The 288,358-nt window shown below is 36.9% G+C and overlaps 1 protein-coding gene and 1 pseudogene across 1 annotated transcript; one reads left to right on the top strand and one right to left on the bottom strand.

Moving 5' to 3' along the window:
• Positions 1–116,722: 116,722 nt before the first annotated feature.
• Positions 116,723–266,950, bottom strand: Sntg1 (syntrophin gamma 1). Its single transcript, XM_042055960.1, has 17 exons — positions 266,867–266,950; positions 259,750–259,884; positions 252,533–252,589; positions 250,371–250,428; positions 249,390–249,433; positions 249,260–249,301; positions 219,041–219,143; positions 212,634–212,716; positions 205,645–205,775; positions 193,929–194,058; positions 186,096–186,134; positions 145,634–145,750; positions 143,599–143,670; positions 139,232–139,384; positions 136,171–136,263; positions 125,250–125,360; positions 116,723–116,881 (listed from the first exon to the last, which is right to left on the bottom strand). The coding sequence occupies exons 1-17, from the start codon at positions 266,948–266,950 to the stop codon at positions 116,723–116,725; spliced, it is 1,611 nt and encodes a 536-aa protein (XP_041911894.1).
• On the top strand, positions 130,689–135,591 carry LOC119826514 (annotated as a pseudogene).
• Positions 266,951–288,358: the final 21,408 nt, after the last annotated feature.

Below are 288,358 nucleotides of genomic sequence, written 5' to 3'. Positions count from 1 at the left end.
CCCCGCCTATACTTCCTGCCTGGCTCCTGGCCAATTAGCATTTTATTAAACCAATACAAGAGACAAAGCTTTACAGAGTACAAGACCATTGTCCCACAGCAGGGGACATGTCAGGGTCAGATAGAAACCTGGTGAAACCAAAACTCCTCGGTATCTGCAAGGATGACCCCAGCTAAGACTTCTAGTAATGGGCTTTCCATGTCCTGTGACCAGGTGGGACTTCCAGTGGAGAGATTTGAAGCTGACCCAGCCACACAACCTTTGACATAAAATCTGTCCTGCATATGGGATGTGTGGGATGTAGGATATGTGGTTGGTGTTGGGGCAGTAAGGGAATTGTGGAGGTTGTGGAAATGGCCTAACAATGAGTGGTACTGCTTCTGACTCATACTGTGAGAATGAACCCATCCTTGATATTGCCTGGAGTGTCAGGACCCTGAGCCTGGATGGCCCAGAGACTTGGGATAGAGCCAAACATGATTAGGGAAAAAAGAAAAAAATCTCAATGTGATGATGCCTAATGATATTCTGCTTTACTCATAGACTGGTGCCTAGCCCAATAGTCAGAAAAGAGGTTTCATCCAGAAACTGATAGTGTAGGGGTCCAAGAACTGCTGAAGAAAACCCCAGACCCAAATAGTATGTAAAAACAGTGTTTACTTATCTCATGAATGTTTAAGCAAGCTGTAGCTACCTTAACACATTTTTAATTGGGTGTGGTTACAGTTTAGTTTGGCCGTAATTGGGCAAGGCAAGGTATATTTGGAGAAATTTCTTTTTTGGTCACGGCCTTGAGGTAATGTGGGGACTGACTCTGCTTTGATACTTGCTCTCTGCATATGTGCTCTCTCTTATTCCTTTAGGAAACTGAAACTCGGGCCTAGTTGTAAACTCAGGCCTACTCACCTTTAAGTAGAAACAGATGCTGACTCATAGTCAAACAATAGACAGAGCTCCCAAATTCCTGCTGAGGAAAGGAAGGACTGATTATAAAAGTCATGAGGCTCAAGGACATCACAATAAAACCCACAGAAACAACTAACCTGAGTTCATAGGAGCTCAGCGAGTTTGGACAACTGCCAGGGAACCTGTATCGGACCGACCTTCATCCTCTACGTATGTGTAACAGTTGTGTAGCTTGATTTACTTGGGAGATTCCTGGCAGTGGGAGCACTTCCTGTCCCTCATGATTTGGTTGGCTTTTGGGAATCTATACCTTACACTGGGTTGTCATTCCCAGTCTTAATACAGTGGTAGGAGCTCAGTCCTCAACAACTTGGTATGCCATGATTTATTGATACCCATGGGAGGCACTGTGGTTGGAATGTAAAATAAATGAATAAATCTAATTAATAAAAATTAAAGGAAATGATAAAGCTAACAAAATAGGTGAAAGCTGTTTTATTATATTTTTATATCTCTATGCTTAGTTCTACATTATTTTGGTGAGCATGAACAAAATCAATGTCTCAAAAGAACATTAACAATAAGAATTAGAAAATGAGGGTTTTTTTAAAAAATAAAATCTTAAGTAGTAGGATATAGTATGCATCATAAGAAAACATAGAGCCCGAGATTGAAGACTGTGGAAGTCAACAGGTGTTGGTTACTCTGGCTTAGCATGTGTATCAGACACTAGAAAAGAATCAAGTAGTATTCAAGTTAAGATTTTCTATAAGAAGAACAGATATTTCAATGTTTGGAGGTATTTTTAAGTAAACAAAATTATTGGCATTGCTTTTACATTTAGTCATCCCCCTGGTTAGATAACCACAGTCCTCTGCTACTTTAATTTCTATTATTACTACATTTTTTTAAAGTTCCTATAATTTTGTGAAAGTATAAAACAACATTTTTATCTCAGTGACTCAATTTCTGTTACAAATGAAAGAATGTTTATAGAGAGGATCGTATAAATGGAACAGAAAACCCAGCTGAGGCTACAGGATGGAGCTTGTTCTTGATGGCAATGGACCATGTGGAGTGTTCTTTTTGAAAGGAAAGCATTTGAGGACCGTGCACGAGGCATCTGTACGTCACAGGTGAATGTTTACAAACACCTGAGATTCTGTTGTTAGCCCCTAGCAGCTAAAATAGAGGAGCTCTGCCAAAAGCACCCGCGGTGCTGTTTCAAGCTTTGTCATCACCTGCTTTCCTTAGAAATTGGCCAATTGCATGAGTATCAATTCACAGACTTTGTGATGGTATTTTCATACATTTATTTTTACTATTATTCTTTGTCCATTTTTGTCGCTATTCCCTCTATCCTACCCCATCCCTTGGTCTTCCTCTGGTTTGCCCCTTCCTCTCTTTGTGAAATAGATTCTCCTCTGACTTTCACAGCACTCTCAGCCCACCATCCTCCTTTCCCACCATCCTCTCTTTTCCCACCATCCTCTCTTTTCTCTCCAGTCCTCACTAAGTTGTTTTTCCAGTCTCACCACCCTCTTTCTACCTTCGGTATTTACACACCAACACATACGTGCACATAGATACTTTTCACATATAGACACATACACATGTGCATACACATGCATACAAACTCACATTCATATATATTTGAACATACATATATACAGATATATTATCTTAGTTGCTTTTTAATTGCTGTGACAAAACACCCTAATCAAAGCCACTTGTAGAGAAAGCATTTAATTTGTGGCTCAGTGTTTCAAAAGGTTAGGACTCATGATCCTCAATCTGAAAGAACGGCAGAAGGTAGGGAAGGAGGTACGCATGGGATTAGAGCAGGAGCTGAAAACTTGTATCTTGGTCTACAAGTCGCAGGCAGAGAGAGCTGAGAATGGTGTCAGCCTTTGATATCTGAAAGACGACCCCTAATGATAAACTTCCTCTAAAAAGCCTATACCAACAAGGTCCTCAAACTGGTCCATCAACTGAGGACAAAGAATTCAAACATATGAGCCTATGGGGGCTATTCTCATTCAAACCACTTCACATATACACATGCACACGGACATACACACGTAATGCTCAAACCACCTCACATATACACATGCACACGGACAGACACACGTAATGCTCAAACCACTTCACATATACACATGCACACGGACACACACATGTAATGCATATACATACAGTTCTCCCAATCTAGTTCTGAATATAAGAGAAACATGAGATATTTGCCTGTCTTGAGTATGGCTTATTTCTAGTGCTGATAAGGCTTTAAAAGAGATTGAGTAGCTTTTGTTCTCTAGGCTTGACTTAAAATAAGTTATTTATCAAATTGTATCCAATAAGATGTCTCTATTTCTCAAGCCTATTAGTAGCTTCATATTCTTCTACTCAAATATTCTTTGAAGATAAACTTCTGACAGTCTACTCTTCTTGAATGCTTTACATAAACGCTACATTTTCTTTAGACATATTAATTTTCATCTGTTCATTATACTAGATTGCAAATTATATTATTTACAGTATATTATTCTTAAAATTATAAAAACATAAGTTAACAATTAGCAAAAATTTATACCAGCAGGAGCCCTTCATCATGTGGAATTGCTTTGAGTTACAAAATTTCAAGCCTATTTTGTTCTTTTCTAAGGTTCATGTTTTTCTAATTTAAAATCTTCAGTTGTTCTAGTGCTTTTTATAAATTTATGAAGCTCTCTTCTTGCTCTTCTATTATTTATATGATCTGTTGCAAAATATCCTTTAACTATTTTGGGGAAAAAAAGCAACAACAAAATACTCACAGTGCAATATTAAGTAACAAGTCTTTTTCCGAGATGCTGGGATCTCTGTAATTAAATAAGCAAGTGTACCCACTCATAGTGCTTAGGTACTGCTTGCCTTGCTTTGACATGGGTTGAGAATGTTCTAATCAAAGTAGAAAGAAAGCAACAATTTAGAGTCTCTAACCTAAGAATCATACTTCATAGATATAAAGTCAATTATGTAATATTATAGTAATTATTATATAAGTAATTAATACAAATAATTTATATACTAATTATTTAATATAGTGATATTAATATTTATATTTAATAGTAATAGTATTATCATTGCTAAATCACAGAGCAGTGATAGGGTGCTTGCATTACAAAGCAACGGCCTTGGGTTCAATCCCCCATATTGGAATAAAAAACTAGGAAAACATTTAATCAACATGCATTGATGATTATATTATTATATCTTAAAACAGCAAAAATCAGTAATCTTCAAATCCTATTCTGTTGTGTAGAAATAGAAATTACAGAATTAGGGATTTATATGATAACAATTAAATATAATTTACTCAACCAAAATCATTTTTTTTCTTGAGAGACATGTCTACATCAATGTAAGAAAAAATTAGTTTATATTTGCATATGATACCCAACAAAATTCAAGGCATTAGAGGTAATCTTTAAAATTTACTTAAATTTTAAAATTTTGAAATGATAATGTAATTATTTTTTCCTTCCCTTTCCTCTCTTTAAACCCTCCCACATGCTCCCCCACTCTTCTTCAAATTCTTGATTTCTTTTTTTCTCTGTTATTACATATATATCTCTAAACCCAATGTGTTTGTTTTCTACAACTTTGCTTGTATTGAGGAAATAAAAAAAATATTATGTCATACTTCAAAAGCCTGTTTTCTACAAAATTGGAAACTCTAAAAGAAACAGACAATTTTCTGAGTAGGTACCGCATATCAATATTAAATAAAGAGCAGATGACAAAATTTAAATAGACCTATAGCCCGTAAGGAAATAGAAGCAGTCATCAAACGTCTTCCAAACAAACAAATAAGCAAACAAAAGAGCCCACTGCCAGATGGCTTCAGAGCCGAAGTCTACCGAAGTTCAAAGAAGAGCTAATTCAAATCCTCCTCAAATTGTTCCACACAACAGAAAGAGAGAGAACATTGTCAAACTCTTTTTTATGAGGCTACAGTTACTCTGATACCAAAATAACACAAAGACGCAGATAAGAAAGAAAATTACAGACCAATCTTTCTTGTAAACACTGATGTAAAAATGCTCAGTAAAATACTTACAAACCAAATATAAGAACACATAAAAAAATCATCCAAAATGATCAAGTTGACTTCATCCCAGATATGCAGGGATGGTTCAACATATGCAAATCTACCAATGTAATCCACCATATAAGTAAACTGAAAGAAAAAAAAAACCCATATGATCATCTCATTAGATGCTGAAAAAGTACAGCAGACAGACTACTAGACAGACTCACAGGAGTGTACACTCTAATCAGCAACCTGATTTGCAAAGCTTCATGAACCTTATCTTTTGGATAGTCACTGCTAATTCTGTAGGAATCTTCTGAACTCAAGAAACTAGACATCAAAATAACAAATAATTCAATTTAAAATGGGGTACAGCTCTAGACAGAGAATTCTCAACAGAAGAATCTCAAATGGCTAAAAAATATATAAGGAATTGCTTGACATTCTTAGTCATCAGGAAAATACAAATCAAAATGACTGAGATACCATCTTAGACCTGTCAGAATGGTTAAGATCGAAAACTCTGATGACATCCTTTTGTTGGAGAGGATGAGGAATAAGGGGAACCCTTCTCCACTGCTGTTGGGAGTGCAAACTTGGACAGCCACTTTACAAAGAAGTATTATGGTTTCTTAGAAAATTGGGAATCAAACTACCTTAAGACCCAACATTACTACTCTTGGGTATATACCGGAAGGATGCTCAATCATACCACAAGAACATTTGCTCATCTATGTTTATAACAACATTATTAATAAATAGCCAGAATCTAGAACAACCTAGATGTGCCCCAACCAAAGAATGGATAAAGGAAATGTACACAATAAAATATTATTCAGTAGTAAAAAGCAATGATATCACGAAATGCAGGCAAATGGATGGGGCTAGAAAAAAAATCATCCTAAGTGAGGTATCCCAGATCCAAAAAAACAAACTTGGTGTGTATTCATAAGAGGAAACCAAATGTAAATCAAAGGATAACCAGACTACAATCCATAGCTCCAGACAAGTTAGGTAACAGGGAGGACTCAAAGAGGGACACATGAATTGCACTTGGAAGAGGAAATACACAAGATCTCCTAGGTAAATGGGGTGGTGGAAGAAGATGCAAAGGAGTGTAGGGGCAGTAGAGGGAATGGAGTGAGGGAAAAGGATGGTCAAGCTTGGAGAGGGATGGAATGGGAGAGCAATGAAAGGGACGTCTTGGTAGAGGGAAACATTATGGGCTTAGGGAGAAACCTAGTGCTAGGGAAATTCCCAGGAATCCACAAGAATGACCCCAGTTATGATGCCATTTATAATCTTAATGCTTTTTGGCTCTCTCTGTAATCAGTTCTATAGTCCTTTCTTTACCTTCAATATAAACACACCTTTGAGACTCTGCTGTCCTTGTGCAAAGTAACAGTGACAACACTCACCATTAAATGGAAGCATATGACCAATGCCACTTTTAATACTTCGAATCTCTAACAAAGTAACGAAAAGAAAGTGACATATTAATTAATTGAGGCATTCACAAATCTAATATAGCAATACACAAATCAACATGTGGAAATCAATTCACATAAATTAGCATATATAAATAATCACATATAAATCAAGAGAGAAATATTTAATCTCATTTGCTTATTAATTAGAGTTATTCCTTTATGAATTTATTCTGCTGAACCATATTAATTGCATATACTGCAGAGAATCTCAGTGATATTTTCAAACACGAATACAGCATGTATGTATTGATCAAATCTCTCCCATGCCTCTTTTTCATGGCCTCGAAATCAGTGTTTTTTCAGGTCAATGATTTCTGTAGCTGCAAGTGTACATATGGCTCTCTTCTTCACACACATAACTTAGCTAATACATCATACTGCCTTTCATTTTCCTGCATTTTACTGAAAATAATAGAATTAAATCTACTTTATGACTGATTCCTCTATTGTGAATCTATACCACTTTCCTTCCATCTATCTGTTGCCATTCTTGTATCTACCTATTTGAAAAGTCATGGGCAACATGAGCAATGGTGGGTTCTCTCATTTGTCCCAAAATACCCAGTCCTATTCCCCATTTTTATTAGTATATAGAATAAGGGTTAGGTCATGGTATTGAAAAGCCAGAGCAGAGGACTGTAGGAGTGCCTCTCTGAGGTGAGAGAAGATATGTGTAACAGGCTTAATAGGATTTAGGGATTCAGTTATGGGACCCTTAGCTATACCATAGAGGGGGTGAGCAAGAAGAGCAAAATTGGGGAACCAGGTTATGAAGTATCAGGCCAAGGAAAGAGAAAATATATTCCTCAGTGAATGAAGGTATGTGAGACTATCAAGATTGAATTTGTAGCTGTTGGGTGATAGCAAAAAAACATAGATACTTGATCTGAAGGACAGAAAGTTGAGCTTTGGAAGGGGAAACTCTGTATCCTGTGTCCTACAAAGTTAAGAAGTTGAGTGGTGTGTTTTTCTGACAGTGAGAGCAAAAAATTGCATAGTATAAGGTCAGCTATATATTGGATTAAACAGCTTGTAAATAGGTCTAGAGGAAAGTCAATAACCAAACCCTGGCCAGATAAATGGGGTTTATCTTAGAGCCCTTGGGGAAGAGAAGTCCAAGAAAGTTTAGCTTTTCATCTCCTCTCTGCCCCCCATGAAGATCAGTTAGTATAAAATAAACTTTAAACTATAAATATACTCCATAGTCAGTGACCCTCATTTTTGTGGTTTCTTCCTAGAACATTTTTTACAAAATACCAGTATCATTTATAGATGATTCCATTCTTCAAATAGATGAAACTTAACAAATATAGCAAAGACATACATATTTAAATCAGTTTCTTTTACACTGTATAGACTATTATAATCTTAGGGCTTCATAAACCTTAATCATCAAACATATATTGTGTCTTTTCCAAAATATCTTAGAGGTCTGCTGTCGACTTCTTAATCTAGGGAAAATAAAATCAAATAAACCATCTTGGACATCTGGTGTTGGTTGTTTAGTCTAAAAAAGTCCTTTTTCTTTCTAAACAAGAGTTGAATCTAAGTTATATATGTGGTATGGTTTAGCAAATTGAGATTATCTATAGATAGATTTTTTTAAACTATCAATGCTTTTTGTTACAGTTTTAAGCTAATTTTTTTGGCTAACTTTTTTTTTACATATTTTTTTTAAAGCACACCCTAATGGTCTTGAAGAACATGAGATAAAGTAAGTTTGCAACTCAGCTGAAGTTTCAAAGACAGAAAACAAAACCAAAGTGGAATGAGATATTCAGATAATTAAATATCTGTTAATACACTTTGCTATTTTTTTCTTATAAGGGAAAACATTTATTGGGGCCAGCTTACAGATTCAAAGGTTTAGTCTATTATCTTCATGGTGGCACATGGTGGCATGCAGACAAACATGGTGCTGGAGAAGGAGCCGAGAGTTCTACATCTTGATCTAAAAGCAGCAGAAGGAGATTGTGTTATACTGGGTGTAGCTTGAGCATAGGAGACCAAAAAGCCAACCCAACACACTACTTCCAACAAAGCCACATCTACTCCAATGAAGCCACACCACCTAATAGTACCACTGCCTAGGGGGACAAATTTTTTCAAGCTACCACATTTCATTCTCTGGCTCCCAAATGCTTGTATCCTCATAATTCAAAAATGCATTATGATTCAGCTCAACTTCAAAAAAAACCCACAGTCTATAAAAGTTTCAAATGTATTTAAAAGTCTAAAGTTCAAAGTCTCTTTTGAGTTTCATGTAATCTCTTAACTATAATCACCTGTAAAAATCAAAATCAAGAAGCAGATCACATACTTGCAACATACAATGACATAGGATTACATTACTGTTCCAAAATGGAGGAGAAGGAGGGTAGTGAGGAACTATTTGTCCAAAGCAAGACCAGAAAACAAGCAGGTCAAACTTCAAACTCTGCATCACCCCGTCTGATATCCAAACACTCTTCAGATCTCCAGCTGTTTTCTGTTTTGTTGACTGCAATGTACTTCTTTCTCCTGAGCTAGCTCCCCTCCCTGTTAGCAGCTCTCTTCAGCGGGTACTGCACGGCTCTGATATCTCTAACATCGTGTCATCTCTAAGTCAATCCAGGCTTCACCTTAACGGCTTCATGCAATGATCTTCTAGGTCCCCATTACAGGACACCATTGATGCATGCCTGGCCTCAGTGGCTTTCCCTAGTTGCCAAGGAAGATTCAAAAATATCTCTCTTCTTTCCTTGACTCTCAAGCCAGGATCATGTAGCAGAACTTCTAAGTGCTGCCTCTTGCTGGGGCTGGAACATGGCACTCTTGTTCACTTACCTTTTCCCAGCTTTCTGTTTTCAGTGGTTACTTTCACTATGTAAGCTTGGCTCTCCTTGAAATTGGTCTATAGATCAGGCTGGCATCCAATTCAGAGATTCCCCAGCATTTGCGTTCAGAGTACTAGGATTAATTACATGCACCACCACAACTAGCTAAACTTTTCTTTCATTTCTTTCCACAAGTTGAAATTTTACCTGGGTGGGATCTTGACCTGAGGTCACCACTCTATATTTTATTTCTTAACCTGTTTATCTCCTTGAACATAAGACTTATATCTATTCCACTTCCTGGTACTCATTTTCTCCTCAAATTACACTTTTTTTTACTTCATTTTGTTTTGATTTTTAATGTTTCTCTGTGTAGCTTTGGTGCCTGTCCTGGAACTAGCTCTTGTAGACCAGGCTGTCCTTGAACTTACAGAGATGTGCCTGCCTCTGACTCCTAAGATCTGGGATTAAAGGCTTGTGCTACCACCGCTTGGCCCAATTATACTTTTTGTATTTTTGTTTGCTAATCTTTCCCATTTATTATAATTCTTTGAGTGACCACTAATAACCATATAACATAGTAATTACTAGACTGTTTTGAGAATCCCTTTGCCAATAGTATTAATACAAAACTTTCAATTTAGCTTCAAGCAAACTTTTCAGAGAAGGGCCAAAAGCAGTCATGTTATTTGCCAAAATATCACAAGAGTAGTCTGTAGGGTATGTACTAACATTCTTCTCCATGGCAAGCTCCTGAGCCAGGGTCCCACAGCTCAAATCACCCTGAGCACCACTGCCTCATAATGTTCCCAATAGTATGGCTGATTAAACAGTGTTTTAAACATTCTACTTCTTCCTAACCCAAACCTTAAAATTCAAATTCCTCCAGACAAAAGTGTGGTCAGGCATATCACAAAAGTACCCCAGTCTCTGGTACCAATTACTGTCTTAGGGTTTCTATTGCTTTGGAGAGACACCATGACTCTTTAAAGGAAAGCGTTTAATTGAGTTGGAAGTTTAGAGTTTTTGAGGTTCAGTCCATTATCTTCATGGCAGGGCGTGGAGTTGTGCTGGCAGATATTGTGCTGTAGAAGGAGCTGAGAGTTTTACATGTGATCCACAAGCAGTGGAAGCAACTGTTCATCACAGTGTGTATAGCATGAGCATAGGAGACCTCAAAGCCTGGCCCTTCTCAGTGAAACACTTTCTCCAACAAGGTAACATGTATTCTGATAAAACCATACCTCCTAATAGTGGCACTTCCTATGGGGGCCATTTTCTTTCAAACCAGCACAATCACCACATGAAAAAATCGAAAAGAATCCTCCCACAAGGTTTTGATCTGATCCCAACATATTTGTTGTGGTCTATAGACCCATAATCACATCATTTACATGCAGCAATAATGTTTTGAAAAAAATTAATAAATCTCATTGCCCTTACATCATTTGGCATCTCTAGATAATTCCATTTTGAGGCAATACTTCAACATGGAATGCCAAATGGATAAAAATTGGATTATGAAAAAGCAATAACATCCAAAAATATATGCATATCCATAGCATATCAACTATGTTATGAGATATATAGCTGATTACTGATTATTCTGCCTTATTATCTTTCTGATATCCTCTTCTAGTGAACATTTTAACATTAACAATTTTAAAAGGTATTGACTAAACAGGCACACTGGGGTACATCTATTTTTGGCTTCCATTAACCATATATTGTGCTTTCTCATGGTGATAGGTATTTTCCTGCTGAAATTCATAGAATTGGATGCCTATCTCTAGGAAGTCCATTGTCTATTTAAATATTTGGCAGTATATGATCGTACTTTTCAAGTAAGTGTGTTTAAAGGGTGGTTGGGTTGGTGTTACTAGTTTTGTTTTTAGTGTATTCATACATTCCCTTCAGATATTTTTATTTGTGATACAGCCTGGCTTGAATGTCAGGAAATAGTCAGTTACATTTGAACTCATGATTATTGTGTGACAGATCCCTTGAGAACTTTGCTATTTGGAATCTCTATTGGAAGTAGTTTACCTCTTAGCTGTCTGTTCTTGAGCCTGCTTTTCTGGGATTTTTCTTTTTTTTTCTTTTCCCTGTCCAAGAGTCAGGTGGCTAGCCTCACTGAGGAAGGAAATAATCTGTTTGTTGTAAGCCAGTGTGTCTTAATGGAATCTGAGCCTGAGAAGAAAAGAGACATGAGAAGGCAGGTGAGCCATCCTTGACTCTTGTTCTGAATAGGAAGAGCACATGGTTAGAGACGGAGTAAGCTTCAGAGTCAAGTGAGAGGCAGAGAAAGTAGGACGGGAAAGACAAAGAATTTTCAGGAGTAGAACAAGGAGGAGGTGAGAGAGACTTAGGAAAAGTGTTTATAGTTAGGAACATTTCCAAGGAAATTCCAAGAGTATAGGAATGGGGACAGACACAGAGAAAGCTAGGTAAATGCTATAGTGACAGAGTCTCAATTTGAGGTTGTCCCCAAGCAGACAAACATTTGTCAGAGAGATGCCCTGAATCATAATAGAGAAGCATCCCTTTCCACGTGATGGGCACCATGTAGGGCAAGGATGCTACCTGGCACAATGGCATGACTTCTTGAGTAGTCTCCAGGAACTCAGAGGGATAAAGACAAGCTCCAGTGAGCCAATGAGAAAGACAGAGACAGAGACGATTGTCTAAGGTGACAGAAAGATAAGCAGAGAATAAGTAGAAACAACTGAAGAGGCAGACTTTAAAGTTTGAAGTTTAATATAGTAGGTGGCAGAAGGCCGCAGAAACAAATGATCCTCACCCAGTAGAGTAAAAGTTGGCAGGTTGATACAGCAAGGTTACTCCAGGGTATCTGAACCAAATATGAACAAGGGTGTGGTGAGACCATAAAACTAGATCACTCCATGTGCAGAAACGTTTTTTGGAGATCAAACTGCCAAAGCTGTATTCCAGGTGCAGAAAGGAAAGCAAGAGAGCAGGAAAGCAATCAGATTTTATGACAAATAGCAGAGTGTGGTAGGGGAACATTAGAGCTGCTACAGGCAGTTTGAATTGACCAGGAACTAGACATCCTGGTAAGAGGTATCCGACCTGTGGAGAGGATTAATGGAGATTTCTGGTGGGTATAAGGGAGGCACCTGGTCAATAGAAACTTAACTTGAGAACTCTCTTTATCCAATATCGTTGTGTTTACCTGGCCAAAGTCCTGTTTTGTCACCAACACTGCCATTTTGGAGTTTTCTTTGGACATAACAATAAGGTAATGTGTTCTGAACTTTTTTTTCTTTTTAACTTTCTCAGGCTTTATGTGGATGTACATGACTGTACATCGGCCACCATTTGTAGGTGCAATATTCTGTCCCACCAAGCCAGAGACTTATCATTAATTATAAATGTTTGGCTGATAATGTACACTTGTTCCTAATTAGCTCTTATAGCTTAATTTAACCCACATCTCTTAATATACTTGCTCCCACATGACTCACGATTTGCTACCTCATCTCGCACAGGTCCTGCTTCCAGTGTATCTGGCTGGTGACTCCACCCTTCTTCATCACAGCCACAAGTCCTACCTAAACTCTTTCTGCCTAGCTATTTATTTAGCTCTTTATTAAACCAATGAGAGCAACCCATCTTCACAGTTTACAAAAAGATTGTTCCACAACAATGGTGGGTAGTAAGAAAGACTTGTGCAGGAAGGGCGCGGGTAGAGTAGCAGGAAGAAGAGTCAGATAGGTACAGAGATGCGTTTTTAAAGGGCCACGCAGAGTAATTTAATCTTCATCCTACGTTATTTCTGAAGCTGCAGAATGGTGAGAATCTGGAAGGTGCACTATAAGGAGTAGGACCTGGAAAGAAAAAACTCAGCTACTACTAGTGCCATCAGCTCTAAGATGGGGGGAAGGTTAGACTCCTAGTTGATAATAATGCAGCTTTGTCGGGATTTGAATGTTTCCCTGGGTAGGTTATCTAGATAGAATAAAGCTGTGTGCACGTTCATTTTGTATATCATTACCTAATCTAGAAAAGCACTGCAACTTATGGAGTGTTAAGAGTGCTTACCTTAAAAATTTTCCATCCTAGTTAAGGATCTCAGGGCTCTGACACCATCTTCTTTGAGCTTACTGCTCCCTGGATGCTTGTATGTCTGTTATAAGTTATTTTTGTTGCTGCTGTTTTCTCTCTTTTGAAAAAATATCCCAGGGAAGAAATTCCTGTCCCAGAGTTTCCTAAACCCCACGGTTTTAATGAAATTGGATAGCCATGCCTGAAAGTCACTGCAGTATTCCTTGTGGCTAGCAGCCTTGCAGGGCAGCAGTCCACAATACTCGACATGGAGCTCCTTCAGCTTGCTCTTGACCTGCTTTGGGATTTTGCATCCTAAGCAGGGAGGCCTGTTTTTCCTTAGGAAACATCTGAACCAGGATATCTTTGCTTCTGCTGAAGCACTGCTGTCTAGCATGGAGGCTTTCCCCAAGGACAGGGGTTAAAGCCACCTGTCCAGAAGCTTTATTTTCCTCTTTGATTCCCAGCAAATTTAAATAATATCTACATTAGATGCCTCCAACCATAAGTTCAAAGTAAACAACTTAAAGAGGTTTTTATGCTTTCAGATTTTGTGAAATCATTGGGTCTGATTAAGATGGCATGGCTTTATATATTTAAATTTACATAGTATTTCTCTATCTTCTCTTCTTTTTTTCTGCCTTCCCCACTCCCTAGAGTTTGTTTCTAAAAGATTTCAGTCAGTTTTTAAAGCAAGTAGAACATTTACCAGTGAATCAGAAAGCAAGATAGGCCTGAAGCATGAAGCACTTCTACCCATTTGGTTCAGACTAGGAAAAATGGAAATACTGGTGACTTACAAGAATAAAACCTGAAAACCATGAAAATAATAACTCCATGCAATGCATAGACTTTTTCTGCACACATTTGAAAACACATTAATACAGTACATGGAATATATATAAGAAACATGCTTTCTCACTTCACTGTTGCTAGTTTCAAAATGAAGTTTTGTGGTCTTATATAAGCTGTGCCAACAATGAATGTTTCATAATGGAAAGATTGCTCTGGTGACAGAATAAGAACTTGCAAAGAGAGTCATAATATGATGGCACTCTGTGTCGAAGACTGCTCGATCATTTCCTGGCTCACAAGAATGGCTGTGTATAATATCTCCAGAAAGAGAGAGAGAGAGAGAGAGAGAGAGAGAGAGAGAGAGAGAGAGAGAGAGAGCGCTCAGAGAGTATGTAGTAACAGCTAGCCTACCTAGCATACCCCAGATCTGGTTCTTTTCATCACTCAGAGCGATTGATTTGTATGACCTTGGAGTATCTAAACAAATTTGCTGGTTTCCTTTTTTTTTTTTTTTCTAGTTGAAGATATTTTACTTAAAAGTCCCTAAAGTTCTTTGATTTCTAAAATTACAACTTTATGTTAGAGTTAAGACGAGGGTTGCAAATCAACAGACATCTACTCAAATATAGTATTTCAGTCAGGAAAACTTCACTTCTGCAAAAGGGTGCTTGGTTATCCAAAGCTAAAAAGAAGCACATGTTTATAATGACTTCCACCTTTTTCTCTCTAAAGTGGCTGAGGTTCAACCTTCTAATCTACATATGATTGGCTAATTTGAAAAGAGGCACAAAAGAGAAGGAATGCAGATTTGGGGGCAGGAGCTAGTCATTTTGGGATTTTTCATAGTGAGTCAGAATATAGATATTGAGATATCCAGAGGCAAATTACTTCTAGCTGAAAAAACATATATATTTTAACTATAGTGAGTGTGAGAGAAAATAGAAACAGCCATGCATTAATTAACCCCTTTTGTGGGAAAAGACTAACCATCCATATCCCTCACTTTCTTATTCACTCTTTTGTTTAAATTCTGTTAATAGGCAGAGGACCTCCCTTTCCTGAGTGCCTAAAATTAAATGATTTTGTAGAAGTAGAAGTGGAGGTTGGTTGATAATAGCTATTTCTATAATTCTCTAGACCAGAATTGCAAGGCACAAGATTATATAGCAACCTATTAGAATCATAATTTCAGTTATCATAATTAAGGATTTTAAGGCAGAAGCAATTACTCCTATTCTTTACCAAACATTCAAATGTTGCTCATTGAGTTAGTGAATGTGGTTGTTATTTTTGAGGAGTCTGCTAATTCATTGGCCTGGGAATTAAGTATAATTAGCAAGGGCATTAAGGATAAGGGTTCCATCTAGAGTTGTATTTCCAGATAAGAGTGCAAGCTTGTTGTTGTGTTTTATGGGAGAATGTTCTCCACAGGCTTATGTCTTTGAACACTTACCCCCATTTGACAATGATATTTGGAGAGGTTTGGGAGGTGAGACCTATTCAAAGAAATAAGTCACTAGAAGTGGGGTTTGAGCGTTTAAAGACTAGAACCACTTCTATTTTGCTGTCTTTGTTTTATGCTTTCCAGCTGCCTTCTTCTTCCACCATATTTTCCATGTGTTTCCATGGTTCCTTGCCATGACAGACTCCCATCCCTTTGCAACGGTGTGATGTTTTAAATAACAAAGCTCCCCATAGGCTCATATATTTTTTTTTGTTTTTTTTTTTCGAGACAGGGTTTCTCTGTGGTTTTGGAGCCTGTCCTGGAACTAGCTCTTGTAGACCAGGCTGGCCTCAAACTCACAGAGATCCGTCTGCCTCTGCCTCCTGAGTGCTGGGATTAAAGGCGTGCGCCACCACCGCACGGCAGGCTCATATATTTTAATGCTTAGTTACCAGTGAGTGGTACTATTTGAAAGGATTAGAAGAATCAGAAGATGTAGCCTTCTTGGAGGAAGCATATCACTGGGAATTTGCTTTGAGTTTTCAAAAGCCCTTGTCATGCCGAGAGTCTCTCATTTTCTGGATATGGATCAGCTGTTCCAGCAGCTGCCTGCATATCATCATAATCTCCACCATGATGACAATGGACTAAACCTCTGAAATTTTAAATAAGCCCACAATTGAATGGGATTTTTTAAATAGTAGTTGCTTTGATCATGGTATACCTTCACAGCAACTGGACAGCAAATAGAACAGTGACTAAAGCAATCTGTAAGCCAAGTTAAGTGCTTCTTCCATAAACTGCCTTGATCATAGTCTTTTATCACAGAAACAGAAAAGTAGCTTGTTGTTTTCTCAGCGTTGTAGAGATTTAACGTTATTCAGCTGAAATTAACTCTACAACGAACCTGTTTTCCAACGCTATCATACTGGGTAGAGTCACTCAGCTATTCCTTTCCATAGTGTATCAGTCATAATTAACTAGCTTTTGTTGATTGTAATAAATATAGTTGGTCCGATCTACATTTTTATTTGTGGGTGATCACCAGGACAACCACTTGCTACTTCATCTTGAACTTTGAACCTTTAGGGTCTTCTCCAGGACACCCTATAGCATCTATATAAATTTGAAACTCAAACGAGCCCCCTGGAGTTTGGAGTTTTTTTCTTCTGTTGAGGGAGGCAATGGGGTATCTGAATACCATAATGAAAGGGATATCTAATTAGAATAAAGTGTGAGTTTCACTTATACCATATATCAACCAGTAAGATTTCATAGAGGGATTCTCCACAGTATCTTCAGTATGATTATGTGACCACCAGAGATGACGGATTGGTCATCTTCCAAAAGCTAACAGCCTTCAGTGTACCTAGTTACATTGCCCACAGGAATCAGCTGCGTATACAGTTGCTGGGCTGGTATTGTTGTGCAGGAAGTTTGAGTGGTGGTCCTTGAATCTGTAGCCCCTTTTGCCTAAGAAAAGGCCCAGTGGAAGACAACCAAAACAATCATTCCTAATGAACTGGTCTTTGGTTTCAAATAACGAAGTACCTTCTATGAGACATAAATACGGTAAACTATATACCATCCCATACTGTGATAATCCAATGTCTTTTGCAGTGGCAGCCATAATTCTGAAAAGGGGAATTAGAAGGAATTTGGCCTATGGAAAATTTGTTTCTAGCACCAATTTTGCTAAATATTTCCTTAGAGTTTATTTCATCCTTTCTACTCTACCATAGGCAGGAGGATGTCAGGGTTGTTATGGTCCCAATTTATGTCAAAGATTTGGTCAAATCTTCTGACAATGGCTGTAATAAAATGGTTCACATTAGCTGAGTTATGTTTTTTAATTATTTTATATATAAGTGCTTTGTTTACTTGACTTTAATCTTCATGCAATCAACTTGTATACTTTGAAAGGTCTTACTCCTGAATTCCTCCCTTCAGAGGATTGATGTTTCCAGGCTTGTTTGTTTATTTTAGAGCAGGTGAGTTGCTGTCTTAATTAGAATTTCTAATGCTGTGAAGAGACACCATGACCATGGAAACTCAAGGAAAACATTCAATAGACGTGGCAGATCACAGTTTCAGAAGTTTAATCCATTATCATCATGGCAGGGAGCATGGCAGGCAGGTATGGTGATGGAGAAGGAGCTGCTACACATTAATATACAGGTAACAGGCTGATTGTTTCAATGGATAGGGTTTGAGCATATATGAGACTCAAAGCTTGTTTCTATAGTGACACTCTTCCCCCAACAGCACCACACCAACTCAATGTTATTCCAAAACTTAGCTTCACATTTTCTTCTTTCAGAAGAGCAGTGACTGATGCCAGGTGGATACATTTTGGCCAGTCCCATGTAACTGAAGCTAGTTTGAACAGACATACCACAAGTGTCAGTGCCATCCCAGTTCTTGGGTGAGGACTAAAAGCATCGTCCCTTTATTAATGTTGACAATACATGAAATAACTTTTACAAAAAGGATGGGGTTAACAACTGGGCAGGAATTGAGGCTCATTGAAGGTCCTTTATTTATTTAGTTTCTTGTGGTTTCCTAAAACGAGGAAAGAATCTCTATCTAGTAGTTTGTCTATATCACGCTTTCTTCCCAGCTGAAAACAAACAAACAGACAAAAACCAACACCTAGTGTAGTCTGTCAATATAGGGCTGGCCAAGAACATATTTAAATCTATAGTGCTGAAGTTTTGGTCATCACTGGGTTTTTTTTTTCCAGAAGTGTGTAGGATTAGGACCCACAAAATTTTTACTTTTAACTACTTGAGCAATGGCCTACAGGTCTTGAACCAATCTGTAAAAGTTATTGAGCTTATTTCTAGCAAATCAGGGCATTGAAAGAAGATGCAAATGTTCAAGAAGTCTATCTATCTCTTCCAAGTCCCTCAATGATAGACTTAAGTTCTTCTCTCCAATCCTGAAAAATAGTAGAGTATTACCTTCCAAATATTTCTCCTGAGTATTTAATTCAATTTGAATAGTGTCAAAACAGTGAGTTTAATTTAGGTTTTGCCTCATGATTGGAGACATTTTGATCTCATCTTGAGTTATATTAAGTCCAATATTTAATATAGTCATTTAATCTCCCCTAACAGACTGGTTCCTGTTTCCAGAACAAAAACAATCTGTGCCTGTTTCTCTTTATCTTGACATTTAGCTAGAGTTTTCTTAAAGAAAAGGGAACTGAAAAAAACCCTACCCTAGTTATGATCAGATCTCAGTCATTCCAAGAAAAAAAGTTTTAACTTTTGTGATTGCACCTAATAGAGGAAGCCAGAAGTACCAGAGATAATGATGGAAGTAAATTCCTCCTCTCTGACTTGTTATTCAAATCATTCATCTAATAGATTCTGGTGATCCCATCCCCATTCTTCATCAAAATTAGTGGGCTTTTTTATCTTTCCTTTTTCATTCTGGGCCGTCTCTTTTCAACTGTCCCAAGTTTCTCATTTTTTCCTCACTTGAAATATTTACTTCATACCATTAAGCCCCTTTCCTCTCTGCGGGAAGGGCTTTCTTGAAATCCTACCCTGTGGGAGGTCTGATGATGTTTAGGGATAAAAGACCTACTTTCATCCCTTGGACATTTGGTTCAAGGTCAAGAGCACAACTTTAGACTTTTTTTTAGTTTATTATTTATCTATCTTTTGTAACATTTAAGGGAAATATTTACACAACCGTTGTTCACAACATTTTGTTTAAACATTTCCTGGCTGAAGGAATCCTCCAGGTTTAGTGCAGAACAGTTTCTCCTTTGGTCTCTTAATTTAGCTAAAAATTCAGCTACCCTTTAATACTTTCACTGGTGGATATTAAAAGCCTTAAACTCTGGTCCTAGGATGCTGTGGTACGCTAGATGTTCTCTTCCCAAATAACTAGTGCGCCCCCACCCACCCTCATCAGCATATTTTCTCCTCCTGAACAGAATGCTCAGAATAAACATTAATTTTCCCCAGCAACAGACCTGGCACTCTAAGAACTGGTCTAGTAGGTGTGCCATACCAAAGGGGTCCTATAAGAGAGGTTACAGTGCCCTTCTGGGTTTTCTAAATTTAGAACCCATAAGAGGAGAATTCACAATCCAATCCCTCCATCTAAGAGATCTTTTCTGAGAGGGTTTATTTTTGGAGAGGAACCTCAATTCGTTGGAGTCATGTTTCTTAAAGGATTGGAAATATGAGATTTTCAATATTCCTCGTACACTGCTCCATCTCCTTCTGGAGCTTAGTGAGGGATGGGTATTTAATAGGAGGATTTCTATTCATTGGGTTTAATATAGAACTTGTCTGAATCCTTGGCAGATTTTGGGACAGCTAAAATAAAGAAGGTCGAGGAGGAGCACTCAGCTCCACATAGAGTGCTGTGGAGGATGCAGACTTGGAGGCTGCACAGACTGAAACTTAGCTGGAGCATGCATGGTCGTGGATATAAGGCGGGGGTAAATGAGGGCCTCCCATGATCTCAAGGATGATGTTTGTGGTTAATTTCATCTCTCGTTCCTAAGTAAAGTAGAAATGTTAGAGCTTTCCTCTAGGAAAGAACATAATTGATCTCTTTAAGGAAAGAACATTTTTAATTTACATGCTCAGTTGATAGCTGGTAGACTCAGTCATAATTTAAGTCAATATTGGATAAAAATTCTAAGGGCTATAGGATTGGGTACTAGGTCCAAATAAATCAGTGACAGTTTATCATTTCTTTCGTTGTCTTACCTTTGATATGATTGTTGTCTGTCTAGTACTTAAGCATGAATACAGAATCCAGAGTGCTATCAACAGAAGTTCTAGTTTTGGGAGTTTTTTCTTATGAGCACTATTTAACATGGTTTTTTCCTACTCTGGATTTTTGAGAGTGTAATAGGAGTTCACTCCCCAGCCCCTAGATTTATGAAGGATGCTTGCATTCTAATAATTGATTCCAGATTCAACCCTTTTCTATGGAGATTTATTGCACTTTGACTCTAAACACTTTGTCAGTCTTTAACTGATTCCCTCTGAAAGGCAGCATAAGGCTGCAAGGAGGGTCCATGTGATGAGATAGGAAAAAGGTGTTGGGTTTTTTTTTTTTTTTTTTTTTTTTTTTTTTTTTTTTTTTTTTTTTTTTTTTTTTTTTTGCTGTTGCTGAATCTCTTCTGTTACAAATTTGGGGATTAATTCCCACAGTTCAGCAGTTTGTTCATTTATTGAATACTATCTTCCTTATACTTTTGTTGTTTACTGATTACATGCAATAGCTTTGTGTAAAAACAGTTTCTCACTGACATGCCTTTGTTCCTCTCTCCTGTGTAAATGCAGGGATTTGTCTTCCTGCAATTATCTTTATTGACAGGCAATATTTAGGTACAAGTTAGAGCATCCCATTTAAGACATTCCCAGATATGCAAGGACATAGAATTATTATTTGCCAAAAGCTGTTGATTCATAGCTGCTCACATAGATTAAAAAAATAAGCATGCTTTGGTTTTATCTCACTTATAGATAAGAAAAGTGACATCCTAAAACTAGCCTTACATTAAAAGATTCCTAACTCCTCACCTCACCTTCCCATCAGTTTATTGCTGACTTTAGTTCAGGAGATTTACTGCTTGTGTCTTACTCTCAAGAAAAATAACTAACCATCTACTCACAGCCCAGAGGAAGACAAACCTTCACTGGCACCTCCGATAAGCAGTAAGCTTAAGAACTTGCTAACATTAAAGCTTGCTAACATTTGACAAAAGTGCTAATGGACCAAGAACCATAAACTTCCCTTGTCTGTTTATGTAGGTTGCTTGATTACCTATGCCTGCAAGATTTTCTGAATCTTTATAGTTGGTTAAGGAAAAAATAGAGTTGACAGTAGTGGGAACAGAAGCTGGCTCTGAAATTAGAGCAGAAACATCCCAGAAATTAGCAGAGATAGGTAAATAAAAAAGAAGAAAAAGAATGTAGCAGAGAATTAGAATTATGATTGAGACATAGAATTTAGAGCTAAGAAATTATAGACAGGACAGAAGAATTAGCATGGAGAACAAGAAAGAAAGAACTATACAGAGACAGGGATAGAAAGAACATTCTGTAAGGAGACTTCTTAACCCTTAGATTTTAGTTCCTTTCACTTATTGTGGCATTTTTCTTTTGAACACTGAGAGGAAGTCTTAGAGGACAGTCCTTAATGGTTCTGATAGAGTGTCAAGCCCAAGGTTTGTTACTTCATCCATGACAGATATGTAAAACGTGGCATCGAGAGGTAGAACAGGAACAGTCTTCTAAATATTTGAGAATAAAGTTCATCAATAACTTTCCAGGTAATTGCCGTGCTAAAATTAAGTACTATGAAGCAAAATGTATTACCAATCTTTGTTTTTCCTTCCTCAAGAAAAGGAAAACATAAAATCTTCACATTATGGGCTGTCGTGAGAAAGGTATGCTTAGTGGAATTTTTACTTCTACGTTAGTGTCAAAACACAATGAATAACTTGTAAATGACTTTTCAAGCATTTACCAGGCTCTTAGTTGTTTTTGTTTGTGATAGGCTTTCACATGGCTGGTTTGGCCTTGACTTCATTATAAAGCTGAGGATGACCTTGAACTCCCAACCCTCCAATTTCCACTTCCCAGGTGCTAAGACTACAGCCATCATCGTCCATGGTCAGCTTTGTCAATATTTCAAAACAGATATAAGTTACCATATTGCCAGAGTTCTGAGGCCCCTCTTCTTGAGTGCATCACACAGCACCGAGGGCAGTGATTCTACAGTGCCTTTGTACTTTACCATTAGGCTCTCAGATACAATATGCAGCCTTGCCACCAACGTGGTGTCTCTTGTTCAAATGTAGAAAGAGAAACAAACGGTGCCTTTCCTGCTTGATCCCAAATCATACTTGAATGCATGCTTAGCCACTGTCTCCACGTCAGCTGCTCCATTTCCTACAGGAACTGTAGGGAGTGCACTGAAGCGGATTTTTCTAGCAGTATCCCTGTTTATTGCCAATCTATAGATCCCATTTATTTCTTAACCAAGGAGAGTTGACATCCATTAGTGTCGGTAGTTGCAGCAAGAGAGCATGGGCAGTCAGAAATTAGCTACAACCTTCAATAATCTTTCCTCAGAAAATCAAGAAAGGAGCAGCGGGTAGCTGTGGTACTGTCTTGTGACAGTTCCATTAACGGACAACATCATGCAGTGGATCAAAGGGTGGCAGATTAACTTCCCTGCAAGTAAATTGATGCTAAGTTCAGGGCTCCTTAGGTAGTAATAGACTTTTTAGAACAATTTTTTCAAAGACGTTTTTTCTCTACTAAAATGAAAGATAAAAGAGAAAGAAGAAAGCAGAGTAAGAGGAAGAACATTTTTGTTGCCTCTTTCTATAGATCCATCTTTTGAAGTCTTGTTTCTTTAATTAACTTATGGCATTATCTTCTTTTAAAATCAAATTACATCACTTGCCTTAATTCTTTCACATCTTTTCTTCCACAGTACCTTCTCCTTTTAATGTGACTGTAAGTTTATGCAAATGACAGACGACTTTAAGAAAATAAATGCAAATTTTGAGTGTAAAGTTTTAAAAAATTAATGTTTAGAAGCCACAGTGTATTACCACATGAATAAAGCTGAAAAACATTTAAAATCAACATCAAAATACATAAAAAAATGTGATGCTGTTATTCACTTACATGCATCTCTAATTTCCCTTTTTATAAAATAAGTACTTTAGAAACTTTTAGTAGGGGATCAGGGAGTTGATTCAATGGGTGAAAGTATTTGCAACCAACCTGACAACCTGAGTTCAACCCCCCGAATCCGCATAGCGGAGAGCAAATCGACTTCTGCAGATTTGATCAGCATAAGCACTTTTTTCTTATCTCAGCTCATATCTCTCAGGCTTGTTAATTTGGCTTCGTATTTGTTACATAAGATGCCAATTATTAGTCACACTTTGGTGGCCAAAACAAAACACATGAGGCATAATAAAATTATAAAGTGATCCGTTAGCCAAGCGCTTTGTAATTTCAATGACATGTCTCTGGCTTAGACTCAAATCTAGTGAAGGACCTTTTGCCTGTATCACAGTATAGCAAACTGCAATGGAGGAGCCAATGACATCAAAGACTGCATCCTAGACAGCAAGTTCGAGGGAGATTCAGGCTTTGTAATAACTCATCCAGGCTCATACTTTCCTCAGAACTTGATTGGAGAATTTACTCAGGCGGTGCCCTCAATGACCTAATCACTAACTACCGAGTACAAACTTACAAAATGATTAGCACCTTTCCTGTCATCACGCTGGTCACCTAAGTTTTGATAGAATATCTGTTCCTGCTCTAAAACACCATGACCAAAAGCCATTCGTGGAGGAGAAGGTCCAGCATCCAGGAAATCAAGACAGGAACCAGAAAATAGGAACCTTTTCAGAGGCTGCTAACTGACTTGCCCCTCCTGTTTTGCTCAGCCTGCCTTCTGATAGCACCCAGAATCATCTGACCAGGGGTAGTACTACCCAGATTTAGTGGACCCTCCCACATCAATCATCAGTAAAAAAATGTACAACAGACTTGCACACAGGTTAATAATGTTTGGGACTTCTCTTTCATGAGATTTTTTTTTCCAAAATGACTAAAACATCTGTCAAGTGCTATGGGACAATGTTCTTGTACCCTGTAAAGATTTGTCACTCATATTGGTTTAATAAAATGCTGATTGGTCAGTAGCCAGGCAGGAAGTATAGGAGGGACAGCCAGCCTAGGAGAATTCTGGGAAGAGGAAGGGCTTATTCTGCAGATACCAGCCAGCTGCTGAGGAAACAAGACATGCAGAAAATGAGTTAATGTCATGGGCACATGGCAATACAGAGACTACTAGAAATGGATGGCCTGGAAATCAAAGTGCAGTCTCTGTCTACAAATGGGGCCCAAATGATGTTTGACAAGAATTTCCACCAAAAACCTAAGAAAGCATTTTTTTTTTTTTTTTTAAGGATTCTAGACATACAAAAGCACAAAATCAGGCATGGCTTCTTTGGTAACAGCATTGTCTCAGGTTTGCTAGAGCAAGTGGAGGATTGGCTCCTTTAAGAGAGGCTTCTTGACTCAGTGTTAGCAGCAAAAACCTCACAGTTCTTTTACATACACGGTATGAAGAGGAGGAAAAACTTAATGTCTTTAAATTTTTTGATGAAAGATTTGACTTCAACACAAAGTAACAACTTAAAATCTCATTTTTCTTTCTCCTTGAGTGTATGTGTCTGTATGTTTATATCTGTGTTTGTATGTCTTTTTTGTGTTTGTGATTTTTGTGTTTATGTGTGTGTTTGTGTATGTGTCTCTATGTGTATATCTATGTGTATGTCTCTCTATGTATATGCCTTTGTCTGTGTGTGTAACTATAAAAGAACCATAATGTTCTTTTGTTCTATGTTTCTGAGCTGCTGATCATGCTAGTGGGCATAATGTCCTCCCTTTTTATTTCTCAGATATTAAACATTTTTTACTTTTTTTTTTTTTGGTTTTCTGAGACAGGGTTTCTCTGTGGCTTTGGAGCCTATCCTGGAACTAGCGCTTGTAGACCAGGCTGGCCTCGAACTCCCAGAGATCCCTCTGCCTCTGCCTCTGCCTCCCGAGTGCTGGGATTAAAGGCATGCGCCACCACCGCCTGGCCGTCTTTTACTTCTAAATGGAAGCAGGCATCCTAAGGCAGAAGAGATACTATTTTATGAGACAGTGTACAAGGGTTTTTTGCTCATTTTAAGGACATGTTTCAAGTGTATTTTCCTCTCTAAAAACCAACCAAATAATTTTATTTGTGCTGAATACTCAAAACTGTCTCTGAAAACTTTTCTACAAGGATATTTTATCACAAAGCACTATTCCCCCATATTTATGGAAATGGATTTTATTCTTTCATCAAAATTGTTGAATGGCACATTATCTGGCTTTACCTGACTAAATTCAGTAATCATGTATAGCCAGCACCCAAATGTCCATAAATGTCCTTTGTCCTTCTGCTTCTGTGTGAGTCTGCTGAATGGAATTTCTTCTTATTGATCTTGCTTAAGCTTGCTATGTGAAACGGTCACTATAAAATTAGGTACAGATTGATATTGCAATCTTTGTGACATGAAATAGCTTGCTTCAAGGTCTAAAATTTTCTCTTTCAGCTGTGTATAGCAAAATACTTACAGAAGCACCATCCTTAAATGTGCATTGTCCCTGCTTGTTCCTTTAGTCCACCTATAATAGGAAAGATAGGAATGCAAATTTAAACCCAGCTCAATATTACATTAGCAAAAGGACTGTTATGCCAAGTGCCTAAATATTTTGGGCAGTTTTGCCTGATGGCATACTTACAGACCAGCTGTGGTTCCTCACTTTAGGCCAAGACTGTCTTAAGAAATAGTGGTTTCCAGTTCACCTCAGGTAGTGAAACTTCAGTCATGACTGTACTACTTTCTGTGGGTTTACTTACTGCTTTGGTTTGATTTCTGTGTTTTTTGAAGTGGGTCTTACTATGTAGCAGTCCAGGCTGACTTGGAACTCCTAATCTTTCTGTTTCAGTGTCATGGTACCTGGACTATTACAGGCTTGACTGCCTTTGTTATTAAGACACTGTCCCTCAGTGCAGCCCCTACTGTCCTGGTACTCACTATATAGCCCTGTCTGGCCTCAAATGTACCATGTTCTTCCTTCTAAACTGTGAAATTAACCAACACACCCAGTGGATCACTACTTTTCAGTTTGGAGAAAATGTCACATATTAGTTTTGTGGAGGAAAGATCTCAAATGAAGTGACCTGCCAAAAGCTTAAAAAGGATTGCTTCATGTTCTTAGCAATGACAAAGCATACCCACAATAGAAGGAAATCAACAATATATATGTCCAAGAAATGGAATTGGCATTCTCCCGAGTAATGCAGGTAAATTGGTAGGTGTTTAAGTGTTTTGAAAGCTGATTGATCTCTGATGCCTCTCTGAGGAGGCTGATGCTAATCATTTTCCCTCACACATGCCATACCGAATAAGTTACTCAATGTGGAGCTTATAAATTTCATTGAAAGGTTCCCAGTCTTTATTGGAACTGATTGGTGTGCCACAATAAAAATAATAGGCAGCAGTGGGGATGGGAACGCTTAATGTTTGGCTTAATAATAGTTTAAAGTGAGAAACAGATCAACGATAAAGTACTGAAATGCACAAAATTGCCAGGCGGTGGTGGTGGCGCACGCCTTTAATCCCAGCACTCGGGAGGTAGAGGCAGGCGGATCTCTGAGTTCGAGGCTAGCCTGGTCTACAAGAGCTAGTTCCAGGACAGGCTCTAGAAACTACAGGGAAACCCTGTCTCGAAAAAACAAAAAAAAATAATAAAAAATGAAATTCACAAAATCAAGATTATATATCTGAGGAAGGCCAATATTTCAGATTCCAAAGTCTACCACTTGACATCTGTTCTGTGCATCTAGCAAGTTATAAAGACAATCTGGACTCAGTTTAACTGAGTCCCATTGTCCATTAGTTCCCATATTTTGTATATTTTAATTTTATCCATGGAGAGCACAATGATTTTATTTTGTAGTTTAAAAAATTAACATGTGTTAATTGTCCATAAATTTTACTCCCTTTTTACAGTGAATAAGCCTTAAACTCCAAAATTAAATATATTAAAATTTTAGTTTTGGAGTAAAGAAGAGAAAACTCGTTAGTAATATGTTTGCCTTACAAGCTTGAGAACCTGAGTTCATTCTAAAGCATCAATATACAAAGAAATAGGTTGAGCAAAATTGTGCACACTTGTGATATTAGTTCTGGGAAGGAGGAGATATGCAGATCCCAGAGCTTACTGGCCAATCAGCATAGTCTACTGTTTAAAGAATCACACCTCTGCCTGCTTTTATTAGTCAAATGTTGCCGATTCTCAGATGAGTCCTTTGCTTATTTGTTTCTTACAGAGTCTTCTCTGCAAGGTGGAACAGATTAGTAATTGCAACAGACATGGATGCCTTACATAACTGAAACATTTACTGCCTGGACCGTCATGTGAAACATTTCCTATGCTTGATAGAGAGAGACAATCTTGTGCACTTGAGGCATGTGTGGGAGTGCTCACAGAATTAAAAAAGAAAACCTCACAAATGCTCAGGAAGAATAGGACAACAAATCAAATCTGGTTACTTTTCAACAATACTTTTAAGGTGTAGAGATTGTAAAAGGTATGCATGCATGTATGCATGCATGCATGACAGTGAAGCATCTCCAGAGAAATTAATGGTTAGAAAAGAGGGAATAAGAACAGGCTGCTTTGTTTCATGAGTAAAATATGCAAAGCAAATTCATATGTTGACTAGGAAGTCACAAGTTTGTAACATAATGATAAGCAAGGGGCAGATGAAGTTTGCACAATGCTTAATATCTAGGGGCAGGTGGAGGTTCTATGGTGATATGCAAGAAATTCATCAGTATGGCTATGAGCCCCACCTTGGAGCACCGGACTGAGCTCCCAAGGTCCTGATGAGGAGCAGAAGGAGAGAGAACATGAGAAAGAAAGTCAGGACCGTGAGGGAACCTCCAGCTGGCGACAGATGGGGAAGGTGACTGAGCCCCACATTGGAGCACTGGACTGAGCTCCCAAGGTCCCGATGAGGAGCAGAAGGAGCGAGAACATGAGGGAGAAAGTCAGGAACGAGAGGGGTGCGTTCACTCATGGAGACGGTGGGACAGAACTAATGGGAGATCACCAACTCCAGTTGGAATGGGACTGATGGATCATGCGACCAAACCCGTCTCTCTGAGTGTGGCCAACAGCGGGGGCTGACTGAGAAGCAAAGGACAATGGCTCTGGGCTCTGATTCTCCTTCATGGACGGGCTCTGTGGGAGCCTTCTCAGCTTGGTCGATCACCTTCCTGGACCTGGGGGGAGTTGGGAGGACCTTGGTCTTAGCATAGAGTGGGGAACCCTGATGGCTCCTTGGCCTTGAGAGGGAGGGAGGGGAGGTATGGGTGGAAGGGAGGAGAGGGAAGGGGGAGAAGGAGGGGAGAGAAAGGGGAGAAGGAGGGGAGGGAGGGGGGAGGAGGAGGGAAGGAGATGGAAATTTTTAAATATAAAAAAAAATAAACCATGAGGAAAAAAAAAAATATGGAAAAAAAAAAATATCTAGGGGCAGGTTAACCCTTAGAGTGGCTTCAGTTTGAGTACTGGGCCTGGTTTTACATTTTTTTCCATAGATATATGGGCGGCATGTCTAAGCCTGCTTAAGATTGTTGATCCCGCCGGGTGGTGGTGGCACACGCCTTTAATCCCAGCACTCGGGAGGCAGAGGCAGGCGGATCTCTGTGAGTTCGAGGCCAGCCTGGTCTACAAGAGCTAGTTCCAGGCCAGGCTCTAAAAAAGCTGCAGAGAAACCCCGTCTCAAAAAACCAAAAAGAAAAAAAAAAGAAAAAAAAAGATTGTTGATCCCATCAACTGAGAATATGAACACATTCAGCAAGGAGAATCTATAAGAAACTACACCGAGGGAGGAGCTTCTGGGGTCTACAAGAGTGTATGTCATTGAGATAATTATTTCCCAAGGTATATCTCCTCAGAGGCCTGACTAGGTAATTGGTGGATCCATTGGTTAACTGTTAGGGGAGGAGACAATAGAAGGTTTTTGAATCTTATAATCCTTAAAATATTAAAATAACATGTCTTGGTTGGGCGGTGGTGGTACCCACCTTTAATTCCAGCACTTGGGAGGCAAAGGCTGGTGGATCTCTGTGAGTTTGAGGCCAGTCTGGTCTATAAGAGCTAGTTCCAGGACAGGTTCCAAGGTTCCAACACTACAAAGAAACCCTGTCTTGAAAAACCACACACACACACACACACACACACACACACACACACACACACACAAAAGAATAAAAAAGAAAGAACGAAAAGAATAGCATGTCTTCATACATGGCCACAGATAAATCTCATATACCATGTGACCAATAACCATGTGTTACTGGATAATCTGAAGTTTTTTTTTTTAAGAATAAAAGAATTTATAGCCTCAGAAGGAAGTTTGAGAACCAAGTTTTAGGAGTTTTTGAGAAAGGAGCAAGTAAACTGATTTCAGATGCTGCCAGGAACAGGAAAACAGAGATGATAAGAAGAAAATTTTAGAGTTAGAGCCTGAGAAAGCAGGCATAGGCATCATCAAAAGCTTGTTTAATGTTTAAAAATTAATAAATATGACTGAAGACATGAAAGTCTAAACAGTCATACTATCTACATATATCAGTGCATGTTTCTGTCACTAGTTCTTTTTACAGAATTCCAAAAGAAGTTTCTAATAAATTTTTAAAATTATAACGTCATGTTAATTTCTAAAATAATATGTATTATTTAAAACATAAGTGTTACCAGGAAATCTGTGGTTTCTTTTTTTGATTCTTTGTTTCCTTAATAATAATAATATTAAAACATTCTCAGTAGAGTACTTGAGTATCATTTTATTAGAGTTTGAAAGAAAAACAACTAAGTAATCAAGCTATAAATCTTAGCAACTCCCAAATGGAACAGAGAGAATTGTCCCTCTAAATTAGAATCTAAAGATACTTTATGTTCTGTACGGAGATCTGGAAACAGCTGCCTGTTTGTGACAGAGGGAAGAACTTCTAAGAATCAGTAGAAAAGCCAATAGAGTTATAAAAAGCATACTTAGCTTTTCTGCTAATTTGGAATGGGGATAAAATGAAAAGGAAGTTATGATTTTTGAATTATGAGTGCTGCATGGTGGGAACTTTTTATGTAGCCCCAAGAAGAAAGGACTTATGGGAAGTGTACATTATCTCATTAAGAGTATAATTATTCCTTTCATCTCTGTAACAGGACCTCAGAAGAATCAGCTTTTCTGTTGAGACTGGGAATTGATAGTCCCAGCTGAATTAGCCCTTAAGGAAGGAGACAATAGTATGTGGTTTTCAAATATTTGGAGCAGATCAAAATGTCACATATCTACCTAGGGTCAGTGGCAGAATTTAGATTTCATTCTTTTAGCCAGGGGAAATACCTTTCCCTAAAGATCTTTAACCAAGCCATGGTCCTTCAACCTTTTCATAAATGTTTACCCTTCTAGAGTTACCAAGAAAAAGAGAGGTTGGGTTGATCAATAGGGAAGAGTCTGTACTCAATGACCTCCAAACCTACTATTCTCTTTTTGTTATCCAATATAGCTGTGTAGACAGATAAAAAGATAATAGGAGATCTAAGACACTTACACATACATATGCAGTACGGCTATATAGATGTTGATGTCTTCATGCATTTTCACTAAATGCTAAACATTAAGCATGTGTTTGATGTCCCATATGTCTGCTTTCTCGGGTTCTAATTCTAAAATACTCTTCCTCTCTTCTCTGTTTTCCTGTCCTGGCAACTTCTGAGATTTTCAGTTTGCCTGCCTTGTTCATTTCTCATAAATTCATAAAACTTCATTCTCCAATTTGCTACTAAGTTGATAAATTGTTTTATTCTTAAAAAGTGAACCTCAAATTACCAAGTAACACATGATTGTTGGTCATATGGCATATGAGTTCTATCTCTGGCATGTATAAAGACATGCCATCCTGAGATCATTTTTGGCATTTCTAGCCTCTGGCATAGACAGACCCAAGGTCATTTCCATATTCTTGGCAAGCACAAAGATCAAGGTACCTGGTATCCAAACCTGCTTATCAGTTTCTTCTTTTTCTTTATTTTAAACATTGTTATTTTTCTGTTTTCATAATGATTTAGTGAGTCATAACTTGCTTACCTCGTTAATTTTAAATTTGCACTATTTCTATTATTTAAGCAAGTTTTCCCATAGATGTTGGTGTGGGGGATTTTCTCCCTGCACACTGTGTATAGATTTTTTTATTTTTTTTTATTAATCTATGGGAATGCTTTGCAGATTCTCCATGATTACAATGCTGAAATTGTCCTTCCATGTAGTAGGGGCCATTTGTGGGTTCCCAGCAGCTCAGTCCCAAAATAACCACACAGAAACTGTATTAATTAAATCACTGCTTGACCATTAGCTCTAGCTTGTTATTGGCTAACTCTTACATCTTAATTCTATTAATCTGTGTATCACCATGAGGCTGTGGCTTACTGAGAAAAGTTCTGGCATCTGTCTCCGGTGGGGCTACATGGCTTCTTTCTGACTCTGCCCTCTTTCTCCCAGCATTCAGCCTAGCTTTCCCCACCTAACTAAGTTCTCCCTTGCCATAAGCCAAGCCAGTTTCTTTATTCATTAACCAATGAAAGTAACACATAGACAGAAGGACCTTCCTCACCATTTCCCCTTTTCTGTTTAAACAAAAAGGAAGGCTGTAAATTTAACATAGTAAAATTACATATAACAAAACAGGTATCAAGCAAGAATTATAGTTACAATATTTATATTTTATCATAACTAAGGAAAACTATAACTATCCATTCTTCAACTCCATTAAAGAATCTAAAAGAATATAATATTACCTAAGTAAACAAAAAGTGCATTGTAAGCAACTTCCAAAACTCTGGAATTGACAAAGACATCTCACTGCCTGGACAGTCACCCAAAGTTCTTCTGTACCATTGGGTCATCCATCTTCAGCCTACAGGCCCATAGTATCTGGCAGACTTTTCTATGAAGGAGGAAATTTGAAAGACTGTTTTGACTCTATAGGCAGTTTGTCAGTCACTTTCTTCTGTGTCCTGCAGAATGTCTGGCAGACTCTATCATGAATCATGAACCCTGAAGGACATTTAGGTAAGTTCAGCAGTTATTTCTCTGTGGGTCCTGCGTGTCTAGTTCACAAAGCATACCATTAAGCAGTCCAGGCAAGAGCAGTTTCTTGTCCAGAAGGATAGCAAACTCTATAAGGAGCCTCTTTGATGCCCCTTTTCCTCTTGAAGTAATTGGTGCTATCAGGAAGAGAAGTGTCTCGTCATCATAAGTCTTAAGCCCTTAAAACATTTTAAATGCCACATTCAGAAGGTCTCTGAAAGATTTGAAGAAAACCTAATTGAAATATATCTCTATATATCTAGAAAACTTTACTAACATGACTAGAAGCTTGACAATTATAGATGACTCTCTATTAAACTATATTTCTTAATTATACATTACATTTTTTAAATAAGCTACACAAACACAACACCTTAATTAAGAGAAGAAATAGAAATATAACAAAATTGACTTTAAGTATCAGTAAGCCAAGATCCATACTAATGAAAAGTATTCATCTCTATATCATATCCCCCTTTAAATGTAAACAAACATTTATAAATAATCATTTAGGGAATTTGGGCATAGTTCTCTCCAAACTGCTTTCTAGTCTCCATGGGAGACATTCGAAGGGATACCAACTGCTGCTACTCATAAAAACTACCCCTTAGACAAAACTACTTATTCATCAATATATATATATATATATATATATATATATATATATATATATGTGTGTGTGTGTGTGTGTGTGTGTGTGTGTGTGTGTGTGTTTTATCAATACCTGCAAATGTTTTTTTTAAAAAAATATTTATTTATTAAGTATACAATATTCTGCCTGCATATATACCTGCAGGCCAGAGAGGGCACCAGATCTCATTACAGATGGTTGTGAGCCACCATGTGGTTGCTGGGAACTGAACTCAGGACCTTTGGAAGAGCAGGCAATGCTCTTAACCGCTGAGCCATCTCGCCAGCCCCCCTGCAAATGCTTTTAACCTAAACAACTCCCATCAACTGATCTCTCCCAAAGGTCACAGTATGCCTGCACCATGGGACTGTATCCCTATATATCAACCAGTTTTATCATCATCAGAAACTGACCCAAACTCTGTGTCTTAGTACAAATTGTTCCACAAATGTATTACTATGATGGTCTATCCAGCAGGGAACGTTTGGACTCTTCCCTAGGGGGACAACATAGGAGGGCAGCTCAGATCCTCGTTCTAATCATGGTAGAAATAGGTATTGCAGGTTCGGTCGCTATGGGAGCAGAGTCACTGATTCCTAGTGAAGCCAATTCCAATAGCCTTTCTAATAGCTGTGAAGAAAGGCTTCTTTCATATCCAGTCAGCTACTGTATACTTAGAACAACCAATAGATTCTCTGGCATAAATGGTTCTGCAAAATAGGAGAGAACTAGATTTGCTGCTCCTAAAGCAAGGGGGGCTATGTGCTGGCTTGGGTGAATCCTGTTGATTTTATGCTAACCATTTAGTTGTTTAGGAGCTCAAAATAAGTCTCCTCAAAAGACAAAGAAAAACAACAATCAGTCTCCTGGTTCCACAAGCTCTTTGACTGGTCACCTTGGTTAACAACCTTATTATCTGCCACTGCTTCCCACTGATCATTCTTTTGGTACTCTTGATAGTGAGTCCATGTATGGTTAATATGTTAATTAGATTTATAAAGAGACATGGATCATCAGTAAAATTCCTGATTCTCTGCTCATAATATGCAGCAGTTAGGGACTTTGACGCCAATCTAATTTCAGAGTCAGACCTCCACACTAACTCATAAAGAGATCTAGAAAAATCAAGGGTTTGATTCAATTTACAATTCTGAGGGGGAAATGAAGAGTCTAGGAATAAGAATAAGAACATAAAATATATTTTCCAGAATAAGAATATAGAAAGAAAGAAAAAGTTGTAAACCTAGGAGAATGAGAACAAACTGCCAGCAGCTTTCTCAGCAATTTAAGGATTAACTATTAGCAGTGGATTGCCTGACTTTACAACCAGCTGCTCTGTCTACAAAGGCTGAAACAGCCCTCTGCAAACTGAGAATCAGCCTTGATAAACCACCAGTCAGTCATGATCAACAATGGATGCAAGCTGAATTAACTTTTAAATGATGGGATGTATGTGACTTTTCGGTTGTGTGTTGTCCCATACCCTTCTCCGGCAGTATCAGGGTGAATGCAGAGCTTTGGTAAAGGCCAAAAGGAAGTGCCTGAGGGAAGCAATGGGTTTAATACAAACATCAATTTAAGAAAAACAAAACAAAACCCTATTAATAAAGATTGTAAGAAAAAAAGAAAAAAAAGAAAGAAAAAGACAATTTGTACCTTTGTTTTACCTCAAGATTGTAAAAATTCTTTTGTTCAACTTAGTGCTTGTTGTTTCTTGCTATGAAAGGGGAGTTTGGAAGCCACCCTTTGCCACAGCCTCCAAATCCTGAACTGGCTGTGGTCACTGCTTTAGCTTTATGCTTTTGTGCTACACGATTTCTTTCTTCTGGAATACAGTTTGCTCCAGGTTTATGAGATTCAGTGGACTGCCCCCCTCTTTGTGTGACCCCTGTGGACCCAACACAAATGGTCACCCAAGTACAATCACAGTGCTTTACACAATCCAGATTCCTAAGCAATAAGGATTATTTCCTAACTCAAAAAAAATCCATAAAGCACAGCTTTACGACACTTGATGTATCTTCTGCACAAAGAGGTAGCAAGATAAATTCATCATCGGTGAGAATGGTAGGAACTTGGTGCTTCTGGCAAAAACAGAGTTCTCCCAGGGTTTTAGCAATTTTGGAGTAGAAATTCCAGGAGCTATCACAGCTCCCAGAAAGTGTGTTTGTTTTCTCCCCCAAGTAACATATTCTTGTTGAAATAAGTAAAATTAAGAAAAAAGTCCAACATTCTTCAAAGTTATAGCACAATTTCCAAATGACAACCACATAGATAGGCAGCTTCATTATAAATAGGAGTTGAATGAGATAATGGAAAACATGTGTGTGTGTGAGGGGCAAACATCACAAAGATACAGAAAATTCTTTCTATGTAAGCCCACATTTCTCACTTATCTGAATCTTGGTGGATGAGGTTTGTAGATTACTTCATCAATGAAACCTGGATACTTTGGGTGTGAGTGTGAGTGTGTGTGTGTGTGTGTGTGTGTGTGTGTGTGTGTGCGCATAACACACTCATGTGTGTAGAATGTGCATAATTTTAATTGGTACTCCATGTTCTTTTCATACCTATTTTTCTTAGATGCAGTCAAAGAAGTTTCTTAGACATAGTTCCTTCCCTTTTTAACAAAATTGTTGTTAACTCTCATTACAGAAGCTCCTTTTTATTTGTTTATTTTGGGGTTATAGTAGGCTGTAGCCCATAATAATTCACAGTAGTTGAGAAAGCATCCACAAATCTGTTAACTTAAGCTAGATCAAATTCTAGCATGGAGAAAGTAGGTAGGTGCAAAGTCCCACCCCTACCTAGAGCTATTGACAGCTTCTGAAAGATTGAAGGTCAGTTTCCTTTAAGAGTAAGAATTGGTCCTGTACCAGTGGAAGGGCATATATCCAGGAGTAACGAGAAACACCAACTTGATTGGGGGGAGTGTACATAGAGTTAGATGGGAAGGAAATGGGAATTGGGGAAGAATGTGGAGCAGAGATGAATATAATTAAAATGCATTCTGTGCAGTGTCTTGGCAACCTAAAAGACTTCACTGTACCAGCTGTAAATAGAGCCTTTCTGATTGTGCTCACTGGCCTTTCTGATAATACACCTGCCTTTCTGATCGTTCTCACTGCCTTTCTGAATGTACTCACTGGCTTTCTGAATGTATTCACTGGCTTTCTGATTGTGCTCACTGGCTTTCTGAATGTACTCACTGGCTTTCTGAATGTGCTCACTGGCCTTTATTATCATGCCCACTGGAAAACTTGGTGCGTCTGTTTGGGGAGGATCCAGGGCAGATGGCTTTTGAATAGAAGTTATTGCAGTTCTGCATATAGCAGCGTGTAGTGAGAACTTACCGTTTTTAAGGACTCTGGATTCTTCTACTGTAGAGCAGCGTTTTCCTTTATCATCTTCCAGAATCATCTTCCTAATTCTGCTAACTTTAGAAAAAATTATCAACTCTATATTTCTGATCTTGATCAAAATGTCCAAATCACCTCAAGGCTTCTTGTCTGTCCAGGTACATTCTGAGTCTGTCATTTCCACTGGCTGTGGTTTCCCTCAGCATTTCTCTATTGCTTTTAGCCTTTCTCTTGGCATGCCTTTTAATTTAACCAAATGGAGCATAGGTAGCAGCTTTCTATTGGGGGTACAAGCCTGGTTTGAGGTGGAAGCAGAGAAACTGGGGACTGTCTGAAATTCTCATGTGCACTTTGATGTGAAGACGATGAATCGCCTCTGTCTTCCTGTGGTCTATGTCCTCTGGCTCCTCTACTTGAATGGAGCAACATGGGGAAATGTCTCCTGGCTTCAGTCACATGACGTAGTTAGAAGCTGTTGCAGCCACCATAGCAAAAGGGTCTGGGCTACTATTCAAAGTATCAGGAGAACTTATAATCTTCCGTGTGCAGCTTTTGCAGTTAACCAAGATACAAGGACAAAGGTGTCACAGGGCTTGCACAAAGGTTTTAAAAAGTTAATGACACCTGGCTGTATCTCGAAAGTCAGATGTTTTTTAATTCATGGAACTCCCAAATGAGCTATATGTGAAACTCTGAGGTGAAATTTAATTTACAGTGGATATACCAAGATGTTCGAGAGGTGAGGCCTGTTGGCCGAGAAAAGCTACCGACACCGTGGAGTCAGCGTGAGAAAGTCATGTACGCCCAGGGACAACTCGGAGTTTCAGGTCTGTGCTCATCTGAGCATTGTGAGGAAACACTTCAGTATCATTTTATTAGCTGAGGAAACGTCAAAAATAAAAGTATACTCTTTTTGCTTACTGTTTGTTCCACACAGTAATAAAGCTAAAAAAATAAAACATTACAAACAAGCAAAAAACTCATTCATGAACCAGCACAAGTCGGAGGCCTTTCCTCTACTCATAGAAAATGAGAGAGAGAGAGAGATGGCAATAAGCAGGTTGGCAACTATATCAACCCAAATTGGGTGCTTTTCTGAGTTTGAAGGGACATTTTTAGTAATTATACACCAAAAATAAGCACTGTCCCAGAAAATCCGAGGCAATCGCTGTACTGAATTAGTACAAAAAGATGAAGTAATCCTCATATTGAATGTGCCTTCCTGGCTCCTGGTGACGATGCTCCCTCCCTCCATGTAAAGGAGGCAGCAGTAAGAAAAATGGACGAGCAAGTTTCGTATCTGAGATTTCATTTGAGGACTATCATTTGCTTTCTTTGTAAAAAATAAAAAGAAGGAAATAAAAGAGGATGTGATGGCTGGCTTTGTCACCCATCCATATGGGTACATGTCTTGTTCTATGACAGTCTTAGAAAAGAGTGGTGGCTTTACAATAGCACGGTGAGAACCTGACCACTCAAAGTACTAGAGCAACACTAGTTTTGTTGATTTGAGATCAGAACTCTTTGTTTTCTAAGGAGAGAAGGAAAAGGTATGGATTTCTAAGGAGAGAAGGAAAAGGTATGGATTTGGATGGGAAAGGATGTGGGGAGTGTTTGGGAAAAAGTTGGGAAGCAGAAACTGTAACCAGAACACATGGCATGAAAAATGAAATCTATATTCAATAAAATAAAAATAGAAAAAAAATTGTCAAAAGTTAAAATAAAGCTCATGTCACGGGCCTAACCCAGACTGACTTGTCCTTCATTTCTTCAGACATTTCTTTCTCTTTATTTTGATACGAAGTAATAGTTTTGTTTGTTTATTGTGGTAGTGAGCATTGAACCCAGAAGTTTGCAAATGCTAGACAATGTTCTACTAGTCAGTAATATCTCAGTGTTTCCTCCCATTTCTCTCTGCTACATTGCCAGTATTTCTCTACAGGTGATTCACATTTTCCATTAGAGCCATGCTGACAGGAGCTGTAATTAGGTTTAAATTCTTCAGTCTGGATCTCATCCAGGTCTGCTTTCTGATGTTTCTTTTGTATCTTCAGACCATCTTTTCTTTTTTCTTTCATTTATCTTGTAAGCATAGTCCAAAGCCAGATACGGTGTCTTAGACAACAGAAGCATCAGCAAGTAGGCTTTAGCTTCAGTTTGTACTAAATACACTGAATATTTTGCTACATCTAATGTGTCGAATAGGTATAGGCAGCCTGGCATTAAATTCTCTAGTGTCCTTGTTTTGTTTCCAGTGTTAACTTTGGCCTTCTTCTGGTCCTGTTCAAGCACAAAGCCTGTGTCTTTCCTCTGTTTCTGCTGCAGCCTCCCCAATTAAAACAGCCCCATATTATGATATTGGGGTGAAGGTTATTGCATCATCTTTCAGTTTAGTTCCAGTTTTTAAATGGGTCTCTGCTTTGGGAATACCTTCACAGATAATCATTCAGTGCTGAGATATTCTTCCCGGCATGTTCAATTCTTTTTCATGACTAGTACACGTTGAGTTAATTTCATAGAATAATTAAATATTGGCTCCTATATTGGGAAAGGGTTTGATGGAGACATTCCATTTAGAACTGATCACTCCAAAGACTCTTACTCTCTGCACATTGGGCAGGTATGGGTCTCTGTGCTAATTACCATTTGCTGGAAGAAGAAAAATCCCTGATGCAGGTTGATTCTCAATCATCCGTATGATTGGTAAAGAAGGATGAATTTCTTAAAGGATATTCTGCTTCCTTCACCTAATAGGACCAGTAGGGTTATTCCTGAGTTCTCTTTGTGGAATGTCTCATAATTTTCCTCTGGTAAAGTTTATAATTGTGTGAGGCTGTCCATGGAATGAGAGTTTATACTCATGGGTCCTAGAGCAATCTCTAGTAATATCTCAACAATACCAGTAAGGTTTTGTATTATTAAGATACTTAGGATAAATGGAATCAGTGGGATTTAAGTGTGAGATACTTAAAATGTGAGTGTTCATGTATCATAAAACACTCTACTGTTTTATACATTATGGAGACTGGGATGATGTGGGATTCCCCTCTGTGTGCTGTGAATACTATTGGTTAATAAAGAATCCTCTTTGGGCCTATTGCAGCACAGAATAGGGCAAGATGGGAATTCCAAGTAGATAGAGAAGGAGACAGTAGGCAGAATCAAAGAGACGCCATTGTAGCCACTCAGGGAGATAGACACCCAGGGACCTTAACAGTAAACCAGGAGTCTCGTGGTAAAATACAAAATAATAGAAATGGGCTAATTTAAGATGTGAGAGTTAGCTAGAAATATGCATAAGCTGATAGGCCAAGCAATGTCATAATTAATATACTTTCTGTGTGATTATTTTGGGTCTGGGCAGCTGAGAATGAACAAGCAGCCTCTGCACACACTGGAATGTCCCGTCTGCGGTGTGAGTTGGCAGCCAGAGACCCAGGGTAACGGTGGAGCAGATGAAATTGACGGCCGCAATAAAATTCCTTCTTGTTTCTGAAGTTGACTACATTTAAATTTTTTTAATATATTTTGCTTCTAACTGATCAGTTGAGGCCCACTGACATTACAAATATCAATGTTTTATCCAAAGTTTCATCCAGTCTAGATTATTCACTTTAAAAACACCTTCTTACAAGTTGATACATGAAATTAACCATGACAGTGCTCGTCAACCTACGTGGTTTTCGTTCTCAACAAATATGCTCCAAATAGGCAAATTTTAACTACTGTGGCCTTTTGTACGCACCTGTCTTCTCAGAGTTTAGCTGTGTAGTTAGTCCTATGACCCCATTTTCCTAGAAAAAGCTGTGCATTTTCAGTTTATGCAGTTTTTCTGGCTGTAAGAAGTGATGACTGACAGACTTATTAAAACTAGAGCTAAAACTGGAGTCCCGCGTTTATTTTTGACTCATCACTTTTCATAAAGAGGAAGGTCATGTTGTGTTCTACAGCAGCACGGGCATTTTGTAGCTCTATCCCTGCAGATGAACAGGATAAAGTCTCACAAGGTTTGCAGACAGATTGTTAGCACTCTGAACAAGACTGGTAAGCTTTCCAATGAAGTCTTAGATACTTTGGGTTAAGCAATTCAGATTTAGACAGTTACAATTTTGCCTTCTTTTCCAATCTCAGCCAGGCGATGGTGGATCAAGCCTTTAATCCCAGCATTTGGGATACAGAAGCAGGTGGATCTCTGTGAGTTCGAGGCCAGCCTCATCAGCAAAGTGAGTTCCAGGATAGACTCCAAAGCAACACAGAGAAATCATGTCTCAAAAAATCAAAAAAAAAAAAAACCCAAAAATATTGCCTTCTTTTCCTATCTGTCATGAATGTAGCACATAGAAGAGTTTTTTCAACATTAATGTATCAATGCAAACCTCCTAGTTTCCTCATAATCATTTTTAATACTGCTACAAAGTCTTGAATAGCATCAAAATTGTCAGTGAGAAAAGAACATTGAAACTCTTGGATTATATATGAAAGCACAACCTAGATTAAGGCACAAGTTACACATCTTTTATCAGTCTGTGCGGCAGCAATAAGCATGCATTCCAGTGTTTGTCACTGAGATGGACTGATGTATTTTCCATTCATGTTTCATGTCCTGTATACTCAGCTGTGCTTCTCTTACAATGTTTTGTCAAAGGACCATCCTTGTCAGGAATATAACTTTTGTGGCAGAAGGAATTTAAAACTTCTTTACTTGTGACCTATTTTAACTCTCTTCACCTGCCAGTGGTAAGAGCAAGTTACAAAAGCAAAAGGACTTCATGAGGAGAGAGGTGTGTTCCTTCTAAACTGTCACCAGGGGAGACACAGAGGCTAGTTTAACAGAGAGAGAGCTCCTGAGCTTTTGAACAAAACAATACATCAAAACAGCCACAGGACCATAGGAAACCTGGGCGACAAAACTGAGTGAGTCTCAGAAACAAAACAAACAAACAAACAAACAAACAAACATAAAACAGAGCACTTAGTGTTTTGCACTTAGAAACACTGACTCTGTAAAGCATGACAGAAAACAATACATATGGACTTAGGATTTTTTAGTAAATTGTGATGTTGTAATTTACGTCTTAAATAACGACATATACTCATGTATTCAACACATGGTGCAGCAGGCACTATGAGATCAGTTCAGTGGCAGTCCTACCGTGGGAGTGGGTATTTGGAGCCCGCCTCTTTTTCTCTTTTGCTTCCTGGCTGATATAAGATGAGCAACTTCTCCCTGCTCCCCTGTTATGATATTCTGCCAACATAGGAACCAAAGCAATAGAGGTGACCACAGAGTGAACCATCTAAAATCATGATCCAAAGTGAACATCTCTGTTTATATTGATTATCTCAGGTATTTTTGTCATACTGACAAAGTATTGACACATGTAATTGGAGGCATATCCATTTCATTTAGTGTTACTTGTATGTATGTGTGCTTAGGGCCGAGCATTTGAGACTGAATAACTCAGAAGGCTCATCACGAGAGAAAACTGAAGTCTAGTTTTTAAAATTGAAAATAGATTTTCTTCCATTTGATACATTATTTCAGGTTCCCCTCCTCCACCTCCTTACAGATCCCGCCCCCGACCTTCCCCACCACCCAGATTCCCAACCTTTATTTCTCTGAGGACTACTTTTTAAACTGCATGACTAATTTCACAAAACTGTTACGTTTTAGGTCATGTGTCTTTCTGATTATATCTAGAGCAGTTAATGATTTTATCTTTTAAGCAAGAGAAGATGTATGCCAATAAATCTCCAAGACTAACTTTTGTTTTAAAATAACAAAATTAGGCTTTGTGAAAGACCAAAGAACGGACAACATTACAGTCCAGACAACTTTAAGATAATTGTTATGGCCAAACATCATGGGGGAAAAAAACTACCTTAACAACTGAGCAGCTTCCATCTCCAGTCCCACATTAATCCCAACCTCAAACCCACTAGGGCTGCCTCTGAGGAGCTGGGCTTTTATTCCCTATCACATGCATACACCAAAAATAAACGGATGACTTGGAAAGTGTAGCCTGCTACTTTAACCTAACAGTCCTGCTGAGATGCTTCAGGGAAGGCCTTGTAGAGATGCAGGACATTCCCCAGTGCACAGCGGTGATAAGGTTTTCTTTCTCCCAGTTTCAAAGCGCATGGAAACCATATACCTTGAAGGATCATAACAAGACTCTGGCACCTACATCCTCAGGTTCTTTAGTGGAGGTGTAGCAAGGAACAAAGAGTCCAAAGTCCAGCAGCAGCAACCAGGAGAACCCATTTGTATTCCAACAGAGGCTAAGAAAGGAACCCAGACTTCTGCTTCGTCATGGAAGTGACATCCCTATTCTCTTCTTTTTATCTTCAAGCACTGACCAAGGAAAATTCTTTAAAAAGAGGTTTAAAGAAGACCCTAGTCTTACATATAGCAAGTCGATGGGTGTGCTCAACAGTAAGAGAAAGAATGCAAGAGGAAAAGAAGTGCAATGATCTTTTGAATTATGAAAAGTGAAAAAGTCTCTGTTTGAGGACAAAGAAAATAGACAGAAAGGACCAAACAGAGCCTTAGAAACATCAAGCTATACATCAATAGCAAGAAACAGCATTGTGTTGTCAGCATTGGACGGGTAGTTTCAGCAAATTTCTGCCAAGCTGCAAAGACACACAGTCCAATAAATAAAATAAAACAAGTATCTTAAAGCAACAGGAAAGAAATAAGACCTTACCAGACACAGGCAGAACAGTGGATTGGTGCTATTCTGGCTACTGAAAGAGGGATTTGACAAAAAATTAAAGGACCTAAGGATTAGAAAAAAAACCATAAAACTATTTTCAAATAATGCAGTTATCTATCTAGAAAATATCATTGAATTTTTAAGAAAAAGAATAAAAAAAGAAAAATTCTCACAAATTCCTAAAATAAAACATAAATTGAGCAAAGTTGCCATATACAAGATCAACCCAGGAAAAGCCTTTGAAAAGATACATGTATTTCTGTGTAATACCAATGAGCAAATGGCAGGAGAGAGAAATAACACTGTGGTCATTTTTATTTCTTTCATTTTGCTTATTTGTGATTATACTTTCTTTTTGACTTTTAAATGAATGTTTATTCATTTTGTGGTTTGAATGTGAAATGTTGTCAAGGGCTCATTCATTTAAACATTTGCCCTTACCTGGCAGTGCTATTTGGGAAGTTGTGGAACCCTTAAGAGGTCGAGCCCTCGGTCCTCAATGGGATAGTGATGACACCTTCTGACTACAAGGTCCGGGAACCTCACAGAAGAAGGGGTAGAAAGATTGTAAGTCAGAGGGTGAGGGGACTGCTGTAAAGATGTCTTCTGGCATTATAAGGCGACCCCACTCGGAATTCACAACAGATGTGATTTCTGTACAACCTGCTCAAAATCAAACCATAGTGGGGAATCTCTGGTACCTGGTTAGGGTCTGACCTTTTGGGTACCTGGAGTAAAACGCTGGCCTGCCCAGCTTTCTCTCTCTGTCTCTGTCTCTGTCTCTCTCAATCTGTCTCTGTCTGTCCCTGTCTCTCTCTGTCTCTCTCTCTCTCTCTCTCTCTCTCTCTCTCTCTCTCTCTCTCTCTCTCTCTCTCTCTCTCTCTCTCTCTCTCTCTGGTTCCCGTGCTTCGCAGCTGAGGCTGGACTTATCATTCCTGTTTCGTGAGTTTTCCCCTTATAATAAAGCATATATAATATGTTTATTGTGGAGTTAGCCTGAGTTTCTTAGACCCGAGTCATTCAACAGTTGGCCCCAAATTGTGGGTCCTCTGCAGGTCCACGCAGCCACTGCCAGGCTCTGTGTGATGCATTTGGGTATTTGGTCACCAACCCTGCCCATGCAGCGGCTCTTATTAGCCGCTCTGCAGCAGCCTCTGGCCTTAGTGTGTAGACATTCTAATGATAGAATCTCATCTTTCCACTCTACTTGAACGTAAATGTACATATATAGTACATAATATATAGTACACATATAGTACATAATACATATATAATATAATAATATATTAGTATAATATAATATATAATAATATAATAGTATAATACATATATAGTACATAGTACATAAATGTACATATATAGTACATAAATAGTACAGCACAAAAGCAGTTCTATTTCACTTCAAGACTTTTTCTTAGTCAGAATTCATATTTGCCTTTTTACAGTATCACCATCATTCAGCTTTTTGTTTAATTTCCAAATCTCTTATGAATGATTTATATATTGTCCAAACTAAAATACTCTCTGTTAACCCCCTTTCTAGACTTATTCATGCCTTTCCAATTCTGAAAATCCCATTTTCTCTCTTGTCCCACAATATTCATAAGTATATTCATGTCTGAATAAATCATTTATTCAATCAGCTATTATTGTTTGTTACTTTTTTGTCATTGAGCCCAACATATCTGAAAAAAAAACTTATGGGAACATTACTTTTGTTCTTTCCTTTTAGCATTGTTAGTCTACCTTGACCAGGGGCTGATGTAGGTGTGTCTTCTATCTATCTGATGATTTCATTGGTTAATTAATAAAGAAACTGCTTGGCCTGATAGGTTAGAACAGAGATAGGTGGAATAGACAGAACAGAATGCTGGGAAGAAGGGAAGTGAGATAGATGCCTCGGGCAATTGCCATGCCTCTCCTCTCTGGGTCAGACATGATGAAGCTCTGGCCCAAGATGGACATATGCTAGAATCTTCCTGGTAAGTCACCACCTCGTGGTGCTACACACATTACTAAATATGGGTTAATCAAAATGTAAGAGTTATCTAAGAAGAGGCTAGATATAATGGGCCAGGCAGTGTTTAAATGGATACAGTTTGTGTGTTGTTATTTCAGGGCATAAGCTAGCCAGGCGGCTGGGAGCAGGGCGGTGGGAACACAGCCCACCGCTCATCACTACAAGGGGCTGGAGTGGGTTAGTCAGGTAATGTAGTTCATATCATGTGGACCCAGTTGCAGAGAACAAGAAAAGATGTGGCAATGAACAATACATCTCAAAGACTATATCTCTGTAACCAACATTCTCTAGCTAAGCTCTGTCTCATAGTTTGTAAACGTCTCCCTGAATGTTGCTGAGATAAAGCCTTCCAGTCACAAACCAGATGAAGGAAGAGCATTTCATATTCAAACTATACTCATGTACAGCTTAAGTGGCCTGTTCTATAGAGATATGATTCATCTCTCATTTTCCTAAAGTTCTATTTCTTTGAATCCAACATCATTATGTATGATGTATATATTCTTATGATACATAAGGCTAAACTTATGTAGTAATTATTTTCAAATAAATTTTCTCTGATATTGCTAGTAGGAGAAATAGTCTTCTCCAGAGACTCAAATTGACTATTCAATACCAAGTGATCAATCCTAAAACCTTAAACATAAAAATAACATTATATAGACTGAGGTGGATATATTTATATGTTCATGAATGTACCTGTATTTTTATATACACATAACATATATGTTATAATAAATAGAGGCCTTGAATTTGTGAGGGGGTACATGAGAAGATTTGGAGGGAGGAAAGGTAAGGGAAATGATATGATTATATTTTAAGTTCAAAAAAATTAATGTGGCTAAAGAGATGGATCAGTGGTTAAGATCACAGAATGCTCTTTCAAAGAATCCAGGATCAGTCACCAGTGCTCACATAATAACAAATAACCATCTTAACTCCATTCCCATAGAATCTGATGAACTATTTTCACATGCTGCACAGATATACATACAGGTAAAACAGGCATATACAATAAAAATGAAAGCCCCCCAAATAATAGAAAAATAATTATAAAAATGTACATTTAAAAATACAAAATGAGAAAATTTGTCCCAAATATTTCATATACTATTCTCCCAAGAAGGACTTTCTGGGAGATAGCTCTACTTATTTCCACTCAAAAAATAAACATTAAAATCAGGCAGATTTTCTGACTATTGGGCTACTGTATAAAATGCTGTTTTGGTTTTAGTCTAAGTATTCCCACAGTTAAGAGAATTTTGCATGAATAAAAACCTCTTTGGTGAAATTTTTTAGAGTTTGGCAAAATATTTCCTTCTGAATTTTATTTTTTTTCTATTATTGATTTTTAAATGAGTTATTGATTCTCTTCCGAGATCCCAAATGATTTTTATTAAATTGTTTTAAAGGGCAGTATTGACTGTGCCCTAAGTTGAATGCATTGTGACCTTTTAAACGTGAAACAATTTATAGCTAATTTAAGTTTTCAAAATAAAACAATACATTCCAGAAATTTGACATATGACTGGCTTTCGAAGTCTAACTACATTAAACCTACCCAAACCTTAAGGCAAGCTGCTGTGTTTCTTAGAGACAGCCCAAACAATGACAAACAAAAGCAGCAGTCACAGACGAACACTGCAAGGCTCCGGCTCTTCACGGGGCTCATCTTTCATTTCGTCACCTTGCTGAAGTTTAAGGATAGAATAGGTGGTCACTCATCTGGAATTTTGGTGTATTTGTAATGTGTTTATGTGGATGCCACTTAATTACCAAGGTTTGTTTCATTAAGCATATCAAAGTATCATGATCTCCAAGCAACGTTTTCCTTTAAATTGAGACTGCCATATATACATAAGGATTCAAAACTGCATGTTACTTCTAAGGACAACTTGAAAATGTAGTCACCTTCATTCATGAAGTTAGAGTTCAAGCACATGGATTAGTATATCTATATCTATATCTATATCTATATCTATATCTATATCTATATCATCTATATATCTATATCTATATCGATATCTCTATATCATCTATATCTATAATCTGCAAAACATTTACTAATCTCCTCTATATATGTGTTTTGGGTACCGGGAATAAAAAGTATGGCTTTGCTCACATAAAGCATGTATTCTACCACTTAGGTATATCCTCAACTATATTTTCAAAGTTGTTTTCAGTTTTTGAAAGTTACATTGAAACATGAAATGTTTCTAATATTTTCCGAGGATATGTACACCCTCGCCCTTGACTTCTCCAGTACACACTAGCATACCATGCTCTAGGTCAAAGCATGTGTAAGCATTTGTGTCTTTCTCATGTCTTATGCTTGTTTTTTTGCATTTGTTTTGTTTTGTATACTTCTGCATGTGTACAGTCATGCAGTACAATTTTTTTACTTAGTGATTTTATTTATTCTAAATAACCACAAATAATAAAAAGTCCATGAAGCATTAAAAAAATCACAACACATTTTTTAACAGAATTTTGATGAATAGCATCATCTCAATATCTTCAGGAATGGGTTAAATACATGCTATATAGGAAGCTTCTCATCTGGCAAAGACACAGGTCAAACGTTCTCTGATATTCAGGTGTACAGAAGTAACAGAAAGCTGCTCTTGACTCACCAGTTTTCTCATTTCCCCTACTAGAGAAAAGCAAAGGGTTTTAGCCTGTCTGTAAGACCCCCCGAAAAGAAAGAAAAATACACCCCTCTTTCTCAAAAACACTTCAGTTTCTTTCCTGTGCCCTCATACAAAGGACGACAGCGCACATGGAACTGTGTGATATGAGGCAGAGGGTAGGTAGGCAGCTTTACCTTGGGATAACTGTAGACAGTGGAGAACTCTCTTTATAAACAATCTAAGTTTCAGGCAAAGTGCAGTTGTCTACACTGTATTTCAGCTAAGAAAAACGCATGCCTCTTTTGACTGGCCACATTTTAAGGCTTGAATTTGGATGGCAGTGATGAATAAATGGAAAAGTGTTAGAATTTTCTACTAACTCTTTTCTTTAAAAGTCAGTTGAGGAGCTAATGCATACTCACTGGAAGATGATTGCTATGGGATCCCAGGGCTGGTGCCATCTACACTCATTATGAGTTTGTGTGGCCAAATTTTAAGGCTTGAATTTGGATGGCAGTGATGAATAAATGGAAAAGTGTTAGAATTTTCTACTAACTCTTTTCTTTAAAAGTCAGCTTAGTTGAGGAGCTAATGCATACTCACTGGAAGATGATTGCTATGGGATCCCAGGGCTGGTGCCATCTACACTCATTATGAGTTTGTGTTTCAAATGAACCTTAGTGTATGAATAAGCTAAGTCCAGCACATGGAGAGCTCACATGAAAAATCAGCTTGAATTCAAGAGAATTAAGAGCCATTCAAAATCATAGTTTGCAGTGTGTATTCGAAATTCATTGCTGCATGGTGTTAAGAAAAAAATATGCAAAGCTTATTGGTTGTTCCTGAATGCACAGAGTGAGAGATAGAGCCCTAACATAAAGGAGTCTGAGAGACACAACATAATGTAACCTGTATCCTGACCTTGGAGCTTTACTTAAGATGCTTCACCGATATTTCAAGCACCAAAAAATATTTATATAAATATGAACATATAAACTAAAGGAAAAAGTGTAAGCTTCTCAATATATTCTGAGGAATGTTTTCAGTATTATTAATAAACTTCATAAAATAAACGAGCAAAATTATTTCTAACATAATTATGACCCAAATGATTGAATTCGACAGCACATGGTTGAAAGGACTCAATGTAAAACCCTCAAACTCTGAAACTACCAGAAGAGAACAGAAGTGGTGTATGATAACATATGGTATATGTATGGAAAGGACCTTCTAAATAGGACTCTGTTCATTAGGGGAATAAATGGCAAATGGGACCTCATTAAAATATAATGTTTCTTTACACCAAATGTTACAGTCAACTGAGTGAATAGTTAGCATATAAACTAAAAACAATTTAGATCCTTTACTTTACCTCTAAATATTCCTTTTAACTTCTGCTTTATTCATTACGATTGCTATTTTAAATTCTTATCCTCATTGTTGATCATTTTTACAGGACTGGTGGGTGTTATTGATGTGAGTTCTGGGCAGTGAACTTAACATATTATTCAGAGAAGGCTGGCGCAGAAGCTAGGATATGTAGGCCAGGTTGAGCCTAGAGGTTGGATAGGGCTAGGTAGAATGAATTTTGTTAGAAACTTAGCTAGTGTGCAGGATCTGTGCCTTGGATGTATGTAGCCTAACTCTGCAGGTGAATATGGGAAGGTAGGGTGAATATGTGGTGGGGAGGATAAGAGAGGAGAAGGATGTACAGGATTTGGCCACATGGGAAGGTTGGATGTGGCAATAGAGGGGCCTGTGGCTCAGGGCATGTAGGATGACCTTGACGGAAGTTGAGAAGTTGGCTGTGGTATAATCAAGGGTCACCAGTCTAGGGGACACTGGATACAGGATTCTGGCTAGATCCCAGAATCTGGAAATGGTATACGAAGGGGAAGATCAGGCAGGCTTTTCTGGCTACCCCCTGGAAATGGCTACCAGCCACAGCACAATTTGAATTTCTTCCCAACAGAATTAATCTTTTTCTTTGCACCAAATGCTACTCCTGACAGTAGTTTTTAAAGAAGTGGACAAAATGGCAGGTCAGAATTTCACATTTTGTCAGCATAACAGAACGTAGTCCTCATATCTCGACCCAAATGAAAGTTCAATCTCATTCACTTTGTAGTGCTGCCTATCTGATTTCCAAAGGCAGAATATAGTACTCGATATTTTTCTAATGCTAGCTAACTTGACTGCAGCATACTACCAAGATTTATTTAGTTGAGAAACACAGCTCTCCAAACAGCCTTTTAATTTACAAAATCCATTGGTTATTTTCTATAAGTGACTGGGTTTTTTTTTTCACAAAATTTCTATAGCTCTTTGTCTTAGCCTCTGCACTAAGAAGCATTGGCCATTGCCCCGTAGCTACCTCACTCCATCTGCATTAACATTTTCACCAATCTTGTTGATTTCAACGTACAGACTCTTTTTCACCTGTGAGTTTGGGGTTGTTCTGAATATACTTGCGAAACCAGCCTGCCTCCATACAAGATTTGAGAGCCATCTTATAGTAAAGACAAATCAGATTCATTTCTGCTTTTGATGGATTCTTTTTTCTCAAAGATAGGGCCATGCCCCACCTGTAATTTTAGGTCAAAAATGCCCTGTTCTGCCTCATCCAGTATATCTTTGTTTCAAAAGTTGTTATGATCACCTTATGACCATCACATCTTTGTTTTAGGAGACTGCTATGACTAACTTGTTATGGTTATGTTCTATTTCTGTAACCTTGCCTATTTTGCACATCAAATCCCCCATTTGGAAAGCCCCTATTGTTAAGATTCAGGCTTATGCTGGCCCCCGTCACCTGGCAATATGCACTCCGGTAGAACCTTGGCCAGCCCAGCACTCTATGGCTGCTAGGTTACTATGTTGTCTGTATGCAGGCACTAAAGGTCTCTTTAAGAGACAAGCTCCACCCATGCCTGTTCTCTTCCCATGCTGTTCTTCAGAAGAAGAGGTAAGCTGTTCTCTGCCTCTCTCTCTCTCTCTCTCTCTCTCTCTCTCTCTCTCTCTCTCTCTCTCTCTCTCTCTCTTTCTCTCATCTCCTTCTCCCTTTTTCTCAATAAACTCACTTAAGCTTTGACTGCATGGTGTATGTGTACTTGTCTCTCACTCACCCTGAAGCCTCTGACTCTCACCCACCAAAGTCTCTTGCAGGCAGAATTGCTCCGGGCTCACCTGCAGTGGTTTGGACACACCCACCGCCAAGGTTCCTATCATGCAGAAATCATTGCACCTATCCCTAAGCTGAAAAACCTTGTCTTCCTCATGTCCAATGCTAACATCTTATACCTATCTTATGGGAGAGGCATCTTGTGTACACAAATAAAAATGCTTGCTTTAATTAATTGCTTGCTTTAATTAACGTGGACAGTCAATTTAAGCCTGTAGTCTTTCTCCTTGCATCTTTGGAATGAATACTCTGTTTAATATTTTAATCCATCTTCTAATGTATATTTTTAAAAAGAACGGTTTTTACTTTCTCTTCTTGAAATATGACCTGTTTTGGAAAGAGATTACTTTTCTTTTTTTCTTTTTCTTTTTTTTTTTTCAAGACAGCCCTAGGTGTCCTGGAGCTAGCTCTTGTAGACCAGGTTGGCCTTGAACTCACAGAGATCCACTTGCCTCTGTCTCCTGAGTGCTGGGATTAAAGATGTGAGCCACCACTGCCCGGCCTGAGATTACTTTTCTGAAGAATGTCTTTCTTGGTTTGCAATAAATTCAGTTTATACTAGAATTCCTAGTCTAGCATTTTTACATCTACTAAAATCTTTTTGGCCCAAGAAAGGAGCTAATTTCAATCCATTCTCTGTGAGTACTGTTGTCATCGCCTAGACATCATACCTTAGCTGTGCACCACTCCAAATGCACTGTGATTATCTCTTAATTGTTAGCTGCCCACCCTACACTAGATAGCATGTGCTAATTAAGGCAGAGTCAGCCATCTGATCAGATTTAATCCCAGGCAATGATCATTCTCAAATGTGTCAGTGGTAGAAGTAACTATATTCTGTCTGAAAAATGTCCCTATTCTTGTAAATAAAATTCACCAGTAACAACTCATTCTCCACTTTCTATAGGTATCTCCATTAGATTCCCTCCTAGGGGTAGAGAAGCATAGTCTTTATCTCAGCAGTCATATTTATCCTCTTCTAATTCATTGATAATAGGAGTAAGTCAGCAGGAGAAGATCACTATATCAGGGTAAGGTTTGGATTAGGATAGCCAGTGTGGCTCATAAGAAGTTGAATGACTCTTCTAATAATGCTAGTGGGATATGAATTTGGTGACAGTTCTACAGGCTATAGCACATCAATGATGAGAGAAGAGCCTAAAGTGATTTCTTCTACTGATTTTGGTAGAGCACTAGTGGTCCAGATGGTCCTGATATTGGAAGGATGCGCTTTGGTGGATGGATCTAATTGTTGATTGAAGGACACCAGGATCTTTGAATTTTTGCAGTCTTTCTGAATCGGTATTTCTAATGCATTTCTCTGCTTTAAATAAACAAATAGGAAGAAAATAGGATTATACTTTATGAATACAAGTTCAGGGACATGGTTTAAAGTTGTCTTTATGGACTCAATTCTTGTTCCTTCCTACAGGCCTAGCTTTATGGTATATGATTAGGCTTGTTTTATTTTAATATTTTCTTACATAGTGGCTAGGCAATTACTGAATATTTTGTAATCCAGTTTTAACAATATTGTTTAGTACTCAGAGTCCCCTTAATTGTTCATGTTTGTTTCAGGGCTAGGTAAACTTCTAATAGCAGAACTATGGAAAGTATCACATATGATCCCAACAGAGTCACCATATGTCTTGGGTACTTAGCTTCCTGCTGTCAGAGTTGTGTTTTGTCTTTGGATACTTTCTGGCCTTTCTTAGCTAGTTGATTTATTAAAAAGATTGTATCTTTGAGGCAAGTATCATATGAGGGAGAAAACAATAACATCTGCTGATTTATTTTAGACACAGAATAAAAGGACATCTTGCAAAACAGATTTAAGAATTTGAGAAAAATATGTGGGGTTTTCTGTGTATCCCAGTAGGATCACAGCATTGAAGAGTATTGTCTGACACTTGGCTAGCGTTTGCTTCTTATCTTTTGTGATCTCAAACAGTGCAGTTGACTGTTTTCCTCCTACGTCTGTTGAGTATTTTGACTCATAATTACTCTGGTACTTATGAGAGGAGACTGTCAATTTTCTTCAGAGGGGACTATTTCTCACTCATTCACAAAGTGCATAGAGAAAATAAGGAACTGGGGATACATAATTGCCCACGAAGTTTTAGAACATTTTTCCCTTTGGTGAGAAAAAGACTTGAACATTTTGTTTTTCTAAAGAGATAGGGGAATGATTCACGAGTAAGAAATGTGTGATGACATGCATTTTCTCCTCACTGAAATTTTATGTTTGTCTTAAGGCATTTATGATGGTTTAGAAACGCATGCCTTCTGAGGGGCAGTGTTTTTGAATCTGGTGGGATTTAAACATACTGACGAGCCCAAGTTGGTGCCTTTGTTCTTTCTGGATTCAAAATTATTTTACTTTTTCTACCATATTAGTGTGTACAAAGGAAAAGCTCTGGACTCTTTAGGGAAACCCTATTCAAGTCCACTTTTCCTTTCAGATCTCTTTCCGAGGCCTACAGTCCCCAGTGGGATGGAACCCAATTCAGTTTATTATAATCCGTTCTGAAATGGCCAGGCCTTTTCCAATAGTTAAAAATTGCCTTGCTCTTTCAAGATAGAACAAAATAGTAGGTTTCTTTGTCTGTGAGCTTATTTGTTCAACTGTAAGCTCATAACTATAAGCTCATAAATTTGGTATCCATGTCTGTTTTCTTTCTACTTCTTGAAAATAGTTCTTGAATTTTTGTCTGCTAAGGAAACAAGAGAATCTGTCAGAAGGCTGTTCCCTGCTGTATCATTCTACTCCATCAAAGTGGCCAATCTAACTTCTCCAAAAATGCAAGAGAGCAAAGCACTACTTCTGCGACTCTTGAAGGTTCTTGAGGGGAATTCTCAACTGCTTTTTATTTTTTTCATTTCCCTAAATTTTCCATAAAAATCCATTTCTCCTGGTCTTATTTTACATGCTATATTTCTGTTGGTGAGTGATTTGTCCATATAATTTTTGTATCAAAACACAGACGTAGTTCCCTAATTCATGACAAGAATTTTCAACATCATCATTCTTAGGGTTCTCAAAGGAGTTTCTCTATTCTGCCAAGACAAATCATTTTTTGCCTTAATTCCTTCAGCCAATTAATTAATTTTCATAATCTATAAAATCTTGGTTCATATGTTGATAGAGAGATGAAAAATTCTTTAGCACATTTTAGTATGTTCTGAGCAGATCACTGGACTGAGAACCAACTATTTCAGTTCACATTTGCCGTAGATGCATAAACAGTATCTGGGTCTTTCTGCCTTGGGTTTCATCTTAAAAGGAGCCTGAGTAATATTTTATATCTGTGTAGAATTTTGTTCTCCTTATAAATTCTTGACGTTTTCTTAGGAATTGCAAGAAGAGTAGGATGTGAGCAAAGGAGGAGCAAATGAATTTCTTCTGGTACAGGAGGTTAGGGTAGGGAAGGAGAGAGAGAAACAGAGACTGGAAGACAGAGAAGCTCTGTAGAATTGGTTTTGAGGTTTGGCACTGTTTTTCAGATTTTCTTGTTAATCTCTGTGCTTTCAATGTCTTTCTTTAATGCATATACTGCTTCCAAAAGTCTTGTAATCATATCGTGTAAGTTAGAAATTTTTCCATTTCTTCACTTAGAAATGCTTCTAAATTCTAATAAAATCAGACTTCCCACTCCTTATATTTGTTTTATTTTCTAGGTCTTCTAGATTTACATGTATAGATACTCTTTGGTTGAAATGTCACGCAGCCCCTGGCATCCCTATACCCAAAGAGTCTGGAATGTTCAGGTGGAAGTTCCATCCCATCCCTCTCCACTGGGAGTTGCCTCAGTCCAGATTCCACCTCAGAGAAAGCCCACCAAATGATGACCCCCTTCTCAGAGATGCTCAAGACCACTCCCATAGGGTATTTAAACTGCCTCCCAGAGAACAAACACGTGGTTTCCCAGTCTTCCTTCCCCATCTCCTCTCTGAGGGCCTGGAAGGCTACCTTGGAGCGCTGGTATCCATTAAACCCAGGTTTTTTCCTAATTCTGTTTGATTTGGTCTGATTTGGATTATTGTGTTGGTGGAGAGGTTTATCGGGCCATAAAAACTTTTCATCTAGAGGTTCCACCAACGAGGTTATTTTTCCCACCCGCTGAGCGCTACATGTTGGGAAAATACCCTTCTCCCCTGCACCTGCTCTCTGCCAGGCTAAGATTATCTTGGTCTGGGTAAGTTCTGAGTTCCAAATCATTGCCTTAGGGGCCCAAGGCCTCATAGGATTTGGACTGTCCTGTTGAAGTCACGGCCATGCCAAGCACCCTACCTGACTGGACAAGGACCCGCCTTGTTCTGGGGGATCAGGCAAGCACCTGCCTTTCCCCTGTGAGATTCCTTCATCAGGAGATGTTTTTTTCAAGGAATTCCCACACCCCTATGTTGTTTCTTTGTTTGTTTTTGGTTTTGGTTTTTTAGTTTTTTTTTGACTTAAAGTCTACCACAGTAGATGCATTGTTCTAGGCTTTTAGACTCAAGTCCTGGCATGAACTTATGAAAAAGGAATGCTTATAATTTGAGGTCTGATCTATGCCTTTGGGCTGCTTTTTACAAAAAAAAAAAATCTTTTTAAATTGGGGCTATCTGACACCTTACATCCCTTAATGCCTAAAAATTTTGCTAACATAAAACAAACAAGCACCCTCATGTGCCCATGGTTTCTGGATGCTGTGCTCCTGCTCTCCCTCCCCACTCCCCTTTTATGTTTGTTAATGGTCTACATTCCTGCATGTAATCTGATCATGCTGGGATTCTCTCTACAAGGGACCCATTCTCACTCTCTTTCCACTCTTTCTGCTCTGTCCTTATGTCTCTGTTCTCCCTTACAGCAGGATTTTAAGTTGGTCAGCTGACACAAGTTGCTAAAAAAAAAGTTTTATTTGTTTGTCTGGCAAAATAATGCGACCACAATATTCTTGTTTAATGTCTTGTGTATCTATGTATGTTTCCATAGTATGCTTGTTTTAGTTTTATGTCTCTGTGTATGTGTGCTTGTTTTAAAATCTGTAAAACTTGTAACTCCAGATTACAACAGCTCTGGAAAAATACAAACATGTGGGTAGCTGACATTTTTGATCTCAGCGCCATCTTTGGTAAGAGTACCCATCTTTGGTAAGAGAATTAAGGAAAAATTCGTTCATCTTAACAATGCATTTACTTCCCTTTGTACCAGTAGCGTTCTCCTGGTGAGGACTCTTTAATGAATTGTCGATTTGGAAGTGTTTCTGGGATGCTTTCACAAGGGACCTTTGGGGTGCCCTCTGCGGAGGATTTAGAGGGTTCTGCTCACCACTCTGACGGAGATGTAGCTCCCTGGAATCTGCATTATTTTCTGATGAGATCATTTATAGATGAATGTTAGAGAGATCTCCTCACACTGCCTTTTCAATCTGGGATGGTTCTGACAAGCTCTACCTCTTCTTTCTGGATAGGCTTGTGTATCTACTTAGCTAGTTCCCTGACTACTTCAGCACCAAGTAAACAGGGTCCTTCAGAGTACAAGCCCTTTCAGACCCCTTCAAGGTCCAGCTAAGGCATTACAGCCAGCTTAGGAAAGTAAGGGTATCTAAGGGAAAATAATTTACTTATAGACAATTTTTTTCTCAATATGTCTCTTTATTTTTCTCTCTTACTTGTACTCTATTCTAATTCTTCTGTCCTGTCTGTAATTTCTTAGCTTGAATTCTCTGTCTCAATGCTAATCCAATTCCAATTCTCTGCTAACTTCTTCTATTTCATTTCTTTCTATCTCTGCTAATTTCTGGGATGTTTCTGTTTCTGTTCCCACTTCCTTTGCCCAAAAAAGAAGAAACCAGAAAGGTATAGGCAGTCACATTTTTTTACAAGTTACAGGTAAATACAGCCATTCTAGTTGCCCTTTCTGCCACAAACAGCAGTGGGGATGTGCTCAATAGGAAGCATAACAAAACTCCATGGTTTATTTTAATCTACACAAAAGAGACTGAGAATTAAGATTCATTCCTATAAGAGCTAAGGAATCTTTAGCTTCATGTGTTAGTTTCCATGGTGACCTGAGATTGGGGTCACCATGGAGAATGTCATACAAAAGCTTGAATACAGCTGCGGGTATCTCTATAAAGGAACAAACCCAATTAATATTTCCAAACAGTCTTTGGATGTCATTTAAAATTTCTAAATGATCCATTTGTAACTGAAAAGGCTGTGGAGAAACGAAATCTGTGTGGATGACAAGCCCAAATAAGAAAAGAGAGGATGAATGTGGATTTTCTCAAGGGCCACCTAAAGCAGACATAAAGATAATTGTTGAATTGGGAATTGTAGTACCTCTTGCCAATAGGATTATCAACATGAGAAATCAATATATCACCCATATAGTGAATAAAGTACACATCAGAGTACTTTGTATGAAGTTGTTCCCATAGGCTCAATAATTTCCTTTGTCTTTCTATGATCCTGTAACAATCTCCATTTGTCTGATTTTTTTTCTTAATAACAAACATTGGGGTGTTCCAAGGACTGGCAGAGGGTTCAATACGACTCTTTTGAAGTTGTTCTTCCACCAGACAAGTAGCTGCTGTTGTTTGTCTGGAAAGAGACCCCCATTATTTGGTAGGTCTAGGGTTAGGCCCCTTTGAAGTTTCCCAGAGTAGTCTGGGGTTTCCATTAGCAGCAGCAGGGGTGACTTGCATCAGTTAGGAGAGTGCTGCACCTAGGGAGCAGGACTTAGCCACCAGAGAGCCCTTTTAGCATTAGGGGCAGGGTGCAGGAGGCATTTTTAAAAAATTTATATTCTGAGTTGAGGCTGGGACATTTGGTCCTTTAGAAGAACAATGTTTACTAATATGTTCAAATTGTTCACATGAGAAGCATCTAGAGTCCATGCCCCTTGCCTTTACTTGTTTATTTAAAGGTTGAGAGGTTGATTGTCCCTGTAATGCAGCTGCTATGGCTACACCTTAAAGGTAAGAGGGGCCAACTTCAGCATATGCTTTTATGAATTCAGAGATGCTCCCAGATTCCTTTGTCAGTATCAGTATAGACTGACCAATGGGAGAAACATTTTAAAGACCAATTGTTTCAAAATGATCTTTCTTACTTCTGGGCTAGGGATCATTCTCTCCCCAGCTTCCGTTCCTTTGGCTAGAGATTCTGCAAACAGATAATTGGTTTCTGTGTTTCAGTAACAAGCCCTTTGGTATTAGCACCAGCTGATGGTAAACACTTCCATGCTCCCTGGGCTGCTGTGGAAATTGCCTGCAAAGCTTCTTTTGTTAGTTTCATTGCTCAGATGTTTGAAAACATTCACCAGTGCCCATGAAAATGTCGTACTTAAAATCTTGTCGACCTCTCCCTCTGCCTCTTGTTTTAGACAATTTCTGACAGTCTAAGTCCTCATACTCAACTTTCCATAACAGTTAGGTGCCCGCTGCTAAAGAGACCTTAGCTACCTGAGACCAGCTGTGGGGAATGAGCCATTGGGGATTTAGGCTCTCCACAAGCGTGAGAATGTCCAGTGAGGCTGTTCCTTAGGCAAATGAAGTGTGTTTAATCTTGTTAAGCACTTTGAGTGAGAGAGGTCCTGACATGGGGCTTTCATCCTTTCCCTGACTCTGATAATGGAAAAGCTCTTCAGTACTTCGTCTGGCTGGTGGGCCTGCTTGATCACTCTGGTGAAACACAGGAGCTCCCGTTGCTTCTTTTTACATCTTTTTAAGGGGGTATGGAGTGTACAGATAAATGCTGCAGTGGAATGCTGTCAGTTTTTTGATGGCCTTTTGTCTCTTTTCCCTTTTCAATCTCTTATTCAGGGGTAGACGTTTATATTTTTTTTGTTTTGTTTTGTTTTGAGACAGAGTTTCTCTGTAGCTTTGGAGCCTGTCCTGGAAATAGCTCTTGTAGACCAGGCTGGCCTCGAACTCACAGAGATCCGCTTGCCTCTGCCTCCCGAGTGCTGGGATTAAAGGTGTGCGCCACCACCGCCCAGCTTAGACTTTTCGTATTAACCTGTCTGCTGTTTGGTCTCTTTTGTTGCTAAGAGTATGGTGAGTCCAAGTATGCTGGCCTTGTTCATGTTCTTGCCACTGAGAAAATGGAAACCATAGGGTTTTGTCGTATCTTTATCAAGTGAAAGAAGTTGCCCTCTTTTTATGAATTCCCTGTATATTTTATCAGGAGCATACTATTTACTTTGTTCATTGTTAGGACAAAATACTTGACCAGTATAACTTAAGGGCAGTTTTGCTCTCACCTTCTGTTCTATGTTAATGGTCCATCGTGGCATGGAAAGCAAGTAGAGGGGGGACCTCGCATCTGAACTAGGGAAGCAGAAAGTACAAGCAAGCCGTACAGGGCTATAAATTTGGAAGGCATACCGCAGTGACCCACCTCCTCCAGTAAAGTTTCCTAAACTCTTCCAAGCAGCTTGGGAAGTAGTACCCAGATACAGGAGCCTGCAGCAGACACTTGTTGCAGAATATTTGTTTAACTGGGCAAAGATGTGTTTCATTTGTTTAATTACATAAAGAAGTGCTGCTGTTTTCCATTGTCTGCCTGAGTCAGCTGATTAATGGAATGAAATGCCAAATGGCAGATAGGAGGGAGGAGGTGTAAGTCAGACTGCTGGGCAGGGGGAATAAGGAGGAGGAGGGATTCAGGCACAGAGGAAATGCCAGGAGCTAGCCAGCTGGACATGGAAGAAACAGGAAAGTAGGGTATATACAGTGGAAGAAAGATTAAAAGCCCCCAAGGAAAATCGTCCCTGCTTTTAGCAGACCCACAAAACCAGGAAGCTAACAACTGCAGAGAACCTGGTGCAGACCCATGCAGGACCCCTGCTTCCCACTTCAGTTTCTGTGAGCCCGTATCAGCGTTGTTTAGTTAGTTGGTTCAGTGGAGCATTTTCTCCTGGAATCCTCCATCTCCTACGGCTCCTACAGTCCCTCCTTTCCCTCTTTGGTGGGGTTACTCAATCTCTGAGGTGAGGGACCCAATGGAGCCCTTTAATTTATACTCTGTTTTTAAATGTCTGGCTGAGTCTAGTGCTTAACCATCCTTAATGTACGGAAATCTCACTTGGTCATGGTTTATGATTTTACTGTACATTTCTATAGCACACTTTCTAGGGCCACCAACTAGTTTCCAAATTATGACACAGACACTTATTATTTATTAGTTATAAATGTTCAGCCTTATTTTATGCTTGTTTCGCTAACTCTTATAACTTAAACTAAGCTGTTTCTCTCCATCGACATTTTGCCTCGGGAATTTTTACCTTTTTCCTTAAGTATGTCCTATTCTGTGTCTATCTGTCTGGCAGTTGCCTGGTGGGCTGGTTCCAGAAATCTCCCTTTTCTTTTTCTCTTCTTTTTGTTCTCCCTACTGACCGTAAATTTCTCCTCCTACATATTTTTGTCTGACCACAAGCTCCACCTATCCCTCTACTGTCTAGCTATTGGCCATTCAGCTTCTTATCAGACCATTCATTCACATTACTCAGACAAAGCAACACATCTTTATATTGTTAAACAAATGCATCATATACAAATGTATCACATCTTTGCCTAGGTAAAGTAATAGTCTACAACGCATTTCTGGATTTAATTTGCTAATCTTTTCTGTAGGAGTTTTGTGTTTATATTCATGAGATATTGGTCTGCTTCTTTTTTTGTTCTTCCTTTCTCTACCTTTGATGTGATATTGCGGTCAAAATGAATTAGAAATATTGTTTTTATTTTATAAGAAAAAAGTCTTCAGAGAGTAAAACATTGATACTTTAAAAAATCAAAACAAATACAGCAAATTGACTTGAACTGAATATGAGCCAATAATAACTGAGTTGTTTTCTTTGATTCTTAAATACATTTTTAGCTTTGAAAAATAGAATATAATTACATCATTTCCCCCTCCAATTTCTGCTATTCAGCCTCTTGCTTGCCCCCATTTCTTGCTCCATTTAAAATGTATGGTCTCTCTCTCTCTCTCTCTCTCTCTCTCTCTCTCTCTCTCTCTTTCTCTCTCTCTCTTTTGTTGTTATGATGTATATGTACATGCATTCTCATCTCCTTTAGTGTTACTTGTATGTATATTACTATGAAACTTCAGGGCTGATAATTTGGTATTTCATAAATAAGTAAGGGGCTGATCCCAAGGGAAGACTACTTCTCCTGCACGTACAATTACTTAGTACAATTACTTGCCTATAGTTCTTTGACTATGGGGGAATGACTTGGGAAATTCTCTCCTAACACATTAGCATGTCCACTGGTATTTTCCTTGTCCAGGTCTTGATTAGGCAACCATATTGTTGAAGTATTATAGGTAAAGATGTCATCTCTAGAAAACATAATCTCATAGTAGACATCCTGGTTCTCTGGTTCTTAACATCTTTCTTTCCTTTCTTTGCAGTTATTTCCTAAGCCTTAGGTGCTTGAGTTGTGTTGTAGATGCATCCATTGAGGCTGAGGATGGATGTGTAAGTTTTATCTGCATTTTGTTCAGTTCTGAATTTCAGTAAATGTTTCCATCCATTGCGAAATAAATTTCTTTAATGAGATATTCAAGATACACTTATCTGAGGGAATATGAATAAATATTTACAATGCAGTTAAGAATTATGCTGGTTTAATAAAGTGGCACTTTATTAAATAGATTATTAAATAGATAACTAGATTCTCTTTAAGTTACATTATCTCACTAGTCCTTGGCAAATGGTTAAGTGCCAGGACATTTCTGCCTTTTAAGCGGGCCTTAATTCTAATTAAACATTTTTTTTCCTACAACCAAGATGTGAGTACCATTAGTAAATAAATAGGGATATGTGGCTATGCTGGTCATTGCCGTGAATCAAAGATATCACTTGGAAAGAAGCTATGGAAGCTTGCTTGGAACCCTCCAGTACTATGGAAGTTATTTCTCGTGGAGTAGTGTTAAAATGAAGAACCTCTAAATATTGTGTCTAAAGTAGATGGTGTCTTCAGTAATAAGACTTTCTTCAGCTTCTGGAAGTTAACCAAGGACAATGGCAAAACTCTATATTGTTTTGGGAATTCTCCTGGCAAACAACTTAAATAAGGTTTATCATTGGGGTTTTAGTTAGATGGCCTGTGGTTCTTTGGAGAAACACCGTTAGTCTACAGGGGATAATTTTATTTAAACAATGTATTTATATGTATTGTTATTTTAGGTAAATAAATAATATAATGTATCTTTATGACTTTTTCAGATACCCTTAGTGCTATTTTACTCTCTTCTTCCCCGACCCTCAGTATTGACTTCCTTCCCCTTACTCAATAAATGGTCCTCCATTTTTCCATATGATCTGGCATATACCTCAACACATCTAATCTTGGAAGTTCATAAAGTTTGAAAGAGAGATTTTTCCTGTTTAAATTCTTAGTAGAATCCATCAGATAATCAAGTGATCTGTTGTCATTACTACTTATTGTTTTGATCCTTAATCAGTACAAGCAGATTCAGGCTTCTGTTTATGCAGATATTGTTCCTCACAGAAATAGTTCATTTCATCTATTCAAATTTGTGACCTGAGAGTTATTTGCAGCACTGCTTGATTATACACTCAGTGTCCACTAAGTCCATTCAATATTAATGATGCCCCTTTACAAGTTGAAGCTGGGAATTAGTACCCGCAAATATCCATTCAATAAATGAATGTTCTTCTCATATCAGAGGATAGATAGATAGTATTCTTTTACTTTTTTCTTATAAAGTGGCTTTGTAAAGAACTAATTTATTTATTTTTATAAAGAATTTTTTCATTCTTTTTTCAATTACCAATCAATTCATTGAAAATAGATTTTATCTCTGGGTTCTACAGGGTTAAATTTCTACCTGTTAGCTACTTCGGTACTATCTTTATAGAAGACTTTAAGATTCAAGTCTGAGTAGTTATTATACTCACATACAAAGTCTTTTATAAAGAGTGCCTGTATATCTCTCACGCAAATGTCTCTGCTATTGAATTCTGAGTAAAATATTTAAAAATCTCAATTCTATATCTTTATTAGCTTTTCTCCAGAAAAGCTTTGGCTTCACTCCTTGGCTCCCTTTTAGATATCTTTTGTCATTGACTATTTTTCTTTATTTATTTTTACATTATCTAAATATTCCTGCTTTAGTTTGTTTGGCGTGATTATAATAAAATACATTGTATTCGCCACATTTTGTGGCTGTGATAAAATACCATAACAAACAGCAACTTATGGCAGAAATCATTTATTTTAGCTTATGCTTCCATAGGCCTAGGGTCCATGCTGGTGTGGCGGACGTGGCAGCAGGTTACTGGATCAAGAACCTGAGAGCAAACATCTTCAGCCACAAACAGGAAGTAGAGAACTAAATGGAAGTAGAGTGAAGTTATACATTCTAAAACACGTCCCCAAAAGCATACATCTTCTAGCAAGGATGTGTCACCTCCCCAAACAGCACCACCAACTGGGTATCAATATTCAAATACCTGAGTCTATGGTGCTGTTTTTCATTAAGACCAGGATGTACATGAAATTGATCACCTTCATAATGGAAAGGACTTTATCTCTTCAAGTTTCTGGAGGTCTAAGGAACTAAGTGTGGTAATGGCATCTCTAACTCTGCAGACACTCAGCATGAAGCATCACAGGGCAGATGACACACAGAGCTCATGAGGGGATTCTGCCCTCACCACCTATATTTAATCAGAGCACTCTGATGACCTCTGATCTTAATCACCCTCTCAAAGACACAACTTTTAGCACCAGAGTTAGTTTTCCTCTCCAAGTACCTCAAAATGGTGATTACATTTTAGTACATTCACCTTCAGTAAATTAGCTTAAGCCACATCACATGCATCTCATTCCCAACTTAAAAAATTATATATTGGCAATTATACTTCTGGACTAAATATACAGTATATTTAGTTCCACTTCTACCAAGCAGCCAGTTCCTTACTGAAAGCTATTTCATCATTTTTTTTTCTAAAATTCTTCCTCCCTCCCTTCCTCCAGGCTACAGACAAGGCTAAGATTACTCTTAACAATATGATGATAATGACATATTACTGAAGACACCTCTTAATTATGTCATTGAACATGGAAAAGTTAATCTCTGCCTATCTAAAAGCTTCACTCTTGTTGATTAGTATTCAAGGTGTTGGAAGGTATATTGCAAGCTGTTGGAGGAAAAAATGTAATAATTAGTATCACCCAGGTAGTCTGGCTACCTGTAATACTGAGTTGCCTACCAGATATACTGGTATAATAGTGGCATAAGTGTTATGGGAATAATTAATCATGTATTTATTTGATTTCAGGACCACAGTATGAAATGTAATCCATACCTATAAACTATAACTGTCCAAGAATCTGAGTCTAGAAGGTCATTGGTACTAGGGAGAAACTTTCTATTATTATTCTACTACAATGACACAGCAATAAAATGACTGTAATAATATATTGCTATACTCATAGATTCCTACTAAACCCTCAGCAGAGAAGCTTCATCTTGCAGTAGATAATGAGTAACACAGAAACACACAATTAGACAATATGCAGAGAGTAAGAGATTTTGGAGTAGTCAACCCTAATTTGTTTTTATCAAGCCCTTCCTCTCAAGGTAAAGGAATCTATAATAAGAGAAATGAAAAAGACTGTAAGAACTAGAGGAGGTGAATGTCTCCGAGGAACCAGCACCTTCCAAACACCAAAGAGATGTTAAAAGAGTCTGCGAGGGGCTGGAGAGATGGCTCAAGAGATGGTTAAGAGCACTGACTGATCTTCCCGAGGACCCAGGTTCAATTCCCAGCACCCACGTGGCAGCTCAAAACTGTCTGAAAATCCAGTTCCAGGGGATCTGACACCTTCACACCAATGCACATAAAATAAAGTTAAATAAATCATAAAAAATTTAAAAAGAGTCTGTGAAAGGATACACAAGTATGGCACTGGTTCAAACCAGATAAAAACCTAGCACTGAAAAAAGTAAGTGGACAAAATGTGTCACCCCTGTTAACCAAGAAGTTACTTGCAGTTAATTTGAGCACAAAAAAGGAAAAATGGTTTTTATCAATGGAATGTCACTGGGTGTGGTGTATCAACCATACTCCAGGGCAGGCCTTATGCCCAGGAATGCTGGTCAGCATGCAACAGACTCTATTTTTATTCCTGTGGAGTTTGAATGCAAAATTTTGTTTTGGTATTTTTTGTTTTATTGATTTTTTCTTTTTTTATTGTTTTTTGAGAGTTAGATGGATAGAGAGATGATAGACAGACAGACAGACAAACAGACAGACAGATAGATAATAGGCAGACAGATAGATAGAATGTGTGTGTGTTTCAATCAAGTTGAGTACATAAGGAGATGGTGAGGACTGGTGAGGAGCTGGGGTAGGACAAAGAATATGATCAAAATATTGTGTATGAAAATAATAAAGGAAAAAGTAAAAAACAACATGCACATCATCTTTAAAAGAGTTCTTTCCAATATCTACTGAAAATATTCAGGAAATATAAGGTCAGTAAAGAATCCTCCGAACGTTGACTGAGCATACCTGGTGAATATTCTGTATCATTCAGAACAGGGGAAAGGATAGAGAAATTAATATGAAAAGATGCCATAGCTGGGGCAACAAAAATGAAACACAGACCTTCAGGCTTGGACTGATACTATTGTTGCTGTTTTTCATTCTTCCTTACTCACTTTGGGAACTGTAAAAGGAATCTGCCTGATCATGAGCATTATCTGTGAGTGAGGAAGGGGAATGGAAGAAATGTCAGTAGGCAATTGACACTCACGCTAGTGAAAAACTTCAGACTTACAGATCTCATCTAGTTTGTCTTGTCAGTAAGGCAGAGGTGTGATTTATTTAGTAAGAACGTGTAAGCTGCCTGAAAACACTAGTGATTCACAAAAATGCCTTCTTTCCTTTAAACAACAAAAGCTGTAGTGTGTGCTTGGGACATTGACTGCAGCGATGGTACTTCTTAGATCCCTATGAGTGGGTGTGGTCTTGAGAGTTTTCAGAACCAATGCACGTCTTGGCACATGCTTTGCCAGCTGTGTTTTATAAAAGCAAAAGTGTGTCCTGCCGTGCTGTCTCTTTACCTCCTGGTTCACACCAGGCAGTGAGTGTAATTGTCACCCACTAGCTTTGATTACTTCGTGAGACCAAGAAATTAGCATGATGGCTCAGTCACATATTGAGATGCATCAAAAACTGTTTCATGTGGAGAAATAAAGAATCCTATCCTTTAAATTGTAATATTTTTGACAATTTATAATGTTCTGACATTCCTCTTAATATAGGAACTAAGCTTTTCATTATGATTAAGAACAGGACAAGAGAGATGAAAAGTGTACTTAAGATACTTTTGTATCAATTATTATGTAAACAATGTAGTAAGTGTTCTGGAGAGAAAGGGGAGAGAGGTAATCAAGTGGAATCAATCCTTGGAGACATTTCAGGTTACTGGAGGTGCCTGGGGAAAATTACAGTATAAAAATAACAAATAAACAGCTAAAGTCCGGGGGGGCTGGAGAGATGGCTCAGTGGTTAAGAGGACTGGCTGTTCTTCCACAGGTCATGAGTTCAATTCCCAGCAACCACATGGTGGGTCACAACCATCTGTAATGAGATCTGGCGCCCTCTTCTGGTGTGTCAGCATACATGGAGGCAGAATGTTGTATACATAATAAATAAATCAAAAAAAAAAAAAAACCCAGCTAAAGTCCAAGTTCTCCAATGATAATATTCCAGAAAAGCAAGGGGGTATAGACAAATGTATGCAGAAAAATAAACTTCACAGAAATGTGACCTTTGGGATGGCGGGCTAGAACAAAAGATGAGACATTGTCAGATAAAGACTGGAGTCAGAAGTCACTGAGGACAGAAGTTACTGATGCCAGACGGGATGAACATCCTTTGTGAAAAAAACCTATGGCTGACATTTCTAGTTTTGCTTGAAGACACAGTTAACATAACTTAACCTAGATAAGGCTGGTTGCTTTCACCCAGAATCTCTTGGCGGATGGAACTGTTCTTTCCCCCATTCACATCCCAGAATCAAGAAAGAGGGTTTAAGACACATTGCTATGTTGGGAGACAAAAGTCAGAACTTTATTTGACTCCTGAAGATGCATCATCACAGTTACGTTGAAATGCTGAAAAAAATCCCAAGAGAAGCGACCAGCAGCTCTGTAATGGTAGATTCACGATGTCCACCAGCAGCTCTGTAATGGTAGATTCACGATGTCCACCAGCAGCTCTGTAATGGTAGATTCATGATGTCCACCAGCAGCTCTGTAATGGTAGATTCACGATGTCCATCTCAAGCTTGTGACGATTAGTAAGTCCGAACAAACTACTCACTCTCTGTGGGGCTCACGGAAAGAGACTTGTCTCAATGAATTTAAATGTTAAAGAGGATATATGCATGCCCTAAATACAGCAGTACAGACAAAGGGTAAGGAATAACAGAAGGGGCTACCTGACGAGACCTGTGCGCGCGCGCGCACACACACACACACACACACACACACAAACACACTCCATTAAATTAACAGGGGATTAGAGTACTACTTGAGAAATGGAGAATGAAGACCAGTGGGAAGGTCATAAGAGGTAGCAAAGGTATAGGACGCTAATACATTGTATAGAACTACAAAATTATAAAAAGACAAAAAGAAAAAATGAAAAACTTTAATTAAAAGGGCTAAAAATAAAACCCTACACAATGCTGAGCCACTTCACGTCGCAGTTGGTTTGGTTTCGCTTTACAATGAAAACGAAAGTCATGACTTGATTGTTTTTAATACTAGAGGAAGCATGAGTTGTAAATCGTTCAAGTGGTTCTCACATGGCAGACTGGCTTGGACACCGCTGTTGCTTTCAGGTTTGTTGGCACTATGTTTTGAGTTGGGATTTAGAAATCATACAGTTAATGATCACATTTCAGGCCAGGTTTGCTAGGGAAAAAAAAAACTCATAAAGGATAGAAATATCTAGAAGAAAGGTTCTCATCGTGTGGATCATGACCTCCTGGGGGGGGTGGGTCACAGGTCAGATATCCTGCATTTCCGATATTTACATTATAATTTATAATGGTATCATAATTACAGTTATGCAGCAGTAATGAAATACTCGTGTGGGTGGGGAATCATCACAACATGAGGACGCGTTTGGAAGAATTGCAGCACCAGGGAGGTTGGAAACCATGTATCTAGAATCATTCAGAAACAGAAGACTGTGATTTTCTGTAACATGATAAACACTACAGAGCCTTATCTGATGCTATTCCAAGGTGGCAGACATCTTGTACGTGAGGCTAGCTTTACCCAGGATGCAAGGCAGAGGAGCTTCAAGTCAAAGGGCTCATGCGTGTTTGGGGACAAACTGAAATTCAGAGAAAATGGGAAAATGGTGACCCAGATAGGAGGCTATTTCCATAACTACTGAAAAGTATGCTGTTATGTTAGAGCCACAGCTGTGAGAAAGAAAATGAAGGGTTTGGAAGCACAGAATTTATAGAACTGCATAGTTGACTATACAGTAGAACTGAAGGTGAAAAGAGGAGAAAAGAAAAACGTAGATAAATGTGTTTAGGTTTTTAGAGATGACAGTGATGTGAATTTCAAAGACATCGATTTGCACGTGACTGGTAAACTTTTTTCTAAAGCTACCCAGTCTTCTGGGTGTCTTTCAATGTGGGGGGGGGGGCGTAGAGGCAAGGTTCGCACTCACATCTGCAGAGCGAACTTTGGAATTGGGATATGAGTTCCTCTTTAGTGGAGAAACCTTGAGCAAAGGATAAAACCTGGGGATAAAACTGTGAGCCATGCACTTCTCACTATTTAAAAGTGTTCTTCAGGGAAATGCTAATCAAAAAAGCTATTCAGGCTGGCATTGTGTCTCTTCTGCTCTCCTAAGCTCACTTAGATTCCTGATCATTCTCCTTATCTGTCTTTACCTAACATTTAGCACCACCGTTTAAAGCATGGTGATGAGGTTGAGACTTCCGATGAAATCCCTTAGAGGAATGTACAGATTAGCTTGATGATCTATTTGTCAAAAGAAGAAGGATGAAAATACAGGATTGAGAGCTCATCATTAAAACCTTAACTCTTAGCCACTAAAAGGGGCAGGGTATTCTTGTCTTCGGCAAATTAGAGCAACGCAGCAGTATGAAAAACAGTACAGCAACATATATTCTTGAAATGTCCCCTCCTGCCATGTTGAAACTAGTCCTGTCAGATCGTGGGGGCTGGGCTCCAGTTAGAGGATTGAGAAGTTACCATGAATGTCAGGGATAGGAGCTATCTTGCCTATATGTGCTAAGTATCCCAGTTTGGATTTTGACATGCACAACTTTTATTGCAAAAAAAGAGATGTTGTCTTGAGGAGATGCTTTCCCTGTGCTCATTTTTCCTTTTTGCAATACCGACACTTTTTTTTTTCCTGAAAATTTAGGGAGTTTATCCTCAATGTCAAGTCAGTCTTGAAGAACATTCAGATATTGTACCTTGTAGAAAACCCATCCCTTGCTGTATTATGGTGCCTTCCAGTCTCACTTTAACTATACTGTTTGGAGTGGGTCACAGTCCCAGGATAGAAAAGGTTTTCTTAAAAATATAGGAAAGGGTTGAGAAAGTAAAACTGTAATGAGTTAATTCATTGCACAGACCAATAATGGAAATCAGTGAAGTCTTCCTTGGTGGTCATGACATTCTGAAGGTTGTACGAGAGTAAATAAGTTAAATTGTGCTTTTAATGTTTTCTGCGACATTTGAAAGAAGTCTTGGAGCTTCCAAATTAAATGAGTGTCGTTATCCACTTTCTGCTCTATAGCACGATAACTGTTTCATTATTTGAAAAATGAGATTGATTTAGCTCACAGTTCTGGAGATCTGTAAGTATGGTGCTGGCATCTGTTGGCTCCATGTGAGCTTTTCTTGCTATGGCATCATCATAGTGGTAAGACATGCAGAACAAGGAACCAGGCATAAGCAGAAGGAAGAGGTGCATGATTCAGACCTGCTGTGTAACAACATCATCTAATGAAAACAATTCATAAAATGCTGAGTCACTTCTCCATTTATAAGAGTGTGGCCATCTTGATCTCTATTTCCTGGAGGTTCCACCCTACTATACAGAGAACCAAGGCTTTAGCACATGGGATCTGTGGGTGACACCACACCCAGAACCTATTTATTTATATCTAGTAGTTATCGTAGAGGTGAGAATTTTATGTTTTCCATAGGCACTTAATGTATATGTTACTTTCTCTGGGTGAAAAGAACTTCCTATGGGTATACATTAAAAAGGGAATTCGTCTTCCTACCCAATGCAAAGAAACACATAATAAATTCACTTATTTCCACACCCTTGAAGAAATCAGCAACTAGAATGCAGCTAGGAGAGAATTCATCTAAGTAATCTAATAGGCAGCTGTGTCATTTTCTTAACAGAAATTGCCTTATGTGGTAGGTCTCATTAAGGGGAATGCCTTTAACAAGTCTCATGCATCCATTTTAATGATTTACCCTAGGTGAGCTACATAGGAGTCAGAAAGTTCACATGTCTAATCACATAAAAAGCAGGTTTCAGGATTCACTCCAATTCATTCACCCGTTGTTGTAGATTCCACCAACTATATATATATATATATATATATATATATATATATATATATTTCATGTTGATTATCATTATTTTCTTCCTTATATACAAATTTGATGACAGTATTCTGCTACTAAAAATTTATAAAGTCAAATTAAAAGAAATTGATAATTTTTCTAAGTGATTTTGGCATGAAAGACTACTAATAGGCATTCTCAAAGCAATGAAGAAAGATAAATAGGAATGTTCACTTTTACAAGTATTTCTGTACAGGGAACAGTTATAGAGTTATCTTTTGGATGGAAGATGCACAGGTAAACGAGACTGGTAATGACATTTATATATTCCTTTTAGGTGCATCTATATTAATATGAAACTATGCTTTTCAAAATAATTTTGACTCACTGGATTATTAGTGACATTTAAGCAGAGTGAAAGAGTCTATAAAATATAAACAAACAAATAAATGTCACATCTTCATGTCTCCTTTCTGAAGAAAAATCTCTAAAGTTCTCTGACCTTCACCTTATCAAACATTTTCAAATTAAAGACATATCACTAAAGTGTAGTGATTAAATAAGTACCTTTCCTATCATCAAAGAAGACTAAGTAGCCTAACACAGACAGGCCGAGCTTTTATACTGTTTCATTGTGCATAGTTGCTGAGAAATGTGGTTGCCGAGAACTATGCTGACCTCTGAGTAAGGTAAGAGCCAGAAGTTTACCAAATATAAGGGAAACAAAGAAGCAGAAGTTAGTTATAAAAGTGCTTTTTTGTTTTTGTTGTCTTGATAACTGTTTATGGTTGGGCTTTTCAGCACAGACAAGAATTGGGGGAAAAACTGCTATCATAATTACATGCTTTTTTCCCCGAAGAAACCCCAGTGTTCCATCTCTCTGTTCAGAACCCCATTTCCAGCGCTCTGAAAGTGCTTCTTATAGAGATGTGTGAAATTCCACAATTTCCAAAGGTTCTGATTGACATCTTCTATTTGGTCCATCACTGAATAAATTCTTGAAATTAATTAGAATGTACAAAATTGAGCTGATCATGTCAAACTAAGTTACTGTACAAAATATTTAACGCCGGTTGTCAGCTTGGTACACCTAGGCTGAGAAGATGGAACCTGAATTGAAGAATCGCCTCTATTGAGTTGGCCTTTGACCATGTCTCAGACATTTTCTTGCGTAGTAATTGATGTAGCAGGGCCCGATTCACTGTGAATGGCTGTATCTCTAGTCTGGTGTTTTTAGAATGTATAAAGAAGGCAATGAATATTAACCTGCTAAGAAGCCAAGCCAGTAAGCAGTTTTCCTCCATGGTCTCGGCTTCAGTTCCTGACTCCAGGTCTCTGCCTTAATTCTCTACCTTTGCTTTCCTCATTGATGAACTGGTATGTGAAAAGGTAAGCTGAAAATGCACTTCTTCTCCTCTAAATTGTTTTTAGTCATGGTATTTATCACAACAATAGAGGAACTAAACTATAATGTTATGCTTGACTTAAAATAAAAAGTTAGATATCATGAGTAAATTCACCAGGAAAGGCTTCATTCTCCAATTTAATAAACTGCAGTTTTTAATTCTAATTGTCAAAGAACTTAAGGATTTCCACAAAGTGCTATATGGAAGCCACCAGCTGGAAATGGTTAACATGTGAAACTTCTCACTCAGTGCTAATAGGAAGCAGGCATTCCCTAGGTAGTATTTCTATTCATTTTTATCTTCCCAAACTGTATTCAATTTCAAGTAAATTGAAAGTAGATTAGCTTATTTATATTTACAGATAGAGAGCAATTGTAACTATAATTCCTCAACTCTATTCCTGTGTGTTTGCACACACAGTACTCTGACTTGGGAATTCAGCTGGCCTGCATTTGAGATTATTTTGCAAATTCATCAATTAGTACTTGCTTGATAACTATTTTATATTCTCAGTAGGAAGTACTAATTCCTAGAGCTCTGGATTTGGCTTATTTTTTTTTTTTTAGTTTAGTTAGAGCAAGGTAGTTTTAAAAGTAGTTCAATACAGCTAAATAAGACAAGGGGAACTACATAAATTCTGAGTGAGTATATGCAAAGTATTAAAAAATCAAACCAATAAAGAATAAGATAGGAAATAAAACATGTAGCTTTAATCACTGAGTTGAGAGTGTCTGAAAATTAAAATACTCCATTACTGTAGAAAAATGGCTGTACCTCATGTTCAAAATTAGAAATACCTATTTCAAGTGATTCATTTTAGACAATCTGTACAGCAGGGCCTCTCTGTGGAACTGTGACCGAGTTGGTAATATTCCTAGAAATTGATGTTGCCTTCAAGGCAAGACATGGTTATTCTTCAGAGCTAGGTGTCTGAGTAACATTGGCAGCTAACAGATGAGCTTCTTAAAAATGGTGCTGTTCCTGGATGGCAGCATTAACATGGCTTTCTTTCCCACTGAGACAAAGTATGTTGTGACTGCGCATTCACAGATTTGGTGGTTGCAAATCCTTTAGAGCAAATGTTCTGCTAAAAATTATAAAAATGTTATCATAACATAAATCAATAAATGAAAAATATATGGTTTCAATTCTGCGTACAAATGGGTCTTTAAGACACATGGGAAAACTTTGGACAAATTTCCTGTACAATTTTGAATGAAAAGGACAGAGAAAGAGAAGGAAAGCAGCACCCCTCACAACACAAAGAAGTGAGTGAAGACAAGCCAGTCACCCTCTATATCCTTGAAAGGAAACAGGGCCAACAAAAGGCTCACTTGAAAGTTGAGGAAAGCTAAGATCTAGTAAGCATCATTACCAGGAGCCAGATTTCCAACCCCACAGCATACATAGCAAAGTCATAATTGAATTAAGGTATGTTTAAAGACTGATGCTTAATAAGCACACAGTAATATGCTGGTATTTTCTAAGACAGTAGCTTTTTCATAATGTTGCTATAAATTTACTTTTAAACGCAAGCTCGAGATGAATATTTATGTTGAGCTCTATAAACACAAATTAGATGGGTAGAGAATTGGCCAATTCGATGACCTCAACCAATTAACAAATAAAACTAAAAATAAATTTTCATGTTATTCCGTTTACCTCAGGATGAGGTCATTTATTTTGTTATATGTCACAGAAAGTCACCATATTTTACATTGAAAAGTAACCCAAAACATAGCAACATCTTCAACTAGGATTTTTTATTAATATGATGTTAAATTTTTAGATTTAATATAATATTTTGATTTATTCTTGGTATTCACAATACGTTTTCATATTTTTTTAAAAAAAACAAATTAAGACATACTTTTTAAACTCTTTTTTCTTAACTCTCAAGAGGTCTGGCTTTCTTTTTCTCCCCAGAAGCTTTTATGATGATATTTTTTTAATTAGCTTTTGTCCACTGCTCAGAACTAAGTTCAGTTTATTTTTTATTATCATTTTTTGAGACCATTTCAAGAAGCTTTGCATGACCAAAAGCATCACTTTACATTATGCCTTTATAGAGTACTCAGTCCATTGTTCTTTGATTATCTAAGGTCAGCTATTACAACTTATATGGTCTCATTTTATAGGACACCCAACTTCTCTCTTCTACTGTAAGCTTTATTCTGGCCAGGCACTTTCAACACATGTCAGTTATTTAACAATGAAATTTCCAAACAGACCTCACTGAACTACTGTTTGCTCAATAAAAATGTTACACCGCTATGGCTACTACTTACATCCAATGTTTAAGTTTCTAATATGTCAACTACAACTTTAAATTCTGTGTTTTAGGCATTTCCTGGTCTACTAGGCAGTGCCTGAGAAAAGAGATTATATTGTATTAAGGCCACAATAATTGCCTTTTAACCATCTATGTAGAATTAACAGCCATCCAAAAAGAAAAGTGCAACTGTGCAAATGAAGAAGAAGAAAAGAGTTTATATACATATATACAAACATGTAATGCATAATATACGATATAAATCTAGGCAACTAAAAGCTATGGCTGACAACATTTTTCCAAGCATTAAATGACACCACCAGTTTTGCTTTATATGTATTCTTTCTTTTCAAGGACTCAAAGAATGTAATAAACATTATCTTAATGTTTCAAACATTTTAGGGGTAGATTAGAATATTACCATTTTTTTTTCACAAATCAAAAACCAAAGAACTACCATTACTTTTGTATTATTTCCAAGAATAGAATAAGAACAGGTCTAGCTAATCTCCTCTGGGATATTAATTAGTACTGTAAGTTTTTTTTGTATGACTTAAAAATAGTATCACTCATGAGAAACAATGTCAAAATTATGATGCTATTAAATTATGTTAAAGGCCTAATGAAGAAATACTTTAGCAACTATGAGGTGCATGCTAGTTGTAGGCATGAGGAATGTTTATATTGGCTCTTTGGGATGTATACATTAAATGCAAAATCAGAAAGAAATCGTGCAAAGATTCAGTTGCTCATGCAAGCACCCCAGAGTCTCATCCTCTCCTTTCAGCTCTGTTGTGAGGCCACAGGAGAAGTGGAGACTTGTAGGCTGCTGTCCTTGTAATGAATGGGAAGAGGCTGATAGTGGCATGGTCGAACCTTCACCCCTTCCTTCCTCTGCTATGGGGATCCTTCCCAGACCTGTGTTGTGCTGTGGCAGGAGATGCAAGTCCGAGAAATTAATATTTGAGGTGGGGTTTGCTGTGTGGTTCAAGTACATGATGCTATTGCATGGAAAGGCCATCCAAGGATAGCGATGCTGGTGCTAGTTAGCATACCAAGCACACTTAGGTCTCCAGGCTCCTTCAAAATCACAAGTACCTGGTATGCATTTCAAGCTCCACCCTGACACTTCTCATTTCCTCCCCTACCCTAAACTTCCTCAAGTTCAGGAGGTTCTCCTTTACCCTCAACTACTTATTCTCTTTATAGTCCTGCTATCCCAGCTAGGTGTTCTTGGCCTAACTTGCTTCTCTCTCTCTCTCTCTCTCTCTCTCTCTCTCTCTCTCTCTCTCTCTCTCTCTCTCTCTCTCTCTCTCTCTGTCTCTCTCTCTGTTCAGTTACTGCTTTTCCCACTCTGTTTCTATTTCTCTCATGCCCAGATCCACTCTGTTGGCCTTGTTCAGTCTACTACTTTTCTCTTTCTCCTCTGTACTCTTCCCGAGGCCTCTGGCTGTCCTCTCCCTCTTATCCTCAACAAATACCTTCCCCTTAACCATCCCATCAAGTGGCCACATCATTATGCAGCTAGGAAAGTTTCCTAGAGCTGTTAGAAAAGAGGTTTTTCCCATAAGCTGGAACTGGATGGGCGGGAAAATACTGATTTAGGGAAGAGAAAAGAAAACCCTCCTGAAAATCAGTGAGAAAGTCCTAGTCGATAGGATCCAGTTATTCTTTTGCTGATTTAATTTTAAGACCCTCCTATTGTTGTAAATAAAGACTGTGAAGCATGGACTTGTACCCACACTCGCCCACAAGAAAGAAAGAAGACTTTTGAGAGATTTGGTAAGGGACGTAAAAGAAATGTGTTCCTTTTTAGCAATTGTTTTAGGATGGGTATAAATTATTTTAAGATTTATGGCAACTGAAGTTACTGATGTTTCCTTGAAAGATGCAGTACTTGGTATACTATACTTAAGTAGGCCTCACTCTGTTGCAAAGGCTGATACTAAAGGAAACAAAACTGAGAAGATCCAAACCTCATGGGCTTTCAGTGCTTGGGAACAAGTCCTGATAGTAATTTTAGCATGTGTCTTGTTGGTTATTTTCATCTGTAGACTTCCTATGCATTACCAAGGTTTGTTTTTGAGAAGCCTTGTGTTATGTCTTTTACATTTAGATATACAATTTACCTGGGATTGCCTTGCCCTTACACACAAAGTGATTCTAGGAGATTATGTAGATATTATTATAAATAAAACAAAATTAGTATATTAATATAAATTGATATATATTCATATAGTTATATCAATTTCTCAAAAAACACTAATAAGGAGAGTTATTAAAATGGATTATTTAGAGGTTAATACTAATTATCAAGTATAAAGATGACTGTATTCAATATTACTTAGATAAGAAGACTGCAATTTGTTAAAATATCTCTCAATAAACCTGAGAAAACAATTGTGTGCTCTTGGTGAAGACTGGATTTGAAAATGAAGTAGTAGCACAGCAAAGATTGTCTTTGCTCTTTTGTACTAAAGTGGCAAAGATCAAAATTATAAAGCATTTCTTCTTGCTGAGAGGCATTATATTCCTCTACAATTTCTCTTGGATTACCCTAACAAACAGCATGATTCTGAATAGTTAAACTTTTTGTTAGTGTTTGCTTTTCCATAACTGGATACAGAAAATACATGCTGTGCTCAGGCTGAGTAATAAAGCCCAGAGGAAGCCAGAGAATTCTTATAAACCTAACATGATTTCCAGTAAGACAAATTAACTAAATCAAGTCCAACTCAGGTTCGATTTGCTTACATTATGTTATAGAATACAACTGAGTGACTCTTTAGAACAAAACCATAAGCAGTTACTGGGTCTGATGGATTTTTCAAATCCAGTATCGTAAGGATTCAAAGCATAACAGAAAAGAATTGCAATATTATCTGATACTATGAAAGTTTTTGGTGCAACACATACTAACACTTCTGTTTCTTATTCTGTCATGTAGGAAACGAGCAGAATAGTCCAGTGACCTTGAAATGACATGTGCATCGTTGAGACTCGTATATTCTAAATCTTAGCCTTATAAATAAAATTTGCAGTCAATAGGATAATGAAAAGCATATACAAATGAAAAATTTCACATTGTTAAACAGGCTAATATTCCATTATGCTTTTAAAATGATGTAGCAGTTCAATATTATTTAAGGATGAATATTGTCAGGGTACAAAGATATTGATGTGGACTTACTATTAGAATTAATTCAAAAACTATGATTTGTTTGATGGAATTAAGGTTTTTTATTTCATGCAGTTACAGTAAATTTTCATGTGTTTTCAGTCATGAATGTACATTGCCAATCACTGTGACTTACTCAAATAGTCAGAAATGAAATGCTCTCAGCTCACATTTCTTAGAGGGGAGTAGCACAGTGATACTTAGTGGGCATACAGGTCAGTACTAGGGGCAAGAGTGTGGTGTCTGAGATGATATCAAGTAATGAATGAAAAAATGAATAAAACACACATTAACACAGAAAAACAACTTATTCAAAATCTCCTTTCTAGATTATGTCTTTCTATAGGGAACAATTATTTTTCTGTAAGTGAGTAGGTAGTATTAGCAGCTTATACTATCTTTAGGTATGATTTTTTTTTTTTTGGTTTTTTGAGACAGGGTTTCTCTGTGGCTTTGGAGCCTGTCCTGGAACTAGCTCTTGTAGACCAGGCTGGTCTCGAACTCACAGAGATCCGCCTGCCTCTGCCTCCCGAGTGCTGGGATTAAAGGCGTGCGCCACCACCGCCCGGCTAGGTATGATTTTAATAAGCTATTGTAGTCAGAAAAACCTGAAAATCGAGGGAACAATGATTTTATTTCTCTATTGTAGCTAAATGTTAAAATATTTGAAAAACACTACTCATTGAAGTGATAAATGTTTGCCTGGGGATTAGGGTTGAAACTCAGTGGTAGAACCCAGCATTTTGATGTTTTTGGTTCAATCACCAACACTGTAAAATATAGAGGGCTTTAACAACCTTGTGAATCCAAAGCAAGGCCTGACTATGTTCCCTTTCCCCTGTAATGAACTTTTGAACATTAGTCAAAGGATAATGGGACAAGAATATTGCTCAGGTGGTAAAGTGCTTTTCCTGTAATCTTGAGAACTAAAGATTGATGTAAATCTATCCGGTGGGGTATTTCTGGTTATTAATCCTAGTACCTGTATGCCAAAATGGGAAGCAGAGTAAAAGAATATCAGGAGCTCATAGCGAGCTATCCTGGCATAGGAAGTAGTAAGTAAAAGACATACCGTGCTCACAAAAGATAAAAGGTGAAGACTAACACCCAAGATTACCATCTGACCTCCACAAACCCACTGTGCCTGAGTAAACCTATGCTTATACACATAACATATGCAGATCCTAAGTACATTCATAGAAATCTTTCAGAAAAATAATTGGTTGTTGCTTTAGTTAGGGATAGTTTGAGGAACCACCATAACTCAAGCAACTGGGAGAGAAAAAGATATATTTGGCTTATACTCCCATATCAGTGTTCATTATCAATATAAACTAGGACAGGAATTCAAACATGTCTGGAAGCTGCAGGCAGGAGTTGATGCAGAGGCCAAGGAGGCATGCAGCTCACTGACTTGCTCAGTTGGCTTGCTCAGGCTGCTTTCTTATAGAACCTAGGACCACCAGCCATGGTGCAACTCCAATTATAATGGATATAATTTTTATCACTAATTAAGGAAGTGCTCCCTAGGCTGTGTACAGCCCGTTTTTATGGAGGCATTTTCCCAGTTGAGACTATGTTCTCACTGATGACTCTAGCTCTCAAACTGACACAAAAATAGCTGGAATATTTATTATAATTGTCAAAGTTTCAGGTGGGTTAATAAAGTTCCAAATAATTTTCCTTGGAGACTAAACTGATTCCAAGATGAGAAATTGCAAGGAAGAGAGAGTCATGCAAATATAATGATCTGACTGAAAATCCTTAGGAAATTCGCAGTATCTCTCATTTGCAGTTCTTCCCCGATGTTGAGAGTATAGAAGAGTATTAAGAAATGTGTTTATACTTTTGTGATTTAAGAAAATCTAAAAATATAACTATGAGAAATTTCATAAGAATACCGCAAGGGACAGCATAATTATAATGTGGGGAAAGGAAAATGCTTGTACTTCAAGCTCTGCAGTAGATAATTATATCATAATTTGAGGTTATCATATCACCCTCCAAGGAAGAGCAGGCAATGGTGATGGTGGTAGAGGGTTTAGACTAAAGGAAAAGGTCTTGGATGTCAGGAGTGGGAAGTGAAGATTTAGTGGGGAACCTGCTCCATTAAGAAGAGGAGAGCTAGCTTTAAAGACACAAAATTTGGAAAGCAGAACGTTAAACTATCCTTCTTTGTAGTCAAAACAGTGCTATATTGTAAAAGACCAGGGGACTCCTACACAAGCAGACTTGACAATCACTTTCAGTAAAGCTGACGGATTAGAAACAATTACAGAAAAATTGGTAGCTTTTATATATGTAAATGAACTGCTGCGATAGATCCAAGGAAAACTATAGTACTCATAATAGCTTAAAAGTAGAAAAGGCTTAATAGTAAAAAAAAAACAAACCCAAGGAGGTGAAATATCTGTGGCAATAAAACTCTATGACCCTGAAAAAGCAAATTGAAGAAGACACTGGATGATGGAAAGGCCCCCCCCCGCTCCTAAATTGTCAGAATAAATACTCCAAATATTTGTGTTCTTCTGAAAGTAACCACTAAAGTAACCTCTAAAATCTCATGAAAATAAGATTAACTCTGAAATCCATATTAAAATACTGTAAATGGTGCATAGCTAAACCAGCCACAAGCAGAAAAAAATAGATGCTGGAAGTATCACAGCACCTGAGTTCAAATCATACTTCAAAGTTATTGTGATAAAGTCTGTGGTACTGGTACAAAACTTGAAATATAGACCAATATCACAAAATAGAGGACCAAGAAATAGCTCCACAAAACCATCATTACCCATTTTAGACAGAAATGTCAAAAAAACATAGACTTGAAAAAAACTACACCCTATATAACCAAAGTGTACTGGCAAAAACTCCATAGCCACCAGCCTAAAAATGAAAGTAAATAGACATTTGTCACTCTGAAGAAAAAATCCTGAATCAAGGGGATCAAAGATATAAACATAAAACCTGAAACACAAATCTCCTCAAGTAGTACATGAGCTAACATTAAGATACAAGTATAGTTATGAACTTTCTGAATAATAATTCCACTGTCATAAGAAATGGATCTAAACATTGACAAATGGGATTAAGTAAAATTTAAAGACTTTCATATAGCAAAGAAAGTATCACCAGGTGAACAGTAAGCCTACAAAATGGCAAAAAAAAATCTTTGCAGGCTGCATCTAGAGTCATAAAGAAAAGCAAAAATTAAACACATGCACACACAGAGGCAAGTGCAGACACAAAATTAATGAATAAGTTGATCAATCAACATTAACAGAGATAGAAATGAACAATAAATATTTTTAAAATATTTAATATTTGTAGTCATTGTTTAAATGCAAATTTAAACGATTTTGCAGTTCCATCTCACCTCAATCAGAATGGTCACCAACAAGAAATTAAATGACAAAAAATGATGTTGAGGATGTGGGGAAGGAAGAACACTTAACTCTGCTCTCAGTGTTCCAAACTGGCTCAGCCACCATGGAAACTAGCATGCAGGATCCTCCAAAAGCTATAGTCAAAACTTAGATTCACCGTGTGATTCAGTTTTGACTCTCCTGGATATATATCCAAAGGATTATACAACCTTCTAAAGAGACACATGTACATCTAAGTTTATTGATGCCCTATTCATAATAACTGGGCTTTAAAATCACCTTGTGTGCCTATCAGTAGACATGAAACATATAAACAATATAAATTCATTTATCTGTTAAGAAGATGAGATTTGGAAAAAAAATCTAACTAGAAAACAACATAATAGACTGATACAGTGAAGTCCTGCATGCTCTCTTTTATATGAGCATTCTAGTCTGTAATTTTAGGTATTCATTTCTATGTGAATGTTGGTGCTATAGAATAATCCTTTTGTACACTGTGAAGATCTTGTGCTGTGGTTGATTTAGTAAAAAAGCTCACTGGCCAATACTTGACCAGGATGAAGTTAGGAAGGAGAGCCAGACTAGGAGAATGCTGTGAGGAGGAAGGGTGGGATCAGAGTAGTCACCAGCCAGAAGGAGAGGGAGCAGGAGATGGTCATACCATGCAAACAATCATATCACCACATCGCAGAGCATAAATAGGTATACGGCTTAACTTAAAATGTAAAAGTTGGGTAGTAACAAACCTGAGATATTGGTTGAGTATTTCTAATAAATATTAAGCCCTGAGTGATTATCTGAGGGCAGCTATAGGATAGGAAAAGTCTGCCTTCAGTGGGTCATAGAGAGTGACTTGTGAGAAGATCAAAAGATTTGGAGATAGGAAGAATAACATGTTTGATATTGAAGTGCAAAGGGGAATAGATGGAACAGAAAGACACAGATGGATCGATTGTTGGAGAAATGGGGGATAACAATGAGCAATCAATGTCCTTATAAAAGTTGTCTGAGGAAACCTCTAATGTGTCAGCTCTTTCAAAAGGAAAACCAAAAAAAAAAAAAAAAAAAAAAAAAAAGAAAAAGAAAAAAATTCTTCAACAGGCTGAAAGATATGTGAAATTGAAAGGAGAGCACAGCTGGGTCGCCCTAGAAATCCCCATTGTTACTGGTAAGCACATATAAACAATTTTTCCAACGTGGTTGGTTTCTAAGAAATGGTTGGAGGAAAGTTGATGCAGGGTCTTAGGGGCTTGTGAGGTTATGGACAGAAGAGAGCCAGTGAACTCTAGGTAACAATAAAGAAAAATGCCATCTTTGTATGCAGGGTGATGGATTTCAGAAATGTGGATATCTATTCAGTTGATTATTTAAATACAACTGTTTTCCAAAACTATTTAAAAATGCCTTGATCATTTGCTTTGTAATTGACATAAATACAGTAATCTCTGCCAAAAATATACTTCATAAGAACGATGTCTTCTTCTGCTGATAAAATGTCCACCTGTTCATAGAGCAAATAGCATAGAAATTTTATTTACTCCTTTCAAATGTATAGTAGATTATCAGTCTATCTATGTATCTATTTAGCTATCATCTTTCTGTCTCTGCTTGATTGTCTGTCTGTCTATCAAACCCTTGTCTCTTCTGTTCGCCCATTTTTATGTATGTCTTAACAGAAATATCATTTTAGTTCCCCATTATACTATATACAGGAAAGTTACTCTTCTTGCTGCAAAATGTGTAGGGAGACCTCTGGGAAATGGGGAGAGTTCTGGGAGAAATTTTCATAAAATATTGTTTGTGGTCCCAAGAATGACGTGAGTTCCATGGTACAGTAAAAAAAAAAAATCAATATATGCCTTATAAAGTTAGCAGGCACCACATTTCTTTGTTTAAACGCATGAAAACTTTCGCTGTATGCATTGTGTGGAGATTGTTTGGATATTGTGAAGTATTACTAATGCCAACACAGCTTCCTTGCTACTTGGGATATTTTGTGATACAAAGATAGGACAGTATCTCTGCCAGCTCATTTCTCTTGTGACTTAAAACAAAAATGACTTAATGTCTGCAATATAAATCAGTAGTGTGACAGTAAAAAGAACTAGGTTTAAACATGCTACATTTGTGATATTTTACATTTTTTATTTTTTTAGAATTGTGGTGTTCTTTCCCTTTAATTACGTGTTTCCACATAATGCATAGCTTTAGCAGACTTTTTTTTAACATAAGATTAGGAAATAATAATTTTTACTTTCAAGTATTTGTTGATTTCTCTCTTGAAATTAGTTTTCTCAGGAGGTGTGTGTGCGCGTGCGTGCGCACGTGTGTGTGTGTGTGTGTGTTCATAGATCAATGTAAACAAAGGTAAAGACAGGCAGATAAAGATGCTGTTTTCTGATATATATCAAGCTTAATTTTTCCATTCAAATGATGAAAAATGATAGTGTAAAAAGGGTTGTAATTTTATGGCTTCTAATAAAAAATGATTTCTAGTAATTTAGTGAATGAAGAACATGGATTATGAATCTATCTTAAGAACCAGCAGCTGCCTCTCCAAGTTTTTTTTTATGTTGATTATCTCTCAGACACTTCTCCCTGCTGAGATTCAATTTGGTAAATTTGTAAAAGAGCCTTCAGATACATAGACCTGAGACAATCTCAGTTCCTTTTACCTTGATGTTTCCAGTTATAACAAAGAGACATTTATTTCTCTTCAGTTGCTCAAGGTAGAAATTGTGAACACTAACAATGGAAGCTTACTTTAATTCAATTTTAAGAGATCAGCATGTCCTCTCCTTCAAGAAATTCTGAACCCTGAATGCTCAATCTTCCTCGTTTCAATTCATAGGATTTTTTTTTAAATTATTTCATTCGTTTCACATACCAATCAGAGTTCCTCTTTTCCTCCTCCTTCTCCCTCTCTCTCCCTGCCCCACATCCACTCCTCAGAAAAAGTAAGGCCTCCCATTGGTATCAGAAGCCTTGAGTACCAGCCTCAGCACCCCATCAGGGTCCAGTTAAGATTCGCTATAACAAGCAAAAACCCGAGTTAATGGAATAAATCAACTCACATATGCTTCCTCCTCGTGTTCTTTATTCCTTTCAGTAAAGAAGCAGCTAGAGAAGGGTTAAAAAAGGCAATCCCTACCAGGTTTTTAGATTTTATAGACATATTTAAAAATTACATAGGCATAACAATGATATCTGAATGATATCAGAGTCAAAAAGAAGGCAGGTAGACGATGACAAAGTAGCACTCCAGGAAAGAATGACGTGACCCAAGAGGGAATAGCATTCAAGGGGAAATAACTGACATTGCAAATCATTAGATAAAGTCACTAAATGCCCCTGAGCCCTGGACATCACACACACTCTGAACTGTCTGTCTGGTAAGGGTGGTGGCTTCCTATGCTTTTGAAACTCCTATGTAGTCTGTTATCAAAGGTAATTTTCGGGGATTGACTGTGTAAATTTGGCTGTTAGATCGAATAGTGAATGTTATTGTACAAGACCCCAGGTTTGGGGGAATGGAAAGATGATTCCATTGCCTGATCAGAAGTTTCACTGTTGAGGTATTTTGAGAATTAATCCCATTTTGAAGGGAAGAATCATGGTTTCACAAGGTTTTTACAGATTTGATAGTGACTTTTCCAAAAATCAAGTGTTCCCACAGCTCAGCTGAATGGGTTTTACCATGTGGATGTGTGCATATCCACTTTCTGCCCATTGCTCTGTCAGCTGTACATTTTCTGTGTAGTCTTGTGGGCTCACCACTCATGCGGAGTCAACAAAGTCTGGTACATCAAGTTGAGGCAGGATGAAGCCCTTCCCCCCTGTATCAAGGCTGTGTATGGAATCCCATCATAGGGAATAAGCTATAAAAAGCCAGTTAATGCACCAGTGATAAATTCTGGTCCCATTGCCAGGGACCCCACAAAAAGACCAAGTCACATAACTGTCATCAACATTCAGAGGGCCTAGTTTTGTTCCATGCAGGCTCCCCAGCTGTCACTCCAGACTCCATGAGTTCCCACAACCTCAGGTCAGCCGTCTCTGTGGATTTCCCATCATGATATTGACCATTGACCACCCTTGCTCATATAATCCCCCTCTCTCTCTTTGACTGGACTCCAGGAGCTTGACCCAGTGTTTGGCTGTGGATTTCTGCATCTGCTTCTATCAGTTATGGTAGCCTGTAGTCTGATTACAGGAGCAGTGGGCTCAGGCACCCTTTCCACTTTTGCTAGGCGTTTTAGCTGAAATCATCCTAGTGGATTCCTTGGAAATTCCCTAGCACCAGATTTCTCCCTAAATCCATTATGACTCCCTCTTTGAAGACACTTCTTTCACTGTTCTCCCTCTCTGTCCCTACCCCAAATCAACCATTTTGTGCCCTCATCTTCCTATTCCCATTTCCCTCTCTTCTTTCCTCCTTTCCTCCAATTTACTCAGGAGATTATTTCTATTTCCACATCATAGGGTAATTCACATGTGTCACGCCCAGGGTCCTCCTTATTACCTAGATTCTCTAGGACTGTGTATAGTAGCCTGGTTATCCTTTGCTCTACACTTAATATCCACTTATGAGTGAGTACATACCACGTTTGTCTTTCTAGTTCTAGCTTACCTCACTCAGGATGATGTTTTTCTTCTCCCATCCATTTGCCTACAAATTTCATCACATTGTATTTTAGTACTGAGTAATACTCCACTGTGTAAATGTAATACATTTTCTTTATCTCTCCTTTGGTTGAGGGGTGCCTATTCTGCTTTTATGAATAATCCTGCTAGAAACATAGTTGAGCAAATGTCTTTGTGGTATGGTTAAAGATACTTTGCATATATACCCAAGAGGATTATTGATGGGTCTTGAGGTACATTGATATTCAATTTTCTGAGAAACTGCCAAACTGATTTCCAAAGTTGCAGTACAAGTCTGCACTCCTACAACTGGAGGAGGAGTGCTCCCTTTTCTTCTGCATCCTCTCCATCCTCTCCATCATCAGCAGTCATCACTGATTTTGATCCAGTTTACACTGAACATAATAGAAGAGAAAGCGGGAAGTAGCCTTGAATTCATGGGCACAGAAGACCACTTCCTAAATATAACACCAGTAACACAGACACTGAGAGCAACAATGAATAAATGGGACCTGCTGAAACTGAGAAGCTTCTGTAAGGCAAAAGACTTAGGAAATAAAACAAAATGGCCGCCTACAGAATGGGAAAGGATCTTTACCAACCCCACATCTGACAGAGACCTGATCTCCAAAATATATAAAGAACCCAAGAAACTAGACATCAAAATACCAAACAATGCAGTTAAAAATGGGTACATATCTAAACAGAGAATTCTCAAGAAAAGAATCTCAAATGGCTGAAAGACATTTAAGGTATTTGTTAACATCCTTTGTTGTTAGGAAAATGCAAATCAAAATGGCTCTGAGAAACCTTTTTACAATTCATGGGTTTCCAAGAATAAAATATTTTATTCAGTAAATTGAATTTGGCCTATAAAATTAACCATAGATATTCATTGGCAACAGAAATCTCTGCTTTCAAGATTACAAGAATATTGGTTTTTTTTTTATTTCTTGGCATCTGATATTATTAACTACAGAACAATATTGGTTCTTGTTTGATTGTTATTTTTTTTTGCTTTCTTCTATATGTTGTGTGCATATCTATATCTTGGGAACTTGTTAAAAAACTGGAGGCAGATGCTCTAGATTTATATCCTTTTGAGCAACCTGGGTGTCACTTATCAAATGGGGCACATGTTTACCATGTGAATATTGTGATAACAGATGTTACCCAGTGTTTTTTTTAATGTGAATTATATTTTTTCTTTTTTATTCATGTTTCCCACAACGCATTTCGATAATCCTTTCCCCTCCTTCTAACTCCTCTCGTATCCTCCCCAGCGTTCTTCTCATCCAGCCTCACATTATTTCTCTTTCTCTTTTTCAAAAGCAAACAAAGAATAAGGGAAAGAACAGAAAGAAATTCCACTAAAACCCAAAGGTAAAAATCAAAACAACCCAAAATGTATGAGGGATTTAAAAACTGTGAAACAGAGTAATACAAAACAAAAGTTTACAGAAGAATACCATTGTTTCTTTTCCCATTGACTAATTAATTACTCCTGAATGTGGCAACTGCCCTGAAATGTGGTTGATACACCTAGTGAAACTCCACTGGAGGAAACTCTTTTGCCCTTTTCTAGCAAATATCAATTGCAGATAGCTTCTTTTTTTGGTGTGAAACCCCATGCTCACTTCCCCCTCTCAGTGCTGGGAACCCATATGGCTCAAACCTGTGCAGGTCTTGATTGTGGTGACACAGACTCTGAGTTCGTACGTACCTCAGTTTTGTCAAATAAGGAATTCAATAATTTATTGGAATCATCCACCACTTCTGAGGCTTACAATCTTTTTGCTTCCTTTTCCACAAAGATCACTGAGGCTTTATGTAGGCTTGCCTTTCAGAACAGAGTGATCAAAAATATCAGTTTCTGCATATTATCCATTTGAGGATTTGTCTGCTGGTTTTGATCTGTTGCAAGAGGAAGCTTCTCTGATGATGACTGAGTGATCTATGGGTATAGCAGTGAACCATTAGAAGTCATTTATTACATAAAAGGGTAGTTGATTAAGAAGTAATAGTAGTAGGTTTTTCCATAGGTCTATGACCTAATCTTAAGTTCTTGGCAACATTAGCAGTGTCACGTCTTCATGGACCTTAAACCCAAACAAAGGTTGATTGGCTACGCTCACAATATTTGTGCCATGATTATGCCAATATATCTTGCAGTCAACTTGCTGTTTTAGGTTGTAGGTTTTGTAGTTGTTTTATATTGATGATTATTTTTCTCATATTGTAGTATTCAGAGTATTTCTTGTATCATGGACACTAATCAGTAGGGGTTAAATTTCTAGTTTGACTTCTGTGTGTTCAAGGATATAAGTAAGGGCTTGAACAACTGATTCCAGAGAGAAACAAATAGCCTGAAAATAGCCTGGGATGTGTGATAAGCCCAATGGGAACTCTTTGGTCAATGTCCCACACAATTTGGTTTGAAGTTGAGAGACTGATGTATCGCAAGAACCGGAGTCATCTACATAGATTTAAATACTAATGCATGAATGTTTCTATTCACTCTAAGGCAAAAGAATGTACTAAAAATGCTTATTCAATCACAGACCTATGGGAATGTATTTCACCTGTTTGAATTATTTGTGTTTCTATCTTAACTGCTGTTCTTCATACCTGGAAAATTTAATAATATCAACAATTACACATTCCCTGTGAGACCTAAAACTGGTCAATGTACAGAGTAAAAGAAATTGTAGATTGACCAGCCCTAAATAGGACAACTATATCATATTTTCTCTTCTAAATGATCAGAAATCATTGTAAAAGAGAGGGCAGAAGAATTGTAAAAGTCAAAGACAGTAGAGAACTACAACAAAATAGTGTTTTCCAGAGAAAAACTGACATTTTTACACACGAACTCAGAGTGTTTATTACGGTACACTCAAGGGATGCACACTATCCATCCAACAAAACCCAAGCATAAAGGAAAAGAAGGAACATGGTCTCACCTCTGACAAAGGAGCTATTGGCATTTGATGCCTGCTGGGAAAGGGATATTTAGTTTTGTTTTAAGAAAGTGTGACATGAGGAGGTACCTACTCTCCATTAAATGTTCATGCACCCATTCACATACACGCAGCCTTAAATTCACCTACTCAATTTAGCTTAACAGAACACTCGATGTTGGGGGGAGGGAGTGATGGTGGATACAAAGGAGATCTTGGAGGAATCAGAATGGAATCTGTTCAAAATAGATTATGTGTGTGCATAAAATTCTCAATAATGAATCATTTGCACGCTCGGTAACACTTACTGAACTTACTAGTTGCTTAGTAGATGCATTTTGCTTTATCTTATTAGATGGATAATATTTTAAATCTCCATTAAATAACTCCCTACATTGTTCACAGACATGTTTTTTTTTTATTTTTTATAACCTTGTACAGAAAATATATACCTTGTCATTGTAGACAGATGTAGGACTAGCTTGTTTATTATTGTAATGCTGGAAAAAGGATAGATATATCCGTGCAAACTAGAAGTAAACAATGAAGATTTCAGAGGCACCCTTGGATTCCCTCACTACTGAACATCTCTAATAGTATTAATATCTCTAATAGTATTAATATCTCTAATAGTATTAATATCTCTAATAGTATTAATATCTCTAATAGTATTAATAACATGGTCACTTGGATTTCACCCTCTGTTAGATGGAAATGGATTTAATTGACCCTAAATGACACTATTAAGAAATATGGTAACAAGACTAGAGACATGGTTCAATTGATAGCTTGTTGTGCAAGTATGAAGGCCTATATCTGAATCCTCAGTATCCACATAAAATCTGGGTGCTGAAATGATCATTGCCCTATACTTTTTTCTTCGTTGCCAAGTTCTTTATGCTCCTTGTGTATTCCATTCATTAACCCATGGCTAGGTATATGATTTGAAAATAGTTTCCCTATATTGTACATTGTCTTCTACTGATAATTGCTCTATTTGCTATGCAGCAGCTTTTTAGATTTATAAAATTCTATTAATAAAGCTCTATTTATGAAAATTCTATTTTTCCTCTTGTACATTGGGAGTTACACACTAAAGTTCTTTAATGATCTCAATGGCATGAAACTGCGTTTTCCTCTCGCTTCAGGCTTTAGGTATTATCCTCAGGTCTCTTATTAATTTTAATTGAATTGACATTTGCCTGCGATGTGGAGTGGGGATCTAGTTTTAGTCTTCGGTAAATGGACAAGACTTTTTCTCATCACTCTTTGTTTCTTCCCTTCTGGCGCTGATAAGTGGGTTCGCTCCTGCCTCTCCACTCTGCTCCACTCATCTATTCCTTTCTTTATGCAGGGCTGCACCTCATGGATCGCAGCTTTGTAATGTACTCTAAAGTAGTAATTCCTCTTTTTCAATTTGCGGCGTTGTTTTGTTTAGGATTTTCTAAAGTTATTGAGTTTTGATTTCTATCATTTCTATTTTCTTTTACAAGGAAAAACTTTATGATAGAACTTTCTAGATTTGGGTGAAATATCCAAATCTTACTATTGCAATTTTTGTAAAATATGATACACAGATTTTACAGAATGTTTATAGTAGCATGCACTTTTGAAAATTAATGATTTTTTTCTAGTTCATAAACAGATATTTTTCCACTTCTTTGTGATTTCTGCTTCAATTTATTTCTTCCTCTGGCTATATGATTTTATTTCTTTTAGCTCTTGAAAATGAAATTACATTTTCACTTATTTTTTAAATAATCTTTTATGGTTGAATAGCAATAATTTTCCTGTATGTATTAGTTTTATATATACAGCTTGCAATATTTATAAGTTTCAATGATTTTTTGGTGTAATTTTTGAGATTTCCTGAATATAGCAGGACACTATTTGGGAATGTTTGGCATTTACTTTATATTCTTTAATTAGTGCACATTTCATTCTCATACCTAATTCCTGTGGGTAGGACTTTCAGGTCTCTTTTGACTCAAGTGCTAGCAGTGGACATCCTGGTCTTTTCTGAAACCTAAGAACATCTCCTATTATTACACATTCTACTATCCCTGTGGTTTTGTTATCATGAGCTTTTTTGTACAGTTAGAATTTCAAAACATTTTGAACTAGTTCTCAGAGTGTCATCCTGCTTGTGGGGCTGGCATATGCCAACCTATGGTCCTCAGCAATAGACATTTATAAAACTCATTTAACAGTTCTTGCAAATTTAATGTTTTATATTATTTCTTGAGGTCAAAATTGACAGTAAATATCTTGGGTTTATAGAAAAATTTAAATGCAGACAGAAGAAAAACTTAGCTGGACACAGATAAAAACTTAGCTGCACTCAGATATCAAGGATGGAATACTCTGGAGGAGAGAAAGCTGTTGAGAAAAAGTTCATCCTGCACTAACAATACTTTCCTAACATTCTCATTATTTTGTTTCCATGTAAGCTTCTAACACCTTATTACAAACTTATTTATTATTTTGATTGTTCATAAAAAGATGAGAACCTAAATTATACAGCTCATTACAGACTAATTTTAAATAAAGTCGTGGATCAGTGATTAGCTATGCTCTTTGAGGTAATTGTCATGTGCTTATACATTAATTATGAATATACAAATGATGTTTGTCAACAGTTTTGAAACACTGATGATTACCACCGTGAAATCATTTTCTTATCTTAAATTTAGTTGTGGGAAGACACAAACAATATGAAACTTTCAATAATGCTCCTCTGTTACTCAGAATCAAGTAAGCCGTTGTGTTCTTAGGTTTTGGTGAGGCCATACAACATTCTAAGCCAAAACACTGGTTAAGTGATCTAGGGTAATTCATTTAAATAGCATATGAGAAAATTCTTCTGTAAAATTTTGAGACTATGTCAAGTAAGTTCCTCCACTATTTGGCAACACAGAATAGCTGCAAACAGCACCTGGGAAATAGGTTGTGAGAGAAAACTCCATTTTGCCAAGCAGTACTTTCTTCTTTCAACTACAACACCATTGATAGTCTGGGAGTCCTGAGAAACTGGTGTAACTGAGTTCTCTGTCATTCTGACCATGTCTGTCATTGTCTACACAGAGCACTACAGAAGTTCCAACTCAGAACTCTGACAGAGGTACGGAATTTCCAAGAATAGACAAGCAACTGTTTCAAACTTCACAAATCTGTCAAGACACAGTCACAGAGAGTATAAACCAAAATAATAATTCCATGCCAAACCCCATCTCAAACTTCTGAAATTATATACAAAAAATCATAGCCGGGCGGTGGTGGCGCACGCCTTTAATCCCAGCACTCAGGAGGCAGAGGCAGGCAGATCTCTGAGTTCGAGGCCAGCCTGGTCTACAAGAGCTAGATCCAGGACAGGCTCTAGAAACTACAGGGAAACCCTGTCTCGAAAAACCAAAAAAAAAATCATTGAAATTTGCTGTGACAAAATATTACATTATTTATATGGTCAATAAACAAAAGTTAACTATTCACACCAATTCATGGAAATCAGAAAAAAATTTTATATTTGATTTTAATAGTTATGTTATAGTAGATAATACAGCCTACAATTAATCCATTTTGTATGCATTAAGTTAGTGATATTTACAGACCAGAATTTTCAGAAAGGTGACAGGATAGCTAAGTGTCTAGCAATATCAGGACTTCGCTCTCTCTTCTCCTCCCCCCTCCATGCTCCTGATTTTGTCAGGTGATTTTGTCTATTTTGACTTTCCAGGTGGATATATGTGTTTCTCTTAGGGTTCACCTTGTTACTTAGATTCTCCTCGGATCATGAACTATAGGCTCACTATCCTTTGTTTATAGCTAGTATCCACTTATAAGTGAGCACCTACCAATTACATCTCTTTGGCTCTGGGTTACCTCACTCAGTATGGTGTTTTCTAATTCCATCTATTTGCAGGCAAAATTCAAGATGCCATTTTTTAACCACTGAGTAGTACTCTAATGTGTAAATGTGCCACATTTTCTTTATCCATTCTTCAGTTGAGGGGCATCTAGGTTGTTTTCAGGTTCTAACTATTACAAATAATGCTGCTATGAACATAGGTGAACAAATGTCCTTGTAGTATGATTGAGCATCATTTGTGTATATGCCCAAGAGTGGTATATTTTTGGCTCCTGAAGTAGGTATGTTTGGATGTATATATGCACGTTTCTATGTATATGGTCACATGTTTGTATAGGTACATTTTCATGAATATGAATGTCGAGGGCTAAGGCAATATACTTGATCCTACTCAACCTTGTACATTGAGGGAGAATTTCACTGACCACAGCTGGTTCCAGGACAGGCCCCAAAGCTACAGAGAATCCCTGTCTCAAAAAGTAAAACAAAATAAACAAAAAAGAAATAAAAGAAAACATGTATGAAGAAATTAGATGGTGGGATGTTTTGATTTCGGTATTAGTGAATGCATATTCTAATCCTTTCACATATAAGATGCTTAAAAGCCATGCTAGTTAATATGTCTTACTCTTTTCTATCTTAGGAGCAGGGCTGATAGTTTTAGAATCTGTCTTATCTTTTGAAACCTCTGACATTGTGAAGAACAATAGTCACATTTTAAAGTATTTAAAGGAGAAATACCAACGTGGCAGACCATGCTCTGGTGAAAGCAGCAAAACGACAGATGTCATCACTAAATAACTAAAAAGAGGTTGATTAAAAAAAAAAAAAAACACATGACCCTGTCAAATAAGAATTGACAGTCTTTCTCTGTTTCTAGCTGAATAACTCAAGAAATCTGATAAGGTAAGTTGAAAACAAAACAAAACATCCAAAATAAAGTAAAGCAACAACAGCAAAAACCCCAATGAAACTCTGCAAAAGCTTAAGCCTTCATTCTGATTGTCAGTCTAAGGAGCTGCGATGGGAATGTGGGAGTGTGTGGCATTGTTTCATGCGGGTGAGCAAAGACCTCCTCTCCTTGATATTTGAAAACAGCCTCACAGAAATGCAGAAGGATGCAATACTTTACAAAAAGCACCGATAAGAAGGTAATGGCCCCAGCTCATCAGCATCCCACCAGAAGAGAATTGTTTTAGTTACTGACATGGGCTAGAAGGGATTTTAACCAGAATACTGGCTCCCTGTGGAAAAGAAATAATTATATAGATGTCAGTTCTGGATTTTTGATCAATGTAAGGGTGCCAGTTGAGATGTATGTCACTATTGCAATACAGAAGGGCCTTGGTAACAGTGACAGCTACTTTTATATCAACCATACCCAAGTTAGAATCATTTTGGAAGAAGGAACTTCAGTTCAGTATAAGCAGATTAGCCTATAGGGCTTTTTTATGATTGATGGTTGGTATGGAAAGGCCCAGATCACTGAGGGCAGTGGTAACCTTGGAGTGCTGGTCCTGGGTTATACAAAGAGCAGGCTGAGAAAGTCATGAGGAGCAAGCCCGTAAGTAACACTTATCCATGGTCTCTGTATTAGCATTTGAGGATTTTGTCTTCTACTAGGTATGATGTAAAAGCCTCCTCCCTGAAGATTAGCTCTCGCAGTACCAGAAGTTGCTATACACGTCCAAAAGATAGAAATAACAAATGGTGCTGCCTATCTGTGACTCACACAGGCCACAAAAATGGTCAGCATGACAAGAAATCCCTATGATTGCCATAGTGGCCCTCCTATATATTTTAGTGGTAACCAACAGCTGTATAATTGTACTTTAAGGAAGGTCCATTCATTAGGAATAAAATCATGCCTGGCACAAAACCTAGCCAACTGCCTAGAGAACATAGGTCTCAGGAGAGCCTACTCGCACCATTTTATTAAATAATTATAATCCCCACCTGCATTCCAACTACATATGCTGATTTCCACAGATAGATGCAGCTGTCACTCCTTATCAAGAAAATTCTCTTTGCAACAGATGGATACCATTAAAGAAAACTACAAGTAGTCAGAATGCAGAGAACAACTGAACATGAAGTATAAAGCCCCAATGGATTGCCTAAAACAAAACTCCTATATCTAAGGCTCAGGAATAATCTCTGAGGAAGGGACAGGAAAACCTCTAAGAGTCAGAGAATAAAAAAAAATCTACTGTGTTGTTGTGGCTTCTATAAATCTTAGTGAAGTTTACTCCTGATATTTTAGCAATATGACTACCTAAATAATATTTAGTGAAGAAAATTTTATGGAGTCCACCAATAAAAGAATGCAGGCAACAAAGAGATGAGAACAGGAGGATTCATCTTCTATAAGCTTATAATCCTTAATGGATAATCCAATGCCATATGATCATCTCTAAAATCATATACATAGAATAAAACTAAGTGGACTTACCCAGTAATATTTATGGATATATATCTATATCAAATCTATATCTATGTGTTTGTAGGTATAATAACAAAGTAATAAAAACTATGAATTTGAGAGGAAGGGAGGCACAAGGGACAAGACAGTGGTTGGAGGGAGAAGGATAGGCAGAAAATGATATAGTTATGTTTTAAATTAAAATTTTAAAAAGAAAATACTTAGGAATAATAAGACTGATGCTGAATACATGTAAACTCTTATTCTTTGTTTTTAGCCCCTAAACAGTTCCCTGTACATTGTACTGGGTAATTATAATTATTCCAAGGTCTATTTGAGTATACAGGAAGATGTTCACAGGCTAGGTGAAATACTACATTATGTTACATAACAATTTGACCATTCTGACTGTTGGTATCTATGGCAGTATAGGAACAAAGACCTGATGATAAGGGAATAATGTAAATGTACCCCAATCAACAACTTCATGGCCAGCATAAATAGATATCAAAGAGTTCTTCACTCAACTTTCAAGTCACATTTCTATTTCTATTATTTTTCCTAACATGTAAGAATAATATATTTTGCCCAAATGTAATTATCATGTACATATAACATCAAGAAATACTATTATTGCTGACTAATGTATATTGTTTCCTGTTAATTAGCAATTAGCACCCATAAGAAATAGCAGAAGAGACTGCATAGGCTAATATACATTGCCAAATATAGCATGTTTCGTCCCTTATGCTATTTCTTTGGGTCCTAATTTTTGGCATTGTACAGATACATATATACATGAAATATAAATTAGTGTAAAATGAGGCTTGAATTTAAAGGAGAGTGAATATGAGTATATGGGATGGTTAAGATATATAATTATATTATCATCTCAAAAATAAAATAAAAGAAATAGCATAGCTTACCTGAAACATATGCTATCATGTAGACAAAAATCTTTTGAAATTATAATCACAATATCTCAGGTCTCGGTTCTGCTACTGACACAGTTTCTGAAGGCAATGTAACTCTGCACAACCCAGTTAATCATGACCTAGTTACCGAACATATTGGGTACTCACCTTCATCAAGTTCCATTTGGGACAGTGACTCTGAGTTTGTTGTCTCATGCCAATGAAAATTAAAGAGGCATCTCCTCAGGGCAACATGCTAAAGGAAAGCAAGCTTTCTCAAGAAATACTAAAGAAAACCTAGAAGGTAAGAAATAGTAAAGGAAATCATTGAGATGAGGAATTTCTAAGAGATTTTAGTGTCATTTGATTTCCATTATCTAAGGTTTTTACAAGTCAATGGCAGAAATGAGACAAAGGATGAGATATATTGTATTAAGAGAGCTTGATTCCAGATGCTTTCATAGCTTGAGCCCATAGCTGAACCACATACTTCTGTGGAATAATGCTCTTGTATACTGTAAAGATTTGTCACTTGTATTGGTTTAAAAAAAACAATGATTGGCCAGTAGCCAGGAAGAAAGTATAGGTGGGGCAACCAGACTGAGAATTCTGGGAAGAGGAAAAGTAGAGACTCAGTCACAAGCCAGACCCAGAGGAGGAAAGATGAGAATGCATCACTGAGAAAAGATGCCAAGCCACATGGCTAAATATAGACAAGAATTATGGGTTAATTTAAGTTGTAAAAGCTAGTTATTAATAAGCTTGAGCTAATGAGCCAAACAGTTTATAATTAATATAAGCTTCTGTGTGTTTCTTTGGGACTGAACAAATAAATGCAGGACCAGGCAGGACAAAAACTCCTGTCTACAAATGGTACCCAAACTTTTGGTAAAAATTTCCACAAAATGTCCTTTAAAGTTAATGACAGAAATTGTATTGTTGTGGTGTATTGAAAATATCTTGTGAAAAGCAGCACCGTATCGAGCACAGAATCGATACTTCCTGTTTCACCCACATTTCTCTGTGTTGTGAGCACTGGGTAAGTAAAGCAGAGTCGTGACGGCTATACTGACCACTTTCCCTTTCTAGAAAAACATGTCCTGGTCAACTTGCTCGGCAAAAAGGACTTAGGGCTTCTTTGGAAATGAGTTTAGACATAAACATCCCCTAGGCTGCCAGGAACAGAGTTTAAGTTTAAATTGAGTTTGTAGTTTTCAACTAGATGCTTTGATACTTTGAAAAAATAAGCAAGCAAACAAGTGAAACAGACAGGAAGAAGAAAAACCTAACTGCAAAGCTACCTCAACATGTAGAGTCTTAAAAGCCCCTAATTCACTTGAGTTATTCTCAGTGGAAATTGAATAGTTTTGGCAAAGACCATTTTCTGTTCTCTGTGAGAAAGACCAGACACATGCTGTTGAGGCCGCATGCTCCCAGGTAGTGTCTGCTAGAGACAGAACCTGCCTATTTTGTCACTGCTGTTCAGCTGAATTACAGCTTTAAGACTCATCATTTTTTAGTCCCTGTGTTACTTGTATTCTAAGAAAAAAAATGAAGAACAACTATTACCATAATTGTGCAGAAAATAGTAAAATTTGTGTCGCTTTCTTTAGATGCAATTCACTTCATTGTGGGTTTTACTCGTCTTGAGCTGCGGGTTGTCACTTTTGCAAAGACCACGTAAATGTGAGTCTGCACTCTGTCCAGACATGCTCCTTGGTGTGAAATAAAACACAAGCTTATTTTTAGCAGTTAATTTTTAAGCTTTGTAGCGTGAAAAATATACCCTTTTTCAGATACTTTATGCATTTGCAGCATTGTTTAATGCTCCAGGTCACTAAAGCAATCCTCTTCCTGATATTTTGGAGCAGATTTCTCTCATATCCCAGGTCCATTTTTCCTAGAATTCCCATTACCAGAGCAACTTAGTACACATTCTGCTTATTGACATGGTTAATGGGTTTTGCTATGTTCTGATTACAAACCATCCAGGGACATTTTGGTGGCAACCAATTTCCATTGGTAAGGCTGTTACAATAACATGCTGGCTTTCCAAAATCACCACTCAGGTTACAGCTAAGTACTAATGGGAAAACCCTTCATGGGCATTTTTCCCATTAGCTGATGTTAAAAACATGGGTTTCATTGAAGTTTTTAGGCATTTGCTCATCATAATTGAAAAACAAAGATTGTAGTCTATGAACAGGGTTGTGCTGCTATGAATTTAGTAATGTTGCTACAAAATTGGCATTTGTAGAAGCAGTCAGTGAGGGAGGTCTGTGGAAATCTTGGATCTGTCTTTCAATTAAGGTAACTTTATGTCACCTGAGGATGCAGAGCAATCTTCCCTCTCTCTCCCACTCACACAGCTCAAGGTAGCTAGTTCACAAGACAAAGAAGTAGGAGGGCTGCACATACCCTGCTGAGCCCACAGCCAGTGAGTCTGGGTTGAAGGTTAGCCTGCACGGAGTAAACATGAAGTAGTAGAAGGCTAGCTGGGGACTGCTGGGTTGGAACTAAGCCCATCTTCTAAAGAAATAGTCAGTCGTTCTTTTTTCTTTTCTGCAAGTTGCTATCTCATTAGATAAAGTATTGGGGGCTAGTCATTCCCACAGAACCAGTGTCAAATTATGAGGTGTAATTATAAGAATGGAAAGTAGAGAGAAAAAATTCAGAATCACATTTTAACTCAAAAATTTCAGCTGAAGCTTGTCTCTTGAATCAACCATCTCCAGGTGAGTGCTCCACGCTCCTTGTGCTCTGGAATATTGATCTACAGTTTTGTGCAATTACAGGCACATACACTCCACAGAGCAAAGCTAGAATTTATGCAATACACATAAAATTTTTTCTCAGTTTATCATGCTGTCTTCATGTTTTCTGATTTCTGATAATGAATCAAGGATCATGATCAGCTTGACAAATACTTTTGAGAGAAATACCGCTATGCAATCAAGTAGAAGAAATAGCTAACAGAGCTGGACTACTTTAAAAAGAGTTTTCAGTTCTCATTCTCTTTGAATAGAGATGGTTCAAGAAGTGATTTAAAAAGTAGTGGATCCTTAAGTGTTAGCTACTTATGAAAATAAGAAAAAATATCATTTTGTCTTTTATTTCTAGATTTTTGTTTGGTTTTTCAAGGCAAGGTTTCTCTGTGTAGCTTTGGAATCTGTCTTGGAAGTTGCACTATAGACCAGGTTGGCCTCAAACCAACAGAGATCCACCTGGCTCTTCTTCCCAAGTGCTGAAATTAAAGGCGTGCACCACCATCACCTAGCTATATTTGATGAACTTATGCTTGTGTTAAAAATACACATGCATAAGCAAAATAAAAACAAAACAGACAATTCTTTTGCTTTCAGAGTGGATGAAACTAGTTATTTATGCCCGGTGGCACAGGCTTATAACCTCAGTTGCCAGGGAAGCTGAGGTAAGAAAATTGACCTCAAGTCCTGCCTGCACTGCAGTCTGAATTCAAATCCAAATTGAGCAAGTTATATAAGAGCACGTCTCAACATAAATATAACTAACTATAAAAAGATGGATATTTCTTCAGCGTTAGAACTAAATAAATAAGATAAAATATGTAAATCAAACTAAGCCTACCAACCAAACAAGCAAAACTAAAGAAACAAAAGAAACAGGGCATCATTTTCACGGAGCAAAGCAGGAAAGTTCAGCGGCCAGACAAGTCTCAGGCAAGATAGTAAAGAATGAGCATTTATAATTCTTAATGTAGTAATTTGAAAGAGGCAGAAAATTATTCAACTTTAGAATTCAGTGAATTCTTCCCAATGTAATTTCAGACTTTAAAAAAACTTGCATTTTAATAGAAATTTGTCATATTTGTTTTTCATTCAGTTCTGAGGGAAAGTAAAGACAGTTTTCTCAGTTCCCTTTAAATGCCATGTGTCCAGTGGGAAAGATAACACAGAAGATCTGTTGACTCTGATGTTTGCAGATGTTCAAGAAGTAAGGAGACAGGAGCAAGACTCAAACAAAAGCCTGTGGTTGAAAATTTATCTAATAAGCCAAATTTGTGAGCAAGGCAGCAATAAACCATTTTACCTATGAGAAGACAATATCAACATGTCTCAAATTATAAATAGCAAGATTTTCACAATAGAATAATTGCCAGAAGTCCATAAGGAGTGACCTATAAAATATGCTGGAAAATGGGTGGGTTCAAAATAGCTTTAGAGCCTGCTAGTTATTACCAGACCAGATTTCTTAATATAGCAGCAGAACTTGCCCTAGGAACCTGCAGGTATCTGTAAGACAGCTGGAGCAGATTTACATCTTGGTGTCATAACAAAAGGCTATGGCTGTAGGTTAAAAGGCATGAACATTTTAGAAGACAATTAGAGGGAACTGGAAACTCTGAACCTCTGAAGATCCATCTGAAACCTGTTAGTTTTGGACTATGAAGCCTGTAAAAGAGGCACACCTGTCTGCATTTTTAGCAGGAAACTTAACAAATGAAGTAATGAGCTACCAGTACCTTAAGTCATCAAACGTCATCAGACAGATATGAGAGGAATAAGTAAATGAGCAGAACTGAGACAACTGTTTTTAGCTACACAGGAAATCCCAAGTCTCTTCGTAGTCTGGTGAACACCAGTCTTAGAAGCAGTACTTCCCTTTAGCTGCTGAACCCAGGAGGCCTGACAGATTTTCCCATTGGCAGTTAACAGGCTCAGTCTATCTGTTTTGGCAGGATGAGATTATCGATCTCCTGGTGTAGTATCCAGGAAGCTGATGAGGTAAAAGGCAGTTTTTTTTTGTTGTGTGGGTAGCTTTGCCTTATCCAAAGGCAAGACTCCAGGTGGAGGTCTTCTGCAACCATGCATCTTCTTGGAGGAGCTATGGGATGCTGAAGGAGCTGGCATGTCTCTCTTTTGTTAAATGTCATAATCTCAGGTCATTAAGTCACTTGAGAATCAGGGTACTAATATTTATCCTGAGTGTATTATCTTGATTTTTGGAGACTGCCTCTGGGGAGAACAAACAGGTAGTTTTCCGGTCTTCCTTCCCTGACTCCTCTCTGGGGGGTTCTGGAAAACCATCCTGGAGCATTGGTATCCATTAAACCTGGGTTTTTTCTAATTTGGTTTGATATTGTCTGATTTGGATTATTGCATCAGCGAAGGAACTTACTGGGGTACAAAAACTTTCTGAGAGTCCAAGAATCAAAGGGAAGAGAAGAGAGCAAATCCACTTATAATCCCTCCTAATGACCCTCTAGGGAAAGTTTTACTTTCTGTTTCAGTAACATTAAGTTCTGATGGCCTAGAAGTTTTGGTTTCAGAAGGGAAGTATTCCTGTCAGGAGCCACAACAAACATCTTATTGACTGGAAGCTCAGATTTCCTCTGGCCACTTGAGCATCTGATGCCCTTAATACAACAAGCTAAGAAAAGAATAACAGTGATATAAGGAGTGATTGATCTTGCTTACAAACAGAAGTAAGACAGATTATGTCTGCAGTACAGGAGATCCTTCAGGCTGTCTCATGATGCTATCATGTCCTGTGATTAATGTCGATGGGAAACTATAGCAAGCTAATCCAGGCAGGATGACAAGGGGCATTCTATGAAGAATGAAGGTATGGATAACTCCTCCAGGGAAAGAGTCAAGACCTGTTGAAGTACTTTTTGAGGGTAGAGAAAGTAAAGAATGTGTAGTAGAGGAAGGTAGTTATAAATATGATCTATGACTAGTTGGAGAAATGAAGATTATAACTGGCATGCATGTTTTCTTAGGAATGTGTTTGTATATAAATTTGTATTTTGATTTCCCAATCTCTTTATCATGTGATTCACATTATTTAAAGGAAAATCAATGATTATTGCAGTTAAGTTTGGTATTCTAAAAGAATGTACCATGAAGGGTATTGCTTAATAGTGTAATGCATTTGTGATTGCATGAGGGATAGTTATATAATGTAAGGCATAATTATGGCTTGGTTATTGTTTTATTTAGAAATTAAACATGGCATAACTTAAAAAGGTGTATACTTTTGATTGAAATTTACAGTCCATGTGTCAACTCCCAAGACCATGTTGGGGGCATTTCTCATCTCATAAGCGGGGACAGCTAGTGAAATATTTTGTCATGGTTCAAGGCTGGACCAAGTAGTGGGATTTTCAGACCTACCCATGGTCATTCCTCTGCTGTCTCCCTTTCTTCCTCTAGTCATATTTCTCCATTTTTTGAGACAGGATTTCTTTGTGTAACAGCTCTGGCATTCCCAGAACTCACGTTATAAAGCATACTGTCCTCCAACTCACAGAGATCCGCCTGCCTCTGCCCCCTGCGTGCTGGGATTAAAGTGTGCACCACCACCACCAAGATCTCTAGTGATCTCTTTGCCATCTTTCCCACATGTCCCTCTGCAAAAGGACTTCAGCCCAAGTAGCTATTCTTGTGTCTAGGACAGTCATTGCCTCCGTTCATTAGAATCCTTGATTTGTCATAAGAGCTTCATAACTACATGAGCTCAGAGAGGCATACCAGAAGCCCCATTATCCAGATTCACTAGCCACATGTGATGATGTGATGTGTTGCTGTGTTCCAGGCTTCCTGATTTTGAAATACAAGTCTAAGACATTTCCCATGGTTAGTAAGATACATTTCACAGAGATAGTATCAGCCAGATGCAGATTGGAATAGTATTTTGACTTTGAAAAGATGTTTTACGTGGGGTTTTGCTGTGGAATATTACTTTAGCCATGTGAAGGTATGCTACATTCGTTTCTACTGCCTTTGTTAACATTGTAAAGAAAGATGTTTTGCTTGTGCTGCATTTGTTAACTGTGTAAAGGTGTGCTGCATTTGTGTTAAATAAAGTAAAATTAACCCGGGCTCAGAGAGGCCGGATTTACAACTGATTGACCGAAGTAACAGGGAGGATCTTAGCATGGGGTTTTAAAGTTGGGACAGTGTGGAAGGGAGTGGCTTTTGGAATGTCAGCAAAGAGAGCACCAAAGAGGCTCCTTGTGGCATTGGTTAGCCATTTGGGTAAGAAAATGCTCTTGTCTGAACTGCTTGATGCTATACTGTATGAACTGGACATGCAGAAGAGTAGATGAAGGTGTTTTCAGTATGCTACTGTATGAGCTCACTAAGGAGTTAGTCCACTGTACATCCTCTATCACCAAAGCTCTAAAAGACTATTATTTATTGACAGGAATTTTATAGTGTAACAAGAATTACACTCTGATATGATTCTTCTGACTATCAAAGAATGAGAACATTATGAATCTGCTCTAATTCCACAGTCAGCAGTTGGCCAGATACTCACAATAGTCTGCCTGTTTAAGAAGCAAGTATTTTAGAAGCAAAAACCTTGAAGACCCAATTCAAATTTCCTGCTTTTATAAATCATAAGTAGACTATTCTTCAGAATATATTTTGATAATCTTAAAAATGATGATCAGTCCTACTAGCATTAATCTCACAAAGCTGTATGAGAAGACTGTTCCCAAATGTGATCCTTACAGAACAGCAAAAGTATGGAGCACCTGTATGCTGTTCTGAAAGCAGTAGTTTCATTTAAATGCTTAAGAACACAACATGGATTTCTTAATTCATTACTGAAAAAAATATAATAATTCAACCACAAAGGATAATAGAGTTGCTGATAAATTAAGTAGATTCCATGTCTGTGACACAACAGGGCATAAGACCACATTAGCACATAGATTCTTAGAATGAGGACACAAGAAGAGATCAAAGAATACTCCAAAGGCTGCCTGGAATTCACAGATACAGTAGAAATGCATGTGCCATGGTTGGTTTGTGGTTGATGAATAATAATCAAATGATTTTCTGTTTGCTTTTATTGTCTGTGCTGAAGATAAAACCATTCATTTGCATTTTGGTTAAGGTCCAGGTTTTAGGGCTTTAGGGGGAAAATGACCAGGTACTATGTAAATAGAACATAGTGTGATTTTATTAGCATTTTGAAGGATTTGAGGAAGGTCCAAGATTAGACATTGAAAGACCTTCCTTGAAGTTTTGATTTCTGTTTTACTTATTTATGTAAAATAAAATTGGTTATAATATAGCAACCCTGTAGTGCATGAAATTTGATTTTAGTTAATTCCTATGAACTGGTCTTCAGGGTATCGTTTCTCATGCTATTGTAATGGCTTTGGAAAAAAGTTATTTCTGGGTTCCTTTTAAAGATTAGTACATATTTCTTAGTGTTACTCCAGAGGGAATCTGTAGAACTGCAGAATATGATGAATGGATTTAAGCAAAATAGTAACGGAGTTGTTCAAATAATTTCATTTGGTAAAGTAAATATACTTGAAGGGAAAATATTCTTTTGCCCATAAGAAATGGGAGCTTCTTATTTTTATTTGTATACTAAATTATGAAAGAAAGAGACCATCTTATAAATAAAACCACAGTTGTTATATAAACTTGAAATTGCAATGTTGGATATATTGGGATCACTTAAAATCATTAAATCCCAATAATAATAGAAATTTTGAAGTAAGAAAACATTGAAAATGAATTTTAGAGTCAAGGACATAAATACTTCATAAATTTCAGAAAATTTTTGTAAAGTATATGAAATACATTTTTAAATGTTTCAGTAAGAATTACAATTGAAATTGAAAATGTAAGCTCACTAAAGTATATAAATCAACTATCTGAGCACTGAAACATATCAGCAATTTCACCCAAAAATATAGACGTGATTTCTCTATACAAGGTCCAGAGGCCTGGAACTTATTATGTACTCCAGTCTGGTCCTGAATTCAAAGAAATCTACCTTCCTTTGCTCCCCAAGTACTAAAATTAAAGAAATACGTCACCTATCCAGCTAAAATAAATATTCTCTTATCTATCTATCTATCTATCTATCTATCTATTTATCTATCTATCTATCTCTATCAATCATCTATCAATCTATTTGTCTGTCTGTCTGTCTATCTATATATTGATTTTTCAGAGACAGGATTTTATGGTAGCTTTGCAGTCTGTCCAGGAACTAGTCTTGTAGATTAGGCTGGCCTCAAACTCACAGAGATCCACCTGCCTCTACCTCCCAATTAAAGGTGTGCACCACCACCAACCAGCCAGATAAATACCATTAAGAATGAAATTAAACCTATTTTCTGAAAGCCTATATAATGAAATATTTTGCAATATATTTTTGTTTTGAATTAATGAAATATATGAGAATATATTTTGATGTGGTCAGTTTATATTAAATGTTTCAAATATTAAATTGTTTTCTAAGTAGGTATTTATTTTTATTAAACATTTGTAATTACTATAAAAATACATATTTTTAGACAATTTAAACAAAATGAAAATCAGCAGAAATTAATCAGACAATGTTGAAGATGTTGTTTTAACCTAGAAATAAATAGTGAATTATGAAGATATCAACGTTAACTAATAAATAAGATTGCAATTATCAATAATTTCTCTAAATGTAAATTTGTTGACAAGAGAAAAATATCAAACCAATAAACACTTGAAACTTTGTTAGCCATAATAATTGGAATAAAATATTATAGAATAAGGCAAAATAATTTTGCTAAGATTGCTTTCTAATTACATTGCTGATTATTATATATATGATAACAGTAACATAGAAAAATGGCAATCTAATCAAAAACAGTCTACAGATTCTGTGCAATGTCCATCAAAATCCCAGAAAAATTCTTCACAGACCTTGAAAGAATGCTAAACTTCATACTGAAAAACAAAAACCCACCATAGCCAAAATAGTCCTAGGTTGTTAAGCTGTTTCTTTTTATTGTTATCATTTTTAAAATTTAAGTATATATTGATCATATTCTTCTCTTCCCACAAGTCCTCCACAGCCTCTCTACATCCCTACCCACATAACTTTAAGTTAATTCTCAAAAAACAAACAAAACCCCAAATGCATGAACCAAATCCCCCAAACTAAGAAAACAACCCCCTCCAAACACCAGCCAAGTACGAACTGTAAGTAACATTACAAACAAAAAAACTGCTGAGTCCAGCATATGCTGGTCAACTACTCCATAACATGAAGTGTGCCCTGGAGTGGTTGATATACCAGTGTCAATCCTTCAGAGAAAATTGATTTTCCCTCTTTAAGAAGGTATAAATAATAACTCAATTGTTGACCTTTATATTACTGACTAGGTTTTCATTCACTCATTCATTTTTGGAATGTAACAATATAAAATATAATAAGATAAAATGAAGACTATCACATCAAAGTTAGAAAAAGCATACTAACAGAAGGAAAGAGCAGAATAGAAGGGACAAGATTCAGAGACACATTCATTAAAATAGTAAACTAGAAACCATAATATAAGCATAGAAGATCTGGTGCAGATCTCTGCCGGCTCGGTGCATGTTATGTCAGTCTACGTGAGCTCATATGAGCGTCACTCATTTTTACTTAGAGGGACTTATTCCCTTGATGTCCTCCATCCCTCCTTCAATTTTCAGTTAAGGGGCATCTAGGTTGTTTCCAGATTCTGACTATTATGAATAATACCGCTTTAAACATTGCAGCCTCAAATGCACTGGCACAGGAGACTACTTCCTACATTTAATACCAGTAGCACAGACACTGAGATCAACAACCAAAAAATGAGACTTCCTGAAAGTGAAAAGCCTGCGGTAAACATCTTCACCAACACCACATCTGATGGAGGACTGATCTCCAAAATTATAAAAAGAACTCAGTAAACTAGACACTAAAATACAAAACCATCCAATTAAAAAATGGGGTAGAGAGCTAAACAGAGAACTCGCAACAGAAGAATCTCAAATGGCCAAAAGGTATTTAAGGAGTTGTTCAACTTCCTTAATCACTGGGGAAATGCAAATCAAAACAAATCTGAGTTATCATCTTATACCTGTCAGAATAGCTAAAATAAAAAACTCTATGGACAGCTTATGCTGGAGAGCATGTGGCGTCAAGGGAACACTCCTCCATTGCTGGTGGGAGTGCAAACTTGTACAGCCCCTTTGGAAATCAGTATGTGACTTCTCACAAAATTGGGTATTATTTACCTCAAGACCCAGCACACCAATCTTGGGCAAATGCCCAAAGAACACTCAATCATACCACAAGGACACATGCTCAACAATGATGTAATTTTTAAACTGTTGAGTGGTACTCCATTGTATAAAAATACCACCTTTATTTCATCAGTTCTTTGACTGAGGTTCATCTAGGTTTCTTCCAGTTTTTGGCTACTATGGATAAAGCCTTTATGAACAGAACTGAACAAGTGTCTTTGTGATAGTATGGAACATACTTTTGTTAATATGCACAAGAGAAACATATCTGAGTCTTGAGTTCGATGGAGTTACACTTTTATGTATACATTGATTTGCATAGTGGTTGGAATCGTTTCTTCTCCCATATGCATTGGAGGAATGTTCCCTTTGCTCCACAACCTCACCTTAGCTGTCACTTATGTTAATGATCTAAGCCATCTAAAAGTAGTTTTGATTTGCATTTCTCTGATAGGTAAAGCTGTTGAACATTTCTTCAAGTGTTTGTCAGCCATTTGAAAACCCTTTATTGAGAATTCTCTGTTTGGATCTGTACCCCAGTTTTTAATTGGTGTAATTGTGAGCGTTCTAGGCTATGAAAGCTTGTAACTTCATAAAGCACACACAGGTTTGCAGTTTTAAGATTCTGCAAACTATTCAAACAGGATAAAAACAACAAATATCCATGATAAAGCATCATAATCAAATACTTACAATTTACTGAAATGAGAAGACATGACTCAAATCCTTGCTATGAAACCAAGCTCACTATAATCTTGGCTGTTAATGATAAATGGTGAAGAAAATACTGGTTTGAGACCTCTGGACCTTGCAGTGTTCAAACTATTATTTCAATCCTGATATTTGTCTGGGATTTATAATTTTGTGATTTCATTTATCACTCTTTGATTTGTATCTACTAGTATGATTTTGCATAACTAATTATACAAAATTAATGCTTTGTTTCTTGTACTTTTCTCGAATAAAATTGGACTGATCCTTAAAGTTACTTGTAATATTACCTTCTTGTTGGCTAGAACTAATTAGTTTTTTCCTAATTAAGACTCAGTTTTATCAACTTCAAAGTATTCTGTACTAAGAAAGTTCAATTCAATAAGGTTAATCCAATGATTTCTATAGAAAATGCTGTAGTCATTTTTTATTAGATATAAAATAAGTATATGATTTCAAAATATTTATTAAGCTTCTATAGCAACTTCTACTTTAATAAACATTTTTCTCTGCTCATTATTATAATTATGATTTAATATCAGATGCTATGAATTTGGCAAGTGGTTCTTTTATAATGGAATTTAAAGAAAATTGAAAATTTAAACTATTAATTTAAACTCAGAATTACCAAGAAAGAGTTAACTATAAATAATAAGCTTCCATTACAAGGGTATATTATTTGGGAAATGATGCCAATGGACAAACATGCTAATTGAGAAATAATCAAATTCACAAAGGCCTTTGATATGAGTGTCTTCCAGTTTATACTGCTCTAAAAGACACCATTACCATGCCAACTCTTATAAAAGAAAACCTTTAATTGGGGTTGGCTTACAGTTCAGAGGTTTAGTCCATTATCATCATGGTGGAACATGGCAGTGTGCAGGCAGACATGGTGCTGGATAAAACGCTGAGAGTTCAACTCAATATGCAGAAGCAGCTATGTCACACGGAGTGTAGCTTGAACAAAAGTCAGGTGCCCTAGAACTGCAATTACAGTCAATTTTGAGCCACTGTGTGGTTGCTTTGAATCAAGCCTGTGTACTCAGTGAGGCCAGCTGGTTCAGCACAAACCATCTCTTCAACTCTTTAATTTGGTTTTGAAAAAGTGTCTCCCTTTCTAATCGAGGATTATCTCCAACTACTATCTCCAACTAGTTTTCTGTCCTTAGTCTCGGGAATGTTTGTATCACACAGGTTTCTGTACCAGGATGAAGTTGTTATTTCATTTGTTTCTTTTATTTTGTTTGTTGTTTTAGATTTGCTGTGTGTATGTTCCCATGGAGAACAGAATAAGGCATCAGGTCCCTACAGAGCTGGCATTGCCTGTTGGGAGGCTAAGAATTGAACACAGGTCATCTTCAAGGGCATGTACTCTTAATGAATGTGCCATCTTTCCAAACTCATAGAAACTTTGTTGTTGTTGTTGTTGTGGTTTTCTCTGATTGTTGGGAATTGAACTTAGTTCCTCATCTATGCATAGGCTAGGGAAATTCTTTGCCACTGAGCTACATTATCATCCCAAGAATAATTTTAACAAACATTACTCAAACAGTTGTGTATACATCTGGAAACAAAACAGGCAACTTCAATATATGTAAGCTAATCTCAAATAGTTGATAAATTTATCTGAAGCTAATGTCTAGAATATGGAGACTTCTTGAGATGAATATAGAAAAACTGAAATCTCTATCTAAAATAATTTCTAAGATATAAGTTGTGTTTTATATGATAATGAAACAAAAAGGAAAAAAGTATGAAATATACTTTATCAGATTCAGAATACGCACTCACTATTTCTAAGAGAATGAAAACGAAGGGTTACAGTGTTTGGCTGAAATTTATATAATAGAGGACTCCCATCACGATTAAAATTTTTTCCATACTGAAGAAGAAACCATTAGTTCTGCTGTTAGGTATGAGTTATCATCTTCCCATGTACAAGCAACTGATAGTCTCCTGTTCTGTAGACTGGACTTTTTACTAACTGTTTTACCGGGCAGAAGATTTTTAACCTCCTGCGATCCATTCGCAATGTTTAGTTTTATTTCTCAGCAGCTGTAACAACACTTTAGAAAGTTCTCACCTGTATTCAGCCTTAATGTAGAAGGAAAATTTAATGTTGGGTAGAAGATGGAAGCAGCTGGAGATCATCATATGAAATATATCAGAGTAGAAAAGGAAAAATTGCATATTCTCACTTTTTTGTATTCTATATATCACTTCTAATTTCATGTCATATGCAATATATTAATACATAGTACTAATTAATTATAAATTAATATACTATGTAAACATTACATATGACAGGACACTGGAAGTGAGATGTTCCTGGGTAACAGTCAGAAATATTTGAAGGGGAAATGATGAGGAAATTGGAAGGTAGAGGATAGTGTGCTCTAAGTACATGATTTTCATGCTTGAAAATATGCTTATGAACCCAAACACATGTAGAACTAATATATACCTACACCAATTTCATAATTAAAAATCACTGTGATTAAGAGATGAAGAGATGGCTTAGTGGTTAGGAGTCCTGACTGCTCTTCCAGTGGACCCAAGTTCAGGGTCCAACACTCACATGGTGTCTAGCAACTGTCTATAACTCCAGTTCTCAAGGATCCAACATGTTCCTCAGGCTTCTATGGGCATAGTATGAACATGATAGCAGGAAAACACCCTCACACATAAAATACAAATTATTTTAAAAGCCTAATAAAGTCAATATTATTGCATAAAATTTGTATAATGCTAAAGAATTTGAAAAAACTACGGTAGAAAGGAAAAACAAGCCAAAAACAACTGTGTCACATTAGCATATAAAAAGATATTCATCTTAGGAAAAAATAAATTTAGCCTCTCTTCTCCTTCATAATAACATCCATTAATGGCAATGCCAAGTCACACTGAGATCTGGAGGAGCAAGTACAATGCTTTGAAAGCTATAAGAAAGTGGGGAACTACTTTGAAATCAAATTAAAAAAATATACCTACCTTAGAGCAACACAATAGGATCCCAGGAACTTAATAATGTAAAATGAAAATTTACTACTACAAATATGTCTTTGTACATCAAACTGTAGAGTGACATTTATGTAGTCACCAAAAACTAGAGCCAAGTAACACTCATCTGTGGTGAGAAGACACAAGGCTTAAAGGCTCCACATAAATTTCCATAATGAAATCACATAAACTGATGGACAGCATGAGGGAACTCAGATGCACTTTAGTAAGAAAGCTGCCATGTTACCAAAGTGCCCTTGTGTATACTATACATTTGAAAATGGAAAACTATGACTAGAGCAATAGCTCAGTGAAATTTGATTCCAAGAATCCAGATAAAAACCAGGTACAGCAGTCCATGTATATAAACCTAGCAATATTTGTGTGTGTGGAGGGGGACAAAGGTAGATCTCAATATACTTGCCAGCTAGTATAGCTATTTTGTGAGAATCAGGTTGAGGGAAAGACCTTGCTTTAAAAAAAGAGTGTGCAGAGAGATAGTAGCAGACACCTACATTTGACATACCTCTGGCATATACCACTCTCCAAATTACAGTAAAGAAAGGAAGGAAGGAAAGAAGAAGCAAACGAATGAAGGAAGGAATAAAGAAAGGTATGAAGGAAGGAAGAAAGGGGAGAAGGAAAGAAGGAAGAAAAGAAAAAAGGTAAAAAAGACAGATATTAAGAACTGATCAGGTGTAGAGTTGTAGACAGGCCAGAATAAGGTATTGGAATTGTTACTAACTAGTTCTTTTTATTTATTATATGTTTGTGCATGTGAGGGAGATGGAGAGATAATCGTTTTAAATATTAACCTTGGTGTTGCTACAGAGCTATATTCATTTACCAAACACAAAGAACTTATTCTAAAACAAAAACTTTAAAGTTCTTTAGAGCAACTTATTTTCAAATACATGTATACCTCCACTTTTGCTAATATCTACTTCGCTTTTGAAAAAGCATGAATTTCATAAGACAAATATATTATTGTTGTTACTCAAGCTAAAACTGTTAGCCACAAGTTGGACACATATATCTTATGGTCTACTCCCAAGACCCTGGTATGACTGCGTGTAAAAGCCACAGGTGGCAGAAGACTACATGGAAGCCTTTTCCTGCCACAGCAGAGGAGTTGCACATATGCACTCCCAGGAACTGTGACAGCATGCACAAGAACTGCAGAAGCTCAAGTCAAACCAATGGAAATGAGAGCTTAGACATGGAAAGAAGAGCTTACAGAAAGCCTCACCCCTATCTGGGGATTTATTAACAACTGACAGCTGATGCGAACGGTAGAATTAGCTTTCATTAAGACTAGAATCCTTAGCCAGGCAGTGATGGTGCATGCCTTTAATCCCAGCACTCAGGAGGCAGAGGCAGGCAGATCCCTGTGAGTTCGAGACCAGCCTGGTCTACAAGAGCTCGTTCTAGGACAGGCTCCAAAAAAGCTACAGAGAAACCCTGCCTCGGAAAACAAAACAAAAACAAACAAACAAACAAAAAGACTAGAATCTTTGTAGGTCAACCATGCTCCAGGATATTTTCTCCCTCCCCAAAATGATGACTTTCTAGGGAGATGGGGATGGATTATAGATGAATTGCACAGAGGGATTGAAGAAGATAAAAATATATGGTGTAAGAAATTCCTAAAGGATAAATAAAGTACTTCTAAAAGAAAACATAAGAATTATATCAATTGAGTTCATATATTTCCTCTGAATAACTGTTTCCTATTGCATTTGTAAAATCATGGAGCATTGTGTTATTACACCTATTATAAATGTCATTTGTCTAGTGTGGTAGGGAGAGAACCAGTGCCATTAGTCTTGCTAGATCAGCACTGCCCTGCTGAATTACTACACCAACCTAATTGTTTTTATAAAGACACTCGATGCACATGCTTGTACATCAATTTAAAATACTTTATTTGCTTCTCTGTGAAAAAAAAATGATGGCTGTAGCAACATTCATCTAAAATGTGCTTTGCTTATTTTTACTGGTGTTAAGACTTACTATATTTTTTTTCTTTGTATTCAGTTCAGTTATTGGAAATATACATGTTGGGTATTTACTATCTTTTGCACAGGAAGCTTAATTTTCTTTCTGCTACTCAAACTGAAAAAGATAGAACAACAGCAACAAGTTGGAGACGTTTTAGAGTCCATTTAGTATCAAGGACAATACTGGAACTGTTTTGAAGAGAATCTTGTGAGCATGCTTTTATGACATTGTAATCACCTGAATAACAATTACCGTCCTAAAGGCAGGAACATGATACCTCAATAATTGCTCCACAATTCAGTTATTAGTGACAAGATAATGATGTCCTTGGCCTTCCTTCTCAATTTAGATACTGTGCCTAATGGACGGCTACGTAAATACCAAAGTGGTAATGCTTTCAGGAGTTGTAACTCCTTGATGGGTTAAGTAATTTGGTAAATATCACCTTCCTTAGGTCCCTGCTCTAAATCAGAAGTCAGACACCAAATGTTCATGAATATTAATGAACCAAAGCAGACTGTGTTTTTGGTTTGTACTCTTGGCAGAGAGGTCAGATTTTCCCTTTCACATTCAATTTTCTTCCATCAAGATTAGAGTTTAAATTTATGTGAAACTTACAGATCAAAGGCAGACAAAGAAATACAAAATTGAAAGTAGTAAAAGCTTCCATCTTTATTTTCTAGTAATGCTTCATTAAGAAAGGGGTTTTTTTGTTTGCTTTATTTTGTAATAAATCATTAATGAACGCAAAGACAGAGTGGCAAGTTATAACAGATCTGAATTTACATTTTAGAAACGTCCACCAAACATTTAAATAGGAAATAAATATATTTACATTTTATCTTTCTATTTCACTACATTGTATTATGTATAAAATATATAACATTTATATTATTTATTATCATTAAAGTTAAGATATAACGAAAAGTGACATGAGTTTAGGGTATTAAGGAGTCAGAACAAAACACAAACAGAAATTCTAGAGATGTGGATGAAGAGAGTCCTTAAGCTCCTGAGCACAGCAATGCCAGCAGGAACAGAATATTTATCATTAAGTGTGAACACAGACACTTACCTTACAAACTTAAGCTTGGCCGTGCACTGGTCGAGCTTCTCCACACTTCAGGTTTGAAACAGTCAAGTGAAGTGGTTGCTACGAATCACTGTTTCTCAGTGATCAATCTAGCATCCCTTAAGCCCAGCATTCGACATGGACTATACTATGAACAGTCACTGTGACCTAAGCAAAGAATATGTGGATTCATCAGCTCATGTATCCAGAAGAAAACCGCACTGTCTATATGGAAGTTCTTTCTCTGTTTGCCATATTGACTTGGTATTCATTGTCTTTCTTCTTGTTGGACGACTTTTATGAGCAAAGGCTTTATAACAGGTCTGTTCATGCCTGAAACGTATGAGAACGTAGTGGCTCATCCTTCTCTTTAAAAGTAAGATTGGATGGGAAGCATTGGAGAATTTATTATTTTTAAATCATCTATTAAGGTGTTTTTGAAGTTGCGCTATAACAGATGCAGATGCCCCTGTTTTGATATATTTCAGTGCTGATGGTTTGCCATTTTAATCACATAAAAGGCATTCTCAACAGTTTTCAAGTGGTTTTGAACTCCTGTCTCTAACTCCCATAACTACATTGCCCTTTAAGTTTACACTGTGTACACTGTAATAAGCCCTTTAATTTGTTCCCATACACATGCATGTGCATACACATCCACCAAGGCACTGGAGGGGTTAAAACATCATGAAGCAGTCTCATATGTGCTGAATACTCAAACTTGCAATTTTTGGAGAAAAAAATCTCCTATATTGGAACCTACCTAAGTTACAGAGAAATTGAAATCTGTGTTTCAATTCATTTCTAAACTTTCTCATTTAAGTAGCCCAAGAAACAACAGCAAATAACAGTGCTTAATAGCACTATAAAGAAAGCATCAAACACTAACTGTTAAACTGATGAAAATCAGAACAGTATTTTCCTAACTGCTACTTGCGCCACTAATCGTGTTAAACAGCAATTTCAGCATGAAGATATGTCGATCAATATTACAAATAGGAACAATACTGAGGTTGTTTTAATATGTTTTATTTCAAGCAACACTTTATAGCTGAATTCAAATTATGCTATATATGTATGTGGAAAATTTTATTTCAGTGTAATTAAGGTCCTCAATTTAAACTTGTCTCTATACATGTACTTATGTATCTGTAAGTACACTAGCTCTGTACTCAAAGATCTCATCTCAAACTTTTGCTGTTTTCACAATGGGAACACTGGTAGAATATTTGAGATAACAACAATAAAAGCATAATTTGTTTTTGTATGTTTAAAGAGAACCTTGTAAAATCTACATTATTTTATGTGTTGTTTTACCTGCACCACATGGGTCCCCAGTGCTGCTGAGTCTGGAAAATGGCATCAGAACCCCTGGAACTTTAGTTACAGATCACTGAGTGAGTGCTTGAAGCAAGTCTGCCTTCTTTACAGGAGCAATAATAACCCTTAAAGCTCAGTCACCTCTCCAGCACCATGAAATTATCTTACATGATTACAGAAGAATTCTGCATTGTTTAAAGCCCCAGATTATTTCCTTTTTTAGTTTTGATGGCTGTGGCATATCACAAGCCCTACAGACCAGGTCACCCACCATGTGGCTGCACCTTGCTTAGTAGCAGAGGTTTCAGAAAAAATAGCAAAATGTGTCCATATTCACTCCTTCTACTTTATGTTAGATAGTCAGAACTCTGATATTGGTGCTATCCAAAATTTGCCATAGTTTTTGTGTCTGGTTGATATAGTAAGCAACAATTTCAATATTACTATTGTAGGGATACATTGAATTTCTTATAGTGTTTGTAAACATTTATTATTAAATTTTTTGTTCCTTTTTAAAGGCATTTTAGTTCCAGTCTTACATTTTCAGTTCTCATTATGAGATTTCACTTAACCTGATTCAAGATGAATTAATAATTCTAGTGATTATGAAAATAACTTACTATTTGTTGACTTTACTTTCATGGATATGTGTTCCTCCCCACAAATTATTTTATTTTCCTCTTAAGTCTTATGTGAGATTTTCTTCTACTAAAGGAAACAATAGTGAACTCCCTGTTAGAAAACCGGTCATTTAAAAAGCAATAAAACAATTATCAACTGAAATGTGTACAAGCAAAAATGGGCTTCCTTTTTACTTTTCAATAAGTACTCAGTTGTTTAAAAGCAGACATCTACAGAGCCTTAGATGAGGGCCAGAGAATGCTCCCTGCTTTGTGTGACTAGCAAGACTCCATTCCCAGCTGTGAGTACATTCTCCATATCGCCTATTTCTGTCCTTTTGCCTTCCTAACACTAACACAGCTGGCTACAGCAGTCTCGATCTATTATAACTACTTAATCTTACTCCCTGGCATTCTAGGACACGTATTTTGAGAATTGTTTCCAAATCTCACTTAATTTACTCATAAATATACTCAAATGAAATTATCACCTCTGTGGCTACTTTTCAGGAACTTTTCGATTCATGACTAAACAGAAAAGGGTTACAAACTCCTATTTCTTACACAGAATTTGTTGAATTTTGGGTCATATCAATTTATTAAAGCTTAGTTTGTTCGTAAATATCATTAGGCAAAAGAGCATAAATGTGTTTACATGAAGAACAGGAAAATCATGAGTGTTTTAGCCATTCAGGACTAATACCATTTTTAATATAACACATTTTTGTAGCATTCATCCAAGAAGGAATGTTTCATTTCTTAGTGTGTATCACAGGCCGCTGTAATTATCTTTACTTATTCTTCGGAAGATTTAAAATCTGGTAAACACAACCGGAGTGCTCATGTGTAAACATAAGATGGGAATATAGGAAGAAACTCTTGTGGGTAGGTTAAGGTACTTATATCCTTGAGGTTTTAATGTTTTATTATTGTTATTTTTGCATGCTACTTGCCTTGCTTTACTTTTTAACTTATTTACACTCATAATACAATGATAGGGCATTGGTTCATGATCTGGCCCACTATGTATCTGTCATACAAAATAATCTAAAATAGAGAAATAGCCATTTAATTGGTATTTTTATTTATAGGTAGCTTACAATTTCTGTGTTATTTACATACTTTACACCAATCATTCATCACCAGACATGGTGACAGCTGTGTCATGATAAAGATCAGAGGAGAAAGAATAGGCTGCTCTGCCCATTCTGGGTTATTTGCGGATACCTGCCAGGGTAAGATCCACTGCAGATACCTCCTGACATTTTTCCCGCTGGAGTTGCAGTCTGACTCCACTGTTGACATGGTGACAGCATGGTCTCTGCAGGATGAAAATGAGGATTGACAGTGGGGACTGCTAGGCAGAACTCAGTACGTCAAGCCACGTGCTTTGCTTTGCTTGTAGAAGCAGAGGTGGCAGTAGCAGAAGCAGCTGCCTGATTACCTAAAAACAGAGGGTCCAAACAAGCTACTTTGGCAGCAAAAAATGAATGAATACAGTGAAGAACAGCAAATAAATTTGAGAATTCCAGCTCCTGGAACGAAAAGAGAAAGAAGTAAATCGGGGGAAAATTTTATTTTTTCACAAAGTTGTCAATAAGCAGTCATTTTTATGTATAACAACCTGGAATCTAGGATATGTAATATATTAAAATACAATACCCTCAGAGACATGTTATAATGCCGAGAAAATTGAAGACTGATTAGGAAATGTATAAGCTTAGTGAAACTGATATACAGATTATTTATGACCGCAATGAGAGTAACTCGTATGTAGTAAACACCTGAGATTAATGATGCATATATTCTATTATTTAGTTTCACATTTGTGATGGAAGATGAAGAAATTAGAACAGATGATAATACATCAGAGAGCTCCTAAGAAAATCAACAGGCCCGCTGTGTCATCTTGGGGTTTGGTTTGCAATAGGAACACAGTAGCCTTCAGCGTTCAACAGTTGTCTTTCAGTTTTCACAGCTCAGAGTCAGGGTAGTACAGTGCGATTTCTGAAAGTAGTAAAATCCGTTCACTTCTTTATTGTATTTCCCCAAAATTTCCACTTACAAAGTCTTTTTAAAATTATTTCATTATTATCTAAGGTTTATTTTATTCAAATTAAAAAAATATATCAGTTCTCTTCCTCTTTCTCTCCTCTGCAATATTTACCATGTCCTCTCCTCCCATTCTTTCCATCCCAACTATCCTATTACATCCATCCCTCTTAAATCTATGGTCTCATCTTCTCTGATTTTATACATATATACATTATATATAATATTCTATATTATACCATAATATAATATATATATTATATGTATAGATATTATATACAGATTTATACAAGTGTGTATGTGTTCTTCTGAGTTCACATAGGTAAAAATTTTTGAATGCCACTGAACACAAATATTAAAGCAGTGTTTCTTAAAATTATTCCTATTAAGTTGAAGACTATAGCTTGTTTTTTAGTCTCTCCAATTACCTAAATATCTGGGCACTTTAAATAAGATCTAGGTTTTTAATTATTCTACCCATCTTGTTCATTATTGTCCAATCATTTGGTGCTGATCAAGACCTTACAGTTTTATATCTTTACCAATTTAAGGTTTGTAGTGTATGGTAGGAAGACATCGGTACTGAGAATAGACTCTAGAGACTGATAATCTGGGTTTGCCCCTAATTCAACATCACCTCCTCCGCCCCATGATCAACTCCTAAAGCCATGGCCGTCCTCCAGGCTTCCTTGTTCACACCTGTATGAATTCACAGAGGATAGTCTTTCCTTTCTACCCATTTTTCGCTTTCCTGAGACTTTCATATATCCACAGGCTTTACATGTTGTTTCCTTACAACAGAACTTTCCTGACTTTTTTTCTTCCGCGAGCCTTACTAAGCAAAACCTAATTTCAAAATTTAAGTATTTGGTCATTCAATAAATATTCCTCACAATACTTCACTTTCTTTAGAAAAACGTGTATCAGAAAGAATGACAGACAAGAAAAGTCTGATGGTACCTCAGAGAAATCAAGGGTTGGTAGAGTGCATTTAAGAGACTGCAAGCTAGCAAATTCACATTTCCTTTGTGGGTATAACTAAAAGGGATACCAGGATGAACCAAGAACCATTTTAACGTTTATTGGAAAGTATTTCAGACAGAAGTAATATAGTCCAATAGACAATCATTTAAAGGCATTCTAGGAGGATTTTAGACATGGAGCATAGAATTTAGAGATTTTATAAGTAGAAGATTAAGTCAGAGAGACAACAGAGTCAGCATGAATACCCCAGCTATGCTCTACAGATTTTTATGGTTTTTACAGTGAAAAACATTAGAAGAGGATGTTGAATCAAGATGTAATAATGATAAAAACTGATATAGTTACTAAAATGGTCACTGGCTACTATATTTAGGACGAGCTCTTAAGGATTGAAATGGGTGAGAAACTGGAAAGTTTTTTATTAAGAAAAGATACTAGCTTTGACAGTAAAGTTGTACAAGTGAGAGAAGCTACCATTTCTAGATGCTGAGACATTTTATGAAGAACAGTTCTAGCACAAAGATAAAACGGTTTCATTACCTTTGCTATCACATTGGATATACAAGGCAGAAGTCATAAAATACGTGTACATTTTTTTTAAAAAAATGAAAAGTTTTTATATATCAACTTGTATGTGATAGATAAGATTTTTTTTGGTGAGCTCAAGGTACATATAGTATGTAGAAGAAAAAAAATACGCCCTCTTCCCTGGAATCCAGAAATACATAGAAATAATAAATAGAAAATCAAGGAACAGCAGCCCTGCTTGAGCGGGAGAGAAATCAGACTGCCTTGTATATTGGTGCTTTAAATAGGTCATTTTGTTTAACCACATGAATATCATCTTCTTATTATTAAAATGATATTTTTTTGTTTTCTTTTTTTTTCTCATGGTTTATTTTTTTTTATATATTTAAAAATTTCCATCTCCTTCCCTCCTCCTTCCCCCTCCCTCCGCTCCTCCTCCCCCTTCCCTCCCCTCCTTCTCCCCCTTCCCTCCCCTTCCCTCCACCCATACCTCCCCTCCCTCCCTCTCAAGGCCAAGGAGCCATCAGGGTTCCCCACTCTATGCTAAGACCAAGGTCCTCCCAACTCCCCCCAGGTCCAGGAAGGTGATCGACCAAGCTGAGAAGGCTCCCACAGAGCCCGTCCATGCAGAAGAAATGATATTTTTGTAAAAAAAAATTGAAGAAAAGTTTATTATGAACTTGTAAGTGATCTAGAAAGATAGACAAGCACACATTGAATATAGTCTTCTCTTTAGTGAAGAAAGTAGAGAAATAAACCAATAAACCAAATCAAAAATGGTTGTCACTTGCTATTCTTGCAGATTCAAACCATCATTCTCATTTGTAACATTGCAATTGATCATCATCTGCAGCGTCCCTTCCTCCACACATCTCCTGTGGATCCCATAAATCATCCCCACCCAGTTTCCCTCCCCACACTTCCTACTACAGCCTAGCCCCAAACTCAAGCAAGAACCTCCTGTTCAACTATAACTAGAAACCAGAAAACCAAATAGGCTGCCTGCAAACCTTCTCTTCTCTCTTTATACTCATAGAACCAGTGCCTCAGTCATTCCTACAAAGGCTGCAAGAAAACACCAGTTAACCTCCCTCCTACCCTGCCAATTCTTCTAGGTCCACAGATCTCCCTGACTAATCTTCTTTCCCTAATTCGTTGATAAATCCCAGCCTCTGGCACCAGAAGGCACTCACTATGAATATAACAGCTTAACAGGCCAATAAAACAGGCACCACACAGTCCCTACACTCTCCAAAAATTCACCTATGAAACAGAAAATGAAGCCAAAAACATCCATCCAAACAAGATAAACCCACAAATCAGTACCTAGATTTATAATCATCCCAGACGCAGATGTCTAGATGCCAGCATAAGAAAAAAATCCTTACGTGCCAGGGCATTCTGCCTCTACCAATCCCAACAATGCTACCATAGCAAGCAGAGGCACAAAGGAAAAAACATAAAAGCAACTATATGAAGATGATAGAGCTCCTGAAAATATGAAAAAAAAATCACTTACAGAAATTTCAGGAAAACACAAACAAATATTTGGAAGAAATGAGAAAATCCTTTAAAGAAATCTAGGAATAGACAAACTGCTAGATGAAATTAATAAAGTCCTTTAAGAAAGCCAAAAAAAAAAAACCCACAAAGACAAAGAAAATGGATAAAACTCTTCAAGACTTGAAAGTAGAAATAGAAGCAATAAAGAAAACAAACTGAGCAAGTTCTGGAAATGAAAATTTTAGTAGTGTTCAGATGGAAATCTGCAACAAAGAGCCTCCAACAAAGAAAAGATACCAAACGTCCAGTTCAGCGTTTTGGCTGCAGCTGGTGCTCCTCCCAAGAAGTTACAAGCAATTCAAGTTCCTGCCTAAAAGTGTACCATACTTGAGTACAAACCCAGTTTATGGAGAACACATTTGTCATCACCTGTCAACTTAAACTTCCCATTAAAGTTTGGGAACATAATTCCCCCTAAGTCTTCTCGGGGGACTAGAGAACTGATCCAGGAATTGCTTTACTCAAAATAAACATGTCCTTTTACTTTTCCAATTTGGCTTGATCTGTCTTACTGTGTTGGCAGAGAAACCTACTATTAGGGTACAGAAAACCTATTAAATAGAACAGAAACTACAGAGGCAAGCTTTACCAACACAATACAAGAGATGTAAGAAAGAATTTCAGGCTCTGAGGATATGGTGAAAAAATGGATACATTGGTTAAAAAAAATGTTAATTTTTATAATTTTCTGACACAAAGCATCAAAGATATCTGTGAGACTATAAAAACACCAAACCCAAGAATAATAGTAATATAAAAAGAGGAATCCCTGCTCAAAGGCCCAGAGAATACTTTCAACAAAATCATAGAAAAAGAATTCCAAACCTGAAGAAAATACTTATAAAGAGAGGTACAAGAAGGTTACAGAACATCAAATAGATTGAACCAGAAAACAAAATCCCCATGCCACAAAATAATCAAACACTAAGCTAACAGAGCAAAGAAAAAAATATTAAAACCTACCATGGCAAAAGAACAAGTAACATATAAGGTAGATCTATTAAGATAATACCTGACTTCTCAAGGAGACTCTGAAAAACAAAAGAAGTGGTTTGATGTACAGCAGACTCTAAAAGATCACAGACGCCAGCCCAAACTACTAGATCCAGAAAATTATCCTAATACTATAGAAGAAAAAAAAAGAAATTCTGTAATAAAGTCAAATTTAAACGATATCTATCTATTAATCCAGCCCTTCAAAGTGTGCTATAAAGAAAATCCTAACTGAAGGAGGTTAACTACACTCATGAAAACTCAGAAATTAAGGGATAGCACATCAACAAACCGAAAAAAGAACACACACACACTACCACCACTAAGTTTATCAAAACTCTGCTTTCAAAATTTTTCTTCTCCAAATACCTATTTTTGTCTCTATGGTACCTTTCTTTGAATATATGTCTATAGAAATTCAAACTCTCTGTTTTGATATGAATACTGTTTAAGTTTTCCACAATGAATAATAAATTTTTCCATAGTAATCTTTTAAGTTTCCAGGAAAAAGATGTGGCCCCACAACAATGATTCTATCTGGTTGATATGATGCCATTATGCTGATAGCACCATCGGTTTGGGGCTGTAAACTGATCAAGATGATTCTATCTTGGCTAGCTGAGATGGTGCACCTCCTTACAACATTCTGACCAGAACTACTTCAAATAAGAACTTCAGAAAAATTCTACCGACTACTCAGAGACTATCTGTAATAGTACTAAACAGTAAATTTTGAAACTTAACCATCATTTTAGTTATTGTAGGATATCATAGAAATAGCATTTTCCTCATGACAGCTGGAAATAATTCTAGAAAACGATGTCTTCTCTCCCAACCAAGTTTGTCCTTAAGGTTAGGGACAATTGTCATCTGTTAGGGTTGGTTATAAGTGGTATAGGGTTGGGGGCAGAAATGAAGTAGATTCAGGGATCTCTTCTGAAAAAAAGGGGAATGGATGTATCTATTTGTGAGCTATTAGTTATAGACAATTTACATTGGAATAGATTCTTGTATATTGATACAAATTATATTTATTATACTAAATTGCTCCTATTTCTGTTTACAATAGTTGCATATCTATACAAATTTATTTTTCATATTGTATGCATGCATGTATCTACCTCTGCTTAAGTTATTTTGTATATTGCTGCAATTTTAGAATATATTTCTCATATTGCACTATATGTACATGTATATGTGTAGGCGGGGAAAATTTGATGGAATGCTGGGATGAAGAAGGCAGAGTCAGGGAGAAGCTATGGAGCTGTTGGGGACAGATGCTGAGAATTTTACCCAGTAAACCACAGCCTCATGGCCTTATACAGATTCATAGAAATGGGTTAAATTAATATGTAAGAGTTAGTCAAAAGAAGCTAGAGATAATGGACCAAGCAGTGATTTAATTAATATAGTTTCTGTGTGATTATTTCGGTTCTGGGCAGCTGGGATGAACAAGTGGGCCCTAACCTAGTCAGGCAGCCAGGAAGAACAAGCAGCTGCCTGTCTCCAACAGTCTTATAGGGTCCTATAAGTTCAGATGAAAAGCATTTTTGGATCTCTTTTCTGGAGAAATACAGGTTAATATTAAAATTTAAAAAAACTAAAATAAACATGTAGTATCTGCTTATGTTGCTGGTAGCAATACAGAGAAATATCCCCCCAATATTGCTAATGGGAATATAAAATATTACAGGCACTGAGATTCTGATCCACATCTTTTGGTTTTTTGTTTGTTTGTTTGTTTTTTGTTTGTTTTTAAGTTAAACAAGTGATCTCATTACATGTAATTTTAGACCTTTATCCCTTAGATTTGAAAATGTGTGCATGCAGGTTGTTTCCATAGCTCTGCCCATGTTTTAAAAGAGTTGTGATGAATCTGGCAAACGCTGTGAGGTGCCAGTCAGACTCAGACTCTTCATCTTGACTGACAAGTAGACTGCCACGCTCACTGTGCTATTAGTTCCTTCACCCTTCATTCTGCTTCATGCATTTAGTGTCCTCTACAGAAATACTGTGTCACTTAGGGAAGCTATTAGCAGTAAAGAACTTCACTTACTTGCGAAAGTCCAAAGCCTTTCATAATTTCAGCTTTTCTTTCTCTCATTACATAAGAGCTTCTATGTGTTTCACATTAAATTTTCAATGAAATATCTACTTGTAAAAATTGCACATAAGGAATTACAGATATAATTATGTTTGGAAACAAAGCAATACTGATTATAAGTGGTATATGCGAAACTGACAGGTAACCAATGCACAAGAAAGTTTATCTCTTTCATTGCATATTCATATTTTAAATATAATAAATATAGTTAAACTATAAAATATATAATAAATAAGTTAAAGTATAAAGCTGAATATCAGTTATTGGATTAATTTTACAATTCTAACTCGTTCAGTAAGGATTTTTGTTAGATTGTTAAAATATGATAGAAAAGTAACAACTAAAATCCAAATACTCCACTGCTGTTGTAAGCTCACTTACATTAGAATGTGTGCAGTGTTTTTAAAACTTAAGGCAGCCAACCAAAGTTAACATTAATAAATTTATATTAATAAGCATTTATAGAACATTGTATTTATAGAAAATGAAAATCATTTTAAAGAACAATGTAAGTGTGAGCCCAGTGACGCTTCATTGTTAGCTATGGAGAAAAGAAAGAGCAAGGAACAAAGGCAAGTACTGTGGAGGAAAGAAGGCACATGAGATTGAGGGTTCAGAAACCAAGCCACAAGAAAAGGGAATGACAAAAGGAACTTTTCTACCTGATGGGGTACAAAGGCAAGGCAAGATGATAATTACATCCATGTGTTGGAGATGTGAAAGAGAAGGAATGAGTTCATAAAAGCTAGGATCACAGTTCCTACTTCAAAAATGAAAATATAAATGGAGAGAGATCTCAAGAAGAATACAGACATAAGAAAGGAATAGTGGGAAAATGCCTGGGCAGACATACTAGAAAAAGAAGGATCACATTATTGGAAGGAAGGCTTCAGGTAAGGATGTAGAACAGCATGGTAAGCTACTGTACAGAACATCACAAGATTCATGCTTGGGAAGTCCTTGAAAGTTTTGCCAATTACTTCATAAAAGAAAAAGTACAGTAGGTTTCCATACCACAGGATTAAATTTACAATTTGGTATTATTTATTCTTTATTCAACAGAGGAATAATATTTTTATGATTTATTTAAACTAAAAAATCTTACTGTTGATTTCATTATAGGGTAATAGAAAAGGAAAATTTTTGAAGTTTTGCAAGCATAAATCCTTATACATATAAAATTGTTTAAACTTTCCATTGACCTAACAACAGCACTATCATATTCCAGTTGACTATAACTTAGATAAAACTATCTGGAAAGTCATTGACTAATTCATCTTCTTTAAATCATAACTAATTAGCAATTATTCCATATTTGCTTAAAACCATATTCTTTGCAAATTTATACTTCTATTTAAGGTTTGATAGATTACTATGAAGCAACTAAATTTCCAAGGTATTTTTTAAAATTAAGAAACTGCTGTATGGCCCTTTCAGGTCTTGGCATGTTTTAGGCTTATGTAATTGTAGTTCATACCAGATTAAAACTAAGACCCAGAATCAGTTGGGCATAATTTATCTGGAGCATTGTCTTTCAGTGAAAATCTGTCACTAAAGTAAAAGTACTCTAGGGTCACAGTGATATTTCAAGGTAGGCAGAAAACATTTGTGTTTATTCATCCTACACAAGGCACTGAAGTATTTGGAAATGTATTGTGTGATAGATCTTTTGTGTTTACCTTTGCTTCGATCTGTTTAGTTTCTGAATTCTGAAACAAAAATTTTATTTTGCTTTTGCCGTCATCTGAAGAGCCTTTAAGTTGAGAGAATTTATACCTCCAAAGTATGGCCTAAAAGGAAAGAGAAATGGAAACAAGTAAGTCAACAAAGTTTATGTCTGCATTTAAGCCAAAAATTATGTATTTTAAATATAAAAGTTAATCTTATGTAGTAATATACCCCAATATTAATATATAAATTTAAAGTCATTCTTTAAAGGTTATCTTTTAATATTCAATCTATCATTTAACATATATATCAGGTGTCACTAAAGTTTTTCAAAGACATAACTTAAGAAAATTCTTCAGTGAGATAGCCCTATTCTTTTCCTAGTAAAGAATGTCTCCGGCAGAAATTCTGATCTCTTTGGTTATCTAACATTAGTCCTGAAAAAATAAGGTTAGTACAATTTCAAGCGTACACGTAAGAGTCTATAACAAAGGGTAGGAAAATATTCATGTCTCACCAAAGTATATATGTAAATATGTACAGTATGCCATCAATATTGTTTATTTAGTTTACTTGCCTTGAGAAACTAATCTACTATGGAGTAAGGGGAGCACTCCTACATTGCTGGTGGGAGTGCAAACTTGAGCAACCACTAAGGAAATCAGTATGTGCAAATTTCAGAAAGATGGGAATTAGTCTACCTCAGGATCCAGCTACACCACTCTTAGGCATATACTCAAAGGATATGTCATTATACAACAAGGACACGTGAGTCATCATTTTTATTGCTGCTCTATTCATAGTAACCAGAAATTATAAACAACCTAGATGTTCCCCAACAGAAGAATAGATAAAGAAAATGTGGTAAATCTACTCAATAGAGTATTACTCAACCCTTTAAAAACATGACACCATGATATTCATGGCAAATGAATGGAATTAGGGAAAATCAGATTTGCTAGGTAACCCAGACTCAGAAATACAAATATGGCAATGTCTTCACTCACAGACAAATATTATCCATTAAATAAATTATAACAAAGTTACAATCTGTGGATACAAAGAGGTTAGACATACAGGAAGGAAATGGGAGAAGTGGATATATATCTCCCTTGGAGGATAAAATACAATAAATTTTATGGGAGAATTAAGGCTGGGGTGGGACATAAATGGAAGGATCAGGTGGAGTGTGGGAGGGTAGATGGGGTTGAATAAGAAAATGTGGATGGACAGAGCTAGAAATGAGAGCCATTTAGAGGAACAGTGGGGAAATGCAGTTCAGTTAAAACTTCCTGAAATGTATAATAGTGATCCTAATGAAGTTTCTAAATAACAAGTAAGACAGAGTCCCTACTGTCCATCTCTTGTCACTAAACAAAGCTTCCAGGACTGGGACTATGATACATCCAATTGAATCGTTGGCCAAGAAGGCCTCATGGAAATCCCCAAACAACAGTTTCTCCACACAAACTGACTGCAAGGTTCCATTGCTGAAGATAACACCCACATAACTAGTTGAATGTAGAGAAGGAGAACTGTTCCTACATAGGACATTCACTCATATGTTCTTATGTTCTTACTTCTTTGGTATGGAGATGAAAGGAGTGCGTGCACCAAAGGGGTTGGAGGGCAACAGAATAAGGCCCTCTAAATCAACTGAGCAAAGCTCATATAAATGCAAAGAAACTGAAGACGCAAGCACAGGGTCTACACAGGTCTTTACCAAGTCCTTTGTGTAAATATTATACTTTGCAGTTTAATGCTTTTATGGGATTCCTGAATGTATGAATTAGTGGCTCTCTGATTCCTATACCTTCTCTTGTGAATTTTTTACTTCTACTGGTTTTCCTTATCCAACGTCAAAGTGATGATTTTCCTTTTATATTGTTTTATTTTATTTTTTTTAAAAAGTCATGAAGAAAAAATAAAACACTTGTTATTTATTAAAATGAAAAGAAATGAAATGGACAATTCCTAAAATTAAACATCAATTGATTTTTTTTCTCTTCTAGTTTTTTTAAATTTTTTTTATTATTAAAAATTTTCACTTCCTCCCCACCTCCCTTTTTCCTCCCCCTCCCTTAACTCCCCTCCCCCTCCCTTGCCAGTCCAAGAAGCAGTCAGGGTTCCCTGCCCTGCAGAAAGTCCAAGGTCCAACCCACCCCATCTGGGTCCAGGAAGGTGCGCATCTAACTGTTAAGATGCGCATCAATTGATTATTTACAATCACTAAGACAACATTGGCTGAGAATAATTTCTGGGCGTGTACAGCTTTAATACCTCAGATTTTTCCTACAACATACAAGATCAATTAGATTTTCTGCAAAAGGAATTAGTTACTGGATCCACACCATCACTGAATAGTGTGCCACATGCTGAACATTAATACCATCAAAGTGTTTGGTAGTAGGGCCTCTTACAAGAGCCACCATTTTTGCTGATAGCATTGAGCCATGAAGTACCTTTTAAAGAAGCCACGTCTGTGCTCACTACCAGCAGACAAAAAAAAATGCAGCTACCAAGAAACCATGGCACACTATTCAGTGATGGTGTGGATCCAGTAACTTCCCAGAGATGGGCAATAAACACAGCTCCCAAAGTTGGTCGTAAACATGTCTCCTCCATGAAACTAGACTCTCAGAGAATTGAGAAGAAAGTGTCAGTCACCAACATACCGTGATATAAGTTACAACAGTTTTTTTGTTTTTACTCACACAATAAGAAAATAATACAGATGCTCAGTAAGTACAGATTCAGACAAAAAGAGCCACTAAGTGGGTCACAGTGTGTGTTTAAAGATGTGTAGACTTAGAAGAGAGAATAAAATGAATATATACAGTCTTATATTTAAGAAATAAAGTTTTAAAATAATAAAAATATCCTTAACATGGTATAAAGTAAAATAAGAGAAATAAGCCACATAAAGATGGGCAATACACAGAGAGTCTAGATCCTGTATATTGTTGTGTCTTCTTTGAATTGTTTGGCTGCTAAGAGGCATTTAATTATAAAAACGTGCTAGATTCAACCAACATATACATTGTAAGAATAACTTGACATCAAAGTTTAAGACAAAGGGTCTGTTAATTTGGAAGAGAGATTTTGCTTTTATTTCCATGGAAAATGAAAAGCTATGAATTCATTCAAGCTTAAGGATGATCAGGTTGATCAAGGAAGACTTCCTGAAAATTCTGGTTACAGACGCAAACAAATAAACCTAAAAGAACTACTAAACAGGTGACATCATCTCTCTGGCTTACCTATTTACAATGCAAAATCTATACTTGTGTTACTGCAGATATGTATGTTACCTTAAAAGTTTTACTATTTCCAGACCAAGGATACCAGACACTAATGAAAACAGGTGACCCAGGTGATCGAGCATTTAAAAATGCCTCTGTTAACAGTTTCCTAAAAATTCTGCATCCAGAACACCTTCAAGGGTACTGGTGAGATGATCCAGCCTCACTGAATACACCAGCCAGTATTTTACCATAATCCTAAATTTTCTTTGGGTCCCCAAATGATTTCCAGTGCTCCCAAACAACAGGAAGCACCCTAGACAACTATACTCACAGTCCCAGAAGATGAATTATGAGTATTTATTATCAGAGAAGATTATAGGAATTGAAAAAACTTCATATGGAGCTGGCTTTCTTCATCATAAATGATAGACACGTGGACAAAAAAATGCTCTTGCCTCAATTGTGGACTGTTAATGGACAAACTGGAACAAGAAATGCAAGAAAGGCAACTGCTAAACTTTTTCAAGAAAAGGTAGGTGTGCCCTTCAAAATCCCCATGCCTCTCATAAAAGTTTGTCTGATATGCAAGGCCCATAGGCCAAAGTTTGATATCCCAGCATTGAAAAGTAACTTTGGATGACTATTTAGGCAATCTGATGTCCTTGTCATTACATAACATTTAACCCTTCTGGGGTCTTAGGTGGAGTTAGATACTAAATATTTAAACTTATAGTTCTCTTAATTATGATAGGAAGCAAACTAAGTATAAATCTTTAGAATCAATAACATAAGATAGATAATTGAGAATTTTCTCTAATTTTGCCAAATGCAAATGGACTGGATGTTGTAACTATGATTCTTGCTTTATAACTGTTTTGAGTATATGTAGTTTTAGTATGATAATGTTAAAACTTTCCTTTTTAACTGGGGGACAATGAAGAAATGCTGAGGAACAGTCATTCTGTACACTGCGAATCTGTATTACGGCCATTGGTTAACAAAGATGCTTATTGGCCTATAGCAAGGCAGGAAAAAATTAGGTGGGACAATCAAACTTAAAATACTTGGATGAAGAGAGGCAGAGTCAGAAACATACCATCCAGCCATTGAGCAAACAAAACATGTAGATAATAGGGTAAAGTAGCAAAGCATGAATAGAAATATGGAATAATTTAATGTAAGAGTTAACTGGTGAATAGCCTGGGTTATTGGCCAAACGTAAGAATACTAAGCCTCTGTGTGATTATTTGGAAACTGGTGTGTGGGAGAAGAACATCTAACAACAATCAAAGTTCATATGAACACACAAAGACCAAGGCAACATACATAGTGCCTGTAAGGGGCTGTACCTGTTCCTCTACAGTTTAGTATTTTTGTGGAGTTCCTGAGTATGTGAAAAAGTGAGTCTTTGAATCTTGTGCATTCTTTTGGGATCTCTACCTTCTGCTTGTTTTGTTTTTCTTAAATTCACAAAAGCAGTTTTTATTTGAGGCAAAGAGAAGTCTGACCCAAAGGATTGTGCTGCGCACCGCGCCCCCGTGTCTGCGTTCAATGCACTTTTACCCAGTTACTGAGCTTCGAGCAAGGGGCTGGAGGTTAAAATACACAAACACATACAGACAGAGAGAGAGAGACACGGGTCATCCTTGAATTCTCCAAGAATGCCCCCTTTATTGTGTTCAGGGGCAGATTATATAGAGATAGCCATGCCCCAGCCAAACCCACCAGAAACCACTCTGCCATCAGGAACTCCTGAAGGTCTCGTGCTCAGAGCAGCTGTAGGCACTCAGATCAGGGGATTACAAGAAATTCAAGATCTGGGGTCTCACTGCTCCCAACAGATTGCAGTTCTAAGCATTCAAAACTTAACTGTTAGTGGCACTGTTTGGACTATAAATTTTGCTTCTCTGCTTGGAAAGGGTTCTTGTTGTAAATGTTCTGTAGGGGGTAAGAAGAAAGGCTAAGAACGGCTGAAGAAAACTCCTCACCTAGTGATAATGCTCTCCAGAGCCTTTGTCAAACTAACAGAACCTCATTGTCTGATCTGCCAGGTTTCACCAAGTGCATGAGGACATAGGCCATACTACACCTGCTTCATAGATTAAGCAGGAAGATCATATGTAAATTGTTTTGGGGAGAGCAGGTATCCACAGCTTCAGACTTTGGCAGGGAGTTGTCAGTCAGGGTGTGTAACGTGTAGCAGTCATGGCCAGCCATCTGGAGCTCAATAACAGCGCCAAGATGCCCACCCTGGGCCTGGGCACTTGGAAGTCTCCTCCTGGCGAGGTGACTGAGGCCATGAAAGTTGCCATTAACATTGGGTACCGCCACATTGACTGTGCCCAGATGTACCAGAATGAGCAGGAGGTGGGAGTGGCAGGTGTTGAAGGGCCAGGAACTCTTCATTGTCAGCGAGCTGTGGTGCATGTTCCACGACAAGATCATGGTGAAAGGGGCCTGCCAGAAGACGCTCAGCGATCTGCAGCGGGACTACAGGGACCTCTACCTTACTCATTGGCCAAGAAGTTTCAAGCCTGGGACTGAGTATTTCCTATTGGATGCATCAGGAAATGTGATTTCCAGTGACACTGACTTTGTGGATACTTGGGCAGCCATAAAACAGTTGGTGGGTGAAGATTTGGTGAAATCAATTGGTGTCTCCAACTTCAACCCTCTTCAGATTAAGAGGATTTTAAACAAACCTGGCTTAAAAGAGAAGTCTGCACATGAATCAGATGGAGTGCCACCTGTACCTAACTCAAGAGAAGCTGATTGAGTTTTGCTATTCCAAAGGCATTGTGGTGACTGCATACAGTCCCCTTGGCTCTCCTAACAGGCCCAGGGCTAAGTTCAAAGACTCTTCTCTCCTGGAGGATCCCAGGATTAAGGCAATTGCATACAATAAATCTACAGCACAGGTGCTGATCCGGTTCCCCATACAAAGAAACTTGTTGATGATCCCCAAGATGTGACACCAGCACAAAATGCTGAAAACACGAAGGTCTTTGACTGAGCTGAGCAAGGAGGATGTGACCTCTCTACTCAGCTACAACAGGAACTGGAGGGTGTGCGCCCTGATGAGCTGTGCTAAACACAAGGATTACCCCATTCGGCTTGTTTTATACAATTCCAGTGTGTTGGCTTTTCTTTTATCTTTGTTGGATTTCATTATTTCCCTTAAAATCCAGACGAAAGGGAGTGGATACAGTTGGGACGGGAGGTTGGAAAAACTGCCAGGAGTAGAAGAAGGAGACACTGTAATCAGGATATATTATGTGAGAAAAAAATCCATTTTCCATCAAAGGGAAAAAGTGAATAAGTGGGTCAAAGTATACAAAAATCCATAAAGCAATTTGAAATTTCTCTCTTTACAGTGTATGATATATGCGGGTATGCTTCAGGGACTGTGCAAGATTTTCTCTCAAGAATGTGAAAATTGGAACTTATTTATTCGTTAAATATTTCCTGCTAATCATGGTAATCTTGAATTTGTTGAATTTGATGGTGGTTATGTCTAAACACAGAATAAATATATAGACAAAAATAGCATTAATGTGTGCAGAACTTTCAGTCAGAAAAATAATCTTTTAAGTAATGTGAATTGACAGGTAAAAAAATATCTAGGTTTAGAAGAGAATTAAATGTTTTATGCGACTTCATATATATGAATAAGTATCCAAGGAGGATCACACAACACATGACTGCAGTTTTAGTAACTCAGAGATTCATGATCTGTTCAGTATAGATTAAGTCAATAAACTTACTAAACCTTATAAGTGAACTCATAGGCAAAAAGCATATGATTATCTCAGTAGATGCAGAAAGAGTCTTGGAGAAAATCCAGCACTCGTTTTATGATAAAAGCCCCGGAGAGAACAGGACTGGAGGGATATATCTCAATTTAATAAAGGCTATATATGACACTCTTACAGCCAACATTGTCCTAATTGGAGAGAAAACTTATGCTTTTGAACTACGATATGGAATGAAATGGTGCTCTTCGCTATCCCCGCACTTTTCTTTATATAATGGTTGAAATCCTAGTCTGAGCAATAAGAGCAGAGATGGTAATTAAAAGGATATAAAGCCGGGTGGTGGTGGCACACGCCTTTAATCCCAGCACTCGGGAGGCAGAGGCAGGCGGATCTCTGAGTTCGAGGCCAGCCTGGTCTACAAGAGCTAGTTCCAGGACAGGCTCTAGAAACTACAGGGAAACCCTGTCTCGAAAAACCAAAAAAATAAAAATAAAAAAAATAAAAGGATATAAATAGGAAATGAAGAAGTCAAAATATTCTCCTTTTTTTGGTATTTTTCGAGACAGGGTTTCTCTGTAGCTTTGGAGCCTGTCCTGGAACTAGCTCTTGTAGACCAGGCTGGCCTCGAACTCAGAGATCCGCCTGCCTCTGCCTCCCGAGTACTGGGATTAAAGGCGTGCGCCACCACCGCCCGGCAAAATATTCTTATTTGAAAATAAACATTCTGAGAAAGAGATCATTGAAGCATTCTTATTCACAATAGACTCAAAGATATCTAGGATTGATTAAACTGAAATAAAAGGTGAAAGGTCAGTACAATAAAAATGATTTGAGTTTTAAGATCACCATTCATCCTCAGGCCAGAAATCAAGTTTCAATGTCATAGCAACCAAAAATTAATCCATGTGTGTGATAAGATGTCAGTTTGTGTGAGGAGATTGGGGGTATGTTGAGCACTGTGTCCTTTCTTGTTGAAGACAGCTTGCTTAATGTTTGAGATGAACACATATCACAGATACTTGTTATAAACTCTAGTGAACTTTTGAGAACAGTCGCATCACCTTCCTGACTAATCAGGATGAGAATGACATCATGATAAGACATTACATAGATCACTAAGAAAATTCAATATACTAATAAATATACTAATGCATCTTATATTTAAGTTTTGTACCTAAACCGTGCCAAAAAATAAAAGTGCAAACTACAAATATCCTATATTTAGATGACAGTAAATTTCTCTCAACTCTTTCCTTACATGATATTCTTTTCATCCATATATTTTTCTTTATGAAGTAATTCTGTTCCTTCTATATGCCTTAGTCTGTAGGAAAAAATTCAAGCTGATAATTTTGCCAGGCTTTAATTTTATACTGGTGTTATAGAGGTGAACAGGTGATATGCAATCATAAAAAGAATATGGAATTCTGAATGGTGGTGAGTGAGGGAGCCCACATGTGACTCAGTTTCCATCTGGAGTCATTTCTGGCTTAAAGAAGTCTTTTGAGTTCAAGCTTGCCTGCTCTGCTTCATTCAGTATCTTCGAGGGCTATGAGCAAAAACTGTGCTAGCCACAGACCGAGCAATTTGTCCAGCTGAAAGAGCGCATTTTTCTAATAAGATTTGGACTGGTGTATGCCAGCCAGAGGCACTCCTTCTTAGAGATCAGAAGCTATTTAGCTCAATAAAAGAATGCGCCTGCTTGAGCTTCCTCCCAAGGACAGTGCAGGGAGGTAGTTAGCTGACTGTACTGCTCTTTGTTCTGTCTTTTAACTGTATTTAGAATATATGCTGAGAAATAAATTCAGGGCTGTTTGGTATTGGCCTTCAGTCCTCCCTATCTATCCTTGTTTCTGTCTTCATTTCTCTTAATCTGCCATTTCCTGTAACCTCACGCCCCCTCCCAGGTACTCTTTGCTGATTCCTGTCAGAGTGGACTCTGACAGGTGAGAATGATTTGGAAGAAAAATGCTAGGATCAGCGATATAGTATGCATCAGAGTAGCATAAACCTGATCTATCAAACCTAGGGCAGAGCAGAAAATTATTTAAAACGTAAGCAAATGCCAGATCTCTGAGAGGCTTCCAGTCTAACAAAAGCACAAACTTTAAGCCACATTGGACAGAGTGAGGCTGTAACACTAAGTCATGCAGACAAGAGAGAAGAACTTGTGCCTGGATGACTTTTGATTCCATGACTCCGTATTTTGATTGGTTGTGGTTTTCTGTATTGGTTTCCATTTGTTGCATGAATTTACCTCGATGCAGGATGAGGACAGCACTTATCATGTTAGATTCTGGAGAGGAATGGTCAGCATCTGGCTGAATGGAGAGGTTAGAGCCTTTCGGCCCAATCTTATGGAGGCATTTTATCAATTGCAGTTCTCAGATAATGCTAGCTTGTGTCATGTTAACCAAAATTAAAAAGCAAAAATCAACAATTAGGTCAGTATGTTATTTGTTACTAAGTTTACTTTCTTAAAAATTGCATGTGTCTAAATAATTAAGAGACAGGCAAAACTTGTGCTTAGTTGGCAGGAGTTTTGGATTATATGGGTGACAGTGTTGGTTTCTGCAGATACACCAAATACTAGATACTGGGTAATTTACAAGTAACATCACTTTTTATAGTTCTGTTGACTTGGAAGCCAAATATTAACAGTATCATAACAGATATAGTTCATTATGAAAGCTCACAGTGTTTCGGAACTTTGTCCTGAATTGAAGTGCTACCCCCTGGAAAGAGAAGAGAGGCTCTCAAGACTGGGGAAACCAATAAAATCAACAGAGCTTGGGTAATAAAAGAAAATCTCTGAAGCTCAGAGTGTTTCAAGATTCACAAAGCTTTTCAACAAGGCTGTAAAAGCAGAAAGCAACTGCTAGAGAATTATGGGTTAGAGCATCACTCTGCCCAATGTAGAGGTTTCATTCTAGTGTGAAGTGTGTGCTTGTAGTTTAGTTTTAATACTAAAAGCCTTTTGGAGTTCTGACTTTGCTTGCAGTTTAAGTAATTTTCTGCTCTGTTTTGATAGCTCAGGCTTATGTTATTCTAGAGGAGCAGTGCCAGGCATTATTTTTATTTGATAGTAGCCTTACTAAAAATATCAGAAGGGTACATCTGGAAATTTTAATTACTGAATGTTCTTTAGGCATCCCACAAAATATACAGAATAAAGAACAGATATTAAGAGACTGACTATTCTTAAAGATATGATGGTTCAGGAAAGTCCATGAATGTTTTGTGAAACATAAAACCCATCAGAATATTCAGCATTCACATTAAGTCATGTGTTTAAGGCAGACACTCATTTGTTAGAGTTTCCAAACACCCAAGCTGCACTGTTCCATGTGTAATTCTGAGACATTAACTATAAAAAAGTCTTCCTTATATTCATCATCTAGATTTAATTCAGAAAACTCGTGACAGAACTGACAGGACTCTTCAAAATAATATCTAAAGGAAAAAAATTTTCTCAAAAGTATGAAGCTATATTTTCAAAAGGAGAATAAATCTGTATCTACTATTAATCAACTGTTATCCATCTTTCTATCATCTATCTTTAAACTGTCTGTTGCCTATCATCTGTCTTTCCTTTATTCATGTACTTTCCACAATCTGCCTATATGTCTGTCTCTGTCTCTATAAAATCTCTCAATCAATCATCTCTTTCTATGTTTATATGTATATCAGGACAGAGTGATATGTATTTACTTTGGTATATTAATTATTTGCATTAAGCATGCTTTATTAAAATTCAAACTTTGTTTACGAAAAACACATTAAAATGTAAATTATGTTCCATGAATGAAAATGAGGATCTTAAATCCAAAATACAATTATTTTGAGTCCAGCAAAGACTTCAAAGGCTTTTCACTCATTCTCAGTTGACAATGTTGTCTCTCTACTTCTCCTGGCACCCGGAACATATTTACCTTTGTTGCTGCATCATAGCAGATAAAACCCGTGCTGAAGTCAATTGTAAGGCCCATTAGGTGACTCTCCAGCACACAAGCATAGGTCTTGCACTGGGAAAAGCAGAGAATACTGTTAGCTTCCAGGTGATTGATACAGCATCGCTATCAAGGGGAATATAACATATTCTCTATGCATGTAATACTTAGCATGTGCATAAGTGAGGTTCAGTAAAATAATAAATTCCTAACATGAATATGACCCTAGGTTTGATCCCCTGCATCATAATTTTACTTGTAGCACTTTGGAAAAATAAGTAAATATAGATACTAAAATGTTAAAAGGACATAACTCATATATGAAACAATTTGGGCCTCATATACAACATGAAACATTTTTATAGCTAGTTTTTTAGTTTTTTGAATTTCATTTCAAGCTAAATGGCTCTATTGGATGAACTATAATCATAAATAACATGTGAGAGAACTATTTCCTTCAGCAATTTTCAAATGCTAATTTTATATTGTATTTGTATTATATTTATACAAATATTGCCTATCATAAGTGCCTATAATTATGACTGAACATAGCAAGTTATCTTTATCAGAATGTTATATACATATGATTAAAGCCTAATTTGCATTAAAAACTTAAATCTATGATAAATGTTTCTTTGGAGTTAAAACAGTAGATTAGAAGCCATACTTAATGGGTCAAAAAAGTAGATGCTTTGGTGTGATTGTATTTGCTTAATACATGGACTTCATAGATAGCTGAATTCACTCATTAGTAATGTATTAAAAGTAAGTCAACATTAAAGAAGATTCAAGGCTACAGTGTTTAGTTTTTATATGGTCTTAATTATTTGTCATTTCATTGTACATCTAATTAAAAGGAAGACTCCAGGTGAAATTGCATTTGCTATGGTGCAATAATAGAATTTTCTCATTTAGTTCAACTTTCCAAACTAAGTTATATTGCCTCAATAATCCTTAAATGGAAACAAATAAATAGAATAAGTGGAGATCCAATAAAATGGTCATGTATAACTTAAAATGTCAACAAATCTGAGTGTATTTAATGCACTTGTATAATAAAATGTTTGTTTATTGTTTAATTGGTACATTTATGTAATAAGAAGCTATTTTACTGTGAAAAAAATTATAAACAAATAAATTTTTTGTGGAAGCTCCAAATGAATCACGTTGCAAGATTTTTCCATAATTATATATTATATAGCATCTACAGGTAAAATATATGTAGGATAAATATCTTAAAGGTCCACTGGACATTTTACTACCAGATAAAGACACATACAAAATTAATAATAAATAATTTTAAATAAGTGTAATTATTTTTTTGATGTTAGTATACTCTCCAAAACATATTAAAAGAGGTAATTGTTGAACTGGGTTAGTATATAGTTATAGAACAAATGTGTCCTTCACTGTCAAAATTCATTGACCCTAGTAAAATTATAAAGCCAGTAATCTTAGCCTAAATGAATTACATCTCACATTATTTTTTTAAGTTAGGAACTGTAACCTACTTACCTAAGTTGTGACTTTAATGTTTCAATATTCACTACATTTCTTAAGTTTAATTATAAATTTAAATAATAATGTGTATTGTATTCAAAGTATGTACTTTTATGGATCGTCCTTTCAAATAAATATTTTAGCATTTATACTAAGTTTATTACAGGTTCAAATAAAAATATGAATAAATATATATATTTCAAGGTAGACAATGTCACTTTGTAGTCTTTGTAATACAAATCTATTTCAAATAAAAACACTTTTATTTATCATTTTTCAATAGCATTAATCAAAAATTAGTTTTCTTTCTTTGCCCATTTTTCATTAGGTTTACTTTTCCTATTGTTGTATTTTACTATGTTGAGACAGGGTCCCATGTGGCACAGACTGGACTCAAATTACATTCTACAGCTGAGGATAACACTCAACTTTATTGACCTGCCTTTAACTCTGAATTGCTGGGATTATAGGTAAGTACTGCCTGGCCATGGCTTCCATTTTTCCATCTTTAGCGAAACTGAGATAGTCATTCTATACATATTGAACAACATTCTTTCTGTTAGTTTATTCACATTTGCAAATCAAATTTTATGAAAATGAAAACTCCAAGCCATTCAAATAAATGTACCAATTTCTAATGTAGTAAACAAAGAGAAATTATAAAATATGAACAATCCAGAAGTTGAATAAATTCCAAATATTTTCCTTTGATTTCTGTCATTGTATGTGTTTAAAAAATAACTGTCCATGTATGTTTGTCCTTGATCTCTGAGTCTATTGCAAGGGGCAGGAACCAATTTAACTTTGACTTTTGCTCTATCTTGTTCTAAGTCAACCACGAAACCAATTCTATGAGGTGTCTTGTTTCAGGATCTCATGTATTTGAGTAAGTTAAAGGATTTATCAAATCTGACCTAGCTATGACTTCATACTGAAGAACTACAATTCAGTAAGTACCCACTGGATACTTGTGATTTGCAAAATGTAGTAAACTTCAATAAATAGAGGAAAAAAATAAGCAACCTCTGACAACAAATATTTCCAATGTCACGATGTGAGCCATCTGAAGAAAACAGTAAAGGAAAGTGGTATTTTTGCTCCAGTGGGAAGAAGGGATAGTCAGCACAGCTGCTGTGAAAGAGCTATGGTAGGAAGCCTTAGAAATTATGAGGCTGCCCATGCACGAAGTAACCTCTGAAGAAAGCTTCACATACTATGCTTTGCTTTAAAGGCAGAGATGAAGGGAGGCATCTAGAAACTAGGTGGTCAAGTCTACATAATGGAAACAACCTCATAAATAGTGAACTACAATCAGAGCATTTTTTATATAAGATTCAAATTATAGTAATATTTATTAGGAAGTAGATTGCAAAGGCAAATTATGTAAAAAGAACTTCAATAATATGGCTAATTATTCATTTTTCAATAACAGCTAAACATTGGATGCATTTGAGATGGGGGCAACCTCACAGAGCTCTGCTCATGTACTTTGTGAACTCAAGTGAGTAGTTAGATCTCAGGTACCACACACACAGGTTCTTACCTGTATCCGTTCTACTTCTAAGAAGGTGGCTGTTTGGAAGGCTCGTTCCCACTGGGCAAGGTCACTCTCTAACTCCACGGAGAAGTAGAAGTCCTCTCCACACTCAGACTGCATGGTAAAGCAATGTTTCCGCCGATCCAGCAGGTCACTGTCCTGATGAAAACCTGGAGTTACACAGGCTGGCATACATCAATTCATACTCCGCACAGAAAATACCAACCAACGCTGCTTAAAACTGTGTGTAGATGCTATAAAACACGTGAAGTTCTGTACTGTCATTAACCTTATCAGAATACTCACTACAAACAAATTTCAAATTCCACACCTGTCACGATGCTCATCCACCAGAAACGACTCTAGTTTCGGTTCTTACTAACAAAAGAATAACTACTATAGTGCTCGACACACAACACCTCTCTCTGATTGCAAAACGGCCTGACATTCAACCTTGCAAAGCTGTCTCGACACTGAGGTGGAACAATGCTTAGGATGATGTTGTAATCTTTCATAGGCATGAGAGAGTTTCTCTGAAATGACTTTGCAAATCCTTTAAAAACCATGAACTCAAAGGAAATTAGGGAAAACTCGAATACAATTTGTCTACCCCAATTACACTGTATACTCCCAAAAGCAAACACTTTATTTATATGTACAATTTTATTTCATTGTGTCAAAAAATTTTGCTCCTAGAAATTTCTTGGTTTGGTTCCAAGTTTTCCCTTAAGGTGTTCCCCTAAGCCAACACATTTCAATTCCAGGGTACATTCCAAATTCAAGATATTTATATATGGAAAAGTATAGGACAACAGGCTGTACTATTTTGATACACAATTTGAAACATTTTTTCAGTGTACTAAAAATTGTTAAAAGGGTAATTGTCTTTGATCGAAGACTATATTCAAATGTCTCATCACTAAACAGTGGAAATATATAAAATCCTTGATTTTAGCAATAATTTTGAAAGTATTATCTATCTTTTTGCATCCCAATTTGATACTGGAAGAAGAAAAGAAGTTACTTCCAGTATTGTAGAATTAACTCTAACACTTGATGAAAGCATTCAGCGAGCTAAGAAGATGCCATAGGCTCTGTCTAAAGGGAAATACTAAAGGCACAATGTGAGTGCAGTGCAGAGGTAAATAGGTGGTCAGGGGCTTTTAGTGATTTGTAGCAAGTATATCCAGGGAGTGTCTCAGTGACAGATATTGAATAAAAACAGCAATAAATATGTTGGCACGATTATTATGAATGCAAGTATAAAACTGTCGTGTGTGGATTCATAAGAAACATGAACTGAACAGTGGCTGAAAAAGAGATTAATATTTAACATAAAGTACAAGATTGTTCTTTTTGAGTTGTTAGTTGGGTGGTAGGGTCCCCAAATCTACTAAAACAATATAGTCTGTTTTCATTGTCCTTGCTTGACTCTGAGAACTTGAAGATAAGACCCTATTGCTGAAGACAACACATATTTTGGACACATAACATATAGGAATCCAGTTTGAACCAGGTTAAATATATATATATATATATATATATATATATATATATATATGACCATTTGATCCTTCTTTGAAAACACATTTTAAATAAAAAAATCCTTATAGCTAAAACCATGTAATACTAAAAAAATGGAATTGCAGTTCTTAGTGATTAATGCCTGCTGTGTGAGAATTATTCTCCAATATTCTTGTATTTATTCCTTTTGGATAACAAGCTTTTACTAAGAAGCTTACATAAGCTTTATTTTTTAATTATTCTATGGGATAATCCAGAAGACGAAATGGATCAGATCACCTGAAACTGGCATTACAGTTAGTTGTGAACCACCATCTACTCCTGGGAATCAAACCTAAGTCTTTGGTCACTGCAATCAGTACACTTAACTGCTGAGTTATGTTTCCATCTTTGTGAACTTTTCCCTTTACATTTTTTAGATGTTATTAAAAAGAAGTGGGCACCAGTTTATTTAAAAGACTCCTTTTTCTATCTTAAATATAATTATTAAGTCATCTTTCAGATTCTGCTGTACAAAGCTCAATGAAGCATAGTATGGTAACTTTCCTCACATTTTCCTTTTTTAACATTTAATTATCTTAATATCTCACTTTCTTAACCACTCAACTTGTTCTGAATCTTTCAAAGTCTTAAAAACATGACTGAGTAAAAAGTGCTTTTGTGGTAAATGCAGGTAACAATTAATATGTGGTGAATGTTGAATTCTCTAATTTTCACTGCTCTACCTAAGTATTAGTATGAGGCATTAGTACCATGTTTTGTAGGGGAGCATGCTGATCACTGTGGGAACTGCAATGCTAAGATATTCTTACAAAATGGGTTTACTTACAACTGTGCATTTTGATAGAAAGGATGCTTTGGGGTCAAAATATTCACAGAGTGCTCATTGGTACATCTTATAATATCTTTGGCTCGCTTCATAGTCCCTTTCTAAAGAAAGACTCTGGACTTCAGAGGATGATTTACACCATTGTCTCCTTAGCTGTCCACTGTCTCACAGATGTTGTTGCGTATTTTAAACAAATTCATGTACTTGTGGGAATACTTTCTGCTGGCAGTAAAGATTATATATATATATATATATATATATATATATATATATATACTCACTATCTCAGTAATTGGTTTATTACTGGTCTACAGAAATATTTATCATAGACATACAGTTGACAATTATAAAGAAGTCATTGAATGCCTGCTCTGTATCACACACTTTCTTCGTGTGGCCACTTCCCACCTGGAAAGCATGTGGCGTTTCTATTTCTTGAAACTTTGGTTTGAGTAGAATAAAGCAAAGCATTAAAAAAAAATCAACAGAATTTGAAAATGGTAGAAAGTGACAGATATTCTTCGAAGTTTTAAATAGTATTCACCTCAAAGTTCACTGCCACTTCTACAGAATGAGGATGGACTCTGGGGAGATTCATGAAGAAAGACTAAAAGTTTTGAGATTTCAGGAGGTTAAGAGACAAGTTCTAGAGCAAACAGTAAGGCTGAAAGTTTTATGGACTTAGAGGGTATACAACATCCAATATCTTGCTATTTTTTCAAGCATTTCTGCTGTGTAAAACAAATTATAAATTAAGTAGAAGCAGTTAAAAAGATGCATAATTTAATGCTGTATAATTGCTGGAAACATGAGTATAAGTGAAAGGAACAGGCTGTAACTTATGTAATGTTAGAAAATAGATAATGAGCAAATGGAGTGAACTGCAGAGCCATCACTTTTACCTGAACTGAAACTTGCTCTTTTCTCAATTTGCATGTAAGTTCTATATTCATTTTTATGTTAATATTGAGTGTAAGTATATAACCTCTTGAATTGTTTTAATAAATAAAATTCTGTCTTCAACATGACATTTTCTAGTGTTCCCTTCCTTTTCAAGCTGAATATTTTGTATTTTTCCTTGATCTGCTTGCATCTTTTCATTGCATATCTGCATGAAATCTATGAACACATGACTCAGTCAATTTTAGGCTTTCTTGAACTCTACCAACACTATTAAAACAAAACTCTTGAATTTAGCTTCAGGCAGAATTTTTTGATCAAGGACAGCAAGTGGCCCATTGTTTGCCCAAATAGCACAACAGTCTCTTGCTTATAAAGGAGTTTTTAAAGCCATTTACTAATAATCTTGCCCTCTGAAATTTCCTTTGTCTTCTTTGTCCTGGGATTAAGGGTGTGTGTCACCACACACCACACCTGGCATAGTTACTGGAAAAGAATGTAAACTTTTCTTTTCATAAATTAATATTGTTAACCTTGAAAATACTTGTCTTTTTTGATAACTAAGAATGAACTAATATGAAGAAAATGCAAGTTTGCTTCAAGATGATGTCATCTATCTATATATTGTATTACATATTAACATATGTAATATTTCCATAGCATCATGTTATAGATATGTAGATATTAAACCTGCAAAATAAAAGTTTTAAAAAGAAACTTGCACTGATGCTTTTTCCAAATAGCCCACTTTAATTCTTACTGTAGTCTGTGTAAGTCATTTCAATTTTTTTTCAGAATTCCTGATGACTTGTTGCTATGGCAAGTCTATGAGTCACACACAGAGAAATTAACTGATCTATGATATACAGTGATTATCAGATCTTAACGCAAAGCAAGTATTTTCTGTATTTGATTTCATGTTTTCTAATTTCAAAGACTTACTCTCTGAGTAACTGTGTGTGTCTGTATATCCCAGTCTTCCTCCTTTAATTCTCATTTATTTCCTCTCTTCATATTTTCTTTTATTTATCTGTTATCTGTATTCATGAGCACTTCATGAGTTTAGATCCCGACTCTGCAGAACATAGCAAACGGAAGCTCCTGCCCTTGTTGCACATACCTTGAGAACCTTGCACATGATCTCACATATGGAGAAAGTTTTCTCTGCTCGTGTCCAATCCCATGTGGTCACCTTTAAAAGAGAACAGTTCATTGGCTCTAGTAACGCACTTCTCCCCCCTTCTGCTTCCTCTAGAGAAAGACACATTCACAGATGCATTTCTTTATTTTCTTCATCAGTGACGGAGTTCATAGAAAGTTCTTTCTACACCATTTGGTTTTTTTTTTTCAAAATTTATGACCATTTGTATCCCTCTTTTCAGAACGTATTTTAAGTTGTCATTAACACTTTCCATTTGACAAATTAAAAAAAAGATTTGTGTACTCTCTGAACACATATATTAATGCAAGTAATATGTATGTATTTTCCTTTAGTAAGATGCAGGGAAGGACATAAAATATCAACCTGGAACTCAATAATTTAAAAATAAGTTGTTGATATTTAAAAAGCATTCCAAAATTATTAAGATATTGGGAAGATACAACACCACTGTGAAGATAGTTCCCTTACTTATTTTGAAATATTTCATCTCTCCAAGCAGAAGACATCACTCAGGGAAGAAATACAGCAAGAAACCATTTTTTTCTGGTACTATGAATTTTGTGTAGGCATAAACATTAAAAATAACAATGATTCAGACTTGAAAACTCCTAGATCCTTTATAGTATTAAACCTGTCTTTGAGCAGTATGACATCTTGTGTTTACAGTCAATAAATATTTGTTGAGTTTTACTTCTCTGTAAGGTACATGTTTTCAAAGCAAGGCCTTTAAAGGAAGATGTGTAGACATGTTTAGTGTATGTAGATTATACAATATAACATATTGCAAACATACTTCCAAAAGAACTACATCATATGGAAGGTCATATGTTGATTTGAAAGTGACAGCTTAATGCTGTAGCTGAATCTGAGTATCTCCAAAGACCCATGAATTGAACGGCTGTTAATGGTCTGTTATAGTTTTGGACATGGCAGAATATTTAGAAGTTGGGCTATATTTCAAAGAAGTTTAAGTCACCAGAGACAAGAACTTTCATGGAGCATTAACAACCAAAGTCCTCTTATTCTTTCTATATCCTGGCTGCTATAAGGTAAGCAGCCTTCCCTGGCTTGTACTCCAACCATGTTGCACAATATTGCTCTAAGCCAGAGAAACAGGGCTGCATGGTCAGGGCTTGAATCCTTTGACACTATTAGACAAGATAACTTTTTTTTCTTTAGTCGTTGATCTACCTACGTAGTTTTTACCATAGGGAAAACTAAGGTATTTCCCGAAAATACCTCTCTTTCCCCAAGGTAATTTTCTTTGATCTTTTCATGTTTTTTAAGCTTCCTCTTGTTTTGCTGTATTAAAGTTAGTTAGTTTTCTCACTACGTTCACCTGGCCAGCCTTAAACACCTACTCTTCTTTCCTCAACCTTCCAGTCTCTGAGATCCAAGGCTTGTATCATCACACCTGCCTTTCAGTTAAAGTTTTAACATCATAGACTTTGGCTTTACATACCTAGACTTAGTATTGAGTTATTATGTTGAGGTTTTATGTATTGTGGGTTAACAAAATTTAAACACAAGTTGAACATTTAATGTTGACAATGAAACACTCCAAATACAGACTAAGGACACTCAAAGGGTCCGCAAATACAGACTAAGGACACTCAAAGGGTCCGCAAATACAGATTTAATGTATAAACATTTTTTTAAAATCTCTTATCCTACCTATCATCTTTTCTTTACTTCTTCATCAAATTGATTGAATTCCCTCACACATATGTGGGGATATTTCTTAAATCTTTCCCCATGACTTCACAAAATTTTAATAATATTATGACTTGTCCTGTTTAGAAGACTCTTAAGCAAAAACATCTAATTTCTTCAAGACTTTACATTTGATAAAACATTTTAAATAGATATTAACTATTTACTAATTGTGCTATGCCTTATTTTCAAAATGTATTGTTAAATAAGCATCATTTATGCCATGTCGGTCTCCTATCAGCATCCCTAAGAGCTCAAACATTTGGTTGCAAGTACTTACTGGAGGTGACGGGAACCTGTAAAGACAGGAGCCCCTCAGGGCAAGAAAGACGGGTGTGTACACACGGTCCTGGAGTGATTCCTGCTCCCGTGCTTCGCACCAGCCCATGTAGACGATCTGCAAGGGAAGCAAGTGATATAAGAAAAATTTGTTTCACAGTGCCTACTTATAATAATTCTCAATCTACTAGGAGATATTAGTGGACCATCCTCCTATAGGGAATGCTCAATAGTCCCACCATGTGCCAATACTTTGTAAATCAGCCATTGAAATAATACACAAGCAATTTCCGAAGTCTATAATTCACCATTACATTGATGACATTTTTTATCTGACTCAAATGCAGATACTTTAGAAAGAATGTTTGAAGAAGTAAAAAAAAGTTTTGCCTAAATGGGAATTACAAATTGCTCCTGAAAAAATACAAAGAAGAATTCTGTCAATTACCGAGGTTACAAAAGAGGTTTATAGAAAATTAGAACACAAAAGGCAAAATTAGGGGAGAGCAGTTGCAGACTCTTTTTTATTATTTTTTAATTATTTTTATTGAGATATATACTTTTCTCCACTCCCTTCCCTTCCCTTCCTCTCCCCTTCTGTACCCAATTATTATTATTATTATTATTACAAATTTTCACCTCCTCACCTCCTCCCATTTCCCTCCCCCTCCCCCCCATTTCTCCTTCCCCTCCCTCTCCAGTCCAAAGAGCAGTCAGGGTTCCCTGCCCTGTGGGAAGTCCAAGGTCCTCCCCCCTCCATCCAGGTCCAGGAAGGTGAGCATCCAAACAAACTAGGTTCCCACAAAGCCAATACATGGAGTAGGATCAAAACCCAGTGCCATTGTGCTTGGCTTCTCAGTCAGCCCTCCATGTAATGGAAACAGTTGCGGACTCTTAATGACTTTCAAAGATTGTTAGGAGACATTTTCAGTCTATGACCAGCTATTGGTATAATACCTGATCTAATAATTCATTTAAACAAAACCGTAAATGGTGTTAAAAACTTGAATAGTACCAGATAATTAACAGCTGAGGCAGAAAAGGAATTGACAATTGTTGAGGAGAAATTACAGGAGGCACATGTGGATAGGTTGAATCCAAATCTTAATTTTATTCTAGTCATATTGCCTTCCAGAATTTCTCCTACCAGAAGATTTTATCTTAGAATGGATCTTTTAACCACATAAATGAAGAAAAAATTAAAATCTTATGTGGAAAAAGTCTTTGAATTAATTACAAAGGAAAAGTTGAGACATCATCAACTAGCAGGTAAAGAAAGACCCAGCAGAAATTATAGTCCCTTTTACTGCTGATTAAATTTAAAAATTACGGGAAGACAATGAACCTTGGCAAAGAACTTGTGCTAATTTTGGGGGAGAAATTAATAGCAATTTGTCCCAAAAGTGATAGAATTAACCTAATAAAGAGAACTACTTGGATTCTTCCTTAAATTGTACATGATATGCCAATAACTGGAGCCCATACATTTTATACAGACACAAATAAATCAGAAGAAGCAGGTTACAAAACAGAAGATTTATGTAAGGGGGAACAAGGCCCTTATAATTCTACTCAAAAGGCAAAATGCTATTCTCATGGTACTAAGGAATTTTAAAGAAACTCTCAATATAGTTACTGATTCACAATATGCAGAAAAAGTTGTTTTACATACTGAAACTTCTGAATTTATACCAGATGATACACGACTTCATTATTCATACAGGTTCAAGATATAATCGGGAATAAGCTTTGTCCCATATACATAACATACATCCAATCCCATATGGGTATGCCAGGTCCTTTAGCATAAGGCAATACAGAAATTGATCAATTATTGATAGGAAGCTTGCTGAAGCCCTCAGAATTTCATAAGAAACATCATGTCAATAGCAAAGGTTGAAAGAAAGAGTTTTCTATTACATGGCAACAAGCTGAGGAGATTATAAAGAGATGTCCTATTTGCTCTTTCTATAACCAAACACCAAACCCAAAGGGTACTCAAGGGAATAAAATCTGACAGATGGATGTGTTCCACTTTACAAGATTTGGAAAATTAAAATATGTACACCACACCATTGACACTTATTCAGGTCTTCAGTGGGCAACTGCCTAGAACTCAGAAAAGGCTGATTCAGTAATCCTGCATTTTTTTAGAAGTTGTGGCCATCATGGGTTACCTGTACAAATCAAAACAGACAATGGTCCAGCATATGTGTCTAAGAAAATGAAACAGTTTTTTGCTTATTATAATATAAAGCATATTACAGGTATAAAATAAGTTTGCATAGGTGTACAAATATTGTAAGCAGAAATAACAAATATAATTTGAACTTGTATCAGTATACAAGAAACCACACCAGTGTAAATTATATCTATAAATAATAGCTCACAAGTATTCATTCTATTACTCACTATTATTACTATTATTAGTGAAGTTCACACTAAATTACCTATCATCTCATTCAATCTTCCCTTTTGAGATTTCTAGGCCTATATAATTTCCACCCTAACCCCCAACCCTAAGCAAGTAATAGTCAACCCCTAAATAGCTTCTCTAACCTTGAGGACAAACTTTGTCAGGAGAAGGGAGGCTGCTTTCTAGAATTGCTTCCTGCTGTCATGGGGACGATTTTTCCCCCCCTATGGGATCCTGTAAAAGTAAAATGAATGTGCCTTGCTCAAATTCTCTTGAACATTTCTGCCTCAATCTTATATAGTACTCTTCTTGATCAAATTATACAGATAACAGGCCTGTTGGTCTAGACAGGGTAAAAAAAATTGGTCGTATCCCAAGAGCTCCCCAAATTCCTATAACTACTTTTTATTTATGGACACGGACTATAATCTGCGGAGAATGTCCAAGAGTCATCTGGTTTTTTCACAGGTCATATTTCAAGGTTGAAAGGGCTCTGAGCTGGACAAGTAATCTCTATCTTTTAAAATTTAATAATAGTTTCTGTAATTTCTTTGTGGGCCTCAGAGAATCTAAACTGTTTGACCTCTACCACTATAATCAGAACACGGAACTTTATAGGTTTCCTTCTTGCTAGAAAATGCATGACTTGACCTCCCACATTTTAAATGAAAGTCTACAGCAGTGGTATATAGTGTACATAGCCCAGGGATGTAGCCATCTCCAGAATGCTCCCTTGCAGTGAAGAAATACAGACAGTATACGTTTGGGAATAACTACACACACCCCTAACCAATTTATTCCTTTTTACTTTATACTATATTATTGCCATAGTCATGTTTCCCATTGTCGTCATGCTTTTGGGGATTGCCATAAATTTTGGTTCAGTATCCACCAAAGCCAAAATATTTTGAACATTAATGGCTGTAACTCGTCAGGAGGTCTCATTGTCTACCTTGTCATAGACAGCTTGGACACCTCTTCCGCTGCAGCCTAGGAAACCCGACTACCTGTCTGATCTTTACTCATAGTAATCCTTTCATCCTTTGGCGAACTACTCGTCAGCCTAAAGACTATCCAAAGGCACACACATGCAAAAGTTAACTTTCAATATTTTCATGAGGAACTCTAGTTTGGTGTAAATCTTGTCATGTTTGTCATCAGGTAACCCAAATAAGTGCTTCCCCTGCCTCGCCTTTTTCCTGTTTCCTCTGTGTTATTCTCTGACTTTATAGACACTACTTACTCTTATATCCGTCAAAGCTTTTCAGACTTTTTGAAGATCTATGCCCCCTCAAAGGGTTCAATAGAGCTTCTAAAGCTCCATACATGCCTTGAGGTTCCTGCTGGATCAAACCTTATCTCTGTGAACATAGGTGTGTCTGTCCCAGTGAGCTTGGGTTCAAACACAGATTCTTATTCCAAATTTCCTCAATAGCACCTTTCCCTCTTCTATGGTTCTCAAATTCATGATATTTATGAGGATTTCAGAGGGAAATAACTAAGTTCCTAATGGTGCTGATAAGCTAGCCCATTAGGTACTGAATTCCTTCATACTGTCTCTGGCTTTGCAGCCTTTATCTTAAGGCAGGGGTGGGGAGTTCCATTATTCAGTCTGGCTGCTTCCGCAGCAGTCTAACTGATCCCATGCTTTGCCATGTCCCACAGCCTCAAAATCTAGACTGTGACAAGCTCTTTCATTACTTGTTTAAAACTTTGCCCAAGCTGTTCCCTGATTACTGTAGTTACTTACACTAAATTATTGTGCTCACATAAGCATACTGGATTCCAGAACCCAGCCCTACCTTTTTCGTCTTATAAGTTAGACCCTACAGATATCTTTTCACTCTCTAAATTCTCCCATAGTTTCTAAGTTCTAGAATGCCAGTAAGTGCTTCTAAGCAGTTATCTAGCGTGTACTCTCTTTCTATCTAGCCCCCAGGCCAGTACCTCCATTTCATCCTCTTGTTTATCTAACGTACTAGACAAATCACAAACCAATATAGAAAATGATAAAGTCTCCCTTTCTTGTTGTAATCCCTACTTTACACAAACAAGTGCCTTTTTAAAAACCATATCAGGCTCAGATGCATTTCTTCCTAAACACAATAGAGATCACACAAACTCTGATGCAGCTTGCCAACAACTCAAGACTTGTGCACTAATCTCAGTGGCTGCCAAATTTTCTCTGAACATTTAAATATTTTCAAGGCATCTCTATATTCCCATGGTGAACCCCAGTCATCAAGCAGGTATGCCACTCCTTACCACGCAGACTAAGACTGCCATACTGTGACTCCTCCCAAAGACACTCCTTACCCTGTATCTCAGACTTACTTGCATAAGTCATAGCAAGTCACCGGTCATAGCAAGAACCACACAACTGTTGCTATAACAAAAAGATACACCAATAAACTTCATAGAGAAAAAGTTGGCTATATTAGAATTTCCTGCATGGCTACTTGCAAATCAGGGTGTTCAGTCCAAATTGCATGCCTTGCTACCTTGAGCCAGGACCATGCATTCATTTGACCCCAATTAATCTTTAGTTCCATTCTGTTCTTGTTCAGATGCCAATTATAATGTGTGGAAAATATATCTTCTAGGGAGACACAACAAACATCTCCTCTTTCCATATAGGAAACCTATAATCAACCAAGGTACAGATAACAACAAAGTTCAATTTGGTCAACTATAAGTACTATTGGGGATACTTATAAGACTAAAAGATGAGGGGGTCACTTAAAAGAACAAAAATCCTCAAAGACAGCTGCATCCCTAACAACCCACCCCAGCAGAAACAACTCACAAAGTCTGACAACCTAGAGCTGGTAAGCAAATTAACCAACACATTAGATGCATGAGGAGTGTTCACATCAAACTTTGACATTCCTTGCCTGGTTCTCATAATTTCATGTCTCTCACACAATGCAAAATTTATTTCATACAACTTCAAGCTTCTCCATAGATATAATTGCATCAATACTTTCTAAAGTACAAATACAAAAATCTCTTCTGATGTTAAAGATAACCTTTAAATTGTGAGTCTTTGCAAAATCATAAACAATATGCATAATTTCATTATGCAATTACACCATAAAATTTTGACTTCAAAAGAGGAGAATTTTAATATAGCAAGACAAAAGCTTAGCAGAGTTCTATATCCCAACACCTTGGGCTATTATGGAATTAGTTGGTGTCCAAGTGGTTTAAGTAAGCAGTCTTTCCAACTGTGTTGCCTGCAACAATTTTTGGTCTATTTCTGATACTGTTTCTTCTGGATAGTTACAACTTCCCTTAGAAGACATGCAGCATTTATGAAATCTCCAATATCCTATGTTCTCCACTGCAACTTTGGCTCTAAGCTTTCTAACATTCTCCACTGAGCTTGATGTCTGAGTTCCCCTGATGTTACACTGCCATACTTTCCAACTTTGTTCTTATTCAACATGTTTGTGAATACTTTGAGCTTTTGTCTTTCTATATAAACTTTAGAGGCAATTGTCAGTATTTGCAACAATATTTTCTAAGATTTTGAATGGAATTGACAGAATTTTAAATGATTGTGTTTTTATTTTTATTCATAGATTTGGGGAAACAAAGCATTTAACAAAGCAGAATAAATACAACCTGTGAAGGAGTAGACATAATGATTAATAACTGTAGTAAATTCAAGAAAAATGGAAGAAAGATTATTAATGATTTTCAAACTCAGTTGTCTACTAGAAACAGGTCCATACATCTGTCCATCTGTTTGTACAAGGTGAAGACAGACACGTAGCGCATCATTCTGTCTGATCGCATCTTCCTTTGACTGTGTGATCCTGGTCCTGTGTTATCTCCTGAGACTATGATGGACAAATTCCCAAAGTCTTTCCCAGAGCTTCTGAAGTACAAATAAACTGGCACACGTCAGCTTCTACTATTTTAACAAGTCCTCCAGATAATGGTGATAGTATCTACATCTTGGAGTGATGTCTCTCTTCCTAAAGTATGGCAAAAGTTCACCTGATTATGTTAAAATATACTATACTTGGTATCCATTAAGAAGGATCATGGCTGTATCTAAGCAGAAGAAACCACATGGAGAGTGCTCCGGGACATGAAAGAGGGTGCAAGAGATATGAAGTATTGATGCCCAGAACATTTCCAAATAGACAGGAAAGTTCAATATTTTACTCTAGATTACCTCTACACCTGGGAAACAAAGCAAAATAAGCAGGACATTTTAAACAGAAGCTGAAACATTTTGGAGGGCAAAACAAGGCCACCAAGGCAACAGAGACTATCCAAGAAATCTAAGAAATCTAGAAGGTGAGTCACGTCACTGCCCCTCTTCTCTTTCCAAAATTTAATTAGTTGTTTCAGTAATATGAATCCCAGCAGGTTAAAGACCCTAAAAAACATATGTTGGATGACAGAGGCCATAAAGGGAAGAAAAAAACAAAACAAAAACAGGCAAAGTCTGTATGGAAGAACAAAATGGTTAGTAACAGGCAATGCTTCCCATAAATTGTGCCAGTGCAAAGGTGATTAGACTTGACCAGGGTCAAAGTAATAGTACACAATTTCATTTGGTTAGGAATAAAAGTAAATTCGTTCAGGAGCAAGAAAACATTATTTGACATTCCAAATTATTGGTATACTATATATATATATATATATATATATATATATATATATAATATCAATGTTTATGAGCCACTTATGTAGATAAAAATATAATTTAATAAAGAAAGAGCTGTCTGGGACAGAACAGGGAAGCTTGGCCAGACAGGAGAGTGATTCTGAGATGGTTCTGAGGCAGAGCTTAAAATCACTATGTGCCAAAATTGAACAAGTAATCATACATATGTATAATGTATGTATAATATGAGAAGGCTCTTATAGCTGTTAATTAGAAACATACCCCACAGTCCCTTCCAGCAAACTTCTATTTTATTAAACCCATTATCAGTTGATCATGGTTTGAGTAATGCAGTATTGAGCAACTTTTTTCTAAAGTATTTAAGACTTTTGCTGTGTAAGTATTTCTATAAAAGCTATATTAGCAAAATAAATTTCATAGAGAACTGTCAATATGAACAATGTGGAATGATTAGTTTAACACACTATCTGTGCCTGTGATTAGAAAGAATATCTTCACTTAAGTGAGAAAAGCATAAGATTGAATGTTAATTTTCCAATGAGCCTATTGTTATTTTTCTATTAGCTGTATAAACTGCCTTTTCCTCTTGGCAGTTGCTCCCTAAAAACCCCTCTGAGCAACTTCTTTTTTTTTTTTCGAGACAGGGTTTCCCTGTAGTTTCTAGAGCCTGTTCTGGAACTATCTCTTGTAGACCAGGCTGGCCTCGAACTCAGAGATCCGCCTGCCTCTGCCTCCCGAGTGCTGGGATTAAAGGCGTGCGCCACCACCGCCCGGCAGATCACCAACTTCTTATGGACAACATTCAACTGAAAGTTAGAAGTTTGCCAAGCAAAACGAAGAGGAAGAGAGATCATGAACAACTGATGATCCCAGCTGTATGGAGAGAGTGTAAGGGAACTGCTGGAAAAAAAAAAGATAAGGGAAATCATTAAACAAGTCTTTACAAATACAAAAAGCAAATGGGAGAAAATCAAAAGAGCTATAAAGGAGACACTCGGTTATGCAAAAAAGGCAACACCAGTAGAATGGCTTACTGCAGTGATGGAGGCAGGTCTTCTATCAATCTGTTGATTTCATTGGTTAATTAATAAAGAAAACTGCTTGGCCTAATAGGTTAGAAAATAGGTGGGTGGAGTAGACAGAACAGGAAGAAGGAAGTGAGGTAGATGGCTCAGACAATTGCCCTGCCTCTACAACCAGATGCGATGAAGCCAGCCGCCAGGTCAGACATGCTGAATATTTCCTGGTAAGATACCACTCATGGTGTTCCACAGATTATTCGATATGTGTTAGTCAAGATGTGAGAATTAGTTAATAAGAGGCTGGAACTAAGGGCCAGGCAGTGTTTAAAAGAATTTGTGTGATGTTATTTCAGGGTATAAGCTAGCCGGTGGCTGGGAGCTGGGCAGGATGAAAAGCAGGCCTGCCCGCAGCGCCTCACTACACTGCAGAGACAATCAACCTGAAGACAGAAGGAAGTTAAAGAGCAAATGAAGAGGCAGTCCACAGGCAACAAAACACCACAACTACCTGTGCAGGGAGGTCAAAGGATGAGCGAAGAAGGATGGAGAGAGCTGCATAGACAAGGTCTATGCAAAGAGGTTGAAGGGACTAGACTCCATAATAAACCACATATTGTCTATAAGGCTATCAGACAGAAAACTGCTAGGTGTGCTTCTCTAATTCAGGTAATTAAAAATGGCCAAGGTCATTTATTAACAGAATCAGCAGAAGCAAAGCAAAAATGGAGACAATACTTTAAGACCTTACACAATGACCCTAATGCTGTCAATGTAAACTACAGTGAGAAACTTTTGAGCAGCCACTGGAAAGCCAGAGATGATGAGGAAATATTAAATATTGACAGGAGTGGGATCCAGGAAGCTATCTAGAGAGTGAAATGCAGGAAGACCCCAGGAATGGATAACACCAGAGTGGAGGAGGTGGAGGCAGCAACATAGGCTCAGGGGCTGAGGAGCTTCTGAGACTCTTCAGAGAGACATGGGAACAGAAGTGATTCCCATGGAATGGAAGCACTCGGCCATAATTCCCATACACAAGAAGAAGGACAACCTGGACTGCTCAAATTCCAGGGGCGTCGTAGCAGCAAGATCTTCTACTCCATTATATGCAAAGGATCAAGGGCAGAACAGAGGAAATCCTAGGAGAGGCCCACTGTCAATTAAGAGCTAACAGAAGCACAAATGATTTTTGAGGCAATTGGCAGAAAAATGTGAAGTATTGGGAAAAGACTTAAATGTCGTGGAAGTAAGTGAAAACCTTGGTAAGAGAGAAAACAGCAAGAATACTGAGATACGCACAGGAAGGGCACACAAGGATTTTAACCTCGCAATAAAGAATCAGAACCTCAAGCAAATATGGGAGGAAACCTCTGTTAACAAAGGGAACTATTTCAGACATCAAGAAGTGAATAGGGATAGCAAGGGTTGCATTCCAGGCACTAGGAAAGGTTTGGTCAGCAAGAGTCATAACGACAACAACAAAATTAGAAGAATATGAGACATTGTCTTGAGTTGCCTTTACAACTCTGAAACGGGGACAATGAAACACCTCCTCAGAACAGCGGCTGAATGTGGTTGAGATGGCGTGTCCCAGGAGGATTCTAGGCATCACCCAAAGAGACAGGCTGTACAACGATGGCATAAGGAACATTTCCATCTGTAGAAAGAAGTAAACTACAGGATACAGCAACGGCGCTTGGGATACTTCAGTCACGGAATGATAATGAATGAAGGCAGATATGTAAAGATATCACTGCTTGGAGGAGTGCATGTGATAAGGCAAAGAGGAAGTCCCAAAACATGCTGGCTAGGCAGCATAAAGGAAGTCCGTAGAACTTTTAGTATGACAAGTAAACAAGCATCTGGGACTGCCCAGGACAGGAACAACTGGAGAACCGCCATACACGTGCTGTCCATGCGTGCTTAAGCATGGCCAGGGCATAAACGATGATGAAGTGACTGCCAAGTTGCAGTTAGCATGAGTTCCTACAGTGTTAAATGGACTGCAATATTTGAATGTCATAAAAATTCTAAAACTGATTAGGACGAACAGAGTTTATTAGAAGTGGAACCTCAACGAATTAGTTATCTCCAAGGCAGGGATCAGAATTTCCTGGCAAGATAGCATGGAGGATTGGGAGTTTTAGTGTTGGAAACACAAAGAGCTAGAGTTGCAGGGCCAGTGCAGCTCGGACACTGCAGCTAGACGTCTGGCAAAGCTGCTTAATGAGTTATTCTTAATTGTCTAATAATTGGCTATTATTTTAACAAAGAATTGGTACAGAATACAGTTTTAATACCTATATTAATAAAAATATTCTCCCCAAATCAAAAAAAAAATTCTAAAACTGACAACATGAGCTTCATATAATGGTGCATGCCTCTAATCACAGCACTGGGAGGTAGAAGCAGATGGATCTTTAAGGGAAGCTTGGTCTAGAGAAAGGTTTCTTGGACAACCAGGGATATAGAGAGGAAAAAAGTGAACAAGGAAATTATGTTAACCTATAAAACATGCAAGAATCTTTAACCACAAAATGATAGTTCCTTTTTTGGCCAACTTCAGCTAAATCAGTACAGGCCACCCCTACACTGGCGTTTATGTATTCATGTATTCACAACAATATGATATTACCTATTGGTGTAAGAAAAATCTTGGCACTGTGTTTAGAATGCTCCACCGTACACTGTAATTTTCAAACAAATCCTTAGTGAGATTAAAGTGTCAAGGTGACAAATGCTGCTTTCTTTTGCTGGAGATATGTGGTGGGCTCCTGCAAAGACTTTACTCGCAGAACTTCAGAAGTCTTATAAACACCAAGATTCATAGGAGAAACTGGTTTCTGTGCTCATCAGAACATATCAGTATTTCCAAAGGGAGTTTTTGTTCAGATAATCATTAAACAATACTGGATCCAATATTCTGGGAAAAATTATTGGTACTCAACCACTCAAGAAGTACAGCAGAAAGAAATCAACATTGTTATAAGACATGCTGAATCTACACTAATTTATAGAGTTGCAAATTCCATTAACTTATAATGGCAACTTATTCCCAGCTACAAAAACATATAGAGTTTTGTGTTATGACTGTGAGAAAATACAAACTTATATAAGGTTAGGTAATTTTTAAATGACACACTTAAGTCTCACAGGATATACGTTAAAATATCGCATGCTACACTGCCTTTGGGTGTCCTACCTCTCCTTGAGTTTCCAGTCTTCTGTCACTGTCACTCTGCATATGATCACAAATGCTTCAAAGAGATTGCATTATACACTCCAGTGTCTGCATCCTTCACACCCATATTTTAAATCCTGTTGCCCAACAGAGAGTGTTTCTAAGGGTCTATGGAAGGTACTAGTGTCATATAGCTTGAGTCGTCTTGGAAGAGACTCAATATATCAGAGAATTCTCTTGCCCTTCTCATCATTAAAGCAGCAAGATGGCCGTGTGTGGGCAAATAATCATATCCTCACCAGATACAAAATCTAATGGTGTCTTTTTATTGGACATTTTCCATTCCTTTGAAATGTAGAATTGAGGCCAGACATGGTACCTCATATCTGTAATTCCAGTTCCTATGGGGCCAAGACAGGTGTATTCTGTGAGTTCAAGGTCACTATGGTCCACAAGGAGGATTCCAGAACCTAAAGGGCTCTATAGAGAGAATCTGTCTCAATATATATAAAGAAACAAAAATTTACTGTCCATGACATGTATGGTAGTTTGCCATATTACCCCAAATTGACTAAACCAGAATAATGAACTTCTAAAACATTCCTTTATAATTAGGTTAGAAAGGATCAATAATTCTTTTGAGAAAAATCAAAAGTTGGAAGTATACTCTAACATGGTTTCCAATAGCTGACAACCTTGCATGATTCAGTTGTCAGGAACGTGAGCAGTAACCCACTATTTGGTAGCGTTTTGTTCATGACTATGCAACTTTCTAACAAAAATGCCAAAAATGAAGAGATACTGAATATGTGAATCTTCTAATAAGCTGACTTTAACTTAATTAGACAGAACCTGATAGTAGAAAAGACTAATCAGTAAAACGATTTTAAGAAACTTAGAAATAGTAGGGTCAGAGACTGACAGGTCATTAAGAAGAAAGCTGTCCCTTGTGAAAGGTGTCACATATTAGCACTTGGCAGCTGCCTCAGAAAGCCCGGTCCCTCTTCACCAGTCTGAAGTGAGCTATTTATTGAGGAGGACTCCATCCTGTATATGAGAGATTCCTCTGTATCAAAACTTACAGCCTTGTGAGACCCCGAGCCTAGTTTCCTCAGGGACAGTCAGTGGCTGGGTGACAGGAAACGAATTTTCCTTAAAGTTGCTGTGTTGTTAAAATATGATTCAGTTGCAGTAAAAAGAAAACAGATATTTAGAATTATGGTGGTACTTAAACAGATTCCTAAACTCTAGCAGCAGCAGAGGACAGGCAAGACAGAAGGAACTAGAAGACATTTAATGAGTATTGTATGGTCTCATAGAAAAAAGATTTCATCAACTCGTACTGATAGCATAATTTTGGATTTCAAATTCTTTATCATGGCCCAAAGCACTTGAGAGCATTTTGGAAATGGGAAGAAGGAGAAGGTTTATTATCTAGTAGTTGTTTGTGATAGAATTTTTCTCAGTTATGTGGTTCTGAAGTTTTAGGTGAAAGGTGCTCTTTCATACCCATAGCTGTTAAACAACAGACAGTAAGTGTGTTCATGTGTCTTCTTGCTAAAAAGAGTAAAATAGAAGAGAAGAGAACAGGGGAAAGGCCTTCATATATATGAAATATTTTTAGTTTAATCAGCTTCTGTAGTGAGAACAGTATATGAGAAGCTGAGTAGCTTCTTAAGCCTCAGAGAATGAGTAGACTATCATTTGCCAAAAAATTTCAGAAAAAGTAAATTATCAAACATGATCCTTTAAAGATTTTAAAGATATGCTCCAGAGACCTTTTCTACAGAACTAAAAGTCAGTCAGGAAAGAAAGATGATTGCTTAAAATAAGACAAGAAATGTATGCTACCAAATCAAATAATTTGTCCTAAAAATGGTGGGAGACATCTCTTACTAAAAGTGTTGCTTTTAAATATGATTCTATTTCTAACACTAGAAAGATGTATTGAGAGTCCTTGTTCTTGAAGAGGACCTGAGTTTGATCCTAGAATACACATGGCAACACACAACTCTACAGAGCTTAATTTCAAAGACTCAAACAATACACACACACACACACACACACACACACACACACACATACACATATGCAAGCGAAACACTCATACAATTAAAATAAATAAATTTAATAATAAAATTATATTAAATATTGTTAAATAATATTTTGAGGTAAACAAGTGTCCTCTATTCTGATAGTTGACTCAGAGTTACTCAAAGACACCAAAGGCTTGGCGCTGACTGTTCTTGGAGAGGAACCCCGGAGTGGCATCAGTGATTACCAGAGTCAGAGCCCTGCCTTCACTAAGAGGAAGAGTAACCATGTAAGCCACAGACCCCACCTGCACCAATTGGAGGAAGAGAGACGCAGAGACCCCACCTGCTACTACTACTAATCATTACACCACAGGCCCATCAGGTACAACCAATGGTGTAATGATTAGTAGTCTGAACCCTGAATCCGGGTGTAATTCTAATAGGTCTACCTTTATATTTTACTTTACCTTTTTCCTTTGCAGCTCTTAATATTCTTTCTTAAAGTCTACTTGAAGAGTGGGATGAATGAGAATATGAGCAAAGATGTCAAGACCATGATGGGTACACACACCAAAACAGTCTACCTGAGCTAATGGGAGCTCACCAACACCAGCCACACTGGGAAGGAGAAAGCATAAGGGCCAAACCAGTCCCTCTGAATGTGGTTGACAGTTTCATGGCTGGGGAAGACTGAGTGGCCACTGGCAGTGGCACCAGGATTTATGCCTACTGCTTTTACTGGCTTTTTGGCAACCTATTCAATTTGGGTGGATACCTTGCTCAACCTAGATATAGTAGGGAGAGCCTTGGACCGTCCCTCAAAGCAATGTACCTTACCCTCTCTGAAGAGTGGATGGGGGTTGAGGAGAGTAATTGGAGGGAATGGGAGAAGGGGAGGGAGTGGAAACTGGGATTGGTATGTATAATGAAAAAGGGATAGTTTATTTGCTTTTTTTTAAAAAAAAAAAAAAAAAAAGAATTACACCTGACTTCTCAATGGAAACTCTGAAAGTTAGAAGTTCCTGAAGAAATATGCTGCAGACACTAAGAGACCATGATGGCAAGCTCAAAAACCCAAAGCTTTTGGTTACCATAGTCTGAGAAAACAAGATAGTCCATAGCAAATCCAGATTTAAACAACTCTATTCACAAATTCAGCCTTACAGAAGATACTAGAAGAAAAATTCCAACCCCAAAAAATAGCTGTACAAACAACATAGGCAACAGATAACCTTATATATAACCTTACAACTCATACCAACCAGCAAACCCCAAAGAGTGGAAATACACTAATGCTACCACCAAAAATTAGCAGGACTTAACAATCACTGATCATTAATATCTCTTAATATCAATGGACTCAATTCAGTTATAAAAAGACACAGACTTACAGAATGGATATGAAAGCAGGATTCATCACTCTGCTTCATGCAAGAAACACACCTCATCCTCAAAGACAGACATTACCTTAAAGCAAAGGGTTGGGCAAAGATTTTCCAATCAAATGGATCTAAGAAACAAGTGGGTGTAGTTATCCTAATATCTAACAAAATAGACATCAAGCTAAAATCAGTCAAAAGACATTGGAAGGACACTCATACTTATCACAGAAAATCCCATGAAGAAGTCTCAATTCTGAACATCTATACCCCTAAATACAAGAACATCCACATATGTAAAAGAAACATTACTAAACCTTAAATTGCACTTCAAACCCCAAACACAAATAATAGGAGACTTCAACACCCCACTCTTACCAATGAACAGGTCGTCCAGACAGAAATTTAATAGAAAAATAAGAGAACTAACAAATGTCATGACTCAAATGGAGTTAACAGATAGCTCTAGGACATTTCATCCAAAAGAAAATTCATCAGTGAATCCATTTAATCCTAAATTATCATTTTCAAGGATTTTTTTAAATTACTACATCAATCACATTGTTTGTTACTGATATGTTTAGGTTTCTTATATTCTGGGTTCAATTTTGGTCTATTATGTATTTAGAAATCTGGTCATTTCTTTCTAGTTTTACAGTTTATTGTACTATAAAAAGAAAATATTTCCTAATGATCATCTGGATTTCTGTAGTATCTGTTGTAATGCCTCTTTCTTCCCTCCATATAGTTATGTTAGTCTTTTCTATGTTTCCTTTAGCTAATTTGGCCAAGGGTTTGACAATTTTGTTTACAATTAGAAAAAAATAGACCCTTCTTTTTATTTTTCTTTTGGATTGTACTTTGAGTCTTGATTTCAGTTCTTTTTCTTTGTAATTTATTATTTCTTCCTTTCTACTAATTTTGAGTTTGGTTTGCTCTTATTTCACTGAAGAATGTAAAGTGTATCATTAAATTATTTATTTGAGAAAAAAGAAATAATATACCTTCATCTCAGCAACTCATGGATTCTTCTCTAAATTTGACTACATACTTGGTAACAAAGAAAACCCCAACTAATACAAAAAAGATGGTATAAGCTCTGTATCTTGTCAGATCACCATGGTTTAAAGTTAGAATTCAAATATAAAACTAATTGCAGAAAGCGTACAAACTCATGGAAATTGAACAGTGCTCAATGGAATCACCCCTGGGTCAAGAAAAAATAAATAAATTAAATATGTCCAAGAATTCAATGAAAACGAATGGAAATCATACCCAACCCTATGTGACACTATAAAAGCAGTGCTAAGAAGAAAGTTCATAGCACTAAGTGCCTACATAAAGAAAATGGAGAAATCTCACAGTAGCAACTTAACAGCACACCTTAAATTCTAGAACAAAAAGAAGCAGACTCACCCAGGAGGAGTAGATGACAGGAAATAATCAAATTGAGGGCTGAAATAAATGAAATAGAAACAAAAAATAATACAAAGAATCAATGAAACAAAGAGCTCATTCTTTGAGAAAATCAACAAGATAGACAAATGCTTATCCGAACTAATCAAAAGGAAGAGAGAGATCATCCAACTTAACAAAATCAGAATGAAAAGAGGACAGAACAATAGATATAGAGGAAATCCAGAGAATCATTAGGTCATACTTGGAAGACCTATACTGCACAAAATTGGAAAATCTAAAAGAAATGGACACTTTTTTGATAGGTACCACATATCAAAATTAAATCAAGACCAATGAAACAATTTAAATACTCCTATAACCATTAAGAAAATAGAGCAGTCATGAAAAGTTTCCCAACCAAAAAGAGCCCAGGCCTGGATGCTTTCAACACAGAATTCTACTAGAACTTCAAGGGAGAGCTAACATCTATAATCTTCAAATTGTTCCACACAGTAAAAACAGAAGGAATGCTGTCAAACACTTTTTATGAGGCTACAGTTACTCTGATACCAAAACCACAGAAAAGCTCAACTAAGACAGAGAAATACAGACCAGTCTCCCTCAAGAACGTTGAAACATAATGAAAAAAGTACACAGCAAGTCAGCAGTCAAACAGGTGACTTCATTTGTGATTAAGCAGCCTGAGCAGGTGTCAATGCAGCTACCGAATGGGGCAGCATCTTGAGAAGAGGTTCTGGGATACCCACAACCCACAGGGGAAGGGGAACTTGCTGTCTGAAAAATACACATTGGATAGTGTAGAAGAAGTGCATGTGGTGCTAACTGCCTGAAGGCAGAGCCACCCAGTGTAGGGTGGGTAAGTCCTGTGTAGTGGGTAAGTCCAGGGGCTTCAGGAGTTTGGTTTGGCAGCTGGAGTTTTAGAGAGGCTACAACAGGAAAATCCCAAACTTGCTCAGAGACTTGAGGAAAAATAATATCCCTAGCTGCTGGGTTGTGACTCCTAAAGAAGCCCCTGCATGCACCTCCAGAGTATCAGTGGCTACAAAGCCACAGGCAAGTTGTTTCTTTGTGAATTTGTGCTGTAAAGTTGGGTGCTAATTTTTGCATGAGCTTCTATCTCCTCCTGACTTGTATTCCTCTCTCTGTTCAGCCATACCACTTTGTGTCTGTCTAAACAAACCTTCAGATCTCTATGGTTAACTAGTGATTAGCCCCACCCTCTGATCATCAGGCAAGCTTTATTTGTTATAGGATAAACAAAATAAACAATTTGTGTTTCATAATTAAGATTTATTTGATAATCAAGGTTTATAAGTTTCTAAGGTCTACTAAGATTCACGATAATATTTGTCTAGTTGTGCTTTTGCTCACTTTATGCCTTAGCTATTTGGATAGACTAAGCCATACAAAAAGCTGCAATATTTTCTAATGGAGTTTCTGATCTCTCCAGAAAGCTCTTTTTCCCAAGGTCGGCCATCTAGACAAAAGGTCCCATTTTTTCAGGGGCTTGAAGAAAGTCCCTGCTTGATACAAAGGGAGTCTTTCCCCTTATCTCTGGCAAGAGGAAGGTGGGACCCTTCCATTAACACAGGACTGTGACACCTATTTACCTGTCAAGTTCAGTGTTAGTTCCCTCAATCCCTCCTCACACACAAACCCCACTCCAGCTCATAAGCCCCCTTTCTCCCAATCCCATTCAATCCTTTGTGCAATTGTAGAACATAAAAGGTGTAACTTTTTTTTTTCAAAAAAGTGGCTGCTATCGTCATCACCGTCACATCATGTCAGCCTCCTTCCATGGCCAACTCCGCACCTGCTCTTTGGGATCAGAAACCTGCTGGAGTGGAACTCTGGCACAGAAGGAACTGGGCATGTTCTGTGGACTCTAGGAGATCACAAATGCAAGAAAAACTTTTAAATTCAAATGCAGAAAATAAGACATTCTGTGATAAAATCAAATTTAAGAAATACCTATCTCCTAACCTACTCCATAGAAGGCATCAAAAGGAAAACTCCAACCTAAAGATGCTAACCACACACACACACACACACACAAAAAAAAAAAAACCCCACAGGGTATAAATAATCCCAGATTAATTTATCAAAAGGAGAGAATCACACAAGCAGATACAAACATACAAATGCACACCAACAGCAATAACAACAAAAACAACAAAACACTAAAAATCAATGAAAACTGCTCATTTTATATTTCTCAACATCAAAGGTCTGAATCCCCCCAAAAAACTAGAGAAACAGAATATATTAGAAAAAAAGAATTATATTTAACAGCAGACCTTGAAAGCTCTAAAACAAAAAGAAATCACACCCAAAAGGAGTAGATGGTAAGAAATGTTAAAAAAAAATCAGGGCTGAATTGGATAAAATAAACAACAACAAAAATTATAAAGAGTCACTGAAACAGAGTTGGTTCTTTGAGAAAACCAATATGACTGTCAAATCATTATGCAACTTAATTAAAAGGTGCTGAATGAATATCCAAATTAAAAAAATAAAAATGAAAACAGGAATATAACAATAGATATGAGGAAATCCACAGAACCAAAAGGGCATACTTTAAAACCTGTGCTCAATCAATTTGGAAAATTGAAATGAAATGGATCATTTTCTTAATGCATACTACTTATCAAAGTTAAATCAAGATCAGATAAGCAACTTAGATATACCTATATTCCATAGTGAAATAGATGGCGTGATTACAGGTCTTCAAACAAACAAACAAACAAAAAAAGCGCAGGACCAGATGCTTTTAGTAGTTCAGAATTCTACCAGACTCAAAGAAGAGTTAATGCCAAATATTCCTCAAATTATTACACAAAAGACAAATGGAAGGAATATTACCCAATTTATTTTAGAAATCCAAACTTACTCCAATTCCAAAACTACATAAAAATTCAACAGAGAAAAAGAATTATGAACATAGATGCAAAATTTCTCTATAAAATACCTGAAAACAAAGTCCAAGAACAAATCAAAATAACCATCTACTGTGATTAATCAGTTTTCATAACAGAGGTGTTGGGATAGTTCAACATACATAAAATGATAAATGTAATCCACCATAGAAAGAAATTTAAGGACAAAATTTTATGATAATATCATTTCATGCAGAAAAGGCCATTGGAAAATTCAACGCCCCTTAATGATAAAAAGTCCAGAAGTAATTACAAATACAAAGGATATACCTCAACCAATAAGGGCATTTTACAGCAAGCCAATAGTCAACATCAACTTAATCGGAGAGAAACTAAAAAAAAAAAAAATCCACTAATGTCACAAAAAAATAAGGTTGTTCATTTGCTTCATACCTAGTAAAGACAGTACTTGAAATCTCATGTAGGGCAATAAAGCAACTGAAGGAGATAAAATTGGTAGAAATTGGAAGGAAGAACTCAAATTATTTTTATTTGGAGATGATGATATGATAATGTATAAAAATTACCTTATAAATTATTTTAGCAAATTATTGGATACAAAAATTCTCACAAAAATCAAAATCCCTACTACATACAGATGTCAAAAGGACTGAAAAGAAATCACAAAAACAACATCTTACAAATTAGCCTCAAATAATACAAAATATCCTGGAGTAACTCTAACCAAGCAAGTAAAAGTCTTGTGTGTTAACAATTTAAAGACATTGAAGAAAAAAATTGAAGGTATCAGAAGATAGATCTCACATGCTTATTGATCAGTAAGATTAATATAGCAAGAATGTCCATCCTACCAAAAGCAATCTACAGATTCAATGTAATCCCATAAAAATTCCAGCACAATTCTTCCAAGATCTTGAAAGGACAATTTTCAGCTTCCTATGAAAATAAAACAAAAAAATTACAGCTAAAACAATCCTGAATAATGAACGATCTATGGCAATTATCACTATCCATGATTGCAAGCTGTACTAAGAGCTATAATAATAAAAACAGCATGGTAGTGGAATTAAATGAATACATTGATCCATGGATTCAACTTGAAGATTCAGGCATAAATCCATACACCTACAGACAACTGTTGTGTGATAATCAAACCAGAAATGTACAGTGAAAAATAGACAGCATCTTCAACAAGTGTTTTCTGGCCAAACTGGATGACTACATGCCAAATAATGCAAATAGAATTATACCTATCGCCCTGTACAAAACTCAACTCCATAGATATCAAAGACCTCAACATACACCGAGTCTGACAAAAGAGAAAATGCGGAGTATTCTAGAACTCATTGACAAAAAAAAGACTTTGTAAACATGATACTATTCACAAAGCTCTAAGGTAAACAACTTATAAATGTGATTTAATGAAACCAAAAATCTACATGGCAAAATACACAGTCACTTGAACAAAATGTAGTCTACAGAATTATCTGATGCAGGACTAATATCCAAGATCTATAAAGAACTTAAAAAAGCCCAAATAATGCAATTAAAAATGGGGCATGGAACATAACAGAATTCTCAAGAGGAAAAACTGAAATTCTGAATAAACTCCGGAGAAAAAAAAAGTGTTCAACATCATTAGCCATCAGGGAAATGCAATCCAAAACTACTTTGAGATTTCATTGTATACTTCTCAGAATAGATAAAGATCAGTGAAACAAATGATACTTCCTCCTTACAAGGATGTCAAACTAGAGGAACATTATTATTACTTGTGTGAGCACAAACATTTATAGCTATTATGCAAGTCACCTTAGAAATAATGGGATTTGATCTATCTAAAAATCCATCTATACACCTTTGGGGCTAATACCCCCCAAAAAATGACTTGTGATACTACAAAGACAATTGCTAAACCATCTTTATTGGTGCCTGATTCATAACAGTAATTAAAAACTATCTAAATAACTCTTAACAGAAAAAAATAGATAAAGAAAATATGGTACAATTACACAATGAAGCATTACTCAGCCATTTAAAAAATTACATCTTGAAAACCGTAGGCAACTGAATAGCCCTAGAAAAATATATCTCAGGTGATTTATCCCAGACTCAGAAAGACAAATATGGTATATATTCACTTATATGTGGCTATTAGTTGTTCAATCAATATTAACCAAGTTATAATGCATAGAACTACAGAGAATATGTAGAGTAAGGGACTTAGGGGAACAGATAAGTCTTCTTAGGAAAGAAAATAGTAGAAATAGTTATGGATGATTGCGACAGCTCAATTGGGAGGATCAAATCAGGAGTGAAGGGGAGATGTCAAGGGAGGGAATTCAGGGAAAGATAACTAAAATTAAGGGTCATTTGAGGGGTGTCATGGAAACCTGGTACAGTAAGCAGAAACTTCCCAAAGTACACACATATATGAAGGTGATCTAAATTAAATTGCTAAATAATGAGGGAGACAGAGCCTCAGCAGACCATATCTTGTCAACAAATAGGACTTCCAGTACCTGGATTCCATTTTATCTAATTGAGTTGTTGGCCAAAGGGACACCATGGGAAAGGTCAACAGTTGTTGCCAAGACTTTGGGGTGTTCTCTACTAACTGATGGCAATGCTCAAATGTTGAAGAGAATAGATACACAACTCACTGCACATGGAGAAGTCAAGCAGGTGCTTGTATAGAGCCTTGGCCCTGACGTTCTAGAGTTTTTTGTACAGTGCAGTTCTTTAAAGGCTAATGAAAGAGAAACTTATAAACCAACCCAATCACAACCCTTTTATCTACAATGTTGTTCTAACTACAAGATATGTCAGCGCAGTAGTGAAGCAAACTTATGGGTTAAATAGTTAATCAATATCTGATTTGACTTGGCCCCACTCCATGATATGGAACCCATACCCAGAGGTTCTTGAGTGACCAAGAACCTGAGACTAGATAGTACAGGGACCTAGAATAAAGATATATAGATATAGATATATATACCCCTACTGACATTCTGCTATACTCCTAGATCAGTGGCTTGCTCAGCCATCATTCAAGAAGCTTTCTCCTGCAAGTAGATGGCAACTAATATAGTGATCCACTGATAGACATTATGCAAAAGTGAGAGAATGTGGAACACTCAGCCATAAATATGATATGTCCACCAAATCCCTCCTGTCCAGGCTCAGGGAGCACTGCAGAGGAGGAGGCAGAGTGAACGTTAGAGCCAGGGAATATTTAGCATACCAAGAAAAAATGCCTTTAAATAAACATGATTAAAGCTTATACGAACACACAGAGACTGATGCAGAATGCATAGGGCTTGCATGTATCTGCACCAGCTCCTTTGCATATATCTTATGACTTCCAGTTTAGTATTTTTATGGGCTTAGTGAGTGTGCAAATGAGTGTGAGTGAGTCTTTGACTATTGTGCCTGCTCTTGTACTCTTCTTCTGTTTGTTTCTGTTTCCCCCAATTCAGATGTGTTAGCTTATGTTTTATCTTATTACATTTTCATTACTTTAAAACATAAAGGACAGAGAGAGAATGTATGCTTGTGCATTTAAGAGTTCAGTGTGCCCCACCATGCTCCAAGAACAACCTTGGTATCAATCTTTTCCTATCTTGTCTATGTCATGATCTCTTGTTGGATGGTGTGCATGCTGGACTAGCTGGTCTGTGACCCCTGGGAACTAACTAAATCTCTGCCTCTATTCTCACCATAGAAATGATGGAAAGATGGTAGCATGCTACTGTTTCCAGCTTTATATGGTACTGGGGTTTCAAACTCAGATCCCACACTCATTTGATAAGTGCTCATTCAATATGCCTATTAAGCCATCGCACCAGAATGGGACCTAAATCTCTGATGGTTATAAGCATGACTTTCTCTTTGTTCTTGGGTCAGAATAACTTCCGTATTATCAAGACTTGGAAACGAGGTAAAAAAAAAAAAAAAAACAAAGAGGCAGCCTCACTCTCCAACAACTTTCTTCCTGAGTAGCCAGTGCAGACCAGATAGTGCCTGTTCACAGGGGTAGAGTCAAATTCCCCTTCAATGCCTACTCATCTTATATAGCATGGCATGTCTGGGGCCTAAAATTTTACAATAAAGTTTTGCGGGAAAAAAACTGAGAATTAACAACGGCAGAAAATACAACTCAACTGCTGCACTTCTTACTTTAACAGTGGAGACATGTGAATAGCTACACCTCCTGAGAAAAGCAGAAGCACAGAGGGGTATAAGCAGGGAAATTAGAATAAACAGGTGCTAAGCAAAGAACTGCCAGTGCTCTGGCTAAGAACTGGTGCTCAACCTTGTTCTAAAGTAAGAAATGAATAGTACCTGCTCCCAGCGCCAGCTGTGAAAATGATGTGGGCTTTCTTTCCTTTGCAATGAATGGCTAGATCCACTCCAAAGCTTTTGTTTCACAGATAACATGCTGCTTCCTGCACTGAAACTTGAGTCTCACGCCCTCCCCTGTACAATGATGGCATGTTTCTATATGGGTAAACCTGCTGTGTCTCTATGTAGCACATTTTCATTTGCCTTTATTTTAAAATTTCTCTTATCATAGAGTTCCATCAAACCCAGGACAAAGAACAGTTTCTTCGCAGTTCCCTTCCTGCTGAGTTTTTAACTCTTACTTGCTCCTTGGTTCATTTGTCCAGCATAATTTCTTACTAAACCTTCTTTTCTCTCAGAGTGCAGGAACCTCAGTTAATGCTGATATAGCTCGAATGTGCGCCACTGCTCCTTCCCTGGGCCACTGTGACCGGCACATGTGCTACAGCTTCTTTCTGCATCTGTGGAACTAACAACCTTAGTCTTCCTTTGACACATGTCCACATAACCTCTTTGAACCTGAAAACCTTCTTCAGGTACCAAAATTTGAATTAATTTACATTTGGGGGTTTTACAGTATTTAGCGCACAGCTCTGCTTGACTTAGTATTCCCATTTTTTTTCCTGCAAGGAAATAGTTCACGATATATTTTAAATTGATAAAAGGTGAAAACAATAAAGCCAATGGCATGATTGATATTTCATTACACATTCTGCCAATTCCTAACTCTCCACTTACCTTTAAACCTAAAATATATCCATACATATAAATAACGTTTAAGAGACTTTTGTGGGTTTTCTCCTCCTTTGTCCTTCAGTTAATAGCATATGTTGTATGTCATGTTTATGAAATTAACTGTTACTGAAATTCTACATTCTAAACAGCCTTGTTTTCTGCTTCCCAGTAGTTTAGTTGAAAGGGTTTCCTGGGACAGATCAATTAACATATAAGTTATGTAATCTGAGCAGTACTTTCATGCTTCAGATACTCCTAATACCTAGACTGTTAAAATACAGAAACACTAGCATTTTGTTAGTGCCTGCATGGTGAAGAACTGGAAAGGTAATCCTGCCACTCACATACTTCTATAGCATCAGAACAGTGGACTGTTCTGGACCCATTAAACCAGAAATGAGGTAATGGGTCCTTGTAGCCAAACATTTTTTATTGCGTGTGTCTCTGGCATTAACTACTTGTGTTTCCCTCCATGTATCAAGAAGGGATGGATCACACACTTTGAGGTGACTAAACCATACTTAAAGAAATAATAAAGAAAGGAAAAATCAGTGTGTGTCTTAGGCTCACATTACTTAAAATCATAAATACATTCCTCTGTGTGTCTTGGGTTCCTTATGATTGTTCCATATAATGTAACTATTCTCTGAGAACTCATTTGGTTATGACATTAGAATTGTTATTGTTAATCTCAAGAGCTTAGTGAAATGTTATAAACTGTTCCATAGTATGGGGAAGTATTACTCAGTCAAGCATATAAAGGCAATGCTGCCAAGATCACCAGTGGTGGTTAGGAAGAATTGATATTTAAGAAAATAATGACCACAAACCAAGCATGCTGGTACTTGACTATAATACCAGCACTCATGAGGTGAAGGCAGAAGGGGAAAAAACAAACAAACAAACAAAAAACACTACAGAATAACGATTGGATTAAGGGTGAAATCAAGATGAAACTTGTAAAATTACCACAATTAAATGAAAATAAAAGCACAACCTATGAACCTATGAGGTAGTTTTTAGAGGAAAGTACATGACAGAAAAGGTTTTGAGTGTATACACCATACATAAATGATAAAATATAAGTTGTTAATCTGTTAGTATGAGTAGACTATTACATGATATACAAACAAATAAAAGCTTTGTTTTATGCTTCATAAATATGTGTGGATGGACTGTATTCATCACAAACAAATGATTTTGAAGAGTAACTTCTGTTTTTTGCTGAGACTGCTGCATTCTGTAGTGTATTATTCAGTCTGAGTGAGACCACTGGAGAAGTTGATAAAAGAAACTCTCCCTTTTCTACTTCATGTAATTTTCCAAGGCTTAGTGCAGGTTATTTGCTGCCTTTGCTCTCAGCTAGGTTTTCTCTTCGGAACACACTTACTAAGGTCTCTATAAAGATTTCATCATTGGGGTTTGCTCTACATGGAAAGCCTGTAATGACTTAAATATCAAAATAAGCTGATGCCTAAGGAATTAATTCTGTCATTTCTTCCCTAGCTTATCCTTCCATGACACTGTTTCTGAGTCATCATAAGATTTCAATGTCTATAACTGCTACATCATTTTCCTTAAAGAAAAAAAAACCTAATGGCTCTGTTTTCTTTAAAAAAAAAAGCATTATTCGCAAAGTTATAATACTTTATTAAGTGATGATTGTCTTATATCTTATGTATAGTCAGTATATATAATATTCTTTTCCATAGGATGAAAAAGATTTTTTGGAACACAAATAAAATATTTTAATATTTTGGTCATTAAAACAAACACATATTAATCAGATCCATTCAAATTGTGATTAATATTCACTCATTTCTCAGTAAGTAGAATCATATAATTAAAAGGCAAATTTCATTATAGATTATTTCTCACTGAATTGCTAAAATCATCTACAAATCTTATCACAACTAGAAATTCTGTCAACTTGTCAGCATTTACTTTTAGACATGACAAATTTATTCTGCTAATAAGCATGTCATTTCATTTGTGGGAATAAAATAAAAATTTAAAAACCAAGAAATCTCTATTTGGCGAAAGTGATGAGCAAACAGCAGGCTTCCCTTTCTACATAAACGTTTGGCATCCTGTTCTAGAAGGAATAATCTGCACCAGGTTCAATAGAAACCCTACTTCTTTACACCTCCGGTGTACATAATAGTTTAAAATAATGCAATTAAGTGTCAAAACTTTCTCAAAATGTTAGAAGCTTAAGTTTGAAAAACGTATATCCCTGGCACAGAATCCTTGTGATCTGCGTATCCCTGATGATTAAGGATGTTGAGCAATTTCTTAAATGTGTTAGGTCATTTGAGTTTCTTCTGTTGAGGATTCTTTGTGTAAAACTGTACCCCATTTTTTTTAGCTGGATTATTTGGTGTTTTGATGTTTAGCTTCTTGAGTTCTTTATATATTTTGGAGATCATGCCTCTTTGTGGTTGGAGAGGATGATTCCCAATTCTATAGGCTGCCATTTTGTCTTATTGACAGTATCCTTTGCCTTACAGAATTTTTCAGTTTTAAGAGGTCCCATTTATTAATTGTTTATCTCAGTGTCTGTGCTACTGATGCTATGTTCAGTAAGTAGTTTCCTGTTTCAGTGCATTCAAGGGTACTTCCCACTTTCTCTTCTGTCAGGTTTAGCGTACCTAGATTTATAATGAGGTCTTTTATCCACTTGGACTAAAGTTTTGTGCAGGGTGATAGATATGAATCTATTTGCATTCTTCTGCATATCAACACCCAGTTATGTCAGAACCATCTGTAAAAGATGCTTTCTTTTTTCCACTGTATAATTTTGGTTTCTTTGTCAAAACCCAGGTGTTTGTAGGTGCATGTATTTATGGCAGGGTCTTCAGTTTTATTCCATTGATCCATTTGTGTACCCAAAAGATGACCCCAACTAAGACCACTAGCAATACTGGAGACGGTACCTGAACTGGTCATCTTTTCGGAGGAGATTGGTGATTTCCCTCATTCCCATCAGAGATACTCTATACAGTAACTTGATGTGGAATTCCCCTCTGTATGCTGTGAATATCATTGGCTAATAAAGAAACTGTATTGGACCTATAGCAGAGTTAGAGGGGAACAGAGATAGGCGAGGAAAACTAAACTGAATGCTGGGAGAAAGAAGGTGGAGTCAGAGAGAAGCTAAGTAACCCCACCAGAACCAGATGGAACTTTGTCAGTAAACCACTACCATGTGGCGATACACAGATTAATGGAGATGGGTTAAACTAATATTTAAGAGTTAGCCAATAAGAAGCTAGAGTTAACGGGCCAGCCAGTGACCTAAATAATACAGTTCTGAGTGGTTATTTCAGGCCTGAGCTGCTGAGTAGCTGGAAACAAATAAGCGGGCCTCCCTGCAACTGATAGAAGCGGAGGCAGAAATTCACAGACAAGCACTGTGTTGACCTCCAAGAAAGTCTTGAGAAAGAAAGGGAGGAGGGGATGTATGAGCAAGTGTGGTCAGCATAGGGAAACCCATGGTGACAGCTGACCTGAGCTCAAAGGAGCTCATGAATGTTGGACCAACAGTTAGGGAGCCAGATTAGGACTGACCCTAGGCACTCTGCCGGTGTGTGACAATCATATTGTTTGGTCTCTTAGTAAGGCTTCTCACAGTAATATCATGACCTATCCCTGGCACTTAGCTGACTTTTGATAACATATTCTCCATGCTAGATTCCCTCAAAAAGAGGAGGAACTTGGTCTTGACCCAACTTGATGCATCATGCTTTGGGCAAGTCCATGGGAGGTCTGCCCCTTTGTGAATGGAGACAGAGAAGGACTGGATGGAGAGGTAGTAGGTGGAAGAGGGGAGGTGACAGGAGGAAGTGAGTGAATAGAAACTGCTTGGTATGTAAAATAAATGAAAAATGTTAAATAAATTAAAAAGAAGAAAAAACTTCAAGACTATAATTAAATGACATAATTTGTCCCTTCCTTGTCCTTTCTCCAAAGTCTCTCATAGAAACCTGGAGCCAGGGAAACTCTCAGGAATCCACAATGATGACCCAGCTAAGACTCTTAACAGTAGAAAATGTGGTGCCTGAACTGGACTTCTCCTGTAATCAGATTAGAGACTTCCCAAGATCCACAACCAAGCACTGCCAAATTGGAGAAGAGCAGTTGAAGAAATTATATGAGCAAGCACAGTTCAAGATCGTAATGGAAGAACCACAAAGGCAGCTGATCTGAGCTTGTGGAAAATCATGGACTCTGGACCTATGGCTAGGAAGCCTGCAGGGAACCAACCTAAACCCTCTGTATCTGGGTGACAGTTATATAGCTCAGTATTTTGTGGGGCCCCTAGCAGGTGGACTAAAACCTGAGCCTGACACATAAGCTGAATTTTTGGAAACTATTCCTATGGTGGACTGCCTTGCCCAGCCTTGAAGCAAGGGGGAGGGAGCTTGATCCAGCCTCAACATGATATGCCAGGCTTTGTTGACTCCCATGGGAGAGAACTTGTCCCATGTGAACAGAGACTGAGGAGGAGTGGATGAGGGGGTAGAAGGGAAGTGGGAGAAGGAATGGGAGGAGAGGAGGGGGAAAACTGCTGTTGGTATATAAAATGAATAAATAAACAAATATAAAGAAAAACATATACCCCATGTAGGTTTCTTCTTTTGCATAAGAAATTATATTAAACAACACACGGGTATCTTATCTGAATTTTCATTAGTAGGTAGCAATAATATAAACCCTTACAAAGTAATTTGTGCAAACAAAATTTAATAAAGAAAGCTAACATTATTCCTGATGTTTCCACTAACATCTCTTTCCACCTCTAGTTCACCACTCAGTGTTAACCATCATATAGATGTCATCTTAATACTTGAAATGTATTGTCTATAAATACACAAAATAGCCGGGCAGTGGTGTCACACACCTTTAATCCCAGGATTTAGGAGGCAGAGGTAGGCATAGTTCTATGAGTTCAAGGTCAGGCTGGTCTACAAGAGCTAGTTCCAGGACAGTTAGGGCTGTTATACTGTTATACAGAGACACCCTGTCTCAAAAAACCAACAAACACACACACACACACACACACACACACACACGCGCGCGCGCGCGCGCGCGCGTGCGCACGCGCACACATGTGTCTAACTGAATATATTTTACATTTTTGCTTATTTCATCTTAGAACTATTATTTCTGCCCATGCTAGCCTGTTGAACTGCTGTGATAGTCCCTGGTTCACATGTAGATCCCTTTAAGCACTCGGACAACGCTGACATACCTACATTCACTGTGTGACTGAAATATTCATGTGTCCTGTCATAAGTTGGTAGGGTATTTGCATGGCTTTTAGTTTTATATTACACAGAATTTCTGTTGACAGCATTCATTTAAAAGAAAAAAATTGTTGCCAAATTGGCATGGACAAATAGAATGTACAACATAAAATCTGATACTCAGTTCAAAGTGATGCTCTCTAAATATATGTAATGGACCATTCAGCTGCATATATTTCTGAACCTGTATCTGTCTTAAAGCAATACATTGATAAACATGTGTTTCATAACTATAACTCAGCCCTTTAATTTAGTGATGATATCTGCAAGTTTGCAGTGTGTATCGTTATTGTTCATTACTGTGTAATCAAGCACAGTTAGAATGCATCTCCCCTCACTTGGCTTTCTTCACCTATATCTCTTCATAATGACATCACTGTAATTGAATTCATGGTTTTATTTTGGATTCTCAGATGCATGATTTAAACGTACTACTCACTACACTAGTCATGCCATTGGTGGTATTGGCTCTATTTTATTTATTTACAAAAGACATGCTTTATACTCCATCCACATTTCAAATCAAATAATCCTAAATGGAAGGAAGCAGGTGTATGTTTACCTCTTGCATCTCACCGTGAAAAACTTGTTTTCTAAGTGACTCCTCATACAGAAATCATGGGCATAAATGGCAGGATATCAAAAGCAATCCTGCCATAACTTCATCTTCCTATCTAACGTTACAATTAGATTTTGAAAATACATTTTTCCTCTCATTTCTAAAGTGTCTTTTTTGCTTTTTGTACCTAAAGAGCAGCCTTAATTACTGCCTATTGTTTCATTTTTTTTCTCTTTATAACTCTTGTTCCTTTAGCCTCTCCAGGAACTAAATTGAGTCAGGCTTACTTTTTCATTTCTGAACAGCACCTGCAAAAGACATGTGCATGTGCCATCAGATAAACAACACACCTTTACATCTAAATGTAGACATTGTGTAGGTGCCTAAGACTATTTTCTGAGACTTAGAGAATCTTCCCACTTCAACTTCCTATTAATGCAGTTGCACATTCTGTTTTCAAAGTTAAGTGAATGTAAAAGATAAGTCAGGTTTTCTTAATCAGGCATAATGAGTAGCCATATTCGATGTCATAAACCTAGCAAAGGGCATAATTCCATTTTTTCTTATCTTCTAACCTCCAAATTTATATATCCTATTAAATTAATTTCGCATGCATAGATTAAAATGAGTCATTATTTTCTGATATATAGCCCACCATTTCACAAGATTTATGGAAAATGACAGAAGGGAAGAGTGAATTCCCTGTTATTAGTTGAAGTTGAATGCCTTCTAACAAAAAAACTCAAGAAGTCTGAGTAAATTATGCATTTTTAACTCCCGAGAATTAATAAATCACTCAAGATTTTACTAAGTCTATGGGCACTTTTAAGTTACCACTTTGTCTTAAATTAAAAATATATTAAGCTACAGCTCATTGTGGCTGAAAGATCATTCTTCTTTTATGATGATTCTAAACATTTTCCAAAAAAATCTTAAATGGTGTGTAACAGAAGACAAAGAAAAGAGAAAGTATCAATATCTCATTCTTATATAGCATTTGTCAGAAATGTAAGGCTAAACAAGTTGTAAAAAGAAAATATGTTATCTACCAATGTAGAACGTATAGAGCATTCCATAGAATGTGTCATGGTAAATGGATAATTGTCATATATTTAGCTCCTGAAAGAAATTTCCAATTGATTCTTATGACTTCAGAGTGAAGTGCACTCAGATACAGCTTAGGAAATGCACTCCATCTTGAAAGTGTGATCCTTGTCATCTTCCTCTGACTCTGGGGAGATATTTGAACATCCTTCATAAACAAAACTTTTGCTTTCTTGGTTCCTATGGGAGTGATGATATAAGAAGATAAAACACAGGGGACAAAAGATCCTGGCCTTTCTCTAAATAGTCTCTATAGAACCTGATTGAGGTTAATCAAGGCCTTCTGCAGAATTGTAAGTCTTGTTATAGATGCATTTTTAAAATTAATCTCAATCATATGTTCATACGTGTACATGCATTCATAAATACATAAATATATATATGTAATCATATATATATATATATATATATATATATATATCACCTGTAAATCCACATTCTGATACTAAGTCCTGTTCCTATTAAATAACTCAACTCATGGATTCATCCTTTAATTTATATCCTATATGACTTATAAATTTTGCTTCAAGGCTCTAGATTAGAAAGGGATCCTGAAAGCCCCTTTGGCAATGAGAATGCCCAGCAGCAGTCTCTGCTAGGATACAGCTACTTTACCCATTTGGGGGGATCTCCTTCTTTCTTTCATTCTTTTTTTTCCTCTGATGGGTGGAAAAATACATGTAGAATGAATTTACAACCAAATCTCACAAGAAAAAGATTTTTCACTGTGGGAATCTTGAGTTAATTACTTTTTCTTATTTTATTTATTATTAGCTGGGGATTCAGGAACAGGAGGTGGCTGTTTAAATCACATTTCTCCCCACATTTCTTCTCACATTTTATAAACGAAGACTTACATTGAATCTACGCTTGAAAATCCACCAGGAATATCAAGTTATCGACACACTGAGACAGAGACAGGTCAGCATGCTCAAGGCTAATGCAGAAATCCCGTGTGAACACTAAAGCTTTGGAATGACGTGTATTTGTCTCATCTGTTCAAGTTGCCCCCATTATATCGTGCAGGATCTCCCTCTCTTCCCTTAGGCTTTGTTTATGGGAACTGCAGTTCGCTGAAAACCTCAATTCTATGCTAAAGATTAAGAAGGTTGACAGATTAGTCTGTGTCATGATTGTAGAGAGCTGGAATTTTGCTCATTGGCAGCCAAATTATCTGCAACTATCTTTACGTCTCTTCCTAGAATTTTATAACTCATCTATGTCTAACAAAACGTATGGCTACTGGGTTAAATCTGTGAAATTAATTAACTTATCAAACCAGAAACTTCTATTAAGTCAGAAGCTAAGAAAGTCATTAGTCATATATCTGAGACTTTCCTGCTTTCCTATAGACTGCATTCCAAATGCCTGTTGTTTGCGGGGAAGCCTCACATCAGCCCACAGCATCCATATATCCAAAGAGCCTTGAACGTTCGGGTGGAAGTTCCATCCCTAGGCCCCTCCCACGAGGGAGTTGCCTCAGTCCAGACTGTACCCCTGAAAATGCTCGCCAAACGATGACCCCTCCCCAGAGATGCTCAAGACCACACCAACAGGGTATTTAAACTGCACCCCAGAGAAGAAACACAGGGTTTTCTTGTCTTCCTCCCCCAGCTCCTCTTTCAGGAACTGACTATAAAGCCATCAGGGAGCAGTGGTATCCACTAAACCTGGGCTTTTCTAATTTGGTTTGATTTGGTCTGAGATTATTGCATCGGCAGAGGGGCTTATCAGGGTGCAGAAACTTTTCATCTGAAGGTCCCACCAAGGGGGCTGTTTCTACCACTGGCTCGGGGCCATGTGTTGGGAAAGCACCCTTCTACCCAACACCTGCTCTCTCTCCACCAAGTAAGATTGGCTTTGTCAGAGTAAGTTCTGATTTCCAAGGCTGCCTCTACAAAATCTTTTTAAATTGGGGCTATCTGACACCATACCTCCTTTAACACCTAAAAATGTTTGCCATCGTGTGAACAAATAAACAAACCCCCATATTTCCATGGTTTCTGCATGCTGTACTCCCACTCTGGCTCCCATTCCCCACCCCCTTCCCCACTTCTCTTGCTGTTTGCTGATCTGGTCCTCAATGGTCCCTGTGTGTTTGCAGGGCTTCTGCAGCCTACTCCAAGATTTTTAAGTTGGTCAGCTGACAGTTTCCTAGAAAAAGTTTTGTTAATCCTTCTCTTAATATTTACGTATAAATAATGTGTCCACAGTATGCTTGTTTTATGTCTGTGTGTGTATGTGTGCTTGTTTTAAAATCTGTAAAACTTGTAACTCCAGATTACAACAGCTCTGAAAAAATACAAACACATGGATAGCTGTCTTTTTTGGTTGATATCAAAATAGAAACCTCAGCACTATCTTTGATAAGAGTACCCATGTACACTGGACCTAACAAGGAGACATTCCATCTTTAATGTATTTTGGCTTACAAAAGTATCCCTTCTAATCTTCTTGCCTCTACTGACACTGGTATGCTGTAACTGATTGGGTAAACTCTATGTCTAAATATAACTTATATGTCTAATTTAGATATACCTAACATTATAGTCAAGTGCCTTTACAGATGGCAATTAACAAAAAAGCTTCTTATGACAGAGACATGCTAGCTCCTGCAACATCCTATAGTTCCTCCAAGAAGATGCTTGATAGCAAGACTCTCCACCTGGAGATTTGCCTTTGGATATGGCAAAGCCCCCCCCCCCCCCCCACACACACACACAAAACTGCCTTCAACCTCATCAGCTTCCTGGACACAACACTGGAGGATCGATTGTCTCATTCTGCCAAGACAGGTAGACCAAAACGTACCCACACAGAAAAATCTGTCGGGCCTCATGGGCTTAGCAGCTAAAGGCAAGTACTACTTCTAAAACTGGTATTCGCCAAAGTCCACAGAGAGTCTTAGAATTGCCTGTGGAGCTAAAAAAGCTGTCTCAGTTCTGCTCATTTACTTCTCCCTCTCAGATCTGTCTGATGGCACTTGATGACTTAAGGCACTGGTAGCTCATTACTTCATTTGATAAGTTTCCTGCTAAAAATACCGACAGGTGTGCCTCATTCACAGGCTTCATAGTCCAAAATTAACAGGTTTCAGAAGCATCTTCAGAGGTTCAGAGTTTCTAATTTTTTTTCATTGTCTTCTAAAATGTTCATGCCCTTTACCCTAAAGCCATCGCCTTTTGCTTTGATACTAAGACGTAAATCTGTTTCAGCTGCCTTACAGATACCTGCAAATTCCTAGGGAAAGTTCTGCTGCTATATCAAAAATTATGGTCCGGTAAAAACTGACAGTCTTCAGAGCCTATTTTGACTCCATCCATTTTCAAGCATATTTTACAGGTCACCCCTGTCTGGGTGAAGACAAACTTACAGAGGACCCTCCAGATGCTGCCAGCACCTGCACCAGCTTCTGGGACTTCACTATTGGTATCATCTCTCCAGGCTCAAATGGGCACCTACCCAACAACTAAAATCTGGTTTTGAAGGACATTTCTGCTTTCATCTCATTCATTCACCCTTGCCTCTCCTCTGGCAGTTAATCAGCCTTTCAAAAGCTAGCCCCATTCATGGGACTGATAATAACAATCTATTTCTTATGCTAGCAACCTGCCTTCTCATCTCCCTCAAGGAACAGATGCCTGAGGTCTCCAAGATGGCAGTTAACCAGATGCCTCTCCAGCCATACCTCCTGCTGAGTATGACCCCACCAACTCCCAACTTTCCTCTCCCCCATGTTGCCCCATGACCACAGGACATAACCAGACTTGAGCCTGTGCCCCATACCCAAAGAGTCTGGGATGTTTGGGTGTGAGCATCACCCCAGACCCTGGCATCCATATACAAAAAGAGTCTGGAATATTTGGGTTCATGCTTCATCCCAGCCCCTGGCATCCATATATTCAAAAAGTGTGGAATTTTGGGTAGAAATTCCATCCTAAATCCCCTCTCCTTGAAGTTGCGGCGGTCCAGACTCCACTCCTGAGAAAGCTCACCAAACAATGACCCCTCCCCAGATATGCTCAAGACCACTCCCACAGGGTGTTTAAACTTTACCCCAGAGAACAAACACATCATTTTCCAGTCTTCCTTCCCTGCCTCCTATCTAGGAGGCCATCTGGGAGTGTTGGTATCCATTAAACCTAGGCTTTTTCTAACTCAGTTTGATTTGATCTGATTCAGATTATTGCATCAGCAGAGAAACTTTTCGGGGTGCAGAAACGTTTCACCCATCAATACATTTGGCAAGTAAATTGATTCATAACTTTATAAAGCACTCAGGTATTCTCAGTCCTTGTTTCTGTCATGGCTACTCACATTTGCCTGAGGAAAAAAACCTATATTCCCTTTGGAGTGAGTAGAAAGTTTAACCTCCCCACTGTCGCAATATACAAGTCAGATTCCTAACTGCATAAAGATAAAGGTAGAAGAACAAACCAATCTTTTTTCTGAAATTGTTTCTTCATATGATGAAGTGTAATAATGAGAAAAACCACTAGCTCTCATTTTACACAATTTTGAGAAATTCATTATATATTTTAAAGATTTTTTAGATGCTGAAGTCTGAAATAAAAAGATTAGTATTATTAATGAAGGATCCAAAAATAAAAATATTGAGACAAAGGATCCAGGAATAGAAATGTAGAGATAAAAAAATATAAATTTGTAGTTTAAAAGAAGAAGATGACAGTCACCAGCCCTGGGGAGCAGCCAGTGATTAACTTTTAACAATGGGTTCCCTTGCCTTAAAATTTGAGGCTCTGTTGGAGACCAATGATTAGCATTTTACAGTGGCTCTCTGGAAAACTTTTAGATGACCCCCTGCCACTTAGTATGAGATTTTTTGAGGCAGGGCAATAGTGTAAGCACAAGCAAGCTCATGGAAACTCACAATGAGTAAGCAAATACTGGCCAAGATAACCTGTCAGGGAACCAAAACAAGGTAATTAATAAATGTGCACTCCTAGCCAATCACAACACACCAGCAGCGACCACCAGTTTCCAAAAGACCAACCAGAAATGTTCCGGCAGCAGCTTACTTTCCCTAATCCTATAAAAATCCCCAACCTGTTTTCAATAAAGAGCTTCGGTATTGGAATCTCCCTGAGTCTGAGCTGTTGACTTAGCTTCTTTTCGCCCCCTGCTCCTTCCCTGGGAAATGCAGACTGCATACAGGCAGCAACAACAAGCCAGCATACACTACAACTCTTGGTTTGCATGGCTCCATATTCTTCCCTGCTGTGAAATGCCAGGGAAGTGTAAAATTTCTGTTAACACCATTAGAGGGGCATGAAGGGAACAACAGACAAATGCGAACACTAGTTTAGCTGAACATCTTGTTGATGAAAATTGTAAGAGCAATTTGCATCCAAGTTTTACCCCAAGATTATAAAAATTCTTTTATCCATGCCTAATGCTTTCTTCTTCCTCTAAAAGGGGAATTCAAAAACTGCCCAGGTTGCCACACTTCCAAAAGTCTGACCTCTGGCTGTGGTCCTAGAGCCTGGTAAGCCTTTGTGTCTCATGGTGATTTTTTTATTTTCTCTTTTACTAAATAAAGTTTGTATATAGATTCACAAATTATGGTGATCTGTTTCCACTGTTGCTTACTCTTGGACCCCAAAATTAGTAATATTAAAATACCAAAAAAAAATGTGAATTCTACCTTGAAGTAAATTGGTATATTTATGTCCCCCAGGCATTATGCAAAAGAGCTTTTTGAGAGTTCAGAGGATTCTTTTAGGAATGGAATCTAAGGGAAGTAATTAAGTCATTGGAGACTATGTCCTCAAAAGTAATTGATGCAGTTCTCCTAGGTACTAATTAGTTCTTCTAGAGTTGTTAATAGAAAAGCAAGGCTAATCTAGTTCTCATTTGTAAACCTGTGGCTGACATGACATCATTTATTACCATATCATGTAAACAAGGATACTCTCAAAAGAGGCTGAGTCAATGGGATGCTTAAAACTATGAACTAAGTAAATCTCTTTCTATACCTTACACAGACACATGACATTCTACTGGAAAATTAATCAATACACACACTAAATCACATATAAAGTTACAATTGATGAATGCATGTTAGAACAGTATTATATGATATCAAACAGTTTTGTTGCTTATTCCAAACATGTTGTACCTGCATGTAAATGGGATCATTGAACCTTAGATGTTGTTCCAGTGAAGTCAATTGTCTCAATTTTTGAGACAAGGTATTCATTGATTAGAAACTCATATCATAAAACAAGCTTACAGGAAAGTGAGTCTCAGGGAACTACCAGCATACATCTCCCCAGTGTTGGGATTAAAGGCCTGGACCATGAAGCTCAGGTACTTTCTTTATTTTATATCATTTTTTCAATTTTTGAAATTATAATATAATTATGTTTTCCTACCTTCCCTTTTCTCTATCCAAATTTCAGTGAATACACTTGCTCTTTCTTAAATTCATGTCTTTTTTAGTATTGTCACATATATTCATATATACATGCATACATATGTGAATATATATGTGCATAGACATATATAAATACACATATACATGTATATATATGTATGTATATATACATTTCTAAATGCAGATATAATGTCTTCTTGGTCCCTATAGTGTTACCTGTAGGTTTCTTTTTTTTTCTTCTTTTTTTAATTAATTAATTAATTAATTTTGGTGTTTCAAGACAGTGTTTCTCTATAGCTTTGGGGCCTGTCCTGGAACTAGCTCTTATAGACCAAACCGCCTCCAACTCACAGAGATCCACTGACCTCTGCCTCACGAGTGCTGGGATTAAAGGAGTTCACTACCATTGCTCAACTAGAGGTCCCTTACTAGGAGAGAACAATTCTCTCTTTCTCATGATTCCCAGTCTCCCTTTGTTCTTTGTCCTTTGAGTATTAGCATGACCATTGGTGTTGTCCTGGCTTGTAAAATCATAGATCTCACAGGAAAATCTACACCTGTCACTTTTCTAAAACAGAATAATTTCAAACTACATTCTAAATATTTATCTTTATACCCACAGTTTTTACCAATCAAGGAGCTATTTCTTTGAAATATGCAGAGATCATTACAGAAGAACAGCCTATCAAAATGTAGAGAGAGTAAGAGATACTGTTGTACTCAGTCATAATCAAGACATCTACAACACACTTTCAGCATATAAGATTTAGATATCATTGAAGAAGGATTGATCTGAAAATCTGTAATAGCCAGAGGAGTGGACGGTTTGTTCTGAAATTGTATCTCCTAGGAATATCAGAGAATTTATTCTCATGAAGCCTCACCAATGCGGCAGATAAAACAAGACCAGGACAGTGATACTAAAGGATGCAAAAGTGGATTTGCATTTGTTTTTGGATGTGGGTGCTGGGGAGTGAACTCAGGCCCTCCTGTCTGTGGTAACTACTTTAGAGTCTGATTTGTCTTTCAAGTTTCCTACATGTGATTTCTATTTAATTCATTCAATATTACTCTAGCCTGGATAGACACAAAGGTGGTGAAAAACTTACCACTGGACAAAGTAAGTACACTTTTAAATTTTGGTCTTACAAGTGACCAAAACCTTACATGATTGGTATCAATATGTATGAGCCAATTTAATCTAGTCATAATATAGAAAAGCTTATGTTAAAGAAAAACAAAACTTAAGTTCAGTCAGTCATAATTGGCTGAGAACATTGTTATGTAACTCGGGTCTTCCCACTAAGAAAGACCAAATAAACCTACTTCATTACTCATGAAGCGTTTCTCTCCATTCTGTGTTGTAGCATTCACTGCTTATGAAGTTTCTCATTCAAATAAGTTGTTAAAAATCTCTTTGCCTTATAGTTTACAGTTAGGAATTATGTTTTAAATTGTAGCTATCATCATAAGTAAAAAATATGATGTATTATTTAGGTTACGAAATACAGTAAATTACCTTTCTAGACTCAGACTCACATGCTGAGGCTAGAAAGAGGTAGACTGGGGATGTCTTAAAGCCATTCACAGATCAAAGAAATAGTTATCATTTTTATTTTTGCAAGATATACAAAATCTACAAATTTCTATTTTTATCTATGTTACAACAACAAAGATCTACCTAATATTGCCTGCTTCTTTATATTCAAACACTTTCTTATTAATGTCTCTACCCCTAACACAGTCCTATGGAATTACTAATATTTCTTCTGAAGTTGGCTCTTGTGCCTTCCGGAATGAATTTCTCAAGAGGACAAAGCCACAAAGGGACTAAACTCAATATCATTGCAGTTAGTGACCAGAGACTCCATGCTCTTGTATCTTCAATAGTATCAAGTGTCTCAAATATGCATTTGAGAATTACTAAATTTAGCATTGTTTCACCTTCTGAATGTGTTCATTATCAAATATGCTCATAGATGGCCATCTGCGTAGGTAAGCAAGAGTGACAGATGTATGTAGGATCTTTGTGGAGACACAGAATGTTCCAGATGAGCTATTTCATGCTATTTCCTTCATGAACAGCTTCATGAGCTGGTCTTGCCCAGAATAATGGCATAGTCTACACTAAAAAAAAGCTGCTGTCAATATAATAAATCATGTTTAAGAGGCAGCAATTCTAATGATAATAAGGATATTTATTTAAGTAAATATAATATTTAATATTCAAAACAAACTTGGAAAATAATTCTTTTTATATAAATGTTGCATATCAGAAATGTGATTTTCTACAAGTTTTGCAAGTAAAATATTGTCAAAACCTTTTAACATATTAAGAGTGATGCATGCTTAGAGTATTAATGATGGCTACAAATAAAAGTTGATATTAAGAGCAATGCGTTTATTAACCTTTTGCATCAATCATATATTATTTTCATTCTACCCATTAAGTTATACTCATCTGGAAGTATGTCAACATATTATGTACTGAGACCAATTTAAAAATTAAGATATACTACACACTAGAAAGTTCAGAGGGAAAGAGCTGTTGCTTTTCCATGAGACCACGGTTTAGTTCCCAACATCCATGGGGCACTCATACACTTCTGAACATCCAGTTCTAAGACCTTACACCCACTTCTGGTCTCCAAAGGCACTCCATGAACAACTGTATATACAGGCAAAACACATAAAACAATTTTTAACTTAAGATATACTAAAACTACCTTATAGAAATACTATACTATGTCTAGATCCTCAGATTTTTTACACAAATCAGTATAATTAGTTCGGAGATGGTGGTTTTATCTTAGACTGCATATCTTTAAAACCTACTTTGCATATATTCAGTGAAGAAAATATATTAAAGTCATAAATTAATTCATGATTAATTTTCTATAAAGATAGCTTATAGTACTAATTATTTTTGTATAAGAATCAGATGGCACCAAGATTACCTTCTATAATAGACATTTTAAAGAGATGTATGATTCAGTGTTTCAAGTATTGCTTGATCTTACCTGCTGGTTTACAGGGAAATTTCTGTTGATTTTTTTGATCTGCAATGATAAATTAATCAATAAATCAGTGACAACAAAAGCATAAAAAGTAGTCCCTATATATATCTGATTATCTAATTTTAGGAGTTCTTTTATATGATCCAGGCATGGTGGTACACACCTTCAAAACCAGTATTTGTCAGGCAGAGGCAGGTTGATCTCTGGGAAGCAAATACTATTCTACTTTGCACAATAAGTTCCAGTGTAGCCAAGGATACATAGTTAGAACCTGTCTCAAAACATGTCTGAGAGTAGGTTATGCTATAATAAAAAGAAACCTCAGCATACTAAAATTGTTACACATAAACCCATTTTAATGGGAGGTCATGTACAATTTCATATATAAGGATTTTGAAAAGTGAGTAGTAATTGTTCACTTGTGAGTAATGAATCTTACTTCCATGTGAAATAAAAGAGCATCTGCCACATAACTAAAGAAAGTAGACTTACTATTTAACATCATACTATGAAATCACAGAACAACAAATTAATTTAATATTGAGAACATAGCAGATATATAGTTTAATATATGTATTTTCAGTCAGCATCTAAATAAAGAGTAATTTTTACTTTCAAAAATTTAATGAACTTTATTTTGTAAGAATGTAAAATCTTCAGAAACATCTCCTCTGAAGAAATTCATGAAAGCAAACTTGAAAAAGCAAATTAAAATACATGATCATATATGACAAACATATGAAACAATAGTGACAAATTAAATCCATTATTCCACATCATATTTATGGAGAAATTTCAATACCAGGTTTATATGGCATGAATTTAGACCAAATTTAAATGTAGATTATTTATATGATAACTTATGCAATTGATGTGTTTTCTTTTCTTTTTAAACTCCCTTTAATTATCTAGTAAACATGAAATATGCAGTTAGATACCTGTAGGCACAAAGTTATAAAAATTATCCAAATCTCCTCTAATAGTACAAATTGACTTTCTAGGTATTAATTATTTAAAATGTAAAACTGAAAAAAGATTTAAAAATAAATATATTTTGAGCAAGTTTTGCAGTTTATAAAGAAAACTGGTCCTTCTTTCATGATGACAACAATGTTCGCCTGCTCCCATTATCCTCACCTCACACACTATGGTGTCTGTGACACATTCCCAACTTCCTATTTCTTTCCCCACAATAATTACAAGTTGGAAAAACAAACAGATTTGACTGCTACACATCACATACTAATCCACCAGAAATCTCTTTGAACATCAGTAAAACAGTTCCTTGAATTATTTCATTTTTGAAACAATTATAGAAATGGACTAATATATTTATTTGGTTTTTCTTTTTTTTCTACAGAACATTTGTAAAAAAAAAGTGTTCTTTCCTATAGGGCACATAAATAAACATTTATTCATTTTACATATATTACCACATATATATAGTCTTTAAAGACATTATTTACTTTGCATTCACTGATAAAAATTATTTTGCAGGAATAAAGTGCTTTTTCTTATTTCAACCACTAAAATGAATTTTATATTTAAATGAACATGTTAGGTTATATTTTTTTTATTAGATTTTTGGAACCTGTCCTGGAACTAGCTCTTGCAGACCAAGCTGGTTTCAGACTCATAGAGATTCACCAGCCTCTGCCTTCCGAGTGTTGGGATTAAAGGTGTGTGCCACCACCACCTGGCTTCTCGGCTAATAGTTCATGTGGAGATTTTTATCCTTAATAGTGCACTATAAAGATTCATAACTTGACTAAGTCTGAAAAATACTCTGAGAAACCTTATTTGGAAAGAGTGTTGGCCATGTATACAGGCACTACAATGCAGGAAGCAATGGTTGTGTAGTATATGCTGAGAAAAAGCAGCTTGCTGTATCCCAGGACTTGGAACTTTACGCACATAAACCTAGTCCCAAACATGCACACACACACACACACACACACACACACACACATACGACTTGGATACATTATTCAAATAAAACTAGCTCCAAAACACACACACACACACACACACACACACATGCATGCATGCACACATAAATGCACACATTTACACATACACATATGAACACACATTGAGAACATTATATTAAAGTGAACAACCCACAGATGTCTGGGAAGAAAACTTATTAAGGGTTAGATGGGGATCACACACTCACAAATGCAGGAGAAAGCAATATCATTGCTTCTTCTTTCAACAAGGAAGGATGGGTAAAGCTTTGGACCATGGCACTGAATGATGTGTTAGGAAGCCTTCCACATCCAAATCAAAGAGAGAGAGAGAGAGAGAGAGAGAGAGAGAGGGGGGGGGGGAATGACTCCCGACCTCAGTCATGTATCAGAGAAAACTGTGCCCAGAGTTCTAGTCACCCCAAATGTCATTGGCCAAAACAAATCGAATTCCCACTACACTTTCCCTCCTTTTCTAAGAAGGTTCTAATCATAACATAAAATTATATACAATAAGAACAACTATAAAGTATTGTGCAGAAAAAGAAAAGGTAATAGCATAAACAAAAATAAAACTACAACCAATAAGAACGAAATCAGGCAAGAAACACTCTCTAAATGTCCAGGCCATAGGTAACTGGCAAATTACAAAGACAATTCTGTAGCTGTCCTAGCCTAAAGAGTCTGTCTTGTGTGTAATAAACCCTTAGCTAAGACATGAGGGAATTGTGACTGTATATATCTAGTCTTCAACCCCATTAAAGACCTGAGAGGGAAAATTTATCACATGTACACAGTACCTTATTTAACATCATTATTTTCTAGTAAGGAAGGCAAGGTCAACTTTATTTCTGTCTTAACCACTGGTCTTCAGATGAATTTTTTAGTGGGATTAATTTAGGGTCATGTTTTCATTATAATGAGTATTAGAGAATAAAGTTAAAAGTTTAACTATTATGTCTTTGGGAACTTTTGTTATAATGGCATCACAGACTTAGAAAATATGTCAGAATATGGGTGAGTCTCACAAGGTCTTACACCTAGACAAAGAGATACAGGCAATTAACAGCAACATGAAAGAGAAAGAATCAGGATTCACTCCCTGATTGATTATGCAAACTCAAGGTGTCGGCTTTAAATGCATATAAATGATCAACACTGAATGGATTCAACAAGTTGTATTTATACATTTATGTATATGTGTGTGTGTGTATGTGTGTGTGTGTGTAAAAAACAATAATTAACATGTGACACTAAATTTGGAAGTGTGTGAATGGACATCAGAAGAGTAGAAAAGAGAAGGAGGGAGAGATGAAATGCAGGATTCACACATGAAATTCTCCATAAATAAAGAAAATAAAAATTATAAAATATTTGAGTTGAGAATAATAAGTTAGGTATATGACTAATACTCAGGTTCTGAGTAGCACCTATGTGCAGAGACAGTGAGATAGACAACAGAGGTAGAGAATGACCTTCAACAGGGTAGGGAGCAGTATCTGATGGTTTATAGGGAGGACTGAGATTACAAAATGTAGTATTTTCCTCTACATATCTGAGTAACTACCAATTCAAAGAAAAAAGTTAACATGTCTTTCCAAAGGCAGAATGAATATAAATAGATAAAAGCTATAAAACTAAGGTTTTTATTGAGTATACTGAAGTATTGCCTAGTGTGGAGCTGCCAAAGGCTTCAGTACTGCATAGGACATTTTCTTCTTTTTTATGGCTGAAAAAAACTCCAGTGTCTATAAACAAATTGCCTTTACTTCTTCATCTGCTACTCGGCATATTTAACTTGGAAATGAGGCTGATTCTATATACCAGGTAAAAGAATGATGCAATTAACATGGGGTGCACGTTTCTCTGTTCTGTGGTATGCAGACACACATTCGTAAGTTATATAATGGTATGTTCCCAGGGATAGACTATATCCAAATCATAGTGCAGTTATATTTTTAGTTTTTTGAGAAACTAAATTATATGACTTTCACTCATTTTGATTTCTATAATGATAGTACCAGTATTCAACTTACCAATTAGTGCTTAAGATCTTTTTATATTTTTATCAGCTTTTGTTCCTAATTTCTTTCCTTCCTTCCTTCCTTCCTTCCTTCCTTCCTTCTTTATTTCTTTGGATTCTTTTCCACATCCAATTACCATCTTCAGTGTTTTTCTAGTGCTTGACATTTTTTTACCATAGAAGTCTTTATTCTCCTGAACTATCCCCAGCTACTTCTTTCCTGAGACTATTGTAAGTCTACTTTTGTTGATTTCTTTCTTGGAAAATCCATTATTGGTTTAAAGAAAATTCCTGGAATTTGAGTATTGATATTGCCTCCCACTACTTTCTTGGAAGTATTATGATTAAGGTAGTTTAAATGGGTTTAACTGGTCCCATAATCTCAAAGGGAGTGGCTCTGATGGAGTGGCTACAGCCTTGTTTGTTAGAAGTGTGTATAAAGCTCCTGCTTGAGGCGACTTCCCTCATGGATAGATTATTAAATCAAATAAATTCTCAAGTTTCTTGTAGTCAAGTTATTTTATCAGAGCTTCAGAAAGGAAACTAAGTAAGAGTTCAGAGGCGGTGTCTGTTTTCTTCATGCCATTGTGAGGATGTCTCATCGTGGAAATTGTGCCATGAAGCTGGCATCTGTTTCTTTGGGCTCCTTGATGCCCAAGAGACTCTGCAGCTTTGCTTTCACCCTATCTCAGCACTAGGTTTTCAAGTGTTGTCAGGTGACTTGTATCCTTCCAACTAAACATTTCTTGCAAGGAACAGATGTTCTAAGATCCTTCCTAGGATCTAGGCCACTGACAATCCAGAGGTAGCTGTGAGAAAGAAATATTTAAAGCCTAGCAGTCTGCTCTTTTAAAAGAACACATACAGAACCTTGCCCCCTAAGCAAGACATTCTCACCATTGCTGCCGTGAGACATAGTCACATTTTCATGAGCCATTGGATCCCAAACACAAGTGGGGTAGAACTGCAATCCTCATCACTTCAGGTTTATCAGGATGGGCTGGGAGGAAGCAGAGCTTCACTCTTGCTCAAGCTGAAAGTGCTTTGGCCAGGCTGATGGGTTCCATTAATGCAGAGCTATATCTTCCTCTGTCTGTGTTAGCACCACAGTGGTGTTCAACTTCATGTGTGATCTCACCCCCAGAATTTTCAAAAAGGAGCACACAAAAAACACTGGCTATAAGAGCTTGCCTTGTATTATTTAAAAAAGGATATGATATATTTACTAAGGTCTTTCTTGAGTCCAAAGCAAATCTGCATTGTTATTGTAGCTGACAGGAGCATTGACTTTAAGATAGAGTTGTGACTTTGTCAGTTGGTAAGACTTGAATATTTTGCCTGACTGCTGATTTAAAGTTCTGAGTTTCCCTGAGGTTTTCACAAATATTTCAGTAAGTTATGAAACAACTATGAACAGAGGTAAAGAAATAGGTGGCCAAAGTATTTTTATTTTTCAAAAATGAAATAAAGTTATCACTTTTAACAATGTGACACTACTGGGTGTGTGTGTGTGTGTGTGTGTGTGTGTGTGTGTGTGCGCGCACACAAGCTTGTTTGTTCATGTGCATATGTGTGTGCATATTTATAGATGCTAGAGTTTAGCTTGAATAATAGAAACCCAGAGACAGATATTGGGGTTCAACCTGAAGATCAGAAAAGCAAAGGAACCAAGAGCTCTTACCTTTAAGAAATTCTCAGATTGAAACAGAGCTAGTTCCTGTAGCATCTGCCATATGGATCTGTTTCTGCATTGATCTTGTGTAGCCCAGTGTAGCCTTGAACTCACAGAGATCCATCTGCCTCTGTCTCCCAAATCCTGTGATTAAATGTCTGCGACACTATTGCCTGGCCTCTAGTGGCTTAGTTTTCTCTTCTGGTCTTCAGGAAAGCTTCATTTATAAAACCTAAATTAAATGTCACTATACTAGAGAGCAGCTCCAAGTGTTACTTGGCATGGAACTCAGGGCCACCATTGCTGCTTGACAAATTGCCAGCATTTTAACATTGCAGATCACACTTCTTCAGCACCTTTTAACTTTTATTTTTAATGATTCTCACTATGTGTTATGAGATTTCTCTTATGCCTTTTATCTGGGGAAATTTTTTTGCAGGATTTGAAAGTTGAAAATGTAAAATATTGCAGCATCCTTAAAACAAAATTTTTTTTTGGGGGGGGGGGGAATCCCTGCCAGTGCAGAGCCAGAAAAACATGGTACCCTCCTAATGACAGCAAGAATGGGAAAGTTAAGAGATTTACTAGACACACTGATTCTAAAGATGGAGCACTGGTGCTCCAGGTCTAGAACCTGAGTCATTTAGTAAGTGCTGCGAGATCAGAATGGTACCACATAATAAGGAAAGAATAAAGCATCAGGACCTTCCCTTTTGGGAGCATATCAGAACTGGACCATATAGTAAGACTAAGACACAAGAGTACACAATTAGGGAACAGCTCAGCACAAATGGTGCATCATGCCCCTTAGAGAATGAAAATTACTCCTAAATTGCAGTGGAGTGTCCGGTCCCCAGAAGTCCTTTTCCCAAGGGCAGGCATTTGGATAAGGACCTCCATTCCCTCAGGGGTTTGAGGAAAGTTCCTGCTTGCTCAAAAGGGCAAGCAGAGGAACTTTTGGCCCTTCCACTAACATATGACTGGTGCCTATTAACTCATCATGGTCGGTACTACATTCCTCAACCCCTGATCTGAAGTCACACCCCAGCTCATATGCCACGTCTTACCCATTTAATCCTATGTGCAACCATATAGTATAAAAGGTAGATTTTTTCAATAGACATGGTGGCAGCCATCTTGATCCACTGATTCACTCCCAGACTGTGTCCGTCTCCTTTTTCTCTTCACCACCTCCACTCATCCTATTTGGGATGTGAACTCCCCCAACCCACCCACTTGAAGCTGGTCTCCACCCATTGCTCATCAATAGCATCTTTCCAGAATATCAACTTGTCAAACCTTGGCAAGCTGCCGAGGCTTGTGAATGCAAGTGAGTGCCAGCCGTTTCACTGTTTCTGTCTCCCCAGTGCTGATTAAAATATGTGGGGCACTAGATTTCTTCATAAGAGATTTGGGGATCAAGCCCAAGTCCTCCTGTTTACTCAGAAAGAATTTTATAGACTGAGCTCTCTACTTCTCACCTGTTTATAATTTTCAAACTTTTGGAGGGCTACATTTCTAAAATTAATACTGAGAAAGGATGAAGTATTTCAATGTTGTGATAACAAAGACCTGATGACCACAAAACCACACAGGAATTGAGGGAGAAGAAAGGGATTTAGAAAGACAGATTAAGAGGGAAGCTATATGTAATGACAGAGACCTGGCTGTCCTGCACAAATTCCTGCATCCCATAATGGCATCCACTCAGTAGCATTGTGCCTGAAGGATTCCAAGTTCGACTTTCAATATCCTTGTTAACACCTTTCCCCTGAACCTCCTCATTCCCATATTTTCAGCAGCAGTCCTGAAATCACTGAAGACATATCAATAAAATTTCCTTGAAATTCAGTATCCTATTGCTCTTAGGTAAACATACTCCTTCCATGACAAATTTTGTTTTATGTTTATTTAACGCAGTTGCTTATTTCTTTTGGCAAAGGAAAACAGTGAGTGCTTTCTCGCGTGTCTGGGTTCTCATGGTGAGCTGAGATTATTCCCTTGTGTTTCAGAGTGTTCCGAGGAAGTAGAAGGAGGCTCATTCTTATTATATCACTAGGCAGATTAAGCAAAGTTAAATGCCACCAAATAACCCTATGAATGCTGGAAGACTTGCTCCCGGGACTACTGAAAGTCCTTCTGACTGTATAATTATTCCTTGAATGAGTACTTACATTATGCTTTGTGAGGTTTGAAATATTAGCTGCTATTGCTTGGAGCCAATCCATGCAGTCTTCAGTAGACAGGCACTGAATAATTCCACTGCAGACTCCATCCACAGCAACAACTTGGAAAGCATTCTGCCTAAAGTTGCATCAGAGCAGAAGAGACCAAACACCTCGTTAGTTAGCTGTTTGGAACTCAGTCCTGTACCTAGAAGAGCTCCTTCTTCATACAACTGAACAAACAGCTTCCAGAATCAAATTTGATTACCTTCTTTATACATACATCTGTTTTTAAATAAAGCAACAAAAAGATCAAGATATTATGCAATTTCAAATAATTAGATAACATTCTTAAATTCAGGTAAATGTGGAGAAAGTGTGTGGACTTGAACAGCCTCAATGCAGGGGCATCTTTTCCCTTTGGCCAAACATGCACAGTCTATGATTCTTTCTCTGATCTTTTGACATATGTTATTACATTTCCTGACTTACAGTGAAAAGATTGCAAACATAAACAAACATTAAACATTACATTGTAAAACTCATGCTAATTTCTTGAGTGTTCTTTGGATATAGAGTTAGTTGACAGGAATACATGAAACCACAGCATGAATAGAAGTCCCCAAAAGCTCTGATCCTGAACACTCATCTGTTGTGTAACATGGTGCACTTTAGAAAATTTACAAGGCATATTTAAATCCACCAGTGATGGAGCCATACAAAGTTTCCACAGCTGAGCATTCAAAATAGAATACTAGCTTCATGTATTTTTGAGAAATCTCCAGCTTGTGTTTCATCCCACACCCCACCCAGATGTTCAACTGGGAACTTGGCCCCACTCCTCCCATTCCAAATCTGGCCCCTCAGAAATCTCCTCCCCAGTCGCTGCTCAAGATTGTGCCTACAGAGTAATGAAGTTCTGATCCCTACAGCTGCCAGGTGATTTCACTCCCTCTGTTTCTCTGAGATCATCAGAGGTGCTTTGTTCATTAAACCTGGACTTTTAATTCAGCCTGAACTGACTTACTCCATCAGAAGAAAAAAAAAAAAAAAACACTACTGGGGATCCAATACTTATCATCTTGCGCTGAACCCAGGTAGAGTTGAGTCTTTCCAGGGACCATGTGGTCATGGAAAGCCACGCTCCATTCGATCCCGCCTCTGTCACCCCCAGACCAACTTTTGCTAAGGTCCCAAACTAAAATCCTGCTCCCAAACTAAAATCCTATAATCTCTTCCACCTACAAATTGGTGTGCCAAGATGGACCAAATGTATCCACATAAATGGAGGCTGCTCGCTTGTTTTCTGACCACCCAGATCAGAAATAATCACACATATACTATATTAATTTCAATAGGTTAAGTGTATTTCCAGCTAGCTCTTATATCTTAAACTAACCTATCTGTGAATCACTGCAAGGTAGTGACCTACTAGCAAGGTTCCAGCAAGCTCCTGCAGGTGTCTTTCTCCTTTGGCAACTACATAGTGTCTCTCCCTACTCCACCTACTTTCTCCCAGCATTCAGTTTAGTTTTCCCAGCCTAGATCTATTCTGCCCTGCCGTAAGCCCACACAGCTTCTTTATGTATTAACCAATAAAAGCAATGCATATACAGAAGGACTTCCCACATCACTGATAGATTTTCCAGTTTAACAGCTGTTACCTAACCTGCTACTGGGTTTTCAATACTTATCAGTATTCAAATATTCTCTCCAAATATACACCTTTACTGGTTCTATCAGTTTACAACTGAGCATTTGAGAATATTAGGTGTTCCCTAACACAAAGGAAAACCCAGGGAGCATATATCTGGCCCAGAGTCATTTGAGTAGGCCTCTGTCTATTTAATTTTTCTCTAGGCCAGATCCAGTCTCTAATGGAACACTTGATGCCTGAGAGGTTTGTTTTCCAAATCACTGCGTATTCACATTGTTAACAGCTTTAGTGATGCTAGTTCTCATACCTGACGCTTCAAACTGAAAACAGGCAAGTGCTCAAACATGCATCACTTATTTGATCTTCAAATAGATGTTTATTAGTAATAAAGTGGTTTTAAACTTCTTGTGATAAAAACCTGCTTCATGAAAAAAGTATATTCAAAACTCACCTATATATTAAGTTTAATTCATGTATTTGGCTGACAGTCTAGCCATTAATGGTGGAGCCACCTCTCTAGCCCTGAGCTCTAATTCCAATGCTCCACAGTGAGTATGGTGTTTACAGTATCCAGACCTAAGGCTGGAGAGATGGCTCAGCAATTAATAGCAAAGATTCCTTATTCAGACCTAAATTCTAGTCTCACCACCCACATGGATGCTTACAAGCATCTGTAAACAGCAGTCCTGGAGATAGACATCCTCTTCTGACTTTCAGGACAACTAAATATCTACTTGTTGCACAGACATACATGCAGGTTAAACAAACATACACGTTAATGATTTTTTAAATGCCCAGACAGAAGCACAATCATCTATGGAAAAGGAGATCAAATTTGAATGTAGCAATGTATACTTTTTTTCTACTCTGTGTTTGTCATGACTTTTTCTTTATAAACTACAATAAGAGGACAACTAGGTATTTTTAGCTGATAAGTGCTAAAATTTATGTAATCTTATATCTTATATAATATATCTTATATTATATATATATATATCTTATATAATCTTATATAGTTCTTGATAGAATAAATCTGAGGAACTAATACTTTATACACCAGACCTAGATATTAACACAAGAGTTTTTATACTCTGTGTAATGAATGTAAATAACATACATTTCTAATTATTGAAGTTAATTACTCTTATTTTTATCAATAATTGATTCTAAGCCATAAGTCTTCTTACTTTGTGAGGGTTTGGTTAAGAGAAATAAGATAAACAATGATATTTGTGCATTAGAAACAAGAATTTCAGAGGCTGAAGTATACAAAATTATTGTGACTTGATTACTGTCACTATGAGCAGGATACTGTATATAGATAGAATAGGCATAGAAAATTGGTAAAGGCTCTGTGGGACTTCCTGGCAATGAATAGCTAGCATAGCATAGAGCCATGGTAAGCATTTGTCTGGTTATCATGGGTAGATAAGCAGTGTGGGTCAGCCTATTATTAGGGAAAGTATTATGACTAGGAAATCTTCTAAGGTACACAGATGGATTAGGACACTTGGACAAATTGATGCAGTTCAATAGCTCCATGATTAAAAATGAATAGTAAGAGACAACAGAACCAAAATTCCTCCAGGGTTTTTGACCTAAAAAATAGAACATCTATCGTGGGAAAAGCAAGGGAAAGCCTAAATTTTACACAGAAATAAGAAATCTAAAACAAACATAGGCGTGCAAAAGGCACAGTGTATTTTAAGAAAGAATGGTTGCTGGGTCTGTTTATAATAAGACCTCATCTATAAAAGCTTGCAAAATATTCCATACATGCCTAGATTGGACAATTAGTTAATTTGGAGTAATTGCAAAGGAAAGAAAGAAACAAAAAGAACTCTGGCTCTCAATTAACTCTGGCTCTCAAATCACAGGCAGCAAGCCCATTGTCCTTTCGCCTTTGGGACTCTTCTTTCAGCTTTCCTATTAAAGAAAAACGTTTGCCGACCCTTATAAGAATACATCTCAATTATAATGTTCTACCCTTGAAATTCACCAACCCAGTACCCAGACTTCCCAAGTCGTCCTCCAGAGTCTAAAGTGACGTGTTGTTCTGACCTCTTCATCCACATATTTTCCATAATCTACAGGATTTAGACCAGGTCTCATAACCTGTGCTGCAGCCAAAGCTAGTCTCCTCTCCTTTCACTCCATGTTTGGGTCCATATCCTCCTATTTACCCACAACACAACAGGTTCCTCCATGTCATACCCAACCTTTCCATAAAGTCTTATCTACTCCCACATTCCCACCTTGAACAGGAATCACATCCTGCACACCCAGCTAAGACCCAAATCTGCATACCTGACTGTGTTCTATCCAAACTACTAACTTTTAGGCTTAGTCTGCTCCCCCATCCTTTCTCCCCAATATTACTTCATCCATAACAAACTTAAAACTAATAAAGAAAGTCCAAATACCCAGTCTTATCTCAGGAGTACCAACAGTATATCAAGCCAGTATTTTCTGACCAAAATTGATCAGTCTTGTGAAAGTGCTTGACAATGAGTATTATATAGATGAAGTCTAGGACACAGAAATTAAATCATCATACATCTCTGAAAGTATTCAAGGAGCTTACAGAAAACACAAAGAAGCAGCTTAATGAAATCAAGGAGAAAGTGCTTAAGGAAATAAATGCTAAGTGGTGCCCAAGAAAACACAAAAAGCTAATGGTAATGACAAAGAAAAACCTGAACTTGAAAACTAAATTCAGCAGGGAAACATTGAAGAGGACTCAAGTGAAATGAAGATGGAACTAGAAAACTCAATAGTACATTTAGAAAACTCAACATTGGAAAAACGAGAACAGAACAAACCCAACACAGTCAATAGCAAGAAATGATAGAACTAGAGCTGAAATAAACAAAGAAACAATAGCTCTAATATCAGCTTTTTGAGAAGATTAACAAAATTGACAAACACTTTGTCCAACTAACTAAATTAAAGAGAGGATTCAAATGAATAGAGTTAGGAATATAAAGAGGGAAATACTACAATAGTTTTTTTTTAAAAAAAGCCCTAATATTAAAAGGGAGTATTTTAAAAACATGTGCTCCATGAAGATAGAAAATCTAAACCAAATGGATTTTTTTCCTAGATTTAAGCTAACCACCAAAGTTAAACCAAAAAAGTAATCAACCTAAAAAGACTGATAAAAATGAGGATTTTGAAATGGTAATAAAACCTTTTCAGCTAATAAAAGTCCAGAGCCAGATAGATTCACAGAAAAATTCTTCCAAACATTCAAGGAAGAGCTATTCTCAGCTGGTGTAGGAGGTCCTCCTGTCTGTGTGTTGCTTTCATTGGTTAATGAATAATGAAACTGCTTTGGCCTTATAAAGCAAAACTTAGGTAGGCAGAGAAGACAAAACTAAATGCAAAAAAAAAAAAAAAAAAAAAAAAAACAGAGTGAGAGAGAGCCGCCATGGAGCTGCCAGAGTCAAATATGCTAAATCTTTTCTGGTGAGCCACTGCCACGTGGCGATATACAGATTAATAGAAATGGGTTAAATCAAGATGTGAGAGCTAGCCAATAAGAAGCTAGAGCAAATGGGCCAAGCAGTGTTTTCATTTCAAACAATTTCTGTGTGTTTACTTCGGGATGGCCGGGACGAACAATCAGCCCTCTCCCTTACAACACTCAGTCCTTCTTAGAGTATTTTAAAAATAGGAACAGAAGGAACACTCTTTGAAGCCAGAATCATTCAAATAGCAAATCAGGTAAAGACACAACAACAACAAAAAGAATAACTATAAGCTAATATTTCTAAAGAACTAGAATAAAAAAACACTGAATAAAATATTTGCAAACTGAACACAGACATATATCACACAGATATACATTGTGACCAAGTTGGCTTTGTTCCTGAAATGTAGGTATGGTTAAACATACATATGTAAATAAATGTAAAAAAATCACTTAAATGAACTTAATGACAAAATTTGTATTATCATCTCAATAGATACAGTAAAAGTCATTAACAAAATTCCATCATGTCTTTGTGATAAAAGTTTTAGAGAACGTAAGGTTGGATGGGATATACCTTATCATAATAAAAGCTATATACAAGAAACCTACATCCAGTATCATTACAAATGGAGAAAAGGTTGAAAAATCCAACTGTAGTCAGGAACAAAACAGGGTTATTTGCTATCCTCATTCTTTTTCAAAAGTATGTGTGAAAACCAGGTGATGGTGGCGCACGCCTTTAATCCCAGCACTCAGGAGGCAGAGGCAGGTGGATCTCTGTGAGTTTGATGCCAGCCTGAGCTACAAGAGCTGGTTCTAGGACAGGCTCCAAAGCTAAAGAGAAACCCTGTCTCAGAAAAAAAAAGGTATGTGTGAAATATTTGATGATAAAGCAAGATAAGAATATAGAAAAGATGTAAATAGGGAAAGAAGCAAACTATGCTCAATTTGCAGATAGTATGCTATACATTAGTGGTCCAAAAATTTCTGCTCAAAACTATGAACAAATTTAGCAATGTGGCAGGATGTAGAATCATCTTGCACTTGCACAAATTAATAGTGTTTTGATACATCAACAACAATCACACTGAGAAGGAGATCATGGACACACTTCCATTAATTATAACCTCAAAGAAAATTAACAAAAAAGTAAAGGACCTCTACAATGAAACTTTTAAACTTCTAATGAAAGAGATAAAGACACTAGAAAATGAGAAGCCATTCCATATTTATGGATTGAAAAATTAACATTGGAAAATGGTCACTCTCTCAAATCCTATTTACAGATTCAATGAAATTCCCAACAACATCGCTGTCTCTTCATGGTTGTTGTTGTTGTTGTTGTTGTTGTTCATTTGTTTATTGTTGAGACAGGTATTCTCTGTATAGCCCTGGCTGTCCTGGAACTCTCTCTAGACCAGGCTGCCCTTGAACTCGGGGATCCACCTGCCTCTGCCTCCCAAATGCTGGAATTAAATGTGTTCACCACCACCGCCCAGGAGTCCCACCTCATTCCTCACATAAAGGAAAAAACTATGTTTAAATTCACATGGAACAACAAAAGATACGGAACACCTCCAACAATCTTGAACAGTACAAAACAAACAAAAACAAAACAATAACAAAACGCTGGTGCTGTTACTTCTCTGGATCTTAATATATATTACAGAACCATAATAATAAAAACAATACGGTGTTGGCAGGAAACAAAAATCTCGACCAGTGGAACAAAATTAAAGACAAAAATATGAACACATGTAATGCCAGCAACGTAATATTTGACCAAGGTGCCTAGAAAAATACACTGGACCCTACTACCACACTTCCTATCAAACATCTACTATCCTGCTATTCCGCTTCACCATCTTCATACCTTCTTCTGTGTTTAGCTCCTTCCCCACTTTCCTAAGGAAAACCCCACTTCACATTTCTCTTATGAGATTGCTTGTTTTCTGCCATTCTTCTGTCTTTTGCTATCCAACTGCTCTACCTTAGCAATTGCCTATTTTCCTTTTGCAACTTGTGCAGCTACTCCAGGCTAGGAACTCACAACTGAAGATTTGGAGCTATGAACGCCGAGTAAGGGAGAGCATGCTACATTTGTCTTTCTGAGTCTGGGTTGCTTCACTCATTGTGAACATTTTTGGTTCCATCTTTGACCTGCTTGGTTTGTGATTTCAATTTTTTAACTGCTGAAAAGTATTCCATAGCGTATATATAACATATTCTCATTGCCTGTTTATTATTTGTAGAGTATTGGGTTGTTTCCATTCCCTAGTTATTGTGAATAGCAGCAATGAACATGGCTGAAAAAGTATCTGTCGAACAGAAAGTCCAGTCCTTTGGGCATGTTCCAAGAAGAGATATGTCAGGGTCATATGGTAGGTGAACTTTTAGGTTTTCTGAGAATTCTCCACACTGGCTTTCATAGTAACTTTTACACTTTGCAATATCACTAAAAGTGAGTGAGTTTCTTTTTTCTCCAACATCCCCTCCAGCATCTCTGGTCAGTTTTTACATTGGTTTTTTACCATTCTGGTTGGAGTAAGCTGAAAAACGCTATTTTGATTTGAGTTTCTTTAGTTGCTAGTGATGATGAACATCAGTCTGTAAAAACAAAAGTCAAAAGCAAAATATAAATCTTCTCTCAGTTTCCTTTAAATATAAAAAATAAACCAGCCGGGCGGTGGTGGCGCACGCCTTTAATCCCAGCACTCGGGAGGCAGAGGCAGGTGGATCTCTGTGAGTTCGAGGCCAGCCTGGTCTACAAGAGCTAGTTCCAGGACAGGCTCTAAAAAAAAAAAAAAAAAGCTGCAGAGAAACCCTGTCTCGAAAAAAAAAAATAAACCATATTAAATAAAAAAAGAAGAAAACTAAAGAGTAAAACTGAAAAATATAGACCTTATTAAGAGCAATTAATTGTAATTTAATTGCTTGTTATTATAATTCAATAAACCATAAAATTTAGATTAAAAAACTTCTCTCAGTTTAATAATCAGACTCTAAATTCTTAGACCAAGCCCTAATGATTTGATATATCTTAAGCCAACATTTAAAGCCTAATGTCCAATTACCAATGGCACTTGATGCCAGATAGACAGTGTTCAGGAAAAACTGGTGGTTTTTACTGCAACTTGATATTGCATGCTTTGCTGGTACTCATGGGAGGCCTGCCCCCCTCTGAACAGAAACAAAGGAGGAGTAGATGGGGGTCAGGAGAGATGGGGGAGAGAATATCAGAAAGGGATAGCTGGAGGAGAAGCTGTGGTCAGGATATAAAACAAACTCATATGAGAAAATATAAACTTGGGATATTCATCATAGCATGAGTGTTGATAAATTTCATTCAATATTCCTAACTCTCAGAGTTTAAATAGAATAGAATAAATGATATTCCTGCATAATAATAAAGCAATAAATTTCTGATTCATTAAAACTCAATAAAATATGCTAAAAATTCAGAATACAAAGATCAACACAGCCTAGAGAGAGTTATTATTTGCATGGGCAGTTGTGAAACTCTGGAAAAATATTTACCTATGTTTCCAGCAATATAAATATGACATTTTCAAGTACACATGGTGATACACGTTTCTATTTTTCACATAATGACAATAAGGACTGAACAAGGGGAGAGACCATCAGGTGTTCCCAGGGACTCTGCTTTCTAATTGAATACCCTTGACCATGGTATGTGATACTCTGACATGTTTCAGATTTTAAAGATGATACTTGTGAATCAGGATATTTAGCACATAATAAACACATGTTTTACTATTCCTAACAGAAATAACACTATGATATGTCTGTTCATATCAACACAACAGTAAATGACAGGGAAACAACTTGACCTGCAATGCAATCTGAGAAGCTTTACATCACTTAAATTTAAATATAATATGAACGTACACATAGATTAATAAAATATATGATCATATAAACTATAATATATTTATAATTTACAAATTGTTTATATAATATATTATAAAATATATATTTTCCAGGTGGTGTAGGCATTCACCTTTAATCCCAGCACTGAGGAGGCAGAGGAAGGCAGATCTATGTGAGTTCAAGGCCAGCCTGGTCTACAAGAACTAGTTCCAGGACAGGTCCCAAAGCTACAGAGAAACCCTGTCTCAAAAAACCCATATGTATATATATATATTTATATATATTTTTATATGATATAATATGTGTATACATATACATATATATATATATATGTGACAACCACAAAGTGATATCTTGTGTGTACAGTCGCCACAACAAACATCTATGTTCATGGTGTACAGTTACTTGTTTTGTTTTCTCACAGGATAAATGGACTTCCCATTTCTGCATCATGGCCTGTGAGCTCCATGGAAAGAGGATTTCAATTAGCCTTTACTGAGAGAACAAGTGTTAGGTTAACTGTTGGATATGAATTACTATGGTAATCTATTGTGAATAATGTTTTGTTTCTAACCTATTTTACTGCAATGCTAAAAAGTATAATTAATTCAGTAGCTTTAACTTATTGGGCTTAGGCAGCATGATACTAAAATTATAAGGCTATTTGGAATCTCTGAATTCTTTTTGATAGAAATTGCTTGATAGAAAATGTGCAAACATTTATGTAAGAAAACTCTATTTTTAAAGTAACCAAATGAAGCAAATGACCACTCTTAAAAAACAGGTCTTAATAAAAAATATCAGGAGAATTCTTAAGTACAAAGTTCAGGATTCAGTGAAGAAAGAAGGAAAATTAGATAGATTACAAGGGTATGTTAAATAGACAGACTTATGAAAGCAATAATATGTCTTGAGAACTGTGATAAATATCATTAAAATTTTACCAAATGTTGAATAGACAAGGAAGCCCAAAATGTTCAATGTTCTAAACTTATAATTTTTCCAGAAAAAGTGAAATCAATGTATTATATTATGCTAAGCAGTCATGCAAGTGTGAAGTTTGGGTCAAATCAAAACAATAAATGAATATATGTATTATATTATGCAGCAAACTATAATAGAGAAAATAAAGAAGTCCAAATGACTACCTAAGAATTAGGAAAATATAAAATAAATTAACAATTAGCTTATTGAGAGAAAGGACTCAAAGTCCTTGACCATGTGTAGGGCTCACAGTTGTAAACACTAAAAATAATAAATTTAGAAATTACAGAATGGACTAAAGACGTAACCAGATGTTTCATCAAAGTAAAATTTTTAGTTGGCAAATATAATCAAAAGCTGGTCAACATCTCTAGAATGTGCATTATCAGAAGGCATGTCATCACATCCCCTGGGAGGATGAAGCAACTGGCACGCTCTCGAACCTGTAGTAAGAAGGGACATGGACAGACTGGTGCTAGAAAGATTCACCGGGCTCTTAGAAAACTCCCAGCCAATGCTTTCCAAAGAAATTACCGTCTATCAAATCTCTGTGCCAGTATTCATACCATTTGTGCTTTTTACCAGTTATCATAAAACTTAATGTCTTAAAAATGGTCATTGCTTTTTTAAATAAATGATTAAACTACTTTGAAAAGGAAAAGAAATAGTGGGGTATAAAGAGTTGAAAAGGGAAGCCACCAATTCTACTAAGCAATATTGAATCTAATAAGCCTTCGTGTTAAATGACTCCATTAACAAAATGTCATCAAAATGATGAAATAATAGAGAGAAAGAATAGATTTGTAATTGCTGAGGCTTACAAACAGCAAAGGTGGTAGGGCAAAGGTATTCAAGTGTATCATGAAGGACCACAATGGATTCATAGATGAGGGAGATGTTTAGGATCTCAATTGTGATTTTACATGAAGGAACATGCACAGTCTATATCATCCCATGTTGTTGAAATTTTACTATTTGTTATTTGGGGGCTCTCCACCCAGCTCCCAAATAAATACATGGAGGCTAATCCTTACTTATGAGCGCCCCACCTTAGCTTGGCTTGTTTCCAGTCAGCTTTTCTTAACTTAAATTATCCCATCTACCCATCTACCTTTAGCCTCTGGGCTTTTACCTGACTCTACTCTCTATACCTTTCTTTACTTCTTTCTCTGTGGCTAGCTGTGTGCCTTTGTGTCTGGCCCCTGCCGTCCTTCTCTCCTCTTTTATTGCTCCTGTCCCCCTTCTTGTTATTCCTCTATTTTCTCTGCCTAAGCCTTGCCTATTCTCCTGTACAGTTACTGTCCATTCAAACCAATCAATTGTTTTAGATAGGCAAAGCAGCACAACTTCACAGTTAAGCAAATGCAACATAAAAGAATGAAACACATCTTAGCATCATTAAACAAGCATTACACAGCATAAATGAGTGTGTTACAGCTTAAACCAAATTCCACAATAAAATCATAGAGGTAAGACACTCATCCAAAGTAAAAATGGAATGCAGGTGTTATCAATGCCAATTTTCTGGCTATGACAGAAACAGGCCTTCCACTGTCTTGGATTCAATATTTACCATGGTCTACAATGCGAGAGAATTCCTGTACAACTCTCTTGTACTTTCAGAAATATGGTATAATAAGAATGACATGGCACATTATGCTGAACGTTTGAGCATTGACCCTTTTCAATCAGAGATTAGAACTTGTAAGCAGACTCACCGACTCAGGTCAGTTCCGGGCAGGTACTGGGAGAAGCGGGCATGCAGTAGGGGAATGAGCCTGAGGTCACACCACCGCTTCTCCCACCGCAGGCCTGGAGATGTGGGCCACGAAGAGCAGGAAAGTGTATCCTGAAAAGAGTGACACGTTCAGAAGGTCTGTGCGTCCCTGTGCTCCCAGACTCATCACTGGGGGATGTTGATTTTTTCAATTGTTTTCAATAGTTTGATAAGCCTAAGTAATCCCCCACTCTTGGGCCCAGAATTCTACTTCAAAATGTCATTGTTAACAGAGCTCTGTAAGGAGGCTAGGAAAGACCGAGAAAATACCTGAAAATTATGGGTGAAGAGGAAGAAAACATGACTGTAACAGTGGAATCTGTTCAAGAATGGAAGAAACTGGAAAAATTACTACCATGGGGATGCAACAAAACCTCTTGGAAGATGAAGTCATTTGTTCAATTGGCCAAGAGTTTTGAGTGCCTGCAAGTGTCCAAACACGATCATATTCACAAATATCTTTTAAATGCCAACGTGTAAACACACACTGAACATATTTCTGAATGATCGAACACTCCTGCAAGAGAATCTATAACGCCCTGCTCTAGGGCGTCCTGAACACTGCTCTAGGGAGTCCTGCTCTAGGGAGTCCTGAACACTGTTTTCATTTAGTTTCAAAAAGTTTCGGTTCTTTTACATCACTCTCTTGTCATACCAAGGATATAATTGTTCCTTTAATATTATATGTGTCTCTGGTTTGGTTGGGGATTTTTAAAATACCTTTTTATTAATTTTTGAGACTATATATAATTTCCATTTTTCTTTAATTCCCTTCAAACTCTCCAGTGTACTCTTCATCTTTCTCTCATTCAATTCATGCCATCTTTTTCTTTATTACATTGTGTTTGTGCATTCTTAAATACATACATGCAATCTGCTCAGTTCATGTAATCTTTCTAGAGTGCATATGTTCTCAGGAACGACCGCTTGATATTGTATAACCAATAGACCTTTCTGGTATCATTAAATCTAGAACTCAGAAGGGAAAGGATGTTTGCTGGTCAGATACAGCTCATGTCTTTTAAGTCTGTGTCAGAGGTACACAGTGTCTACAGTAAGAAGGACTTATATTTCACCTCCGGTAGGCAAGTAGGGGAAACAACAGCAGGCTGTATTGTTTAGAATTCACTTGGCACCCCCATATTAAAAATTCAAATTATGGCAATAAGCTTTCAATGAAGGAAAGAAACCAACAGTCACTCCTATACAACTGAGACACCTACTAACCGCAATAATGAACAGAATGGAAAGCTACCCCTAAGGGTGCAATTGCGGAACTCATTTCTTGATTATAATCATAAGCTGCTTAATAGAATTTAAGGTCTACTTAATTAGAACAAAATCACACCTAATTCTTGAAATCTAGCTAAAACTTGTGGCTAGTAAGGCTATGGATCTAAGAGGAGAACATAACGTTTTCACTTCATTAAATGAGCACAATTCTTAGCTGCATTCTAAATGTTTCCTTATAAGCAGGTGCCACTCTCAATCTTTTCAAAGAATCTTCTTGCAGGAAAATCATTACAGACAACAACAACTGGCCAAAACATAATTTTGGGATGCACAATTCCAGTGAACACAACTCTTCCACCTAAGGATTGGAGTCCGTCTAAGAAGAGGGAGTAAGATTGCAAGAGCAAAAGACCTGGGAGTCTGCATATCTAGAAATGATATGGAGCCTTCACTAATGAGACTGGGAATATGGCTGCCTAGTCACAACCTGAACCATGACAGTACCAGCAGATAAGCTAATGTCAGAGGGGAATATCTTCCAGTACCCGATCATAGAAAAAGAAATAGACATAACTAAGAAATTCTGAAAGTGGGATACTTAATCTGCCCTAGGGATGAGCTACTTATTTGGTTTGCTAGTATCCAGTGGTCAGCCCTGAAATTATAATTATACATGTAGCACTAAACATACTCATGAGGTTGAGTATATACATGTATGCATTTCTTTCTGTCTCTCTCTGTGTCTTTCTGTGTGTGTGTGTGTGTGTGTGTGTGTGTGTGTGTGTGTGTGTGTGTGTGTGTGGTCTGCCTGTCTGTCTGTCTGTCTCTCTGTGTTTGTGTAACATAGGAAAAAAAACTATGAATTTGAGAGGTGGCAAGGGTTGACATGGGAAAGACTGGAGTGAGTAAAGGGACGAGGAAAAACTATGCAATTATATTTTATCTAAAAAAATCATTAAGTGGCCAAGCTATTTATAAGTATGAGGTTTATAGGAAAAGCACTTCTACAGTCTCACAATAATACTGCTCACATGCTGCTTATTATCATCATCTATACTATTATCTCTGGTTCATTAAGTACTTTGTAATGTTTTTTCAAGATAAAGATATGCGCATGTTACTGAGTGAATACAAGACTGTGTTCAGCAGCAGCAATAAATCATTTTATTTAAAGGAGAAACATGGGGAAACAGTCATCATTTGAAGCATAGTCGAGGCAGATGCACAAAGCTTCCCAGTTAATCAGGTCCTTCCATCTGCTGTCCTCCTGCCAAATTTCAGGGTTGCTGAGACAGGTAATAGGAATGATTATTTATGTTGTATGTCATGGTAGTCAATCACTCATCAGGAGAGGATTCTACGTAGATGGGCATCTATAACAAATTCATTTGCTAAGTCATCCAACCTGTGACAGGCAGGGATGACTGATTCATTACAACTAACACTTCTTTGATTCCACAGTAAAAACACCTATCACAACACATCTCACAGTTCTAAGCAGATATGAAATAATAAAAAGAATAGTTCAGATTTTTTTGTTGGTTATTTGATATATTAGCAATTTATTCGGTAGTTTATTAACAGTGATTTTTCATATTCTGTGAATATGAATTTCTCCATTTGGTTATCATTTTCTATGAATACATAAGAGAATATATGAGAGAATATTAAAGGATTGGGGCAATGTGATATCAAGGACAATGACAGCCATAAGTGGGTATGATATTTACATAACACTGTTAGGAGTAATAGATCTGAAAATATATTTTCATTGCATTTTAATACCTTCATAAATTAATATGGAAAAAGTCATTTTTTTCTTTTTATACTTCTTTGTAAAGTCTATGAAATATGCCCAACTTCAACTTTTAGAATAATTTATCCTGATATAGATGCTACTATAAATCATATTCACAGATGAATATTTAACACCATTAAAAATAATTCTTATTTTGATCATGAAGATAAGATACAGATTTCAAGGCTTCTTTTGCTAACAGTTATTTATGGCAACATATATTGTGGCCTATAACAATAATTAAATGGTCTTGAGAAGTGTATTTCTCAGACTTACTCAACAATGTCAAGAATATTGTTTTCTTCAAATATTAACCAGGTGTATGGAAGAGGTAGCATTTACATACTTCATGTTTTACAACAGAATATTCTCCAACATTTAATACACATCACACAATGGCTTTGAAAAACAACAAAATTGCCAAAAAAGAATCGCATGTGGGATAAAATGCCAGTCCAAATATTTTATAAAATAAGTTGGCATAAAAAGCTGACTCTAGGTGTAAAGATAAGGAATGTGTTTTTAAAGTGTATTATCTGACTATCTGAGTGTCATTTTCCATTGATTAGGAAAGAATTTCCTAATCAACTTCACCTCCAGAAAAAAAATAATAAGGAACAAGATTTGGATCAAGCAACTCAGCTTCAGTAATAGAAGAGATATATGTGTACTTGAAATCAGTGACATTTTGTCCATGTAGGAGTAGTCATTAAAAACCGAAATTTTATATTTAAGGCTTGATTTCTCCTGATTTTTAAAGTGCCTTTCTAAAATAAAGAAATGATAGTTCAGCAAAACAATATCCAATTACTCAAAATTTGATTAAAATCATAGATATTGGGTCTGGGTGGTGGTGGCATATGCCTTTATCCCAGCACTTGGGAGGCAGATGCAGGAGGATCTTTGTGAGTTCAAGGCTAACCTGGTCTACAAGAGCTAATTCCATGGCAGCTAGGACTGTAACAAAGAGAAACCCTGTTCTGAAAAAAAAAAATAGGTGTTCAAAATGCAGTTCCATATAATTTCTTTGTTATTAAACAATAGTTAAGATAATTGTAAATTTGTGAGTAGGGAGAGTTTCTAGTCTCTCCTCTTGTACTGAAGCTTATCCAGAGCATGGAGGGGAAACTTCTCTGAACCAATTGCACTCAGGTCAGAAGACAGAATCAGCAGATGCACCAAGAGGAGCAGAGCCACCTTTGCTTTATAGTCTTCCAGCTTTCAGATCTCAACTACATCCATGTTCAGAGTCTTCACACCTCCCTAGTTCTTTCATTCTTTATATTAAAGAGGCCAGAAACCACAATTAAGTACTTCCTGTAAAACCCCATTAAGTGCCTCTATACATTTCAGCAAGACTTCATTTGATGGAAATACACCAATAGTTCCTCATTATAATATGTTTTGCTTGAATTTGTATATTGATTATTCTTTATATCACCATTATAGATTTTCATTACACTAAAATACATCTATCAATGTAACAATCTATTTCAACATTAATGCTAAAAATAATAATACATTATGAATGAACCTATGGTAGCATGGAATGGATATGTCATGTTGTATTCAGAATTCTATACAACTGTCTCTGATGAAAATAGCGAGCCTGCAGATTTAGTAATAATCTGTAATTATTACTATGTAATTACTATGTCTTAATTATAGGTTTCTAAAGAATGATAGTGTTATTTTTATATAAAGCAATGCAATAAGTAGAAAACAAACCATAACAATTCCTTCCCTTAAGCTTTTCATCCTGACTTCCCTACTTCCCATTACTGCAGAGGAGATAAAGAACTTCAGACAAAATCTACATTAAGAACATGCACAAACACCTTTCTCCAGGGCTGAAGTAGATGAGGTGGTTTTTCTGTCTTCTGAACATGACTAATGGGGAATCTCAGAGGAAACCTGAAAGACTGGAGGAAGCATAGGCTTTGTTCCATCTCCTCTGCTGATCATCTAGAGAAGGCCATTCTTGTTCCTTCCCCTACTCAAATCACACAGAATATCTGAACTCACTTCGGGGCCTGTGACTCTCAGGGAAACACTTGAAAGGAGCCATCGGCTATGAAAGGACACAGCTGTTCACATACCAGCATAAGCACAGTAATTGAGGATAATGGGCACCAAGGAAACTGCTGAGCAACAATTTATAAAAGTGTGTGTGTGTGTGTGTGTGCGTGCGTGTGTGCGTGTATGTGCATGTGTGCATGTGTGTGCTTGTGTCTATGTGTTAACAAATGGGGTCAGGGGAACTCAGTGTAATATCACTTATTACCTGCCTAACATACAAGAAGCCCTGGATCCAACCAAGTAACACAGACAGACAGACAGACAGACAGACAGACAGACAGACAGACAGACAGACACACACACACACACACACACACACACATGTTGATTGGACAATGTAAGACATTTGTTATTTGTATTGATTAGATCACTGCTTCTTTGCGTGTAACTATTTTGCTCACTTGAAAACCAGAGTTTTAAATCACTCAGATCCTGGTAACATTAGAAGATCAGTATTTTGGGTTTTATCTGGTATCACACAACATGAAAAGTACATTTTTCTCATATATAGCATCTGGGGTGGGAAAGGTAAAAAGATAAAAGATTATAAATATATAATAATAAAAATCAGTGGAGAACAGGATAATGTTATAGAGTCCCAGATAGGTAGATCGATAGATAGATAGATAGATAGATAGATAGATAGATAGATAGATAGATAGATGATAGATAGATAGATAGATGATAGATAGATAGATAGATAGATAGATAGATAGATAGATAGATAGATAGATAGATAGATAGAAGAGATATGTATGTGTGTGTGTGTGTGTGACCATGGAATGTCATATACATGTATGGAAACATTATAATGAAACTCCTTACTGTTGACAAATAATATATAGTAATAAAAACTGGAAAATATTTTCTTTCATGCTATACAACAAGTTATAAAAATGTTTCTCATTACAAACTAAATGAATAAATAAATATGGTAATTAACCTGGGAAACCTATGTCATCTAGCTATGGAATAAGGTCAGTGTAATCAGGAACAACAAAATTTGTTTGGACTTGTAAATTTTCAGAAGCTGTCTTTTGAAATAAAATTCCTTAATTAAATGAATGCTTTTTAATATTGGATGAATAGTGCTTTCTTGGAGATCAGAAAAATTAATATGTACTGAAGGTCAGCAAAGCTAGTTCATATTTAAATCTACATGTAATCAGAGTGACTAGTTTTCTCTTCTTTATAACATGTGTTTTGAATACTAAAATAAGAAATTTCAGAAGCATTTAATAAAGATAGCTAATTTATTCAAAAACAAATGTGGAAAATCACCACTAAAATTTTATTAAATTCAATAAAACTAGAGTGTTAAATGCATGTTTTATTGAACGCACAGTTTGACATTCGATGTTCCTTATCATAATTTATATGCTAAAATTTTCTCTACTTGTAGTAGTTTCATGATATGGTTAAAGATCACACAAAAAATAACAAATGATGGAAATATTTACCTAACTGGTATCAAAATAAAAGTCAAAAATCCTGTTAAATCATGTAGTTCCTGAAATTCTATATGACATGCAAATCTCTGAAATAATATATGATTCTATTACTCTTCTTGCCTAGTCAAGTCTCCAGCACTTACAGAGGATTTAACAAGACACACCTGATTTTAAAATGTCACACAGAAAAACCTGGCTGTTTGTTTTTCCTTCTGGCTCATCTTACCACTTAAATCATATTGATGTCACCAAGAAGTACAGCTTTTTCAGAAAACTCAGACTCAATAATGGTGTTACCAAACCACAAATACAGGTATATTCTGCTCTTAGCTCATCCTTATTAGTCTCAAGTGTATCCAGCTGTCTTACTGTGTTGTTTGGATGGTAGTTGAGATGCAAGCCACTGTCACAAAGAGGAGAAGAGGTACCACTGCTTTGGTCACTTGGAGCACCTGCAGGAGACAAAACCACAACATCTTACAGGTTACAATGTCATGCTGTGCCAAAATGACTGTGTATAATTATTTTCAATAATGATATAAAATTGGGAAATGAAACACAAAGAAATTTGACTTACACCAATGCCAGAACTTGGCAAGTGACCACAGGTGTGGTACGAGGGGGGGGGGGGGAGACTACATTGAATCTCAGAAACACTTCAGTTTCTTAAAGATATTGTATTATTTATCCTGTCCCTCATTCTATGAGAAGGCAGAGGAGGGACGAAGACCTTTTAGAACTGGAATTAAAAATGGTTGTGAGCCACAATAGGGTGCTAGGAATAAAATGTGTGTCTCTCAAGAGGAGTCAGTGTTGTTAACTGCTGAGCCATTTCTCTGCTATCTCTAACCAGATTTTAAATATTTAAATGTTTTGTTGGTCTTCAGAGTTCTATTTTGTGCTTTGTTTCTATCAGTGGAAACTGGAATTTTACATATGTTCTCAGTATGCATTCAAAAATCCTCATAAAATCTCTTTAATTTTATGACATTACAAGGCAAAAATGTATTTAAGCATTATGAGAATCTAGTAACACATTTTTTAAATTTAATTAATAATTAATTTGATCAATCAAGGATTTCAATCAATTTAAATCAATAAATAATGTACTAAAGACTTACACCTTTCAAAGTTGTCACTGTATAGAAACTCTTAGAGTCATGGATTGAACACATGTTCTTCTGAGTCTTCACTGTGGCCATATATTACTACTTTGGTGTTTCTAGTGTATTGGACAAACCAATTATTTTTTTAAAGATCACATTTAAGTTTAAGCACCTAATTTTTTAGAAAAATTTTAGTTATAAACATGTTATATTCAAGACCTGTTTTGTTTTGGTTAATTACTAAAAACTCTACAATTTTCCTGCAGCTAAGAAGTCACTTGCCTGGACTAAATTTTTCCATTTTCCAAAAGCAAAATTTTGTAGTTAAGAACCTAGAATGATGGCTCAGTGGTTGAGAGTCCATGCTGTTCCTGCAGAAGACCTGGGCTCAGTTCTCAGCACCGACATGGCAGCTAAAAGCCACCTGTGCCTCCTGTTTCAGGGAAGACGACACCATTTTATGGCCAGCCTGAGTATTACAAGCTCATGGTGCCCTTATATACATGCAAAATTCCACACACATAAAACAAGAAAAATAATAAATCTTTTTAAAAATTGACACTGTATTTTGCTACCTCATGTAAATTTTTAACGTATTTTTATTTTTAGAGCATCATTTTAATATCCTTATTTTAAAATGTACCCATTTAAGTTGAATATTTTTACATATTTAAATGTGAATGTATCAAATGATACCTGCTATTTGAAAACACAACTACCAAATTCTGTGACTATATTTGAAAATATAATAGAGGAAAAAATAAAATTATTAATCACTATGCAAAACAATCTAGTTAAAAATTCAATATCCAGGAGGATTACTATATCTTTTTTTGGGAGTTCACCTTCTTATTATCTTCTCAAGGATCCCAAATTTATAGGCTCGATGTCCTTTAATTATGGCTAGAGAGGGGAGGTATGGGTGGAGGGGAGGGGAGGGAAGGGGGAGAAGGAGGGGAGGGAAGGGGGAGGAGGAGGGGAGGGAGGGGGGAGGAGGAGGGAAGGAGATGGAAATTTTTAAATATAAAAAAAATAAACCATGAGAAAAAAAATAAAATAAAATAAAAATTTTCTTCCAAAAAAAAAAAATTCAACGATATATATTTATATCATAAAAATGTAGTGGAAGAGGAATTTTAATTAAACAAGCAAAAAATTAAAAATTAAAAACAATATAAAAGTTATATAGTATTTAAGTATATGGCAAGAACTACCTAGAACAAAAGGAAAAGTACAAATTAGCAGTGTCAGGAAGGCTAGTAGATACTAAAGCAAATACTGAGAGAATGTGATGAATAAGTCACTACAAGTAAATTAACATCTTCACTTTAGTGGGAAGTAGCATGACAAGAATCTAGCCAGTTTTATTTAAAAAAAAATAACTACAAAGAATATTGTATTCATTCTAGAAGCTAAGTGATACAAAATAACATTAAAATCCCATCCCCAAATTAATTTCTATTAAATAATTTGTAGAATATTTTACATCATAATCACTTTTAGTATATAAAAATGATTCTAACTTCTGGGTCATATCATGATCCGCTCCTCTGGCAGACCCCTCCTCTTCTACCAGAAACAAGGCCGGCATCCAGAATCTCAGGTAATACCGCCCCCACCCCACCCACACTTTCCCAGCATAACTTCAGTTGCTCCTCTTCTCCTCATCACCATATCCTGGCCCACATCTCCAGCAGTTAGGAAAGACAGCCACAAAATTAAAGGAAATCAACAAGTCCCTTCAAGAATGGCAAGAAAATGAAGAAAAAAACAAATAAGCAAGCAAACAAACAAGTAAAGGAAATTATTCAAGATATGAAAATCTAAGTATAAACAATAAATAAAACACAAAATGTGGAAACACAGGAAATGGGAAATCTGGAGAAGTGCACAGAAACTACAGACACAAGAATTACCAAAAAAAAAAAAAAAATCAAGAGATGGAAAAAAGAATCTCTGGTGTCAGAGAAACAATAAAAGTAATAGATTCATCTGTGAAGGAAAATGTTAGACCTAAAGAACTTCTAACACAAAACATCTAGAAAATCAGCAACACTGTGAAAGAACCAAAGTTAAGAATAATAGGAATAGAAAAAAGGAGAAGAATACAAGCTAAAAAAAAAAAAGCCAGAAAATATATTTGACAAAATCATAGAAGAAAATTCCTTTCAAACATGCTTTAAAAGGTAGAAGAAGCTTACAGAATACCAAATAGATTGCTCAGAAAAGAAAGCCCCCACACAACATAGTAATCAAAACACTAAACATACAGAACAAAGAATATTAAAAGCTGAAAAGCAAAAAGGTCAGGTAATATATAAAAGCAAACTCAAAAGAATCGCAACTGATGGGCCAGGCAGTGGTGGCACATGCCTTTAATCCCAAAACTTGGAAGGCAGAGGCAGGTGGATCTCTGTGAGTTCAAGACCAGCCTGATCTACAAGAGCTAGTTCCAGGACAGGCTCCAAAGCTACACAGAAACTATGTCCAAAAAAACCCGACTTCTCAATGGAGTCTAAAAAGCCTGGGCAAATGTACTCCAGACTCTAAGGGCCTGAATACCAGCCTAGACTCAACATAAATTTAAAAAACAAGACATTTCATGACAAAGTCTAATTTAAACAATGTCTTTTCACAAATCCTGCCCTACAGAAGGTACTAAAAAGAAAGTTCCAACCCTAGGAAGTTAAGTACACTCATGCAAATACAGGCAATGATAGTCTTTCACCAGCAAAATTGAAATAAGGAGAAAATGTGAATGTGCACACAAGTGCATGCCCAAGTACACACACATGCACACACACGCCCATACACACAAGTAGACCCCCCACACACACTCCCACCACAACAAACAACAAAATAACATGAATAAACAATCAGTGATCATTGATAAGCATCAATATCTTGACCAATAAAAAGAAATAGGGTAACAGAATAAAAATGAATACAGGATGCAGCCTTCTACTTCATATGAGAAACACAACTCAAAATCAAAGATAGATATTACATCAGAGTAAAGGATAAGAAAAAGATTTTCCAATCAAATGTACTTAACAAGTAAGTGTGTTTAACTATCCTAATGCCTAATAAAATAGACTTTAAACCAAAATTAATCAAAAGGGATGAAGGATATTTCATACTCACTAAAGAAAAAGATGTAACAGTATGATATCTCAATTCTGAAAATGTATGCCAACCACACATCAGACAGAAGTCTGATCTCCAAAATATACAAAGAACTCAAGAAATGGGTCATCAAAAGAACAAATAATTCGATTTTAAAAAAATGGAGTACAGACCTAAACAGAGAACTCTCAACTGAGGATTCTAAAATGGCTGAAAGACACATAAGGAAATGTTCGGCCTCCTTAGTCATTGGAGAAATGCAAATCAAAACAACTCTGAGACTATCTTACACCTGTAAGAATGTCCAAGATCAAAAACACTGATGACAACTTATGCTGGAGAGGTTGTGGGGTAAAGGGAACACTCCTGCATTGCTAGTAGGAATGTAAGCTGGTACAGCTCCTTTTGATGTCAGTGATTCCTCAGAAAATTAGGAAATGACCTTCCTCAAGACCCAGTAATACCACTTTTGGGTATATACCCAAAGAATTCTCAATTGTGCCACAAGGACATGTGCTCAACTATGTTCATAGACTGGGGGATGGATCTCTAACACTAAATTTTTTGAGAAAGTCAAATAGAAACATAGAAACCTACTTCTGCAGAAACAATAAAATACAGTCACACACATACACAAGAGTATATAAAAAGTGTTTAAATATAGTTACTCTATAATAGGAAAACAATGCCCACATTAGTTACCAAATGCTACCAAATAAAATCCTCAGTGTTAGGAATGCATTAAATATTTTAGAGTTGTTAACCAATGAGGTCTTATAGACCCTCCCCCAAACATTGTAGGCTATTTCCAGTGCTATGGTTACCCTCTAGAGCTTGATGGTAAGACACCTTTATTGCTGAAGACACCACTTTATTACATTATAGAGCACAGAGAAATGTAACTAATACTCCGATAGAAGCTTCATCACTACTGGTTAGTCTCCAGAGCTCTGAAAATACTGTATACACTACCAGAAGAGAAAAAGTATCTACTAAAGTTATAAATCCTATGATAAAACTATGAAGCCTGACAATATATGTCCGTTTGTGCAATAATAGCATAGAGTGACCACTCTCTTTTTTATTGGAACGAAGTCCTACTCCATGAAATGAAACCCACTCTCGAGACTGCCGAGATAAAGAACTTGTGGCAGGATATATCAAGGGCTCTGATAAAACCTGCAATCATTCTGATAAGCAGAAATAGAAAATTCCTAATTAATTATGGTGATACCCACAAACTAGAAAATGGCTCAATCCTCATCATGGAAGCTTCATCTTGCAATAGATAGAAATTAACACAGAAATCCACAACTGTCCAATGTACAGAGAATGCAAGGCTTCAGAATGCTAACTCTTACATGTGATTTCTGTATCAAATTCCCTTCAAGATCTATGGGTATATGCAGAATAGAAAAGAGAAAGATTTTAAGCGCCAGAGGTGGAACATAATTTCACAAAAAGTTCAAAAAAATACTTTCCATGTTCAACATGGAAGAGGCACATATGACTCACATGCACAAAGCTTGCACAGCCAAGTCCAAAAATATCTCAGCATATGAATGACATCTATGTAACATGTGATACAAATGGGAAAAAACATGTGCGAGGATGCTGGTCATTACTAATGATTAGGGAAGTTCAAACCAGAACTACAAATCACTGTACAATCATTGAAAACAAAAGAGAAAAAAGGCAGATGGTTCAAAGACAGGATATGTTGACCGTGTTGGTGAGGATGCAAAATGCCAGTGTTTCCATGGGAGGTTCTGTAGCTAGTTTTTAAAACATAAAGCAGAGCACACATAAGCAGAAATCCCATTTCTGGATGCATATCCCATCGATAGAAAGCATGCGCTCAAAGTAGTATGTGTACAAATACAGCCTTGTCGACAATAGCAAACCAATGTAACCAACAAAATGTTTGTTACTAGATAAAAGTTGAAATGGAATTTTTATTCACTTTCAGAAATAAAGAATATCTTATCCTAAGGCAAAGGATTCAGTTCCACCATGTATTAACAGCACAGGCACACACAGATACACCAAATACACACAGAGAGAGAGAGAGAGAGAGAGAGAGAGAGAGAGAGAGAGAGAGAGAGAGAGAGAGAGAGAGAGAGAGAAGGAGAGAAAGAAAAACCTCAACAACAAGAAAAAATTGTTTTAAATAATGGAATAATGTTCTGAAAATTCATTTATTCCAAAGAAATAAGAATGTTAAGATGCAGACAGAGCACAGTGAGATGCAGGGTGTAATGGCAATGCAGGGGATAGCAGTGTGGGTACAAATTAGTTAGGTGGCAGAGTTCATTATTATCAGAAAGCAAATGTGTGAATATTTTCAACATACAGAAATTATAAACTCTTGACTTGCAAGAGAAGCTAATTCCGCATTATTTGGTGACTACATGGCATGTGCATGTATCAATATATCGCATTGTACTCTATGAAAGAAAATGCCAACTATTGGTTGGAAAGAAGGGGGGGGAACGAGAACAAACACAGTACTGGGATTCCTCACTCCACTCTACAAATGCTTACATGCGCAGTCTTCATTCAGTGGGAGCTTGAGGAAAGCAGGTGCCCTTTTTAAAAATGACACTGTCAGCGTCACTTCCTCCCCAGCGTTCCGAAGCACCTGAACCTGCAAACAGAAAAGATGAAAAGAATGTAGCAATCCTTAGTTACACAATTTCTTATACTTATCAGTCCTGGGCAATATTGATTGTTTTCCCACCTCTTGGTTTTCCCTTGTTACCAGAAACACTGTGAAAGATAAAAGGATAATTTCCCCAAGAGTGCTGTCATAGACCCAACACGTCCTTTGGATGCCGTGTTATAAACTGTACTGCACATCTCTCAGTGCATCCACGGAGCACCTCTTGAGTCAAGTGTAAATTAGGCAGTGTTAGAGATGAGATCATAGGGTATACGGAATTGCAGACGTTGAGTAATTTTGGAGCCAGTATGCCTGTTAATTTACTTTTTCTTTCTTTATTTATTTTCTTTTTCTTTATCTCTTTTATAGTGTAAAACTGAGTAATCTTTCATGGTAAAAGGAAAATGATATTGTTGGTATAGACCAGAGAATACTTGTAAAGATTCATCAATTTATAAAATACCCTTCCTCAAAATTTTACTAAAGCTTTTCTTTTTCCTGAAAATCTGAGAAAGCAAAAGCATTTGGGATCATCAGTAATTTTCAGCATTTGAAATTATAGAAGAAGTAGGTCAAGTTTTCTCATCTTAAACAGTTGTGATTAGCTTAAAAATCTAAACAATAAAAAGTAATCAATGGAAAATCAACGTAAGAAAGGAATGAAAGAAAGGCTGAGTCAGAGATGTGTAAGTCACAATGTAGTTGTAGCAAATCTCACAAATATGGGTATGATTATAAACTTTGATGTGCACCACAGATAGATCTAGGAATCTTTAATGAAGAAGTAGTTAAAAAGAAACACAAAAACATGCATTGCTCATCAACAGATAATCTCTGATGAGAAGCACCTTTAAGTTTAGATTTAGATGGCAACCAAAATAAATTCAAAATCTTGAGCTTGTGACTGAGCAGTAAGTAGTCATTGCTCTACCAGCTTATCAAAACTCCATTAAATGATAAACCCTGAACTTTTATATCATAGACAGAAAAATAATCAGAAACATTTTTTTATATTTTAAATTATTTATTTAAATTTTTATAACTTTTATTTACCTCGCAAATCATTTTTGGAGATCCTGAAAGCTTATAAGGTTTTATATACTCAGGCCTTTTTTAGACCCATATCAAGCCTTGATTTTTATATATAGAATGAGCTACCAAGAGGGCTATAGCCGTGGGTAAGAATCTGGTTGCTTGCTGCTAAGTTGACAAAGTTGTATCTAGTATACCTGTCAATATTATCAGTGATCCAAGAAAGATAAATTATACCTGAATATAGACCAAGCAGCTTCCAAATTTATTAAAAATTACAGGCACTAGTCCATGCTGTAGGATTCCCCTGTGTATGCTGTGAATACCATTGGTTGATAAAGGAACTGTCTTGGCCTGATAGGGTAGAACTTAGGTAGGTGGAAAAACTAAACTAAATGTTGGGAGAAAGGAGGGAGAGTCAGAGAGAAGCCGTTTAGCCCCACTAGAGACAGACCCTGGAACTTTAGTCACTAAGCCATAACCACATGGCAATATACAGATTAATATAAAATGGGTTAGATTAATATGTAAGAGTTAGCCAATAAGAAGCTAGAGCTAATGGGCCAAGAAGTGATTTAATTAATACAATTTCTGTGTGATTATTTCAGGGCTAAGTGGCTGGGAACTACCAAGCAGTCCTATTACAACAAGTCTTAGTCCTTAAGTTATACAGATATTAAGTATTATAGGTCAATATATTACAATAAGTCCATACCAAGTTAGTCATACCCAGGTCTCCCTAGCACTAGAGGCAGAAATATCAGAACAACAGTCTTTGCCAGAGCCATAAGGTGAGAGTATTTTTCCCCCTGTGGAAGAGGGACATGGAAAAGCCAGACCTTACTTTGTCTAGGTAAAAGTGGTACAATCAGTTCTCAAGTGTTCTGCTGCTTGTACCATCTGGGAAGGGTCCTGGAAGCAGGTGTGGTATTGGGGCATCTTGCCCAGTGGTCAGTATTGTCATAATCAAGGTGGTGACATCATGGTGCCCCATAATCTTCTTTGGAGACCTTGGATCACTGCTAGGATCGGGAATTCTCTGTCTGATATAATAAGCTTTTCAATCAATATTTTGAATGCCATATTCTTTAGATCTCTAAAGTATTTGAGAGTTGGCATTTGGTGATAATGGCTGTGACCCTAATTTTTAACCTTTTATTTTAAGTCCAAATATTAACAATATAAAATATTTAATTTTTCCCATAGCCTTATAAATTTAAATATTTTTAAAAATGTTCTTAAAAAATTTAACATCTCTTAAATGCCCTCCTGAAATATCAAAAATAAAGTATTCACCCTCAATAGCCTACACATAGCCTGTCTTTTAGATCTCAGCCTGCTCCATTTCATTGCACCTGGTGCTTCTGGTGACTATCACCTGGCACTGGTCTTTCTAAACCTGCTAAGGTCCATCCTTGCAACTGCACATTCTTTGGGACTCGAGTCCTGCCATATATTTGCAAGCCTCGGCTGTTTTCAATGATCCCTTCATGTCTTTAAAATCATTACTACCTGTGTGACATTTCAATTACAATGTTTAGCTGGCAGAACAAAGTACATTTGTGAGTGCGAAAGCAATGAGGTGCAGCTTTACGATTTTAAATCTTATTTTTCTTATAAACCTTGTTTTTAGGACAGGTCATGAATTATCTTATCAAAATCTATCCCAAATTAAGTTGTTTTGGAGACCTGTTGTCTCCTAGTCAGGTCCATTTCACACAGTCTTCTCTAACCAATATGGTGGTCAAATCGTGACATCCATCTCTTTTTTACTCCTGCTAAATGGCAAATAGCTCTCTGAAAGTGGCTGATGGTGGAGGCTGACCCAGAAGCCAAGGACAATGGCGATGGGCTGGGTCTCTACGACAAGGACGGGCTCTATTGTGAGCCTTGTCAGTTTGGTTGCTCACCTTCCTGGATCTGGAGGGAGTTGGGAGGACCTTGGACTCAACATAGTGTAGAGAACCCTGATGGCTCTTTGGCCTGGAGAGGGAGGGAGTGGGGGTATGGGTGGAGGGGAGGGGAGGAAAGGGGGAGGAGGAGGGGAGGAGATGGCAATTTTTAATAAAAAATAAACTGGGGAAAAAAAGAAATGGCAAACAGCCATGTGGCTGACTAAAAATTGGTGGCAGTCCAAATTAGAATCATGTCATAGGGTTCCTTTAAAGTTTCCTGTGTATAGATTTTAAATTGTCGATTTTTACTGTTACTAGTTTTGACATTTTAATTAGTACTGCTTTAATTTTAATAGATTTTTAACCATATATAACAAAATAAACTTATAGATTTTAAAACAGATAATGTTTACATAAACCAAGTCCAAAATTTTATTTTGTCTGTTCTGCTTGTTTTCTTTCCCTTGACCCTGTGTCAGGGCCTCAACTGGCAAAGTAACATAGAGGAAATTTTTAAATAAGCATGCCTGCATTTAGCAAAGAAAGAGCCATAATCCAATTCTAGAGCCAGCTTTTTAGCAAAGAAAGACATAAAACAGTTTTAACATTATTTATACCAAAAAGACATCTGAAATCCTGCTACCCTGAATCCAGGGACGAGAACTCAGAGATAAATTCTGCCACGCCCATAAATGTGGCCACAACAGCAGTCGGTGGCAAAGACAGTAAAAATTCCCAAAGCATTTCTGTTACAGCTCCATGCTTGCAACAAAGCTCATGAACACACTAGGAAACACAGACTAAACTTTCCAACAAAACAAGCATGCACAACCTTCTCAAGAAACAGACAAAACTTTTTAGCAAGACAAACAAAAATTTTTAACCAGAATTACCTAATATGGTCAAATAACTTTAAATTTGTATGAACACATACATAAAATCCTGTAGCAGCATGAAGCATGCGACCCCTTTAAATAATGTTTATAATCCATGGTATCTGAATGACAAAGCATACCCCCCCAACCCCTGGAGCTGTAACAGCCTGTTCTGCATCACAACATGCCCACTGTAACTTAGAAACCAGGGAGCCAAACTGTGACCAGGTTTGCACAGAAGCTGAGGAGGGCAACTCCCAGGGAAGGCCAAGGCCAGGCAGCCTGGAAAGAGAGTTGCGTGCAGCATGGGAGCAAACGACTGTCAATGTTTCTAGCCAAAGCAATTTTCCCCAGATTCTCTGTTTAACACTTGAAATCCTACTGGACACATCTGCCCTTTGCAAGCTGTGGCCGCCAGCATTGCTACATTGTCACAAAGAGGCTGAGTAGCCCAGTCACTTCATACTATTGCTGGTATGAAATGCCAGGGCAAACCCGGCACTGCTTGCCACGTTGCCCATGAGCTATGAGCCAAGAACAACATAGGGAGGCTGCCTCTTTTAAAAGAAATGCATAAGGCGGGTAAAGATTGTTTGCTTCATCCCTCCCAGGAAAATATACTCCTTTTTAGACCCAAACCCCCCAAAACTAATCCAGTATCAGCGTCAAAGGAGCCATGTTTTGAGTCTGTTCCATATTATCAGCATCAGTCTTGTAAAGCAGAAAGAGGACAAACAGAAGACAAAAAAAAAAAAAATAGTACACAGAACAATACGGGGTCCTCCTGGCACCGGGAGGCAAAGCTGAACCGAAGACGTTAGCCTTAACCTGTTCTGTGGGTGTGACCGGCTCATCTTTTTATAGAAACAAGAGGGATTCGATCTCATACAGAAGGCTCCTGGGAACCAAAGTTAACTGGAGGGATCAATCATGTACAGATGCGGGCTGGAATATCTTCTCAGGTACCCCAACTGCGGCTGTCCACTCAGACCGCATACAGTCTCATACGGATTTTGGGCCAGTATGAACCCAAAGGATTTGAGCCCCTTCTTTTCTGCTCCTTCTTGGCTTTCTCTCACCTTGCTGACTCTGCAGCCTCCAGCTGCACCACTGCAACTTATTTTTTCTAGGTTTCAGGGCCACGGCTGAAAACTAGGGACTGAAACATTCCTTCTCATCTTCTTGCCTCCACTAAACTCGGTAAGCAGTGACTGGTTGGGTAAACTGTCTGTCCAAATTTAACTTGAATGTTTAATTTATAGACACCTGACAGGGAATGGTACCCTGATCCTCAGGTGCCTTTACAGATCTATTTTTTATAATAAAAATAAATAATAAATAATTAATAAATAATAAATAAATAAATAATAAATAATAATAAAATAATGTTTCTTATGATGGAGAGACATTCCAGCTGCTGTAGCATACCAAATCTGAACCAAGAAGATGGCTTGCTGCAGAAGGTCTTCCACCTGGAGGCTTGTTTTGGATATCATTATCGACAGAGTCCACATAGGCCACGCATCAGAAAACATTAAATGTAGTAAAATGTTTACTAGATCCCTAAGTCATTTTATTGATTGTTCCCAATCTTTACTCAGTGACAGGAAATATACTCATAAATGCAACTATTGAACAAGAAAATACATTACAGCTAAGCTCTGTACTACCACATCACTGCTGGAAACAAGAGAGAAACATGCACTTTCATGGGTTATGTAGTACAGGCTTAACCAGAAACTCAAGATCCTTTGTTCAGTCTCCCAGATTTGTGGATTTTAAGCTCATGTCCCTATGTCCAGCTTTACAACACATTTCTTATACAAAGTGATAGCTACATAGCAGTCAAATAACTGATGTTTTTGTATTTTGCATATGTTACTAAAATATGAAAAATTTAAGGTCTCACACAGATAACACTCCATTTAATCAAATGATAACTATACATATATTTCCTTGCAAATCACTTCCGTAAAACTTGTGGCTTAACAAATGCATAATTTGTAATTTGTATAGTGGCTTTAAGTAAGTTCTTATAAAAGAGAGAAATCAATGTTAGTGGTACGAGACAATTGTCTATATTCTGTCAATTATGTTTTAAATAAATGCTAATTGGCCAGTAGCCAGGCAGGAAGTAGAGGCGGGACAACCAGACAGGAAGTAGAGGTGGGTCAAGGAGACTAGGAGAATTCTGGGAAAAGGGAAGCTTCCTCTGAAGTCCTGCCCAGACACAGAAGAAGCAAAATGTGACCTGCCCCACCAAAAAAGGTACTGAGCCACGTGGCTAACATAGACAAGAATAATGGGCTAATATAAGTTATAAGAGTTAGTAAGAAGTCTGAGCTAATGGGCCAATCAGTTTGTCTTTAATATAGACCTCTGTGTGATTTCTTTGGTGCTAAACAGCTGTGGGACCTGATGGGAGGACAGAAACCAGGCAGGACAGAACCCCCAACAACAAATGTTTTCTTTAACTTTGTGCATTCTGTAGATTATCTCAAGCACATGGAACTGTCAAAATCTGAAAAAAAAAAGTCTAAACACTATCACACCCACATTAGATCTGCAGCTGCAGAAGATGAATGCTCAATATTTGTTTATGTGTGTTATCACAAAATGTTTTTTTACCACATAGAACTTGGAAGTAAACATTTCAGAACAGCTTAGGCTGCCCTCACCTTATTATTCTGTCATTCTGGTCTGTGTGAGTCACACAGATGCTATTTAAAATTCTATTATTCTGCTATTCTGAGCACAGTATAAAGACTATATTACCATGATATAATGTATGGTGGGAGCACAGTGAAGTGGAACAATTCCAGGACTGCCTGAAGATCCAGGAAACCTTCATTGTCAGCTGTGGGAAGCAACGGTATCTGTGAAAGTGCTGGAATTCTAAACACTTCAGAACAAGAGCGCCTCACATACAATGCTTTTAATGAGATGGGAAGCTAGTCTCATTTGTACTCTGAAGGATATGAAGCTGTGTTAATTCTGACACTCAGTAGTTATTCCTAATTTTCAGATGTACATTATAACGCACATAAAATGTCAGATTATAGTCATTGTAAACACTGTTAAGATGATTATTGAATTGTACTAGATGCATAGATATTATTGAATTTCTCAATACTTAATAAGTATTTGAAAGTCATTTTGTATCATACTTATTAGAAATTACTGAGCAGGTCTGTGTAATGGCAATATCACTATGTTGTTGTCTCAGCTTTTCCTCTGTCTAGTCTATGCTCCTATTGCAAATCCACTTCTTTATCAAGAGCATCTTGAAGGGGCCTCCCTTTCACCTGATTTTTGGTTATCCAAGTGCATGAATCCTTCAGGACTTCTGACATGTTCATGTTGTAGAATTCAGGCTCAGAGCTCAATACCACCTGAAATCTCTCCAAATCAACTCTATCATGATCTTACTTCCACCAAACCTTTCAATAGGCAACAAAAACATCAAAAGTACTATGTTAAGACTTGGCACAAACATATGATAGAGTTGTAGTTAAACCTAAAGAAACATGAAATTATGACATTTTCAGCAAAATTGATTGAACTAGCATACTGTTAAATGGAATGAGTCAGATTCAGGAGATGAATACCAAATGATTCCTCTCATTTGTAAGTATCTAGATTTGGGGTTGGAGGGAAGTTATGTGTGTATGTGTACATCTGTAATTTTAGGTAAAAATGTAGAAAGAGGCAGAGAAGGGAAAGAACACTCATATGGAAGAGGGGAGAAGCATAAACCAGAGAATAAAGGAATGTGTCCCATAAAAAAGCAGAGGGAGAATAGAGGAAAGAAGTGAGGGGGGAATATAAATTTTAAAAAAGAGAATATTGACATTTCTGTACAAAAATGTCAATAATAAAAAGATTTGCTGCCTGTATTTATTGTCTACCCTGTCCCATTGCATTTTTTCCAGGGCCATCTGGAATCTATTTTCTGTGCCCCATCATAACCGTAACAGGGAACATAAGTCCTTTATGTAATGAAGCTCGCCAACATGTAAAGACTCACCAAGATGGCAGCACAAAGAGAAGGTGAACAAGGACACCACCAATGACAAAACTACATGGTGAGTCTGAGTCTTCATTCCCACACAACGTACTACAGGCAACTGAGTAAATTCAGGAGTGGGAGATGCTGTCATTCCTGGGGAAGAGCACAAATGTTCAGCCATGAAAACATACATATGAGTAATGTTATATGTATGACACAGATAATGTTTAGTAATGTATATGTTGTGCTATATTACTTGTTATTGCATATATATATAATTTTATATAAAAATCTTTCAAATGAAACCACATTATAGTCTAAAAGTGGCCTCAAAGAAGAAGATAGCATATTGCGGGGGACAGGGGAGGCTGTGTTCTCTGTGTCTGAGATGTGTTCTATATCTTTGAGTTTCTCTTATCCGCTGTATGATTTCTTCTCTTCTGAATGTTTGAATGGGATAAGTTCTGGTTGTTTATATTAATAAGAGGGAAAGAGAGCCACTTTCCATTCTTTATCTATTATCACTCTGATCTCCATAGCAACCTAGACTGGCAGCATCCACATAAACATCTACTGTGCAAAAACAAGTTGATGGGAGAAAAGAGGAAAGTGGAGAAAGACAAATTGACTCTCAAGATTTTTTATATGTATAATCATATCCTCTACAAACATGGGTTCTTTGTCCTCTTTATTTCTAATTTGTATCTCTTTATTCCTTTGCTTTGTCCTCGAAGGCTAGCCAACATTTCAAGTTGTATCATACAATTGAGACAGTACGCATTCTTGTTTTGTTCTTGATTTTAGTAGAAATACTTTGAATTTTTCACACTCAATAAAAGCTGACAATAGGTTTGTCACATATAGCTTTTATTATGAGGATATCTACTCCTTATATTCTTAGTTTCTCCAAGTCTTTCATCATGAGAGGGTGTTGGATTTGATCAAAAAGCCTTTGCTGCTGCTGGGCAATGGTGGCACAGGCCTTTAATCCCAGTACTCGGGAGGCAGAGGTAGGCAGATCTCTGTGAGTTTGAGGCTAGCCTGGTCTACAAAAGGTAGTTCCAGGACACAGGTAGGCCTGCTGCACAGAAAAACCCTGTCTTCAAAATAATTCCCCCAAAAGCCTTTGCTCCACGTACTGAAATGAACCTGTGATTCACAGCCATGTGTAATGTTTGGTTTTACTTGACATGTTGAGACTTCCTTGAAACTCTGGAATGAAGTCAATTTCCTCATGATCTTTTTGACGTGGTCCTTAATTCCATTTTTAAACATTTAGAGTTTTGGAATCCTGGTTCATCAGAGACACTAGTCAATAATTTTCTTTAGTCAGAGTGTCTTCATCTGACTTTATATAAACATAACACTAACTTTATAAAAAGTTTGGCGATGTTCTTTCCTTTTATGTTTTACGGACTATGCATTCATAACACTTCTTTAAAAGACCAATGGACTTCAAATGTGATCAGCTCTAGGCCTGGAAGTTCTTCATATTTGGGAGAAATTTTAAGTGTTAATCTCATTGTTTATTACATATCTGTCTTAATCACTTGCATCATGTTGACTTAATCTAGGCAAGTCATATACATCTATACATTTATCTACATAGTTATGTTTTCTAATTTACTATATGTCTTTAAAGTTTGTCATATTTATTTTCTAAATTTTATTGAAACACGTATATCATTTTCATCTTTAATTCTTTGAAAGTTTGGATCTTCTCTTGCTTCCTCTTGCTAATGGTTTGTAAATTTTGTTTATTTTTTAAAGAACTAATTTGTTTTAATTTATATTTTTACTTTTTCTTTATTTCTACTTCCTTAATTTTTCTACCTGCATCAATTATTAATTTTTATCTAATTATTTTGGATTTGATTTTTATCTTGTTTTGGTTTAATTTTTCCTGATCTTAAACTATATCATTAACCTGTAAGAGACATGAGGAGTAATTGTTTATTTATTTGTTTTGTTGGTTGATTGGTTTGTTTTGTCAAATTGACACAAGCAAAATTCATCTATATAGAAGAACTGCAGTTGAAACAATATCTCCATTTTGTTTCCTTTAGGCAAATCTGTAAGGCATTTCTTGATTAATGACTGACATAGAAGGGTCCAGTTCCTTTGCAACAGAGCCCAAGACCTTTACACAACTGAATTCATGATCAAACTACCACTCAATTTTACCACTATGTGTAAAATTCATCACATAGATGGCATCATCTGCCAAAACTAAAACAAAGACCAAATCCATACTTCCAGGAAAGTCTCGAACCGTACTAACTTAGTTTTTACTGGCTTCTGTAGTTTTGCTTCTGGCTACCTGTTCCTGATAATTGAACTATGTCAATATATAACATGCTTTTTGTGTGACACATCCCTCCTTACCAGGTGCTATTCATTCTCCAATAGCAACCAGAAAGTCAAGAACTTTCATTCCTGCTGCATTATCACAACAAAGATTTAATACCTAAAATCTTCCCGAATTTTGTAACTATAAATGGTATGTTCTACTTAAGTGTTCACTCTGCTTCAATTCTATTACTTTCATCTGTCTCTCCATAATTTGTCAGCTGCTTATAGCCATAAGCAAATGATTTGACATAATCCTGATCTTTGAGAAGGCAAAAATAATCATATCAATTTAATACACTTGTGGAAATTATTTGTTTGATGCCAGCAAGATGCTAGGAGAAAAGATAGGTACATAATATTCACTGAATAAATGTCTGCTTTTGTTATGAGAATGTTAAATATGTCAACTGAAATTGATAAGTTAATGAAATGGGTAATATTGACATAGATGTCAGCTATTTGGGTATACACAAATTAGCTGATAATGTAGCAATTCTACTGTAGAGAGGAGCTACGGGCAGGCCTGCTTTTCATCCTGCCCGGCTCCCACATGGTTAGTTTTACACCCGAAATAATTACACGGAAACTGTATTCTTTTAAAACACTGCCTGGCCCATTATTTTCAGCCTCTTACTCACATCTTGACTAACCCATATCTAATAATCTATGTAACACCACGAGCGGTGTCTTACCGGGAAATATTCAGCATGTCTGACCTGGTGGCTAGCTTCATCGCATCTCTCTCCCTGAGGAGAGGCACGGCAGTCTGCCTAACTTAGGAGAGGCATAGCATCTGACTGAGCCATCTACCTCACTTCCTTCTTCCTGTTCTGTCTACTCCGCCCACCTAAGGGCTGGCCAATCAAATGGGCCAGGCAGTTTCTTTATTAGCCAATGGGAGTCCTCCATTATTCTACCTCTGATTTTTTTGATGCACTCCTCAGTTGCACAACAAAGATGTACTCTTCCATTCACATAGTAGTGTACAAAGTTTCAGTTTCTCCACACACCTTATTTTTGAGCTACTACTTTAGTTCTTGACACTGATTTCTTGGTGGCTGAGCTGAATATTTTATAGTTAAGATTCTAATTTCCCTGATAATTAGCATTTTTGTGTTGCATACTCTGTAATTTTCTTTGCACAAAAAAACACGTTAGATGTTTAGGTGTTTTATTTGAATTAGGTATTTTTGTTAAATCATATTAAATTTTTCATATATATTCTATATTAGCTGTTTTCAAATATATAACTTAAAATATTTAATCCTATTTTATACTCTTCTTCCTCAAATCCTTGATTGACTTAACTAATGAAAGAAGCTTTAATTCAAACACAGTACAGTTTACCTATTGTTTATCTGTCATCTGAATTCTTGGTGTTAGAATATTTTATATCATAAATTTCTCTTACATTTTCTTCTAGGAAATTATTAACCTGGGGGTACTTACCAGAGTATTCCAGTGTCAGCTTTTGAAGTGCCAGGGACAAAGTTATGTGCCAGGTACTTTTCATTAGAAATAAATACCTTTCATTCGTGTTTTTTAGCTCAGTTTATGCTATAGAGGATATAGAATAAGGGGAACATTCCTCCATTGTTGGTAGGACTGTAAAACTGTACAACCACTTTAGAAATCAGTATGGCAGTTTCTCAGAAAATTGGGAATATGTCTAACTCAAAGCCCCAGAAATACCACTCTTGTGCATATACCCAAATGAGGCACACTCATACAACATGGACATTTGCTCAACAATATTCATAACAGCATTATTTATAATAACCAGGGCCTGGAAACAAATAGATGTCCCTCAACTAAAGAATAGATAAAGAACATGTGAGACATTGACACAGTGGAATATGACTCAGCAGAAAAAAAAATGACATCTTGAAATTAGCATGCAAATTCCCAGGAATCTACAAGAATGACCCCAGCTAAGACTCTAAGAAACAGTAGATAAGATGCCTAAACTGGTTTTTCCCTGTAATCAGATTGATAACAACCTTGATTTTCATCATTGAACCTGTATCCAGCAACTGATGGAAGCAGATACAGAGACATCAAAACCCTGGGCTGAGTTATGGGAGACCAGTTCAAGAGAGGGAAGAGTAATAATGAGAGTGAAGGGGTCAAACCATGATGATGATACCCACAGAAACAGCTTACCTGACCTTGCAGACCCTGGAGAGATAGTGAGAGAACCTCTAAATGTGGGGAACAGTTAGGAGGCTTGGACAGTCTGTGGGGCCACTGGCAGTGGGACCAGCATTTATCCCTAGTACTTGAAGTGGTGTCTTGGAGCACATTCTCTTTGGAGGGACATAGTGCTCAGCTTAAGTATATGGGGGATGTGTCACACTTTGTTGTCTCCCCATGGGAAGCCTTACCTGTTGTGGGACAATGGTTTGTACCCTGTCAATTGTATTTTAATAAAATGCTGATTGTCCAGTAGCCAGGCAGGAAGTATAGGTGGAACAACCAGACAGGAAATAGAGGCAGGACAATAAGAACAGTAGAATTCTGGGCAGAAGGAAGTCCTAGTCTGCATTCGTGACCCAACTACAAAAGAAGAAAGATGTGACTGCCTCACCAAAAAAGATACCAAGCCACGTGGCTAGCATAGACAAGAATAATGGGCTAATATAAGATATAAGAGTAAATGAAAAGCCTGAGCTAATGGGCCAATCAGTTTATAACTAATGTAGACCTCTGTGTGATTTCTTTGGGACTTAACACTGTGGGACAGAAAACCTCAGACAACACTTACCCTTTCTGAGGAGGGGATGTGGGAAGGGTGGGGTGGGAGGAGAGGAGGGAGTAGGAACAGACACAGCTATATAAAATGAGAAAAGATTGTATTAAAAATTTTAACTATATCCAGGACAGGCTCCAAAGCTACAGAGAAACCCTGTCTCGAAAAACCAAAAAAAAAAAAAAAATTTAACTATAAATTAAATGGTGATATCAGTCAAAAAATTAGTAAATATCCTTTTTCACGAATATATCCTATTCTATCTGTCATATGGGTAGACTGCTCGAACCATTCTTGGCTGAGATACATTTTGTATTAATGTTATTTCTAATGTTTTGCTGTTGTTATGAACATACTGTTAAAGGCACATCATAGTGATATGTGTAATCATAGGATTTCTCCCATGTTAATATTTAGAAGTGGATTATTGAATCTAATAAAATCTGTATTTTCTATTCTATTTTTTAAAAAAGAAAACTAGATAACATCATAAAGAAGTTAAAAAAGTCTTATCAGGAAAGCAATGAGCTAACACAGTGCCAAGGTGGAGGTGCTTTCTCCAGTTGAAAGCAAGTACATACAGTTCATGTACTTCTGTAGTTCAATCATCGGTCACATTTCCACATGTGCTGTGCTACAATAAAGCTGTGTAAGTGACTTGAAATCACACACAGAAAAGAAATAGAAGTATAGACAGTTTGTTTATAAATGGAAAGCACTCTGAGAATAGGAATGAGCTATTAAGCTAAAGGAGACCCTAAAAGCACCATGCCTCCAGGGACATGTCTCTTCTTAGTGTGTTTACATAGAACATATCTTTCTTACTGTCCCATATTTTTTCTTTCACATTCATTAGTTGAGTCCAGGTGAGGAAGAGCTTCATGCCTTTCTCTGCAAATTCAGTGGAACATGCTCATTTTGTTTTGGGAAATACATGTGGAAAAGTGCTCCAAACTGTTCCTATCAACTGTTTTCCCATAAGCTGATTTTTATGCTGCAGTCCCAACTCCTCAGTCTTGTATCACAACTATATTAAGTCTTTGTTGTGGTTTGAATGTAAAATGTCTCCCATCTGCTCATGTGTTTGAAAGATCAGCTTTGATGTAAACTCTATTTGGAAGATTATGAAGCCCCCAGCATTTGGAGTCTCAGTGGAGAAAGTGAATAATGGGGAGAGGCAGGGGTCACAGGCTTTGAGGATACTCCCTGTTCACTCTGTTTTCGGACTGTGGACACAGTACACCACGCTGCTTCACATTTCTGAAACAATGCCTTCCCGACTTCCATTTTTTTTGTTATTTAAAGATTTTATTTTCTGAGAATTTTATACAGTACTATATTTATATCATACTTAATCTGTAAATCAGAATGAATCTCCCCTACCTTCCACAGACTAACATAATTCTTTTTCATATGAATACTCAATTGTCCCAAACTTATTTGTTGAAATAACTCTTCAGAATTTAACTGTCATAGAACCTTTATTGAAAATCATAAATTGGGGTTCTGTTCTTTTCAATCTGTCTAAGCATTCATATCAACCATCTCAACACTAGTACCGCTCGGTCTTTACAAGATTTGTAATAGATTATGAAATTAGAAAGTGTAACATTACCAATTTTATTCTGTTTAAGATTATTTTAACTATATAGTTTCTTGAGACATCATAGACATTTTGTAGGGATTGCCTTGTTTTCATAAAATACTGTTATTATTTTTATTGACCTTATATCATATCTGTAGAAAGCCCTGAATAGTATTGACATCTTAAAGAAGTTATAAGTCTCAATCTATGGATATGAGTTGTGTTTCTAATTATTTGTGCATTTTTTTATTTTTTTCACTTCTGTTTTACGATTTTCTATGTGTAAATATTTTTCCTTTTCTACATAATGTTTATGTTCTTTAATTATTGATGTACTATTAATCAGCTCATTTTCTAGTATCTTTCCACAGTTTTTTATTATTACTACAAACAATAGATTTGTCTTGATTTTGTTATTTCAAAATTTTATAGAATTTGTCCATTATTTAAAATATTTTTCTTAAATAGGGGTTTAAGGTATAAGGGTTAGTATATTGTGCGTTTTTTACATGAAATTTTTGTAATCTGTAAAGGTAATTAACTGTATTTGTTTATTGCATGTCAAAAGACCTTTCTTTTTTCCTTTTTACTTCCTTTTTTTCTTCACTTGATTGTTCTTGCCAGTTTATCTTTATTGTCATAAATGAGCTTTCTTTTTCTTATTCTCAGTTTAAGAGGAAATTCTTGTCTTTACATTATTATTTAGCTTTGAATTCTTTTGTACATAACCTTTTATATACTGTAGTTTTTCTATTATGAGGCATTTTTATTATGCAAACATTGTACTTTATCAAGCTTTTTCTATATCAAATGCTATAATGATTAATTTTTATTATCAAATACTATTTTACTCTATAGTTATACTACATTTAAATTGTTATTCGTTTATATGTTGAAGAAGGTGTTGTTGGTTACAGCTTCATGTAGTTTATGAAAAAATGTTTTAAATATCATATAAATATAAAACTTTTTGTGTGTTGTGCTTTATACTCAGATATGTAGTTTAAAGCTAGTCCATGGTACATTTCCTTTCTCATGGATGCAGAGAACTCTCCAGCCACTCCTGAGGATGACGTCTCAATTATACCCACTACTTAACTTAAAATGTTATTTTCTTTTTCTTAACTGGGTCTTAATTTTTTATACAAGGATAAAATTTCTAAAAATTAATTTAGAGAGCTATTAGCTCACAGAATCAGAGCTAATCATTCATTGTTCTGCTAGGACCAAAAGTGTTTACACAAAATGTGAAGTTAATTGGTCAAAATGTGGTTTACTGAGAAGGGGGTGCCAACAGGGGAATAAAAGGGATATTACCCTGCTATTCTGAATTTTTGATCTGACTTCAATCCCAGCATGTAACCCAACACTGACACTGTTGACCTAATACCTTAGAGCTACAATCTGCAAAAGGAGCACCCTGCAGCTGAAACTAATCTATTGGTTTACATTTTACCTATTATGGAGCTACGGTCACTGAGGGGTCATGGTCGCTTCATTAAATGTTTTACTATTTTTTTTAAGAGGGGGTGAGAGGATCATTGTTAAACTATATTGAATTAGTTTTTCTGTAGGAAGATTTATGTGACTTGGCATCCCAAATTATACTTGACTTATATGTATCATGGAGGAAAATCAATAATGTGAGTAGATTGTGGATACAATTGCCGGCAAAGGAAACAGGAAGTCACGCAGGCTTCTGAGACTGTCATGAAAAAAAAAATCAATGAACTGTTGACCTCCATAAACACACTCTCTCCACATACCCCCAACAAAATTTGGAAGAGGCGGGATCATAGTAAGTTAGAGTAATTCCAGATGAGTTGTGAATTTGGGAGTTGTTAAAGCCCATATGGAGACGGCATATTATTCTGTATGTGCTAGGAAATCAACAAAGCATTGTTAGCAAGGATGAGTCCTTTGTTGCTATGAATCTCTCTCTCTCTCTCTCTCTCTCTCTCTCTCTCTCTCTCTCTCTCTGTGGGGGGGGGCTGAAGGGGTGTTATGGGTGTGTGTTTGTGTCCTCCCTCCCTCTCTCTCCCTCTCTCTCTCTCTCTCTCTCTCTCTCTCTCTCTCTCGGGGGGGGGGGGCTGAAGGGGTGTTATGGGTGTGTGTGTGTGTGTGTGTGTGTGTCTGTGTGCATATGTGAGACCCTCACTCCTTATTCTCAAAGGGATGAGAATTTCCTAGCAGAATGTTTAAAATTAGAAACACAGACTAGTGCTTTCCTTCCCCCTCCCACCCGAGATATTTCCCGAACACAAGGACACTCACTCCAGCCACCTGGTGATTAGACAAGCAGAATAACCTTGCTCTAAAGAACTAACTGGCGCAGGATGAGACAGAGCGAAAGACCTTGCACGCATGCCAAAGCAGCTTCAAAAGCCCTTTTTGTGGTTCCACCTTTTAAAGACTAACCCTGCAAAGGAATTTTGAACTTCTCTCTACCTTGCTACCTTGCAGTTTCAGGGTATAGGAGAAGTTCCTGGCTAGCCGAATTAAAGAGTTAACCTTGCATTTTAAGCAGTCTGGTCTGTTCTGAGTTTTGGTGGTCTCCCTCTGGGAGTGGTGATCTGGGCACAACATGTGTTTGTCTGTGTGTGTCTGTGTGTATGAGAAAAAAAAATCTCTGCTATTTTTCCTTCTGCAGTGCAGGATACCAAATATAGGGACCTGGCTGGTACTGGACAATCTGCAGAGACTGGGAGACATTGGATACATTGGATACTTATTCTTAAGTGGAATTTCTCCAACAAATCCCTTCCTCAGATCTCAGAGAATTATGCTGGAAAGGTAAAAAAAAAAAAAAAAAAAATTGTAAGGTCCAGCAGGGATAAAAGACTGCAAGTAATCAGGGAGACAACGCCCCAAAAAGACATCTCTTGCCCCCAGGCAAAACCTCCAGTGGTGAGGAAAGGATTCCATCTATGTAAGTTGTTGACACAATGGCCCCATAGAATCCCCAGACTATTTAGACCATTGCCAAGGTTATTGTGGTAAGGCTCTATTGCTCAAGAAGATGCTTACATATCTTATTGAACATAGATGTGGCGCCCGTACTACTACTACGTGTACTACGTGACGGTACCGTACTACTCCTGTATTGCGGCGCCTGCACTACAGGACCAGTCGCAAGCCGGGCAAGGGCCTGGAGATTTTAACACACAAGGACACACAGACAGAGGCACAGGTCATCCTTGATGCCAGAATGCCCCCTTTATTGGGTCCAGGGGCAGCTTATATAGGGGTAGCCACGCCCCCACCAAACGCACCAGAAACCACTCCCCTGCAATCAGGAACTCCCGAGGGTCTCAGAGCAGCTGCAAGCATTACAAGTTGCTTACCAGAAATTCAGGATCTGGGGTGTTCGCAGCTCCCAACACATAGAGATATCAAGCTGGTGCCTCACAGAACCTTCACTCCTACTGACTAGTCTTCATTGTACTGGAAGGCACTCACAACTCTCCCAGAAGAGAAACCACCAACCTAGTGGTGACCTGCATGCATGATAAACTGGTCCAATAGTGGTACAAACATTGTTAGAGTAACCAGCCAATATCTGAATAAATTTAAGGCTCACTCTATGAGATGGAACCCATGCTTAGATAACAAAATCTAAGGTATGCCATGGACCCAGGGAAAAACCAAATACTACAGCCAACTAAAGGAACTTAGCAATAAAATGACTCATAATGACATTCTGATATACTCATAAATAAAAGTCTCACCCAGAACTAATCAGAAACACCTTCTCCTTGGTGTAGAGGGTAAATAATACAGAGACCAAAATTGGATCATGAGCAGAATGAAAGACCTTGGAACATCAGTCCTAAATGATATGTCTCTATCAAATCCATCCCCTCAGGTCTCATAGAACTCCCTGGAAGAAGGACTGGATGATACCAAGGAAACAATGTCTTCCAGACACACATATAACACACATGTAAACTCACAGATACTTAGCAGCATGCACAGTGCCTATGCAGGTTCAAACTAGATGGAGTGGAGTACCATCACTGAGATGGGGGAGTAAGTGCAAGCACTCATTCCTAATTTAGAAGCTATCTACAGTTCACAACTCCTCAAAAAGAAAAAATATTTTTTTCAAGCAGTATCACCCAAAACACAAAACATACGTAAAGGCCCCATACCTCACGGTAGATAAGAAATATAATAAACTCCAAAGTACTTTTTGGAGGTACTTGCTTCATATTGCTTCGTTTGGGCATTCTTTTACCTCATTGGTCTTTTGCTTGTGTTTTATGGTGTCTGATTTTATCTTTTTATGTGTGAGTTTGTCTATGAGGGTATGTGATGGTGTTTATTTTCTTCACTTTTGTATGGTTTTTATTGTTGTTATCCTTGCTTGTTTGGCATTTCTTTTACTTGTTTGCTTTCTTAAGAGAAAATAAAGGATCACAAACGAAGGGGTAAAATTAAAACGGCTAAATCCCTTAGCATAAAGCATAGTAGTAAATATTCATAGCCATACAACATAATAGTCAAAACATGTCATGACCATCAACATCGTTATGCGTAAGAGGATGCTATGAAGAAAACAAAGATACAGGCCATAGTCTGGGGAAATAAACTTACAAATTTTAAGTCAAATTGTAAACAGTATACAAAAAAACCTCTTAAAAACAAATAGTAACTTAGCAAAATTCACACAAGAGATACAAGAACATCTATTAAGCACAAAAGATGTTTCGTTTTCGTTCTCTCAGTGAGTAGAAACAGAAAGTAAAGCCGCATCATGCTGTGTCTCCAAAGAAACCCTGGGGTACAAACAAGATTTGTTTTAAGTTTGCCTGTATTTGAAAACATGCACTCCAAGTCCAGGTACTTTTCTTTCACTAGTCCTTGATAATGGCTCCTTCTTTTACTTCATGCATTTTCTTCTTTAATTTGATTGATTCAGTATAAACATTGCTTGATGTTGCTCACATCAAACTTATTTCAATCATCTTGCTCAATGTAGTTCTTTATCCCTTTTGAGGATTCTTGTCTTGTTTTATATAGCTATACTCTCTATTGTTGTGAGCATTGTTGCAAAATTTAATAATAAATTTGTTAAAATTTAATAAACTCTTTCAATTTCTTTCTATATTTCTTTTATATATAAAATTCTGGTACCATTTTATTTATAAAACAATTTTGCTGTTTAACTGTTTTTCTGTTTTTTTCTCTATCATCTGCTTCAGACTCTGCCTTTGATGTGGTTAATTTTCTTCAAATGTGAACGATCATTGGAGTATTTAAGAGTCACTGAATCAAAAATTGACAGCTAAGGCGCATTGTACAGATTTTATGTGCAGAAGAGCTCGAGGGTCGTGTTTTTAGCGGGAAATCAGCATGTATTGGAAAGACCAATGGACTGTCTGAGAGTTATTTCTCTGGGATTAGTTTTGCTCAAGGAAAAGTCCTCTAATGTCATCACTTAAAAAATAAAGTAACCTTGACTGTTTTTCTGAGAGGACAGAAATAGCAGTGACGGGCACAATGTGTATTCTGGATGCAAAGTCCACAAGTCCCTCAATCCCTTGGCTGTGCCTCAGGGAGCGAATTCTGTTTCCATCCTCCCACTCACTATCTTTCAACTCTGCCTTTTAACAAGTCCACCTTCTCAAACACTTTAAGTTTGGCCTTGGAATGATTACTGAATGCTGGCTTTGCCCACAGGCTCTATGACAGTCCCCACTCAATAAATACTGTTTTCATGTAAAAATCGCCAGCAACTTTTGCTCAGCACCATCTCTCATTCGTTAACTTTTAACTCGAAAATTTTATGTCATATTAATTAATATCTTTTAGGAAGTAAAGGTTATTAAGCACTTAATTTCTTTCGATTTTGTACCAAGTTCTTTGAAACTGTTTTACAACAAGTCCTTGAACATGTTTTGATAACTAATTTTAAAGGGGTAAGAAAAACTTTTTGCTGTGCTTTATTCTATCCCAAAAAGGATCCCAAGGTGTGCTCAGGGCTGGGATGGTTGAGAAACTCAAAGAACAGATCTCTAGCGAATTTCCCCCAGAAGTTCTTTGGGATACCAGATGTCATTTTTTAAAAAGGAAAAGAAAGTATATAGGAAATACCATAGAAACGATTATGCAGTAAAGCTATCAGCATTCCAATCCTTATGTGGGTGACCAAAGATACAATGATTTCTGACAGACACTTTGGGCTTTGCTTCCCTTTATTTTCTCATATCTCTGATCCTGAAAATTGTGGTCATAATTCTGCCCAAATTGTCTTCAATACATGAGGTATTTCAAAGTCATTTCAGGGCCCATAATTTCAGTAACCTATAACAAAACTTCCAGTAGATCCCAGAATTAAATGGGAGTTCCAGAAGGCTCTGCCATAGCTAAGATCCACTATGAAGTTCTTAGAATCTCAAAGATTCATGGTTTTTTTCCTTCTCTTGAGTTACAATTGAAAACAAAAGCTAAGCATTTGACCCTCATTCGATTTATATTTTCTTATAAAAAGATATTTATTTTTATATTTTCAATTGTGTGCATATAAATATATCTTCCAGTACGTATGTGCATTTAAATAAAGATTTCTTCTAAGTCTATAAGCTTTGAATTCCCTGAAGTAGCTGTTACAGGAAGTTGTGATATGGATGTTAGCAATCAAACTCCTTAAAGAGACTGAAGGATACAGGTGGGTGGAAAATTAAAAATAACAACTCTGAGAGGGCAGGAAGGCATGGGTGTGGTTATCTAAACAGGAGTAAGATGCAATTGCCCAATAAATATCAAACCCAAAGTCCATTTAGAGAACTTATACCTTTAGGGTACCTCCTATTCAGAGCAGATAAAACTGTTACTTTCTTCTTCTTCTTAGCTCTGTCTTCAGTCATTCACAGATATTTAACTTTCAGTTAACATATAGGACCACAGCTGGTCAAAGTGGGAGAATTAGAGACTGTGGAATGTTTTCCACTAAATCTATCTTACATCTTCTCCAAATGCTTAAGGATCATAGTGGAATAGGGAGTAGAAATATTGTAAGAGCCAGAGGTATATATAACTACAAGGAACGTGTTTGCTGGATACAACAGGGCAGCTATACATACAAACTCACAATGGTTGCAATAGCTAACATAGGACCTATGCAGTCTCAAGCCAGAGAGAATCTGAGCATGGAGATGGGAAGTAGGCATGAAATCCCTTGGGGCTATTGCTATCAGCATGCTGGAAAGGGAGAGGCAGTATTCTTTGAGGGTGTACCCCTTGGTAGATCTAACATGTTCCCTTAGGAGGCCACATATTCTAATGAATATAGGCAACACAAATTGTAATTGATGGGTTTTAAAGAACAAAAGAAATGGACACAAAGTATATGGGTAGAGAAGGATTGTATCTCGGAGGAGTTGGGCTGGAGATCATGATAAAAATACATTGCATGAACTTCTCAAAGAATTGAAATAAATGAGGAAAACATGTTTCTAGATGAATGCAAGTGCTTATGTCTCTTCAGTGCCTTCTTTTTAAGTCTCTTAGTCACTAATGACTTTGGCTGCCAATGCTGCCTGTTCAGACATTGTGGCTAAATCTGTACCACAGCAGGTGTTTCACTGCACTGTACAGAGGCAAGCAAAGAGGTCTGAGAGGCACTTTTTATAGATAGCAATACATTGCTCATTGAATACTGATGTCAGGTCTTTTCACTAGAACACTTTTATTCAATTTTGTTTTGGATCCTTAGTGCTCTCAGGTTTAGACATTCAAGCACTGGTTCACAAAGTGTGTGGATAGTTGAAAGGAAAAACAGAAGAAAAGAAAGATGAAGATAAAGTCAAAGAAGGTGGTAGATGGGAAGAGAGATGTGGAAATCTAAGGATAATCATGACTGATAATGCTTAGTGTTATTTCTTCCTTTAAATGATTGTTGCATAGTATACCTTTCATGTGAAGCATCACATGAAAGTAATTTCCCTCTTTCAATATTTATTTAGTGTGGTAAATTCAGTACAGTTAAAGAGCACATGCAGATAAATTGTGGAAATCTTACAGGTCGATGTGTAAACTTATACAGAAACTGGGAAAACAGTGTGAAAGCTTCTCAAAAGGCTAGAAATAGAACTTCCATATGACAAGGCTATACCATTCCAGGGTGCATGCTCAAAGAGCTCTATAAGTTCCTAGAGAGAGAGCAGCACATACATGTTCATTCCTGCCCTTTCCATAATAGCAAAGGAATGAAGCCATCCTAGATGTCTGTCTAGAGATGGGTAGATATTAAAAGCATACTCTATGTACAAAATAGAAATTTTAAGTTGTAAAAAGATAGAAATTTTGAACATTTCAAGAAAATATATGGAACTAGAAAAACTATGTTGAGTAAGGCAACAAGACACGGAAGTTCAAATATAGCACAATGTTTCTTATGAGTAGAATATACATTTGAATATTTAGATCTTCTTATTTAAGCTAGAATGCCTATAAAGACCTGGGAGCAAGAAAAAAAGACATGACAAGGAAGACAGAGATTTTAAAGGCAGAAGGGATGGCAGAACATATATGCAATGAAAAGAGAGAAAGTGAAAACTTGGAATGGCAATTACAAGAATGGGTATGGAGTTTGGAAGAAAATTTAGAATTCAGTGGCTAGAATTCAATGTTGTGGGACTGGCTGTACAGCAGTTGGGTGGAAAAGTCAGCAACAGTGTTATATTTTTCATGCTATAATACCAACTCTAGAAGAAAGATGTGATTCCTGGCTCAATAATGGCACAACTGTCATAGAAGTAACCATGTGGTTTTTGTTGTTCCTAAGCCCTGCTCAGTAGTTCATTCCAACTGCTGTATACCTCAACAAAGGCCCATAAGAGGGCGCTATCAGTACTAGGAATGAATCTGCATAGAAATTTATTTTGTTAAATTGACATGCTGTCAAAATGTCATTTAAATGTTTGTTTACAACCCCAGACTGTATTCTCACCCTTGATCAGAGAAGCTTCTCTTCGCAACACATGCAGGTTAATATAAAAACTCCTAGCTCATTAAGATGCTGAGAATTTTCGTTACTCAGCAACGATATGGGTATCCATATCACTCTCTCTAAGGCTAAGGGAACATTGCAGAAGAGGATGTAGAAAGAATGTAAGAGTAGAATAATAGTGTGTTTGACCTTCAAACACTGCCCTATTGGCTGAGGTACTTATCACTGAATATATAGGACTTGCATCTGACTGAGACTGTAATCATTCAGTCATAGATCCGGAAAAGGCTCATGGATCCCAGGAAAAACCAATTGATGGAGGGGAAGTGGTTGTGTCAGTGGCGCAGCCACTTGTGAGTTATTCAGTAGACAGATTGACACCCATGCCTACACTGATGGCTCTGGTTAAACTCGGTGGAACACAAAGTAAAAACACAAACAAATAAAACACAAAATATTTTAACATGAATTCTCATTAGTTTGTCAACTTTACACAGTCAGAGTCATCTGATGGAAACGTAATCAAGAAATCACCTTCATCAGACTGTCCTAGAAGCATGTTTATGGGGATATTTTCTTTTTTCTTTTTTTGGTTTTTCGAGACAGGGTTTCTCTGTAGCTTTTTTAAAGCCTGTCCTGGAACTAGCTCTTGTAGACCAGGCTGGCCTCGAACTCACAGAGATCTGCCTGCCTCTGCCTCCCAAGTGCTGGGATTAAAGGCGTGCGCCACCACTGCCCGGCATATGGGGCTATTTTCTTGGTTATGGATATATGTTGAAGAACTTAGCCCACTGTGGGCAGATAAGTTCTTACTTGTGTAAGAATTAAGATGGAAAAAAAAACACATGGGAAACCAGCCAGGAAGCAGGGTTCTTCCCTAGCCTCTGCCTTAGTTTGTGCCTTCATTTCCTCCCCAGAATTCTCACTTTGACTTGTAAGTGCAGTCAAATAAAACCTTTCCTTCTGAAGTTGCTTTCATTGTTTGGCTTATCTACACTACCAGGGGAGAAAACTTTTACCATGTGGCTGGTAACTTGGTAACTTGGAGGAAGTAGGTGAATGTCAACGACAATGGGAGAATGAAAAGACAGGATGTGGGTACATATAAAATTGTCAAAGAATAAATTAATGTAATATAAAAAAATTGGCAATGCCCACCCAAACAATAGTTTGCCAGGCTTGGGTTTGCTCTTTAGTTACAGAAGTTAAAACTTCGAAATTTTGAGGTATATTTTTTATCTTTGCTCAAAAAATAAGAGTACACATAAGAATTTAATGAAAATCAGCAGTCAAGAAAAGACTCGGTCATTAATATGTTACCTCAGACTTCACCATATAATTGGCCACTGACACAAATTCACAGAAGGAAACTCTTATGGGTACCAATTAAGTCTAAGTAACAAATACTGCAAAAAATCTTGTTTATTTCAATTTTAATAAAATTAGACACCATGGGCATCATCAATTCTGACCATTTAGTCTTGGCAATGAATGTCACAAACAATTTGAAAATATTAAAATTAAATAATTTCACAGATGGCTTTCCTTGATAGGGATTAATTCAAAGGGAAAGTGATCACAGTGGTTCAAATTCAGAAGAAGATATTAATCAATTACTGCTCAAACTCAATTTCTGAATTGTGGGCCAGGTAACGAATGATCCGGAGCTGGACGATATTCTCCTCATTTGTTGTTGCCGAAGGTGGCCTGCATCACCTGATCACACCTTAAATGAGGTCTTTGCTGCTGCACACTCCTTGCTCCTGCTCATACACAAAGAAGCACTGGAGTCTAGAGTATTTGATGTAAATAATGAATTACTGTTTTCTGGTTAAAATCAACTGGAAGGAAACATCGTTTTTTTTTTAATCACCATATGAAATTTTGGAGTTAAGTAAAGGTCCTACTAAGACAGTGAAAATGTTAGTAATTAGCATTGTGTATTAGTTTCTAAATATTTGCCTCCCTGTTAAAATGGGTTAATTTAAATGATAAAATTTTAGCTCCTCATTTGGCTCTCACAGGTTTTATGAAGGTTTTATTTTTTAGAACTCTATCCAATGTCACAAGTTTAATATGAAGATATAAATTATTTGCATTTCAAATTATGGAATGACTTCTCATTGTAAGAGTCATGGCAGAAAAAGAAGGTACACCTTTTCCTGCCATTCATAAAGTTTAAGGTAGAAATGCTTATTTATTCATTCATTCATTTGGCTCTGCATGATGATGACTTACTACTTTTAAGACTTATTGTATGGAATTCTCAGTTATGCTACTGTCTTCTCTGTTTAAAATCAGGGTTCTTGGGGATGGAGACATGGTTCAGTGGTGAAGAGCATAAGTCGCTCTTCCAAAGAACCACAGCTTCATTCCTGCACCAACATGGAAGCTCACAACTTTCTGTAGCTCCAGTTCCAGGGAGTCTGATACTCTATTTTGGCTTCCACCAGCACCAGCCAAGTCAGTGGTACAGAAAAATATATGCAAGCAAAACATACATATACATACAAACTAAAATAAAAATTGAACATAAAATAAATAAAATGAAATTAGGAACCCTCCAATCAGCTGGTTCTTTTCTGAATTTGGTTCCTAGTGCATATTTGGTATTTATTATGCATTTTGGTGTATCTCCTATATACAACTATCAAGCATACTAGACATCCACTCTTACTTATGATGATTACTGTAAGTCAAACACTATTTTCATATTTTCTCTTTCTAATATTTTTCCAACATTTTACATGTTTTCTTAGTTATTAAATTCTGCAAAAATAACAAAATCTGCCCACATACCCACCAGACTTGAGCCACATAGAGTTTTTGTCAGAATAGAATCACACAGAACTCAGTGACAGTATAATTCACACAGTGTCACACAATCAAGTTCTGATATTTGACCTTATGAAGAGAAGATGTATGTGAAAAGCAAGATAAAGGTGAATGTCAGTTTGATGTGGTTAGAGTTCATAGACAGGAAGGCAGAACCATTTTGGCATCTAAATTTTGTTTTGTTTTGTTTATTTCTTTGTTTTTCCTTTTTCTTTATGTTACTGTTTGAGACATTTGCAGTTTCATTGTGTAGTCCAAGCTGATCTGAAAATTGCTAGATAGACCAGGCTGACCTTGAACTCACAGAGATCCACGTGCTTCTATCTCCCAAGTACTTACAATATATGTGTGTCACAGTTCCTGACCAAGCAGCATAAATTTTAACACAGCAAAGAAAATAGATACAGTTCTCTTTAAAGAAAAGCCCTGCAACATTAGGGATTTTTGACATTATGGGATAAAGCTTAAAGGAGATGAATCATGTACACACAAGTGTATGAAATAAGTGAAGTCATGTGTACTGTTAACATGGTCACAGACATAGAAAGGTCTCCAATTCCTCAGCCTAACGAGAGTGCCAAAACCTTCCTAGATCTGAGACAAGTGAACAGAAAAGGCCTTTCAATTCTGAGCGTGAATCTTGACTGTGTTGTGCAGAAATTTTCTACAATACCTTGCTCTCCCCAGATGTTTACAGCCTGAAGACTGTTCCTCCGAAGACCTTGCTCCTACGGAGATTAGCCAAACCTGCCTCCTTGCTCAGCCGCATAGCAGTAAACACCAGTTCTTTGTTCCGCTGTCTACAGCATACTCCCACCCTGCCTTTCAGCTGTAGGTAATAAATACACTGAGATTTCCTGGGTGCAGCAGATTCTCTGCCGGAGAGCCCAGTCTACCCAATTCCAGTTTCTCTATCTGTGTTTGTCTTTTTTTCATTCTCTTGTGGTGAATCCCTGGGAACATGAAGGAAGTGGAACATAAGACACAGAATGAAGTTCTAAGAAGATGAAAAAAGAGACTCTCATTTCTCAAAAGACTATGTCCTTCTTCTCATGATCATCCATACAGATTCCTATCAGGAATCTGTCAAAACAATATACATGTACATCTATGTGTGTCTGCGTGTGTGTGTGTGTGTGTGTGTGTAGAGACAGAAGGTGGAATTCATTGTTTTCTGTGTGATAATATTGGTCAGGAGAATCGTGTGTTATTTCATTTGGGTCTCATGGCAACAATCATCAGCTTATTCTTGCTGATGAATAACAGGCACAGACACGTAAATTCAATAAACTGAATCTACATCATCAGAAAGCAATCTAGACAATAATTGTACATTGCTGCTTTTGGGATTTAGGACACACAATCTCACACTGCCCAAGGTAGCATGACACACTGGTTCTAAGTTTATACTGAGGAACCTGTAATTCTCTTTCTTCAGTAATCTTGTTTAAGACTTCAGGTAAAGGACCTGGGCAATGTGTGAAGCCCAGATCTGATTTAAGTCTAAATTGATATCATAAAAAACATTGAGTGGTTCATTGAGATCATTTAAGTGATTTGGCTAACGAATCCCTGTGGAGTGATCTCAGTGGACAGTGTGTGATCACTTTACACAGACACAAAGCTGTACTCATACACAGAAAAAAAATAAAAAAGTAACCCTCAACAGAATAAAACTGATACTCAAGCAGGACTGAATTAATCATTTCTAATGGTGCCAGGGACTAACTAAAGCAGGCTCCTTTGCCCATTCCCTATGGTGGCATACATTGCTCAGTCTTGGTACCGGGAGGAGGGAGGAGAAGTGCTTGATCCTGTCTCAAGTTGGTATGCCAGACCTTGTTGACTACCTAAGGAAGACCTTACTCCATCTTAGGAATGAATGGGGGATGGGAAGTGGGGCCATGGGAGCAGGAGAAGGGGAAGGAAGGAAAACTAGGGTTGGTATGTAAAATGAAAAGTAAAATTTCTAATAAAAGAAAGAAAGAAAAGACTATATATGTAAGAAAGAGAAAGGAAATTCAAACCACCATGTTGTGTTCATCAATTTATTTTGGAAGCCGGAACTCTAGAAGAACTGTTCGTATGAGCATGCTGCTTCATATTTACTTATATCCTTTGAGCTTTTGTGAATTTCAGACCATATACATTTGTTCTTCAATATGAAATTAACACTTCAGCTCCTGTAGGGTAATAATTCCATTCACATAGGAATTAAAACAGTGAGGGGGAAAATATCTAATTGGTTTTGTAACATCAAAGGTTACAGTTAAATAAAAACATTAGTGTAGCTTGATTTGGTGACTCATGCACACAGAAGGCAGAGGAAGTCAGATCTTAGCGAGTTCAAAGCCAGTCTGGTCTACATAGTGAGTTTCAGGACAGCCAGGTCTATGCAGAGACCCTGTTTCAACAAACAAAAACAAACAAATAATAGTAAAAAGAACAACCAAAAATGGTACCTGTATTTCAAAGCTAATAGGATTAAGCTTCTCCAAAAATGTCTTTGAGTAACTATGTATAATAAGCAATACAATGTTTAATGACTTCCTTTAGAATCAGCAGGCATACCATCCTAAGTCAGGATATTAGTATTAATCTTCCATTCCGTGATTATCTGTTTAATAAAAGAAAGTTCTAGCACAGTTGTTCTGAACTAGTTACCTGCCTCTGAAGAACAAATTACAAGCATGATTCAAACTAGCAGCATGTGGTTGAAAAGAGAATGCACTTTGGTTTTTGTTTCTTTTTTTCTTTCTGGATAATGAGCTCCAAGACAGAAGACAAAGTTCCTTTGTTTATGTGACTGTACTTAAAGGTACCCTGGGATCTGCAGAACAGGCACAGTGCTGGTCTTTCATCTGCTGCAAATTGTCCTTTGAAATGTCACCTTGCTCTGCAGAGATTGATAGGAAGTTGGAGACTTGTACAGGATTTCCAATACAGAGTGGCAAAAGGATGATTTGAATATGCTTTTGTGAGTACAAAGTCATTGGAAAACACCAGCAGACCATGATTTCCAGCTCTCTGCAACAGCACTACTTGGGAGATGGAAGTTTTACACAGATACTTGCAGCTTCCTTGCTGAGACTTTAAGTGTATAATTGAATCAAAATAACTTCTTTTTGACCCTTGAGCATACTTTAAATATATTCTTCTTTATCTCTTTCAGTAGGAAATGGTACAAAATTCAATGAGCTCTTCATGGTATTTATTCATTTGTGACCAATATTTCCCCAAACGTCTGACACTTTCATTTAGCTTTATAATGCCATTTCGTTGCCTGCAATAGGGACTCTTTAACCTTTCTATTGAAGTACGGATTAGAAGACAGCCACTGTTTAACCATTTATAGTGGTTGCTGAAACTCAGTTCTATGTCCCAGTTGTATTAAATTAGAATGTCTGTATATGCTGCTCCAAACATGGGAAAACATTCAAGAAAATAACACAATGAAAATTTTGGCAAATTCTTTTGTCTTTTCATCACCTCTTTCTCTTTTTAAATGCACTCCTGTACACACACACACACACACACACACACACACACACACACGCATTTCCATTTGCCCCAAGTGCTGTTTAAAATTTTACAGAAATCAATTCTTTTGTCATAAGCTTTCAAGCATTTGAACACTTTAGATATATATATTTTACTTTGAGATACATTTCATTATGATAGTACTTTTAACTGTATTTCTGAGAGTCAAAATTGATTGGAAGGAATTGATAGATCAGTAATATGCTACATAATTTTGTACCTTCATAATTGACATGACTCTGAGAAATGATAGCATCAGGAAAAAAGCAAACTTACCACTTCTTCATGCCTGCATTTCCTCACATTAATTCCATTTATCTGCAATGGAAGGAAATTCTCAGTTTCATATACTATATTCTAAACTGGCTTTTGTCTGTATCCACAAAGACAATAATGAGATGTCTACCTGTAGAATTGCATCTCCGATGAATAGCAGTCCTGAAAGCTCCGCTGTGAATAAGAACAATTGAACACAGCTTGGCATTTGTCAGACAAATAAAGCATTTTGTCTTAATTAAGGATAAAACTGTAAACTAATTATAAGTGTTTTAAACTAGTTATGAGCACTTTATAGGATCCTCAAAAAATGTAAATTAATAATATGATTTACCTTTTTTTCAGTTGCTGAAATAGGCAGACATTTCTTTTTGGTTCTATCATTTCATGACCATATATCTTAAAACATGATCAGTCCCCTCCCAACTTTGTAATTTTTTTTTCTTTTTCAGCAAGACCAATTTGTGCTGTCCAAACAGTCTTGGATGTGTGGCTTTCCACAGTAGCATGGTTGACTTCTCAGGTTGTACAAGGTTGTACACTCTGGTTGTGTACTCTGTATTTTGGTCTTGAAAGGTCAGAGTAATGATACAAATTTGATCAAAGCTTGTTATTTATAGTTCTCAAAAGCTAACATATATAGATATAATATGTAGATATTATGTATGTATATATGTACATCCATTCAAAATTGATCACTTTTCTTAGTGGGTTACCAACTTTTTTATACCTTTATACTATGATAGCTCTGTGTAAATATCTAAGATTTAGACTTTCAATATGTCAGTGCCATACTTTTTGGGAAATACTATGCTCTTTTCCTGATTAAATGTCAATAAACCCTTGATTTGTATATTCATGATGGGTTTGAGATGTAGCCTCAAAGGAAGTGAGAAAAATTGAGGAAAACAATTGCATTTGTATTTGTCCATGAAATGTGACTTGATTTTTGTGCCTTTAATCAATAGTTCAGAAGCTGTTTATATCTGATCATTTCATACATGGTCGTTTCATATACGGTCATTTAAACTATTCCAGGAGGGCCACTCACATACCAATGAGCATGGCATTACAGAGAACTGACAGCTACAAGGTGAGCTATGTACATTACCTCTTTGCTCCTTGGAGATTTTAGAAATGACAACTGGAATGTTATGTTCTGCACCTCCCTAGAAAGAGACAGTCACAAATCATATTTTTAAGTCACCTTTTAGCCAATAAATAAATATAAAATCATTGAAAGCTATAAATAGTACATGTAGTATATACCAAGCAGAATTTAAGCAAATTTATAGAATTTCTTTTAAGTAAGCATCATTTCCATGAAGTTTGGCTAAGTTTTTTGAAGTACTATAATGATATTTAATAATTAGTAACAATTGACTATAACATTTTTATTTTTCAAAAAATTAATACCATAGTGGCATTCTGTTCAAAATCCATTAAAAAAGAATGCAAGGTATCTTGCATATTTGTTACTTAGGATTCCAAGCGTCAGATATTCATACATTTCAATTCTCTGACTACTGTATTTTGCCAAATAGACATTCTTTCAATGATTCATTCCCATCGCTAAATAAACAGAGAGACCTTTTGCCTACACAAACGGATAAACAAAATCAGGAGGGGACTAAGCGTGATGGGGACAGAACCATCAGTATTTCCTAGCTAGTCTTAGACTCCCGTGTGTGAAAACAGAGGCTAACCAATTGTCAGATCAAGGGACTACCTGCACACAGCATGCTCTAGTGGCTATGGAAGGTAGGCCTACAGGATAATCTGCACAGAGTGCACAGTGAGGACCACAGCATCAAGGCCAAAGGACCATCTGCACATTACATGATAATAACACAGCAGTAGGCACTGTAGTGAGACACTCTGATCTCTCAGCAAATGCTAGGGCAGAGATAGTTGTTGTTTTTAGCTTGTTTGTTTTTATGTTTTTGTTTTGTTTTGTTTTGTTACTTCTAATAATGTGTGTTTGGAAATTTAGAATAGCAATCCAAACAGATGTGCTGGTGTCCTTCTACCAAAGTATTTTAAAACGATATACATTTTTTTATGCAGCTAAAACTCACGATCCATGTTCTGAATCTGAACAACTACATGCTAAAACCTACCTAACGTTGGTTCTACTGGTGATGCCTTCACAGTTAACTAACCCAGTTCTTTTGTTCTGCTGTTCTTAGTTGAGACATTAACTTCCTTTTAGCAGATGTGACTATGAATCCAGCATGTGCCAACACTATTTAGCTAAAGCAAACAAGGAAAAATATATGGTTCCTTGACCTGATTTCAAAATCCTCTAATAAGATTTGTATGTGTCCCTTGCCTGAACTGATGACAAATACACATAAGGATATTTTGACACAAATATTTTGAATATTGAGTTTCTTTGCATTAAGTCATTTTGACAATGTTTATCATAGAGATAATAGCCACAAATTCAAAATGCACCTTTCCTGACATACATATCAGAAACTGGATAAAATATCTTTATTCACCAAAAACAATGTACTAAGTAAATAAATATTAACTAAAAATTGTGATTAATAAACTTAATTTAATAATTCAGAAAGTCAGATTGATAAAAGAAATAAAGTTGTTGGGCTAGGTCTTCAGGATTCACATGCTGTAATCCCTACTACACAGTCCTATTCTCTCAAGTTTTCTTTTTTTTTAAAATTTTTTCTATTCACCTTCTTCTCTCAATTTTTTCAGTCATTTCAATGATGATAAACTGCATGAGTGATACATTTTTACCAGTCAACACTGGCGACACTGTACAGATTAGAAAGCTCTTAAGTATCGTAATCAGAACTTGGAATTGATAAATGAAATTTATCAATCTCTTTAACAAAGTGAAAATCAAGTAAAATGATAAATATAAAATACAACTCATGCTTCAATTGTTCCCATTTCTCCTCCATAGAGACTTGTTCCCTTTTTATCCACCGATTTCCCATGCTGCTGGATAATAAAGGAAAGCTTCTTACCATCAGAATAGTTGGTATTAATGGGAAGATTCATAAAGAAATGAATTCTTTATGAAGTAGTTCTACTTAATATTAGGTAAGGTCCCCAGGCCTTTCTTGTAATATTTAAATCAGAAGATAACGATAGTCGGGTTCTTTAAGAGCATCCCAGATTACAGCTTACTCTAAACATCACAGAGCCATTCTTGTACTGTTATGAGTCACCAACTTTTAATGCACACAAAATGTTAGTCTTTACAGCTCAGCCTTTGCAAAGAAAGACTGGAAAGGTGGCTACCTTTATGCTTAATCCAAATCCTCCTACTGTCTGCCTTCTGATTGTCACCGTTCTTTCCTGAAAGAGAAAAGATTTAAGAGTGGTAAGTGTTTCTTTACACTAAATATACTTTTTCCTACTGTTTTTTCAATTTCTGTTTAAAATGTGGAGGAAAATATTTGAAAACAAAAATACTTCAAATATTGCAATTGATAGAACATTTTACAGGATTTTGATTTTTGCTTTTGTTTTTTTTTGGGGGGGAGGAGGATTTGAGACAGGGTTGCTTTGGAGCTTTAGAGCCTATCCTGGAACTAGCTCTTGTAGATCAGACTGGCCTCAAACTCACAGAGATCCATCTGCCTCTGCCTCCCGGGTGCTGGAATTAAAGGTGTACACTACAACTGCCTGGCCACATTTTACAGTTTTTAAGTCAAAGGTTAATCATTTATTTGCCAAAATAAATGCTCCTAAATTCATAGTCTCTGAAAAATTCTTTCAATGTTATTTTGAGAACAATTTTAGAATTTTTTATACTCTCATTTTCATGTGGCACATTCTTGGGTAGCCTAACAGCATCTCAGTGGCAAAGGGTAAGAATCCTCCAGCTGAGGCTTTTCCTGCACCAGCAAGTAGTAGATTTGTGATTGAAGATCTAAGATGCAGGGTCTTCATAGCCTAGCACTTCAGAGAGGAATGTGCTGTCTAAGAGCTATACCACACGATGAGAAAGCTGTATTAAAATCCTTACTTTAAATGCTGAAAAAAAAAGAACTTACATTATAACAATGACAGTGGAATTACTAATGTACATCACTAGTACCCCTTAGTGTAAACAAGAATTCAGCTATAAAACTACCAATTCAGGGACCTTGGTGTGAGCGTATGGATCATACCTGAACATATTCTGAAATTTTCAATCAGAAAAAATAAATTTGGGGGATGTAAGGAAACAGTTTTTGCAGCATAGTTTTTTGAAAGAAAGTTGCAGGGTAGGAAGCTGTATCTATGTCCTGAATCATTTATACCAGCCGTCTCTGACCATCTGCCCTCTCTCTTGCATGTAGGAGTGATGTTTGTGATATTATTTTGCCTATATCTCCAAATATTTCCAACTCATTTACCTGCCATCTCATTTCTCAAATATAAACATGGCTCTGCTACTTCTACATCAACACTCTCTCTCTTTTCCTTCTCCTTACGGACTATGTGAATGAATATTTAAAAATAAAAACCAAAACATTTTATAAATAAGAAAACATCTTAAAAATGGTACTTTTTGTAGCATTTATTAAGAGTTCATCCTTAAAGTGAGGATTAAAAACTCATTACTTTACCAATCAGCAGATCAGATAGGTGACATGTCTGCTAGCTGAACTGCCCCACTCCTTAGATTCTGTTTCAAAAGACCCATTCACATCTTAACCCTCCCAATTCAACACCCACCACAAGGGCAGACCCCACCCCCAACTCCAGTTAACTTCCACTGGCCTTGTGCAGGCTACGCCATTGAGAACAGGTGCAGGCCATACAAGTCAAAAGAATGGAGACTGTCTGTGATACAAAAGGCCAAGCTAACTGCCAGAATGCCAGATACCAGTTTCTAGAGAGAATCCCTATTATATCAGAGGTCATACCTATTGGCAGAGGCACCTTCTTTGTTCTCAGTTGCCCAGACACAAAATAAGCACACAGAAACTGTATTAATTAAAACACTGCTTGACCTATTAGCTTATGCATATGAGTATGAAATTCTGCTTAGACATGTGTCTTATTTCTCTTTGCTACAATCAAAGTGTATGTTTGAGAAATCAAACTGCTTCCAAAGACAGTGAGACTCTAGCCTTCCCTTCCCAGTATCTGAAGATCCCAGCTTCAAACAGCCTCCTTGTCCCTGCCATTGCCTATTCTAATTGAAGCTGTTTCAGTGGGGTAAAGCAGCATCTCCATTGTCTTCAGATGATGTTTCGAAGATCACATCTTCTCACTTACTAACTCGTTCCCTATATAACTTCTATAGAAAAATAACCATTGAAATTCTTTGACCAATTTCCTATTACAAATTGTATTATCCAGTTATAATAATTCCTTGTGTAGTCTAGACAATAGTCACATAGTGGACAAACAGTGTTTATTCACTCTGGGTCTCATCTTTTAATTTAATTTGCAGTGTTCTTTGAAGAAAAATATTATTAATTTTGATGATGGACAATTTAACAATTTTTTGCTATAGCTAAGATTTTGTCTACAGTTGCATAGTCTTTTTCTTACACTTAAATTTTATTCAATTTGAATAACATGTTTATGTAATGTGAAGTAGGTATCCAAGCTTATTAGCTTATATGTGTCTATCAAGTTGTTCCAACATCATTTGAGGAGGAGATGGTTATTTCCCTGTTAGTCATGGTGTTCTCAGTGAAAAGCAGCTGATCGCCAGTGGGATTTTATTCCCCGACTTCCCTTCCTTCACATGTATACACCTGTCAGAAGTCAGCACTGCTGGTGCCAATGTCTATCCACAGAAAGTTTTTTAAAGTCAGAAACTGCAAATCTTCCAACTCTTTTATTTATTTTTAAATCATTTTAGTTATTGTAAGCCTCATGTATAACATACCCAAAAGAGTCTAGCAGAATTATGGTAAAGTTGATAAGCACATTTACCAAAGTAGCAGGATAGAATATACAATATAATTAACATACAATAATCTGTAGCCTTCTTGTAGGCCAATGTCAAATACACAGTGAAAGAATTCAAGGAAATAATCTCAATCATGATAACCTAAGGAGGTAAATACTTGAAATTATCTTGCCAAAGAAGTGAAAGACTTCTGAGGTGAATATTCTAAAACAATGAAGGGAGAAATACCGCAAAAGATACCTGAGGAGGGAACAGCACATCCCCCACATGCTCGTGGATTGGTAGGATTCATATCTTGAAGGGTGCCATACAATCTAGAATAATCTACTGATTCAAAGCAAATTCACCAAAAATTCCAATGCAATTCTTCAGAAAAAAATTAAAAATGGTCTTTAAACTCATGCAGAAGCAAAATAGTTTCAGGACAGACAAAACAGCCTTGAACATCAAGAATGCTAGACTTAACGTCATACTCCACAAATAGTTGCTCGGCCCTGTTCACTGCCACTATATTCACAATAGCCAGGAAATGTAATTAACCTAAACAAATATCTTTAAACTGAAAAATAGATACAAAATTCATGTGTGCTATAGAACACTATTAAGCTGCGAAGAAAAAAATAAAAGCATACAATTTGTTGGTAAATGTTTATAACTAGAAATTATTATATTGATTGAGTAAATCCAATCCCAGGAAAACTAATACTGCATGTTTTCTCGCATTGATATTACTAGTCCAAAATCTTCAGAAGTGAATATATAACTTTGTATAACTTTAGAAACAGGGACACACTGGGCCAGGGGAGAACCACAAGAGGAAATAGCAGGGTGAAGGTCATATGATGGTGAAGGGGAAAATGAATGTCTATAGTTGAGAAGGAGAAAGAAATATTAATAGAGAAGAAGTCAGAAAGAGTAAAAAGAGCATTTAGGATGGCCATAATCGTATTGTATTTCTTTACCTAAATTATACAAACTGCATATAAATAAATATATTTACATATATAGTTGAAATGAAGTATGCCACTCGAGATGACACTGTTCCTTCCCAAAAGACATAGACTATCTAACAAAATCCCAAATAGCAGGCATAAGAAATGTGATTTCAAGTTTCTGGTCAGAGAAGTCTATGAGACTTCTCAAACAATACAGGTTAGTGCTGTTAGCCTTGATTGTCTCCTAGAGGGTGAAGGAAAGTTCTGACTGCTGAAGACATCACACCCTTCAGCTGTAGCACTCACTATCTGAGCTAGATTTCACTGGAAAGCCTCTTAGCTGAGGAATAGCTTTCATAGTACAAGGAGATGCTATTCTAGTTTCTAAGGGAGGGAAACAACTAATAACATTACTTAAGTGTGGCACCTGTTAGATGGTAGCTACAGCTGTCTTCTTAATCTTAGATCCTGCTAACATGAGGGAAATCATGCCTGGTAGCAAAAAGCTAGCCAACTATCTGGGGCTAGTTAAGCCATGGATATTAGAGGAATTATCAGCATATCTGGTTTCAAGCTATACTACTAAAATAGCATGGATCTCATATACAAATTGGTTAAATATATCAATGGAATAGAATTAAGGACCCAAAAAGAAGTCCAGATACCTACAGCTGTCATATTTTAACAAAGAAATCAAAACATACACTGCAGAAATGTCAGCATGTTTAAAAAATATATCAGAAAAACTGGATATCAACATGAAACTTGACTCTGAGCCAAAATGAATTCTAGATGGACAGGATGTCTCAATGCTTGGCTGAAAAATTAGAAATTCATAAAAGAAAGAATATAAAATAATAATAGTAATAATAATGATAATAAAAACCCACTTCCGGATATAGGATCAAGTAAGAACTTTCCGTATAAGACACTGGTTGCCAAGTAAAGAAATGGCAAGTGGGGATTCATAAAATTAAAAGTCTTCTGTACCATGAGGAAACTTTTTAATCACTCGAATTATCAAGTCAGAGAAGAGAAACAAAATATTTTTCAGCTCTACATCTAATGTCTAAAATACAAAATAAGCTAAAACTAAAAACAAATGCCAAGAAACCCATTTAAAAAAGTGGGCTGTGAACAGAACAACATGTTCTAAAAAAAATGCAAATGGATTAAAATTGTATGTTTAAGGACGCTGACATCGGGTATTACAGGACTCCATCTTTTTCCTGTCTTAATGGTCAATACCAAGAAAAACAAACACAACAGTGCTGGTGGAGATGTGGAGAAAGGGGAACCCTTAGGCACTGGTGGTGGGAGTGAAAATAGGCACAGTCGCTGTGAAATCAGCGCATTCATTCCATAGAAAGATAGAACTATGTCTACTACGCTAATGGCTATACTACCCTTGGGCAAGTACCCAAACACTTATATCCATATCCATAGATCAGCCACCCATCTGGATACCCAATCCCTAGACCTTAGATACTGGGCAAAACTCTGGGCCCCTCCTGCACCTGCCTCCTGTAAACTACAAGTCCCACTCTGCCCCAAACCTACCCATCTTTCATTACTTTAGAGGCTCTCTTATGCGCAGACTGCTACTGCACAGAGAAAACCAAGAAATAAGTGACCAACTCCCCAGCTCAACAGCCCAATCTCTAGGCCCTTAGTATCAGGGCAAAACCTCAGTTCCCTCCCCCACCTGCCTCAGCTTCACTAACCAGCCAGAAGGCAAGCTACCTGCCTGTGGGAAGGCTGCTCCAAAACCCTCCATCAATCCGACCCTGTAACCTGCAAGTCTCACTTCACCAGTGAAATAAATGACTTCCAGAGACACTGTAAGCAACCTCACAGAGTGGTCCAAGAGTGGCTCCCTAAGATACAGACATATTTCTCTGCTCTCCTCCCTGCAAGAAATTGGACACCAAAAGATCACAAAACGAATAAAAAAAATGGAGTACAGACCTAAACAGAGAACTCTCAACAGAGGAATCTAAAGTGGCTGAAAGACACTTAAGGAAATGTTCGACATCTATAGCCATCATAGAAATGCAAATCAAAACAACACAGAGATTCCATCTTACTCCTGTAAAGAACAGCCAAGATCAAAAACACTGATGAAAACTTATGCTGAAGAGGTTGTGGGGTAAAGGGAACACTCCTGCATTGCTGGTGGGAGAGCAATCTGGTACAGCCCATTTGGATATCAGTGCAGCGATTTCTCAGAAAATTAGGAATCAACCTTCCTCAAGACCCAGTAATACCACTTTTGGGTATATATCCAAAGGATGCTCAACCATGCCACAAGGACATGTGCTCAACTATGTTCATAGCAGCATTGTTTGTCATAGCCCAAACCTGGAAACAACCTAAATGCACCTCGATAAAAGAATGGATAAGAAAAATGTGGTACATTTACACAATGGAGTACTACACAGCAGAAAAAAATGACATCTGGAATTTGCAGGCAAATGGATGGAGCTAGAAAACATTATTTTGAGTGAGGTAACCAAGATCCAGAAAGACAATTATCATATGTACCCACTCATAAGTTGTCTTTTAACATAAAGCAAAGAAAACCAGGCTACAAATCACAATCCCAGAGAACCTAGACAACAGTGAGGACCCTAAGAGGTGAGACAGACATGGATCTAATCTACATGGGAAGTAGAAAATGACAAGATCTCCTGAATAAATTGGGAGAATTGTGACCTTGGGAGAGGGTTGAAAGGGAGGAGAGAGGCAGGGAGGAGAGCAGAGAAAAATGTAGAGCTCAATAAAAATCAAAAAAGAAAGATTTTAGCCGGGCGTGGTGGCGCACGCCTTTAATCCCAGCACTCGGGAGGCAGAAGCAGGCGGATCTCTGTGAGTTCGAGACCAGACTGGTCTACAAGAGCTAGTTCCAGGACAGGCTCCAAAGCCACAGAGAAACCCTGTCTCGAAAAACCAAAAAAAAAAAAAGAAAGATTTTATATTTTATTATCAAGTTTGTGGTATATTGAAATATAGTAAATTAAATTAAATGCATGCTAAGGATGTCTTTCATAGTGTGATGTGGTACTAACAGGTATACCAATTGGTTTATAAAACATTTTATGTTTTTGCTTTTCTCTTGAAGCTAGATTCAGCAGAGCTTCACACATATGTTCGAACAGTGAGTGCCCATTGGTAACTGCTTTTGTGTGATTCTAACCTGAAGGTCTGCATACTCATTCAGCTGCAGTCAAGGGGAAAATAATTCAGTTGAACTCAGTGAGCAGTGCCTTGATTCTCTCTCTCTTCAAGGGCACTGGGAAATGATTTCTACCATCGCATTCAGCACCAATCCTGAGTGGTATTATCTTGATAAACTCAGGGCCGAGAGCATTAGGATGCATAGTTGAAAACTACCCCTGTACTCTTTCATAACGAGAAAATACAGATAGCATTCCCTGCCGTATGAGAACAAGGACTGAGAAGACAAAGAAGGAAGGCTCTACAGTGTGTTGCGGCATAATCAATGTCCTTAAACAAGGACATAGCTTACTGAGCAGTGTGAACACAAATTACCTACAGGATCATTGACTAGTTCCAAAGTGAGAGAAATTATTCAACATTCTCTTTGAAGAAGCATTTTCATCATCAAAAGCACAAGCAAAAATGCCAAAGGGAGAGGTACTTACACCAGAATAGAAAGGCTCACCAGACACACAGAGAACGTCTTGCTCCTGTAGCATCAGCAGATCTCTGGCAAGATGCAGCCGGACTTTAAAAGGTTCCTGATTACCATCTTGTAGCAAGCAAACCCCTGTCTTCGACTTTAGATAAAAAGAACAAGAAAGAGAAAAATGCTCAATTCATGGGTTATGATTCTCAGAACTACTGACAGCAAAGTGTGATGGGTAACATTTTCGAGCCAAGGGCAATGCTTTCAGTTGCCCACACATGACTTTACAGACGTGCTAAAGAATGGATAACTTCGAGCAATATGGAAGTATAGATAACTGGGGCTATGCTAGAGAGACCACACAGAGACACAGGAGGAAAGACTGCATCAAAAGTGCTTTGTTACATGAAGAAATGATGGAAATATTGAGTTAAAATATGAAAGTAATAGGTACATTGAGATCTGTTTCATATTGAATGGAGTTCAGCCTTTTGGTGTTTGTAAGTTATAGTTTGGTTGTCACTTTTGGTTGTGAGCACATAATTATGTTTGTGCTCACAATCACACACGGAGATTTGAACCTATAAAGAGGTAAAGATGAGGGTTTGAAAACTTTATGAATGAGCAGAAATATTTATAGACAAATTTACTATAAACTAGAAGAGTTTTATTTAAAGCTCATGTTTTTGCTTGACACATTTTTTGGAAATGTGTGAACAGACTGAATACTTTTAAGTTTGTCCTTTCTCATTTTATTGTGAATCAAGAAGACAACAGGAACAAAGACTACTTCAAAAGCTGGTCCTTTTCTTTAATAATTACTGGTCATACTTGGCTTAATGAATTAATATCCAGCAATGTGTACTCATCTTATTTAATAAGAGTATGTAGTTAAATAAATAATACCAAGCTTGATCTTGGAACAAGATTATACATGGACATTAGTTGCTCTGTTTCCCAAGAATGTCTTATAGTGTTTATACAAATACATTTAACATATAATATTGGTGCTTTCAATATTACTCTTTTGTGTGGGTCATGATAAACAGATGAATTTGTTTATTTTTTGCAAAAAGAACTAAATCTAGATATTTAATATTCAGGACATAGAGCAACTTCAAAGCTTTTTTAGAGTTTGTTGATATTTTATAGCAACCAATTATAAGAACACCACAGGAAAAATGGACCAGAAAATATTTGTAGGCGTTTTCAAAAACTGTTGAAAATTTTGAAATTTTTATCCTAATCCCAACATGAAATTCATTCAATAATTTTTGCAACTGAAATCAGAAACTCAGATGATAATTTTTCAAATCAGCCATCATGATACACAAAATTCAAAGGTGTATTAATTTCATATTTATAAACTAGGTAAGTATAGTATAAAATATTAAAGTGACTTGTTTTTTAAAATAAAACCACTATATTTTCATAGGAGCAGAACTTTGTAGGTACAGTAAAAACACTAAAGCTCATAACAATTAGTAGCATGGAATATAAGTTAAATTTTTTATCAGTGTGCATTGGCTTCATGTGATGTGATAGTATATGTAATGCAAAGTGACCTGTTGTATGTTAGAATCAAGTCTTCAGTAAGTCTCACAAAGAAACCCGGGAGCAGCATGCCAGAAACACCTCAGGCTATGTATATATTTGATATGGAATTGATTTTTGTTTGCCAGGGTTTCACAATCCTCTTGTTTTTCCTTTGAATAGGAATCAGTGTTCTGGGTAATAAACCCCACTATTACTATTGAAAATAAATTTTTACCACAGTGTATATTCTGATTATAGTTTCCCCTACTGCATTTCTTCCAAGATCTTTCCCACATCCCCAGCTGTCCAACTTTACACCTCCATATATTATTTTTCTCTCTCTTTAGGAAGAAACCTCAAAAAGATCATTTAAAAAGAATCATACATAAAGATACATAGCCATAAAACACACACAAACAAAACACATAAAGACATAGAAGCTAAAACCATAATATACAAAGTACCACTAAGATTTTTAAAAGCCCAAATGAAGCAATATGAGGTTTAAAAAAGAAAGCAAGTAAAATCTACAAAAGTAACATTGAGTTGTTTCATATTGACCAATTACTATTGAGCACAGGACCAACCCCAAAGTGTGATTTATGTGTCCTTTGAGACTCCATAATGGAAAATTTATTTTTCTTTTGCAAAGAGTTGCAAATTGGAGATACCGTCTTAGGATTGGGAGCTCATGCCTAATTCCCCCTCTCGACTCTGGGACAAAATTAGGATAAATCTGTGCAGGAGCTGTGCATTCTGACAAAGCTGTGAAGTCATATGTGCATTAGCCCCCTCATGTCTGGAAATCACTCTTTCCAGTAAGCCATCTAGCTGCTCTAATTCTTACGATCTTTTCACCTCCCTTTCCACATAGCCCCCTGATTAATTCAAGAACAAGTGTCTTGAATGCTCGCACTCTCTGCACATTGTCTTATTGTGGGCCTCTGTAACAGTTCCCATTTACTTCAAGAGAAATCTTTGATGATGACAGCTGAGTGAAGCTCTGATCTACAGGTATAGTAAGATATCACTAAGGAGTCATTTTATTGCTATGTTACTTCAGCAGTACTTGGTTTTGCCTAGGTTTATGAACCATCTAGTCTCAGGTTCTTAACAATCTAAGCAACGTTGGTTATGGGCTTCCTCTTGAGGAATGGGCTTTAAATCCAAACTGAGAGTGGTTAGTTACACCCACATTTGTACAACTGTAGCCTACAAACAGATCACTACTGTAGACTGAAAGATTTATAGGTGGGTTGATGATTATTTTTCTCCTTTGTTCAATGAATATTGGTCAGCAGAGATGAAGGATATAGTTCTATAGTTTCATAGAAGAGTAGCTCAACTACTCTTCTCTGTGTTCAAGAAGAAATATAAATATCTTCTTCAACAATAGAGCCTTACCCTCAGTTGGTAGAGAGCAACTAACAGCCTTGGCAATAGCTCAAGTTGTTAGGGGTTTCCATGGGATCCCTTTGGCCAACAACTGAATTATATATAAACCAATCGTGACACTATGTTTTGCCATGGGCCGTGCATTATTGAGAGCAGATGGTAATTAATATTCAAGGTGTCAACACGCCAGGAGGAAAGCTTTCTGATGGGAAAATCTCATTAGGAAAGGCCACGAGGCTACAGACTTTGGAATATCTTCTGCTTTTGTCTGTAACTTCACCTGTGCTGCTGCAAATTTCCCTTTATCACATGTGTTTGTCTCATGAGTACATCACAACCCACTGGGCATTTTCATCTGTGGATTGTCTAGAAGATGATTCCTCCTTAACATGTATTGCATAATTAATATCAATAATGTTAGCTTTTAGGGAATTCTGATGATTAAAAATGAATACAAAAAATGGCACAAAGTTAAAGTTTATGAGCTACTCCTAGGAGATGTTTTACATCACAGCTTAGGTTGACAGGAAACTGGTGGAGTTTTCCCCAGCTGCCAGGAGAGCTGTGCACTATCAGCTGACATCAAACTTCAAAATAGCTTTACATTAAACTAGATGCCTTGCTTATGGTTTGTAAGAAAAACTATTCCTAGAAATGCAATCTAGTTTACAAGGATATATAGCCAAGCTGTCTGATTTGTTGAGCCAGAGTTAAAAGTGCAAAGCAACCTAACAGCTGCACACACTTTCATTACGTGGGATGACGGTTATCCTAGGACAGTAATTAATACGGCTTTTGTTCAGAAACACCGCAGGAAGAGAAGATCTTGCTGGTCCGTGCTGCAAAAAAAGTAATTTGACCTCATTTCCCTGAGGAGTAGTTATGTTTCCTTTTTTATCATCTAGAGTTATACGCAGGACAGGAAGTACACTCTGAGATTTAAAACGCTACTAGTGTCACCATGCCTCGGGGAGTGTCGACTAAGCTGGTACTAAAAGATTGACAGCACTATGGGCCTACACTATGACATTTATGACACATCAAACATGGCACTCACTGAGTCCAAAAAAGCCCAGCATTGTACAACTACTGTTCAGATAACTATTTTCTTGAGAGTTCTTGGATGTATTTTTCTGTTTTATTTTCATTATTTAATTTTTCTGTTGATGTGGAGTGAAAATAAATGTATTTGGGAGGGGTAAGAAATATTTAAAATATAATTCAAAAATACATAAGTTTAGGAAAATTGCTTTAGCAGACACTTAGCACCTACAACCACTCTAGCTGTGAGCAATTAGCTAGGTAAAAGACATAAATTTTCTTTCATCAAGCCAGCTTTTTATTCAATTAGATAGCCGATGATAATCTACAAAATAAGCAGTCTATTATACCATTAGGGATATCTTGCTAAGCTAATCATTATTGTGATCACAAGCTTTATAGTGTGTAGTACTACTGTTTGCTCTAATTCCTTGGTTCAGCCACTAAGGTAATCAGTGTGGAATAGCTTCCAAAATATAAAAACAGATCTACCATAGATAGACCCATCAATACAACTCCTTGGTCTATACCAAAAAAAAAATAGATAGTTATAGTTTTCCTTAGTTATGATAAAAGATTAAGTAAATAGAAATATTGTAACTGTAATTCTTGCTTGATACTTGTTTTGTTATATGGAATTTTACTATGTTAAAATTAAAGCCATCCTTTTTGTTTAAACAGAAAAGTGGAAATGGTGAGGGAGGTCCTTCTGTCTATGTGTTGCTTTCATTGGTTAATGAATAAAGAAACTGCCTTAGCCTGTTGATAGGGCAGAACTTAGGTAGGCAGGGAAAACTAAATGGCATGGTGGGAAAAAGAAGGAAGAGTTAGGAAGAAGCCATTGAGCCACCAGAGACAGAAGCTGGGAATTTTACCGGGTAAGCCAGAGCCACATGGCAATATACAGATTAAGAGAAATGGGTTGAATTAATATAAGAGTTGGCTAATAAGAAGTTAGAGCTAATGGGCAAAGTAGTGTTTTAATGAATACAATTTCTGTGTGGTTATTTCGGGGCTCAGCTAACCAGACGGCCAGGATGAACAAGCGGTTCCTTGCAACACCCTACAGAGTACTTCAGAGCCCTGGGAGGATCTCCAAATTGAATCAGCAATGAGGAAGATATGAGGGCTACCTTTGTGGTACCTGAAGGATCATGCGAGTTTCTAGAGGAAGGCAATGAACAGTCCTAACAGCAGTGATGTCTATAAATGATATCAATGATGAGCATGGCACAACAGTCCTAAGGGGACAGCAGGAACATACATAACTTGGCAGTAACCAATAACTCTCTAATTGTACTTAAGACCTATCCAAAAGAAGGAGAATGACCATGAATGGGAATGGAAACCTAATTGACTACATAGTGATGGCAAAGTCACAATTATTGGAGGATAATCAATCAACTACTAGTGTACTAAACCAGCATAATCCCTAACAACAATCTGTAAACATTTGTCCTTACACGGATAGATAAGTGTACTCTTCACCATTCATCAAGTAAACTTTCCTTTGTTTCAGATGGAGATTAGTACAGAAAACCACAACCAATTAAAATGTAGAGTTTTAAAGCCCAATCCCAACTGATATGTCTGTGTAACATTTCCGCACCTAAGATACATGGAATATTATAGAAGAGGAGGTAGAAAGAAGGTAACAGCCAAAAGGTCATGGACTTTGATGTGCAAATTGTGATTGTATCTTCTAGCAACAAGGACACCAAGGAACATGCCAAAGTGTATGGAGAAAAGCTCAGGTGGCCTCAACCCTACAGAAAGAACTATAGGTTGGGATCAGAATAGGTGGCCTTTCCCAAGAAGGGGCATATTAATTCATTGTCTAGTGTCAAGCAAACAGTACTGAAAACTTAAATACAAATAACATTAAAGGGACTTTTCAGTTATATTTATGAATATATATATATATGTGTGTGTGTATACATGTGTGTATACAGTAACAATGAAAAAAGACACCATGAATTTAAAAGAGAGTAGGAAGGGTAATATAGGAGGGACTAGAGAGAGGAAAGGAAAGAGATAAATATTGTCATTAAAAAATAATCTCAAAAAGAAAAAATAAGAAAAGAGAAATCAATATTAGTTACTAAACGTGCTTTTAAATGGAAACTATCTTATCAGGTTTTTTAAATTTCATTACAAGCAAGAGACCTCAGTTCCAATTGGTAACAATCTTTATTTTTTAAATTTATTTTTATTTTATGTATATAAATATTGTGTCCATATGTATTTCTGTGTTTTACTTGAGTGTCTGGTATCTTCAGAAGTGAGAATAAAGTATTGACTGCCCTAGAAGAGAGCTAAGGATTATTGTAAACTACAACGCAGTTGCTAGGAACTGAACCACTATGATTTTAACTATTGAGCCATCTCTCTAATTTCCCTTGGTAGCATTTCTGATCTCAATGACTTTACTATTTGTTTTTGCCTTTAGTTAATATAAATTGTCAAGAGTAAGTAGGCTTATTTAGTATATCTTAGGCTCTGATATAATTTACAGCAACATAGTACCTTAAAGAGACTTAAATTTATTCTAAAGCATTCAAAGTTATATGTCATAACTAAATAATTAAAAACTTTTGGCATCTCATAGAAATACTTGATATTCTTAAAGCAAAGTAATTGCTATACTGAATTTTTGATTATTTCTGGACTATTAATTTTAAATACTGCCTTTGAGTCATCAGCAGAGATTTGAAGATTTTCGGGATATCTCACAGATTTGTGGTCCTGAAGATCCAGACAGGTGTGAAACATACATTGTCCCATGTTGGGCAGGAACAGTCTTCTAGAGCTGTGTTATAATGGTTTACTATTTCATTTTACTCTTGCCATTCTACTTAATAAGTTAACTCATCCCAAACTGTAGCACAGCTCTCAAGAACCATTCTCTGCAGAGAATATCACATGCATACCATGACATCACCCGCTCTGACAGATGTGAACCAACACAGCACAACTGACAGGAAAAAGGCAAAAAAACTCAACTCCACAACTAAAAATAAATAGCATGAACACAAACAATAGAACAAACAGGAAAAGGTAAAAATAAACAACAATAAAAAAGCAGGAATGAACATCTAAATGAGATACGGTACAATTTAGGAATTAATCATAGAGAGGATGACAGCAGATTCATACCTCACCTTCTCCAGATCCAACCTCCCCAGTCTCATTTCCCTGTCTGTAGCAGAAACTTTCAGACACTCTCCTGTCCTTGCTGAACTCATTTTCAATGAATCACAAAGATTTTCCCCTCTGATCTTTCTTTCCCCATCTCATCCAGTTATCCCATCCTCCAACACCAGAAGTCACTGGAAACACACATGAAAAGCAAACCATTGAAACAGGTAAGCCAACTTAAGGCATTCACCCATCCTCCTTTCTCTCCAAATCAAATGCCCCACTCTCATCTCTCGCTCTCGAGCAGGGCACCAGCTGTGGTCCCCACCACCACATTTCTTGTGCATCTTACATGTCATCCACTCCTAACCTTCCTCCCCCATCTTGTTCTTTACTAGCCCCAACCTCTAGCTAACCCGTAGGCCACAATTGATATTGTAGCAGGTGAGCTGTCTGTAGATCATCTGTCTCTTCTTTTCCTCTAATTAAAGCCCCAATTATAATTAACAACACAATAGCAGACTTTCTGGGATAACTTCTTTTCACTTCCCCCATACAAAAGAGACTAAATAAGCTCATCTTGGTTGAACACTCTGCTCTCCTACCTCCTGTGAACCCCGTTAGGCCCCTTAACATATCCCCATTCCTAATTATAAGCTCCCATTCCCAGAACTGTGCTTTATTTAGATCAACCAGTGCCCTCAATGAGATCAAATCCAAAGATAATTTTCTACTAGACAACGCACAGGTATCACACTCTGAAAATCAAGAGAGGAAACAGAAACCAGGGAACAAAACATCCACCAAAAAAAAGACAAATCCAGAAATCAGTACCTAGATTTATAATCAACTTAATATCGGAAGCCAAGATGCCAGCATAAAAACACAATCAATAAGAGACAGGGCAATGTATTTCCATTTTATCCAGCTATCCTACCATATCACACCATGAATATTCCAACATATCTGAAGTATGAGAAAAATATTTTAAAACTGCCTATAAGAAGAGGTCCTAAAAATGAAATTAATAAGCCCCTTAAAGAAATGCAGAAAATCACAGTTAAAGGAAATGAATAAAACTGTTCATGATATGGAAAAGGTAAGAGAATCAATAAAAATGAAGTGAATTATGAAAAAAATTGTTTCTAACAGGAACTACAGAGGCAAGCTTCACGAAGAGAATACAAGAGATGAAAGAGAGAATTTCAGGCATTGAAGGTGTGATAGAAAAAAAGGGATACTTAGGTCAAAAATTTTAAATCAAAAACATTCTAATACAAAGTATCCAGTAACTCTGAGACACTATGAAAAGATCAAATCTATAGTGATAAGGCTAACAGAATAAGAATAAATAAGGGTCAAAACACAGAAAATATCTTCAACAAAATCATAGGAGAAAAATTTCATAAGCTAAAGAAGGAGATGTCTAAAAATGTATAAGAATCTTAAAGGATGCCAAGTAGATTGGAACAGAAAAAAAAAGTCCAGCCACCACAAAATAATCAAAACACTAATACTACAGAACAAAGAAAGAATAAAAAAAATCTGTAGGAGAAAAAGAGCAAGTAACATATAAATGCAAACCTAATAGAACTACACATAATTTCTGAATGGAGATGGTAAAATAAAAAAGGGCCTAGATAGATGTCCTACAGACTCTAAGAAGGCACAAATGTCAGCCAAAACTACTATCTTCAGCAACACTTTCAGTCACCAGGAAGGAGAAAAAGATATTCCACAGTGAAAACAAATTTTAACAATGTCTGTCTACAAGTTTATTCCTACAGAAAGTACTAGAAGTAAAACTCCAACCTAAGGAGGTTAACTACATAGAGGAAAACATATGAAATAAATAATCTCACACCATCAAAATCAAAACAAAATCACACACATGCTCTCTCTCTCTTTCTCTCTCTCTCTCTCTCTCTCTCTCTCTCTCTCTCTCTCTCACACACACACACACACACACACACATTTACACACACCTTGAAAACCATAGCCAACAAAAATAACAGGAATCAGTAATCATTGGTAATTGATACATTTAAATATTTGTTTCAATCCTCCAACAAAAAGACCCAGAGAAACAGAATAGATGCCTCCCCCAAAACACACTCCTGATGCATCCAAGAAAAACAAGTCAACAACAGTTTTAGACATCACCTGAGGCTAACATGTAGGAAAAAAGATATTATAAATAAATGGGCCTAAGAAGCAAGCTGGCATAGCCATTTTAGTATCTGATAAGACAGACTTCTAATTGAAACTAATGAAAAGATATAGCGAAAGATACCACATATTCACCAAAAAAAAAAAAATTCTCCAAGAAGGCATTGCAATTTTTCACGTCTATTTCTCATACATAAATGCAACCACATTTATAAAAGAAATGCTACTACAGCATACCTAACCTATTGACTTTCACATATTGATAGTGGGAGACTTCATTGAACCACCCTTTACCAATGGACAGAATATCCAGACAAAAATCTAAACAGAGAAATGCTGGAATTAACACATGTTATAAACCAAAGGAATCTAACAAATATTGATAGGAAAGTTCACCCACACACAAAAGAATATACATTCTCAACATATTCTAGAACTTTCTCTGAAATTGACCACATACACAAAGCAAGTCCCAACAGATACAGGAAATAATTCCCTACATTCTGTCAGACTGTGAGGGTTAAGATCTATTAAACGTCAGGATCAAAAGAAAGCTTACAAACTCTTGGTAACTAAATAACAATCTATAGAATATAAAAGGAGTCAAAACAGAAATAAAGGAAGAAATTAATAGACTATCTGGAATTCAAGGAAAAAGAATAAACTACATAACCAATCATATGGGATACATTGAAAACAGTTCTAAGATGCAAATTCAGAGCATTAAATGATTACACAAAAAATTAGAAAAATCTCATAATAACCTAACAGTACACTAAAAGATCTAGAACAAAAACAAACAATCACACATGAGAAATAAATGGCTAGAAATAATCAAGCTTAAGGCTAAAGTCAATAAAAGCTTTTATAGGTTTTATAGACTCAAAACGAACAATACAATGAGTCAATGAAACAAGGAGTTGGTTCCTTGAGAAAATCAACATGATAGACTAAGCTTTATGAATATTAACTAAAAAATAGAGAGAGAATATCCAAATCAACAAAATCAGAAACAAAAACTGGAGAGCAAGTAAATACAGAGATTCATTAAGTCAAACTTTAAAAGCCTATACTTAACAAATTGGAAAATGTAAAAGAAATGGATGATTTTCTTGATAGGTATCCTTTAACCCTACAAAATCAAGATCAGATAAGCAATTTATACTTATTTATTACAGTACTTGAAGTCTTACCTAGAGCAAAAGACAACTGAAGAAGACCACTGGGAAACAAATTGCAAAGGTAAAAGTCAAAGTATTTTTATTTGCACATGAAATAATTGTTTACATAAGTGATCCAAAAAATTCCACTGGGGAACTCCTAGAGCTAATAAGCACTTTCAGCAAAGTAGTCTGATACAAAATTAACTCACAAAAATCAGTAGTCCTTCTTTATATAAACGTTACAAATGGTTTGAGACAGAAATCAGAGAAACACCACCATCCACAATAGCCTCAAATAATATGAAATATTTTGAATTAACTTTGACTAGTCATGTAAGACACTTGCATGAAAAAAACTTCAAGAATTCGAAGAGGGGACATGAAAATGATACCCAAAAATAGAAAGATTTTCCATATGTAGAATTAACAAAGTAAAAATGGCTATTCTACCAAAAGAAATCTTCAGATTCATGGCAATCCACTTTAAAAAAATTACAATATAATTCTCTACAGATCTTGAAATCACAATTCTCAGCTTCATATGAGAGCCCAAAAAGAAATTCCAGGATAGCTAAAACAATCCTGAAAAACAGAATAACTGCTTGAGGTATCACCATCCCATTTTTAACATTGTACTACAAACCTATAGTAAGAAAAGCATCATCATATTGGTACAAATAGATATGTTGTCCATTGGGATTGAACTGAAGACACAGACATAAGTATAGATATATATGAACATCTGATTTCTTTATAACGAGGCCGGAAATAAACTCTTGGAATAAAGGAGAGCATCTTCAACAAATGGTTGAGCTCAAGCTGTATGTCTGCATATAGAAAAATGCAAATAGATTCATACTTACTCTCATTTATTAATTGTTTCTCTCAGTGTCTGTGCTGCTGGGGTTATATTTAGGATGTGCTCTCCTGTGCAAATGTGTTCAATTGTACTTCCCACTTTCTCTTCTATGAGGTTCAGTGTGGTGGTTTTATGTTAAGGTCTTTGATCCATTTGGACTTGAATTTTGTGTACATTAATAGATTTTCATTCTTCTACATGTTGATATCTTTTATGCCAGCACCATTTGTTGACTATGCTTTCTTATTCCTTCATTGGTGGTCAGACTACAAAGTGGTACAGTCACTTTGGTTATCAGTATGGTAATTTCTCAGAAAATTGGAAAACAGCCTAACTCAAGACCCAGCAATACCATTTTTGCTTATGTACCCAAAGGAGGTTCAATTATACCACAAAGACATGTACTCAGCTATGTTCATAGCAGTATTATTTGTCATAGCCAGAACCTGGAAACAACCTAAATGCTACTCAACCGAAGAATGGATAATGAAAATGTGGTACATTTACATAATGTAGTAAAATAATGACATCTTGAAAATTGTAGGCAAATGGATGAATCTAGAAAATATCATATGTAGTGAGATAACCCAGACTCAGAAAGACAAATATCATATGTACTCACTCATAAGTGGCTTTTAGACATAACAGAAAGAAAAACCAACCTACAATTCACAATCCCAGACAAACCTAGACAACAAGAGGACCCTAAGATAGACATACATGGATCTAAGCTAAAAATAAGTAGAAAAAGATAAGATCTCCTTAGAAAATTGGGAGTATTGGGATCATGGGAGAGTATAGAAGGGGAGAGGAGAGGAAGAAAGGGAAGTGAAGAAAAATATATTGCTCAATAAAAACAATTTAAAGTAAATAAATAATAATAAATAAAAAATAAAATGTATTCTGGTGTTAATGAGCCTTTTCCCTAGGAAAAGTTTCATGTTCATAGAGTCTGGTCAACGTTTTCTGGTTACAACCTGCAACAGGCAGAAATTTTTTTGACTTACCTCCTCACAGGTAGTTCTGAAATCCATGTGCTGTGGCACTCTGAAGGATGTGGTCTGTAAAGACAGAAAGAGTGAGTTTTACAAGCAGCATGGAGGGCAACACAGACATAGCACAAGAAACCAAATACTGCTGTGGGAAAAGTATAAACAGCCAGCTATAAGAAGCAAAACCATAGGGAAAAGGAGACATTTAAGATGTTCACTTCAACCTTTGGCGAGGTATGGACAACTCCCAATCATCTAGTGTAATGGAGAAATTCCCAATCCCTCCACCTGTCTTATAGGATATTTGTCCATGTGATTAGGCTTGTTTCTCAGGTTCTTCCTATTTGTACCGTTTATTTTGAAACCTCAGTTTTTGAGAGGAGAACTTCAAAAGGTATAATTAAATGTTGCCTTTCATCTGCTTCTTGAATCAAAGGTGAATTAATTTTACTCTTTGTCACTGAAATGTTACATGCATGAATTATTATCTCTAAAACTTCAACTTTTATTCAGAAAATTATGATGCAATAAAGCAAGTTACTCATCAGTTTGCATGATAATAAGACAATTGAAAATAGAAATATTCAACATTTTCACATAGAGGTGACTGTATAACTAAGTGATGACGACAGATTTAAATGCATACAATGTTTTAAAACTTTTATTTTAGCATTCTCTTTCCAATATATTTTGAAGTTAAGAAAACCAAGCATTTACAAAGAAAAACATTTCTATATTATAAAATAAAAGTGTCCAGCTAAATATAATGATTACACAAGGAAAATTTCAGAGAAAAATGTTTAGTCTTCAAAATAGAAAACACTCCACTACTTAAAAATTACTGTCTTTGAAGGAGTAAAGTTCTTCTCCTGTGTCACAATGTGTTGTATAAGATTAAGGAACACTTGATCAAGCAAGTGCAGAAAAACAGTATGGGAAGAGCCTTCACTCTCATTGATTTCTTGGCTTCCACAGAATTGAAATTTGCAATTATCCAGTAAAAATAAATAGATAGATAGATGATAGATAGATAGATAGATAGATAGATAGATAGATAGATAGATAGATAGATGATAGATTGATTGATAAATAAACAAACTTAGGTATTTTATGTGACATATAAAGTATACAGAATATGTTTTGTGGATGTAAACCTAATATTATTTTACTAAAATATGTAAGAAGATAGTTTGTCCTATATTAAAACAAGAAATCATAGCCATTAAAAAGCAGCCTAATGACAGAGGTGCTCTTTTTTCTGCAAATAAAAACACTTGTATTGCTTATAAAAACAGAAAGAGAAGCATATAGACCTAAGTTCAACACATCTCATACAAATTAATAATAATAATAACAATTAGAAGAAAAAGAACAAGAAAAACAAGAACAAAATGAAGAAGGAGGAGGAGGTGGAGGAGGAGGAAGAGGAGGAGGAGGAGGAAGACAGCATTTCTCTTCAGCATTAGGAACATGGAATCAGGCAAAGTAAAATCCCAAGCCCTTTTATGTGTACTATTAAGTCACTGTATGAAATCACACCATTTTGTTCATGTAGGGAATTATTGCTTAGAATTTCCTCTTAGAACCATCTTTATTTTTGACCTTTAAGTTTGGGTATGCTGGGTATTCATTTTACTTTATTCCAGAAATTAAGACTCCAATTTTGAAGTCAAGATAGCTTTAAAATATTTATGTTGGTCCCAGAATTAAATGTCTCTCTGCAGTCAAAAACATCGAAGAAAGCACAATAGCATACAAAATCGAGAGTCTTTGTGTATTCCCCATCTTTTCATGGCCCATTATGAATTTTTTATTCTATTTTTTCTTTAAGAACCTCAGCTTAATATCCTTAAATTAATTTTTTATTCATGGCTCTATCGATCTTTTATTCTCTCTGTCTCAAGTCCATGTACATTTATCTAACATATTATGGCATGTTTAGAGGCCTCTTTTGTCTGACTCTGTCTTTGCTCTCTATCTCTAATTCTTTTCTGCACAGGTGCACCTTTTTAAAGTGCTAAGAAGGCATGACTAACACTAGTACTGAGGCTTTGCCTGTTGCTTCCCATCCAAAAGGGCAGAGGCATGATCACTCCCTCTGCAAGGCATGCTCACTACCCCAGCTCCAAGAATGCAGTGGACCTATTAATCTACTAATAGCATGCTACACACAAATCTCATTTTTGCATTTTTTTAGGTTTTCCTAATATTGATATACATTAACAAATGTTGGACTGTGTTTTCATTTCCTGGATACCCAGAACCACATAATCACACAAAACTGCATTAATTACAACACTGTTTGACCAATGATGCAGGTGAATTCCTAGTTATTTCTTACATCTTAAATTAACCCATTTGTATTAATTGATGTATTGCCATGAGGATGTGTCTTACTGATAATGTTCTGGCCTCTTTCTCCTTTGGTGGCTGCATAGCATCTCCTCAGCATATTCTTTCTCTCTATCTCTGTTTGGATTTTTTTGCCTGGCTTTACTCTGCTAAGCCCTTGGCTGAAACAGCTTTATTTATTAACCAATGAAAGCAACACGTATACAGAAGGACCTCCAACATCAAAGAAAGTATATTCTTTCATACCAGATGAAATATTCTGAAACTATCTGTTAGGACCATTTGATTTCTTACCTTAGTTAACTCCAGCATTTTTCCGTTCAGTTTTTGCCAATGGCTTCTCTTTGGGTAACAGGAGGGTAATGATATGCCCTACTGTCAGTATGTGAGACAATATGTACTTTAAGATGTTAACATGATTCCTTTATGAACTTGACTGCCCTGCATTTGGAACATATACCTTAAGAATTACAATGTCCTCCTGGTTGTGTTTTTATTTGATGAATATGTAGTATTCTTTCTTATATCTTTTGACTAGTTTTGGTTTAAAATCTGTTTAATCAGATATTAAAATGACTACATCAGCTTGTTTTTTTAGCTTCATTTGCTTGACTTTTCCAACCCATTGCTCTGAGGCGATGCATGAATGCTTCTTTAAGGTCTTGTAATTTTGCTTCAACTAAGTTGGAATGTTTACGGCCTGATGTAATATAGTTCCTGGGCTCTAGTGGAGTAATACTGTCCTAACTGTTATCAAATAAATTTTTATCTGCATGTTTATGCATGTGGTTTGTGAGGATTGTAATTCTATGTGCTGACATATGGTCCTGTCTTAGTTGAGTACATGTTTTTTGTTTGTTTTGTTTCTGTTTTTGTGTTTTCTTGGTTTCTTTTTTCTTTTGGTTTTTTCGAGACAGGGTTTCCCTGTAGTTTCTAGAGCCTGTCCTGGAACTAGCTCTTGTAGACCAGGCTGGCCTCGAACTCAGAGATCCGCCTTCCTCTGCCTCCCGAGTGCTGGGATTAAAGGCGTGCGCCACCACCGCCCGGCTTTTCTTGGTTTCTATTCCCTCTCTAGTTCCTAGGAAAGTGTGGTATTATATGTTGCTTCCTGGGTCATGATTTTTGTAGGCAGTGGGGGTCACAGGAAAATTATGTTTCTGAGTATTGGATCCTGAGACTTAAGAACGGGCACGGACTTTGGGCAATGGTAGTGCTTCATAGGAGGGAGAAAAGCAGGATATTAAACTAGTTAGTTAGTTTGCAGGGAATGAGGGCAAAGAGTATAGAGAGGTCAAAGCAGATTTGCTACAGAGCTGTGGATGAGTTTGGAGGATTGGACTTGGAGAAACAGGGAGAAGTGAGGATCTGCTGTGAACCTGCTTGCTTCTCTGGTCAGAGCGGCCTTTGGGTTTCCACGGAATACCTTCTGAAGGTTGAGGCGGCTGGGATGGTGCTTTACGTGAGGGAAAGGAAGTTTGGGGAAGAAGATTCACCTGTTTAATTGGAGATGGGTGCACGAGGGTAAAGAAGGCTGCAATGGGTGTTGTGTTGCAGAGCTGGAATGTGAGTGGGTGATTAACTTAGAGAAGAGTGAGAGCTGAAGATCTCAGTTAGCCTACTTGCTTCCCTGACTGAAGTGACCCGTTTTAGCAGGTAGTGCCTGCAACGGTACAGAGAGGAACAAAGCAAGAAGTCAGGGAATGGAGCTTGGAATGGGAAGATCCTTTGTGGGTCTTTGAACGAGAGATGGGGGAAGCTGGTGAACGAGTGCTGTTGCAGAGCTGAGCTGAGACTGGAGGCTGGGGCTTGGAGGAGCGGAGGGAGAGATGACTTGCAGTTAGCCTACAGGCTTCCTTGGCAGGAGTGCAAATCTCGCTATTTAAAATTCAAGTCTTTGGAACCCTGATGGCTCTTTGGCTTGGAGAGGGGCAGAGTGGGGGTATGGGTGGAAAGGAGGGGAGGGAAGGGGTATAGGAGGGGAGGAGATGGAAATTTTTAATAAAAAAAAATGAGAAAAATAAATTCAAGTCTTCCACCCTACCTCATCTAAACACTATGTGATAATTTCAGGTTTTTACTCAGAAAAGAATATTAGTGTGGGATCACTAACATTTTAATTATTGTGTAATGATGCCATATTTTCAGTAAAACTCTTCTTAGTGATTTTCAAGTTTAAAATGTCTAAATGCATTGAATCATTTAAAACATACCCCTGTATTTTATTAAATAATTGTTAATGACTGTAGAATTAAAGAGTTTTAGATTATAGGGAAAATGTGAAATTATTAAATTTCCTACTTAGACAAATTCATTAAAGTATATCATTAACATCTTCATAAGCATGATATATTTTATATATTTTCTGAAATAACTTATGCATTACTACCTAATGTGCTATCTGCCCTTCCTTAGTTTGCTGTGATGGTTGAACTTTTCTCCTAAATTCCACCCAGGATATCAAACTACCATCTCTTCTTCTTATCCTCTCAACCTTCTCTTGCATGCATAGAAGTGGTAATCAGGTATACTCTCCCTGGCAGTGATTCGTAACCTGTGGGTCACAACTATTGGAAAACATATTTCCAATGGTCTTGGGAACCTCCAACCATAAATTTATTTTCATTGCTATTTCATAAGTGTAATTTCGCTACTGAATAGTGCTTCAGTTCCTAAGACCATCAGAAATGCATAGCAATACTCTAACAGGCTCACAAAGGCCTGGGAGGCATGAATAGTTTTTAGAATAAAGAATCTCAAAAGTCCATGACCTCCATTTCCGCAACAATACCTCAGTGTCTTCTTCATCTGAGCCCACCTGTATACTCATGAAGAGTGCACTCTGATGATGTAAATACTGGTCACATATATGCTTGCTTTTTCATCATAGACAGATATCACACAAACGTAGACAGCTGCAGCACCACCACCTATGTCCAGGAGATCCTTGTCAGACAGAAAGGAGGGAATTTCTTCTAGTGAGAAGAACTTCAAAGATGGGCCTTGGCCTTTTCATTTATTTAGAAAACCAAATTCTGTTCTGTAATCTTTGAACAGGAGTGATGTGAAAGAAAATCAGCAACAAGGAAACCTGAAAAAAGATACGGGGAACAAAGAACAGAAGGAAGGAGAAGAGGAAGAGGGAGAGGAAGGGAAAGAGGTAGAGGAGGAAGAGTTGAGCAATGTAGGTAGGAAAGATGAAAAGAGATCGGAAAAGGGAGAGTAATTTATTTTCCCCAAATTATGAGTTAGACAAAGGATGATTTTAGATTAAAATGGAAACACCAATAAAAATGATGTCCCTAAGTAATTTTTTGGTACAAGGAGAAATGTGGCCCCAGTTTGCTTAAGTGTCTTCAGCCTGGACTGGTGAGATGGCTCAGCAGGTAATAGCTGGTGCCTCTTAGACTAATTTGATCCCCAGGATCTACATCATGGAAAGAGAGTATTGACTCTGAGCTGTGGCAATAAACACTCCCAAATGGATACTAAATGAAAAAATTATTCTTCCACCTTGAAGATGTCCCTATATATTTCAGACTTGTCAAAGCCCATATTTGCATAAATCAGTACCATGAAATATGTATACACTTGTAAAACCAACCCTCTGACTTTCTGTGCAGAGTAAAACCTGAGGTGGTGAGTTATACCACTCAAACTTCTTTTAAGTAATATTTAACATTATTTTGACAAAGCATAAATTAAAATGCATCTTCATACTGCTAAACATCCATTAAACACAATGTTTAATTATCAACAATTCAGCACCATATTTTATTAGGTACTTAATAAAGTTGTACAACACAAGACAGGCTTTGGTGAAAGATGATCCATGAATACTGAGATGGTCCCAGAAGATTATTTTATCTACAGTAAACATAGACAATGAAAAAGTTTAAAAATAATAAGCAACTGTGTCCTTATGGTTAGCGTGTGTGTGTGTGCATGTGTGTGTGTGTGTGTGTGTTCTGTAGTGTTTGTACAATGATGAACTCAGTTATGCACACCTGTCTCTCTGTGGGACTGACTGAACGTATCCTACAGGGAACTATAGGAAAACATTTCACTTTTTATCCAGTTCATCAACAACACAATCTAATACTTGAACTGAAATTTTGAAATTTAAACTTAGTCCTACAAATCAAATATGGATTTTAGAGATTTTTTCCTCAAGCATTTTATTCTTCAAGTTCTTTTGTTCTTATTTACATTTGAAACTATTATAGATTTCCATATGTGATTAGGTTTTTGCTCCTGTTTTTATTTTTTGTTTTATTTTATTTTAGTTTTATTAGTTAGGCCTGATTTTACTGATTTTTTTCACTTTCTCTTACTTTCCCAGAAAGTCTCCAGCCCTTTTACCAGGCAAAGACAGACAGCCTTAGGAAGCACAAGAAGGACCTATCCGTGGCTTCTCTGCTTATGAGGCATTTGGGGTAGGATTTTGTTGGCTAAGACAAGACCTTTTGCCGTGAAGCTGCTAGTAACAGTAACCTCAGGAACCTGTTTACAGAAACCTGTCCTGGCCTCTCCAAATTCTACCTTGTTCTTTTAGGGAAAAAAAGGCAATCCTTTTAGTGGGTTTTAGATGAAAATAGACTTTTAGCTAATGAGCAAATTTTTTGCATCGTGAATATTTAGTTTATATTTATCCAGGGTTGATAGTATACTATGAAAAGATGCCGTTTGCTTGTAGATTTTTGGGTCATTCTCTAACCCCAGGTTGGCAATCCTTCTGTTTCAAGCTGGGATTACAAACACGAACTGACACGTCCAGCGAAAAGTACTTTTCAGCAATTGGCATTAAGTGAAAGGAAAATCATGAACTCTGAAAATTGATAGCTATTTTAGGGACTAATACTTCAAACTACATATTAGAGACTAAACAAGAGGCTCTATAGATGTGTGTGCTGAAAGCTCTTTGAAGAATAGACTTAACTTTGCAAAATTATCTCCTCCATGTGTACAAAATTGATAAAATAGAATTAAATACGAAGCTTTAATTTTCTAATGTGCAGAAATACACACCGATATGCATCCTCATATCAGTTGGTTGATACAAGAATAATAACTGAATTCATACACAATAATAACTAAATGTTATTCTCTACAAGCTAGTTTTTTTCATAGAGGTATGAGCTAATCAGCACCCTTAATTTACACTTTAAAAAATGTCAGGCAAACTTCTGTGCACCCCATTCCTAGCTCAATTATCCTCTGTCTTGCCATATGCAAACTCACAACAGCCTCCTTTACATATGAAACTTGAATTTAGGGAACTCAGGAGCATGACTTTGGAACTCTTTATTTTGGCTTGACCCTGTTCAACATCATGGGAGAGCAGGAGCTTAAACCAGGGGCTGTTATTCTAGTTCTTTATTTCCTTCTCTGAAAGACAGTTGTCTCATAGCTAAATAAACAGTAGGACCCCTAGGTATGTCTGAAGAAAATGATGCCAACTATGATGGCAAATATTCAAGAAATAACAGTACATTTTAAAAGTCAGTTGTTTGTTTTCTGGCTTTCAGCCTTTTTTTCTACCCACGTGTCTTGGTCTTACACTCTCCCCAGCTGCATATCCTTTTCAGAAGGCCTGAAAAAAGTTTGGGCTTTGAGCCAAGAAATCCAGGGAAGTATAGGAAAGGGCCTGAGGAGGATCCATCAGTGCAATTACAAAAGAAGGGGGAAAGGAAGAGAATGGTAAGATATGGCAAATTTCTTTCCCAACACTTGAGAAGCACCATTTTCATTAAATATTTGTAAAGTATTTTGACCAGAAGTTCTATAACGGGAGGAGGCAGACAGAAGGTATCCAATATATCAGTCAGAAGACAGAAACCATGGAGAGAACTGACTGCAAATGGAGAAACTTGGCCTGTGTTTGTTGAACTACCCAGTAGATGAACCGTGCATTTAAGTAGGAGCCTTCTTTTTGCTTCTTATAATATACATATTTATTTTAATTTAAATTGTGCATGTGTGTTGGTGTGCGTGAATATGTTCACTGTGCATGTTCATTAAAATTACATCAGATCCCATGGAGCTGTAGTTACAAGTTCCAAGCCTCACAGAATGTGTGCAGGAGGCTGAACTGTGGTACTCTGCAAGAGCAGTGCCCACACTTGACTGCTGAGTTGCCTCTCTAGCCCTCAAAGTTCTCCTCCATCCAATAAGGAAAACTGCTACTGATATTTTTCTGCAGGAGAAGTTCAAACTAAAATATAATGAATATTTTGTAAAAATATATAAACTGCTATAAATATAGATGTATAACTTTTTAGGAGTGGGTTGCATAATCAATAGACTGAAAGCATGTTTTACCCATTCTTGGAAATACAACACTAACTCTTAATAAGTCTTGTTTTTAGAAACTGCTAATTTGGTTATTATATGACTACAGGAAATATGTGAAAAATCAGAATAACTGTCCAATGACTGTGGAGGATGGCTAAACTAAAAAAAAAAAAAGAAAAAGAAAAAAGAAGCAGAATCATGAAAAAGCTCTTTGCCTTCTTTTAATTTGCTAAATGCAACATCAGTTCATAAAGCCAAAAGCCATCCTGCCTCTGTCTTCTGCTAAAACTGCATCAGAACGGTACAGAAAAGTTCAGTCACTCACTGTTCTGCAAAATTTTCTTGAGAATCTACAAAAAGGAGCCATGTTAACTACCTGCACTCCCTGCCCTTCTTCCCTAGACACCACTTATAAAGATGAACAGTCCGCCTCCCACCTTGTCACCCTGATACATTTCTATAAAAAGTTTGTTGCTCTGTGTCCGTCCAACCCTTCCCCCGTTATTCCCTCCCTCCCTACTTCTTTCCCTCTACCTGCTCCCCCTGCCTTTCCTTCTCCCTCTATTTTGAGATACTATATAAACTGGAACTGAAAATAACCTTCTTGAAGCACGGTTCTTTCTCTGGGTAATTCCATTAAGTATCTGCGCGCTAACACATCACTTTATTTTCCGTTATGAATAAAATTCTTGTTTCAACGTACAGTTCAAGAAGAACCAATGTACATTATTCTGTTTACCAAGAGTATTTTTTGAAATTCAGATTACCCATCGTATTGTAAGAAGATTCTGAAGACATGCTATAAATAGAAATAATGTCCTAAAATTCACATGCCACAATTTTGCAGTTGATGTCACTCTATATTAAATTACTAGAGCCGAATGTTTCCCTTTTCTCTAATTACTCATCATTAATGTTCGTCATGTTCAAGACTGTGGTTATGCAGCACTGATCCTCCCCACTCGATCTGTCTCCTGTGCCTGTCCGCATCAGTCTCTATCACTCATTGTCTCGCCTCTCTGCTTCTCTGCATGGTGTATTTATACTGCACGCGGACTCATGTTTGTACGGCTCAATAGCCCATCACTAGGACAATAGGTCATTGTACCACTGACAGAGCACTTACTCATATATGCATTTCAGTCATGCACATCTTTATGAGACTTTGGAGATGAATTCAAGACTCTGCATGCATAGTAGTCAGAGATGAATTGGTACAGGATAGGAGCATGCTCTTCTGAAATGAACTTGTTTGAAATGAATTTGTAGGAGGTCGCTAGTTAGTTCCTGGCTGTTCAGCCCCAAAATAATCACATAGAAACCATATCACTTGCAAAACTGTTTGGCCAATAGCTTAGATGTATTTCTGGCTAACTCTTATATCCTAAACTAGCCCATCTCCTTTAATCTGTGTATTACCATGTGGCTGTGGCTTACTGGGTAAAGTTCTAACCTGAGCATTTGTCTCCAGTGGAGCTACATGGAGTCTCACTGACTCCACCTTCTTTCTCCCAGCATTCAGTTTAGTTTTTCCCACCTAGTTCTACTCTGCCCTATTAACAGGCCAAGGCAGTTTCTTTATTCATTAACCAATAAAAACAACACATATACAAAGGGATTTCCACATCAACGAATATTTCTTTTTCCCTGATGCATTTCCAAACTTCTTGCAATGAGGGATCCCCGGTAACAACCCCAGTATCAAAATAGTTTTAAGACAGTTGTTTAGATGTTAAAATTTCTTCATGCAGAACAAGCACTCTTCAATAAACACGGAGAGGTCCTCCTTTTAGTTTCCATTGTTCCCTTGCTTTTTGTGTCACTTCTCATTGGGGGACACATCTGGGCACCTGACCTTTGCTATTCGCAATTTTGGTTTGGAAATATTTTGGTTTATGTGGGAAATATCCCTAACACATCTTTTTATCTCCTAAGCAAAACACCAAATCATCAAGAGAATTTTATATATTTAACCACAGAAGGGGTTTTTTTTGTCTCAAAATGTTGTGCTGATGTAAAAGATAAAAAAGAAGTATATATTGAGCAGTTCAGAGTGACATCATGGGGGACATAGGAGAAGACTCAGTTTGTTCCTTTTTCACTCTTTTCTTTTTTTTTTTTTTTTTTTGGTTTTTCGAGACAGGGTTTCTCTGTGGCTTTGGAGCCTGTCCTGGAACTAGCTCTTGTAGACCAGGCTGGTCTCGAACTCACAGAGATCCGCCTGCCTCTGCCTCCCGAGTGCTGGGATTAAAAGGCGTGCGCCACCACCGCCCGGCCTCTTTCACTCTTTTCATGAAAGAAATTTTAAGAACAGAGAACTGGTCAGAGGCTTCATCAGTACTTTGGCATGGGTACTTCCTTGGTCTTCTGGGATACATGGCAGAAATTCCAGAAAAGTCAAAACCCTTTGTTGAATTTACTATAATGAAACTGTCCAGATGAGTGTGCATTCTGCATAACAACCTCCATGAAACCTAATTCACCAGTCTATGCAAAACTGTAAACATTTATTGAGATCCATGGATGATACTCATTAATTTTGAAATTATTGATATAATTTTGTTGGATGATATTTAGTTACTAATGTGAGTTTCATCAGTGTAGTAAAAAAGTAACACTGATGTTTTGACTAATAAAACTATATCCTAATAAGGGAAAAATTATCACATGATTTAAAACAAATATTAACAAATTTTCTATAACAAGAATACCTTTACTATTATGGCACTATATTGAGCCCTTGCATTCAATTTTTGGTGTGTTATATTATTTATCTTTTCTCTTTTATTGCAATAAAGTTTATTATGGATTTAAAAAAGGAAGCGCATTAGGAAAATTTACTGGTACAGTGGCTTCACTGGAAATTCAGGGACTAATGCAACTGCAAAAGAAAAATCTAAAGAATGGCAAGATTTCAAACAAGGAAACAAAACCAATTGAGCAGTTCTGGGTGTGGTAACCCAGATGCAGGAAGACAAAAGACACGTGTTTTCTTTTATTTGTGGATGTCAACTTCGAATCCTGAGATGTTAATGTTTCATTTAGAATATCCACAAGGTTCAGGCAATTACCAGGGGTTCGGTCAAGGGAGGGAAGACTGAATGCAGTGGTATAAAGAGTTAAAGGGGAATGAATGAAAGAACCATAAGGGTTACACCAGAATGAAGAACAGAAGAAAAGGTTAAAAGAGGAAATATGGGGAGCCATAAATACCACCAAAGAAACCTGGAAACAGTAATATGGAATCCTCCTAATGTAGCAGCTGCCTCAATATATATATATATATATATATATATATATATATATATACACATATACATGTATGTATATATATATATATGAATACGAACCTAAAATAATTGCAATGAAGTTACCCTATAATAGGGCCATAATGTCTCCACTACACACAGCAGTCTAAAAATAGTCCTAAGGCCAGGAATGGATCGCTTGTTTGGGAATTCTTTTACCCTCCAGAGCTCAATAGCAAGACCCTGGTGATGAAGACACCACATAAGAGAGTCAAAGAACATGGAGAAATGAAGCTGATCCTCACATGGAAGCTTCATCCCTACCGGCTAGCATTCATGATTCTGGAAGCTATCATGCACACTACTGGGGGAGAAAAATGATCATCAGTGTTGCCCAGATACAAATCCCATAAAACTACAACAGTGACCTGCCTGGCTACACAACCCCCTCCCCCCAGCTCAATACTGGCATGAACATTATGGTACTAAACCATTACCTTCTGGCTATATTTAAGTCCTAAATCAGCATGCTGAAATCCAAACTTGTCACAAATAGTAGGACGACAACCTGTGGACAAACAGGTCATTTTCCCTACTACTATTATTCTGTTAAATGGACGAACTCCTAATTATAATAAACTAACTCCTAATTACTTCACTGTTATACTCAAAGATTTATTTATATTTCAATCCATATCACAAAACAATTATTTTCCGTAGATGCTAATAAACACAGAGAGCCACAACTGACTAAAATACAGGAAGAAAAGAATGTTTAGCCTTAAATGGACCACTTCGTAGGCAGTGCAGTCCCTTCTCTCACTGGGCATGGATCCCTGGGGAAGAGGGTAAATATAGAGAAAAGATGGTAGATGAATATAAGGAAACTGTCTTCTGACCACAGCGGGGCAGCTTTACATATAAACCCGTAGTAGTTGGAATAGCATGCACACAACCTTTAAAAACCCTGAGCACACCAGTTCTCAGCAAAAAAGAGGGGATTTGGACACAAATCATCAAGCAGCTATTGGCAGTTGATAGCTATTGGGAGAGGGAGATTTAGTTTTCTTTAGGAGTATAACCTATGATAGTCGACCATGATCCAGCAGCAGTCCACATATCCAAGAATGTTTGGGCAGCACAAGTCAGTAATGTTTTGCAGGAACTTAAAGCTGAAGAAGAGTGGTGATCTGGGAAGGATCAGGGGATGGTGGGCAAATGTGATGAACACAACTATGAAATACACAATGAAGTAAGAAAATTATTTAATAAAAATAGGGTCTCATGCATAAAGCTGCTTTATTCATAAAAGTGTTGAGGGTAGAAATCAATATATTTCAGAGGAATGCAACTGAAAGCTTACTATGAAAACAAATCTCCATGGGGTTATGTTTGCAGGCAGATTCCTTACTAGTTGCTCCTTCTTAGGAAAGCAGGTTTCTAAGAGATTAAGGAAGCACTGCTCATTCTTCCATCACAATTATTATCCAGGCCTGTGTAGCACTGCCAAGAAAAATCCAGAGACAGATATTGGAGTTCAAGCTGAAAGATCAAAGAAGCCAAGCAGCCAACTACTAGAGGCTTCCTTTGTTTGTGGAGCCTCCAGGGCTCAGGATCTCATATGATCATCTCCTTATAGTCATCTACCAGTTCTGACTCTTATGCCTTTACTGTACATGATCCCTGACCCTTGAGAAGAGGTACTGAACCACCTATAAAATGTGCTATTTGTGCTTCTTTGTTGTATGCTACTGTTCTGATCAGTACACTTGTGAGAATCCCGAGAAAGTCATGATGAATGAGTATTCCATTACAGAATTGTTTTCTGACCTCTCTGAGATGTTATAATAAGTCAGTAAATGCAACAATGGGTTTGTGGGAACCTCTGACTTACAGCTCAAAGGACAGAAATGGAATTCAGGTACCACCTAAACTTGCAAAGCCTGTCTAACAAGAGAGGTTTAGTCTTAGTTTTGGAGGCCTGAGTAAGTCCTTAACTTGTGGAATCTAAGACTAGCTCCAAGTAAACCATATCGAATAAATTGAATTATAAGACACATGTTGGTGTTCACAGATAATTAAACAATTGCGTGTTTTGAGAAAAATACACTTATCTAATGCATGAAATGAAGAAAATCAATGAGAAAGAAGTAGTTTATTTTTCAAGAACATGTTAGAAGAAACATTATTAAATATATGGTCACTTGCCTTAATTTTAAATAGTTTTGTATTACATGTATTATCAGTGTTGGAACACGGATTTCAAAGTGATGATTCCTTTTGGATATGCCTTGTTGTGATACCTGTGAGATCGCTCTTCCAAAGGAACTGTATTTCAAGATGCTTGAGTTTATTCAGAACTATATATTTTTTAAATGCCTACCTCTCTTTCAAGTTTTGCTACAATATAACGTTAAAGTTATGGAAGAAAAATATATCTTGATTTAAATCTAGTAAGAAAAGCCTCATTGGTATTATTGCTACCAATTGATATTATTTGAGACTAGCTCAAAACAATGTTTTCTGAAATTATTTTCACATTGGAGAGAAAAGAACAATAGGTGTGCTCAATCTGAAGGCAAACCAGTGTTGTGCCCTGCTAGGAAGTGAGTGGGAGACAATGGTGAACCTTGGACTGAGGGGCCCCTGGCAGTAGTAACAGGGTGTATCCCTGATGCATGCGCTTGCTTGTGGGAGCCCATTCCCAATGGTGGGATTCCATGCTCAGCCATAATGCAAGGGAGAGGAGCTTGGTCTTGCCCCAACTCAATGTACCAGACTTTGTTGACTCTCCATGGGAGCCCCTACCTGTTGGGAGGAATGGACCAGAGGTTGGTTGGGGTGAGGCAAGTCAGGGCAGGAGGAGGGATAGGAGGGAGAATTGTGATTGGAATATAAAATGAAATTTAAAAATAAATAAATAAACAAATAAACAAAAAAACACTCGTGATCTTTTCAATTCTAGTGATTTACAATGGTATGAGACACAGGTCAATTGTGTAGACCAAGGCATTATTGAGACTCATTTCAGCTATCAGATGCATGCTGGTAAGGGTAGCTGGGTGGAAAGTGGAGTCTGACTTAGGGTGTCTGAAGGGTATGCATGCTGGGAACAGATAATACTGTTGAGTGGAAATGGAAATAGATTTCATCATTGAAGTTAGTGGACTCAGAAACAGACAGGCAGATGAAGAATCAAAGATATGCCTATTTTGGAAAATGATGCATGTGGAGCCACCCATCCAAAAGAACTGACTGACAGCTTTGGTTAGAAAAGCAAAAAGAAGAGTATAAAAGCCATTCTGCAAAAAAGAAGGCAGGGAAGTTCTGATTTACCCAGCACTGAATGGAATGTAGCAATGTGTTTATAGACCTTGATAGTTCAATTTGTTTGTTTGTTTGTTTTTGAGATTACATAATACTATTTCATTTTATTAGTTTTTAAAATAGTAAAGCATTTGTGGTGGCGTGAGGGAGGAAACTATGTCCTCCCCCTCTGCCCGATGCTACACGCAGAAGGTGAGGGATCTGGCCTAGAGGTCCTGATAAGCAGCTTGGTTGTAGTGACCCTTGGTGCTGGCTCCACCTCTCTCTGCTTTTCAAAATGGCATATGTCCCATTACCACCAGCTCTGGGACTGCCAGGTAGGAGCCATGCTCACCACTTTAACTCTGAGAAGGAGCAGCAGCTCATACACCCTTTTTATCTAAGCAATAGCTAAATCTGCCATGCAGCACAATGCGCCGTCTGGAAATATCTCTGTGTACAGCAGCAGAAATCTGCCCTGCTCTCCTGCCTGTGCACACCTAGTAGACCTGATCCTGCTGCCTGCCCAGGCAGGGAGCACTGAGCCATGGGCATGGTCTGAGCTACTTTGTTTCAGACCCTGAGTGAGCACACAAGCACCCGGCCCACAGACACCATTCAAGTGTTTGGCCTCCTGAAGGAGCCAGAGTTCACACTGGCAACATGGCCCAGGGAGCCACCATTTGAAACATGCATTTGTTTTGTTTTGTTTTTGCTACTACTGCTGAAGGAGGATGACCTCTCTTAAAGGAGCTGCAGTATTTTGCCAGCTGGAAAAAGAAGTGTGGCTAAACTTTGCCTTTTTGTGTATGTCTAGGGTTCCTTTATAAGCTTTCTCAGGTTTTACATGGATATAGTTGACCACATTGGAGCACCAGTTTATAGTAGGAGGCTGCTTATTTGTTTCCTGACCACTCAGACTCCTGAAATAACCACACAGAAACTCTATTAATTAAATCACTCCTTGGCCTATTAGCTCTAACTTCTTATTGGCTAGCTTTTACATCTTAGTTTAACCCATTTCCATTATTTTATATTTTACCACAAGGTTCTTGGCCTACTGGCAAGGTTCCAGCATGTTGTCTCTGGTGGCAGCTCCATGGCTTCTCCCTGACTCCTCCTCCTTTCTTCCAGC

This window comes from Arvicola amphibius, chromosome 11 (genome assembly GCF_903992535.2).
Source record: "Arvicola amphibius chromosome 11, mArvAmp1.2, whole genome shotgun sequence".
Lineage (NCBI taxonomy): Eukaryota > Metazoa > Chordata > Mammalia > Rodentia > Cricetidae > Arvicola > Arvicola amphibius.
The sequence above is the reverse complement of the archived record's forward strand: the minus strand, read 5'-3'. Positions and strand labels throughout refer to the sequence as shown.

What these genes read in the sequence shown, in the direction of transcription:
- Sntg1 (XM_042055960.1), bottom strand. Translation starts at nt 266,950, where the DNA reads ATGAGTTCAGCAAGGACAGGAGAGTGTCTGAAAGTTTCTGCTACAGAC. An exon ending in GATTTGGATTAAGCATAAAG is followed by an intron (nt 250,429 to 252,532) that starts GTAGCCACCTTT and finishes GTCTCTTTCTAG; the next exon opens with GGAGGTGCAGAACATAACAT. An exon ending in GCTATGATGCAGCAACAAAG is followed by an intron (nt 125,361 to 136,170) that starts GTAAATATGTTC and finishes CTTTCCTTTTAG; the next exon opens with GCCATACTTTGGAGGTATAA.